The sequence below is a fragment of the Leptosomus discolor genome, chromosome Z (genome assembly GCF_034619465.1).
Source record: "Leptosomus discolor isolate bLepDis1 chromosome Z, bLepDis1.hap2, whole genome shotgun sequence".
NCBI lineage: Eukaryota > Metazoa > Chordata > Aves > Leptosomiformes > Leptosomidae > Leptosomus > Leptosomus discolor.
In genome coordinates this window covers 5,090,338-5,363,213 of record NC_141419.1, presented here as the reverse complement: position 1 = coordinate 5,363,213, position 272,876 = coordinate 5,090,338, and the positions used below count along the sequence as shown (strand labels likewise).

The following is a 272,876-nucleotide window of genomic DNA, read 5'->3' as shown; positions in this document are numbered from 1 at the left end:
CCCCAGTTTGCCAATTAAGTCACAGCTCTAATTACGCACTTAGGCTCGCCAGTCTCTTTCTCTTCCCTCTCGCATCACCAGACGGACACCTGGGAGGCCGTCAGCCATCCCCCTCCTCGCACCCACACCCTGTCCTGTCCCACCTCACCCTAAATATTCTGGGCCGGGCGCCGGCAGCAGCCGAGAACCAAGATCACGTCCCTGTGAAGTGGAAAACTGTCCCTAAATCAGCGCTGTGGGGTAGGGCCATTGCGAGGGGCCCATGCAGCCCACGAGGGAAGTGGATGTGATGTGTGGAGACGCTCTGGATGTCCCCCAAGAGGGACAGTCCCAGCCCCAGGGGATGACGGTGGGGCAGAGGGATGTTGGTAGAGCCGGGGGACCCTGTGCTCCTGCTCCTCAGGAGACCCCGGCCCCCAGCGCTGCAGTAGTGCCCCAGGAGCAGCTCGGTCACCCCCCAAGTGTCATCTGCACCTCCCTGTGGCACCCCAAGCCCTCAGGGTGCAGACACCCTGCACCCCACCGCTGCAGCACGTCACCTGCATGGCAGCCCACTGGGAACTGCTCAGGGGCCTCTGCCCCCCCCCGCCCCCCCTGGGTTCCTGCCCGGCTGTGGGTACCCGTGGGGACATGCTGTGTGTCGGGGGGGCCGCTGTGCTCTGGGGGGACCCTGTATGTTGGAGGGGACACTGGAGGGGTCACGCGTGAAGGGGAGCAGGGCTGGGGGGGGGGGGGTGGGGGAGAGCTGCACAGTGTGCTGCAGGGGGAGCTGGGCAGGGAGTGTGCGAGGGGCTGCATGTGGGGTGCCAGGGCACGGTGCTGGGCAGATGGAGCTGTGCAGGGTGCTGCGGGGTGCAGTGGGTGGTGCCTGGGTACAGGGGGTGCTGTGGGGGGCAGGGGGTACTGTGCAGGGTGTAGGGGGGTGACGGGGAGTGCAGGGTATTAGGCTGGCAGGGTGCTGTGGGGTGCAGAGGATGCTTTTTGGGTGCAGGGGGTGCTGCAGGGTGCACAGGGTGCTGGGTGCCGGGCTGGCAGGGTGCTGCAGGGTGCAGTGAATGCTGTGTGGGTGCTGAGGGGGTGCAGGGGGTGCTGGGTGGCAGGCTGGAAGGGTGCTGTGTGGGTGCAGTGGGTGCTGTCGGGGTGCTGGGTGCCAGGCTGGCAGGGCACAGGGGGTGCAGTGGGTGCTGTGTGGGTGCAGTGGGTGCTGTCGGGGTGCTGGGTGCCAGGCTGTCAGGGTGCAGGGGGTGCTGTGGAGGCTCTGTGTTGGTGCTGTGTGGATGCAGGGGGTGCAGGGGGTGGCGAGTGCCAGGCTGTCAGGGTGCAGGGTGTGCAGTGGGTGCTGAGGGGGTGCTGGGTGCCCGGCTGGGAGGGTGTAGGGGGTGCAGGGGGGGCCGGCAGGGTGCAGTGGGTGCTGTGGGGGTGCAGTGGGTGCTGAGGGGGTGCAGTGGGTGCTGTTGGGTTGCTGGGTGCCAGGCCCGCAGGGTGCAAGGGGTGCAGTGGGTGCCGGCAGGGTGCAGGGGGTGCTGGCAGGGTGCCGGGGGTGCGGGGGGTGCCGGTGGCTGCCGAAGGCCGCTGCTGCCACCTGCCGACACCCCGCGGCGGGCCCGGCCCCGCTGAGCGCCGGGGGGGGGGGGCCGCAGCAGGGACCCCCCTCAACCCTGCGGGCCCCCCCGGGAGGGGACCCCCACCCCGGCCTCAGACGCGTCCCGCGGGGTCCTGCCCGCAGGGGCTGGGGGCGCGGGGGGATGGGGGGGGGGGGGGGGAGCGTGGGGTGTCCCCCCCCCGGTTCGGAGCCCCCCCGGCTTGGTGTCCCCCGGTCGGTGCCCCCTCCTCCACCAGCCCCCCCCCCCGGGCCCGCTGCCCCCCCGGGTCCCCGCAGTTCCTCCGTCACCCCCTGAGATGGGCGAGATGCCGCGAGAGGGAGCCCGGTGCTCGCGGGTGGCGGTGGCACTGGTGGCACTGGTGGCACCCGCGGTGGCGTTTAAGCCGTCTGGCCCTTGGGAAGCGCGGGGGGACGACGACAAGGGTCAAGGCTGGGTCCAGACCCCTGTGGGCACCCTCCTCCTTGCCCCAGCGCCAGACCCCCCCAGTCTCACCTGTGTCCGCCTCAACGTGGCCGTGACTTCCCTGGGATGGCAGTGTCACCTCCACAGCCCTTGAGCCCCATGGTGGGACACAGCGGGGACACAAGCTGCAGGCCCCCGCCCCCAGCCAGCCCTGGGCACATCCAGCAGCCCCAAACCGCCGGGCAGGACGAGCTGGGGCAGACCCTGGCCATGGGCTATCCCCGCCATGGCTCGGGGAGCCCTGCGACCCTCTGGACGCAGTGACAAACTGCCCCCCACCCCCCCCACCCCATGGCGGGGAAACCCCTCGGGATTTTGCACTTCTGCAGACCCTGCCAGGGAAGGTGGCACAGAAAAATGGGCACCAAGATGCCCTGAGCCCACCTTCCTCCGCTCAACTCTGCTGCGGCCACCCCCCTGCTCACGGATGGGGACCCCGCTACGTGCCCAAACTGCCCCAAAACACATCCCAGCGCCGTGTCACAGCACTGCTGAACACACATGTCCAGGTGCCACCAGGCGTGTGCCCCTTGGGGACCAGGACACGCGTCCCCAGGAGCCCTGACCTTGGCTGCCTGGGCAAGGCGAGCTGTACGTGCTCCGCGGCGGCAGCGTGTGCACCACGGGGCCGCGGGGACGTGGGATGGAGCCGCTCGGTTATGAAACGTCGCTGCATCCCTGCGGTGCTAAGTCAAGATTTAGCGAGCGAGCATCCTGATCCAGATGAGATCGGGCATCACAAAGGGCTTTGTCTTCCAGGAAGCCTATTAGAGATTTAAATTATACAAATGGGCTTTTTACCAAAGATCCTCATTATCTGGGCATTTGCTTTTAATCCTCAGCTATTGCTACAGACCCTGCCCTGCGCCCCCGCTGCAGCTCCACTTACCTTCACCGTGTCCTCCGCGGGGCTGTGCAACAGCGTGGGGATGGGGACAAGCTCTGGGGGCGGTGTGGGCCCACGGGGAGGGGTCTGCAGGGTATCGGGGAGACCCTGATGGAGTTCGCTGGTACAGGCAGGGGCTGAGCCCCTCTTACTTTGCCCTCTCCCCTCCCAGTTTATCCCAGTACCTCAGCAGGCTGCAAGTATGGTGCCTGTTTGCCTGCTGGGCACTAACCCTCCTTAGGGCACAGCCCTGGGGCACCCACAGCCCCCCGGCCATGCCTGGGCTCCTCCTGTGCCAGCCTGGCTTCATGGATGCACATGAGGATGCTCCCACGGGCACTTGGGGCTGGCGAGGCTGGACCCCAAATCACCAAAGCCCCTGGTTGCCCTGCTGTGGTGTGCCGAGCCCTGGGCAACGTTGAGCCCCCCACCAGCGTGGGGATGGCAGCCAGGGCCACACCAACACACGCTGCCCGGCGTGCACACGTGTGTGTGCAGAGCCCTGCACCCCTGTGCCAGGGCACAAGGATGCAGTGGTGTCCCCCATCCCACCCTGCCCTGCTGCAGTGAAGCTTTGGGGGCTTCATGGCTGCTATGACAACGCAGGAATTTCCCGCAGAAATCCCTGCAAGGAGGAGAAGGAGGAGAAGAAGGAGGAGGAGGGGGGGGGGGGGAATCTCCCAGCCAGGGCGTCGCCAACACCCCACGTGTCTCCCCGCCGTGGTGGGGAAGGCGTCGCAGAGGCACCCGCAGCCATTTCAGCGTCCTCCTGGCAGCATCTCTGCCGTGGGCTTGGCTCGGCCGCAAGGCTGGGACCAGCAGTAGCCAGCCCCAAGCTAGCCCTGCTCCCTGCCCTTGCTGTTCTGGGGCCCTGGCACCCCCAGGGGATGGTCCTGCTCCCCATGACACAGCTGATCCCCCAAACTGGCAGGTGGGAGCATGAGATGTGGTGCCCAGCCCTGCTGCAAGGAGCACGGGGTGATGGAGGGGGCTGTGTGCCGAAAAAACCGTGAGGCTTTGGGGTGGAGGCTGTGGGAGCCAGAGGGGATGGGCTGCTGGTCATTTGCCCCCAATCCCAGGGACCCTGGTTGTCACTTAGTGTTCGATGGCAGAGTATGGCCCTGCCCGTGCCCCCCGTGCCCTGTATTATCCTCTCTCTCCCTTCTGCAATCCATTCCAGCGTGGGGGATTAGGGTTTAGGGCCGGGTTTGAGTCGAAAATGGGATGCTTTCAAATCAGCCTGCGTCAGTCGTGCCCTCTGCCACTCATGCAGAGGGGGATTAAAATAGATATGAAGATTAGCGGAGGGGAAATGGCACCCCCACCTTGGGGGCCCGACTCTCCCCTCCAGTCTCAGCACCGCTGCGTGTGGGGGCATCACCCAGTGCAGAGGCTGCCCGGCTCCAGCCCCCTGGGATGCCCTCAGACCCAAAGGCACAAATCTCTCCCTTTTCCTCCCCTTTCTGTGCACCCCAAGGCCCCAGTTCCAGTCCCCATCCCATACCCTTCTCCAAACATCTTCCCTGCATGGGATGGGAGGAGACACCACCACAGCAGCTCTCATCACCAGTTCCCTTGTTTCCAGCCCAATCCCATTCCCAAAACATCCCTCCAGCTCGATGCTAGTCCCACGTGAGACCCCTGCCTGGACCCTGGGACAGGTTCCCAGCCCTGTGGAGCTGCCGGCCCCTCAGTCGGGCTGGGGTGCAGATAGCGGCTTTTTGGGATTGATGCGGAGACGGCAGCGCTGAGGAGGAGGCTCGGCACCAAAAGGTGCAGGTGAAGGGCGGGAAGGAGCCTGTGTGGGTCTCTCATCCTCCAGAGTCCTCCAGCAACAGGCAGGGACACGATACCACCATGAGGCTGTTAAAAAAGGGGAGAAAACACCATGAGAGACCAATATTGCCTTTATTGTTAATAACTGCATGTCCCTGTGGGACAGCGAGGTCCCTGTGGTCCTCACAGGCCAGTGGGCTGGGTCCCCTCACTGGCCCAGTAGAGGTTTGGGTAAGCGCCACCCATTGGTGTTTCAAAATGTGCCCGTGGATTTTGGCCACTTTATCAGGGCCAGTCCCTGTCTCCTGTCCCATTTCAGGTTGGCATTTTAGGCCTGGAGATGCCAGGTCTCCCTCAGTGGGCACCTGCAGCTCCTTTGCCTCAGCGGCCAGCAGATTTTTGGGGTGAATTAGCCCCATCCTGGGTCTCACAAGTGATCTTTCCCCGCAGCTCCCTGGTCTGCAGCAGCCACCCCAGCCCCTTCCCTTTTCCCCCACCAGACCAGCGACGGGGCTGTGGGTTTAATCACTTTATGTGTGTTTATTTGTGCAATTTGGAGAAGAGTGCTTCTTCCACCCATCTGCCCCTGCCATCTGCTCCCCACGGTACTGCTGAATGATCCCGGGCTTTGGCTGGAGCTGGTGCAGGAATGCACGAAAACCTGTGGGGAAAGGCACCTCCTAATAGCGAGCATCTGTCTCCACGGGAGCCTTTTCCTGGTGCTTGGAGCAGCTACCCAAAGCTGCTTTGCTCCAGCTCCTGGAGCTACCAAGGATGCTGTAATGCTGCTCTGCATCAGCTCCCAGCTGCATGGTGGGGACACTCAACCCAAAATGTCCCCTTCTAGCCCCACAAGGCCTGGCTTGACACCTTCTTGGGCCAGCAGGAAGGTGATGGCTAAGCCCGTGCCCAGGAGCTGCCCAAGGCGTGTGTGGGGGGACCCCTGCGGCCCCTGGCTCTCTTTGTCCCTGGGGGGGACCACCCTGGCCTGTGTCCTGGGGCAGCGGCTCTTTCCAAGGGGATGGGATGGGGACAGGCAGGTGTGATGGCAGGGGCAGCACATGCGGTGGAGAGAGCGGTCCCCAAATAGGTGCATGCACAGAGAGGGGTGGTGGGGGGGGGTGGTGTTCGCACACCCTTGTGCTTCTCCATCCCACCCACCCTGCGGCAGCCCGGGGCAGGATGGCACCCCCCCAGAAGGGACAAGGGACATCTGTAAAGGAGCCCTTGAAGACCATCGCAGCGCGGGGTGGCTGCCGGGGTCTCCAGGCGGCTTGAGATCCCCGCTCCCGGTGTGCCAACGCAGCAGTGCCGGCGTGCCCCCAGTTGCCACCAGTGCCCCCAGTGCCCCCAGGGCCACCAGTGCTCCCAGTGCCCCAAGACCTCCCAGTGCTCCCAGAGCCACCCCAGCCCTTGCCACTGCAATAGGGATCTCCCCCCCTCACCCCTCACCCCGACTGCGGGGGGACACACGGGGCTGCACCCCGATCCCCACAGCAGGGCGCTGCCAGTGTCCCGGAGGGGGGGATGTGGGGTGGGGGGTTGTGTGGCCCCGGGGTGGGTGGGGAATCCCGGTGGGTGCTGCAGCCGGTGCCCTCCGGTGCCCCACCCGGTGCCCCCCGGTGCCGGTGCCCCCCCGCAGCCCGGCGCTGCGGCGGGCGCTCCCGGGCTGCGTTGGCGCACGGCGGCGGCGGCGGCAGCTCCGTCCCCGGGCAGGTAGGAGGTGGCGGGGACGGGAGAACCCCGGGAGGGGGGACACACACACACCGGGAGGCACTGGGGGACCGGGGAGACCAGGGCACCGGGAACGTCCGTCCCCGCCGGCGGCTGCAGAGCCCCCCCCCCGCCCCGCCGCACCTTGCCGGGGGGTGCCCGGTGCCCCCCTCCCGCCCCGTCGCATCTTGCCGGGGGTGCTGATAATCCACACACATACACACACCCCCCGGGGGGGGGGGGGAAACCTTTCCTTGGGTGTGTCCCCGGCACCCCCCGCTTCTCTCCGGGGATGCCCGGTTTTGGGGGGAATCCCCTGTAGCCCCGGGGAGCATCTTCCCTGGGGGTCCCCAACGGCCTTTCAGGTGGTGCTTGCTTTGAGGGGGGGTCCTTGCAAACCCCTCTCGGGGGGGGGGGCTGAGCACCGCGCGGTCTCCCCTCTCAGCAGCGGGATCTGCCCCGGGCAGTGGGGAGGGGGCACAGCCCTCTCTCGGGCAGCGGGGCTGGGGGTCGTGCCAGCCCCGGGGGTGCCCGGCTGGGGACCCCTGAGTGGGGTGGGGACACGCAGTTCCTCCCCCGGGGCTGCTGGAGTGGAGATGGAGCTGGAGTGGGGGGTGATGGAGAGACGCTCTGCGGTCCCAGTCCCACATAACTTGGGGGGGGGGGGGGGGGTGGGGGTGTCCAGCCCTATTGGGCTTCTCCTCTTGGGGAGTCCTGTTTGCCCTGTGATCCCAAAGGACTGGGGGGTACGGGGGTGCTGGGGCCCCTCCCTGCTTTGCGTAAGACAGTGGGTGCTCCAGGCACTGAACCCCCCCCATGCACCCATGAAGATCCCCGAGCCCATCCTCTCCCTACACGGGGTTCACAACACAGGCTGGGGTGGGGGCAGCGGGTCAAGATGCCCCCCGAACCCCCTGGGGTGTGTGACCAGATGCTGGGCACCCACCCTGATCTCTTCCCGGCCCCTCTGCGCTCCTTGGGGGTGACCCCAGTGGGATGGGGTGTGCTGGGACCCCCAGGGGTGTGGGCACCCTGAAGCGGGGAGGAGGGGCCCAAGGAGAGACCTGCAGCCCCCGGCCCTCCCCGGGGCTCCAGTGCCAGCTGGAGGCATCAAATATTAACGGAGGCAGCAGAGAAGCTGAAAATAACCCTCCTTCCAGGGGAGCTGACCCAGATCTGGCCAGCACCAAAGCTGGGCTGGACCCAGAGCCCCAGCCAGCACGCTGCCGGGGCCGAACCCAGCCCCTTCCCCTCCTCCAGGCTGCTCTGTCCTCCAGATGCCAGCTATATATCGCCTATATATTATGCAAATGAGCTATAAGGGCTTATTGCGCAAACACGAGGGGGCTGGCGCTGCCTAGCGCTGGGTGGTCCCTGGGGCTGGCCCCAACGGCTCAGAGAGGACAGTGGGGATGGAGGGGGCTACATCGGTGTCTGCCCGGGTGTCCGGGGGCTGCCGGGGAGCTCTACCCCATCCCTCTCCCCTCCTGTAGCACAGAGGGACCTCCCCGAACCAGGCCAGGCACCTGCCTTGCTGCAGCGCTCGTCCCCCGGGACGGCCGGTGCGTCCCAGCGGCATGGGGAAGCAGAACAGCAAACTGCGCCCTGAGATGCTCCAGGACCTGCGGGAAAACACCGAGTTCTCCGACCTGGAGCTGCAGGGCTGGTACAAGGGCTTCCTGAAGGACTGTCCCTCCGGCATCCTCAACGTGGAGGAGTTCAAGAAGATCTACGCCAACTTCTTCCCCTACGGCGATGCCTCCAAGTTTGCCGAGCACGTCTTCCGCACCTTCGACACCAACGGCGACGGCACCATCGACTTCCGAGAGTTCATCATCGCCCTGAGCGTCACCTCCCGCGGGAAGCTGGAGCAGAAGCTCATGTGGGCCTTCAGCATGTACGACTTGGATGGCAACGGCTACATCAGCCGGGAGGAGATGCTGGAGATCGTGCAGGTACCGGGCTCCCTCACCCCGTCGCGGTTCCTGGTGTGTGGTCCTGCGTGTCACCCTGGTGTGACAGTGGCCGTCCCCTCCCAGGGTGCAGGCAGGTTGGGGACAGGCACCCTGCCTTACCCCTGGCACAGGGCTTGACAGTGCCTGGGACGGAGCCTGTTGCTGTCTGCGGAGAGCCGCTCGCTGCGCTCTGCAGCCACAGGGATCAGTCTACCCCTGGGCATCCCCTGGACCTTCCCTGTCCTGGTGACACCCCTTTGTCACCCCATCCTGGGGCTCTTGCCACTGGCTCCACTCTCTGTGGAGGGCTGGGGGCACACGGATGTCCCCGAGCACCCCGGGGCAGAGGGAGGACGGGTGGTCGGCAGACTGACAGGAGACGCTCTCTTTGCCCAGCCCCAGCCCAGTGGCATCAGCATCGGAAGGTGACTCGTGAGGCCATTACGGTGGCATCTCGGTGGGCATCTCCTCCCGCCTGCCCCCCACAGCTGCGTTGTTTCCTTGGGGCTGCCGTTCGCATCCACCCCGGCTGTGCTGGGAGCTAAAGCTCCCCATAGCCTGACCGCAGCGGGAGGGTGTTAAACGCCAGCCCCGTTCCCAGGGCAGCGAAGCCCAAAGTTCTGTCCCCCATCACGGGTGGGCGATGGCAGGCACCCACCCTCATCCCCGTCTCCCTCTCCCAGGCCATCTACAAAATGGTCTCCTCTGTGATGAACATGCCTGAAGATGAATCGACTCCGGAGAAAAGAACGGAAAAAATCTTCCGACAGATGGATACTAATAATGATGGTAAATGAGAGGAGATGGAGGGGATTAAGGGAAAGGTCTCATGGCTAAATCCAGGGGTCTTAGAAGGAGCCGCACGCACGCTGATTAAATGGCTCACGTCTGCCAGCGTGGCTGGGGGGGAGCCCCGGCAGCCAGAGGGGCTCAGGGTGCTCCTGCAGCCCGGGGAACAGACCCCAGGGGTGCTCATCCCGGGAGGGTGGGTGTCCGGGGTGCATGCCAGGAGGTCTCCAGTCCCATGTGTGCACCCGGGACAGGGTGGTGGCTGCCGGGCTGAGCCGTGTCCCCCCCTCCGCAGGCAAGCTCTCGCTGGAGGAGTTCATCAAAGGTGCCAAGAGCGACCCGTCCATCGTGCGCCTGCTGCAGTGCGACCCCAGCGGCGCGGCGCAGCTCTGAGCCCCGCGGACCCCCACAGCCCCCCACAGCCCCCATGGACCCCCACGGCCCCATGCCACCCCCCGATCCTGCAGCTGGTCACTGCCCATGTCCCCTGCCTAGCCCCTGTGGTCCCCACCGCTGTGCCCCTCATGGGGAGAGAGCTGGAACCTGGCTGAGGCTGGAGCAAGGGGGAGCCCAGAGGGACAGTCCCCATCACCAGAGGGGCTCCCACACTGGCTAAACTGGGGGAAAGGTGGAGGCAGGGTCTTCCCTGAGCAAGAACGATCCCCCCAATACCAGGGTTTTGGAACAGGGGGACGACCCAGCCCGGTGGGAAAGGCTGGCGGTGAAGCCACAGCTGCATCTCCGGTGGGTGTGGGGACACAGCCCAGGGGACAAAGACACGGTGGCTCGGGGGCCCCCCAGTACCCCTCACGCATGCACACACTGCCACGGGGCTGGGCCAGCCCCTTCCCCACAGCCGGTGCATGGGCAGGGGCCGCGGGGTGGGGACACGCTTCTGGTCTTTTAATACCTGCAGAATAAAGTTTGTGTCAGTGCAGTCAGCGGCGGCAAAGGGGCCATCGACGCCGCCGAGGGGAAAGTTCCTCCTCGCAGGGTCCGGATCCAGCACAGTCACCTCCCTGCCTGCAGCCCCAGGTGACCTGAGGCCGTGGGGATGGGCTCGTGTGTCTTGGCTGGTGGTGACCAGAGGATGCGTCCACCTGATAGCCAGGGTGGGGGGCAGCCAGGTCCCATCATGGGGCTGTGTGGGTGCTGTCACAGGGCAGGGCTGGCCGGGGCACATCCATGGGGTCGCCCCCCAGACCCTGCTCAGAACCGGGCGGTTTCCACACTGTCCAGCCTCAGCAAGCCCAGGCACTGCCCAGGGTCAGGGCTCTCCACAGGGGCTGCCTGCAAGGAGACCTGCAAGCCAGAGAGGATGATGAGGATGAGCACGAGAGCTTCGGGTCAGCAAGTCTCACATCTATCCCAGAGCCCCTGAGCCCAGCCAGATCTGTCCCAGCCCTGCACCGATCCGGTGCTGAGCCCAGGGACCAGGAGTCACCTTCCTCCGGTGCACCCCACGGCAGCAGCGGCCAAGGCGGAGGAGGTCGATGGTGAGCAGGAGGCAGCGGATGCCGAAGACAATCTCCACCGAGTCGAGCAGGAGGGAGATGGCCCAGAGAGACAGCGTGGAGCTCTGCAGGGACATGGGGCATGAGGTCCCCACCCTTTGCCCGTCACCAGGACAGGCATCCCATGTGAGCCCACAGCCCACTGGGGACTCACATAGACACAGGTGGGATCGAAGGGGCACTCGCGGGAGACCGGGGCAAGGGCGATGTGGGTGACGGTGCACGGGGCCAGCAGCGCCCGGCCCTGGTTGCCCAGCGTCAGCCCGATGGAGACGGCCAGCCCCAGCAGGCAGGACAGGCAGCCCAGGGTGCTGCTGGCGCTCAGGGTGAAAACTGCCCATTTCTGCAGAAGGGGAGAGAAGAGGCAGCGCCGTGAGCCACGGTCCTGCACGACCGCCCAGCCGGGGTCCCTCCCCAGGGATGGTCCCTGAGCGAGGGGACGGGGATGGCTGCAGCCTGCCGGGTGCTGGGGAAGGGGCTGCGGGGCTGGGGGTGCTTACGAGGGTGGTGGGGGCGAGGTAGCGGGACAGCATGAGGGCAGCTATTCCACAGGAGATGGTCTGCAAGGAAGCGCGGGGAGGTCAGCGACACACGGCACCCGCCTGCCCCAGGGACATCGGTTCCCTTTCCCTGTTGACATTGTCCCTGAAAGCTCACCCGGGAATTCAGCATCATGGGGGGCAGTGCTTCATCTTCCCCAGCCTCCACCCAGTAACAAGTCTCTGTGCATTTAACCCCCCCCCGGTTTTGTGCTAGAAAGGCTTATTTAGAGCAGGGAAGGGGAAATGGAGCAGTACCCATCCCTCATCCTCCTGCATCCCACCCTGCGTCCACACCACACCCATCCCGCATCCTCCTGCATCCCGACCCCTGCCCACCCTGCACACATCTACGTCCACCCCAGATGCACCTCACGCCCCACCACATCCCCCAGTACCCCCCTACCCTGCACCCCGTGGTACCAGCAGCGCAGAGATAACGGAGGCAGTGTTGGCAATGGCATACTGCAGGGAGATGGCATCCTGGGGGTCAACCATGAAGCGGAGGACAGTGCTGTGGACGAGGGCGCCAGTGATAAGGTTGAGGTGCCCGATGATGAGGAGGATGAGGCCCGTTTTCATGAGGACTCTTTGGTGGCTGCTGGGATCGAGGTGGCCTGAGGCAGAGGGGAGAGGAGGGTTGGGGAAGGAGGCTGCACCATGTGGGGTGGCCAGCACCGAGCCATCCCTCCCACCATGCTCAGCATAGGCACGGGGCATTTGGGGACAGCCCCGGAGGACATGTCTCATGCTGGCAGGAGGCGACGTGGTGGCAGCTGCCGGCAGCTCAGGTATGCAAACCACCGCTCCAGCCGGCTCTCCTGGGACCAGTATGGCAGTGCAGGGCCAGCAGCCGCGGGGACAGGGGACCCTGATGGGGCTGGAAAGGGTCAGGGCTCCCCGGAGAGGTGAGGAAGCTCTGGGGAAAGCAGCTGCCCGTAAACGACAGCTCCGGCGCTGGCTCTCGTCACCCGATGCTTTGAGGAGTGACTGCAGCAGGAGCTGGGCTGTTCCCCCATTGGGACCCACCCTGGGGCCGCTCTCCTTGTGCCCCTGGGTGCTCAGCCCAGCTCCATCCCTGACTCCGTCTGAGCCCCCCAGCTCCCCTCCCTCCCTGCCTCAGTTTCCCTGCGGGAGGGCAGCGCAGGGGCACCCTCCCGTCGCGATCACCGCGCCAGACCTGGACTCACCCACTCGACACATCTTCACCAGGCTGGGATCAGGCCATCAGAGCCCCTCGGTGCCCCCCCAGGGTCTGCCCTGCCCTCAGCCCCCTGGTTGGCAGTCAGATCCATCGGGGTCCCCACGTGTCCGAGCAGTACTGGGACTGGGACCAGGCCACCGGAGCCTCTCGCCTGCTGCACCCCACTGCCAGTCCAGTTCCTGTCAGACCAGTTCCTTGAGATGAACAAAGGGATAACTCCACCTTTGCCTGCCTCCTCCGAGGGGAAGCACAGCCCTGTCCCCACCCCTGTGCTCCCCTTGCTGCCGAGCTGGTGGCCGTGCCGTGGCACGCTGTGCCATGCCGTGCCGATACGCCGCACCACGCTGCCTCATCCCCTTCCCCATCTATCCCTGCCACCTCCACCTCCCCAGCACGCTCAGGTCGGTCCACCCTAAAGCGCTGGCAGCAGGCTGGGATGTGGGCAGACAGGTCTGAAGCCATGGGCTGAGGGTCTGGGAAGGAGCAGCCCCTCAGGGTGGGATGTCGCTGGACCACAGGGCAGAGACAAGCACCATCGGGTACCTGCAGAGAGAGGGGAAAGCAGATGGGTCAGGGTTGGTGCCAACTTGCCAGAAGGCAACTCAGAGGAGCCACTTGGGTGGCAATCGCCCTAATGAAGCTTCCAGGGAAGTTACTGACAGCAAGAGACTGAGAGGGGCTGGGGACAAGGGCTTTGCCAAGGTGGCTGCAAGAGCAGCAGCCCAGCTCTGCTCACACCAGTTCGGGTTTGGGGAGCTCCCCCCCCTTGCTCATGGGAGATCCTGGCTAAGCGATGCTCGCTGCAAAGCTCATTGCAGACATGAGGCACCAACGATTTAATTCCAGGGCCAGCAATGTGGCCCTGGCTCCTAGGACTGGTCTGGGGAAAGGCTTGGTCCAGGGCCAGCTCCTGGCCTCTCACCAGAATAACAATAACATCCCGCCTAAGCCACCAGCCCAGCCCTCAGCCTCCTCAGACCCCTTACACCCAGCAGTGCTGGGAATTTGCCTCAGCACAGTGTTAATCCCCATCCTTCCCCTCCTTTAACCTGTACGCAGCCCTGTCGCACAGGGAGGGGGGGGAGATGAGAGAGCTCTCCCTGCTACAGCTCCAGGACAAAGCAGGTCCGGCCCCTCAAGACAGAACAAGGCTGTCACATCCCACTTTCTAAAGGCAGAAGAGGAAATGCTCCTGTTTTCCCCATGCCTTGGGCTAGGGCAGCGTTTACAAACGCTTGAGCAAAGGGCAAAGGCAGCCAGAGAATTTCACCGTACATCTTCAGAAAGGATGAGCTGGATGCGAGGCGAACGGACAACCAGAGTCTTTATTCAAATAGTCCCTTAAGATGTTTGCAGACATACAGACACACGTACATATTTACACTCTTACACACCTCACAGAGCTTGAACCAATAAATTAAAACAAAAAGAGGGCAGGGGATTTTTTTTTTTTTTCCTTTTTCTTTTTTGTCATGTAAGAAACAGCAACTCCCCGAGGCGAGGCTAGGGAGCCAGCTGGAGAATTGCACACAGAAGCCAACACGGACACAACCCTGCCCCAAAATATGCAATGACAGCAAGTGTGCTCTTCAGCAGGAGGCCACTTCATACTCTGGCTTCGATGCACTCCAGTTTAACCATTTCATCCAGCCTGCAGCCCTCGGCTTGGGCACAGTGGCTCAGGTGGGCACTTGGGCTCTCAGCACCTCTAGCTTTGGGGGTCTGGGGGCAGCCTGCTGCAGTCTGAGAGTGGGGGGAGTCGCATTCGTCCGAGGTAATGTCTGGCACGTCGTCCGACTGGCTGTCGGAGCTCTCCAGGTCACTCCGTATGCTCTCAGGCTGAGCCAGGGTGATGTCCCAGGTTTTGCTGGCAATGCAGTCTTTTTGCTCACAGCTTTGGTGTTCACACGTCTGCTCCTGCTCACCGTCCTCTTCCTCCTCCTCTTCCTCATTCTCTGCCATTTGGGTGTGGACGTGCAGAGAGTCCTCTGTACTGCTGCCGCTGGCCAGCTGGTAGTGACTTGGTTTGGCTTCAATGTCCACCTGGATCTCCATGTTATTGCACTCCCTGCAGAAATAAGCACCCTTGCGTTACTGGGTACGCTTACTGGGTTCAACTGGTTCACCACCAGACACTGCATCACTGTGCTGGGTGGATCACATTTCGCAAACATGAGCAAGACGCTGCTCATCACCCCACAGCATCTGGGAAACAGCAGCACTTGCTGCTCTCCTTGAGTCTTCCTAACAGCAGCCAAGATCCTCCCCAGGCTGAGCCAGAAACTGAACTGGGAAAGCACCAGAGTCCCCACAAGCAACCAGGAACAGACCTTGAGGGTCCTGGGCTGCAGATCCCCTCCTCAGCCTCTACATTACACACACAAGCTGCTCCCAAGTAAAAGGATCAATCTACTCGCCAGCTACAGAAGAGCAGGCTGGTGCAACCACAGCCATCTCACCACCCACAGCAGCACCTCGCAGAGCACAGATTTTTCCAGGACGCCCGCCATCAACACTCTTCTCACCATCACATGTTCTCCTACCTGTCCTGGGGGTTGTAGGAGCTGATGATGGAACCAGCCATGGCTCGAGTGCTGGCGTTGTCACTGATAGCCCCCAGGCTGACTGAATCTTTGGGGAAAATCTCCTTCTGGACATCTGCCTGAACTTCCAGCCTGCAGGAAAGAAGAGGATTCCTCAGAAATGCCTTAGATGGTCCCCGGGGGGCACCAGCCAGTCACTGTTTATCAAAGGAAAGCAAGAAGACCTCTGTGCTGGCACAGCTCGGCACCAGAGAGTTTAACCCCAATGGTGGTTCTCATTTAATCTCACTTTTGGCTCCATTTAGGTAAACCCATTCTGTTTTCTGTGACGAAGGTGAAGTTGTGTTTATATCTATGACTCACACAATTCCTGCGAAGAACCAATTTCCACAGATCTCGCACAGAGCCATGATTATATCCTGGCTGCCATATCAACACGCGTCTCTAATTACCCAGCAAACTGACTCACAGGCAAGTTCAGAGGGAAACTGTGGTGTAAACTCCTGACTTGGAAAGCAGTGACCTTGCTTGCTGTAGGCCACTGGAGAAGAGGAAGCATCAAAGCCTCTAGGCTGGGATAAGAGGACTGGAAGATCTTTAAGCAGGCCACGCAGGCATTTCTGCGCTGTTCCCAATTAACCTGAAGCATCAGCTCTGCAGTTTCAAGGAGCTCAGTAGGGACAGAAACTTATTTTTTTGTCCTTCTTGCAAGAACCAGCCTAGCCCTGACTCCAGCAGTAGCCTGATCTGCTGGGACTCGTTGTTTTACAACAGACCAAGACGTGAAAATACAAGGACGCAACTCAAAGAAGAAATCACTCGCAGTCCTGGAGAGCTCCCCCAGCTAAGCCTGCTCAACCAACCCAGGCCTTGGGAGCCCCTACCCTTTTCTTGCCCATCAGGTCGGTTACCTGCTGTACTTCCCCTTGCCTCCCGAGAGCACACCCCCGCTCAGGGTGCCACCCGAGAGGGCGGCGAAGCTGGCCGTCTCGCTGTAGTTGCCCTGCATCACGCTGAGCCCGTCGGTGGGGCTGCCGCTGGTGCTCAGCACGCTGGTCAGCCCCTCAATGCTGCTTTCGCCGATGCTGGGGTTCTTCAGGGCTCGCCAGGCATCGGCCACTGCGGGGGAAGAAGAGAACAGGAACGGGAATCAGCAAACCGTCCGGCTGCGATGGCGCTGGCAGAGCTGGCGGTGAGACAGCCGGCAGCACGTGGCTCGTCTCAGACCGCCTCCCTGCCTCGGCCAGGGCAAGGAAGAGCCGAGACTTTGCTTTGAGAGCCACACAGCTGATCGCCCGAAGACTGAAGCAAATAACTGCTTCTAGCCAAAGACAAACGTTCAGGTTTGGGAAATGTGAAGACCCCCTACCGTTTCATTAGGAAAGGCAGCGACAGGGTCTTGCTTCACCCTCTTCGCTCCAGCAGTGATCACGTTACCTGTGATCGGTCCGTCATCTTCATCAAACTCGATTTTCACGCCCTTCCCATTGGCGGTGCTAACGCCACAGCCACCGCCTCGGCACAGCGAGATCGGCACGACACCGTAGACGTAGGCCAGCATGATGGGGACGCCAATACCTGGAGAGCGGGGTGTGCTGAGTTAAGAGGAGCTTAAGGCTGAGCTGTGCTGGGCAGACAGAAAGGTCCAGAAAGGACTCCTGGGGTAGGGGCTCTTTCAGTTGTGTTTATGCTGCTGTCCCAGCTCACAACTTTGCAGACAGACAGTGGAGGAGCCCTTCATTTGCGCTGCTGCAGTGCAGAACGAGGGAACCCCAAGAGCGCAGACAGCCTCAGCTGAACCCCCAAGACACCAGCCACCAAACCAGTCCATGGGGAAGAGGCAGCTCTGTGTGTCAAGGGGCTCCGCTACGGGCTGTGGCACAGGCAACTGGTGATCCAGACAAGCCCTGTGCTGGTCCCAGGCCAACTCCAGCGCATGAGGACGTGCAGCCTGGGTGAGAAATGGAGGGATGTGCCCAGAGGGGCACAGAGCAGCAGTCTGCAAACTGCCCTTTGGCCACCCTTGTCTCACAGGGCTGGGCTACCCGCTTGTTTCCATGACTACTGGCCCACCAGAAGGGAAAGGGACTGTGCCCACTTACCAACACTGACAGCAGCGATGACTGGAGAGGCAATGACAGACAAGGTGACCCCACCAGTAATGGCCAAGTTCCTCTTGTGCTTAGAGGTTTTCTTTCCCTCATACCTGCTGTGGATCTGATGGAAGGAGAAGCACTAGGTGAAAACAGAGCTTGGCCATGGGCAAACACCAGCAGAAGACATTAATAAACCTGTGATTTTACAGCCTTGTCAGCTGCATTAGCCCTTAAAGAACCTCACCTCGACCACAGAACTCCTCACAGATCAGATCTAGCAAGTGGGACTGTGTTTAAGAAAAAGCAGCAGCTACAAACACAGTGCTGAGAAGCCATTTCTTCCCTCTCTGTGCCTCTTTATCAGCACAGACACACAACAGCACCACACAGTTTGGGACAGCAGGTCAGCATCGAAACACACAAGTGACTTATGCAAGCCAAAACGTGATGCTCAGGGTCCAGCCACTGTCCCATAGAGCCCATCAGCACAGGATGTGTTCAAAAGGGACCAGGTTTCTCCTTGGGTGCTCCTGGTTTCAGGCAGAGGGACAAGAGCAATGCAAAATGCATTTGAGAGGACTTCAGCCTGAAGGGCTATCAGCCACCACCTTCCCTCTCCTCACAAAAAGCCCAAAAGATAAGGTTTAGAAGAGACAACTGAATTCTGGCTCTATGAAAAGATCCACCCTTCATATCAGCTCCAAATTTCTGGTCAGATGCCTCGAGAACAGAGAACGCCCCAAAAGCCCCAGATGTCTCAGCTCCAACCTTGTCCTCTCCACACTTACCTTCCTCCCGACATACACAGGGATGCCAATGACCATAGCAGGAATGGCAATGCCAGCAATGAGGGAAATGCCTACAGGAGCGCCGATCAACGTGCCCAGCTGCCAGAGAATCTTCTTTTTACGACTCCATGGCTTTTTGCCCCAGAACGTACAGCCAGAGGGGCTTAATGGAAGGGAAAAAAAATAATTACATTAACACCACAGCCGTTCCTAAGTGTTCCTGAGAACCCCAAGTTCAACTTGTACATGAAGAAAACCCAAAGCTTCGGAAATGGATAGACAACACGCACAAAAAATCTCCCTCTTCCCCCATCAAGAATAATTTGCTCATCAAGGTGATTATCGCACTACTGGGACTACGTTTAACATCCAGTATGCTAAGAGCTCTCAAATGCAATTGTAGCAGGAGGAGCTTTTCTTGGTGTGGAAAAGCATCCTCCTAGTGTCCTGTGGGGAGAAAGTTCAGATCTTTGGGGCAGGGAAAAGATGATTTTACTGACTGATTGGAGAGGAAGGAGGGTGAAAGGCGAACGCACGAACTGAAGGTCTCCAGCCAGCCTCAGAGAGGCGTGTGCTACCCCCCTGGCAGGAACCCAGGGGTGCTGCTCCCGCCCTCACCTGAGGTAATGCAGATCCGAGATCTCCTTCATGCACAGCCAGCAGAACTCGCAGCCACACACCGCGCAGGTCATGTGGTTACAGCTCCCGTCGTTCATCTTGATGATGTAAGCGCTGCAACGCGGACACGGCTTGATGTCATCAGCTACGGGGAGGAAGCACAGGAGTGAGTTGGACTCTCTGCTGCGAGTATGAAGAATCACGCAGGGGGATCTCGTTACGGATTGAAACCCTTGTTTCCCGAGCGGGCAGAACACCTTTGCCAATCACAGACACAGCGGGGATGGTTCTGCCTTTAGTTTGTCTTCAGAGCAAGAAGAGAATATTGACGAGACAGATCCCACCGAAGCCATTTGCCTGGACAGCAGGGACTGAGAACAACAGTCACTTTAAAAGCTTATTCTAGCCTTGAACGGGATGTACTCCACAACATGCTTAAACGCTGGGAACAAGTCATACCTGCCCTGTGCTAGCCAAGGCAGCAGCCTAAGGACGAACCATTACTAAATTGCTCCACCGAGGTGATTCATGGGCCAAGAATGACACAACGCTCGGGAGAACAAGGCATCACACAAACGCCGAACCTGGCCTTCCAAAGCAGCCAAAAGGGGAACGGGGTCTGCAGCCACACACGGGAGCCCAGTGCAGAGGCTGCCCAGTCCCCAGTTTGCTGTTGGCAGAGCGGGACGAGGGTCCTTCATCTCTTCCTTAACCTCAAGCATCATCTGATCGCAGTTACGCAATGGCAGCGCAGCGGTTCAGGGCTTTGCTGGCAGCCTCTGCAACACTCGACAATATGAAATCCAGCTGCTGAGACCAGCTCACACCTTATTAATCACTATATTGAATCCAGCAAGAACAGGGTGGGGAAAAACCACTGTCTCAAGAACCTCCCTTTCAGTGGCTAAGTGCTAAGCCCTTTCTGGCAGGGATCTCCTTTAAAAGGATGAAAAAAACTCAGAAACTATTTTTTGCTTGCTGGTTTGTACCACAGGCTGTGGTAGTATCTATGCTGTCCATTATCAGGGCCCTCTAACTGGGGCATGTTGAACCTCCGCATACCACTAAGCCACCTCCGAGCCACCCACAACAGCTCCATTCTAAGCAGGGTATTAACGTTTAAACGCCTGACACAGAAGGAAAAGCAGAGTGTTTTGGTTTTTTGGGGTAGGGTGGGACTTTATGAAATGGCCTTACTGCCCACTTCCAGAGTCAATACAGTTATTTTTAACAAACACTAACCCCGTAGACACAGCAGCTCCTACCAGGCAGCGTAGGAGCCTGTGGGTTGGCATTTCTTCTGTACCTGGCATTTCTTCCGTACCTGGCACTACTAACACCTAACAGCGCACAGAGCGAGGCTCAGCTAGGCATGAATGCTACTTTCTACTACCGCAGATGGCAAATTTGAAGCTGCAAGGGTAAAAAGCGCCTGTTTGTTCAGGGTTTAGCTCAGCAAGAAGCGAGAACATCTGAGATCAAAAGAGCCACAAGCCTAGCTGGGGCGGCCGAGCTGCCGTGACGCAGAACGACCCAAAGCACGTCGTCACTTACTGATCTGTTCTGCCTTCTTGGAGAAGCCCAGCGGATTTGTTCTAACGCATGTACGAAGGGGAAATGACTGAGCTTCACGGCTGTTCTCACCTGTGGCTGCTGGAGACCCTCAGCTGTGCCACGCAGCAGCGTTCCCCGCAGGGCACCAACACTCCCCTGCTTTGACAGGAGGGGGGTTTGCCTGCAGGTGGCTCTTTCTCAGCTTCACAAGTATAACTGCAGCACTGAGTAACCAAAAAAAAACCCCAAAAAACCTGGGTGAACCCATACCCGGCCCGGATTCCTGTCCGTAACTGAGGCCTGACGTGTGCTTGGTCCGTACTCGGAGCGTCTGCGCCCTTTGCTGGCGGGCCATGTCGCAGGTTTGGTTGGGATGCCATATCTGTTTGCAGTGATAGCAGAATTCCGTCTGGCAGCCGTCCCTCTCGCAGGTCAGCTTGGGGCAGCTGGCACAGCCGTAGGCAATAACCGCGTAACTGGGGAAGGAAGACACCGGCTGAATTAGTAAAAGACAAAGTTATCAAGCCACAGTCCAGCGATCCTTTCAACTCAGCCTGCCTAGGGGCAGCAGGGGAGGCTGTCGCTGCCTGAGCTGCTCCGTTCGAAACAGCTGGCTGAGGAGCTGCTGCAGCGAGGTCCCCGGCTACGCCGAGCGACGCGCGCTTTCACCCCTGGAGCCTGCAGCGCCGCCGCCCTGCGGGGCAGTCAGCAGAGCAGGCCGTCAGCCCACCTCTCCCATCTCATTTCCTTCATCTGACTTCTGATCGCTGTCGGCACAGCAGCCTGCACGCTAGACAAATTCCTGCTCTTTCCAGTCCTGTGGCTTGCACCGCAGGGCCTGAAATTAAGTAGTGCTAATTGGGTTACTTGGGGCAGATACCTTTTATACAGACAGCTTACAATATTGAATTCTCTCCTCAATAACTGCTGGCAGTTCTCACTGTCAATTCACACAGACCAGATCTGTCTTGCCCGGTATGCCCAGCTAAAAGCTTGCTGTTTCTGCCCATTCGAGCTCCTAGGACAGGCTCACGCTGCTCTTTCCAGGCACCCTCAGCTAAACACACATACCGCAGTTCCTTAGGACAGGTATATGGGTGGCTGCTATGTGGCCTGGTGGAGTCTAGGAAAGCTGAGGTTGTCCTGGGCACTTCTATCAACTGAGTGATTCTAAAAAAGCAGAACAACGGGGGTTTTCCATGCGTAGTGATCTCAAGAAGCAAGCTCTTGTTGATCTCCACAGAATTTCCTTTCTTAAAGAGCCAAAACTTGAGTAAAACCAACTGAATGTGCAAGAGAAGGAGGGCAGGTTCAACCAGCTCACTTCTTCTGGCAGTAATGTGACACTTCCAGAAGGAAGCGGGCTGTGCACACAAAAGTCGAAGCAGCACCACCGAGCACCGCTCTAGGAAATCTGACTTACAGTCATCTCGGACGAGCTTGTTGCCACTGGCAGGGGCTGAATTGAGCAATTCCAGAAGTGCCTTCCAGTTCTGCCACACCAGTACGGCAAAGGGTATTTTTGTTGTTCATCCTCAGTATTTTTGTCAGCGGTCAGAGGAGAATAACTCCTATTTAAGGTTTTATATTTAGAGCTTGTGTAGCTCAAGTTGTATTGCCTCTTCTCAGAGGCAGCAGCGTGAGAACCGCTGAATGTGTCACACCACAATGATTCATATCCCGTGGGAGTTTGAGCAACTTCATCCTGCCAGGGTACGACATAATCGCCAAAGAAACAACGAGCGCAGGGCCGAGAGGCACGACTACAAGGTCTCCGCATGCATCAACGCTGCGCGGTCCTGCACGTGAAGCCAATTTTGGAGGAGAGGCGGGATACAGACGGCCTGGGGGTTTGGGAGGGACAAACTCGACCCACGTTGACTCCTACTCCTACATATCTTGTCTAGCGAAGATCCCACTAAGCATCCTCACCCTGCCGCTATCATACAGCCACAGACCTACCCCAGCAAAAAAAACCCAAAAAATAAAAAACAACCAAAACCAAAAAAAAAGCTTCATCTGACCAGCTGTGTTACGACACACGGCTGTTTCAAATCATAACAGCGGGCTAGGAAAGTTCAGTGTAACACATTAAGCAACCCCATGCTCCAAATTAACCCCTCACTCAAAACGTAGGGGTTTAAGACAATGGAGCAAATCCTATGAGGAATTAAAATCGTCACCGTTTATATTCTATTCTGAGAGCTGAAGTGACAAGTATCGTGAACAAGCCCACAGCTGTGGGGAAACAAACTGATGGCTGTCTTAGGGAAAGAAATAACACATCTCCGAATTCAAGGTCAACTAGAAGGAGGCTGTTGAGGCGATGTGCCTAGGATTAGCCACGGCAAGGAGCTGGACGGCCAACACACACCCCCTCTTCACCTGACCCCGGACACATCGCTGTGTCCAACAGTCACTTCCAGGCTCGAACCCAGCAGATGAAAAGGGAAACTCTGACTTTTCCCCACGCGGCAACAACAGCGAGTGTCTTTCCCAGACCCCAGGAATCACACAGCTCCACTTCCAACCCACTCCTTGGATGGCCACGAGTTGCCTCCGTCCCTCTTCTCGCTGCTCCGTGGGAGCCAGAGCTTCACCAGTTGCCTCCAGCCTCATTCACTGGGCTCAGCCTACACAGCTCCATTTCTCTAAAGGTTCTGTTATTCTCCCAAGCTTCTAGGAGAGGTGCAGCGTGACAAACACTAGACAGCGATGCCACCTGATTGTAGCAACGGGGGAAAAAAAAAATTAAAAAAAAGCAAAAGCTGCAAACACAGAAAATGATTTGTATTGCGATTGATGGCGCGTCAATTGACCAGCGTTTCCATGGCAACACGCACCCGTGTTGTGTTGGTCCTCCTCCTCCTCCTCCCCGGCAGCACAGCCAGGCTCTTTCATTTACGAAAGACTGCGGTACGGCACGCGTGGAAGGCAGAGGATGCCGCACGCCACACACCCAGCGTTTTGTCCGCCATCGCCCAGCAGCCCCTCGCCGCCATCGCCTCGGCGGTGGGTGACACCCAGTGCGGAGCATCGCCGGGCCCCCAGCCCCACGCTCCCGCTCTGGCTCGGTATCACTGGCACTACTACGGTGGGAAAGCCCGCTGTAAATAATTCATACCCTGACTTTACATCAGCACAGCGACACAGGCTTGCTGGGAAGAATGAATAGGGTGATTAATTCCTCTCCCTGCCGGAGGGCTGATTCCGACAGCCTTTGTTCGAGTGCTACAGACACACCAGCAGCACTGGTCCGAGAGCCGCCTCGTCTCCAACAGCCCCGGGGTCGCTTCTTGCTTCTGCTGGGCAGCTCAGAGGGGGATGCCCCTTCGCATCGCCTGGCTTTCCCTGCTAACCGGCTGATGAAGAGCCGTGCGCGACACCGGTCTGCCCAAACCCCCCAAAGCAACGGTCGGATCAGACTCGGGCTGTTGCTGTCAAAGAGGCAACGCCCTCTGGGCCAGCTCCTTCCAACCAGAGAGCCTGGGTGACGTACGTTGTATTTACACCTTCTCCTGAGCACAGATAAATATCACAGCAGCCAAAGAGCTGAGATTCGGTAAGCAGGAACTGGATTTTCTCTAGCTGGTTAACAGCGGGGACATTCCCTCTGGTATTGCTCTGTGGGCAGCAGAACCTGCTCTATCTCCCCAATCTCGTCCTCAGCGCTACTGAAATATCAAGATCCAGCACTCGCTTTTGCTTCAGAAAGGAGCAAAGCTGCTGTTCGCTGTTAATGTTGCCCTCTGAAGAAATAAGCCTTTATATAGCGATGCTTAGAGGCCGTGAAACGGGTAACCTGAGCCAGGTTAACCGATTTGCATAGGAAGGCTATTACAACGCTCTGATTAAATCTTCACAACCCTCCCATCACGCTTTCCATTCTGACTACTAGGTCAGACTTTCCTTTCATGTTCTTGCTACCCACAACTGCAATCCAAGCTGAGTTCTAGCTAAACTTCACAGCACTTCTCTAAGTTTCCCGAACAAAGCCCCTTTCCAGGCAGCTTCGGCTTACGCTCAAATAGAAACCTAACAGAGTTCAGTTAAAGGAAAAGAGAAGAGAAAATGAAAGCAACACACAGATAACTATAAAGTCATCAAGCTTGGCTGAGCTGACTTCTGGACAGACAGACGTTTCCTCACTTCAGCAACGGATAATGAGTCAACATCACTCTGTGCCATGCATTCGCATCCTCACCGGGAAAAAGTGACCATTTATGGTACCTCCTTCCCCACCGTGGAAGCTGCAGGGTGTCCCCATGCACTGACCCCCATGGCTTGCAGAGATACGTGCAGCAGGGAAACTCCACGCTTCCCATTTGTGCAGAAAAAAAAAAAGCTTTCTTTTAAATTAGGGAAACAATGGCTCAGCTAAAAGCCCCTTCAAGTCCCATCACTCACACCCAATTTGTCTGTATTTCCACAATCCCCAAGGTCAAATCTCGGTGCTCTAGCAAGGCAGTAGGGATAGACAGGGTGTCGTTTTTGTACTCAAGGCCCATCAACTGTTCTGAAGAGGTTGCTGACAAGCAAGCAAAGAACACCTGCAATGAGGGCTCTTTGTGTGACTCGGTATGAGCAGCAGAACCCCACCGGGGGTGAGCCACCCCTCCCTGCGCTGTCCTGGGACATGGGTGGGGATAGGCAGTACCGCAGCAGGACAGTGAGTAAGATACCATCCCCAGGACCTGGTGGGGATGAGCAGCATCCCACTAGGGCAGGGGTCTTCCTTCCCCAAGCTATCCCAGGATGGATGGACGGGGCAGGACCCAGTGGGGACAGCAGGGCCCCACGTTGCCCAGGCTCTCCCAGCACAGATGGATGGGACAGCACCCTACGGGGACAGCGAGTCCCCCCCATCTGCCCAGGCTGTCCCAGGGTGGATAGGACAGCATCCTACAGGGACAGCAGATCCCCCACCTCCCCAGGCTGTCCCAGCATGGATGGGGCAGCACCCTACAGGACGGTGGGTCCTTCCATCTCCAGGCTGTCCCAGCATGGATGGGGCAGCACCCTACAGGACGGTGGGTCCTTCCATCTCCAGGCTGTCCCAGCATGGGCGGGACACTACGGGGACAGCGGGTCCCCCACCTCCCCAGGCTGTCCCAGGGTAGATGGGACAGCACCCTACGGGGACAGCGGGTCCCCCACCTCCCCAGGCTGTCCCAGGACGGAGGGGGCAGCACCCCACCGGGACACCACGTCGTCCCCCCTCCGGCACTCACCCGCAGTCGGGGGCCGGGCACCAGCGGCAGTCGGGGTCGGCGGCGAGGCAGCGGCGCAGCATGAACTCCTCGTACTTGGCGACGAGGTGCGGGGAGTCGCGGAGGAGGCGGCGGATGTCGGCGGGGTTGAGGCGCTCGCTGCACTCGGGGCAGCAGATGTTGACGCGGGACTCGGTGATCTCGATGCGGAGGTACTGCCGCAGGCAGGCCCCGCACGACCGGTGCGGGCACGACAGCAACCGCGGGGCGTTCTCCGCCGGTTGCCGCACCAGGCACAGCGGGCACTCCAGCTCCTCTTCGCCGCCACCCTCCGGGACCACCGGCGCTTCCTCGGGAGGCGGCGGCGGAGGAGGAGGCGGCGGTGGGGCCGGCGGGGCCGGAGGGGCGGCGGGAGGCGGCGGCGGGGCGGCGGGAGGCGGCTCGGCTTTGGCGCGGCGGCGGCCGCCGGCGGCGGAGGCGGCGGCGGCGGAGAAGACGCTCTGGAAGGAGAGGCGGCGGCGGCGGCCGGGCTTCGGGCACTTGGCGGCGGCCGAGTGGATAGAGGAGGAGCGCGGCGACTCGGAGTCCCGCTCGGAGCCCATGGCTGCCGGGGCGGCGGTTGCCAGTCGACGGTGTCCGCCCGCGGCGGGGGGTCTGGGCGTCGCGGCGGTCGTTCCGGAGACGAGGAGGCTCCGGGAACCGCGTCCCACCGGGCGCTGCCTCCGCCGCGCTGCAACGACAGCGGCCCCGGAGCCGAGTGAGGGCAGTACCCCGCCCCGCCCACTGCGCAGGCGCCCCGCCCCGCCCGGCGCGGCCACCGGCGCCGCCATTTTGGTTGCGGGCAGCGCCCCCCCTAGGCAGGCCCGAAGCCCCCGGGCTCCGGTGTGGCGGTGGCCGTTCCTGTCCCCGTCCCCGTCCCGCCGCAGCGGTGTCCCAAGTGGCTCTGAAGCACAGCCCGGCTCCCCGCAGCACCCCCGGCCTGCTGCCCCTCAGCACCTTGGCTGCTCCCGGCATCCCACCCTCAGCGCTGACAGGGCCGCAGGGCTCCCCAGAGCATCGCTGCCCACCCTGGGCTGGGCCATCGTCGCCTGCCGGCCTCAGCCAGCCGGAGGCTTCCCCCAGGCCTGGAGCTAATGGTGGGTTGCAAAGAGGCTTGGCAGTCTCCTAGGGGTAAGTGGAGGGCTGTGCCCCCTGGGACAGTTTGGGTTTTTAACACATTTCTTGGAGAGGGTGGTCTATAATGGCAGAAGCCCCCTCTAAATTCATTCCTCTCGCTGCGTGGCCCTCCTTTGTAATAATTGTGGAGCGTCGTGTGGAGATTGCTCACCCAGGGACTCTCCCTGAGTGCAGGGTTTAGCCTCTTTCGTACAGAGGCACTGAAACTATCACCTACATTCTTACTGCAGTCATGCAGAAATTTAAAAGCCTCCATTTCCTTCCAGGGTTCCCCCATGCCCACAGGGGTCTGCCAACCTCGTCTCCCGTTCAAAGGCAGACAAGCTGACGGGAAGGACACTGCCTCTTATTATGCAGGGGAGGCGAAGCAGAAAGATCTGCTGTGTCTGTGAAGTGCACGTTAAATCGGCACAGAAGGGGCTGCTTTCCCTGTAGACTGTCAGCTTCTGACTGGACAGACTGTAGTTATTCATGTGACAAGTGTGGCTTCATCACTCTCTCCCAGCTATCGCCATTCCTGAAATCATTTCTCTCAGCAAAGCCTATTTGCATAGTTATTACCAGGCTCCTTCCTGGCTGCCGAGGGCCCCACTCGGTGCCTCTGGGATGGAGAACAAGGTTTAGCAAACCGAACCCACGCTGACAGCTGAAAGCACCTGGGTTTCGGTGCTCGCGCTGCCTGACTTGCTCTAGGCAAAGACCCCGTGCCTGTCTGTGCAGCAGAGATAATGATGATGCTTTCCCATTTGATGGGTGGGTGAGTGAAGGCACAGAGGGAGTAAATCACCTGCATAAGAGCGCACAAATGAAGCTTCCTTCTCTTCTAATACCCTTCAGCTCTCCTGTTACCTTCCCTGCGCTTTTCTTCATTAGTTCTGTGCCTGCCATACACCCTCACTTAGTGCTTATCCCAAGGTGCCTGCTGCACCCAAGCCCTTCCCTAGGCCTTATGTTCCCCAGACATTTGTCAGCTCTCCCTCACCTCTGCTGTGCTCCAGCATTCCTGCCACAATACACATGGCTTTGGCCCAGCTGGAAGTTTCGGACCACACTGAGGATTGGCCTCAGAGTGTTACATTCCCGCCTGGGATCAAGAACCCTGTTATTAGCAAGCTAATTTAGCAAGGGAGCCAAACAGTTCTGCTCCAAGGCAGGCAGGGATGCTACAAGGGTGTCTGCGGAGCGCATTGCCCCTGAGCGGTGTGAGTGGCTGAGCTGTGGTCCCTGGCAGGTCATGGGCAGGCGTGAAGATGCTTAGCATTTCTCTGACACTTGTGAGGTGGAGCTCCCAGAGTGAAAGGATCCTCTCCCCGTTTCACTGGTGGGAAAGGAAGGCCAGAGAAAGAAAGGAGAGGTGGTGTACTGGTGTAAAAGAAGATTATATTGAAATTGGCTGTACCTGACTGAGATGAGCCAGGTATGAGGCATCTTTAAATGGCTGTCACTACCCATCTGTAGCAAAGACTGTCTTGGTTTGATGATTTCACTAGAAAAACCACACTCCTGACTGAAATGGAGAAACCTGAACAGGACTCGTGTGTGGGATGGATCTCCCAGACAGCGCGCTGACAGCTCAGCCCTACGTCCTTTGCAGCGCAAGAGCACAGACTGTAACCAATTGTGGGCAGGTTTCATCTCAAAAGCTAATGTGAGACAGGCCTGAATTACCAGTAGTGCAGACACAAACAGAGAGACAGAGAGCAAAACCATCTGGAGTCCCTGGGAAAGGCATCAGCTCACAACGTGCTGATGGGGCAGAAATGACTCTTCGTTCCTTTATATGAGGAATCACGATACAAACAGGGCTGGGGGAGGCCAGGGTAAATCTGTGGGGCTCACGCTGACTTCAGAGCCAACTTCCCTGCTCCTGAGCTGCGCAGACTCCTTGCTAGTCTTCATATGTTTGAGGGAATTCAGTGCTTTTATGGAGCTCAGAGATACAGACTTCTAACTGTCCTTACCTCGCCGTGGTCCAGACATACCATCTACTTGAAAACAAGTTCTGCATGGCCGAGGTGTTTCTCCGTGGCAAGTTTCCGTAGCCCTTGCCAGGAGCAGAGGCTCCTGCTCAGCGTGTTCCTGACTGGGGAGCAGTTTGAACCCAGTAGTTTGTTTTGATTCAAACTGAAAAAAAACCAACCCAGCCAGGACCTGAGGCTGGGAAGGAGAGGGCACGGAAGCAGGGGGGGTGGAGGGAAGAAGCTGATTGGAAAGTCACCGGATTAGGAGCGAGATCAGCTCAGCCTCTCCCTAGGGCTGCAGGGAAACCTGTCACCAGTCTGACCGTTTAACTGAGGGCTATTTGAAAAGATAAACAGAACACACCAAAAAAAATAGAAAGGAGGGGGGGGATTCAAACGCTTCAGTGAACTGCTCCGCAAATCCCAGCTCCGATAGGCAAATTTGCTCTTGCTTACGCTGGCAGAAAGCTGGAAGACTGCTGACTTCCGACCCCGCTGCTTAAATCAGGGCAGTATTTGGCACAGGCGATTTTTAAAGCCGCCTGAAATTGCCGGATCTTCCAGGAAGGCTTCCAGCAGCAGTGCGGGGCGTGCTTTGTCCAGGCACCAGCTGGAGCCAACCTGCACTGCCTGGTGCTGTTCCCAGCCTGGATGGAGCAGCTGGGCAGGCTGGGCTGGGCTGGATCTGCCTTTGGGAGGCACGGGGCTACTTTTCAGAGAAATACCCCTGCCACCCACACCCCAAAAAGCCCCTGCAAAGCAGAGTAACAGCTTGGTCACTGGCTTCAAGGAGGAAGAGCCTCTGGTGATGTAATGAAAACTCCCCTTCGTAATTCAGAGAGTGAAAGCAGAGGCTGGCTGCCGGGAAGGGCTTGTGAAACTGGGCTGTCAGACTGGGAGTATTTGCATGGAGGGACTGGGGTGTGCCGTGGCTGGGAGTATTGCTGCGGTGGGGCGCTGGCAGGCAGGCGTGCCGGCTTTGGTTTGCAGCCGATAAAATAGAAACGCTGGCGACCTACCGTGTCCCCTCTGCCTGCCCCCCCTTTCCTGCTCACCCAGGGATCACAGGTATGGTAAATAACTGCCTGTTGCTCTCGTCCCTGGCCCGCAGGACGCAGGGGAACGTTGAAACAGCTATTTCAGGACACACGAAGATTTAGTCTGCCTGAAACCTTCAGGTCATTCTGGCACTGAGGTGTGAACCCCTCCCTGGAACAGACTGTTTTCTCTAGAAGTACGTGGGTCTCCTCAGGGTTTCTCCCTCTTTACCCAGGCAGGGATGGGTGCTTATTTGTGGGACACAGGCTATGTTTGAGGGCAGATGGAGTTTAGAGAAAATCCAGCTCATGGTGCTGCTTTCTGAAGTAGCCACAGACGTGATAAAATGGGGAAAGGAGAGGAACAGCTTTACACCAGGAATTCTTCCTTATTGCCAGGCAGGGACGCTCTGGAATGACTCAGCTCTGGTCTTGCTGGGCAGGTTGAGACCTTTGGCCCTGCTTGGGTGGGACAGCCAGGGCTGTTAAAGGGATCCAGATGCATCAGGAGTCACCAGCCAAAATGCAGGTGACAGTTTCAAGGGTCTGTTTCCTGAGGACCCACCACAGGGCACGGCCAGGCACATGCTGTGACACCTTGCAGACAAACCTGAGAGGTTGCTGTAGTCACAGCATCAAGATGAAGGTGAGAGGGACAGACAGACCTAAGTAGCACAAAGGTAGTTTTAAAGGTCTCTGAGGTGCAGTGGGGGGGTCTTATCCCAGCTCCATGCCCTGAAGAGTCATGGCAGGAGCACATGGGCCTCCCTTAATTCCTCCTCTCGTGCTCCCAGCTTCCCTGTGCACAGCGTGGGGATGGCAGCCTTGGTCTGTCAGAGGGGTTCAGCGAAGCTTAACCCTGAGAGCTTTGAGATCTGTGGTCAGGGATGCTTTGCATTGAGGAGGTAGCAGCTGTGTAGTCAAGAACTGAAGCTCGTTGGGGTCATTTTCTGCCAGGGCCCTGGGGAAGCACTGGTTTGTAATGACATGCACTCTGATCATTTCTCAGATGGAGATGTCATTAACAGCCATTGATGTCTCTCCAGGGAAGACACCAGTGGCTGGGGAGGGCTCTCCCCAGTGTGCAGATCTGGACACACTTTCTGGGTTGATCTAGTTAGTTCATGTTCTGTTTGCCTCTCACGGTCCCCTGAGATGTGTTCAGGGAAGGAAGAGATGATTCTGCTTGACTCCCTTTTCCTCTGCTGGACTTAACAAGGATTGACATTCTTTTAAATGAAGAGCAAAAGGCAGGAGATGGGAGCCCTGGGATCAGAAATTCAAGGCCCTTCCAAGAGGATTGTTCTGGTTTACTCTGCGGTTACGCCTCCTCTCCCCTCCATCTCCCCATCCCACTCTGCTCCCTCCTGACACCCACATACACAGCACAGCAATCTTCCACTCCCTGCTGTGACTTTCCAGGGAAGATGCTGTCATGTGAAATCCTGGGAGAGAGTTACCACACGGAGCTCTCTGAAAGCATGGCGCATCCCTTGCAGAGCAGGCCTGAGACGGAGGAACGCTGCGCTCCCCCACCCCTCAACAAAATCCTGAATGCGCTCACGGATGGAGGTGCGGGGAGCGGGGAATCATCTTGTAAGCTTGGGAGCTGCCTACACACATGGCAAGTCTTGTCAGCAGCTGATAAAAGAGGTGGGAGGTGAGGAGATTTTGAGGGGGAAGAACTTGGAGGCTCGCGTGCCCGTGTAGCTCACCATCCTGTCTCCTCCAGGGCTCAGCCAGCTGGGAGGGCCACGGGCTTGTCCCCGTCACTGACACACGTCCACTGAAAGGAGACCCCAAACAGGGATGCAGAGATAACGACCGTCTACTTCAGCAATGACGTAAAGGTAGGGAGCGTTGAGCAATTACTTATAATAGTAATCTGACGTGCTTTTCCCCTCTACAAAAGAAGCATTTCCTTTTGTAATAAAAGCACAAGCTGTTCTGATTGCTTTACACACCTGCTCTCCTGCACGCTCGCTATACAGCTTTGGGGATAGAAGTAACAATGATCCCCACTCTCGATTCACTCTTACTGGTGACCTGCTATCCTCAATGACAGGGGATTTATCACTGAGAAGGTTTAACACCGGAGGGTGCTGCCATCAGGAAAGTGCTGGTCTGATCCCTACAGCACGAGGAAGCAGCCAGACTCCCTCCTCACCCGCGTTGTTAAACAGACAATTATGTGTTTGGTGTTGGCATAAACACAGGCAAATTAGTCACTGGAGAAAACCCCAGTGCCTGTGACAGCTGGTTGTGGCTAGAAGAAGGTGGGGGTGGCAAACTCTTCTGACAGCAGCAGGCAGCTGCCTGTCTGGGGCACACTCGTGGCGGTGGCCGGGCCCTCGGTGGGGAAAGCCAGGTGCCACCAGCAAGAGCCACGGAAATGGCGTGACAGGGCAGGAACCTAGCGCTGGCTCTGGGGCTCTCCTCGCTCCCCGGCGGCGGCTGTTTTTCGAGGTGCTCAGCATCTTGCAGGATGTGAGCAAACCTGGCTGCAGCAGAGGCGGCAGCAAGGATGAAGGTGAAATCTTCAGGAGGACCGTTCACAGAGGGCAGAGGAAGAGTTTGTTCTGCCCTCCAAAGAGTAGATGCAGAGAAGCTAGAGCACTGGCACAGGGCTTGATTTCTGCAAGGAGAACAGGGTGAGGCACTGGCCTGGTTTCCAGGAAAGGAGAACAGTGTGTCACAGAGAAGGCATTGAAAAGACCCGAGGCTTCTGCCTCAGCTTTCTGTCTCACTCCTGCAGACACATGGATGCTTGGGAGTTCAAAAGGCTGAACTGGAGGCTGTCCTGCAGCTGGCGTAGGACAGGAAGCTGTGGGCTTCTCCTGCAGAGCCGTTGTTGGCGCACAGGCCACAAACAGTGTCTCTGCTGGAGATCCCTGCACGGCTCAGCATCTTTCTCCCTACAGCGCTGACCTTTGCAGGGGGAGTGTGGGAACCAGGGCTAGATGGGAAGGCTTGATACGAGGCACTAGCTCTAGTGCCCGGACCCCCAAAGAGACACTGGCAGCTTTTCAGCAGCGTCTCAAAACCTCACAGCATCTCTGACATCCTTTCCAGCTGGTGCATCCTACAAAGACAGGTAGGGCTGGGCACACCACACGTTTCCTCCATCCGACCCACCCATTTCCTATTTTCTGCAGACATGACAACTAGTGAGTTAATCCTGCAGGCCATAAACTAAGCTGTATTAGCAGACACCATCTGTCCTTTTTCATTTGCTGATGCACGACCTATTTTGCTGTGTAGTGGAGCAGGCGCTGAGGTTTCAGGGCTTGCATGTTGCACTGTCCCTGTTGCCAGGGTATAATCCACTGCTCGCAGTGACCTGCTAATGGGAGAAAGCTCCAGTGAACTGGGCACCAGGGGGACCTGCTGTCACGGGCAGGTGGTGGCTGAAGCCTGTCCCTATGGCTGCCTGGCCTCAAAGGAGGTTGGAGCCCCAGTGCCACAAAGCACCAGTTGATACCTGGGAAGAGAAAGGTCTCAGTAGAACTTCCAAGGACAAGAGCACGACTGCCCTCAGCAGAACCTCTCCTTACCTGGAGCCCCTTCAGCAATGGCCATGGGAAGGTCACTGTGAAATAACACCGTCTTAGAGCCGCCACCCAACCTTCACAGCCCTGCGCTGGGGCTCGGGACAGTAAAAGTGAAATAAGAAAAGTGAAAGGGACTGTTTTCCTCTTGGCAGGGGAAGAGACACAGCCACGCTCCCTCAGTTGCCAGGAGGTCACAGAGAGACCTGAACATCTCAGGTCTCTTCGGGACCATCTGGGAGAATGTTAGCACGGTGGCTCAAGCCCTGCCATCTGCTCCTGAGGACACAGATGTGGTACTTCTTCCCCCTGAGTAACAACCCTGCACTTCTTTGTCTCAGAGGCAAAGCTTCCAAAACATGTACCACCTCAGCACCTCCAGAATGCCGTAACACAGAGATCATCCTCATACCAAAGTGGGGTTCATGGGAACAGGCCGGCACTCCGGCCATGCTGCTCTGGCCTGGGGTAGTGCCTGTGCTTTACTGAAACTGAGCAATGGCAGTCACGACAGGACAAGGGAAGACAGGAAGAGAATTCTTTCCTAATCTCTCTAATGGAATCTGGTCATGTCTTGGAGCAGTCTGGTGACCCTTGTCTGGGTACAGAAGTACAGACATTATTAAAGGTCATAAAACCATCAGGATATTTCCAAGCCAGTTATCATATTCGACTTAACCAGCTCTCACAGCAGTTCCAAAGGTTAGTGCCTTGCCACGCGAAGCCGCATTTCCCCCTGAATTTACCAACTTTTTATTTAATTCAGTGCTGGTGGCAGAAATTTCCCCTGAAATAAAGAGCAAGGAAATTCTCTCATTGAGTGCTGTTAGGAGCCAGGGAGGGAACTGAGCACAGGGGCCTTGGTGCTGACACACTCATCCGTTCCTCAGAACCAGGGCGGCTGCTGACCCCTGCCTGGAGTCCCAAAATTAGCCGGGGAGTTTTCGGCCTCCTGCCTCACCTCACAACAAAAGTGGAAGAGAGAGTGGAAGGAGTTATTCAGACTGACCTTGGCATTACCCAGGCAATTTATTTCTGAATTAGCGCACTTGCACCATTTGGGCTTTCTGAGGAACTCTCAACCTGCTGGGTAGGATGTGGCCTGCATCCACCCACTTCTGTGCCGTCAGTGCCCTCTGAGTAGCCAATGCCGGCTGCTGTAAGGACAGTGCAAGTAAGCTGGCGCGGTTCCCTTTCCTGCTAGTTCTGTTCTTTTCTCTTAGAAACTGGTTTAAGCTCTGAACCCCAGGGTTTCCTACCCTGCTGCCACTATAATTGGTTATAACTTCTGCAACTCCCTGCCTACGGAGACACTTGACCCCTCCGCAAATCTTGCTAAGCTTTGGACACCCACAGCTTCCAGGAGCAATAAGCCCTGCTGTCTCCTTCCTGTCTTCGCTAAGCTTTGCCCAGTTTCCCTTGTCCATGCTGTGGACGCTCACTTGGCCTCTGCATCGGATGTGACAAGAAATAATGGCTTTCCTGCAAGATGCCATGATGTCCCTACTGTTCTCCTGCAAGGTGTGATCTCTATCCTGCACCGTGGGGAGAGGAGACGGTAGCTGGTGTCAGGATCTCTGTGCTAGGAGCAGGTTTACTTGCAGACTGACAGCTTGGGGAATAAATCCGCCAAGCAGGACTGGCTCCAGCATTTCTTATTTCTTTCTATGTGCTTTGGGAAGAGAATTGACTCAAGAATTGTACTGATCTGAGGCCAAGGAACAAACATCCCCCCTTCACAGGCCACAGCCATGGGCCTGTCCTGTGCACAGCATGAGGAAGAGAAGCAGGGAAGGTCAGTGCTTCGCCAAGACTAGAACGTACCCAAATCTGTGACTACTGTCGGGAGGTGGGAGGAGGAAGAAATAGCCCATGCGGTCGGCCCTGGAAAGGGCAGTTCCTGCCGAGAACTGGCTGGGGAAAATTCCCATTTTCATAACCAGTAACAGCTGTCAAAAGGGGAAAGAAGAGTGATTATGGACCCTGCCAGCAGCACCTCCCGTCTGCAGCCGGGACGGGAGAGCAGCAGAGTGCTCCCGGCACGGCCCTCTGGCCCTGCAGCAAGGAAAATGCGTGTCATTTTCCAGAGGGCTGAGCCAGCACAAACCAGGTGGGAAATGTATGAGTGTCTCACTTTGAAAATCAGCTCAATCAGGGCTCCCTTGTCTCAGATGAGATCTTTCCCCAGCCTGACCCTTGGTTGCCAAGCTCTTGCCCTTGGCCTGGTTCAGTCCAGGCCTGCTCCCCCACTGCTCTGTTCTCCTCTGCAGCAGAACAAGACGGGCAAGGGGAGAGGGGAGCTGTAGTTTGGTGCATCCTTCATTCCTGGGCCAGCATGGAAAGGTAAATGGGATTTGTTCTGCCGGAGCTTGCTGCTGACCCACGCCTTCCTTCCCTCAGCCTGATGTCATGACCACAAACCCATTCTCTCTAACTTCTCTTCCAGCAGAGCTCACCTTTACTGCAGCTAGGAAAATCCTCTTCTCCCTCCTTCCGCTGCCTCACCCCTTCACCACCATGAGAAACCCTCTTCCCTCTCTGGGGCCAATGTCATCTGTGAGTTGCCCTCGCCAGTGTTTAATCAAACTAGCCCCTGTGCTGTCTGAGGAGGCTGGACTGTGCACAGCAGAAAATGGAGTAGGGAGTTTCTGGGGCGATCAACGTGCACTGACACCTCAAATGCTTCTCTGAAATTAGGCCCTGCTGTTGCTCCAGCACATCCTTCTAACAGAGAGGCGGCAGCTATGACCATCTCCCATCTGCCCAGCCCTGCCCTCTCCGATCTGGGCTGCCATCCCAGTTCTCCTGAGCACCAGGAAAAGTCCAGCGCCTGCCACTGAAACAGCAGGAGCTGCCAAGTGCCTCCCAGCTATCTCTGAGTTACAGGATCCCTCCCCAGTGTCAGCCCTGCAGTCTCTCAGGGGGCAACTGTTGACAATAACAGCCCTATTTAAACAAAGCAGAGACAGCCTGACTTTACGTGGCCTCCCTCTGCTTTTCCCTGTCGCCCTGCCATCATGCATATTTGAGGAAAAGCCTCTCAAGGCAGCGCTGGCTCCTGCGCTTCCCACTGTACGTGCAGCTCAGCCACAGCAACATGCTGGGGTTCACGTAGCTCTGGGTCCTGCTCCAGCTATTCCCGCCCACTTCTCCTGCAGGATTCACAACCCAGCACCCAGGGGTGCTGCCCATCCCCAGACACGTAAGAACAGTGCTCTCAGCACGGGATGAGCACCAAAATTGCAGCTGGAGAACCTGGCAGTGGACATGGAGCAGAGCCCCGTCCCCGGGCTGAGGACCAAGAATGCCTCTTTCCCATCCGACGAGCCAAGGCTTTGAGCCCTGCCAAACCCCAGTGTTTGTTCCTGCATTTGGCAAGCGAGAGATGGCAACAAAAGCATGTGCAAGGCAGAAAGAGGAGTTCCAGTGAAGGAGGGAAGTGGGTTTCTCTTGGGTCTCTGTGACCTTTTCTGGTTTGGAAATAACAGAGATGTGCAGAGGTGCTAACAATGCACAGCAAAGGTGCTTCAACGGCCCCAGCAGCAGAACAAACCCTGTCGCCTCCATCAGTTGGAGGAAACTGGAACCCAGTGCCACAGCCCAGCCTTTGGCTGCTGGGATGGAACCAGCAGAAATCCAGCTCCAGGGAGTCAGTGCCTTTGCCTGCTTGCGGGGAAAATTCATTTGCAGCCATGGAGCCTTACTATGGGCACCTTGTCATCCAGCCCTGGTTCTCTGGGATACACGTCCTGCTGTGTGATGGGAACAGTTTTTTCTTCTGCTGGAAGCAGCTGAGCCAAGTTCTCCTGGAGCCTGTGGACTGAGAGTTATATCAGCAATGCCCTTGGCCATGAGGATCCCATTGACTCTGTCCTCACTGCCCTCCTTAGAGAAGCAAGCACAGAGAATGAGCCGTTGGGGCAGAGCCAAGAGAGGGGCTGAGACTGAAGAGAGTCAAACGGCTCCAGCAATCTCTCCATATGCTTCCAGCCCTTCTTGCTTAAGTCCAGAAAGAAAAAGCAATGCTGGCAGAAGGAAAGGAGCAGGGTTCTGCGCAGGTAGGTCGGGAATGCACCTAGATCCCCCCCAGAGCTGAGAGTTAACACCAGGTTTATAGCAAAGACGGAAATGCTGATTTGGCATTTGGGATGATATTTCCATTGGGAACCAAAGAACTATTGATTACTCGAGTAACCTCAGCTTTAAACAAATGGCTACCTCAGCAGAAGGAAATTTCTGCCTAGGTTTAGGGAGAGGATAGAGGGGACCCCAGGGTGGCCCAGGCAGTGGTGGGAATGCACCAACCTGCTCTCCTTGACTGGTCTGCTGCGCTCCCTGCCCTGCCTGCTCTCAGTGGTACCAGATAAGGAGTGAAAACAAACACAAGGTAGGCGCCTGTGAGTGCCTGTGTGCACCCCTGCCAAAGGAACAGGAAAACATTCGCTGCAGTGGAGTCATGGCCAAGATGATAGACTGTGGAACAGGAAGGATTAAAATGTCTCACAGGACCTGGCTCAGCTCCCAGGGCCCTCTCTGGACACTGGCACAAGGGCAGCTCCTCCTGGTGCTCCAGGGCTCTGCAGAGGCTCCCAGGTCCACAGCCCTCTTTTCCAGGAGGCCTTGTGTTGCAGGCTGGGTACCAACACCCAGCAAAGCACAAGTTCCCATTTATTGCATTTCTGTATTATTGTCTATCTAGCAGTGATCACCTGTGGTAGGGATCAAATGTACAGGTAATACAGCTCGGCTGTGGAACAGGATTTCATGAGGGCGGAGCATGTCATGGCTAGGAGCATGTCAGAGTCTCAGCTGCTTCAGCTGATGTGCAGATGCCAGCCTGTGTAATATTCACATGATCATCCCTTTTGCAGTGTAGGCAAGTATAGGGGGAACAGCAAGGAGAGCCAGCTGAGCAGTGGAGGAGGTCAAGGACTAGGAGGGTTGACTTGGCCCTTCTGCTTGTAGGAGGTCCTGGTGCCATTCCCCCCCTAAATTTTTTAATAACCTTGAAAAAATCGAGTTGCAACATGACTTAGAAGAAGTCCTAGCTGCATTAGCTGCTGGCCGTGCAGAACTGCAACCTCAGGGACTGAAACTGCGGAAAAGCAGCGTTAACTCCTCCCCACACCCTTCCCAAACTGCCCCTGGGAGCCTGGTTCAGGCTGTGCCCAGCAAGGTCTCATATGGGCCCATCCGGAGCTGGCTCCCTCCTGCCACAGCTGCCCTGTGCAGCACAGAGGGCTGGCACAGATCGCGGCTAGCAGGCCCTCTCCTCCCCTCCCACCTCAGAGGCGCACAACGCGGCTGGTCACACGGCCACCGGGGTGACACCGCCGCAGCCCGCTCCTAAAAGCCTCCGAAAGCGGGGCCTCCGACCCACTGCTCCCACAGAAGCGCCACACAGCAGCACAAGCTGTTGCTGTTTGCAGAGTTACCATAAAATAAGCAGCAGTATGGCCACCCTGGGCCACTCCCAAATGCTCCCTACAGACCCAGCATCTGTGCCTTTTGTCGGGGAGGATCGTGTGCCTCGCAGCATTAGCCTTCCCTAATTAAAGCACATTTATGCTCCTCATTGCAATTCTGCTCTCTCATGTACTCACAAGCATGCCTGGCCACATTTCTCCACGCCCCCACTGCTGTCCCCAGCCCTTTAAATGACACGTGAAACACGGGAAAGTTAATTTTGACAAAATGGTTGTGACAGGAGCATTGGCCTCTCCCTGTTCTCGGATTTCAAACAAGGTTTCTTCGGCCCTACTGAGCTTCTGCTTTGTGCCTCTTCCATCTCCACCCCAGTACTGGTTTCTGACACCCACAGGGGTTACCAGCAATGGGCTTCTGACCCCAGATGTACTTTCCTCAGTCAGACACACGTTGAGGATCCTGAGGGGCGAAAGTCAGGTTAGCACAGATTGAGTGGGTGCTAATGAACTCCCTTTCTCGTTTGCTAACCTGCTGCCCAGCCTGTGTGTAGGTGTAGAGTCCACACGCGCCCCTGCTGCGGAATTGGAGCTGAAAACCCACCAGCTTTTTCATTAAAGAATGAGCCCAGCTTTTGGATGAGGAAGAGAGATGAAATTCACCCCAGGGCCACAGGCCAGCACGGCGCATAGGTACTGCTGCAGGGCACAGAGGTGACCGTCACCCCTTGTTCTCTTCGCTAGCAGATCAGATCCCGTTATGCAACCGTTATGCTAAAAGGCAATATGACATCCAGAGCGGTTTCAAGGACTTTGTTATTTTGCCTTCCAGGTCTGCAGATCCCCAGGATCCACATCCAGAGAGCTCCCGGCCATAATTGTGCACCTGGCTGCCTTCCCCAGAACTACTGCTTCCCGCACGGGCAGGGTAAGCGCTGAGGCTGCTGGCGGTGTGCAGTTTAGGATTCCCACCCCAAACGTGGGCTGCTGGGCTCGGTCTCAGTGCACCAGCTCTGCTTATAGCTTCCTATTAGCTAGATGCAGCTCAGGGGACTGGGTCTCCACACTTACGATTCCTTTAATCAATGATTCATGCTCTAATCCCAAGAGGGAACTCTGGTTCCCTTCTCCAGAGAGGGTCCAGGGCTGCTTCCCAGTCCCTTTGGCCCATCCTGGAGGTGCAGGTACTCCTGGCTCTTCCCAGCATGGTGTCAGTGACACACACTGGTATCCCGCAGGGATGCATTTGCAGCTTCTGCACCAGCCAGGCAGGCTCTGACCTGGTCTCGCTGCCCGACAACCAAGCCCTGCTGTGCCAGGCTGTTAGGGCATTGTGTAACACTGCTGCTGCCCGAGAGCCATCCCGCATCAGCCAGAAAGATGCCGAGGCAGGTTCTGATCCCACAGCCGCTCGTGGAACCCACCCCGACTCGCTGCCCGCGGAGCATCTCTTACCTCACCCCGGAGCCCACTCCCGATGCAGCTCCCTTCTCTCCGCAGTCTCCCCGGCTCTCCCTTTCCCACTCCCCTTCCCTCTGCGCCGCCTCCCCGGCGTGATGTCAGCGCAGCCCTGCCTCCGCAGCCTCCCCATCACACCCCTCCACGGCCACGCAGCCTCCCCATCACACCCCACTGCCGCTCTCCTTCCCAACGGTTGCCACAGTGACAGGAAGGGGAATCCCATCCTCTGGTCCTCCACCTCCCAGGGCCTCGCTTGGTATCACCCACTGCAGCTCTTCCTAAAGAGCCTGGAGACCACGGGAAGGACAGGGTGACAACGGGGAACAGTGACAGGCAAAGACCAGCGATACCAGTACGGCCTTGGGGGGAAGCAGTGGCTCAACAGACCTGGAAGGGAAGGGAGAGCAGAGGCAATCGTGGGAAGCAGGCTCAGACAAAACAGGCACTCACCTTCTCCGCAGCAGTTACCACCCACGTCCCCAGCGCTGTGCCCGCACTCTTCCCACCTTTCCACCCCCTCCATTCATCGCTCTCAGCCAGTTCTTTGTTTCTCAGCCCCACGTGCTCTTTCTGTCTCAGAGCCCTGCACACGTGTACCGCGATTGTACAAACTCTCTGCAGACAAGGGATCCGTGCCCCTTGCCCGCAGCAGGCACTCCGGACTGACTTCTCCTCACTCCCAGGTCAAGGTCAGAAATCAGGTATCGATCAGAAACTTAAGACCAGCTCCAAACCAGATCATCAGGAGTCAGTGGACTCATCATTACTAACCACAAGTCCACAGTGAAAGGTTTTTCTGCAACCTCTCTTTTGCAGATGGTTTCATCAGGAAGGGAGGAGGGCAGATACTGTATTTTTAGGGCTGCAGCACATTTTAATGGAAAGAGATGGCCCAGGGCTTTTCATCCCTCCCCCCCATCCAAGATGCTGTTTCTTTTCAGCTGCATTAGAGAACAGGTCACTTCCTCTATCAGTGAGAATTCAGTGTCCTATTTGATGCTGGTCCTTGTGCTATATATAGGAATTTTCCCCTTTTATAGTTGCTGAATAATTGTGTGTATGAAATATGAACATGGTTTTCAAAAGAGTGCCTGATAAGCAGCTTGCTGGAGTGAAATCATTGAACAGAAGGAATTTACAGCACCTGCAGAGCATCGCCTGCTGTGGAAAACATTCAAGGTCAACGTGACAGAGACAGGTCACAGAACAGATCCAACTACAGACGATGCAGGCTTGAGCGAAACAGCCTCCCCACAGCAGCCTTTCCCACAGCACCCCAACAGTTCATTTCACGCTCCATGCTTAGGTAAGGATCAAACAGAAGCAGCCCAGCTCAGAGGAGCCAAGACTTCTCCATCCCACGTACTAGAAAGCCAGGAGGAGCAGGCAGAACAGGTTTCTAAAACAACAGCAGGCAAGTAGTAGAGGACACAATCCCAAACAAGGAGGAAGAGCATAGTTTAACATCCATCATCAAAAGAAACAAGGGAAGAACACCACCAACAACAGAGAGGCACAAGCTTGCCCTCAAAAGAGAGGGAACGCTAATCGGAGGTACAGAGAGGTAATGAAAACACCAGAGCACAGAGACTGAATGGCGGAGGAGCAAGAGCACCCAATTATGCTGAAGAAACGAATCATTTCTGGAGGAAATGGGCATATGCAGCCTAATCCTTTCTGGTGCCTCTCCCCAGTGCCTAAACCAAAGCCCCAAACACGAGAAGGGCTGCAAGGGTGGTACCTAGAAAAACGACCCTCCATCGATTCATCTAGAACAGCCTTCCTCCAAGAGGCCTCAGAGCGCCAGGGTCAGCGTCCCCGCGGAGGCAGGATAAAGGGAGGCCAGAAAACGCTCTCGTTCCCTGCGCTAGAAGCAGATGTTGTCCTGCGTATTTAGAGACACCGGTGGAGGGAGGGATGCAGCAAGGTATGAAAGGCAGAAAGCAAACGAGAAGAAACAGAAGACACATTACGCATCTTCCAGTTGCTGCAGGAGGAGAGAAGGAAACAAACAGCTCCTCCACACACTGGCAACACGAAGTGAGGAGGAAAAAGGCGAGGAATGACATCAGTTAAAAACACCAGAAGGGAGCTCTGGCCCGAAAGGGTCACGATACACAGGGGCTCAGCGATTTCAGCGTCATGCATGAAGGAACAGGAGAGAGAAAACCGGCAAAAGACACCATTGCCATGGTGATATAAAGCATCGCAACACACTCAGCAAGGGGAAAAGAAAAAAAAGAAAAGAGATAAAAGAAATTACAAGCCACATTTTCAACTGCACAGAACAACATCCTCGAGATAGGATCAGGCCCAAGATCCACCCAGCTGAGTTGTTAGTTGGCTATGCTGTCATCTGCCTCCTGTCATCTTCCACGCTGTCTGCAGGTCAAAGAGGACACAGCAACAGATACAAAATGTAAAGGGGTTATTTTATTATTATTCAGAGGTTAGACAAGGCACCATTTGATCTAAAAAGAAATGCAAAAAAACCCAATTAAGTGTTATTTTTGCAGTCGATTAAGAAAGTCTCTTTTGCATTTCTTCAGCATTGTATGAATTCCAGCTTGGTCAAGATCACAGAAAAGCCACCCTGTTGCCAAGTAAGGCAGGCTTGGACTAGAGCCGCAGCCCCTCTGTTCAGCAGCAGAGAAACCCTGAGAAGTCTCTACATGGGGTTTAGGAATGCAGCAGAACAAGAAAAACAAAACTTCCAGGAAAAGGCTATGGCATCTTTTTTTCCTTTCCATTTCAGAAATGATGAGTCATTTGTTCAGTTTGGTCCTCGCTGACAGGAAGCGACTTTAGAAAACTCACGGCAAACCTTGCAGTAGCCTCAGAGTACTAAGAGCCCATGAGACAAGCCCTGAAAGTCCTGGAGAAGCCTGGAACAGCATCTAGCCCTACCCTCCTAGCAGGTCAAGGACCTGCACCTGATCACTGGCAGCGATGTTTCACTCGGTACAATTGTTTTGCCTCCCCAAAGAGTGATTTCTAAGGAGAAGGCCATCTCCTCTTCACAATGATTCTGCTGAATAAGAAATCCAAACAAAACCCAACCAAATCAGCCCCCAAGCCCCTTGTCTACCACCTCCTTTTTCCCCCCTCCCATCAATCATAACCCCCTCCCAGCTCCCCTCCCTGCCTCCCCTGCACCCAGGGGAGGGCTGCAATGGGTGATGTAGCAGAGTGTGCAGCGTTTGGTGGTGTCTCATCTGGTTCACGGAGTCACTCAGCTGGAATAAATGGGAACAAAAGAAAAAAAATAGATTTAGGGAAAAAAAAATTAAAGTTAATCATGGGTTTACGGCAGAAAAAAGGCTGGTGAGCTGGATGCAAAGTGAGCACAAGGGGGAAAAGGAACGGAGAGTGGAAGAACACATTGTTCTTGCTGTGGAGTAAAACCATGACCAAATCCAGGAACACCAGCTGGCCAGGAACCCCTCCTGCCATTGTGGCGGTGTGTAGAGGGCTGCAGCTCTCCTCTTTGACTTCCTCAACACGCCAAGATAAAAGCGGCTTCCACTCCCAATATCTTTACAGTCATCAAGGTGCCAGGGCAGCTCTAACACACTTCCCACTACTCTGGAGCACGGCAGTCCTATGCTAAATGCTATCCCGACCTCCCAGCACGCTGACGCCACGTGCCGGGGCTGCCCTTTCACAGGAAAGCCAGAGACGATCGACAAGGCAACGGCCATCTGGGGGATCTCAAGGGACTGCAGGCTGCTGACGAAACCACCACCGTTTACTTTCAAACCCTCTCTCCCCGCAGTCACATGTTTTCAAGGGCAACAAGTCAACTGCTTTCAGTTCTTGATGTTATTTGCTGGAAAGGAAGAGATGGTGTCCCTGGAAAGGATGTATGAGAACAGAGCACGATTTTCAGACAAAGGAGAAATTAGCAAGAAAAAGAGCAAGGGATTCCTACGGATTAGGCATCTACTCCGGACACACAGCCCCCAGCAGCTCAGCGGCGCAGGAGGGAGACGGGCCACCTCCTCGAAAGAGGAGGGTACTCAATAACACTAAGTCAGTAAACATACATGGAAGGCCAAAGGACAAAGTTTCATCTGGGCCAATCTGCATTTACAGCGGGGTCCTCTAGGAAGGGCTGGAATCCCACATGGGCAAAGGTCCTCACCAGCCTTGCAGGGTCACCATATAGCAGCGTAATAGCCCGCAGAAGCCGGGGCACTAACCACACCACACATGGTGTCCTCAAATGGGCAGCCTGACAGAGCTGCTTGATTTGCTCAAGAAACTAGTACATTTCCATGATCTCCTAACGAAGGTCGTTGGCTGAAGGGCACATGAAGCCAGTGGTTAATAACGCTGTCTCTCTAGGCCTTGAAAAATCATTTGTTTTGCAGTAAGGCTTTATTTAGACTTTGGGATCAGGAGAAGCTCAACACATCTTCATCTCCTTGGCCAAAGCCAAGGCAAGAGGGAAGAGATAAAACCCAAGTCCTTCTCTTGTCCTCAGAAGATCCCAACTTGCCACACACAGTGACTGCCAGACTCTGTCCAGAGGCTTCATGTTGTTAAAATATAAAAAAAAAGGCAAAAAGCATCTCGCTTATTTGCTATACTGGGGCCCACGAACGAGGAGAGGCTGAACACCCCCAGCTCTCACCCACCCTCTTTCCTGCCCCACAAGCCCCACGGGAGGAAGACAGGCTGTGCTCTCAGCTCACCTGCCATCCCACAGAGAATAAAACACATACAATGAGAACAAGTTCTCACCCAGCCCCGAGCAGCAGCAGGCTGCACTCCCGCACACAGCCAAGCTGTCCCTCCCAGGGCTGCTCCCCCAGCCAACACACGCAGCCCTTCGCATGCTTCCCACAAACAACCCCGTGTTTCATTCCCTGCAGCCGACAGAGAGCATCACCTATTCGGCACCCTGTGAAGGTCCTTCCCCCCACTGCTGAGTCCTGATCTCCAACCTTCTCCTAGTCCTCTGTGGAGCAGCCAGGAGGAGCGGAAAGTACACCTCCTTCCAGGGAGCTACAGAATGAAACAAAAGCCTTTTGACCCAAAGGGGTGCACACCCCATTTCTGGCAGCAGGCGGCTGGTGCTCGGGCTCGCTGCGACCTCTAGGGGCCAAACCTCCGGCATCTGCAGACAGACTGACGTTCACATATACCGAGATAGAGACCGTTAACAGCTTGTTTAATAGAGAATTAGCACAGCCCTGCCTTGGGCTGCATCATCTTGTCCCCTCCTCTTCTACTCTGCTTAGCTCTTCACCCTCCCTGGCCCCAGAGAGACAGAGATGGAGAGACAGAGAGAGAAAGAGAGAGAAAAGGGAGAGCTCAGTCCTGGGACAGAGCCCTAAATGAACATAACCAGGTCTTTACATGTTGCTCTCGAGAAGGCTGCCAGGATGCTAGCAAACACCACGTCGGGAGACTGGGAGGCATCCACCGCCGTATGGATCCCTCGCTTGCTGTAGTAGGAGACCAGAGGAGAGGTCTGCGTGTGATAGGCCTTCAGGCGGGTTTTCAAGGCTGTTTCGTTATCATCTGAACGGCGGATCAGGGGCTCTCCAGTGACCTGGGAGAAGCAAGGGGACAGTCTCCAGCTAGCTGCAGCGTGGCATGCTCCCCCCTTCTCTCCGCAGCTATGACAACCCCTGCTCCCCTCCTCCAAGACCGGCTACAATGCAGAGCGGCAGAAGCAATCCCCAGGTCCGCAGGGGAGAGCGGGGCGAACCCAGGGCAGCCGGACCAGTCCCAGAGCAGTCACTGAAGAGAGAAGGATTCAGCACCGTGGCCTTTCCCGCACACACCACTCTGCTTGCTAAAAGGAGCCCAAGGAGCCTCCAGAGCAGACACCAGCTACAGTTGCTCCCCAGGAGGAAAACCAGTCGCAACCCACCGCAACTTCAGCTATGGACAGAGTCCAACAAGTTCCGAGGCTGGCAGAGCCCAGGCCAGCTCTGCAGAACGGCCATGCCCTTCACTCATCCCTCCAGGCCTCGCTCCCTGCGGTGCCGTTGGCTCAGGCTGCCCAGGCAGCTCCCCACGCTCCCCAGAAAGCCAGGACAGAAGGTACGAGAGAAGGAAAGAAGTTAAGTTTTTCCAGGGATCCTGCAAAGCATCAGCTAAACCCAAAGCAACGTAAGCTGCGGCCTTGGGAGCTCACATACATCGTCCTTCATGTGCTCTTTCGGGGGTCTGAACTCCTCGTGATAGGAGCGGCCGCTCGCTGGGTGAATCAGCCTAAGACAGAAAGCAAGTGTCAGCAAAGTAGCCTGGTGCCAGGACAAGGTCTCCTGAACCTGCCACTCATCAGCACAGAAACATCTGCAATAGCAACCCAATTAGCCTCTATTAAGAAAAATCTCTTCTAGCTATTTCTGTACCAAGGGCCTCTTCAGGCATCTGAAAAAAGCAGCTGCGCTAGGAGATGGAAATCAAAAAAAAAAAAAAATCCTTTTGATTTTTACTTTATGCTGTAGTGGGGAAGGGGACTAGCTCCTGGGGGTGTGAGGGTGACACAGGGCAACAGCAAGCAGTGGGACCTGTGTGTGCACCTGCAGGGCCACAGCTGACCCCAGCTGGGATGTTTGGCACTGCCCAAACGTGAATGCAGTGTCCTGCGTAAGGGGGCAGTCAGTCGCAGCTCCGGAGAGAGCACGAGACATCAGCTGTCGCACGCTGGGCGTAAAGGCTGGGCTGGGTCACCAAGGACGCCGATTCAGATCGGCAACCCCTATTGATAGGGCGATGAAGGGCCTCTGTTCAAGGCTGGCCCAGCTGCAGGATCAGGGCAGGAATGCTCAAACAGAGCAGAAACCGAACACAGACCAGCACCGCAGCTAGCCCAAAACACTGCGAGAATGACATGAGGATCCAAAATTAAGATACTCTCCTCTGAACTAGGAAACCCCACCCCGTGCACCGAGGGTTTGGCAGAGAAGGATTACCGTCCAGTGATTCTCCGGATCAGCAAGGAGTCGGGGATGCTGAACTCGATGACAGAGTCCAGCTTCTCTCTCCTCTTCTCCAGGAGCTCATCCAGCTGCAACAGAAAACACCCAGCTCAGAGGCGCCGAGGCACAGCCAAGGGACCCCCGTCTCCAGGGGAGGGGGAGACGCCAGAGCAGACCCCGAACAGGAGCTCACGTACCATTTCGGCCTGCTTCACCGTGCGTGGGAAGCCATCCAGGAGGAAGCCGTTCTTGCAGGGAGGGGAGTCGAGGTTGTTCTCAATCAGCTCCACCACCATCTCATCGCTCACCTGCGGAGAGGAGACGGGCACACACTCAGGAGGGCCACGCCGATCTTACACACAGCTGCCCCCAGAGCTGCTGCGCTCATGCCAGCGCCCAGGCTGCACCAGACCCCTTTTTACAGCCGTTCTCGGTCCCAGAGCCAGCAGCCACCGCGGTTAACAGGGCGAAAGCGGCGTGTTCAGACCTGCCCACGTCAGGGAAGCCATGGGTGTCAACACCGAGAGGTGGCTAAGGAGGCATTTCACACCAGGGACACTCCAGCCCGTGCAGCGCTGGACCAGCAGTGTAACCTCACTGTTACGCAGGTTGCTGTATTTCCCAGGACACTGTCAGCGTGAAGACAAACTCCTTAAATTATTATTTTTTTTTTTAAACCAATTCACAATACAAAATACCGACACAACCTTTATTTCCTGTTACTCTCTACCTTCACCCACACGTCCCCTCGGTAGGCGGGCCTGGACAGGAAGGGCAAAGCAGGCGAGTTGCTCATTGACTCTCATAAACGTTGCGTGGAGGTAAATGCTCAACAGCTGCTGACAAGCTCTGGCCTCGCAGGAGTTTTTCCCCGTATCACGATCTCAGCGTACCGCTGGGATTAGTGCCTGTCCTACACTGCAGCATTTGGAAAGTACTACCAGATGCTGCAGCCCCAACAATAGCTGTTTCTTCCAGAGCAGCTCTCCTCAGCAGCACCGTTCTCTCCAGCACACGCAGCTGGGACCCAGCAGGACTGGGGACCAGACTGTCACGTCACACGTAAACAAGAGCCCCGGAGCGGGAAGCGTACAGGCAGGGGGCAGTCTGGGTGGAAGCAACAAGTCCCTTCTGTGCTTTCCTGATTACCCCTTTCGGAGAACGGCGTCCTGCTTCGTAATCGAGCATAAAAACCCGTCCTGAAGGCTGCTGTGCTCCCAGCTGAGTTATCACAGCGCCAGAGGACGCGGCTAGGATATACCTGCGGAGCACCCGCGGTGCCGGCTGCCACACACACACACGTGGCAGATACCACCCGCCTTGCCAGATAACGTCCCTATCTTTCATAACCAGCCGGGCTATTGCAGGCTGGGTGTTGCAATGCAAGCTTTGAGCGAAAGCTGGAGATAAGCCACGTCGCTCTTCCCACCTGGGGCCTGCAGGTTTTCCATGGGGTGTCATGGGGAGAACGACAGCCAGCAGCGATGCCCAAGATCGGCCCCGTGCTGCTTCGCTTTAGGGCAAGTCGCTGCAATTTGCCGTCCTTCAAGTTTCCCCAAAATATTCTGGCAAGATAATTAGACCCTCAGAAAATAAGTGTGTCGGAGATCCTAACTCTGGTCTCTTGGGGATCCAAAGCATGTCTCTCACACAGCATTACGCAGCACCCACTGCAACTACCACGGCAACACCCCTAAGTGTATTTTCACCTTACAGTTACAGGCAAACGGCATTTATGCCACTGCTGGGAAGGCAGAGGAACCCTCTGAACAAAGTCTTCCACCTCGCAGGAGCCCAGGCATCACGTGAAGACAAACGGGAGCCGCAAAGCACGGCTGTAACACCCTGCAGCTCCATGGATAAACCTTCACCTCAAACTGTTGAGGAGCCACAAAATAGCCGGCCAGACTGTGTAACAGCACGATGGCAGAAAGAACCAACGCAGGGACGCAGGCTGCTGGTAAGCACAGAGCAATTTTGGAGAGCAAGGATGTTTTCATAGAATGTTTGTCCTGCAAGATAATGAGAAGGAAAACCCCCACCCCTGCCTTCACCCTGCAATCTGCCTTCCTCCACTAATTGGGTTTTGTCACTGAGGCTTCTAATTATGGCTGCTCTCATTCCAGGTGCTGCCTGGAATCTCCCCTCCCAGCCCATCTCCCCGCTACCCACCAGCTTCCCTGAATCCATCGTCTCTTTGAGCCGCTTGCCCAGTTCGGACCCCGAGGCCACCATGGCCCGCAGCATGTCCCCAGTTGCCAGGTGGCAGACGCAGTAGGTCTCGGCCAGCTTCGGCGCCTGTGGGAGAGGTCAGACACAAGGTGAGTTCGCCGTCAGGGTTTCGGAGGCAGCACCGCGGGGGCTGAGGCCCAGCTGGAGTTTGGGTCCCCGGCCCCGGTAGGGCCTTGTCCCCGCTCGCAGCAGCACGATCGTCTGCGACCGGCCAGCACGTGGCACGGCCCGGCACACAGTCCTGAGGGCCGGGTGCTCCGGCAGCGGGGTCACGGCACCGAAGCCCCGCGGCCGGCCCTAGGGAGGGGGTCCGGGACGAAGGGCCTCGGCGCCTGGGTCTCCGGGGGCGGCGAGTCCGTATGCCCGAGCCCCCAGGGGAGGGGAGACCCGGAGCCCTGCGGAGCGGGGACAGGCCGCACGCCCCAGTCCTTCGGCGGGGCACTGGAAACCGGTCGCCCGCGTCCCTCTAAGCGGGGGTTCAGTGGCTGGGCCCGGGGGTGGAGAGGCCCGGTCGGCCCGGTCCCGCCGGCCGCTGCCAGGAGGCGACCCAGGACGCCCGCAGCCCTACTGGGAAAGGCCCCGCGTGCCCCCTCACCCCGGTGCCCCCTCACCTGCGTGCCCTTGCCGGCACCGGGCGGCCCCAGCAGGACGGCGCGGATGCCCTGCCGCAGCCCCGGGCCCGGGGCCTGCCCGCCGCCGCTGCCCCCCGCCTGCGCGCTCGGAGCCATGGCCGCCGCCGACTGCGCGCCCGCCCCGCCCCGTGGCCAATGGGCGGTGATGCCGGGGCCGCGCGCCTCGTGGGCGGGGCTCCGCAGCCGGCGGGCGGGGGGGTTAGACGAGAAGTGGGCGGGGTTTCGTGGGGGAGAGGGCGGGGTTACTGAGGGAGCGGGCGGGGTTTCGCAGGGAGTGGGCGGGGTTATGCGGCACTGCGCGGGCTGAAGCGCGCCGTACTCGCCGCCGGCCGTGGTGGCCCGGGCGCTGCGTGGGCCACTGGCCTCTGCGTGGGCTGGGTTCACCAGGCTGCACGGCGTGGGCGGTGCGTCACGGCGCATCCAGAAGCGAGCGGGCACTGCGATGCTCTGTGCCACGCTGCCGAGACCTGGCGTCTCTCTGCCCTCCTGGCAGTGCGGTGCTTTCTGTACGGCTCCCCCCCCCCGAATCCTGCACGGCACTGTCCAGGGCTGAGCGCTGGGTCAGAGCACTGGGAAAACGGGCCAGGATCTCACAGGAGACAAGAACTTCCTTAGCCCTGGTTGCCAGGAGAGCCCACGGCAAAGCCAAGACCACAGTGTTGAATACAAGGAACCCTCTCACCTCCTCAGTGGGGGCAGGTAACCCTCCATACACAGAACATTGTCTCCTCAGTGACACCAGAGAGGGAATTGCAAGTTAACAAGAAGAATTAAAGAATCCCCTGCTCAGGCTGTGGTGTTCTTGGGATGGAACAGTGGAACTGTTTCCAAGCACACAAATGCAGGCAAAGACAGGAGTGATCGACCAGGCAGGACATCTGCATATATGGCAGAGCTGGATCTGCTGCCCGGAAACCCACCAAAACTGGCAGCAGCACGAGAAGGGCAGAACCAGTCCCCTGACGTCTTCCCGACTACCTCCCCCGGCCGGTGTGCCAGCCAAACAGGCGCTGCTCAGCCTTTAATCTGCAGGAAGCCTCGTTTCCCTGGCAGCAATATTTCAGAGGTATTTTGGGCTCTCTTTCTCCCGAGGGTCCCTGCGCATGCGATGCACACGCAGCCACGAGTGCCAGGCTGCAGGCAGGCTGGGGATGAGCTGCTGGCACGATGGAGACTTGGTGAGAACCTGGGGTGTCTGCTGTGGGCAGCCCCAGCCCTGGGAAGGGGGTGAGTAAGGAGGAGAGCAATCCCCAAAAAGGATGAAGGATGCTCGGAGGCAGTTCAGCCAATGGGGTGGCTGGGTTTGGTTGCCATGACCACAGTTGTGAGGCAGAGCAGGGAGGGGGGTGCTGGGATAGAAGGGCTGCAGAGTCGTGTCCCCCCCCTGCTTCTGCAGGGGTGGCTGGTCCAGGGGCTTGGGGCAGGCAGGGAAGAGAACAGGATAAACAGCCACCGCTGGGGCCGGTTCATTCTCTTGGGAGACCCATGGGCATAATCTCCTTAAATGCTTTCTAAGGTAACAGAGTGGGGGGCACTGCGTGGGGCTGCTGGGGAAGCTGGCACAGTGAGGAGGGGGCTGGCGAAGGCTGCCTGCGGATGCTGACTTTTGGGAATGGTGGGTGGAGGTATCTTGCTATCAGTGCCCCTCTCCCTCACTAACTCCTTGCACTGCTTCACCCCAGAGACCTCCGACCCCCAGCAACAGCTACACCTCGGGGTGCTGCGGGAGCTCGGCGTTCCTCGGGGGGCCCCCCTGGCAGCACAACTAGTCACCCAGGAGGGAGGCGTTGGACCTTGGTAAGGGAGGGGATGTCCGAGGCTGGGGTATGTTTGCCCGGGGCTGGCAGGAATGACCCACTTAATCGCTCATCATTTCTGTGCCTGACCAGGGCGGGCTGGGTGCTGGTTAGCAATGCGTTTTTTCTCCCTGTTTCCCATCTCTGGAGTTCACTGGTGGCGCTTGCTCAAGGCATTACAACACCCTGCTGCTCCGGGGTCAGCGTGGTCTTTCTCCTGGTTCCCATCCAAAATGTCCTAAGTAGGTCTCTGCAGAGGAGGAGGTGGTGCGCAGCTCCGAGAAATGAAACCTCTGCCTCCCGCTCGCTTCAGATCAGAGAGACCACGTTCCTGTAAGAGCCCTGGAGCTAGACCTGGATTATTAGAGTGGAAATGTTTCCTGCGAGCTTGCGAGCTTGCGCTAGGTCATCAGCTCCCTGGGTTACAGAACGGGCTGGATCCAGGGGAGGAGACTGTTAAAGCTAAGTGCGCAAGCTTAAAGCTAAAGCTCTGCTAAGTGTGCGAGCCAGGAAGCGCCGTGCGGCTTCACTTGTCTCCTTGTTCCGCACCCTGTGTTGTGGGAGAGACGTGGAACTGGAACCACAGCGCGGATCCAGACCATCCTTGGGTCAGCCAGTGGCAGCGAGTGGCCTGTGCTGTGCTCTTTAAAGTTGCCTCCCTTGTCCTGGGGCTTTTGTGCCTGGGAAGGTGGGTCCGTGAGACTTCAGCTACTTAGAAACCACAAGGGAGCTTCACCCCATGCAACGTACAGCAGAGCTAGCTGTATGCCAGAGTGTGAAGGGACACGTTCTGGTCTATGTAGGCCATCTGCTTTGCAGTGAAGTTGGCTTTTTTGGTAACCATGTTGGTGCCTGAACTGCTGCTGAAGAAGACAGGGCTGCTGTGTGCCAAAACAAAGGTCTGAGCTGCAGAGAAATATGTCTCCTCCCCCTGGGGAAGATGCTTTAACCCACAGTAGGGCTCTCAGCTGAGGTACTGGTTTGGAGGAGAGCAGCAGAGAGCTCTACCCAGGGCAGTGCTACCATGTACGGCCCACGGGAGGGATGGGGAGAACCTTGGAGTGCAGGCTGGGTGGTGTACGCTGGTGGAGCTTCTGAAGCCCTGCTTCTAATACTCCCTTTCTTTTTCCAGTATGTTGCATACTTAGAAGCTATACTCTACTTGAGGAAGCTTTAAACTGGCGTTATCACACCTTGACCATGAATGGGTACTTGAACGAATCCAACTTCATGATGGTGGAGGAGGGCTTCACCACCAGAGACCTCCTGGAGAACCTCCTCGTGGAGCTGTGCCAGGAGGTAAGGGCTGGTGGCTCTGCTGCTCCCTGGCAGCCAGCACCCCCTTGGCAGAGGCAGTCACGGGGAGGTGACTGCTGCTCGCTCTGGCTTTCTCCTAGGGTGACCAGCAAGCCTTCTTCGTGGCGGACCTTGGGGACATTGTGAAGAAACACCTGCGTTTCCTGAAGGCTTTGCCCCGTGTGAAACCCTACTTCCCGGTTAAGTGCAATGGCAGTGAAGGGGTGATTCGGCTGCTGGCTGAGCTGGGGGCAGGCTTTGCCTGTACCAACAAGGTAGGGTCGTGGGAGGACAGCTCGGGATGAGCATTTGTCGGAGAGTGGCAGAGCTCACTCTTCTTTCCTGAGTTTCCACTCATTAGATGACAGTTATAGAGGCAGGAGTCTCCCCCTGCTGTCAAAACCCTCCCGACACAGCCCAGAAATCACCGTCCTCTCTGTCTGGTGACTCAGGCTTGTTCCCTTTGACCAACATTCCTGTCTCTGGAACTGGTGTCCTGACGGGCAGGCTTGGCTGGTGGCAAGGCACATCCCTGGAGTGCCACTGCCACGGTCATCCAGCTCTTGGTGGCGTTAAGGGAGCCTCCCTGCTCCCTCCTGCTTGTCATTTGCAATAGCCAGACTTCCAGGGAGGAACCATTAAGCCACTTACTTGTACCTAATTAAATAGGACGTGTTACCAGGAGGAGAAAGTGCAGAGCCGTGACAGCTCAGACCAGCGCTGCAGCCAGCCCTCACCCTCCCTGCGGCTCTCAGGGGACACGTGTGCCAAACCCACGCCTGCTGAACCCACTTGTTTTTCTCTCCTCCTGGTCTCACGCCGCTTGTAAACGTCTTGCCGCAACCTGCCCCTGCCACGACAAAGTCCTCCGTGATCCCTTTGAGCTCTTGCGGATTTTCCTGGGAAAAGCCCAGGCCGCCGTGCTGGCGGTTGGCCCTCCGCAGTGCCGCAAGCTGGCCGAGGCCCAGGGCTGATGGTGGCCAGGCACGGGCAGCGCCGGTCCCGAGGACCTGCCCACACACACGTGCCGTTTCCCCGCAGGCAGAGATTGCCCAGGTTCGGAGCATCGGAGTCCCGGCTGACAAGATCTTCTACAGCAGCCCCTGCAAACAGGTCGCCCACATCAAATACGCAGCCAGCCACGGTGTGCGGCTGATGACCTTTGACAACGAGGTGGAGCTGAGCAAGGTGGCCAGGAGCCACCCTCATGCCAGGTAGGTGTCTGGCAGCGTCGTTGGGAGTGGGGAGGCTGGACTAGGTGCTGGGGAGGTGGCTGTGGGGTGAGAGAGGGCCTGAAAGACCCCCTCAACGTGGCGTGGCTTTGCTCTGCAGGATGTTGTTGGGTGTTGCTGCTGACTCCAGCCCCTCTGCCCATCCGAGCATGACGTTTGGGACCACGCTCAAGTCCTGCCGGCACCTGCTGGAGACAGCGAAGGAGCAGGCTGTGGAGGTTGTTGGCATCAGGTACAGCACATGGTTCTTTTTCCGTAGGAGAGCTCAGCCCCTGTTGGAGGGGACTGTGGGGAGCTCTGCAGGGGTCCACGGAGCCACCAGCAGGGACCTGGGGAGATTGACCCTTGTTGGGACCAATTTGGGGCAGGTTTGGCCCTCAGAGAAGGTCGGGGGAGCGCTGTGGGACCAGCCAGGCAGTCTGGCTTGGGATGGTGTGTGGGAAGCCCAGAGCTGCCCCCAGTGAGTGGTCATCCCAGTGCCATGTCCCCCCGCTGCTCTCTGGGGACGGGTGAGCCCTGCTGAAACAGGGACTGTGCCCTCAGCTTTCACCTCGGGAGCCGCAGTCTGGAGCCCCAGGCCTTCGCTCAGTCCGTGGCTGCGGCGCAGCTGGCCTTTGAGATGGGCACAGAGCTGGGCTACCAGATGCACCTCCTGGACATTGGAGGGGGATTCCCCGGCACCGAGGACACCAGAGCCCGGTTCGAAGAGGTACGCGGCTCCCAACACCTGCGCTCAGCAGGCAGAGAGCGAGGCTGGAGCGTCCCTCTGGGTCTGTATCCCTGCAGAAGGGGATGAGTTAACCAAGGGGGGGAACATCTTCTTCCCATCCAGATGGCTGCCGTGATAAACTCTGCCTTGGACTTGTATTTCCCAGACGGCTGCGAGGTGGAGATCGTTGCGACACCCGGGCGATACTACGTCACCTCCGCCTTCACCTTCGCTGCCAGCATCACTGCCAGGGAAGAGGTTCCCGCGGACCAGCCTGGCTCTGACGGTAGGTAGGAGGGTAGGATGGGCCCAACTGTGTTCCCGAGCCCCCCTGAGCCTTCTTCCTGCTCCCCTCCAGAGGAAGAGTCTGGCAGCAAGAAGAGCCTCGTGTATCACCTCAGCGATGGCATCTACGGCGCCTTCAGCTGCCTCCTGTTTGACAGCCCCTGCCCCAGACCTCAGCTGCACAAGGTGAGGGTCTGGTCTAGCTTGAGGAGAGCCCAGCGGGTCCTTCGCGTTGCGTTGCCTCGACCAACCCCTCTCTCCCCGGCGTCACAACTGGCCCTGGGCTCCGTGCCGGCGAGCAGAGGCCGTGGGGGAGAAGCCATGGTGATGTCCCAGGAGAGCTATAGCCAGAATCCATGAGCTCCCAGGGTTGGACCTTCAGGGAAGGTGGAAACAAGACAGGTCACTGTGGCAACTGGGGCATCTTCATCCCCCGCAGCTCCTCCATCTCTCCCCTGCAGAGGCCCTGCCCGGAGCCCCCCTCGCACGGCAGCAGCCTGCGCGGCCCCCCAGGCCACGCCGAGGACCGCATTGCCGACAGCCTGGAGCTGCCCGAGCTGCACGTCGGGGACTGGCTGATTTTTGAGGACATGGGTGCCTACACCATCACCACCCCGTCCCCTCTTGAGGGGTGTCCCCAGCCGCAGATCACCTACGCCATGTCCCGTGTGGCCTGGTAAGAGACGGAGCTGTGTGAGCAGGGCGAGGGGGCAGGGCTGAATCCCGTGGGAGACGCTGTCTTTCCCTCCACCTGGGCTCTTTGCCCAAGGGAAAGGATCAAATCTGAGTCCCAGAACCTGGAGATTCAGGGTAAAAAACTGGTGTCGGAGTCAAAACTCATGTTTTTTTAAGTATTGACAGACTTGAGCCAGTTTTTCACTGCAGAAGGCACAGGCAGGGCTGTTTCTCTGGGGGATGTGAGAGCCCCCGAGCTCCCCCTTCCCCAGGCCCATCCTGCAGCGCTTCACGAGGGGCCGCTCCCCCTTGCTCCCACGTGGTTGTCTCCCGCCTGCAGGAAAGCCATCCAGCTCTGCCAGGGAAAGCTGCCGCCAACCGAAGACGACCGTGAGAGCGTCTGCACCCCGCTGTCCTGCGGCTGGGAGATGGCGGAGACGCTCTGCGTCCCCCCGGTCTTCGCTCCGGCCAGCATCATCTGAGCAGCACCGGTACCGGGGGGGTGTGAAGGTCCTGGCGGTGGCCGGGCTGTGGCAGCCGGCATCGCCCAGCCTGCCGCCGGCATCGCCCCGCTCCGCTCTCACGGGGGGCCCGCGGCGAGGACTTTGAAGTACGCGCCGTGAATCCCGTTCCTCCTGCTCGAGCGGTGGCGTGTGCCGACCGAAGGGGTGGGTGGGTGGCGCCGAGCGGGTTTGGGTTCTTTTTTTTTTAGGAGTTATGGTAATAAACAGCTGTCCAGCATGGTTCAGGGTTGCGTGTGAGGAAACCCCCGGCTCTTCTTTCTCCCCCCGTGCCGGAGGCAGTGGATAATCAGTCTGCCGTACGCAGTTGGCTTTACTCGTTAGGGAAGGTGGGGCCATTCACCCAAATTTTGGACACTGTTCAGGCATCCGGAGGGACCTGCTGGGATTTCAGGGGGGTATGGAAATAGCAGGGTGGGTTCTGGGATGTGGGTATTGCTGGGGGGAGGACCGGGGTCTGGTGGCATCCCCTGCGGTCCCGGAGCTCTCGTCACCCCTAGCGAAGGGCCCTGCCCCTGGGATGTGTGTAGGGGTCCCGCACAGGCACAGCGCTGCGGCGGGGGAGAGGGTGTCCGGAAGGCCACAAATCCCAAGAATGGGGACACTTCAAGACCCTGAAAGCCAGGGACGGGGGGAACTGGAGGGCACTGGGAGCGCCCTGAAACATGGGAGTGGGGTGCACTGGGAGCAGTGGGACACTGGGGGGACACTGGGGCGCTGGGGTGGGGGTACTGGGAACACTGCGGGGTATCGCTCGGGGGAGCACTGGGAGGACGTCCTGGGAAGAGACTGGGAGTACTGGGCCGGCAGGGGGCGGTGGGGCGCGGCTGGGAACCTCCGCCCCGCCAGGGGGCGCTGCAGCGCGGGGAGGGCGCTCGCGCCGCTCGTCTCGCTGGCTCCGCCGAAGCCGCCCCGCCGCAAAGCGCGACGTTGGGTGTCGCGGCGGCGGTTGCGCTTGACGGCGGGCAGCGTCGTGAAAGGCCCGTGAAGGACGGCGGCGGTTGTGGCAGGCCCGGGAAGCGCGGCGGGGCCGGCTTTGGGGGTGGCGGTGGCGGTGTCGTGACAGCGTCCCGCGTCGCGACTTCAGCGCGGAGCCATGCCGTTCTGGGAGCTGCAGCGGCAGCTGGGCATCGATGTGGACCGGTGGCTGCTGCGGCAGAGCATGCCGCAGCCCTACGGCAAGGCCGGGACCTGTCACGCCTTCGAGCGGGAGTGGGTAGAGTGCGGGCACGGCCTGGGCCAGACCCGCGCCCGCCGGGAGTGCCAGCCCGAGTACGAGGACTTCATGGAGTGCATGCACCGCACCAAGCTGGTGAGCGCCGCCGGGAGCGCCGCGGGCACGGCGGGGGGGGGGGGCGGGCAGGGGGCTCTGGGGGGTCCAGGCCAAGCTAGGGGGGCGGGTAGGGGGCTCTGGGGGGTCCAGGCCAAGCTAGGGGGGCGGGCAGGGGGCTCGGGGGGGTCCAGGCCAAGCTAGAGGGGCGGGCAGGAAGCTCTGGGGGGTCCAGGCCAAACTAGGGGGGCGGGCAGGGGGCTCTGGGGGGTCCAGGCCAAACTAGGGGGGCGGGCAGGGGGCTCTGGGGGGTCCAGGCCAAGCTAGGGGGGCGGGCAGGGAGCTCTGGGGGGTCCAGGCCAAGCTAGGGGGGCGGGCAAGGGGCTCTGGGGGGTCCAGGCCAAGCTAGGGGGGCGGGCAGGGGGCTCTGGGGGGTCCAGGCCAAGCTAGGGGGGCGGGCAGGAAGCTCTGGGGGGTCCAGGCCAAGCTAGGGGGGCGGGCAGGGAGCTCTGGGGGGTCTAGGCCAAGCTAGGGGGGTGGGCAGGGGGCTCGGGGGGGTCCAGGCCAAGCGGGGGGGGGCAGGCAGGGGGCTCTGGGGCACCAGGGTTGGGCTGGAGCAGGGGCTGGGAAAAGCTGGAGGGCGGGCAGGGAGCTCTGGGGGGGTCCAGGCCAAGCTGGGGGGCGGGCAGGGGGCTCTGGGGCACCAGGGCCAGGCTGGAGCAGGGGCTGGGAAAAGCTGGGGGGCTCCAGGCCAGGTTGGGGGGAGGGTGCTGGGGGTCTAGGGCAAGCTCATGAGAAGGTCTGGGGGCTCCAGGCCAGGCTGGGGGGGAGGTCCTGGGGGTCTAGGGCAAGCTCATGAGAAGGTCTGGGGGCTCCAGGCCAGGCTGGGGGGAGGGTGCTGGGGGTCTAGGGCAGGCTCATGAGTAGCTCTGGGGGCTCTGGGAGGGGGATTGGGGTGGGGAGCACTGCCAGGGGTGTCCCTGGGCATTAGGTACCACCTCTCGTCTGGCAGCGGGCCTTACCCAGTATGGGTAGGGGGCCCTGGCCCTGCAGCAGCCCCTTCCCCAAAGGGCAATGTGGGCTCTGGTAGCAGCGGGTCAGACAGGCAGCACGGAGCAGCAGGGCCCTGTCCTCTGCAGACCCTTCCTCCCTGCCTGCGTGGCCCCCCCCGCTCTGCAGCAGCAGCCACGGGCCGTCCTCGGCTGCAGCAGCGATGGGAGAGAACGCTGCGGGGCCGGCTGCGGGCTGAAAACCCAGTTATCAAACCCAGTTATCACGAGCAGTCAGATGCGTTGCGACAGCCTGAAAGACCAAAAAGTCTTTGGCTGGAGGCTCAAAGCCTCGTGAGGAGCCCGAGGGCAGCGTTAGCGTGGGCTCCGCGCGCACACGGCTCCTGGGGGGCTGCCGGGAGCTGCTCTAGGGACCACCTCAACGCTTCCCTGACTGCTGCGCCCCCGCTGTGTGTCTGCCCCGACCCTCCCGTGTGCGCTTGGCCAGGCTGCGCGGCTGCGAACCATCCTCGAGCAGAGGGACAAGATGATCAAGGAGGGGAAGTACACGCCGCCCGACTGCCACAAGGGCAAAGAGGAGCCGCGGCCTTGATCCGCGGGGGACGTGGCCGTCGGTCACCTGTGGAGTCGCTGACGTGGAGCTCCTCTGGGAAGAAAACCCCCGGCACAAGCGGGTTACACTGTAGGGGTGGGGTGGGCTCTGCGTGGGGACCCTGCCCCTGCTGAAGGGGAATAGTTGCTTGGGCTAGTAAATGTCTCCTTCGGAACAGCGTTTGGCTCTGGCTTGTCTTTTTTTTTCCTGACTGAAGCCTGGCTTGAGGGTCTCTCTCTGTAGCAGTGCTGCCGGGGGAGGTTTTGAGACACCCTGAACCACCTCAGCGGTGCTGGGGATCCTCCCTTGAGGAGCTCAATGACCTGGAGGGAGCTGGTGCTCTGGGCTGTCACGAGTTCTTCCGTTGTGCTTGCGGCCTGTCCCTCCTGCTGAGCTGCGGGCAGGCCTCCCCGATGGCAACCGCTGCTGGAAACAAGAAGAATAACCTGAAAGAGTTAAAAAACCAAACCCAAACCAACATCCGAGCTTGTCCTGGAAAATCTCATCATAATTTACACACACAGGACTGGTGTGTGCTGGGCTGTTCCCAGTCGCTCTCCAGCTGGCGGTGGCGGGGTCTGAGGTGAAAACCTGGTTAAAACAACTCGTTTCCACCCGGATTCAGGGCGGTAGCGGATGGATTCCGTTTCTCTCCTGCTCTTTCAGTGTGTCGGAGTCTCCTCGCTGGGGGCTTTGCTTCGAAATCCCGGGTGTCAGCGGGATCCATTCAGCGCCGCGGCAGACGCTGGGCCCTGCTGACGGCGGCTGGCGGGCGGCCCTGGCACGGCCGGGGCGGTTTGTCCCTTGCACCGTGTTCCTCCCTTCCCAAGGCGGGGGTTTTCCTCCCAAATCCAGCAAGGTTTTGTAACCCAATTAAAGCAGGTGAGTCCCTGGAAGTAGAGAGGGGACAGAGCTGTGCTTTGATCTGTGTTTTTAATACCAGTGGTTGTGGTTTAATGCTTTATCTTCGACGCAGGTGGAGCCTATGAGGTTCCTGATCCTCGCAAATCCCCACGCTGGGGTGATAAACGCTGACCCGAGCGCGGTGTAACCCCCGGGGCAGGCAGAGACCGGCCGTGCCCCTCGCTGAGGGGCCACAGGGGGGGCTGTCGCTCCCGGTCGCAGCTGCGGGTCTCTTAACTCCTGCCCCGCCGATGCCCTTGTCCGTGGACCAGCAGTACTTGGGACGGGCAGCGCTGCACTTGTCTGCTGAGAAGAGCTTTCCTCGCTCGAGGGCCGAAGGCGGCCGCAGCCGATCTCTTTCTCCAAACACCTTGTGAATGATTAACCGGGTGGGGGAGAGCAGCTGGTTGGAGGAGCGGGCTGTGTGAGATCTTGCGAGCCTGAAATTTGAGGGTTTGGAATGAAAACATCGCCTTAAGGTGGACTGTGCCAGCGGCGAAAACCCAAACTCTCCCAGCTGGGACCCCTCCCCTGCCCGCAGAGAGGGAGCTGCTGCTGCTTTGGGCTCCCAGGGGCCTCGCTGGGCCCACGGATCCCTCCTGGGGCTGGGAAGAGGCTCACAGACCCTGGAAAAGCTGCACCCTCAGGTACCACAGCTGGGCGCTGGGTTTTCGGGGCTCTCTGCCACCCTGGGGTGCTGGGGGCACTGGAAGAAGCACTTCTGGAGGTTTCACCCTCTTCCCCGCAGGCTGCGGCAGCGATGGTCTCGCAGGTGCCGTCCCAGCGGGTTTTGGCCTTTTGGGGATTTCTACTGCTCCTCGTCAAGCTCCTCTCCCGCAGCTTCCTCCGAATCAGCTTTTCCGAGTGCTGCCGGGAGGTTTCTCCCTTCCCCCAGGCCCAGATGGATCGATTACTACGGCCCAGATGGGTTCCCTCCGCTCGGGCTGATTCACAGCCACGTGTGGGTTGGAGCCACGTTTCTCCCTGGCAGGGGCAGGCGTAGGGGGGGTGGCGGCATCGGAGAGCCCCGAAATCCAGGTCTGGATCTGATGAAGCCCCAGGGCTGCCAGAGATGGGGAGCTGCTCTCCCTGCATGTAACGGGCTGATAATCCTCAGGGATTTTGTTTGGAGCTTTCAAATATGAAAACTATTTCGTGACAATTAGTTTCAGCAGAGGAAAAACTGACGTCACGGTGCTGCCGCTCAGGTGGATTAACAGCGTTTTGGCTACAAAAGCCGGCGAGGGGGAGCTCCCCGGGCAGCAGCGGAGGGAAACACCGGAAAGGTGCGAGAGCAGCATGAAGAAACGGGCTGAAACGTGAATGGTTTGGGGTGGAAAAATGCCTTGGGAGGCTCCTGGCACGAGGGCAGGGGCAGAGCTAATAAACGGTGAACGGAGAGAGAAAACAGGCGGGGAATCGAGCGGTGCCGCGTGAGCCATCGACCGCGGAGCCATGGGTGGGGGCTGTGGGGAGCAGGAGAGGGCGGAGGGGCCCGGGGCTGCGCGGGTGGGGGACGCAGGGACCAGTATTGCCCTTCTGGAAAGCGCCGAGCAGGGCTGAGCTGTGGGAGCCGTTTTGCCACCGAGCCAGACCGCGATTCCCTGCTATCAGCCCCTGGGTTTCAACCGAGGATGGAAATTTGGGGAGCGGGGCCAGCTGGGAGGTCAAATCTGTGGAAGCCCCCGTGCCTGCACCCCCTCTGCTGCAATCACTCGTTACGGGTGACGATTAATGATCCTCCCCTTTCCCAGAGAGGCGTTATGTGCCACGGAGGGGCCGTGGCGGTGGCTTCGGGGAGGCAGCGGGTGCCCAGGGCGGGCAGTCGGCCCCACGAACGACGCTCCTGGTGGCAGCTTGGCTGCGGCAGTCGTCGGCGCGGCGGCGTTGCAAACCCGTCGCAAGGAGGCTGCGAAGGCTGGCGGCGCCCGGAGCTGCTGGGAAGTGCTGGTTTGCAAGAAATAAAAAAGCCTGTGGAAGGGAAGGGTAGCTTTTCCAGGGGGGAAAAAAAAGGGCTCAGCAAAAAACCCGGCACCCGGTGGTGGCGAGAGTGACTCATCTCCTCGAGCTGTCCAGGTGTCGGAGGAAATATTGAAAATTATCTAAATGCTCCTGCCTCCCGGGTGGCTCTTTAGATCCATCCAAAATCTAATTGTTCTGGTGAGAGATGTTAACACAGCCAAGGGCAAGTGGTGGATAGGAGGGACAGGGAAGAGTGGATCTATTGGCCGTAGTTAAAAGCTCTATTAGAAATTTCAGCCAATAAGGGAAATAACCCAAAGACCTGATGAAAATGATCAAATTCATGGAGAAAGTAAAAAAACCACCTCCCAGCTCTGGCAGGAGGAGACAGTGGCCGAGGCTCTGGGCGAGCAGCAGCAATCGAAAATGGGTCCGATCATCCCAGCCGAGTTCCCCGGGCAAACAGGATTTGAAGCATCCTCAGCTTCTGAATGTAGTTCACCACGGAGCCCCAAACAAGATTCATTTCCAGCGTGTAGTAGAGCCAAATTTTTATTTCACTCTTCGCTTTTTTTGTCATTTTTTTGGCACAGGGGGAAGCCACCTCCCAGCTGGGTGGGAGGCCCAGAGACTGGGATGGGGTGGGAGATCTCCACAGGGCAGGAGCTGGTGAGGGCAGCGCTCACGTCACCCCCCGGCTGCTTTCCCAAGGGCTTCCCTCCCCGCAGCTCCCTCGTTCCCATTTTCCTACAACCCTCAGCCGCCCGGGAGCTGGGGTCCGGGGAGTGGGTGAGCCCCCACCCCCTGCAGCTCCTGCAGCCCCGGATGTGCCGGGAGCCTCCAGCGGCGTCTGCAGCTCCTCTCTGCCTCAGAGAGGGGGAATAAACAACTCTGGGGAGATGAATAATTTATCAAAAGTCGAGGGAAAAGGCAGGTTTCATCTGCGGGCTTGGACGAAGGTTTTAATGAGGGAGAGAGGACAACTCCTGGGGCAGAGCCGTGGCCCAGGAGACATCTTGCTGCACCCCCACGGATGCCAAGCGGGACCCCAAAGTCTCAGCACCCTCGGGTGGGTGTTTGCAGGGCCCCAGCAGGGAGGGGGGGTCCCCATGGTCCTGCTGTACAGCGCAGAAATGGGGAGATGAAATGATTTAGGGAGATGAAATGATTTAGGGAGGAACACCCCCCCCCACCCGCCTCCCCCCTTCCTCCTGAAATAACGATTCCCCACGTAGGCAAAACAGCGCACGATCTTAACCCAGATTCGTAGCACAAATAATCCAGCGCTGCCAGGCGCTGCGAGGGGTTTTTGGAAAGGCGTTTTGGGTGTGAAATCCGCACAGGCTGGAACAGGCACCGTCTCCCGGCTGCCCTCGTTCCTCCGGGGTTCAACACGGCTCGAATCGGCCGGGTTTGCTCTGAGGGCACCGCGAGGGAGGAGGCCGGAGCCCAGCCGGTGCCACCGATCATGGGGTGACGAAGGGACACGTCACCTTGCAGCCAGCGCCGGGGCGCGCAGCTCCCCGCAGCCGTGCGGTGAACCCTGTGCTTCGTGCCGCGAGGGTGAGCGGTGCCCGGCTGCCATGGGTGGGAGCGGGGGGATGGCCGGGGGCATCGTGCCGATCGCCCCGGTGGGTGCCGGAGGCCAGAGGAGTCGCAGCCGGGGGCCTCTGCACATCGCAAACACGCGGCTGAGCCGCCCAACCCGTCCGGGAGCTTTGGGAACGGCACGAGCAGCGTCTGGCTCTTTGGGCGCTTTCCTCCTCCCAGTGTGCCTGAGGCCGCCGGCTCCCGTGGGACGAGCCCTCCGTGCTCCCCAGTTCTCAAGGATTTTGGGGTCCCTCATGGTGCGGGGCCCCACAGCCCTGCCTTGAGCGCAGTGGGTGCATTTATCCATCAGTGTCCGTCCAGTATGGACCTGAGCACCCGCTCAAGAGGTGTGAGACCCACACGGAGAGAGGGAAGAGAAAGCAGTGCCGGGGTGGCGGGGCTGGCACCGAGGCGGTGAGGCTGGCGCTGGCCCACCAGGACACCATTTTGCAGTACACCCTTTGCTCTGCTCACAGTGCCCCAGCACCAGGCTGTCCCAGTGTGATCGGGGCTCCCAGGGAGCTCGTGCCCTTGTCACCAGCCGGTGCTGCGACGCCTCGGCCGCTGCATCTATGGGCTCGATCCATCCCACCGGTGCATCTGCGCCCGGGCGGGTTTCAGCCGAGTGCTCCCTCCTGCGCTGCTCTCCTCGTCCCTGGATCCGACCAGGCAGGGCTGCAGGGCAACACGTGCTCTTGTACAGCCGTGTCCCAGTTGTCCAAGAGCAAAGTGTCACCACACCCCACGCCGTGTCCTTCCCTGCGTCCCACGCCCTCGCTGGACGTACTTGAGGAAAACAGTCACTGGGAAGCCGAGGGACATGTTGGGATGAGATCTGAAAGCTGGCAGCGGAGAGATGCCCGTGGGGCAACTGGCTGCGCCGAGACCCCGGGTGGACCGGGGCGACGGGCTTGGCCAGGCCGCGTGCGACGCCGTGGGAGCAGCCGCGCTGGCTCGGGGCCGTGGCACGGTGCTGCTGCTCGTTGGGTCGCGCCGTCGACGCGGGGCGGCTGGATCTGCCGTCAGCCGGAGCGGTTTATCCTGCTTCAGTCCTGCCAAGCGGACGGGGTTGTCCTGCAGCTCAGCCACCCCATCGGGCTGCTGCTGGTGTCCCTGCCCGCGCCACGGCTGCGGCTGGTACTGACTCGGCGGAGGCTGGGATGCCTCGCTGTCCCGCAGGTGAGGCCTTAGGCAGCATCCAGCTTTCCTAGCACAGCCCTCCGGCCCTTTCCAGGCCTTTCCTGGCCTTTCCCTGCTCATGTCCCTCTGTGCCCTGCTCGTGTGTCCCCCCCCTGCCTTGTGGTCCTGCCACAGCCGCTGGCCCCAATCGATGGGTGCTCTAATTCCCCTGGGCCTGGGGGAATCTAGAGGATGGGGTGGAGGGGAGGGGGGGGTTGTGCTATGGAGGGAAAAGGGGGTGCCCTGGGGGGGCTGTGTGGGGTGTGGGGAGCTGCTGGGTGGTTTAGGGGGACGCCCTGTGCAATGGGGGTGCAGGGTGGCTGTGCAGGCTGGGGGTGCAGGGTGGGGTAAGGGGGAGCCTGGGGAGGCGGTGGGCATCGTGTCACCCTGGGGAGCACGGACAGGTTGGGGGGACTCGGGGGGTGTCCGAGGCTGGGCCGGGGGTGCCCGGGGCGGAGGGTACCGGGTTGGGCTGGCGCAGGGGCGGGAGCCGGGGCCGGTTCCCGGAGCTGCGCTGGGTGGGAGGCGACCGGGACCCCCCCCCCCCCTCCCGCCACTCCGTGCCGCCCCGGTGGGCAGGGCCGGGCCGGGCCGGGGGGAGGCGCCGCGGCGGCGGGAGCGGCGGGAGCGGCGGGAGCGCACGGCGGGGCCGGGAGCGGCCGTACCGGGAGCGCACGGCGGGGCTGGCAGCGGCGGGGCCGGGAGCGCACGGCCGGGAGCGGGAGCGGCTGCGGGGACCGGGAGCGCCGCGTCCTGCCCGCTCCGAGCCGCCGGGACCGGGACCGGAGCGCCACCGCGGGGGGTGAGCGGGGGGGTGCGCACCGGGGAGGGAGCGGGGAAGGGCGGCGGATGGAACGGGGAAGGGCAGGAGGAGCGGGGGATGGAGCGGGAACGGCAGGAGATGGGGACGGAGCAGGGATGGAAAGGCGGCGGATGGGGATGGGGCTGGACCGGGAAAAGGGGAGCAGCAGCCGCCGGGGCTGGGCTGGGGCTGCGGGCACCGGAGGATGCCGGCCGGGGGAGGGCAAGACCCGGGGGGGCGGAACGGGACCAGGCCAGCCCCGTGTGCCCCCGCAGAGCCGTGCCCGCACCCCGCTGCCTCCCGCACCTGCTGCACCCCCTGCCCGCACCGCAAACCGGGGCTCCAGCCCCCGCAGCCCCTGCAGCCCCCGGCCCTGCCTCTCCCTGGGCACCGAGCCCCCCCTCCTGCTCCTCGCCCACCCGCGGGTCCCCCCAAAAAGCAGGGCGAGGGCTGAGCCCCTCGGTGCAGGCGTCGGGGCTGCCGGGGGAGACGCGGTTTTGGGCCGCGGTTCATTTTTTTGCAGCTTTTCAATGGGGGGTGAATGACTCATGGAATCCTTTCTCCCTTTCTTTCAATGTTTTTTTTTGGGTCTCTTTGTTCCTGTTTTGCTGATTAAATGATGATAATAAGGAAAGGCTCCGCGCGATGGAGGCGGCTCCTCTGCCGCGGCACATCGGTTGTAGGAGTCTCAGTCATTTCATGTGCATTTTCCTTGGTCGAGCTAGAGGACACAATGAGAATTATTTTAAATATGTCTCATGCAAGGTGCTTATTTGCCCAGCGTGTGTACGCGGCACAGCTCACTCCCTGTGTGCTACAGAAAGCCCAACCATTTTCCCCTACCACCATTAATAGGATTTTTAAAGCTCTTCCCACTCTGAGAGGGGAAAAACTGCGGGTACAAAGGGCAGTGCCGATGTGATGGCTTCTTCTTGTACCGAGCACAAAGAAATCGAACCCAAAAGGTTGGACTTTGCTTTATGGGAGTGAACCAGTGCCAGGGATGCCAGTGTGAGCATTGCTGGCAGAGGGGTGGCCGGGCCACCGTCCCCATCCCTGGGAGCCCCAGCTGTCAGACCAGCAAGGGGGAAACTGAGGCAGCATTTAGGAGCTCCATTCACCTGCCCAAGACGGTGCTTGGGCGCAGGTGTGAGGGCAGAGACGTCTGTGGTGGGACGGTCCCTTCTCCATCACCCGCAGCACCCGTGGCGGGGAGGGAGCCGCGGCCGGTGGCCTGGCGTCACGCGCTGTTTGCTCCTTCCGCAGGCTGCTGCCCGTGGGGACGTCCTGCCCGCCCTCCTGCCCGCGCCGTGGGCCATGTCGTCCTCCGACGAGGAGACCCTCAGCGAGCGGTCGTGCCGGAGCGAGCGGTCATGCCGGAGTGAGCGCTCCTACCGCAGCGAGCGTTCGGGCAGCCTCTCCCCGTGTCCCCCCGGGGACACCTTGCCCTGGAATTTACCCCTCCACGAACAGAGGAAGCGGAAGAGCCAGGACTCGGTGCTGGACCCGGCCGAGAGGGCTGTCGTCAGGGTCGCAGGTAAGGCAGCGTCCTGTTTTGTGGTGGGTCCCCCCAGGGACAGGCAGACGAGGCTCTCCGGTCTCCGCCTGTGGTGGCTGAGATGGTCTTGGGGTCACCCCTGTACCTGCTGCTCCCCAGGGAGCCTGGGGATGGATGGGATGTGGAGAGGAGGGGTGGATGTGGCCTTTGGGGACTGAGGGCCAGGGTGGTGGTGCGGCTCCGCGATGGCTTTGTCCTGTCCGGGTAGGGCTCACCCTGGGTTGTTCATGCTCTCAGCACACTGGGGTTAAGGGATGACTGGGCACCCTCAACGCTTGGGTTGGGTGACATTAAAATGCCTAATTAAGGTCTAAATGACTCCTTGGTGGAAGATTGCCCTTGGCCAGACTCCGGGGAGGAATTTGCCCTGGGAGGTTTGTGATTTCCGGCTGATGGAGCTTCCACCACCTTCGCAGTGGGCAGCCCTATCGCTGTGGTCGTTGGGATGCTCCGGGGTCACTGCACTGCTGCGTCGTGGAGGGGACACTGCCCCGTGCATCCCCTCGCCTGCAGCGCCGCTGTGGCACCCGACCGTCACACCCCGGGGAGAGGGACGGGGGTGGGAAGGAGAAACAAAGCCAGGGATGGACCCACCATGGCTGACAGCTCCTTCTCCGGTTGATGGAGCTGGAAGGGACCCCAGTGTGGGGGTGCCTAGGAGGGAGGATGGAGGAGCTTTGCTCAAGGAGGGGGCCCTGGTGCCAGAGTCAGGATTTGGTGCTTCCCTCGGGACAAACGGCCGTTGGGGGCTTTGATCTGCAGCTGCTGGGGTCTGGCCCCTTCTCCCCACGCCCCAGGCACCTTTGATCTGCTCCTGCAGCAGCAAATGGGGATTCGGGGCTGCGCTGAGGGGCCCCTGCTGAGCCCTGGCCGGGCTGTTCCCAGCTGCCGCCCCAAGGGAACCCCGGGGCCCGGCTTTCATCTTGCTGGCGGAGGCGTGCATGAGGGCGGCGAGCTCCCGAGGCGCCCGCTCTACCCTGCCAGCCCCTGCCTGCCCCTGCCAGCCCCCAGCCGATGGGCAGATCGGCCCCGGTGCTGGGCTCTGTACACTGTGGGGAATCACACTGGGAGTACTGGGAGCGGGGGGAACCCTGTCATATCCCACCCAGGCAGGAGCAGCAGCGGGACGCTGGCTGCCAGCCCTGCCTCCCTGCCTGCCCTCCCTGCCTGCCCTGCGCTGGCACGGTGGGGTGCGTGCGGCTCTGGCCGTGCCACGGTGCCGCTCGGGCGGGTTGTGCCGTCCCAGCTCACGGGTGTCTTGGGGCAGGAAGAACCAGTTGATTCAAATGATGGTTCTTGAAAATGCGCTGTCTGGGGCTGGGGGAAGCAAACCCACAAGGTGCAGCCGGCCCTGTCCCAAACACCAGCACCGCCGAGCCTGGGAGATGGCCGGGCTGCCGTGGCCCCACCATACCCACCACCGCTCCCTGGCCGGCTTTGCCCCGAAAGCCCCATCCTGCTGGGTGCTGAGCACCCTCCCGCACCCTGGGGCCAGACCCTGCTGAGGCACAGCCATTTCCCAAGCTGTGTTTCTCCCCGCCTGCCCGGGATGCCGAGCGCTTGTCGTCACGCTGGCTGCATCCAGCCTGTGATTAAAGGCAGGGGGATGTCACAAAATCTGGTCTCATGCAGATTCCCCATTAAAAATAACTCGCGAGGTGCAGCTAGACAGTGCTGAGCCGGGAAGAAAGAGTTTGGAGACAGTTTTGTGTCACCAGGTTTGAAAATAGGCTGAAATATTGATTCAGATCCTTGCATTATTCAGCGGGACTGTCTGGAGCGCGCCGGCCGCCCCGGTGCCTGTCCCCACCGTGGGGCTCGGGGACAAGCCTGGGCTGGGGACCAGGGGCTGTGGCTGGTGGAATGTGCCCGGGGGGAAGCTGGCTCCTCTCAGTGTGCCTGGGGAAGGGGGACAGGGCTGGGACCCCTGAGAAAGGGCACTGGGGACCCATCCCAGTGGCGAGGACAGAGCCTGGGCATTGTGCGGGGCTGGGGAGCCCTGTCCTGTGGAGCTGGCAGAGGCGGTGCAGGAGCGTTAGCACCTCGGTGCTTTTGGGGGGACATGGATCTGGGGTGATCTTCCTCGCTGTCTGTGGGGTCTGACGGTCTCTGCGTCCCTTCTGGCCATCAGAGCCAAGGAAAGGAGCACATGGCTGTGCCCAGGGAGGGGACGTGCCAGCGAGGACCTTGCGGGAGGTGCTGGTGCTGTAGCGTGGGGTGCTGGGACACGCCGCTCCCCCCGCCACGGGGCTGGCTGTGCCTTCAGCTTTGGTACCTCCAGTGCTGGGCCGGGTCCCCAGGCAGCCTCTGGAGCCGTTCCCTGCTTCGCTGGCGTCTCCCTGGAAGGAGGTGGCAGCGGAGGAGCGGGACGTGGGGGGTCAGAGACTGGCCCTTGGCCCCGCATCACTCTGTCTCGCTCCAGCAGCTTGGCAGAGGGTGAAGGTGGTGGCCAGAATGGGGTGGGGGGTGGGGGGGGCGCTGCTTTTGGAAAGAAAAGGCTCTTTCATCCTAAACCCGTTTGCACTTGGTCCTGCCAAGGGTCACAGGGTGCTCGGGTGCTGGGAGGGGCCGGGGGACACACAAGGGTGCCAGGGGTGAGCAGGCAACAGAGGCAGCGGGTAGGGGTGATGGGGGAGGCGTCGCGGGGGCTTTCCAAGGGCTGCGCTCCGTCTGTTTGAAAAGGCTCCTGGGAGTCCTTTGTCATTCGGGAGCGTCACCCGAAGCCACTGGCAGCGGCAGCCTTGGCTGAACAGAGGGAGATGTGCTTCATCCTCGGGGACGTGGGAACAAACCTCCTTGTTCTCCGCTGCCTCGGGAGCAGCAAACGCTCCCGCTCGTCGGGATGGGGCAGGATTCGAGCAGCTCTCCCGATGCCCAAGGAGGAATTCAGCCGTGCCAGCTGGCCGGCACAGATTTCCCCTTGCCCGGGGAACATGTTTTTGGGTCAGATGGGTGTTGCGAGCGCAGACACCTCTGCAGCGAGCCACGGCCCCGGCGGCCGGGCCCGGCGGGGTGCTCTGCCACCCAAGGACGCCTGCCCGGCCTCGGCACAAAGGCGGCTGAGCCACGAGGCCGCCGCGCCGGCGCGGTCACCCGGATTTAAACCCTCCTCCCCACCGAGGCACTGCTGGGGATGCAGCCGGGCACTATTAATTACTTTTCCTAATTAAGGCACCATGGCGAAGGGGAGATGCCTGCGAAGCCGGGGTGAAGGGGATGGTTTGTGTAATCCCCCCCTCCCACCTCAGGCTGCAGGAGGAGGATGATGGTAGCCGCCGGTGGTCCCTCGCCATCCTCTGGAGGGATGCGGGGTGCAGCCACCCCCCCCCCCCCGGGGTGCCGCCGGGAGGTTTGGGGGGGCCCCTGGGTGACGGTGGGGAGACACACGATGTCTGGGCTGAGCGGGAATGGGGCTTTTCTCGTTGCCATGGTTACCCAGCTGGCGGAGCCTGGCCCTCCGGTTGCCATGGAAACGGTGCAGCCAGGGTGAAAAAGCAATATCTTGTGGCCAAAAAAGGCCGGGATTTGCCCCAGTGGGTTGGGCGGGCAGGGCTGCCAGGGCGTGGGGGGGGAGGGGGGGGGGCTGGATCCGGCCTTGGGTCTTGGTGAGGGGGGGCCTTGTGGACTGAGCGGGGGGGTGCCGGGTGTTGGTGGGACTGGAGTGTCACCTGGCCTGGGGACAGCCACCCTTGTGCCCCCGTACTGGCTGTTGCTGTGGGAGGTGTCGCTCTGCCACATCCAGAATTGCCCGGAGGGCTGGGGTTTGGGGGGGCTGAGTGGAGGTGTGGGTGCCAGGCAGGTTTGGCTCTGCACCCCATCCCCATTTCCCCAAGGGCTTTGCCTTTGGGCCTGCTCTGCCCCTTGTCCCCCAAAGTCCCCCTTAGGTGATACCAAGGGGCTCCCCATTCCCCCATGTTCTCCAAAGTGATGCCGAGGGGTTCAGCTCTCTCCTGCCCCCCCTGTTCCCATCCCAGCTGGAGGCTGCAGGGATGGTAGCTGTGGCACCCGGTGGCAGCGGGGACAGATCCCGACCCGGGAGACACAGAGGTGGGATCCTGAGCAGCCCCCACACCTGCCCTGGGAACACACCCCTGGGGATAAATCCCTGCAAAATCCCACCTGAAATAAAAGGAGGTTTTGCAAGGCCGGCTCCGGGGTCCCACAGCCTCCGCCCGGCTCCAGCCAGGGTCACTGCCCAGGGGACCCCCGGGGCCGACAGCCCCCCCAGCTGCTCCCGTGCTGGCAGCAGGTGCGGGGTGCTGAGCCCCGGTATTTGGTGTCTGTGTCTGAAGTGGCCTCGGGGGAAGGGGAGCAGGAGCTGGGGGGTGAGATGCTCACCCGCTTGGGTGCACTGGGATGTGTCGGGATGCACCGGGATGCACTGGGATGCAGTGCTCTGGGCACAGTGGGAAGCGGCGCTTTGGTTGCACAGAGTGCACTGGGCACACCGGGAGGTAATGCCCTTGTTGCACTGGGAGGTGCTGGGCTGCAGTGCCCTGGGGCACACTGGGATGCACTGGGCTGCAATGCTCTGGGTGACCTGGGATGTACTGGGATTCCCTGGGCTGCATGTCATGGGTGCACTGGGATGCACTGGGCTGCATGTCACGGGTGCACTGCGATGCACTGGGATGCGCTTGGCTGCAGTGCTCTGGGCTCACTGGAGTGCCCTGGGATGCACTGGGCTGCAGCGGCCTGGGCGCACTGGGATGCACTGGGCTGGGCCCACTGGGATGCAGCAGCCTGGGCGCACTGGGATGCACCGGGCTGCGGCGGTCTGGGCTCATTGGGCTGCACTGGGCTGGGCTCACTGGGCTGCACTGGGCTGCAGCTCTCCGGACGCATCGGGAGTCGCTGGGGGGCACTGGTTGCCGCTGGGGAGCACTGGGAGGCTGCGCGGCGCCAGGCGCCGGTGACGGCGCTGGGAGGCCCCGGCGTCACAGGTGGCTCCGCCTGGGCGGTGTCACCCCCCCCGGTGTCACCCTCCGGGTGTCACCTCCCGGTACCGCCCCGCTGGGCCCCGCCCCTCCCGCCCCGGGGCTGCCCCGCATCGCCGCCAGGGGTCGCGGCGGGTGTCAGGGGGCGGAGCCGAAGTCGGGGGCGGGACCGCGGGCAGAGGGGGCGGAGCAGACGTTAAGAGGCGGGGCCTTGGGGGGGCGTGCCCTCCGGGCGTGGGCGGGGCCGCCGGGCGGGCGGCGGCGCGGGCGGAAGCGGCCTCAGCGCAGACCGGCCCTGGCCGCCGCGCCGGCAGCTGCACCGAGGCCGCCGGCACAAAGGCCGCCATGGCCGGGTACGTGCCGGGGCTGCTCCCGGCCAACCGCAGCCAGGAGAAGGAGTTCGTCCAGGCCTACGAGGACGTGCTGGAGCGCTACAAAGGTACCGCGGACGGCGGGGCCCGCCGGTGGGGCCTGGAGCGCAGCGGGGCCGCCCCCGCGGGGGATGAGCCGGCGCCGTCCCTGTGCCCGCGGCCCCGGGTACTGGGGGCTCCTCTGTCCCCCGTGCGCCCTGCTTGGGCGGGATGGCTGGGGTGACCGTCCCCGAGGGAGCTCAGCGTCCCCTGCGTGGGGTGCCCGGGGTCCGAGCGTCGCTGGTGTCCCCTGCGTGGGGTGCCCGGGGTCCGAGCGTCGCTGGTGTCCCCTGCGTGGGGTGCCCGAGGAGAGAGTGTCCCAGGTGTCGCCTGCGTGGGGTGCCCGAGGAGAGAGTGTCCCAGGTGTCCCCTGTGTGGCGTGCCTGGGCTCTGAGTGTCCCTGTATCTGAACTGCATGGGGTGCCCAAGGGATGAGTGGCCCTGGTGTCTCCTGTGGGGTGCCTGGCGTCCCTGTGTCCCCTGCGTGGGCTGCCTGGGGGCTCAGCGTCCCTGCGTGGGGTTTGCAGGGGTCCTTGCATCCCCTGCGTGGGGTGTCTGGGGCCCTGGTGGCCCTGCGTGGGTTGCCCAGCGTCACAGCACCCCACCTTGCCCCTCGAGCACCACAATATCCATCATCCCTGTGCCCTTACCCCAGGGTGGCAGAAGGTATGTCAGGGACCCACCATCCGCCATCCCTGCTGTGGCTCCCCCGCTGTCTCCGTGCCCCCCCACGGGGCCAGGCTCCCTCTCCCTGAGCTGTAGCTGGGCAGGAACGAAGAGCTGATGTGCTCCGCAGGCCACTGTCTCGGTGGCTGTGCCGGTGTCGGTACCGGCAGTGAGTGTGCAGTTTTGATGTCTGCTGCTCATATCTGGGAGTTGCGTGTGTTTCCATTCTTATTATTGTTATTATTATTTTTTTTTCCTCCTTGCTGCAGAGATAGACTTGTCTTGGAGCCCAGATTTCAGCCCCACAGGGCTCCTAGCGCTCTGTTTTGTAAGTTTAGCAGCCAAGTCTCTTTAAAATGCGGATGGCCGAGTCGAGAGGAGCCAGGCGCTCGCAGCGCCCGTTTCCTTTTCCTTTCTGCCTGCAGAGAAAGGGGAATAATGGATTCCCCGGCTCCCCGATTCAGGGGGTGCCACTCAAACCTCCCAGAGGTGGGAGAAACACGCAGCCTCACTCCGCTTTCACAGGGAGCGGGGAATAAAAGCCTCTTCGGGTGCCTTGGAAAGGCGCTGGGTAACGTGACTCGGGCTTGTCCAAGTACTTGACAAACTTTTATTAATAAAAAGCCCCTTTGATGTAGTTGGGTTTAGCGTGGAGACGCGGAGGAAACGGTGCAGCGGGTGCCAGCAGCTGGCATGGAAAGAGCCATCGTTTGCATCGGTTTTGCTTTGTTCCAAGTAAGAAATTGAAATTACAGTGCCTGTCCGTGCTGGTCCAGCTGGGGCATTACTGGCTGGTGGTGCCGGGCTGTTCTCCCCCTTGCCTGCCCCGTGCTCTGGGTGTCGGTGCCTTCATTGAGTGTCTGGGTTCCCCCCGGGAAGGAGGGCTTTTTAGGTAATACCTAATTTCTGCACCAGGTTATGTTATAAAGCTGGTAGTCGCTTGGAAGTACCCTGCTGTGTGGCGTTTGATGTTGTTTGTGGTGCCTGTGTGGTGGAAGGGAAATGAGTGTTTATACTGTATAAAAGCTTTCTTTTACCTTTGACCCCTTCCCAGCTCCCTGCCCCTCCTGGGACATCCCACCTGCGCTGCGAGGGCTGGGTGGGAGCCTCCAATTTGGGTCGTGAGTTTCTGAGCTGGTGGACGTGTTGTCTCTTCCCTGCTTTCCCCCATTGCAGCTCCTCTGAACGGGTTGGTTTTGCCTGTCCGGAACAAGTTTTCCACTGGCTCATCCCCTCCCCCTCTTAATCCTGCAAAAATGGAGAGTTTACACTGAAATGTGACTGCTGGGGACCGAGCTGCCTGGGGAGACCCGTAGGGTCAGCGTCTGGCTCGTGGTGGCCACCCCGTACCGGCCGCATGCGGGACTTGGCGCTGCTGGCACTGGCTCGTGCCGTCAGAGGGCAAGGAGGACGCTTGGTGCGGCTGAAGCCAGGATTGCAAATGCCTCCCTGCATTCTGTTAGCCAGTTCCACTCTATTTCTAATAGAAAATAACCTAAAAAAACCCCCCACAATCTGAGCAGCAGGGCCTCCGCCATCAAGCAAGCCGGGGCAGGCTTGGAGGCGAGGAGGTCGGCGGCACGGGAAGGGTCCCGGAGCCGGCGCAGTAAGCTGCGAATCCTGCCTTTCTCTGAAGAGCAGGGGTTAACCAGCTGGCAGATCCCCGTGATTTCTTTCTTTATCAGAACACCCACCTCAGGCAGAGGAGAGCTGCCTGCGTGGAGGGGCCGAGGTGCCGGGTAGGTGTGCCGCATCATTGCGGCGCCGGTGCTCACCGGGGTGCTCTCGCTCCCAGGCGTGCTGGGGGCGGAGGTTTGCATCAGCGCCGCGCGCTGGCGTGGGTGCTGCGGGGGCACCCGTCCCTGCTGCCGGTGGACCCGGTACTGGGTGCTACGTGATGCTGGGCCCCGGTCCCAAAGGGGTTGGTTGAGCAAGGGGATGGGGCTCAAGGGGGAGGTTTGGGGGGACGTAGGCTCCGGTCCCACCTCACGGTGCTTGGAGCGTGGCGGAGCCACCCTGGTTGTGGCTTCCTTCGGCTGCTGGCATCCTCGGGAGGCACAGCACCCTCCGGGCTGTGCCGTCCCAGACAGCACCCTACAGCTGGAAGTTCTCCAGTGCCAAGACCTTCACCAGTCTGGCCCAGTTGAAAGCCAGTGGGCCAGTTTCCCAGGGAGGCACGGGTGTGGGGCAGCTTCCAGCCCCGCTTGCCTCATCGCTGGATTGTGGTGCCGCGGCACATGCTGGGACGTGCAGCGCCGCTGCCGTGGGTGCCGGTGAGAACGACGGCAGCAGCGCAGGGGGTGATGGCGGGGGCTTTCGGGGACCCCTCTGGATGCTGCCACCGCGGCAGAGCTGCTGGTCAGAGGGGTCTGGGCAGGAAGGGAAGCCCTGCCCGGTCCTGCCGTGGGTGCTCGGCACGCTGAGTGGGGCTCAGCAGCTGAGGGCTGCTCGCCATTCCCACGGTGTGTACCTGCCGTCGTGTTCCGGGGGCGTGCTGACCCTCGCTGGCCCCTCGGGAAAACAGGAGCCGACACATGCCTCTGTGCTGCGGCAGCGCAAGGGTGCAGGCAGCGCTGCTGGGCTCCGCTCGGAGCACGGGTCATGCTTTCCCTGTTCAGAGTACTGTAAACATTAACTAATCAATCCTGGTGAAATCCTTTCTTTTTGATAATTAACTCTTTTTTGGGACTGGGAGTAGAAATCAGGAGCTGTAGTGTCTGAGTAGCTTTTTCCCCACCCCTGGTGCCGTCTGTTTGCTCCGTGGTGCCGGGCGCGTGGCTTGGCTTGTTTGAACTGGGACAGCATGGGATGGCTTGTCACCTTGTCCGCCTGACTCGAGTCAGTGTTAGGGAGGGGACAACCTTCCCAGGGGCTGGAGGAGACCCTGGGGTGGGCAGAAGAGGTGTGGGACCCTTGTATAAATGAACCGGAGCGTGTTGGACCCCTCCTTGTGGGACTGGAGCCTTCCTGGGGGTGGGAAGCAGTCCTGGCCGCTCCTGTCTGTGAAGAAACTTTTTTTTTTTTTCCCTTCACTTGTTGGGCTGCTGCTGCCAGGATGTCATCCTGCGAGGATAAAAATCGTTCCTGGGCGGCACCGAGTGGGCTGCACAAGGCCGCTGTGGTCTGCAAGAGTGCTGACGGGACCGGCGGCACGGTGGTGACTCCTCACCAGGAGAGGAAGCCCTTCTTCCTCTTCATTGCCTGGGAGGAGGGGTGGCTGAGCACTGCTGTTGGAGCGGAGAGTCCCTGGCTTGGGGAAGCTTGGCTGGAAGCCATCGGGCTTTTCATCATCAGGCTGATTAACTCTGATTTTTTTTTTTTTTTTTTTTTTTTTTTTTTTGGGATGCATGTGGGAGTCACTGGTTTCCCTGGTATGAGGGGGGGACCAGAGACCAAGGAGGTCTCAAGAAGGTGGCAGGAGCCTTGGGATACACTGGAGATGGCCTGGCCTCGGTGTCCGAGGTGGAGCCTGAGCACGTGGTGCAAGGTGCTGTTTTGCTTGTGTTTGTTTTGGCCAACAGGGAAATGAAATTGGTGGTTTTTCAGGTGAGAGGATCCACCTCACCTTGCCTGGCCGGCTTTTTGCTGCCTTTGTGGTGGAGTCATCACCATCCCAAGTGCCCGACGATGCCTCCTGGGCTGGGCTCACCTTGCTGAGAGGCACGTGCCTCCCCCTTCGTCCCGCCAGCATCCCCGGTCACAAAGCTGGTCGAAGCGATTGCAGTTGTCGTTGTTGTCCTGGTGCCCGGCTAATGAGCCAGGACTGTGGCTGAGCCCTGCTCGCAGGTCCTGGGGCTGTCGGCTGCTCCTCCTCATTTCCAGGTGCTTCTGGTCCAGAGAGAAAAGCCCCTGGGGAGGCTGCAGTGGTGGGTGCCCGTGCAAGGTAGCTGCATCCGCAGTACCTCCTGGCACGGGCACCAGGACGTGGTGTGACTCCTGCCGGTGTACGGTGCCGTGCCGGCGGTGAGTGCCGGAAAGCTTTGATGTCGTTTCAGCGGCCAGCTTGCCGCCGAGCGTTTGGAAAGGGCTCGTGGTGTTCTCTTGCTTCTCTTCTCAGCGCTGCCTGCACGCATTCCCGTCAGAGCCTTTTCCTTCCCGGCTCATGCTTCGGGGCGAGACCGGAGTCTTTGACCTCCGTCTGCTGGTTTCTGGCCAACCTCCTTTCCAGGCTCGTCTCGCCTGTGTCAGCTAAGTTTAGACTGCTCTGGACATACCATGGCTGATGCCAGTGGCAAGAAACCTCCCAGAGGGAAGTAGAAAAAGAGGTTTTATTTAAATTTAAAGTGTCTTAACACCATTGTTTGAATACCAGGGTGATAAGTCCTTTTATAAGCACCTAAACCAGACAAATACAGGCTGTGGAAGGAGCAGGGCACTTCAGTTTCCAGTTTTTCCTCTCTTGGTGCAGGGAGAAGCTGCACCGGAGCTTGGGGTGGGTGTGAAGAAGATGCTTCACGCTGGGGCTGCCTGGATAAAGCTCCATCTCCCTGCACGGCGGGGCTGTGAGCCCTTCCTGGGGCCATGGGCGCAGCCCGGCTGCTGCGGCCGAGCTGGCTCCTGCACGGGGCAGTGTTTCGCCGCCGGCCGGAGCACAAGGGCTGGGACAGGCGTGGGGTAGGGGGGAGGATGCACCGAGCGGCGCTGAGAAGCAGTGCGGCTCCTCCTGGGACTCTGCTTGGCCAGGAAGGCCCTGGCAGGAAGGTTTTGGGAGTCCTTCGATCCCACCCAAGGGTGAGCCACAGGCAGGCAAGTTTTTGGTGGGTTCTAGGGCGCAGAGCCGGTACCCAGGATGGGATTTGCGGCCGCTCAGCCTTCAGCATTGCGGTGGCTGCGGTTGAAGGGGGGTGACCGGAGCGGTGTTGGTTTGAATCCATCGCCTCTCTGGGAAGGAGCACAAATGCGTTCTCATTAATATTCCCGGGGGATGGTTTCCATGAGCAGCCTCTGATGTGTGCCCGTGATGGGGAGCGTAGGCTGATGCCTGGTGCAGGCTCTGCTCAACCCCGTGGGGCGCAGGGACTGCGGGGGACGGTGCTTCCTTGGGGTGGGACCACTCTCCCTGAGCACAAATCCAGCCCTTCCCTGCTCCTCTCTGTGGCTCGGCTGTACCCAGGGCGTCGCTGCTTCGGGAAGCTCTGTGCTCTGGATGGATGCTGGCAACGCCAGCTGAGTTTTCCAGGGCAGATGAGGCAATCGTGGCCTGTGGGGCAAGGCGGTGCAGCGGTGGGCGTGATGGCACACCTGGGATTGGGACGGCAGCCCGCCGTGAGCGGGGCTGTGGTGGGAGTCCTAATTTCTGGGACTGATTGTGGCTTTCACCCACGACGTGCCCCCCTGGCTGGCACGGTGGTGCGGAGCCAGCTTTTGTGGGTCCATGGGCAGGACCTAAAAACCAGCTCCTCTCCGCACCCTGACTGGTTGCTCATGCCTTTCCCATCCTGTCGGAGTCAGCGGGTGGGGTGGGAACCAGTAGAGCTGCTGCTGGGTGGTGGTGGGAGAAGAGGGGGTGGAGGCAGGGTGCCCGTCTCACAGGGAGGAGAGTGGCTTTCTGGCAGCTTTTGCCTGCTGCCTGCAGGTGCTGCTGGCCATGCTGGCAGCGTGGTCCCCTGCCTGGGTGGACCCCATCCTGCATCCTGAGCAGCCAGGCTTGCAGCGTCCCTGCTGGATGCTGACCTCGAAATCCCCCTTCTTCCAGACGTTCTTCCTTGAGGCTTGCTGGAAGCTCCAGATTTAACATCTCAGCGCTGCTCTTGTCTGGGGAGGCTGGGCCCACTGCTGGGGTTTGGGGGTGTTCAGTCTCCAGCTCGGAGAAGCCACCGAGGAGGTCTCCTGCACGGCAGTGTTTGCAAAGCACAGCGGATGCTTGTGTTAATAAGCTGGGAAGTTTCATTTCCAAGCTCATGTCGTGGGTTTTTGTGCATTTGGATGGATCCCACCCGTCTCGGGGGCCGGGGAGGGGGATCCTCCAGCGTCTGCTTTCTGAGGAGGAGATGTGTGGTGGGGCTGGGAGGCTGGGTGATCTGATTTGGTGTATGTCTGGCTGCAGACATGGTAAAACGAGTCCTTGGATGTGATCTGAGATGTGCGCCCTGCCTCTGGGTCAGATAAGCCCAGCGATTCCTGGAAGAGGGAAAGTGGGGAGGGCTGTTGGGCGAGATGGTTTGGGAGATTTTGGGTGAGAAGCAGGATGCTGATCCTGGCAGGATGGACTGGGGCTCCCTCTCGCCCTGTCGGAGGAGGCTCTGACGGTGCCGATGGGAGCCTGGACCCATCGGTACCAGCAGTGGTGAGACGAGTCGGTCCGCAGCGAGTGTCTTGTGTTCGTGCCTGGTCCCTGTAGCCATGGCCTTGCAGCGCTGGGAGTGCCCCATTGTCACCCCCCCCCGTCACCCCCCCCCCCCGGTTTATCAGCGATCTGGACCAGTGGGTTCAGGGTGGCGGGCTGGGCGCTGCAAGGCCACAATCAGGTTGTTTGTTATTTCCCTGCGCATGACATGCTGCATTTCCATTTTTCATTTCCTTTTGGACCCTGTTGCCCTCCAGTGAGTCCAAGCCGGCCGGCACGAACCGTGGGGCTGGCACTGTGCCCGTGCTGCTTGCAGCGGCCGCCGACCCTCCCTGCCTTCCTCTGTTCGGACCGAGCGTTTTTTACCGATGCTGAGGAAGCTTTGCCGGTCTCCCACACGTGATGGGTGCCGTGTTTTGCACCTCTGTAGCACCTGCGTGGGTCTTCTCCTCTCTCAGCCTCTGCTCTTGCTCACCTCAAGCTCTGCTAGGACCCCTGTCCCCTTCATCGAGCTCTGCCGGGACCCCTGCCTGGGTCAAGGGCAGAGTCTTGGTACAGTTGGAGCCAGAGCCAGCTCTGCCCTGTCCTGCTCCCAAGCCCTTGCTCTGCCCTTGCAGCCTCCCAGCTGGCTGCCCCGCTCCTGCGCAGCCATGGAGCTGTGCCTCGGTCCCACTGGGATGTTTGCACTGACTTCTGGTTGTGTCAAATAAGGGTGTAACCTCTGGTTTGGTTTTTATGAATCGCTATTCGGGTCCGTTGTGGCCTTTCAGAAGTGCTTTTGCCAGCAGCTTATTTTTCCCTCCAGGAAACTGTATACAAGGGCTCCCGTGGCAGCGAGATTCGCGTTGACCTTGGGCAGTTTTGCTACAAGAGCCGTCCTAGTAAAACTATCCAGTGGGAGCAACTCCTTTCCGTGCGGAGCGGGGCCAGGCCGTCTCCCCAGCCCGGCAGTCCCGCACTGCGCGTGCTGCCAGCAGCTGCCCCGCCAGCTAATCAGCATGAATTAGCAGCCCCTGCACCACCCCCCTGGTTCAAGCGCTGTTTGGTTGATATGAGGATTGCTAGGAGTGATGCTGGGGACAGCTGATGTGGCCACGGCCATCGCTGTGTCCCTGCTGGGGGCTTGGCAGGGTGGTGGTGGTGCGGCCGTGCTGGCGAGGATCTCCTAAAATAAATGCATCCCGCACTCCAGGCGTGCTCCCGCCGCTGCCGTGGGTCACACGTCTGTGCCCCAGCTCTGCCGACTTCCTCGGCACGGTGTGAACAGCCTCCTCTCTGGTGATGGTGGGGAAGGAGCCCCTCGGATACTCGTGTGCACGTCGGGGAGCAAACCCCCACCCCGTGGGCCACTGCCCCAGAGCGAGGGTGACGGGGACAACCATGGCGCAGGAGGTTTTATTGCTGGCGGCTCCAGACGCTGCACGTGGAGATATTTCATCCTTGCCGGCTGTTTGGGATGCTTCTCATTCTTGCTGTGGAGGGCAGTTGCCGGGCTGGGAGATGCTGGGATTCTTCGGCTAGCCGGGTGCATGGTGGCGGTCCCGGGAGCTGGGGGCTCTCCCCCTGGCCCCTCACGAGCCAGCTGGAGCGATCCTCCCTGCTCCAGGAATTCCTGGCGTTCCCGGCGGGGAGAGGGAGCCGGGATGCTTGTGGATGGGGTCTGGTGGCGTCAGACCCACTTCCCCTTAACTCCTTTGGGATGGGAGGATGGAAGCGCCCTTCTCCCCATCGCCGTGGGGTTTGGGGGGCCCGGCGGGTGTCGGGCTGCCTTCCCGCACTGCTGACCTGCTTTGGTGTTAGACAGGGTGTTAGAGAGCGGGGCAGGAGGGAGGCACTGAACTCCCTGCAAGTGTGGGGTTACCCTTATTGCCCTGGAGGTACAAAGCTGTGGTGGGTGCTGGGGGCAGAGCTGGGGTGCTGGGGGGGCCAGGGCTTCCCCAGTGCAGCCACGTCTCCTTCCTGCTATTGTCATTTTGGAGCAGCTGCCTGCTTGCCCTGGCTGCTGGCTGTCCCGGTGGTGCCTGGTCTTTCCCCTGGGCTGGGAAGGGGTGGATGGAGATAAAGAAGATGGGGATGTTGGTGGTGCTGCCCATGCTCCCATGCTGGGCTCTTGTTCTGCGTGCCCGCTCAATGCTGGCTCCTGGCACAGGGGTGATAGAGGGAAAGGACATGGCTTGTCCCTTGTGCCCCCTCCACAGGGCTATTCCTCGCTTCCTTCTCACAGCCCCTTTGTCAGCAAGAAGCCGGGTGGGTTTTTTTTTCCTTTTTTTTTTTTTTTTTTTTTCTTTAGAGGAAAATTCCATTGTGCTATTTTTAGTGGTGACAACTTGGCTTCTCGCAACAACTTTATTCTGCTCCTGGCTCTGCCGGCAGGCGCGGGGGGATGTCTGCAGGAGTGGCCCCGCGATGCCGGGGCTGCGGCCGGGCTGCGGTGTGTTGGCAGGCGAGGGCTGCCACCGCCTGCTGCCGACCAGGCACCTCCAGCTCCAGCCCAGGGTGTGAATCCTCGTCGGAGGCCGGCACAGTTGGGCTGTTCCATGTGGCTGCTCGCTGGCGATCGGATCGGCTCCCTCTTGCCGGGATGAACGGATGCCTGCTCTGGCTGCTGCGGACCCACACGTCCCCTGATGCTTCGGCAGCTCGCTTCGATGGCAGCAGGTCCTCTGGGTGTCACCTCCGTCCCACCCGAGCCTGGCAGCGGGTGCGGGTGGTGCAGAGGGCCCTGGTGTAATTAGAGTGTGTGTGGGGGCAGTTCACCACCTGCCCCCGTTTTCCCCCCCTCGGAGCTCCCGGAGCAATTTTGGCTCCCTGGTTCCCAAGCAGACAGCTGTCAAGGACACAAACGGCAACTGGCCGGTGGGGTTTGCTCTGCTCATGAAGGAAAGTGATACCCCCGGTGCACGTCTGTCCCCGGAGAGGTGTCCGTCTGTCTGCAGAGCTGTGAGGGAGCAGGGCTGTGTGCCCCCCTCCAGGGTCGCTTGGTTGTGCAAACTGGTTTTATGAACATTTTTTTGGATAATGTGGGGCATTGTCAAGGGATGCTGCTGGTTTGGGGGACAGCTGGGTCTGCTCCCCCAGCACGTGGTGAAGGAGCCGGGGATTCATGTGCCAGTACCCACAGGCAACGGGAATCTCCTCAACCCGCCGAGATGTGGGGCACTGCCACCCCTGGTTTCTGGGGGGCAATTTGGCTCCTGCAGCACATCCTTGCTCTGGTTTCTCTCCTTTCCCTCCGGCAAAGCTCAAATGCTGTGCGAGTGTGCCAGGACACCTCTGCCGGGAGGTGCCAGCCGTGCCGAAGCCCGGGCAGGCAGATCCTGCACCGTGCGGTGGGTCTTGCTCAATCTGCTGGGATCTTTGCAGAGAATAAGTGGGGTGATACACAGAGAGTGTGATCTGCCTCCATGTCATGTTTCAACACTGCTGCTGCTGCTATTATTATTTATTATTTGATTTGACAGAAGTCCTGGGACATGCCTGGTGGACACCAGTCCTGCTGAAGGGCAGCAATGAGTGGGGCAGGTGCTTGGATCTCCTCAGATCACGCTGGGCTGGTTCCTGCTGCCAAAAATTCCTTTAAAACCAGTAAATCTCCTTTTCAGCTTTGTAAGCGCCTTGCTGCCGGTACGGGGCGAGCATGTGGTGAGTGGGGTTGGGGGGCAAAGGCAGGAGGGATTCGGACCCCATCTGCTCCTGGGTCTCACCTGGCACTTTTTTCCCACATTTTATGGCACTTTTCTCGTGGCTTCTCCCAGGCTGGTGGCCTGGTGTCAGAGTCAATAGGGTGCCTTGTCCCTTGAGGACAGGGGGACCCTGTGTCCTACCCGCTGAATGTTTTGGGTTTGTTTTTTTTTTTTGCCAGTCTTCTGTCTGCCAGTCTTAAAGCCTATTGGGTTTTTTCCTTCCCCTCCCAATTCCCTCAAACGTGCTCCTTGCTGGAAATATCCCCAGGACATACAATCCCTGAGACCTCCGGCCTGGAGGGGGGGTAGGTAAGGGGTGTTGGGAGCCCTGATGGTGCGGGGCACTTGCTGTTAGCGCTGGGCTCATTTGCAAAAAGGGAGGTGGCTTCGGCCATGGGAGGTTTTAATGTGCTTCTTCAAATAAGGAAACGCGAGGGCCGTGCCACAGCCGGACTTGCGGGTGGTCAAAGGGCGACAGCGGTGAGGCCAGGGGGACTGCCGAGCTGGTGGCGGTGGCTGGGGCTTGTGAGTGCCCCAATGCTGCCCAGCTGAGGAGCCGGGTGGGCTCGACTGGAAGATGAACTTAGAGAAGTACAAGAAGTTCCTGGATGGACTCGGCACCCTGAAAGGTATTTCTCATCCTTTGCGGTGTGAATGTGCGATGTGGAGAGAGGCTGAGCCGCTCCGGCATCGCCTCCTCCGAGGGCTCCGGCAGAGTCCGACCATCTGCCGTCGATCGCCGATCGAGGCAAATCAAGTACCCCTGGGATGTCGAGGAGTCACAGGCTTCCCATGGAGGCGGCTGGGAGGGGAGGTGCTTTCCCTGGCTCCGCTTCACTTCCCTCTTTTGTCTTTTATTTGGATTTTGAGCGGTGTGTCTGGGCACAAAGCGAGTGCTGGGCTAGCGGCTAACCTAGCCCCGTAAGTAACGCAGGGAGGCAGGGGAAGCTGCTTTGCAAATAACAACTGGAAAAGAAATTGAGCTCAAAATCCTGCCAAAGGGAGAGGGGACAGCTGCTGTTTCCGTGGGTCGGGGCTGATCTGGCTCTGGTGAGGGTGTTTTTGCCTGCGTGTGTCCCACTGGCCATCCAGGTGTGGGTCCTGCCGGCTGTGGGTACCTGGTGGCATCCAGATGCAGATTGGTGCTTTTTTTTTTTCCCCCCACCAATTCTTTCCAATGCTCTTTCCCAATGCTCTGCCCTCTCCCACCTCGCAGGCTGTCCCCGGAGAGCCGGCTGCGACACCCGATCGTGCTGGGCTGGCCCCTGGCAGGTGGCTGGAGGCCGGCAGCCGTTGTCCCCGCTGCGGCAGGCAGCGAGCCCAGGCTGCGGGCGCAGGGGCAGCGGGAGAGCAGCTCAGTTTACCTGGTGCTCCGGCAACAGCAGGAGGGGATGCTTCCCTTGCTTTTCCCCCCCTTTCTTCCTTGATTTTTTTTCCCCCCCCCCTCCCTGCTGTCAGAGGAGCTTTTTGCTCTGGGACTCCCAGCCGGCCTCATCCTGCTGCAGACAGCTATTGGGGTTCGCCTGCTAGAAGGAAGGCGAGAGGGAAGCAGAAGGCACCCGGGATGCCATCGCCTGTCGTCTAATAACACTTATTGACTCGCCCCTTTTTCCAGCGCTGCCGCGGCGTGGCTGTGCTTCGCCAGCTGATCCCGCTGTATAACAAAGGTGAATCAATTCAATGTTTAATTTAGCAGGGAGCCAAGGGAGTTGTCACCCGGCAGGCTGGCAGCCTCCCCACCCTCCCGTGCCGGTGCTGGGGCTGACGCGAAGGGTTAATCCCACAGCTCTGTGGCTGACAGCTGCCCTGAGTTATCGCGTCTGGGAGTAATATAATTCACTTTCTTATGCTGGCGTGGTGTCCATCATAAATTTTTCCTGAGCCTTGCTGCAGCTGGCAGTGGGAATCAATGTAAAAAGAGCCCTGAGTCGCCAGGGGTGGTGGCCAGCTCCATCCTGCAGCCGTGCTCATCCCCCAGTCTACAGCCCCTCGGCAGCTGGAGCATGGATGGGCACTGGGCTTGGGTGCCAGTGACCCTCCTCTGTGTTTTGGGGCTTCTGCTAAAGCGCCCACGCCCATGCAGGAGGTTCTGGGCTCCATCTCCAGCTGCAGCTCAGCAAATTCCCGTCCTGCCTGCGAGAACGAGGTGTTGAGGAGCCGAGCTGACATTATTAATAGCGTTTACAAGGTGACTGGCTGCAGGAGCTGATCTGGCAGCCTTCCCCTCTCCAGGTGCTGCCCGGAGCCCTGCCGGGAGCACTGGCTGCCTGCGCTGGCTCCCACATCCTGGCACTCGTGGCACTTTGTCTCTTCGCTCTTGTGACCCCGTAACAGGAATGCAAAAACACAGGTGGCAAGTCCCCCAAGAAGCCAAACCGGCAGGTTTTGGTCTATTTTTCTACCTCTAGCCCGAGTGACGCCGACTTGCTGGCTGTCACCAGCCATGTTTACCACAGCCCTTTGCAGCTTTAATTCAGGCAGGGAGATGGAGGAAACCGCGTGGTGGGCAAGGAAGGGGCAGAGGATGCTCGGGGGGAGGCAAGATGGCTCATTTGGGTGGGCACAGCTGCCCCTTTTGCACTGCTGGGGTGCTTCCCCGTGGGTGCAGAAGGGGTGCCTGCCTTTGCGGGCAGTTATGGTTAGCTCTGCCGTGCCCGCTGGCATGGAGATGGCTGTGCCGTGCGCCTCGCCATCGCGGTTTGGCATTTGCTGTGTAGCTAAGTGTGCTCTTCAGCGCTGAAAGCAGCCCCAGCCAGCCTGCCCTTGAGCTGTGGGGCTGGACAGAGCTAGAGGAAAGGAAGGTTTTATTGCTGGAGAGGTTTCTTTTCCCCTCTTCCCCCCTCGTCTCTATTCATCTCCCCAGGGAGGTGGAGACAGCAGCGGATATTGGAGCTGGGAGCGTTTCATATGTAAATGCCCGTGTGTGTAAGTCCAGGCCCCTGACCCCCCCGGCGTGGTGCCAGCATCCATCGCTGTCAGCCCCGCTGGGTCCGGGCGAAGGGCTTGGAGAGCATCCTGGTGCCCCGTACCCACCCGGCTGTGATGGGGCTGGGAGGCCCTGCCAGATCCCTGCCTCCGTGCTGGGGACAAATGATGCTGCTCCAGGACAGACCCTGCCCCAGCAGCCGCTGCCGTGGTGGGTTTGGGGTCACCCAGCCTTTCCGCACTGTCTCCATCTTGGGTTTCCCAGGGCAGTGGCTGTCAACTGCCCCGAGGTGACGAGAGCCTTGGGCTAGGCTCAGGAAACCCATTTGATTACAAATTTATTGCCCGGCTAATTTTACTGGTGGCACGAGAACAACTGGTTTCACTTTCTGAGGAGTTTGTTGTTTACTTGGCAGCCAGATAAAATCCAGCATCTTCTCGGCCTTCTCCCGTGCACGCCGGCTAATCTCCTGGCTTCATCTGACCTTGTCGCTGCCGTGTGCTTTCCCCAGGGGAACTGGGCTCAGATTTTCCCCGTGGCCCAGCAGCCACAAGTGGGTCCGTGCTTTTTCCTACCGCCTCCGCCATCATGCATGTGCCCAGCTCGGCTGAGTTTCTGCTGTTAAAAGAGAGGGGTTTTAGCTGTAACGTGCTGGGCCCGGGTGCCGAAGGGGTGTGGAGATCGGAGCAGGAGGCAGGAGCAGCATCCTGCCCTGGGGCTGGTGCTGGAGCAGTGCCACAGCCCGCCACCATCGCCGTTTGCTTTCGTACCATCGTGTGATGGGTTCCCCGAGGAGCAGCCCAGGCCAGGGCCACCCAAGGTGGCCGGGTGCGATAAGAGATCCACGGCCGCCATCTGTCCCAGCCAGCACGGGTGGAGGCCCCGGTGGGTTTTGCTTCCTCTGGCATACAGCTCTCCTGGCTTTGTCTCCTCACGCGTGGGATGCAGCGGGTTGCTCCTGGGGAAGAGTGGGTGCCTCTTCTCCAGCACAGCCGACCTGCAAGGTGACCCCTGGGGAGCATGGCTGGCTGGGGTGACTCGTGGGCTGTGCCCTAACTGAGGATCCCTGGTGATTTGCAGCTCTCCCACCACAGCCTTGTGGTGCCAGAGATGGTTTTTGCCTCAGAAAGGTCCAGCTCAGCCCTCCTAAGAGCATCTGATGGGCTTGGGCCAGGCTGGTGGGATCCATAGCAATGTTAGCTACTGGATTATTTCATCTGGTTTTTAATGGGGATTAAGTTTCTCTGCGGGAGAGCGGGTCTCTAGGGAACAGAGGTTTCAGGCTCCTGCCTTCCCCTGTTTGTTTTGTTTGTTTTGGTTTTGGGGTTTTTTTTGATCCCAAATTCTCCTCAGCTGCTGCACACCAAGGCCAGCCCAGCCAGGAGTTGGTGGCAGCAGCTGGCGATGAGGCATCACTTCAGAGCACGGTGCAGCCACGAGTAAAGCCCTGTCTGAGCCCACGGGTGTGATCCCCGGGAGCATTCATGGTCCGGGCAAGTGAGCATGGAAGGACCAGGGCCACATCCAGATCCTGGACAGGCACAGGGTGCTGTGGAGAGGGAGCTCTGGCTTCCTCAGGGGGGCTGGGACCACCCCATCTTCGGTCAAAGGGTGCTGGGGCTGACTGGTGGAGCAGGTTGCCACCCCTTCGCCGCCTCCCGCACAGCGCTAATCAGGTTTCACACTGCTTAGTTTGGGACATCTAATGAGATCAGGGCTCAAGGTTGCCTGCCTGCCCTCCATTTGCAGGGGAAAATGAGAGAATCAGCTGCTTCCTTCTCTTTGACCTCCATTTCTGAGACGGGGCTTTGCACGTCTGCTGTCCTGAGCAGGCTGGGGGGTCGTGGTTTCCCCAGCTGTCCTCGTGTTTGTAGCATGTCGAACCCTCGGCTGCTTTGTGGGGGCACAGCAAAAGGGGGGGAACACTCCTACCAGCAGCTTGGGGCGCACACTTGGGCTGTGGGATGTGCTCTTGGGCTGTGAGCTCCCCTCGCCTTCTCTCTTGTTGCTTTGCATCGCTATTTGGAGGGAGCAGGATGAGGGGGTCGAGCTGGGGGCTGTTGGTGGGGCCATGCCTGGGCAGCCCAATTGCGGGGACCCCGGCCCTGACTTGCCCTGCACACATTGCGAGCTGCTGCGCGGAGCCTGTGCAAACACAGCGCCCAAGCTCGCCCCGAACAAAGCGCAGCCAGTTCCCACTAGCCTAACGTTTTCCTATTTCTCCCGCTGCCAAGCAGCCTTTGGTTGGCGTTGGAATAACAAGCCTCTTTGCGGAGACACCGGGCCTTTTGTTAGCTGGTAGAAAAGGAGTTTTGATGCCGGCGATCCCTCCGCCCCCCGGCTTTCCTGCTCCCTAAGCTGCTGCTGTGGGAAGTGCAAAGCTTGGCCTTGAGCGGCCCATGGGGATTCCACCGCTGTGGCTCTGACTCGGCTCCCCACAGTCCCTCCCCCGGGGCTTGGCTGTGCTGGGGTGCAGCTCTGCACCCCAGCCAGCTCTACTGCTGGAGGGTCTAGCTCCTCTGAGAGGGGCTGGGGCCTGGGACTCCATTTGGGGCGTTTTTCCAGCATTTGGGGCATTTACTGGTGCTCAGCCCTCGTGCAGGCGGTGGGAGTGGGTGCAGGATGCGTTCAGGGCTTGGGCTGCTCTCCAGCATGGGGCTCTGCCACTCGCCTCTGCTGGGGCTTCCATCAAATCTTGTGCTGTTTTTTTTTTCCTTTCGTTATTGTTTTTTGGTATGGTTTTGCATGGCTTTTTCTCCAGCGAGGTGCTGTTGGGGTGTGCTGGGAATTACGGAGCGGGTGTTTCCCCAGCCGTAGAGATGGCGGCTCTGTGGAGGTGTGCGGCGTTGTCCCTGTGGCCGGAGGGGCAGGGAGGGACCCGGAGATGGCATCGCCTTCTTCCTCCTCCCCCGGCCTGGGAAAGGTGCCACCTCGCCGTGTCAGCACAGGCCCCTGGGAAAGCGTGCAGACGTGTGTGTCCTCTTGCACGTGGACGTGCGAGTAAGCCTTCCTCTGTACCCTGAGCTGGGATGATGTTGCTCCCTCCCAAAAGGCGGGAGTGTTCTCTGCCAGGAGACCTTTGCTGTTCCTCCCCCTGTGCATCCCCATCCTCTTCGCCTCCGGCACCAGCTTTACCTCCTCCCTCTCCATGCATCGAGAGCTGCCCTCACCGTATGGCCGTCGACCTCCTGACGTGCAGCTTTTATCTGTGCCCCAGTACCCAGCTGCTGCTTGTCCCAGTCCCCTGCTCCCTCCTGCCCTCTCCTTGCAGGACGATGCCACCGAGTCGATGCCGATTCAATGGGGTTTAGTGCTTTCCCGGAGTCCGGGTTCCATGGCGACGAGTTTCATGGCATCATTTAATGAGCAAGCGTGGTACGGCTCCTTGCCAGCGTCCTCGGAGGGGTGACCAACCAGGGGAGGCTTCTGAGAAGTGTGAAGCGATGAAATAATGCCTGAACCGCTGCGTCAGCAAAACCCCAACGGCCTCGGCAGTCATCTGGGGAGGCTGCCGGGCAGGCGGGTGGATTGATGGAGGTTTTTAACACCAGGAAAGAAGCGGTGAGATCACCCTTGCCACCTCTGCGGTGTGATGCGCTTGTTTTCAGGCTGAGGGGGAGGGTTCAAAAGCCTGGGCAGTGTTGGTGAGGGTCTGAATGAGACGTGTCTGGGATGGCATTGCATGCACGTGGCTTGGCAAAGCTGCTGGCTGGGTGCGAGGATCTGCTGGGGTCCGTGTTGTGGGAGAAAGGGAGGGTCTTTGGTCACTTTGGGGGGATGTGTGGAGGGGTGGACACCCTGCCTGTGCTGGGGGCAGCAGGGCTGGCAGTGCTGACAGCTATGGATGCCCCTGGGAAAGGTGCTGAATCTGGGGCAGCAAAAGGCGAGTCCCACCAAGGAGAGGAGGCTGGAGCTCCGTGCCGGTGCCCTGGGGACACCGGCTGCTCTTCCTGCGGGAGCTGCTGGGGGCCAGGTGAGCCTCCCCACTGGTGCCACAAAGGGAAACGATCCCCTTTTGGGTTATTTTGGAGATTCTTGAGGCCCTGGGTCCTCTTGTCGGCTCTGTCCATCCCATCTGAGTCAGTCCCCGTGGATGGCTCCAGTTGGGATGTCACATTCCTGTAGACCCCGTAACTGCTCCTGTACTGGGGGATTTCCACTCCTGCCTGGGAGCAGGAGTTAATGCTGAGCCGTGCTGCTGGGGAATGATTAAGCCGTGAGCAGGTGGCAGTCCAGCTCAGCTGTTTGCTTTGCAGGATGAAAACCGACAGGAATGATGTTTGCTTCCAGCCTTACCTCCAACCATCTCCGCCCTCCGCCTCCATCTCCCAGCAGTGAGGTGATCCTTGGGGTCCAGCCCCACTGTCCCCCCCCACCGCCCCGAAGCAGCACTGGCTGCAGGGCGGTAGCTCTGCCATGGGAAGGGAAGTCTTTGGTTTGTTTGGTTTTTTTTTTTTTAAGATGTAATTCTTATTTTGGTGCCTAGACGTCTGCTGGAAAGGGGAACATCTCTACTCTTATCATCAGCGCTTCCTTCCCCGGTTCCTCGGAGTTCAGATTTTACCACTGACAGCATCAGGGGGTCTGAGGCTCCCCCGTGGAGCCCCCTTCCCTCTCCCCTTGCTTTGCTGCATCTAACCGACCTTTGGCAGTGTGGGCAGCTCTTCTGCTGAGAGATTTGCAGTTAAATATTCACTTGTGTTGCCCTCTCGGTGCAGATGCACCGTCTGGGGAGGGGATGGGTGCAGAACAGCCCCCAAACACTGGGCTGGACGGGGCGGCCCCAGTCGTTACGGGTAAGCCCAGCTTGAGTTCTCTGTGCAAACATGGATGGTGATGACTGTGCACTTGGAGCCTCAGCTCTCACACAGTCACTTCTCCTGGGCCAAAACCCCTATTTGCACAAAGAGCAGTGTTCAGGAGGTTGTTTTTTCCAGGACCACGAGGAGCGTTGCTGCCTGGGAGGTTTCATAGTCTCAATTTTTTCAGACCTTTTGCAGCCCTGGAGTTCGGTGGCCATACCAAGGGGCTGGCATGGGACCCTGCAGACTTGTCCCCATCCCTCCTGGCAGGGCCACAGCCGCTCTGGGATGATGAAAGCCAGAAGGAAAAGTTTCATGCAGGGAATGCGCCCGCTCTGCCAGGAGCCAGAGGCGTGCAGGCAGGGCCCGGTGTCGGGGCCCGCCGGATGGCGAGGGGGATCGGTGGCTCTGCCCGCACACGCACGGGCGGGTGATTCACCAGCAAGACGAAAGGTTTTTCAGTAGTCGAAGCGGAGGAGCTCGTCCTGTGGGGATGCGCTGGGCAGTGCCGGGAGCAGCAACCTGCCTCGTTCCACCTTGTTTTTAATAGCCCAGATCACAAGAAACGTCATCTTTGTTCTTGCTTTCCTTTCCCATGGCTCCTGGCGCCGCGGGCAGGGTGGAGCGAGCCCCCGCACCCCAGCAGGGCCCTGCCCGTGCTTGCCGGCAGAAGGGGGTGCGCCGGCACGTGCGGATGCACTCAGTAGCCGGGGATGTGTCTTGCTGAGCTGTCTGTCTGTCTGCAGCAGCGTCTGCTGCTGTTTGTAAGCAGGGTGCAATGCCATGGATTTAGCCGGGCTCTGGGAGAAGCCTTCCAAGGTTTTGTAGGGGGAAAAGCGGTGGTCCGGGGGGAAAACATCGACCCTGGCTGAGCGCCGGTGCGAGGTGTGTGCTCGGTTTCCCAGCTTGAGGTTAGGGGTGCAGTGGCTTTGCTGGAGCGCTGTGCCTCCCATCCAGCCCCTGGGGAGACCAGAGCCAAGCTGGGCTCCTTGGCCTGCTCCGGAGCAGGACCTGCCCCTGGGAATGAGTGGGTGATCCATATCTGAGATTTAACTGGGCATCCCTGATCCAAAACCCGGAGTCTCCTTCCTTTCCTCGGCAATTCTCAGTTGCTGCTATAAATGACTGAGATTCGCCCTCAAATCTCATAGAAAGGAGGAAAAAACAACAGTAAGGGGAAAGCATCGCAGAGGAAGCATGGCAGGAAACCTGGCTCCTGTACTGCAGTCACGAGTTTGTATATCCTCTGCACCACCCTTTACGCTGCTGTGGGGAGTGGGGTATCCCCTGCCCAGAACGGGGTGACCCTGCTCCCCATTTGGGGCAGAGAAGCCGCTCTGTAAAACCCTGCAGGGTCACCTGGTGCGGTCACAGCACTTCCACGTCCCCTGCTGCAGGCGATGGGGGGGGGACACACGACTTTGGTGGGCTTGGCTGGGGGGCACTGGCATGCACCCCCATCTACCCTGGGCACAGGCAGAGCCCTGGAGAGATGCATCACCCGGGTACGGTGCTCCTGGGTGCCAGCTCTTGGCCTTGGCCACCGTCCCCGGTGCCATCCGGTAACGCCCGCTCCGGCGTTTCCACAGTGCCACCTGGCTGCCACCTCCCCGGGCTGGGACACGTGTCCCTGGCAAGAGCCCATGGAGCCTCGACTGCTTCCTGGGAGGCCACAGCACCCAGGGGACAGAGGAGCAGCCCTGTGGCCTTGCCCACCCCAGTGTTGGGGTGCCTCTACCCCCCGAGTGGTGCCGGGGAAGCATGGGCTGTGCCCAGCTCCCGTGCGCCGCTGCCCGGCAGCTTCCCCAGTCATATAAGGAGATGCCGGAGCCGGCAGCCACGGCGGGGCCGTGTCGGCTGAGCATTACTCACCAGGGAGGCACATGGTGGCGGGGGGGTTGGATTGGCCCCGGACGCGAAATGCTTGGCCAGAGCCAGGGGTGACTCAGCTCTGGGCAAGAGGCATGGCTGGAGAGAAGCGAGGGGGCTGCCCGCATCCCCAGAGCCATCCCGTGGGGTACCCTAAAACCCAGGCAGGGCACTGAGGGGGAGCAGGGGCAGCGATGGGGGTAGCACCACTTTGGGTGATGCACAAGGCTGCAAAACGCTGCGCTGGGCACGCTGTGAAATGGGGGGGGATGCCTGCAAGGTGGGGACACCCTTGCAGGGGGGGAGCATGTCCTCTCTGCTCCCCAAATTCCTGCACAGGCAGATGCGCGTCCTCTCCCCACCCTTTTCCTTTCTGGGCCGAGGTGACAGTCAAAGCCGAAAAAGCCGCCTTGCAAGGAACTAAAATGAGCTGTTTGTGTTTCGGGTGCACGGGGCGGTTTCTGTGGTGGGGTGGGTGCAGCCTCATGCTGTGGGTGAGCGGGGGTGTGTGTGGGGGTGCTGGCAGTCGCATCCGGAGCTGGGCTGCCCCCAGAGCCCCAGTGGGTCACCCCAAAACCCACTGTTGGTTCTCTACACCCCTGGTCTGCCCCTGGCTGGGCTGCAGCCGTTATCGGCTTCCTGCAGTGGCGAGAGGCGGCCAGGCTGGCTTGTGCTGAGCAGCGAGGGGAGCGTGGAAAGAAAAGGGGGGAGAATGGTGTTAAACTGAGTGGGGTGAAGTGGGGGACCACTGGTGTCCCTGGGGTGTCCTGGTGCAGGGGAGGGATATCTTTAGATGTATATAAATATACTTTTTTATATATATAGATAAAAATATATATTTATGTATGATTATATATATTTAAAGAGTTTCTTTTGCCAAAAGACTTGTCTAGCTGGAGCAGCTGGCAGTGCTCAGTGCGTTTTCTCGACCCCTCTACACGTGCAGCACCCAGGAAGCACAGAAGCAGCTGAGCTCCCATGGGTGCAGCGAGGGCAAGGGGATGGGGAAAACCAGCTCCTGCTTTGTGGAGCCTTTGCTACCAGCGTGTCCCAGCCCCGTCACCAGCAGCCGCAGCCATCTGCCTTGCAGGGTGCTATTTGCCCCGCTCGGGGTGGACCACGGGCCCTTTTATGGTGGCCTCGTGCCTGCCGGCAGGTCATTACTCCTGCAGCACTTCCCCTGCCTTAACAGAAAGCAGATTGCTTCAGATGAAAACTATGCTGGGCTATTTTTCATCCAGGCAGGGCTGCAACTCTGGAAAATATATTGCAACAGCGCCGAGCCCTGGGGTAATTCTCTGTATGTTCTACCACCCGTCTCATTACCCCGGATGGCGTTAGGAGGTCCCGGGTGGTGCAGGTTCCCTGTGGAACGATACAATGTTTGGGTCTATCAAGTTTGGCTCAATATGGTTTTCTTGGTGGGCCTGACCAGCTTGTAGCTGTGGGGTTTCGGGAGCTGCGTGGGGTTGTAAATATAACCTAAATTTCTGCTTGCATCTGGGTGGCACCCTGGACCTTGTGTGGTTTCACCATTCCGTGCTGCGGAGCGGGTGCTGCCGGATGGTGCCTGCTCTGGTGCTGGCCACGCACGAGCCTGGGCTCCTGGCTCTCTCCATCGGCAAAGCCTGGGAGAGGTGGGCTGAGGTTTTGCAGGTCTGCAGCCCCCGGCTGTGGTGTGCTGTCCTCACCGTAATGGCTTTCCCCTTAGCTGCTGAGCGCCGGCAGCAGAACAACCCTCTCTTGTCTGAGCCCTTCGGGTAAAGGCAGAAAATGGGCATTTAATTCTGTACAACTTTCTAAGAGCAAGTTTCTTCCCCCAGGAGCTGGCAGGGGGACCTGGCACATCATGGACACTGAAAGCAAAACAGGCTTTGTAAGGAGCCTCTCCACCCAGTTTGCTTGTGGTTACCACAGCAAACGGGCCGGGGATGTAACGGCCGTGCTGTGGCAAGGCTTGCCGCTCTCGGTTTCCCTGTGCTCTTTCTGTACCTCTGCTGCCGGAAACGCTTCCGAAAAGAAGCGAAACTCCCAGAGTAACCCCTAGCACGGTGTTTACCATTCATAAATGGAGTCAGGCTGCAAGGTCTCACCGTGCATGATGTGATGCTGGTGGTGAGCAGGGCTCCTGGCTGCAGGAAGGGCCGGGAGGTGACTGAACCTTTGCCTTTTGTGTTAGAGCATCTTTTGTGGGTATTTCCCTATGGGCTCTGGGGATGTCCTGGCAATTAATACATTTATCTCTGGGCATCCAGGGAGCGCAAGGGAAATGTGCTTGGGGTACCCGACTCCCAAATTTGGTTACCTTTGCTTTTGTCCCTCTTGCTGGGCAGAGGGTATCCTGCGAGCAGACTGGTGCTGGGTCCAGCGTGGGGTACCGAGCCCCCAGCAGGCAGCTGCCTGCTGCCACTTGAATGCTACCGAAGCTCTGCCCGCATCTCCCAGCTGCTCCCCGCTCGATCCCGGCTGCCCTCGGTGTGTTGGCATCGCCGGGCAGTCTGCGGGCAGGGCACGCTGGGCTGCCAACTGTCACCCGCCGGGGGGACACCGAGGTTTCGTGCCACTCCCCAGCCCCCCGTGAGGAGCGGGGTGTTGCAGTGATGCCGGCGCAGCAGCTGCTTCCACCGATCCCCCCCTCGCCGCGGCCGCCACAGCCAGCCTTCCAGTGGGGCTGGGAATGGAAATTGAGGAGATGACGTCTCTCCCCCCTCGGAGCGGGGGGGGGGATGAAGTTTGGCCGCGTGAATGCCGAGGAAAGATGTTTGAGCCGGCCTGACGCTCTCTTTCTCCTCTACCCACCCCCTCCCCGAGCTCCCAAATCTCCCTGGCCCCATCCCGGCGACGCTGGCTGTCCCCGAGCCCTGCCAGCTCTGGGGGTGCAGCCAGCTGGAGGCAGAGGCGCGGGCAGGAAGTTTCAGAAGTTTCTGCAGGCGGCAGCTTGGCCTCCCCCCGTCCTCTCACCCTCTCGGCGATGCCGGGCTCCAGCAACGGCAGCTTCAGGAGAGAGAAATTTGGAGCCGAGCTTGGGATAGCGGGCTGGGAGTAGGGGACGATGCCTCTTTCGGAGAGCTCCTATCTGCCGCCCGCCGCCTTTGTCCTCAGCCACGTCCTGGGCATCGCCGGCGTCCTGTACTGGAGGAGCCGGAGCAGAGAAGGTAGGGGCAGCCCCCGCGGGGGGAGAGGCACTAAGATGGCCGGCGTGCCGCCAGCAAGGGTCACGGCTTGTTTTCTCTCCCCAAGAGCAGTGGCGGCGGCACAGGCAGGGACAGACGTGGCTGGTGGGGAGGAGGGAGGAGGACGCGGTGGTGGGGATCCTCCCGGTGGCCCTGGTCCCCATGCTGGGCGGGGGGGGGGGGAGGGCGGCGGGGAAGGCAGAGGTTACTTTCGGTGCCTAAATTTGGTCTCGCCACCCGTTCCCAGCCCACGTTGGGGTGGGAGCAGTTGGGATGGGGGCTGTCTCGCTGAGGACGAGGCTGCTTTTTGTCTCAGCGCAAACCCGTGACACGTGGCTGGTGTTCTGCCTCCCGGCTCCTGCCCCAGCACAGGCAAGTGTCCCTCCCACCCCTCGCAGTGACAGCAGTGTCTCAGTTAGCCACCAGCAGCGGCAAGACGTGGCCCTGGGAGCTCCTCCTGGGGCTGGCACGGGCGTGCTGAGCAGCTGGGGCTGACCCTGCCTCAGTTCCCCAAAATAGGGCTTGCACATGACCGCTGCCCGAGGAGGGTGAGGGTTCGTTACAGGGACGTGCAATAGCTCTGGGCCCTGGACGAGAACTCAGTAGCTCCTTCTCTATCCTGACCTCTTCCTCCTGGGATTTGTTTGTTTTGATTCCTCCCTGTTTTTTTCCAGCCGAGCTTGTTCTTGCCTGCGCCTCCGCATGGGGCCTTTACCCGGTGTCCGTGACCAATTCCCCCTTTTCTTTTGCTTTTTGCATGCAAAGGAGCGGGACCGCAGAGCCTGGGCAGTGTGCAGGGACATTTTCCCAAATATTGCTTTGAGATACACTTCTTTCTTTCTCCCTCAAAACTACCAGGAGAGAGATACTGAGACTGAGTTGCACAAACATGCCGCTGATGCAGAAATGCACCCTCTTACCCACTAAACCCAGCCTTGCTGCAATTCCTCCTGTTGACCCGCCGTCCCCCATCCACTTCATCTCGGTGTCCGAGCAGTGTTGTGCAGTGACATGCTCGGCTCCATCTAGGGACCTCCTGGCTGCTTTCCCAACGTGACTGTCTCCTCCCAGCTCCTCGCCCCTGTACCGCGCCGACCTGCTGCTTCGCCCTGCAGAAATCCGTCCCTTTTGGAAAAAAATCCTGGTGCAAGTGTTGCAAGCAGCACGTATATTCAATATTTGTGGTGGTCTTTCATCACTCCTTCCCAGTAAAGGTCAGGTAATACCCACCCCATGGGCACAGCATCTGGCAGACAAAGGTCATCTTGCAGCAGGTTTTGTTGCCCTGCGATGCTCGCCCAGCTCTGCTGAGCATCCCACCCGGGTCTCCTTTGCATCGCGGCTTCTCAGGTGTCTCCCTCGTTAAATATCTGGTGCTGGATAGTTTTCCACCGCAGGTATCTCTTGTGCATTCTTCCAGGCTGAATCAGGCACCGTTTCCTCTCCCTGTTTCGAAAGGCTCTGTAAATCCTGCCCGGTCGGCTCTGTTGTCATGATGGATTATGTCAGCCTGTGAGTTGGCAGCCAGCACATTTTAAATACCTCGTGCTCCTCAGCCAGCCAGGTTTTCTGCATATCCCCCATCTTAAAAGTACCACTTTAAAAAAAAAAAAAAAAAAAAAAAATTCTTCGCTTGCCTCGGAGTTCAAAGTGAAAGGGATGGGTTTCAACACTTTCAAAATTTGTTTCTAGATGTTTATACATAACAAACCCCTCCTTCACCCCAAAGCTGTCTCTTGTTGTTTAGTGCACAGAGCTGCTTTCACACTAGGCATAGGCTCAGAGGTGTCCTTAAGATCTCTGAGCTTGTCGAGCACCGTTCCCCATCTGATGTCTCATGTATTCCTTTGGCTTTAGCAGGAATTAGTGAGCAGGAGCAGAAAGCTTGGGAGCTGCTTCCAGGCTTCATTCCAGCAGGAGAAGCTGAAGGAGCTGGTCAGGGACACTGAAACCCTGGACTTCCTCCCAAGGATGGCAAAGAGCTGTGCCAGAGCACTGGAGAGCCCAGTCCCAGCCACTCCGTCCTGGCCAAGGCACCCTCTGTCCCGCCGGCGCCTGGGGCTGGGACTGGGCTCTCGCAGCAGCAGCAGCCCGAGACAGGAGGAGGTGAATGGTGATGGAGTCTGACAGCGAGTGAGGTCAGCGATGATGGGGGAGAGATCCTGGGGGGAGCAGCAGCTCCCAGCTGGGCTTGTTGGGAGCTGCTGGGGACAGGCAGGCTGCCAGGAGAGAGGCTGCCGCGGGCAAACGGAGGGGGGAAATGTCTGTGCAGGGTGTTATGGTGATGGTGGGAGGGTCTCTGGCACCCAGCGCCTGTGGGAGCCCTCCCTGTGATGATGGCAAGTGCCTGGGGCCCCTGGGGTCCGGCAGGATGGTGAGTGGGAGGGTTTTTTTCCCCCCCGTGTTCAGCTGGTGCCCCCGTTTTGGGGCACTGAAAACCAGCTGTGGGGCAGGGTAGTTTTCCCCGTTCCCCCTCACTAGTTGGGTTCGTTTAGAGGACCGACAGCAGTGGGAAAACTTCAAAACCCGCCTTCCCCTTGTGCAGCCACCTCTGCTCCGTGCCGCTTCTGGCCTCTTTGCAGGGGATTCGTGCTGCTGTGGGAGAGAGCAGATGCTGCCCCAGTGCCTTTGGGATCCCTGTTTCTGGGGATGCAGTAGACTGTGCTCTGGTGTGCAGTGCGGGGAGAGAAGGCGGAAAGGGAATTAAACAGCATGCGTGGTCCTGCAGAGGTGTGGGTAGCTGAGATGGTGCAGGCAGCTGAACCCTGCATCTCACTTGCGCTGGGAAGCAGCCGGGGCAGGTCTCGGAGCGCTCCTGGGCTGTCCCATAGTGGTTCCTGTGCCCCGGGGCTGGGCTCTGCCAGGGCAGGGTTGGAGACAGGGCTGGCATGGCTGTGGCTCAGCTGGGCTCAGGCTGGGTTGGTTGCATGGCTTGTCCAGGTCTCTGCGAGTCTGACCCGTCCTGGGAAAGCAGCGACACGAAAGCGCTTCCCAGCTGGAAGCATCGATGCAGCTCTAATAGCATCAGCGGTGTTGGAACCCATCGAATGGTTGTGTGCTATGTGGGCATCTTCAGTTAAGGAGTGTGGTCTTCACTGGTGCTGCTGGCAGCTGGGTCTCTGCTTGCCACTGATGTTCCCTGCGTCCCTGTCACCAGCCCTTGCTCCATGCCCTGTGTGCGAGGGGACCCAAGGCTCCACAGTCGGCTTCTCCTGCCCTTGCCCAATGCTGGCTTGTCTTCGGAGTGGTGCAGGGTTTCCTCTAGTCACTGTCACCTTCCCTCTAGCCATACCCTGCCTGCCTGCTTCCCCGGGCCATTGCCACCGCTTGCTCTCCCTGGCTGGCGACGGTGGTTCTCGGTGGCTGGGGCCGGCAAACCCCTGCTAGACAGGGGAGAGGACAAGCATGGGAGTGGTGGTGTTTGCAACAAGTTGCTTATCAGGGTGACTCTAGAAAAGATTAGCCAGGGAGAGATAAGCTTGCAATGCCTTAATATCACTAGTAAGCAGTAACTGGGCATTATTATTAGCTCAGACAATAGCGCGGGTGCAGGGTCGGGAGATGTAATCTGGTTAGAGCCCAGGAACCACCCAAAGGTGGTGAGAAAGGGCGAAAAAGGAGGAAAAAACCCTATTTCTGCAGGAGAAGAGGGAGTGCATGGAGGAGCCGCTGGCCTGCGGACACCCCCCAGATCTGGCGCTGGAGGTGCCTTGCTGCAGACTTTCCGTGTGGGACTCGGTGATGTGCCTCCGTCCCCGCGTGCTCCCTGCGATGCTCGGGGACATGCTCCCGCCTTCTCCCGGCAGCAGCCGGGCTTCTCTCGCCCTCCTGGCTGGGGCAGCGGGGCTCCTGGCAGCAGAAGGTCTGGAGGGGGATTATATTTAGAAGAAAAGGAAGAGAGATGGTGATAAGGAGGCCCCTGTTATCTCCCTGCGTGCCAAGCGGGGCTGAGGCGGGGTCCTGGCTCTGGCGCTTTGGACCCAGGAAATAATTTGGGAAGAAGCTGCGGGCAGGCAGGCAGGAGCGGGGAGAACAGCCCGGCATTGTCCCTCCCGTCCCTGGTGCAATTAACTGGAAAACAAGACGAGGAAAAACAAGCCAAGAGCCTGCCCGGCGGGGCAGTGCCCGGCTCTGCGGGGCGAGCGTGTGCCTGCACCCCCAGCCCACCGACTTGCTGCTGCCGGGAGCTGCGCCGCGCTCTGCACCGCTTCTTGCTCCCTTGCCGGAGGGAGCAGCTCTGCCCTTCCTTGCTGGGAGCTTTCCGAGCAGCTTTGCCGGCCATTGGGACCGCGGGCCAGTGAGGATTTTGCTGGCACGGATCTGCCGCGCCAGCGGTACCCTCGACTGGGAGCACCCGGAGAAACGCGAGGAGCAAGGGAAACGCGGGCGAAGCAGCCGTTGACTTCGTGGTGGAGTTTGCGGCGATGGCCCGGAGGAGGAACAGCTGGTGCCCGTGCCGGGGGCAGCGGGTGTAGGAAGTGGTGTGGTGGGAGGAGCCGCGGCCGAGAAGTCACCCACCCGCACCCGCTGGGGCCAAGGTCGGTGAGCTGGCGGTGCCACCAGAAGACCCTTCCCCGGGAGCCAGGAGGTAGTTGCCGCTTTGTCGGGACGCAGCGTTCCCCGTCCTGGGCTCGGGCGATGGAGAAGCGGTATCTTTCCGGGGAGAAGAGGCGGCTGAGCGCCTGCCTGGTGTGCCGGATGTGCTGCATCGGTTAGTACCCACCGCCCTCTCCTTCCCAGCCTGCAGGCAGCCCCCACCGTGCTGCCGGCACTGCGCCGTGCCTGGGGTACGGCTCAAGCTTTATCCACCCTGAATTAACACCAGGGTTGGGAAGGGACCCAGCACCGTGACTCTAGGGGGGGGGGTCGGGTGAAGGAAAGGTCCCTAAAAACACGTGGGGGTGACGCGGCTTCCTATTGCAGGCGGCAGCCGGTGGTGCCAGGCGGCAGCTCCGTGACTTGGCCGCGTCGCCCCGGGAAGCTGTGCCGAGGCCAGAGCCTGGTGGGGTGGGGAGCGAGGGCGGCCGCAGTTCAACCGGCGGATAGTTCTCGGCACCTGGTTACGTGCCTTGGCCGGGGAATGGAGCGGGACGCAGGGGAGGTGACGTGCCGGTGGCGTGCCGCGTGTTTTACTGTGGTGCTTTCGGATGGGGGAAGCCATGGGGTAGGTGAGGAGGAGGAGAGATGACGGGTGGTGCTTTCAAATCTGCATGGATTGAAAGACGTGCGGAGGCTTTGCTGAGGGTCCTCCGGCCAGTGCAGGGACCCCCCACCCCAGGAAGAGGGACGTGGGACCATCCGGGCAGGACATGCAGTGTGGCTGGGGAGCCTGGGCTGAGAGATCTTGTTTTTTTTCCTTTTCTTAATTTTTTGGCTTAAAACCAAAGCAAGGAGTGCTTCTACCTGGTGGAGTGTGATGTCAAAGGGATGTCTTTGGGTAGCGGGGCTCGTCCTTTCCCGCTGTATCCCAGGGGTCCCCTGGGCTGGATGAGGCAGCACTCGGGAGCTTGGGGTCACGTACCATGGGTCAGTACTGAGATGCTTTCTTTCCTCTGAGATAATGATGTTAAAACCTGGCGATCCCATTTGGCACTGGGCTGACTGCCGGGATTCCCCTGAGCCCTCCTCGCTGCCTGGGCGTGGGGAGGTGGGGGCTGAGCGGGACCCCCCTGTGCCCTGTGGGACCCTCCAGCAGTGTGGCCCCATCTCATCCCCTCTCCTTTCACTTTGTTTACCTTTGTTTTTCACGTGGTGTTATTTTTTGCACCGAGAACAGGCAGGGCAAAGCCAGCCAACAGCTCCTCCATCCCAACATTGCTGCTTGGCATCGCCACAAATCTCCCATCCCGTCGCTCCATGGGGCTGGCAGCCGCCCTTGCGGCTACTGGGGGACTGGGACCCCCTGGGGACGGCACCCACGTTGTCATCCTGTCCTGCTCGCGTTCAGAGCTCCCAGTGTCCAGCCAGGGTGCCCTCAACTGAGCTGCGGGACAGAAATAAACATTAAATCCTGACAATCCAATGAACCAAAAATACAGCGACAGAATAAGCTGCTAATTGCACACGCTGCCAGTGCCCGGCAAGGGCCTGTTACGGGACATCTGTGGGGTTTATATAATGCGTTAAAGCCTTCCGGGAGCGGGCAGGGGAGGGGGATGCCCTCCTAAAGCGGGGGGGCTCAGGCAAACCCAACCTCCCTCCCTTCACTGCCTCCGGGGGGAGGGGTGGGAAGGAGCGGGTCCCCCAGCTAGGGGGACACATTTTGGGAGTTCACTTGCTGCTGCCGGCTGCAGCTATACCCATCCCAATCATCCACCCTGCTTTTATTCTAATAACACTATTTTCCCAAGAAAAACCAATGTAATTTGTTCGAGCTGTGCGATGCTCCTACCTCCCTGCCTGGGCGAGATGTCGGAGCCGCGTGAACAGCCCCAACCCGCACCAACCCGTGAATAAGCAGCCTCTGTTCCCCTGCGCGGGTGCAGGATCCGTCCGGCAGTCCTGGCACCGGCGGCGATTCCTCTGTCTCTTCCCTTCATTTCAAAGTCATTTGAGTTTCTGCATGAGAAACACTGACCGAGAGCTGCTTTTGTCTTCTTTTGACAGATGAACGGGACAGAGTCCAAAAGAAAACCTTCACTAAATGGGTCAATAAACACTTGATGAAGGTAAGAGTCACGTATTTTATTATAAAGGCAGTTGAATGACCCGTCTGTCTGTCAGTTCTGGCTCAGGACTGGCAGATAGATGCCTTTTAAATTTTTTTTTTTAAGGTTTGTTTGTTTTTTTTTGTCTGGGAATTTTTGCATTGGGTTTGAGTGTTCATATGCATCTGTACTCAGAGCAGAGACGGTTGTGGTGGAAATGTGCTGGTGCCTTTGGAGGGCACTGTAACATCACCACGCAGCACTTTTTGTTACGTTTGCCTCCTCAGCACCCGCTCCTTGCTTGAACTGGAGGCTTGTGCATCCTCCTGCTTGGGGCTGGGGGTGGCTGGGGGTGAAGGAGGGGATCCCAGCATGGGGCTGTTCCCCCTGCGTACCCACTTGTCAGGGCTTTTTTGTCTTTTGAGGGATGCTCCTGTGTGGAGGGGAGCCCCAAAGTATGTGAAGGGAGATGCTTGCAGCCGTGGGTAGCTAAGCAGGATTAACATCGCGCCGCAAGGTGCCTCCTGCTTTTCTTGGTTAATGCCAAGTGTTTTTTAATTAATTCTCCGTTTACCAAAAAAAAACGAAGGAGGAAAAAATGGTCATTTGGGCATTAGGTATCACACTATTTTCCTGCCAGCTTTGCAAACTTCTGCGTCAAGCTTTTGGCTACTTTCTGAATTCTGGGTGTCTGAGGGAAGAGCAGGTACGGAGGCTGCCTGTGATCAGCCTGCTCTCGCAGCCGTGCTGCCCCGTAGGAACCTCCTCTGCTGGCAGACAGAAGCTAGGAGCCGTGTTTTGGGAGATGCTGTAAGGTGGTGTAAGCAGTTAAACCACCGCTTCAGGATTGAGTTACCCTTTCTGCAGAGGTCTGTGTGCAATATTACAGGATTGCCTGGAGTACTGACGATTTAACAGTTTGATTTCGTGCATTAAATTGGCAGGAGCTTCTGTCAGGCCATTTGGGAAATGGGAGGCTGCTTTCCTTAGCGGTAATTCCCGAATAACCATTTTAAATGGACGTGGCTTGAAGGGAGAAGTCTGCTTGCAGACGCTCCTGCCTTCCTCCCACACTCTTGCAAACAGCGGGAGAGCGCAGGAGGGTGAGTGAATCCGATGGCTTTTCCTCCTCAGGTGCGCAAGCACATCAATGACCTCTACGAAGACTTGCGAGATGGCCACAACCTCATCTCCCTCCTGGAGGTGCTGTCGGGAGTGAAGCTGGTAAGTCCCCAGGGCTGGGCACTGATGCTGCTGCCCCCGTCCTCCCCGAGCCCCCCCCTCTGTCCTCCTCCCTGCTCTGCTCCCAGCCATCAGCTGTCATTTCTTATGCCATAGTTTTGTTTTCAAATGTCTGTCATTGTTTTATTATTATTACTACTATTATTTATTATTAGTTTACTTATTTTCACTCAAACCCTTGTCCCCCAGGCTGGTTTCCTGGATACCACCAAAGCATGTGATTAAAGCCGCTGGCTTGTGGTGCCCTTTTTTTGTGAAGGCTTACAAAAACGAAAAACCAACCACCCCCAACCCCTTGGTTTCCCCCCCCAATATTTAAAATAACAGATAATAGTGGCTTTGACTAAAACTGTTTCTGTGACAGTGTGCTCAGCAGTTTAACTCAGATTTGACACTCCTGACCCGTGCTCAACTCCTGCACAGGCTGGATGTGTAGCAGTTGGTGGCGTGCAAACCTCTTCCTGTCTTAAGCATCAAGAGTCCCCCTCCTTCCTCCTCCTCCTCCTTCTCAGACTGACACATTCACTCAGCGCTGGGAAGATCCCGATTGCTGCAACAGGGTAGCACAGCAGGAATTATTTTAGTTTTTCCCTAAAATAGGATCTGGGCAAAGATCTCCCAACTCCCTCTGTTACCCTCCAGAGATGCCAAATCAGTTTTTGTGGGGGTTGAAAAATTGGATTGAGCTACTTGTAATCCAGACAGCTTCCTTCTCTTCCCTTCGGCTTTCAAAGCCGGGGGGGAAAATTCTGTGCTCGAGCCCAGGGTGTGCCGGAGATCCAGCCGCCTTCGTCCCAGCTCTTTTGTTTTTCCTTTTACCTGGGTGTTGCATTTTGGTTTCCATTCTGTCTCCCTGTTGTGTCACCCTCCTGTCGCCGCTGTCCCTCCCGTCCTCGTTAGCAAATAGAGCCGCCAGCTCAGAGGAGCCTTCGCCTGGTGAGAGCGCCGGCCTGGTGCCGTGCAAGCAGCGAAGAGCGTGAGGAGGAAGATGATGATGATGAAGAAGTAGGTTGAGTCTGCCCCAGCCGCAGCGCATCCCTGGCAGACACTGGAGTGCCGTCGGATAGTCCAGTGCAGCCCAGCATCACTGGGGGCTCCGATCTTCCCCTCTCTTTGGTTTTCGCTGGGGTTTTTGATAAAACCCACCCAGCTTGCCTGGGGTGGTCACCCCGAGCGAGGGTCTGCGGAGGGGAAGCTGTAAGAGCGGAGAAGCACCCGATGCCGTGGTCCTCGTTACCGGGCTGTGTTCACGTTAACTGGATTATCTGCGCGTGCATTGCAGTGTCGGCCTGCAGTCAGGGCACGCCACCCACCTGGTGTGACAGCATGTGTCCCCCCCACGGGGCGGGAGGGGACAGGAACGGGTCCTGCACGCTGCTCTCGGCTGGGCCCCCTCCTGCTCGGCCCTCAGGGGGCCGCTGCGATGGCTGCTCACCTCGCACTGCATGGACAGACTCTGGGCACAAGCACCGTCTCGGGGGGCTGGTGCCACCATGGGGTCCGGGGTACGACCAGCAACCCCGTGCATGCGAGTGGAGGTGGGAGTGAGCACAGCCTGGCCCCAGCTGAGGGTTGCCCCCAAGGAGCCGGACCTCAAAACCTTGCTCAGGTGTAAGAGAAGGTGTGTTTTCCACCCTCCTTGCTCTGCGTGGTGATTCTCTTGTGCACGGTGTCACCTCCCACCTGGAGCAGAGCAGGAGGAGCTGGGGCTGTAGCACCTTCCTGACAGGCTTTGGTCCCCTGCAGCCCTGGAGATGTTCCCCTTGCAGGGACAGCTCTTCCCCTTCAGGCGGGGGAAGGAAGATGACTTGGAGGACTTGGGGTGTCCTAGCAGTTCAGAGCGTCCTGGTGACACTTTATATTGAGACTAGGATCAGGATTTGGGCATCAGTCCTCCCCCTCCTACTGATTCAAGGCACCAGCATCCCATACCCTTCCCCTGACCACGGCTCAGCTGCCGGGTACCTCAGAAAATCCCCCGCCAGCAGCAGCGGCGATGAGCACAGCCCAGAGCATCTCATTTCTCCCCTCCCCAAGGGTTCAGAGGTGGTACCTGGAGCAGCAGCCCCTGCCCGCATGCGGGAGGAGCCGGCTCTGCCGGGGCTGATGCTGAGGTCAGGGCTTTTCTGCCATCAGTGGGGACCTGCAGCCGGTCCCTGCCTGGGTCCTCATGTCCTGCTGCGGAACAGACCTGCCTCTGCTTCCACCTGGATGGGTCAGACTCTGTACCCGCTCGAGTAAACCTGTCTTTGCCGAGCCCTCTTCCCAGCTTATCTGACTGACCGTGGGGTGGGTGAGATCCTGCCCTGGCATCTCAGAGGCTGAGCTGATCCTGCCTGCTGCGGGCAGCCATGCAGGGCGCAGCTGGGAGCCTGGGCACAGACCCTCGGGGGAGGTTGAGATCTCAGGGTCTTCCCGCCTCCGTCCCCCACCGTGGCCTTTTTGCCCTCTTCCAGCAGGATCGTGCTTGGCAATGACTTTATTTGCCTCCAGAGCAAGAAGATAGAGCAGGGTGTGTGGAGTGCACGGGTGGGGGGGGTCGCACCAGCACACTGAGCGTGGGGGGCTGCCGCAAGTGGCTCCTGGGGGCATGCAGGGGGTGGCTGTGCATGTGGGGTGCTGCCGGCCCGGCCTCGTGAGCTTGCCCTGAAGCTGCCGCCTCTCTCTTGTAGCCGCGTGAGAAGGGGCGGATGCGTTTCCACCGGCTGCAGAACGTGCAGATCGCCCTGGATTTCCTGAAGCAGCGACAGGTAAGGGCTGATTTAGACTCATCCAGAAGCAGGGCTGGGTGATTTGTGGTTCTTTCTCCTGGCTGGGGCTCGGGAAGGGTGTCAAGAAGCAGCGTCAGCCTGTGTTTGGGCGTGCCCATCCCCATGCTGCCAGTGCTGGGTGAGGATGGCTGTCAGGGGACTTTTCCCCGTAGATTTTGTGCACTCTCAGAACCACCCGTGCGGTGCAAAAACTAGTATCAAAATGAGGGACCAGACTCCAGTTCTGGGAAGGGGTTTGCAAATGTTCCGGACAGTCACTTCTGTGCCCCAAAAGCCTCACCTGGGGCTCCCCGGCAGATCCTAGTGGTGGGGAATGGGTGGCTGGGGCATATCCGTACCTTCCTACCAGCTGTGGGGGAGATGTGGCAGCTGCCCAGCCCCACGCAGCCACAGCCTTGGTGCTGGCACAGCCAGGTGTGGCATCACCCCTCGGGATGGCAGCACGGACATACCGTCTTCCCGTGCTGGGTCTGGGCAGCGTCGCCCTTTGGCTTTCGGAGGGCAAGCTCCCTCCGCTGGGCTTTTGGGAAGTGCTGACCCTGCAGTGCCTGTGTATCTGGGCAGATCCCTCCCAGAGCGGTGGGATGCATCCTGAGACTTGTTGGCTCTGCAGGTGAAACGAAACCCCCGCAGCCCCGGGGCTGGGTGTCCTGTTCCGCCTGTTGGGTCAGGTCTCCCCACTGTGATGCTCCCCATACGCCAAGACGATGATAAATTGCACCAGTTCATGCTGAAGCAGAGACTTCTCTCTCTGCTGGCCTGAGGGCACTGAATAAATTTGAGCACGCACCCCACTCCAGGGAGGGTGAGCCACTTCCAGCTCCTCCCCAGCCCCTTGATAGAGACATTTTGCCAGGGGCTCTTGGGAGCTTGTTTCTCTACTTGGATGAAACAGCTTTTTCCTTTGAAGCATGATGGCTTGGTGGCAGTGGCTTTGCTGGGATGTCTTACCCCAGATGCTCCTACTAGAGACTGATCACGGGATCCTGTTGTGTGCTGGGGAGCGGGGACTCCCCCATGGGGAGCCTGCCGGGGGAGAAGAGCCCAAAACATGTGGCATCTCCCGGGAAGATGGCTACAAGGAGAGCAGGAGCAGCAGTCGGGCAGCACCGCTCCAGTTTGCATCTGCTGGAAGTGCCGAGGCTGCTGCTCCCGGTGCTGCAGACATCTCCGCATGGTTTGGGGACTGCACATGCGTTTAAACCACCCCCAGAGCAACGCAGCCCAGAGGGAGCAGCTCTGGGACTGCGTGGGGCCGGAGTTTGCCAGGACAGGGACTTTTGGTGGGTGCTGGGAAAGGACCCTCAGTGAGGGCAACACTGGCATTTCTGCCTTTGTTAGGATTGATTGATTAGCAGCTTGGTTGTGAACCCAGGAGGAGTTAATAAAGCTCGGATGTCCTCTTTTAACCATGCTCTGTGGTCTGTAGCTATTAAATTATGCACTAGTGCTCAGGGTTTCGGGGACGAGGCACTTCTCCATGTGAGCTGAAATAAAGCCATTAAGTGCTGGGAAAGCACTTCTAGATGGAGAGTGCTAGAGACGTGAAAAATCCTTCCTTCCTTGCCCTCCCGAGCCAGGGCATGGGGTGGCCTTGCTGCCTCTTTGGAAAGCACAGAGGTCCGCTCCCCGCTGGAGTGCTTGAGGTGGCCCTGGGGGACAGTGTGGTGGGGGACACATCCCCCTGCTCTCTGTGGGTGAGGCTGATGGGGAGCTTTGACCCTGTTGCTTCTCCTTCAGGTGAAACTGGTGAACATTCGCAACGATGACATTACGGACGGCAACCCCAAGCTCACCCTGGGACTCATATGGACGATCATCCTCCACTTCCAGGTAGGCCATGAGAGTTTCTTGTTGAAGGGCGCGGGGTGGATGGTGGGAGCGCGTTGTCTCCCCGGGGCGCTGGCGTCCGTCCCTCTGCATATTTTGTGGCGACGCTGGCACGCCGATCGGTCCGGGGGATCAACACACATTGCAGTGTCATGGAGACTTAGTGTTGGAGAATAGCAACACCCTTTTCTCATCATTTGCATAATGAAGTCATTAATGATGGGTTGTGTGCGGTGGCCTCCCGGTTGGCACCAGGGTTGTTGGCGGTAGCTGTTTGCTCAGCTGAAGTCTCTGGAGGAGAAGAGCAAACTTGGAAGGGGCCAGGCTGAGCTCCCTCCCACACGGGGCTGTTATCCTGAGGCGCTCCCGGCCCTTTGGGTGGTCGGTGCAGCCACGAGATCTTCTGTTGGGATGGAAAATGTCAGCTGCATGACAGCGGTTCAGGGACAGGGATGGAAGAAGCTCTCTGACCCAGCTGGGGTGCTGGGGAATGTACTTAGGACTGTCTCCAGCAATTGTGCGCTGTAGATGCTCTTGCAAAAATTATCCAGTTGTAGCTTTGATGCCCTCAGGGGGGTGACGCGTGGCCCCTAATGCCACCAGTGCGTGTGGGACTTGCTGAGCGGTGCTGCTGTCAGCAGCTCGTTAGCGACGTGGCATTAGCTTTGGGGCCATCTCCACCGCGGCACCGAGCCTGCGGGAGCTGCTGTGTCCCGGCTCCCTGCTGTATCCCCACTGGCATCTTCCAGATGAGACTAGCGCTGGCTTTGAGACCTCGTAAGGAAGATTTTAGGTTTTGGAGGTGGAATGGGCAACGCCTTGGGGAGATGCTTTTGGGGGGAGCACGGGGATAAATGGGGTGTAAGGCGGCTGACGAGGCGCTTTGCCAGTGTTTTGGCCTTGGGAAGCAGCCGGGGTCGAGCAGGGTCTGGATGCTGATGAGTCACCGTCATCTCTGGTGGGGCCCTGGCTGGTGGCATCCTGTCCCCGCTGTCCTCGAGGTGGCCCTGCCCTGGTGCATCCTCTGCTGCAGGAGACCAAGGAGGGGAGATCAGGAGGTCTTGGGTCCCCTCCATGCCGTGGGGGACAGGGTGGGTGATGAGGGGCCCCCAGGGGAGCTGCGCTGGTGCTGGCGAGCCTGCGCATCCTCTCCCTGCCTGCGCTAACGGGATTTTTTCTGGGGTTGTAGCTCCATTGTGAACCTCTTAATCTCCCGTGTCCCAGTGCTGCTGCCTGGGGGCAGGCGGCTCAGAGAGACCCGGGGAGAGGTTTAGGGTGGGCTGGTGCTGGTGTGCAGCCTGGGCACTGCCAGCTCTGCGGGGAGCTGGAGCGGTGAAGGTGTGGGGGCTGTCCCCTTTGCCCTGGGGGCTGCCTCATGCCCTGGGAGCTCTTGGGGTCACTGGATCCCTTTGTCATCTCCTGGGTTGTTCCTCGTTGAGTGTTTCTCCCCTCCCAGCCCCGATTGCTGGGGCTGAGTTCAGTCTCCCCATCTTTATGCCCCCTGCTCCCCATTTTCTGTTTCATCCCTGCTTTTGGTGCATGTTATCCTGCTGTGGTCCCTCTGAGCTGGCGAGTGAGTTGGGATGCTGCAAGCTCCTGGAACCCCTGCCCTCGGTGGTGTTTGAGGCAGGAGCTGTGGGATAGAGCCAAGACATGGGGCCAGACTGGGATGGGGAGCATCGCTGCTACCATAACGTGTCGGGACCCCGCAACTGCGGCTCCCTGAAGCGATGCCCAGACCCCAGGGCACCCTGGGCTGCCCCCCCATGCCCCGAGCTGGGTGAGCCTGGCAGGAGGGGTGGGCACGTGAGCTGGTCTGTTGGGGCTCTTGGCATTAAAAATTAAGGAGCAAACCTCCCGAATTGAAGAGAAACACCCCTGCGGGAGCCGGCACAGCAGCTCCGCGTCCCCGTTGGTGTGCACGCAGAGCTGCTCTGACTCCTCCCTGCTTTTTTTTTTTTTCCCCCATTTCTTTCCCACCCCTTCCTTTATGCTACCTTTGCCAACCTTCCCGGGGTTTTGTTATGTTTTATCCCCCACTTCCCCACCCTCTCCCACCCCCCTCCCCGCTCCGCTGCCTGATTCCTGCTCCCTGTTTGTGTTGGCGAGGGCCGTGCTCCAATTACCTCATATTTGGAGAGAAGGACGCCGCAGCCAATCCCCGCTCCCTCTGCTTTTAGGTCAAGTGATTTCTGAACTGCAGTGAGATGCTTTGAATTTGTCTTCTCGCAGCGCCCAGGCTGTAAGATGGCTGTCTGGAGCGGCGGCGGCAGCGGCAGGGCTGGCGGGAGGGAGCGGTGGCGAGGCGCAGTCCACGGCACAGTGTATGGCGTGTGTTTGATCCAATGAAGCCCGGCTTGGGATTTATTCGGGAGCCGGCGACTCGCTTAGCTGCGTTACTGCCGGCACCGAGGAGGAGATGGGGAATTCTCTGGGCTGCGTTAAAGAGCCGAAGGAAAAAGCTGTGGGAAAGGCACCCCTGTCTCCCAAAAAAAGGGTCCGCTTTAAACGGAGGCGGAGGGGGAAGAGGAGAGCGATGCCGGAGGCAGCTCCGCAGGAGGAGCCCCCGGCCCTGGAGGTGGCTGAGGATGAAGAGGCGCCGAAGTCAAAAGCAGCCGCCCGGCAGGATGGAGGAGAGGAGCCCACCAGGAGCTGGGACCACGGGGGGGACCCCAGCCCGGCGGCCCTGCAGCCCGGGCTCATCGTGCAGGTGAAGGAGCGGTTTCAGGGGGAGGTGCAGAAAGCTCGCCTGGTGCTGGAGCCGCAGTGGCCGGGTGCGGCAGGGGCTTCCCCGGAGGAAGGCACCACTGTCATCGCCCGCTTGCTGGAGAACCCAGCTGAGAAGGGCTGTGAGAAGGCAGTGAGTCGGCTGGTCGAGCTGCAGAGGAGCGGTGCGGGCAGCCGCCGGGCCGTGCTGCTGCCCCTGCGCGGGGGAACCGATGGCCGTGCGGAGAAGCTCCTGTCCCCAGGGAGTGCCGTGTCCAGTGAGGAGCCAGCGAAGAGCCGGGAGCGGGGGGCCGGCAGCGCCCTGGATGCTTGGGGGAAAGGAGGCAGCAACGATCCCAGCTCCAGCGCCGCGTGGACTTGCTCCTCTACAGCAGAGCCGGGCACTGTTTCGGAGCTGTCTACACCGTCCCCTATGGTGGATCAGCTAGAAAACCCCAGTGGGGGGAGAACCTCAGGGTTGCCGTCATTTCGGGCTGGGGAGGGAGATGGGCATGGACCGCCGACCTCCCGCAGCCCGTCCTCCTTCAGCGGGCGCAGTGGTGGCGTGGCCCGGAGCTCCTCGGGGTACGGCAGTGACCCGGCACGCTGGCCGGCGAAGGGCACTGGAGCTGGTGGGACTGCGGCATCTCCCTCTGAAGGTGGCCACAGGCTCACTGCGGAGGGTCTGGCTTGGAGGGGGAGCTCGGGGACAGCCGGAGGAATGGTCAGTGTCTGCGTGTACCCTCGCCCCCTTTTTGGAGCGGGGTGGGGGGACCTGGTTCAGTGGACCCCAGATCCTGGTGGCCCCTGGGGATGGTCATCTTGGTGAGGTGCAACTTCGTGCTGAGCGTGGGTGGGAGGACTCTGGTGTAGAAAGCTCCTGAAGCCTTTTCCCCTCTGAGCATCTCCACCAGGAAGAGCATCCCCCGGGGACTGACCCGTCCTGTCCTCTGCTCCTGGCACGGGCAGCCAGAGAGCGGCTCTCGCCGGAGCCGGTGGGTGCGGCCGGTGGTCACACGGGCTCTCTGCGCCGTTGCATTTGCTGTCAGCAGCGTGCTTGCTGTCGCTGGTGGCACACGTGCCTTCGGGGCTGCTGGGTCTGGGGTGAGTTTGGGGTGTCCCCTTCCTGCTGCCAGTGCTCAGCTCCCAGGCGGGCAGCAGTGAGTGAATGTGGAGGCGTGGGGGCTCTGCCTGCTCCGAGGGGACTCTGAGAGGAAGAGGAGGGGACGGTGCTGTGTTTTGGAGCCTCTTGTTGCTGTTTGGAGGTTGCTCTTTGAGGGTGACAGGACGGGCTGAAGGCACCCTTGCGTTTGGCCAAGCTCTGCGCACCTCAGGACGAGCACGTGGTTGGAGTGGCAGGAAAGGGGCTGTGGCCCCCGCTACCTTTGCAGGGTTGGGACCAGTGTCACAGCCACCATCTGGCCTTCAGCGTCCTACCACCGGTTGCTTGATGTGCGAGGCTGGTGTTGGAAGGGTTTGAAAGGGGCTGGCCCTGGGTCCCGCGAGTTTCCGCTCTCTCTTCTTGCTGGTGCCTCCCTAAATCTTTGTCCTGACACAGACATGTGAAGAAAGGAGGGTGGAGCTGGTGCCGCATCCTGCACCTCTGTAAGCGCATCTCTAGGGGGGTCTCCTGCAAGGATGCCCTCGGGGAAAGGCCCAGCGGTTGGAGAACCCCAGTGCTGTGTGAATGATTAAAAATAAAGGATTTATTTAAGCTGGGTGCTGTGAGGAGCTTTCCCGATGGGCGGTGGCACTGGAGAGCCCAGGTGGGGCACAGCTGATGGGTGGGTTCATGGAAGGCTTCATTCTGCTCTTAAATTAAGTGCTGCCAGTTAATAAGGGGGTGTCGGGCAGGTGGAGGTTTGTGGGTCTTTCCCTGCTCCCTGCAGGCATCGAGGGTCTCATCCTGCTGCTCGCCCAGCGCATCACCCTATCCATCCCGGCTGGGTGCCGGGTCCTGACATCCCTAAGGAAACCCAGCCCCGGGGCTGGAGGAGTTAAAGGCAGTGCCGCCGGCGGTGTGGCGGTGGCTGACAAAGAGCAGTTTTGTGTGTGATGAGCGTATCAGGCTCCGGAGCGGGAGGTGAGCTGCAGCATACCAATTACACCGTCGCTCGCTGTGCCTCGGCAGCATCCTCCCCGCCGGTGGGAGAGGTGGCTAATCCTGCAGGTCCCTGCCTCCTGCCTGCAAAGGGGTCTCTGGCAGCTGGGACCTGTGCAATGCCAGCACCCAACTGGGCGTCTTTTTGGGGGGGAAATAAAGCAACTGGGCGTTTTCAGGATGGAGGGGCAGTGTGTAGGGCTGGGTCCTGGCACACCTTCTCCTTGCAGTGCCGGGAGGAGGAATCCAGCAAGCGAACGGCCCGCCGTTGCCTTTCCACAGGCGCCCTGGAAAATACGAGCAGCTCGCATTCTCCCCTTTGTCTGCCCCTTAATTAAGGGGAGGTAATTGTACTAATTGGGGAGCTGGGGGTGGGGATGGGCGAGGAAGAAGCCGTGCCAATCAGCAATATGCTGGCATGCGGAGACACGTGCGTTTTGTCACGTGCAAGTCTGGGATTCGCAGCCAGTCCTGTGCGTCTGTCTAAGAGGAGTCTGTGACTGTCGGCCTCTTTTGTTGGGGAAGTGGGTCACGGCACCCCTGCCACCAGCACCCCCTGGCACCTGCCTCTCCAGGCACAGCAAGGCAGAGGGGGGATGCGACAGCCTTCTCCCCATCCTTCCTTTCCCCCCCAGGATGGAGCAGGTGGCCCTGCTCCAAGCAGCTCTGCTGGCTGGAGGTCGGGGAGAGACCTCTGCCCCACACGTCCTTTCAAACAGCACCTCCGAGCGCTGTTTCTCACTTCTTAAGTTGGTATTTTTCTTACAACATGATGCTCTAGGTGGAGCATCCACCACCATGCTGGCAGCCCGAGCAAGGGATGGCATCAGTGGTCCCCTTTTGGGTGTTCCCTCACCACCCAGCCATGGGTGCTGCTGGATGGGACTGACTGTTCCTGCATGATCCCTGGGTGTCCGAGGGTGCTGGGGCTCCTCGCGGTGGGTGCTGGGCAGGAGCAGGTTTGAGCAGGAGGGCGCACAAGCATTGCTGTTGGCACAGTGTGTTTGGGTTTGGAAGGGACCCGCCTGGGCCCCCGTCTTGCCCAGGCGTTGTGCTCCCAGTGAGGTGTCCCCTGAGCTCTGGCTGGGGGGGACGGTGCCGGTGTAATGCACCGGGCCTTGTCACCGGCAGCGCGGCGCTGCTCTCCGGTGTGCGCAGGGCACGTGTGGCAGGAGCTGCTCCCGAGAGTGGAGCTTGGGCGGAGGAGCAGCTCCGGTGAGCTCGGTGGGAAGCTGGGGTCTGGCGGTGGCGGCTCGTGTGCCAGCCGGGCTCGGTTGGGCTGCACGTGTGGCCAGGCAACATCTTGGGCCGCTGTGAAATGGGGTTGGCAAAGGGCTGTGCCTCCCTCACCTGCCTGCCTCCGTCTCCAGTCTGCCCAAACCATGCCACACCTCACACCCCAGTGCTCTCCTGCAGGTCCAGTGGTCTGTTCCCACCTCTGCCAGCTGTGGGGTCACCTCTCCCCCATGATGACCAGGAGTTTCCCCCTGTCCTTCCTGGCAGCTGCCAGGTCTCGGGCAAGTTCACAGAGGCTGGACATGCCTGGTGGTCGTTCCTCCTCCCGCATCACCCCGTGGCTGTGCCGCTTCCTTGCAGATCTCCGACATCTACATCAGTGGGGAGTCAGGGGATATGTCGGCCAAGGAGAAGCTGCTTCTGTGGACACAGAAGGTGACGGCGGGCTACATCGGGGTGAAGTGCACCAACTTCTCATCATGCTGGAGCGATGGGAAGATGTTCAACGCGCTCATCCACAGATACAGGTAGGCAGGAAGAAGCAGTGAAGTACATTGTCTGGGTGGGAGGAAGGGCTGGGGATCTCCTGGGGGTCCCCACCCACCACTGCAGTTGATGAATGCTTGGAGATGTAGGTGAGGCTTGCAGGGAGCAAGTGTCTTTTACCTGGAAATCATCTCTTCTACCAGGTAGCTGGGGGGGGCGATGCTTAGAAAGAGCAACAAATACATCAAGTTGCAAGAAAAAACATCTTGAATGAGACTGGGGAGGCAAAAAAGAAAAGCTTTTAAACTGGGAGTGCTGCAGGTTTTGTGTGTTAGTGCTGCCCTTTCTGCTCCCCATGAATAGCAGCACTTCCATCTGCACTTTCATCCAAGGATCTTGGAGCTCTCAAGCGGCAATTAAACCTCTCTCAGTTCCTTGAGAGACAACATAGCCCTACACACCTTCTGCCTGCTCAGCATAGGCAGCAGGTCAGAGCTGGGGCCAGCAGGGCCGGCCTCTACCCTGGCTGCTTGGTCAAGGGGACTTGGCACGGCCTTGAGAGCCTGCAGGAGAATCTCAAAGGCATCATGAGAAAGCATCTCCTGGTAGCTCGAAATAGCACTGCCCGCCTGCACTGCTCTGAGCTCGCTTGTGGCTGGGAGGAGCAGGCAGGGTTTAGCAGGGAAGGGCAGGCAAGGCTCCTGCAGACAGGAGATGGCGTACGTGGTGGGCAGCAGGCTCCTGGTGCACAGAGACTGGGATTTTCTCAGCTCCCCTGAGCTCGTTTGCGGTTCGTTGTGCGCTGCAGTTTGCTGGTGGTGTTCTGTTCCCAGCACAGGACTGGCACCCCTGCCTGCCCCCTCCCTGCCACTCTGCTGCAGAAAAAGGTCTCTGCCTGCCTCCTCCTGAGAGGTGTGACCACCCCGCTTTGGGGCTGTTTTGTGCACCTCCTTCCAGGGAGGGCTTGCAGTCCCGGGCTGGGATGCTGGATACAGAGCGGGTGCTGGAAAGGGCAGGTCCCAGAGGAGCACAGGAGGTTTTCCTTCACAGCCTGAACATCCCCTTCCCAAAGTGGATGAATTGGGGAGGTGCTGCAGCCCAGGTCCCCTTGGAGAGCCGCCAGCCTGGGATGGGGGTTCAGATGAGCCCTCGGGAGCCGCCTGAGGCAGCAGCGCCCGTCTGGGATGCTCTGCCCTGGGCACTTTGCGCTGTTGGCCAGCGTCATGACTCTGGTGCGTGTCTCGCAGGCCAGATCTGGTGGACATGGAGAGGGTGCAGATCCAGAGTAACCGGGAGAACCTGGAGCAGGCCTTCGAGATCGCTGAGCGGCTGGGGGTCACGCGGCTGCTGGATGCTGAAGGTGGGCAGCCGGGACAGGCAGCTGGCTCGGGGAGATGCCAACCTCTCTGCTTGCTCCCATCCCTCACCGTGTTTCTGCTTCTGCCTTGTCAGACGTGGATGTCCCCTCTCCGGATGAGAAATCTGTGATAACTTATGTGTCTTCAATCTACGATGCCTTTCCCAAAGTCCCCGAGGGAGGAGAAGGGATCAGCGCTATCGTAAGCATCGCTGCGGGTTGGGAGGCTGGGACAGTGATTTGGGAGGCAGCTGGTGGTTGTGGGAAGGATTTGGAGGTTCCTGGTCTCCCGAAGCAGATGGCCGATGGGTGGAAGAGGCTTGGGAGGAGGAAGGAGCTTCCCCATTAGAGTGTCTGCCCTGTGAACTGCCAGCGTGCCTGTAGTGCCGTGGCGTTCTGCAGGTTCTGCCATGGGTTTTGAGCTCACAGGAAAGCTGAGCTGGCTCCCAGGGAGCAGCTTGCAAGGAGGATCCTCCTCCTTCTCCTTCCTCTATCTGGGATGGTATCACAGCAGGGAGGCACAGGCAGATGATCTGCCTCATAGCAGTGACCGCGGTACCTCGGTTCCCTCCGTGCTCTGCTCAGCAGGGCCAGGCTCTGCCTCTCCCCCATGGAGACCTACCCGCTGGCAGTGCTCTGCAACGGCACTCTCGTCCTTGCAGGAGGTGGATTCAAGGTGGCTGGAGTACCAGAGCCGTGTGGAGTCCCTCATCTCGTGGATCAAGCAGCACACGATACTCATGTCAGATAAATCCTTCCCCCAGAACCCTGTAGAGCTAAAGGTAGGTCCTGGACAATGTCCATCCACCATGTCCCATGTGCTCAGCACTGAGAGCTGGGTGGTGGCATTCCTCGGGGTGGTTTCTGATGAGCCTTTCTCATCCCAGGCACTTTATAACCAGTACATACACTTCAAAGAAACTGAAATCCCAGCAAAAGAGCAGGAAAAAGGAAGGATAGAGGAGCTCTACAAACTGTTAGAGGTAAATACCATCGTGGCTACCCGGAGGCTTGTAGGTGGGAGTGTTGTGCTTTTAGCAAGACTAAAGTGTGCTCAGTTCGGGTTTATTTTGGAATGGAAAAGTGGAAATAACCCTCAGGGTAAATGGTGTGCAGGAGCGGAGGCAGAGCTGTTGCCTCGTAGCCCCACTTTCCTTGCTGTAATTTCTCTCTAGCCAGCTCGAGGAGGAGGTAGGAAATGCCATTCTGTGGATGTTTTTCCCAGGTATGGATTGAATTTGGACGCATCAAGTTGCCCCAGGGGTACCACCCCAACGACGTGGAGGAGGAGTGGGGCAAGCTCATCATAGAGATGCTGGAGCGCGAGAAGCTCCTGCGGCCGGCGGTGGAGAGGTCGGTGCTCTGCCCAAGGCAGGCGGAGTCCCCTGGGGGGGGGGACGTCCCCTGCTCCCCTGGCTGGAGGGACATCCCAAAACCTCGCTCTCATTCTCTTTCCCTCTGTCATCGCAGACTGGAATTGCTGCTACAAATTGCTAACAAAATCCAGAATGGTGCTCTGAGCTGTGAAGAAAAACTCACTCTCGCGAAGAACACGCTGCAAGCTGTGAGTGGGGGGTGTTGTTTTCCCCCTCCTAATTTAGTTAGTTAGTTAGTTAGTTAGTTTTCCTGCCTCTTCTTTTATGCCCATCTATTCTGCAGGGTGTGGTGGGTTCCCCGAACAGCTTTCCTTCCTCTTCTGACGTTGAGCCTTCCCCAGACGGGCTATGGGGGCGGTGGTGGATACCTGTTGATCTATGGCATGAGGACCTTGGGGACAGGGGGGCAGGGGAACAGCCTTGTTGTGCAGCAGGCTGCCTCTGGGGATGCAGTTAGTGAGGTTGGACGTCTGCAGAGGTGCTGGCTTGGAGAACAACTGCAGTTCTGGGAAAGCTTGTTGTATAAATGAGGCTTAAAACCCCCAAAATCTGTTTTATTTGTCTAAAAGACTGGCAAAAAGGACTCAGTTGCAGACTGTAGCTACCTGGGTAGGGAACAGATTTTGAGACGGGGAGTTTTGTTCCGGGAAAAAGAGATGTAAGGGTTGGGAGCTAAAAATGGTTAAACCCAAGCAAGAAATGAGATGCACATTCAAGTGATTATCCTTGGGACTAACTGCAGGAGCCCGTCTGTCACTGGAAGCTTTCAGTTCGTCTGCAGGAGCATTCCTAAAGGGGATGTCCTGGGTGTGGTGTGAGGGGTGAATTCATGGTCTTCTGCTCAAGTCAAACTTGTGGATCAAAAGATCTTTTCCATCTTAAAGTTGACGCTGGGCTGCTATCGTGTTCTCTCTGCCCACGTGCCTGGGCTGAGGGGACCCAGCCCTCAGTCTCCCCTCTCTCGGTGCAGGATGCTGCTCACCTGGAGTCGGGCCAGCCGGTGCAGTACGAATCCGACGTGGTCGTGTATCTGCAGGAGTGTGAGGGGCTCATCCGCCAGCTACAGGTGGATGTACAGATCCTTCGGGATGAGAATTACTACCAGCTGGAGGAGCTGGTGTTCAGGTGAGAGGGGCCATGCCTGACATGACCTGTGGATGGAGAAATGCGGTCAGAGGGCGATGCACGGGGCTCCTCTGCTCTGTTGTGGGGAAGAAGGGAGTGTGCGTGCATCTTCTCACCCGTGCCTGGCTTGCTCCTCCAGGATCATGCGGCTGCAAGATGAGCTGGTGACGCTGAGGCTGGAATGCACTAACCTGTACAGGAAAGGCCACTTCTCCACCCTGGAGCTGGTGCCCCCTTCCACGCTGAGCACAACGCACTTGAAGGGCGAGTCCCTGACCAAAGGGCTGCACACCTCCTCTGCCTCCTGGTTCCGCAAGCCCATGACCAGGACAGAGCTGGTGGCCATCTCCTCTTCTGAAGATGAAGGCAGTCTCCGGTTTGTGTATGAGCTGCTGGCCTGGGTGGAGGAAATGCAGGTGAGTGCTGGCTCTCTGGGCCAAATTCTGTGGCCTGCCTCTGCTCACACTGGTGTGGGAAGGTAGGAAGCTGGTCTGGGCTTTTTCCTGCCTTTACCTGTGAATAATTGCTTTGATGATTCAAAGTTTCTGGAGAACACCACACTTTTGTCTTGAGTTGGGTTTTCTCTCTTGTGATCCTGCTGGTGAGTGGTCATCAGAAGATCCTTTCAAAGCTGGAAGCAAATCCGTGATGATGCAGTCGGTCCTTTGGTCTTATGTGGGTGTGAAGGTTGTGTAGGCTGTCCCAGATATCATTCAGTGCTGGAGCACTGGCTTAGGACCTTCTACCAGGACTGGTGTGGTGTTTGTTTCCTCTTGAGTGACCCAGGAGGTTTCCTTGCCCTCGTGTCCTTTTGAGATAAGCTCCTGCAGATGAGGTTTGTTGAGTTGGACCCCTTGGCCTGTTTCAGATGAGACTGGAGCGGGCAGAGTGGGGGACCGACTTGCCGAGTGTGGAAACCCAGCTGGAGACTCAGCGGCACGTCCACACCAGCGTGGAGGACCTGGGCTCCAGCGTAAAGGAGGCCAGGATGTACGAGGTATGGTGGCACGGGCTGGGTGACACAGTGCCGTGGCACGATGTGTGTGAGAAGGTGAGGGCGTTGGGATTGGCTTTTGTGGGTAAAGGTGTCTGGGGCAGAGGTGTTTTTTAAGGACAGAGCTTCTGAATTGATGCTGGGCTGGTGCAAGAGGCTGCTGCCCTGAGCTGTCCTCTGTGCCTCCTCTTGCTCCCACAAAGCTGGGGAGAAAGGTTCGGCGATGTGCTTTCGAGTGATGCTGTTCTGTGTGGGGTAACTGGAGCATTTTTCATCCTTCAGGGTAAAATGTCTCAGAATTTCCGCGCTAGCTACACGGAGACGCTCGGCAAGCTGGAGACGCAGTACTGCAAGCTGATGGTGAGTGGGCTTTGAGTGGGCTTCTAGCACTGCCCAGGGGGTGTAGGGTCCATCTCTGCTTTGCTACTGGGGAAGGGGGGAAAAAACCACTTGCCTTCAGAGCAGGGAAGAGGAATCACACTTCGCTCTGTTCAGGAAACCTCGAGCTTCCGGCTGAGACACCTCCAGAGCTTGCATGGATTTGTGTCTCGGGCCACTGCTGAGCTGATTTGGCTGAATGAGAAGGAGGAGGAGGAACTGGCCTACGACTGGAGCGACAGCAACCCTAACATTGCAGCCAAGAAAAACTACTTCTCGGTGAGTGACCCCAGGGCAGGGCTGGTGGGATGGGTGCTCTCTTGGTGGTGCTGCTGCTGCTTTTGATCTGCTGTGGGACCTTCAGACTTGAAGTCCCCAGAGGTTGGATGCTCCCTTCCAAGTCACTGAGCTCTGAGCTTGTAGCTTGTGATTGCAGCTGATGAAAGAGCTCTCCCTAGACAAGAAAGTGCAAAAAAAAGTGTGTTCAATTGAGTTTCAATTGAAAAGGCGTCTTTTTAGCACTATTTGGAACTAAAGGCATCTTTAACTAGTGGGGGGGCGGGCGGGAAGTCTGAGCGAAAGAGGAAAATTGGTTCCTCTTTAAAGCAGTATAATAAATTGCTGTCTTTCCACAATTGCACTGTCTGGAACTGAAGAGGTCCCCAGGCAGATTTCCAGTATCTGTGTTACATCTGCTCTGAGTGTTTGGTGCACAGGAGGCATCCTGATGGGAACTGGCTGTGGTGCTCCCGTAAGCCGTGCTGGTTTCCCTGAGATCCACTGGTATTTACTGCAGCGCTCCTGCGCTCCGTGTTGTGTTAGTTGTGCACGTGGTCTGCATGAGGCTGCTCCCCGTAGCCGGGATTTGGACTTTGCTTGTGTCCTTCGTTCAGGAGCTGACGACGGAACTGGAAGAGAAGCAGGACATCTTCCGCTCCCTCCAAGACACGGCCGAGCTCCTGTCCCTGGAGAACCACCCGGCCAAGCAAACTGTAGAGGTGAGCAGGCACATGGGGGAGCCGGGAGGAGCCCTGAGAAAGAGCTGGCAGCAAATCTTCTCGCCCGGGATTGGGAAACTTGCTCTCCCACCCCACAGTACCCTTATGGGCAGCCAGGGCTGTGATAATGTTTTGTGGTGGCAGAAAAACTTCAGTGCAGCGATAGAGCTGTTTTATTTTGGGGAGTGCGATGGGAAGTTTGAGGCTGTTCCCAAATAATGCCCACCTCAAAAGTAAGGGACGGATATGCTTGCACAGAGCATGAGCCTTTCCTGCAGTGCAGTGGTGCAGGGAATGGCCTTAGCTCCCTTGGAGTTATCCAGGCTTGCAGGAAAACTGGGGTGGTAAAGCAAAGGGCTGCAGGGACATGTTTCTCCTTGGTGTTTCTGAGGTGGGAGAAAGCAAACCTGTGCCTGCTGCAGCCCCCGGCATCGCTGGTCCAGGGTCTGCTGTCTCCTGCTCTTTGTGCCCGTGTCCAAACCCTTCTGGTTGCAGCCAGATCTTGCCTTTTTATGTACATCCCGCTGGCTGTAGCTGTGCCCTTCCTGTGACCCTCCTGGCTGGTAAATGCTCATTATTCATCGCAGTTTGGGGTGTGTGTGTGTTTCTCAGGCCTACAGTGCTGCTGTACAGACTCAGTGGCAGTGGATTAAGCAGCTCTGCCTGTGCGTGGAACAGCACGTGAAGGAGAACGCTGCCTATTTCCAGGTACTTGGGAGGGGCAGTCAAAATTTCCCTGGTCATCCCGCTGCTTGAGCTTCGTAAGCTGCTGCTTCCTTCAGGGGAAGAGGGAAGGGAGGGATTTGTGGTGCTCATGGGGGCTGCTTTCTCCTGAATCATCTCTTTCTCCTTAGCTATTCTCTGGGGATGACTCACTAGGGCAAAAGGGATCGACTTCCACGTAGTTCTAGCCATCCACGTGGGATGCTCGCTGCTACTTGAGATGTTGGGGTGGTCCCTTGCCTGCAGCGTGCTGCTGACTGCTCGGTGAACTTGGGCAGGTTTCTGTGACCCTCTTTGCCTTTGCAGTTCTTCAGTGACGCCCGGGAGTCAGAGACCTACCTGCGCAACCTGCAGGACTCCATCAAAAGGAAGTATTCTTGTGACCATAACACGAGCCTGACGCGGCTGGAGGACCTGCTGCAGGACTCCATGGTGGGTTCTCCGACACCCCCGCCACCCTGGGCGGGCGATGGGTGGCCTTCTTGCTCTGGTCCAGCAGCATTTCTTGGGGCACCTCTTGCTTCCCAGGGAAAACTGGGCTTATTTTATTCCTGCAATGACGCAGTTTCATGTAGTGTGGTTTGCTCCCCCATCTCTGCCAATGTTCTGCTTTTCGTTGGAGCTGCTGCATGTGTTTGTGCGTGGTGGCCGTGGGGTGCAGGCTGTGTGTGACCCCAGCTGTCACACTCTGATGGCAGCCAGATCTCGGTCGTTAGAGCAGCCGATGGGTCACTTTTGGTTAAAGGCACCATCCAGCATTTTTCTGTATCCTCGGGGTGAAGAGCAGGTGGTGTGTGCTGTCTGTGCAAACCCACAGCTTGATGTGTGAGCTGGTCCTTCCCCATCGGTGCCCGTCCTGCCATCCTGGTCTGCCTGGAGCTGGTCGTGTTCTGCTGACAGGGGTGTCGCGCAGAGCCCGCAGGATGCTCCTGTTTTCTGCTTTTGAGCTGGAGCTCGCTAGGAGCGCGGTGGGATGCGGAGAAACGCCTGCTCTTTATCCAGACCAAATCCCGTGTTAATCCATTGCACTGTGGTGGTGGGGGGAGAGCCAGGGCAGCCTGGCCGTGTGTGGGGAGGGGGGCTCGGCAGCACTGATCTCCAAACACATGGCCTGGCTTAGCTGTGGCGTGGCAGAGAGCAGATGACGGGCAATTCTGTGATCTTCTTGTCTGAATTGGCCTGAAAAAAAAACAATCTAAAAACAAAACACAAGGAGCAAAGCATCAGACAGTGTTTGAAACCAGGGACGGGGGAGGATTTGGGCTGTGGGTTAACCGAAGTGCCAGGAGGTGACGTTTGTGAGAGTGTGGAGGCAGGTGGCTGCTTTGGCTTTGCTCTTAGTGCACACCATTGATCTCCAGCGTGTCCCCAGTGAAGCCGAGATGCCGTTACTGGGTGTTCATGATGGGTGCATCAGCTGGGCTAGGGCTCACGGTCTTCTCTCCTGGAGGCCTGGGGGCTCTCATCCTATCTCTGTCATGGTCTCGGGGTTGTCCTGGTCTCTCCTCCAGCACTACCAGGACACAGAGCAGCCAGCCTGGCTCCTGGGGTCCCTATTGGTGAGCCCTGCAACACCAGGAGTGTGGCAGGCACCATCTGGGGTGGGAGAGGCTTGTCTGGGCAGATGGAGAGTGGCCATGATCTCAGGACTGGGGCAGCTGCCCTGAGCTCAGCTATATTACTCTTTCTTACCTAATAAGTTAAAGTTGTATTTCTTCCAATCATGCTCCCTGGGACAGGCACAGGTAGTTTATTTAATCATTTATTCTTTTCTTTTTTTTTTTTTTTCTTTTTTTTTTTGTTTTGTTTTTTACCATTAAATTATCCTCCACTGTTGTTAGCACACTAACCAACCCCGAGAGTACCAAGCATGAGGGAGAACATTTTTCTGGGATCCTTTTTAAACTTTTCCAGCCAGAATGGGCTGAGCTGCCACTAATCAACGAGCTGCTGGTGTCGTGATCCGCCCACGTCTCCATCGGTGCCAGAGGCTGTTCCAGCTTTGCCACCAGTCCCCCGGGTTGTCCCATCATCAAACCCAGCAGGGACTTGTGGGAATCAATTACGTAGCACCTTCCTCCAACTGGCACATTTCTAACCAGAAAGACCTGTGTGATCACTCCACCACTAGCCCCTTCTCCTGAGATGTTTTATCCGCATAATTCATCGTATCCCCATTCCAGCCATTGGTTTAAACATGCCTTCATCCTTTGCTTTAGAAAAGGGAGCATGCTTCTGTGGTCTCTCCTCCAGACAACAAAACATCCCCAGCTTTGGGCTGGAGCTTGTTCTGCTCTTGGCCCATTACACCTCGTGGGACTTTAATTGTGGTGTATGCTGTGTTCTCTTTTTTTTTTTTTTCCCCTTTTGAAAGAAAATATTTTCTTGTCCTAGCAGCAGAAGAGCCAGAGGCATGCATGCAGCTTTGCAGGGTAGTGGGAGTAGTAGTAGAGAGGTCCCACCCTGACTTGAAGTCTGTTCTCCCTTCCATCCCATCTCCTGACCCTTCTTCCCATCCCGTTAGGGCAACAGGATCCTCCTGATGTGTTTGTTCAGCCCTTGAGATCCCAGCGCAGGTCTTGCAGGCCAGTGTTGGGGTGGGGGGTGCCGAGATGCCTGGGAGAGACCTCCTTTCCCCTGCCTTGAGCAACCTGTCCTTCATCCTTTTTCTGCCAGGATGAGAAGGAGCAGCTCATTCAGTCAAAGAGCTCCGTCGCCAGCCTGGTGGGACGGTCCAAAACCATCGTTCAGCTCCGGCCCAGGAACCCGGAGCACCTTGTGAAGGGCACGATCCCCATCAAGGCTGTTTGTGACTATCGGCAGATCGAGGTGAGGGCTGGAAGGGTGTCGGCATACCTGGGTAAGAGGAGGCAGGGATGAGGCAGGGGAGCAACACCCATGATGGTTTAGGATGAGCTCCATGGTGTCTGTCAATGGAAAGCAAGAACGGAGTGGGAAGACAGAAGGAGGGAAATAGCACGGCTGTTTTTCCTAGAGCAGATTTCCATGTCTCACATTTATTCTGGGCAGGAGCTAAACTCCTTTTCCCCAAAGAGGATGGGCTTCATCAGCCTCAGCCAAATAAGCATGTGGGTGGTAGCCAACTCTGTTGAACTTCCGTGTCCCTTCCTCTCCAGACATGAGCATGTTGCATTGCTTGGCACTGTACCAGGCTTCTGCTTGATTAAAATATATATATTTATGGAAGCTGGCTTGCCCTCAGGAGGGAAGCTGGCAGCAAGGGCAGGCGTGCACAGCGCCACTGCTGGTGTCTGATGGGCTGGGTGGTGTTGGTGCCGCCGCAGATCACCATCTGCAGGAACGACGAGTGTGTGCTGGAGGACAATTCCCAGAGGACCAAGTGGAAGGTGATCAGCCCCACGGGGAACGAGGCCATGGTGCCCTCTGTCTGCTTCCTGATCCCCCCACCCAACAAAGAGGCCATCGAGATGGCCAACAGGTAACTTGGTGGGCTCTGCTGCAGGGGAGTCCCAGAGGTGCAATGGCAAGGAGATGGGGAGGGTGTTGGTGGCATGGGAGGGGACAGATCTGGAGTGGGAATGGGAGAGGAGCAGGAGTGGGTGGCACAGCTGATTTGGGGTGAGGGAAGGAATGCCTCACAGTTATACAGCTGCACACACCATCGCAGCAACTGCTCTAGTAGCTTGCAAAAGAGAAAACGATGATTTGGGAGGAGGGATCCCTCCAGGGATCTCTGGCACTGAACAGCAGGAGCATCACCTGCTGCAGGCTGCGAGGCTGGGAGCGCTGGCTTGGTGGGCTGCTGGCTGGCAGCGATGGCTGGTGGTTTAACAGGGTCAGGGCTGAGCGTGCTGGGGAGATCCGGGGCTGATGGACCTGCTCCTTCCCCTTGCAGGGTAGAACAGTTGTACCAGAAAGTGATGGCTCTCTGGCACCAGCTCCACATGAACACAAAGAGCCTCATCTCCTGGAACTACCTGCGGAAGGACATAGCCCTGGTGCAAAGCTTCAGCATGGAAAAGGTACGGTAGGAACTTTTTTGCCCAGTTCTGGGGCTGTGTTGCTCACTGTCCTGGCTTCTTCAAGTGGCTGAGGAGGAAGGGAAGACCAGAGACTGCAGGGTTGAGGAAGTCAAGGTTATTTGCACCTTGAACAGTGGGAAAACCTGAGCTTGGGGCTTCTGTGCAAAATGATTGCAGTTTTTCCCAAGAAAAAGAGCATCAGCAGTTTGCTGCTGAACTGTAATAAGCACAAGAGATTGTGGACTTAACGTTTCGTTAGGGAGCGAGCAAGGCTAGGGGGAGGCATGAGGCTGATGTGAAGGAGTTTGCGTTTTCTCCTCTAAAGAGAAAATACTCACTTGGCAAGCAAAGGTGATTAAGCTGGGGCAGGGTGGCTTCAGGTGATGTGTAGGAAGTTGTTCCCGGTGGTTAGATGTGCGGCTTTTCCACTCGCAGCTCAGATCCTTAGCGCAAGGGGAGTGCCAGCAAGCCATGAAGAGCCTCCAGGCGCACTATGAGGACTTCCTGCAGGACAGCCGGGACTCGGAGCTCTTCTCGGTGTCGGACCGGCTGCGCCTGGAGGAGGAAGTGGAGTCTTCCAAGGAACACATCCGGCAGCTGCTGGAGTCCATGGAGAACGGTGAGCTTCAAAGGGCTAATGGATTAACCAGGAGCTGTAGGGACTCATAAACAAAGGATTTATGGGATGGCTTCATTTTCTTTTTTTTCTGAGCTAGCTAGTTGATGGTGTGAGCAGCTGCTCTCCTTATTTCTCCATCCATTCAAGTGTTCGGCCTTTCTCCAGCGATGTTCCTGCAGAGAGGGCTTGGCTTTGCAGCTTCAGCTGAACTGCTGGAGTCCTCTTACACTAATACTGTTGGAGATGGGTTTAGTCATTAGGATGCATTCTGAGCAAGGAGTTCTTCCCACATTTGGCCTTTAAGAAAATACAGGTGGCAGTGACACATGTGACACAGCAGCACTGTGAGTCCCACTAAGACTGAGGACGCCGGTGCCCTGTGTCTGGACTCATTCTCAGCTGCGTTTGAATGAGATGATTTGATTAACTTGTTTTGCGTCTGAGCAGAGACCCCAGTGTCAGCACGATGCCACACTCAGCTCTGGGGCTCCCAGCAGGTCCCATTCGAGGCAGATACTGGCCAGGGTTGTTTGAGCTGCTGTTTTGGTTTGTCTGTGACTTGCAGAAGACAAGGATGAGACCGTTGCCAGGACGTATCTCTCCGAGCTCAAGAATATCCGTCTGCGCCTGGAGGAGTGTGAGCAGAGGCTAGTGAGCCGAATCCAGTCCCCGAGCAGCGCCCGAGCAGATGGTGACACTATCCAGGAAAACACCATCCGTGTTGCGGAGCAGGAGGTCAGTCCTGCTGCTGTGAGATGTGGAGGGGAGGGAGGTGCTGGCTGCTGGTCTTTAGCATGTGCCAAAAATAGCTTTAGCTTCTCTGGGGTGAACATGTGGGTGGCGAGTGCTTGACTGCGTGGGGTTCAAGGGGATCTTGCTACACAGAAGATATCAGGAAACCTCACCAGGTGGGCTCCCTGCTTCATTTCATACTATCTCCTTTGCCAGGGGCAATCTTGCTTTTTCCTTGCCTGCTTGGGCTCTCCTTTCACCTTCTTTCCTCTCCTCCCATAGCGCATGCAGGAGGAGCTGCAGCGGCTGCAATCAGACCTGCGGTTTGTTTCTGAGAGATGCTACAGCTTCCTCAACAAGGCCCCCGCGGGGTCCAGCACACCCCAGTTGCGTTCTGAACTTGACTTGGTGGTGAACAAGATGGACCAGATGTGTGGGCTGTCTTCCATCTACCTGGACAAGTGAGTCAGGATGTGCCTCTGTTCCCAAATACCTTTTTGAATCTGCCCAATTCTGCTCAAGACCTTTCTTCTGCCTCTCTGACACACCTCGCACTGGGCTGTAACTGAGCTCCATCCCTCCGTGGCATATGGTGCAAACAGCCTTGTGATCAAGAGGATCTCTGCCAAATTTTGGATGTCATTGTGCTGCCTCTCTTTAATTTTCCAGGTTGAAGACGGTTGATGTTATTATTCGTAACACCCAAGGAGCAGAATCTCTGGTCAAAGGGTATGAGGTTAAGCTGAGCCAAGAGGAGGCAGTCCCCGCTGACCTGGCAGCTATTCAGTCTCACAGAACTGCGTTACAGGTGGGTGCTGTTCGCTTCCCAGGGTGGGCAGGCAGAAACCGGCCAATGCTTTGGTGTTTCTCAAGCAGGGTCTTTCCCTTTCTCTGCTGGATTTGTGCTGTATACCGTTTTTCTTGCCTCAATATAACAGTTAGGGAGGATTTTGTGCTGCTTAGGTGATCCCTTATTGCTTTGTAAAGGTAAAGGAGCTGCTGTGGCTTGTGCTCTCTCTCTTGTAGGGCACATGCTGGCACTTGTGAGCAGCTTCACAGCTACATGTCCTGTTGCTGCAGGACAGGGGCTGAACTGCTCTCACTTGCTCCAAGCTGGGAGCATGGTCCCCTCCATTTTCCACCTCCTATAATCAGCCAGTTCTTCACAGGTTAAGGAGAGTGGGAAGATAAACCCCTTCTGAGGCTTGTCAGCTCCGGGCGGGAGGACATCTCTGACTTAATGTGCCTTTTGCTTTCCATGCCGTTGAACCGGTGCTGTCTCTTGCTGGTTTTGCAGCAATGGCTCGGGGAGGTGAAGGACAAGAGCTCCGTCTTCTCCACGTTGGAGGAGGAGATGGCAAAGGCGAAGGCGGTGGGAGAGCAGCTGTACCGGCTGAGACAAGAGCGCAGCATCGACCTCGAGCGCTATCAGGAGAAGGGAGGCCAGCTGTGGGATCGCTGGCAGCGCGTCTGCTCCCAGATTGAGACCCGGTGAGAAACCTCCGGCCTCCTTCCACAGATTTACTTTCATGTTTCAGCTCAGAGCTTGGGTCAGGCTTTTTAGCAGGGATATTTTTCCAGATGGGATTCCCGCTGGTGGCTGGGATATCCCTATCGCCTACGGTGGCATTTCACCACCCTCTTATTTGTCTTGGTTCTTCTCTCAGCCATGCAGAGCTGGAGAGCATCCAGGAGGTGCTGAGTGACTACCGGCAGTGCCACAGTGCCCTAATCCAGTGGATCGAGGAGATCACGGTCCAGCAAGAGCTGATGAAACCTGGGCAGGCAGAAGACAGCCGGGTGCTGTCAGAGCAGCTGAGCCAGCAAACGGTAAGACAGGACCTTGTGATGTCTTGATAGCGCGGTTGCTGCAGTGATCGTGTCACATCTTTTCTTTTACTAAAATCTTTTCATGTGTGAGCTTGAAAATATGAAACGCAGTGGGGAAGAGGCTGCAGGCCTGAGCTGAGTGTCTGGGAAATGGAGAAACTCTGCCTATCTTGTGGTGGAGATGAGGCCTTGCATAACAAATGGAAGAGGATGAAGACTTTACCCAAAATGGAAGAGATGGGGACTGAAATTCAGCTCACCACCCACAGCAGCTGTCCTGACAACCCTTTTTTTTGCTTTGAATTTTAATGAAGGCTTTGGCTGCAGAAATTGAGAAAAATCAAGCCAAACTGGACCAGTGTCAGAAATTCTCCCAGCAATACTCTGCTGCTGTCAAGGTACGGGTCCCCTCCTGCCCCTAGAGGAGGCCGACTGGGCAGAAACGGCCTCAGCACGGTTTTGCATCTCCCGTGCTCCATGTCTCTCCACCCTGGCTGCGTTTGCAGGACTACGAGTTGCAGCTCATGACGTACAGGGCGTTTGTCGAGTCGCAGCAGAAGTCTCCCATGAAGCGCCGGCGCATGCTCTCGTCCTCGGACGCCATCACGCAGGAGGTAGGAGCACGGCCGCCCGGCCGATCTCGTGAGGGAGAAATTGTGCAGGGGGTTCTTCGACGCCGAGCAGCCTCTGTGAAATGAGCTCCTTTCTGCTGAACTCTCTTGTATAAATAAAGTTTCCACCCTCGCTGTTTTTTCCAATAGCCAGAGAGGATGGCTTAGTGCTCTAAGCACCAGGTATGAAATACCTAGACTCCTGGGAACCCCTGGGTCAAATCCAGCAGGGTCGTCTCAGCCCTTCAGCCTTGCGAGGTAAATAACCAGAGCACCATGCAGCATTACTGTGTGTGGATCTTTGGGATGAGACCTTTAGGGACCCAAGGTCCTGTCTGCTCTGTGTGGATATTAAAGATCCCGGTAGCCCTCTTGTAAGAGTTGAGCATCCGCCCCAATGTCCGTGACCGGAGTCTCCCCTTCGCTCCAGTGTTGTGCAGCATGCCGTGTGTGGCCACAACCCTCCCCATCAGACTTGCTGCATTTCATTGATGCTGTACTGGGTCTGCGAGGTGCCTGGGGGGCTCCCCAAATGAGAGGTGGTGCATCCGTGTCATGTACTGTAAAGTACGTTGCTCTGGATCCGCTGGTTGTGACCGATGCGCCCCATTTCCCCCTCTCTCCCTTTGCAGTTCATGGATTTGCGGACTCGCTATACAGCTCTGGTGACATTAACCACGCAGCACGTCAAGTACATCAGCGATGCTCTCCGGCGGCTGGAGGAGGAGGAGGTAAGGGTGTGCGGAACTGAACTCTACTCGCAATGCGGAGGCTCATTTCCCAGCACCCCCAAGGATGCTGCTCTGTGGTGAGGTTACATCTCGGGCGCTGCTCCTGAGAGCCTCTCCGCCTGCGGAAATCTGGGACCCCTTTGACGTGATTATCTTCCTCCCTCCTCTGTTCACAGAAAGTAGTGGAGGAGGAGAAGCAGGAGCATGTGGACAAGGTGAAGGAACTCCTGGGCTGGGCCCTGGGCTTGAAGGAGAGCGTGCAAGGCAGGACGACAGCTGCTGGGAGCAGAGAGCTGGGCGACATTGAGAAATCCATCTCGGAGCAGCAGGTAAAGCAGGGGCAACTGTCAGACGGTTTGTTTAACTTCTGCTCTTTTTCCACATCGGAATTAAGCTTCTTTCTTTTTTCTTTTTCTTTTCCCCCCTCGACAGGCCCTGAACGAAGAGCTGGCTGCGAAGAAGGAGCAGGTCTCTGAGGCCATCAAAACTTCACAAATCTTCCTGGCAAAACACAGCCACAAGTGAGTGTGACCCAAGGAGGGGACAGGCAGGGAGAGCAGTGGGGGGAGATGAGAGATACCTTAGAGCTGGTGCTGGTGGGCTGGGGTCCCTGGGGTCCAGTGCCCGAATATCGTTAAAAGCAGTGATGAGCTGGACATGACAGTTGTCGTCTTTCTCATCTGCAACAAAAGCTATGAAATATGAACCCATTTCTGCTGTTGGGATGATATTGATCCCCTTTAGTAGTGATCCAGCCCTGTGTATTTGGGGATCTGATCGTTGCAATGCAGGTCAGCCTTTGCTGAGCACAGTTACCCTTGCTGGTTTTAGCTGAGCCAGGCAAAGAGTAGGGCGGTAGGAAGAGGGGGCTCGTGGTGGGTTTAGCCTTTTCCTTCACCAGAGGAACATGTTAATTCTGCAGAGCTGGGAGTTGGTTTGTGCAGTTTCCATAAGACATTTCCCCTTCCCCTTTGCAGGCTTTCCCATCCAGAGAAGGAACAGATTTCTGCTCAGATCGGTGCTCTCAAGCAGACCTACCAGGTGCTCTGCAATGACTCCACAGAGCAGCTCCAGCAGCTCCAGAGCCAGCTGGCTCAGGAGACAGAGCACAAGGTACTGGTTCCCAGCTCAGGCTTTGCAGCCAGAGGACACTCCTCAGGCTGCAAAAAAGGTTTTGCTTGGTTGCGTGTCTCATGGCCACCAGCCACTCGCAGCCCGTTGTCTTTCTTCCTTGCACATGGTTGCCCTCCCTTCTCTTCTGTCCATGTGTCACCCAAAGCATCCAGGCTGGGGTGGTCCATGGAGGCCAAGCAGGAGCCTTCCAGGTCAATGGCAGAGTTGTCTTTTGCAATGGTTTTCAACAGAGCTCTGCCCTGTGCACAAGGGTTGGCTTGTTCACGCTTGGTGGGCAAGGATGTAGATGGACCTCTGGCCTGGAAACGGTCCCCTTAGCAAATCTGTGTCCTCTGAGGAATGCCCTCTCAGTGCTTTAACTGCAGAGGGCTCCGTTTCACAGGCTGCCTGCATGCAGGAGACTCAAGAAGGTGGGTTCAGAAGGGCGTTCGCCTGTGCGGTCTTGTATATCTCGGGGTCTGGCCAGAGGTTTGTCTCAGCTGTGGCTGAATGAAGTTGCTCTCCCCACTGGAAGGCAGCTGCATCGTCCAGGCCTTCAGCTGACCTGGGAGACCTTCACGACCTGTAGCTGGACCCATTCCCTGTTCACCTCCACCAGCGCTCCCGTCAGTCCCCATCCTTGTTTTGCGGGGTAGGGAGGGCTGAAAGCGCATCCTTATTGCCTCTGTTATGCGCTGTCTTCGGTCACTCACAGATATACGTGTACGTGTTCTATAAGTGTATATACATGTGTCGATGGATATATTTGTGTGTTTGCTTGCTGGCTCCCTGTACTCTGAAGCAACGGCCTGCTCCGATCTGGATGCATGACGCAGGTTTTGGCTGTTGAGTCCGTGAGTGAAGCCCTGTTCGAGCCCCTCATGGGAAGAGGGTGACGGGGCTGCTTGTTTCAAATCTGCCTGTCCAGCTTTCACCTAAACACATAGTGTTTCTCCCTAAATTGGACTTTATAGCACACTTCAGGTGTCTCAATGCAGTAAACGCTTTCTATTGCGAGCCCTTTAGCCCTCGTACTGGCAGCAGAAAGCTTACAGTGGGCAAACTGACTCGTTAGTCGCTGCTAAGCCATCACGGCTTTGATGCGTCTGCTGCTGCTGCCAGGGGAGCAGCTGAGAGCAGCCTGGCTGTGGAAAGGTTGCTTTTTCCTTTCCTTTTTCCTCCCTCCTGGGCAGGAAAATTACTTCTGAGCAAAAGCCTTCTTCAGGGCTTGCTGGGCTGTTTCTGTGCAGCATGAACGTGCTTTGGGGCTCAGGCTAGAACAGTTTTCACTCACGCTCTCGATGAAGCCCAGGAAACAAAACGAGAGGTGGCAGTGGGACTTCACCGCCAGTCCCCGTCTGCGAGACAATCCCTGCGGCTCTTGTGTGGTGCAGTTGCTTCACTGTAGAGGGAGCATGAGGAACTCTTAACATTTGCTTGCTGGAAACATCCAACTGTCAGAGAGAAGTTATAAAAGACAAAAATGCAAAGCAGAACGCGCTAAATTGAGCATGATGTGTCCCTGTACAGTTTGTGTTTCATGTCAACTGTTTTTAAGATTAACTGACATCCTTGCTTACAAGTTTAACTAACCCTCCGGGATTTAAACAAACAAAACACACAAAGTGAAAGAGGACGACCTGTGTGTGGGGTTCTTTTTGCAAACAAAACAGTCGCATGCTGGACGCTAACACCAAGCTTTACACTGTGTGTGATACGGCTGAACTGCTCCATAAGGCTCTGTCTTTAACTGCTCAAGGCACACCCTGCAACCTGGGTAAGTAAAAGCCTTTTACCCCCCCCTCCCTCCCTCCCATCTCCTTTTTTTATCTTTCTCTTTTCCCCCCCCTCTCCTCTTCTCTGTCTTTCCACGGCTTGTTTATCTCCGAACGTGCATGCCAGAGTCTGGCGATGATCGTGGAGAGCTTAGGTTTTTCCGGCAGGTTCACCCTGTCTCCACAGCAGAAGGCAGTGGGGGGAGCTGCAGCCCAGCATGGTGGAGGCTGCACCCTCTGCTGTGCCGTAACCCAGCTGTGCTGCAGCTACAAACACCCCCAGCCACTTGTGCTGACAGACTCACTGATTAAAAAAAATAAATAATCAGAGGGTGATGGGGATGCAAAAGGAATTAATTCCATGATCCGATTCCCTCCTCCCATCCCCATAAAAATCTTTTGGTGCTTGCACCCATCTTATACCCAAGCAGCAGGACCGGGAGAAACCCAAACGTCCAAAGAGCTGTTGCTCTTTATCATCTTAATTATTGCCTTCCCTGCGGGGATACCAGCAAGAAGAGAAAAACCCCTCCAGAAACACCAGAGTAGATGGTCTGTTCCCAGTCTGTCACTGTTTCCACGCTGGGACCTCCAGCTTCTTACACTTCTCCCCTTGCCCCGTCTGAAGAGCATGGCTACTTTGAGGTGCTGGAGCCGGGCAGAGCGGGTGCCGGTGTCGTGCTCAGGGAGCTGCCCTGCATGCCATGCTCCTGCACTAATGCATGGCCAGTCTGTGTGGCTGGGGATCTGCTCCGTGGCATGGGGGTCTGTGGTGTTCCCCGGCCGTCCTGGCACTTGAGATCTGCTTGGGGAATTGCAGGATTTAAAGCATGGCAGGAATCAGCGTGGAAGCTGCACTGGGAGAGGTTCCTAGATACCCTGAAGTGGACATTTTTGGGTTTTTTCCTCCTCTATGAGTGCGCAGGGGGATTTGTGTTGTCTTTACTTTTTAAAACTGGAGTTGTTGAGCGGCTTTGGTGTGCTTGTTGGTCTCCTTCCCTCTGTTTCTCCGTGGAGCATTAGGAGCACTTCTGGGTTTTGCTGCTTGCCGCTTTGCTGCGTTACTGTTGGTGGATGTTGGAAGCATCTCAGTGCTGCCCTGGGTGATGGACTAGATGAGCATTAAAACTTGCTGGCAGTGTGCAAGCTAGCAAATGCACCAATTTGCGTGCTGTGGTGCCTTTGGAGTTGCATTTCAAACACTTTGGGACTCCTTTCTAGCCTGTTTAGGGGTTTTAAACTTTTTTTTGGAAACCTGAGACCTCCCTGGAATTCACGCAATCTGAGTGCTGGAAATGCTTGATTTTGATTTAATTCTTTTCTTTCTCTTTCTGTTCTAGGGCAGCGAAGCAGTGGCAGGAGTGATCGATCTTGGCACGGTAGAAATATTCCCTGTCTTTGGTGCCATGCAGAGAGGTCTTATAGATCAGGACACTGGCCTTGTCCTCTTGGAGGCCCAGGTTATCACATCTGACTTAGTTGTTCCAGAAACCAATGAGAAGCTCTCCTTGGAGAAAGGTCTGGCAAGAAACATCATTGATCTCAGGACGTTCCAGGTGCTGCGGGAACTGAAGGATGCTCTCCACCAGGTGGAAGAAGTCGGATGTGAAGGGAGGCAGCTCCTACCTGTCGTTGCTGCGATAGAAGAGGGGAGGATCAGTGAGAGCATTGGGCTAAAGATTCTTGAAGCTGAGCTCGTCACTGGGGGCTTTAAAGTCCATCAGGGCAGAATCAGCATGGAGGCAGCAGTGCAAGAAAGGCTCCTTACCCCTCAGCTTTATTCCAGACTTCTGTCTCACCTGGAGGGTAGAAAGGATTTGATTGACCCCAACACCGCTGAGAAAATCAGTCTGCCCGAGCTCATGCACCGATGCATCATCCACCAAGAGACCGGGCTGAGGCTGCTCCCAGTCAAGCAGCTGGCAGGTGGGATGGTGAGCTTGAAATCGGGCAGAAAAGTCAGCATCTTCCGTGCAGTCCAGGAAGGGCTGATAGACAGGCAGGTAACGGTCAGGTTGCTGGAAGCCCACCTCTTCGCTGGTGGCATTGTTGACCCCAGGACAGGGCACAGGCTGACTGTGGACGAGGCCGTGAGACATAATCTAATTGACCAGGATTTGGCATGCACACTTCTTATCCGGCAACTTCAGACAGGTGGCATCATCGATACTATCACGGGAGAGAGACTGACAATTGATGAAGCTGTGAGGAAAGAGCTGGTAGCACCAAGAATTGCATTGGTGGTCCTGGAGTCCCTGTGGTCCTTCATGGGGCTCCTGTGGCCAGAGACAGGGGAGATTGTCCCAGTTGCAGATGCTTTAGAGCAAGGAATCCTGTCTACCGAGCTGGTTTACAAGATTCTCAGCAAGAGGCAGCTCATTAAGGCTGTCTTTATACCAGAAACCACTGAGGTGTTGTCCTGGAAGAAAGCAGTTGAACATGGCATCTTGGAGAGAGATGTGGCGAAGAAGCTGAAATCAACAGTCATACCTGATGTCATGGCCAGCGTGCAGCTCGCTGGCTCTCCAAGCAGAAGCAGGCATGGCCAGAGCTCTTCTGGAAGGAGTCCCACAGGTCACAAAGAGCAAAGTGACCCTTTGCTAAGGAGTGACGATGAAAGGCTGATGTTCCACTTGATGACCCACAGCTACATCAACATCCATGATGGCCAGAAGCTGCTCTTAGTGGATGGAGAATTGAACAATCTCACTAAAGCCCTCATCCAAACCCAAGAAAATGGATCCTGCGCGCACATGTTGGAAAGCAGTGAAGGCTTTGAGGAGACAAGGGCAAATGCCGCTCTTGGAAGCGAGCCTTGCAATGGTTTGGCTTTGCAGCAGCTTGAGTTTCAATTTGCTCCCTCAAAAGAACAAAGCCAGAAGGTCCTACCACCCAGAACTGCTTTGGAGAATGGGGAGGTGGTGATGGGACCTGAAGGCATCCTGTTAGATGATGCAGAAGATATGCTGCTTGTGGAAGAGCAAAAGCAGTTTTATACCAAACAGGCTACCATCAAGAAAGAAACTGATGCTGAATTTGGAAGAGAGCAAGTAACTTCTACAGAAAAGAACAAACATCAGGTAAAATTACCGATAACAGGGCATCCTGGTGACCTTGGTGGTGGATTCAGAGAAACAGAGGAAATGATGACTGAGGCAGAAGAAGAGTCCAAGCCTACTGCAGCAGATGAAGTGGAAAGTGTCGAAGATCAGAAGAGAGCATCGGAAAGTGGAACGGTTGTTGTGAAAAGTGAAATCTGCATATCGATGGATGTTTCGGAAAGTAGAGAGACACTGGAAACCATGGCAGAGAGGTCTCAGGGTGTAGAGGAACCTGAGCTAAAGGGACAAGATGTTAGAGAGATTGATTTGCTAAATGAGGAAACAATTGAGAATGGTGTGCTGGGAGGAGAGGAGATTGTGCTCCCTAAAACTGGAGAGGCAGAGCAAATGGAGAGGCAAAGTGAAAACATTGAGAGTGTATTGGAAGTGCAAGAAGAAGAAGGGGAAGAAGTATTAGATGATGAGAGTGTTGATGAAACATCCCTGCCAGCCCCTGCGGAGCAGGAAGCAGAGGACACTTTGGAAATGCTGTTGACGCAGCTCCAAAGTGGTGGCATAATCCATGAGCAGACAGGGAAGACTCTTCTTCTAAATGAAGCGGTAGCCCATGGAGTGGTACCCAGCCACACAGCTGTGAAACTAATGGAGAAAATGAAGATGTTCAGTGGCTTCTTTGACTCTCATACACGTGAATCATTAACCACTGAGGATGTCATTGAAGAAGGTCTGATGGATGAGAACCTTCTCCAGAAGGTACTTGCATCTGACAAAGCGATAAGTGGCGTTCTTGACCCAGGCAATAACTTTGTCTACTCCATCAAGGATGCTGCTGCGGTTGGTCTTCTGGACAAGGAAACGGCAATGAGGATCTTGGAAGGGCAAGTGGTTACTGGAGGGATTGTTGACTTGAAACGTGGCAAAAAAATATCGGTCACTTTGGCTTCAAATCTGGGCCTCATAGAGCCAACAAGTCAGAAAGACCTGGTCAAGCTGGAGAAGGCTTCCAAAGGGAAAGGCACTGATGAGGTGACCAGACAGAAACTCATTAGCTTGCAGGCTGAGACCAGTGGAATTATGGATCCTAAAACCAGGCAGCCTTTGACTGTTGCACAGTCTGTTGAAAAAGGGCTCCTGAAAAAGGAAAAAGCTTTTCGGCTCTTGACCAAGCAGATTGCTGATGGAGGAATCATTCATCACGTGTCTGGAATGAGGCTTTCAGTAAACGACGCGATGAAACATGGTTTGGTCGATCAAGATTTATGTAACGAACTCACGAAAGCTGAAAGCATCTGCCTGCAGGACTATGTTCATCCGGTTACAAAGGAGAAACTGCCCTTGCCCCAGGCGGTATCGTTAGGGCTCATTAGTCTGGACTTCCAGAGGGAAGTGCAAGAAATCCAGGCTGGAAGTGGAAGCATTTTTGATCCTGCCTCTGGCCGGAGACTGGCACTCTGTCAAGCAGTAAAGGAGGGCTTGCTGCCTGAGCAGGTTATGGAGAATGTCCTGTCATCTTCAGAAATGAAAGAGGGAATCGTAGATCCTGAGTCCTGCATGATCGTTCCCTACTCGGAGTTCATAAAGAAGTGTAAAATTGACATTGAATCTGGCCAGAGGTATCTGGAGGTCCATCCCTTCAGAGACGTCAAGGATGAGGTGACGGGCAACAAGCTCACGTGTGCCGAGGCGGTGAGGCTGGGGAAGGTGGACCCTCTGCCCACTCTGCGGTTGCTGCAGGCTCAGGCAGACAGTGGTGGGGTCGTGGAGGGTACTGTCAGCAAGAGGCTCTCCCTGAGGGCTGCTGTGGAGCAAGGGCTGCTGGATGAGGAGATGGCCAAACTCATCGCCACCAACCAGATGAGGACTGGGGGAATTGTTGATGCTAGCAGTGGGAAAAGATTGACTTTAAAGGAAGCCGTTGAAAAAGAACTGATCAGCCAAAAATTAGCTGCCAGTCTTCAGGATGCACAAATACCCAAAGACGGTTCTGAGGTCTGCAAAGCAGATAAATCCCACCTTTTCCAGGAGAAAATATCTCCAAAAGAGGAAGGTGTCCTCCTCTCTCCTGGTGCTGCCCAGAAGTCTGATGGTGCTGAGCAGAAAGCTGAATCTGAAGCCATGAGCTATGATGCAGCTGGAGGTGCAGCCGCTACCACCAAGAGATCCCCAGTGACACTGACAGAAGGGAAATCAAAACCTCAAGCAACCTCAGAGGCTGGTGTAACTCATCATCCCCAACAAAAGGTTGAACTGACTCCAGAAGACCCCTCAGCATTAGGTACAGCACCTCTCCCTGAAGAGATGGTGATGGTAAGGGCTATGGAAAAAGGAATTGCAAAAAGCAGCTCCCAGGTGAGAGTAGCTTGGGGGAAGGAATCGAGGAGCGAAGTAGTAGATCAAGGGACAGAGAAAGCAGAGGGACTGGGATTGGAGAAAGAGCAGTCTTTCTTGGACATGGAGGTTGATGAGGAGAGGAGGAGAGGGTTTGTAAGTGCAGAGGGAGTTGTGGCAGGTGAAGAAGGTGCAGCGGTGGCTTCTGAGCAAGGAGAGCGACCAGACAGCCTGGATGGGGTAACACCAGCAGCCCCAAGGGAATCTGTTACTGGGAGTCGAGGGAAGGGAGAGGTGGGTCCTACAGAGTCTGGAGAACCCCCTGAGATTGGCGTCCCTATGAAGCCTGGAGGAGATGAGCTTGCAGGTGAAAGAACTGTCGAACAGACTGAAGGAGAAACCCTGAGACTGGGTGCAGAAGGTGCAGCTGATCAGGAAAAAACAAGTGAAACTGAGCTAAAACCTACCCGAAAACAGAAAAGCAAGAAAAAGAAAGCAAAGCAGACCAGTATCCCACGAGTCAGCGCTCAGGGGGAGAAATCTGCAGAAAAGCAGTCCCTTCCTTTTCCAATTTCCAAAAAAATTCCAGGGAAGGAGGAGGAGGAGGACTTTGTCTCAAGCACACCAGAACCAAAACATGAAACTGCCACCAAGATTACTGCTGGGTTGGCAAGAGATGCAGCCAAGCACAGGGGGAGCAGCAGGGATGAAAAAGAAAAGAAAACAACTTCTGAGAAAGATAAAGAAAACCTCAGAGAGGGTCAGGTGATCCCTGTTCCCCCAGGACAAGGGGAAGCTCGAGAGGTGGTGAAAGGTGGGATCAGAAATGGTCACGATTCCTCGGTGGCATTTAGCCTGGAGGAGAGGATGACCCAGGAGGACACCAAGGTCGAAACCACCAGTGATGTGTCCATCGCAGCCCCTGCAGCAGACAAACTGCCCAATGAATTAATTATCACAGAGGAACCCAGAGAAGTTCAGGAAACCTCTGCAATCCTTGGGCTTGGAGAAGAGACTCAGCAAGAGCAAACAGCAGCGATCAGCACAGGCCAAGGAGGTGGCCCTGCTCCCCCAAAATCCCAAGGAGAAGCACCCCAGGAGAGGACCAGGCAGCCGGGTCCTGGTGATCGCGGCTTGCTCTTACCTGTGATAGTGGAGGGGGAGCTGCTGGAAACCTCGAGGGAATCCACAAGACCAGCCCAGGTAAATTGATGCTTTTTGCTATTTCAACATTTTTTTTTAATGAGCTATTTGTGTAGGTTTGATGTTAAATCTGTCTGAGGTCCTCAGCACAGAGGACAGCCAGAACAAGAGGAGTGGATGTTTGAGCTTGATGTTGCAGCATCAGCTGCAATGGATTTGGCAAAGGACCCGGTGATGTATGACTGAAAACACTCAAGGCTTAGTTGTGGCTTTTTTTTTTTGCTAGAGCATTACTTATAAATGACTAATAAGTAGGACTCTTTTTTGGCACTTTTACTGCAACACCAGAGATCTCTTGCCATTTATAAGCTTATGTTGGAAAAAGAGCCGTGTTTTATTTTTCCTGTAGTAAATCTTGTAGATAAGGCTAGCGAGTGGAAAGTCCCTGAAATGGAATGTTATTAACAGATTTTTTTTATTTGAAAAAAGAATAATATATAATCCTTTGCTTTCTTTTCTGTCTAAATCTGAGGGTTTGTTTTACTGTTTGACTCTGTAGATCATGTTCAGCAAGAAGATGTGTCTGGAGCACGATGAGAAGCTGATATCATATCTCTCCATGCTCCGAGATATCGAGATGAGAATCAAACGGGTGCAGCCGGTGGAGCAGAATTTGGCGGCCCTGCACAACCTGCTGCAGCAGGCGGAGGTGAGCGAGGCTGGGCCAGGCTTGGCTGGCATCAGGCAGGACAGAACTCATTCCCTCCTCTCCCCAGCCCCATGCACAGCCCTTGTACCTCCTCCCTGCTTCTAGGAGCCAACCTGGGAGGTTAGTCTCAGGTTTAACAGGCATTTATATGCAAACCTGATCCCTCCTTGCTCTGGTGCTGCCTCTGGCTCGCCGCCTTCTCCCTGCTTAGACAATAAGCTAACCTTGGCTGAAATGAATTTTACAGCCTGGAGACAGACAGGCGAGTGCTGGCAGCTGAGCGGGGCTGGAGGATGATGATGAATCTTTCTAGCAGATAGACACAGTGTTTGGCGCTGCATCGCCAAAACCTTGCCTCAGTGTAGGCAGTGGGAAGATGAAGTCACCATATCTTAGACATAACGATGCTGTCTTGCCTCAGGCCCTGGGCGCTGAGCTGCAGGAGCTGAGCTTCCCAGTGAATCAGGAGTTGGATGCTGTGAAGTGGATTGTGGCCAACCCCCCTGAAGAAGTCCCTGAGCAATTACTGAAGGCTTTGGAGAAGGATGCCAAGAACCTCCAGAAGTCTCTGAGCTCTGCAAGTGATGTCCTGGAGTCCCGGCTGCAAAACCTTCGCGGGGCGGCAGAAACTGAAAAGGTAGAGCTGACAACTGTCCCCGCTGCCTGCTGCCCCTGAGCTTCCCAACGCTCCTTCCCCGGAGCACTTTGCTCCTTCTTTAAATGATGCATTTCTGGTTTTTAAGGCTAAAATCCTGACACATCACGAGACTCTCCAGGGCAAACTCCAGGAGCTGCTGAGCTGGGTCTCTGGCACCGCAGAGTCGCTGGACAGCAGTGATTACCACCACGCGACTGATGCGAACAGCTTGAGTCTCTGCCTGCAACACTACAAGGTAACCATGGAAATGCCCCTAATCCTTCTGGCTGATGAAGTTGCTGTCCTCTGTGCGGAGGAGAAGCTTTTAATCCCGCTTCCCTCACGGAGCCTTGGTGGGTTTGCCTTTATCCTTTGTTGCAGGGGGAGCAACGATACTGTATTTGCTCCGAAGTTATTTGTTTCCACCATACACGAACCATCTGCTTTGGCCATTTGGGGAATATGCTCAAATGTAGGTGTGTGGTGGGGGCTGAGCGACCGGGAGGGATTCCCAGCAGGCTCTGCGATGTTGAGGAGAGAGCTGCTTCCTCCGTGGAGGCGCTGACAGCCCCCTCCATCACACCTGCCCTGGTCTCCATTAATTCCCCCTTCACATTTACTCATCTTCTGGTGATAGCTTTCAAGATTTGGTCAGTTCAGCATCTCCTGTTTGCTGGTAGCACCTTGGCATTGAAGTCAGGGAATCAAAGGCTTTGAGAGCCGCTGGTGGCACATGGAGTCACCATGAACTGGACTGAGCTGCTGGCAGCTCTGGGTCTGGGTCACTTTCAGACCCAAGGGCAGCCCTACACGCACGGTCCAAGCAACCTCTTGGCAAGGTGCTGGAGGCCTGGTGCAGAGGAGCATTGGAAAATTGCTGTGGTGAGATGCTGTCACCTTGATGCTGAGTGTGCTTTGGGGAGCATTTGGGATTTCTGGAATATTACTGTTCTGGTGACAAAGCACTTTTTTTTGGGTGCACACTGCTGCTTGTCCGTCTGAAGCTGGCAGTGCAGGGAAACACTGGCTGCAGAGTCATTTTGCTTGACAGGTCTTTTTTTCTCTCATTCAGGAGCTGAAAGAGCCCCTCGCTGACACTAAGTCTCAGCTTGATGCCACTGCCTTCGACATCCAGTTCCTTATCTCAGAGCATGCCCAGGACTTAACCCCTCAGCAGAGTAGGCAGCTGCTGAGGCTGCTCAATGAGCTACAGAAGGCTTTCTGGGACCTGTCGGAGCGTGTGACAGCTCGGGTGGAGGTCCTGCAGGTCTGTCTCCAGCAAGCGGAGCAGACAGATCAGGTGAAGGTTGTGAGACATCTGCTTCCTGGCTGCAGTTTGCTCGCTGAAGCGCTTTCCGGCCACAAGAACGTGCGCTGAGACACCTCATATTTGGGATTTCATGTGCATGCCACTCACAGTTTATGACTTCTCATTGCACATCATGAGCTTCCTCTAAAGTCTTTCTTCTTCCTACCACGTAACTCCCAGGTGGAAAGTCACTTTCCTCCCAAAAGATGGAGCCCTGCCGAGGCCTGGCTAGCACAGCCAGGCAGTCCTCTGCTAGACATCGAGTTGCTTTGTGTTGGGTGGAGTGAACCCTGGTCTCTGTAACCCCACCAGAAAATCCCTGTGCAAAGGGGCCACCACAGGCACCTGGCGGTTTTAATGTCTTGTTTCACTGCACAAGTCAGTTATCCCTGTCCCAGAGAAACAGCTGATGATGTATCAAGGCAGCAGCCAGCTGCAAAAGCAAGTCCTCAGGTCTCTGCTGCATTGCTGCAGCACCCATCGCTGCATGGATCCTCTTATTCAAGACAGGATTAATGTGGTTTTTATTAACAATTGCTCTCTGTAACTCTCGCCTGTCCTCTCTGGAGTGTGTGTGTATATTAACCAGTTTGCTTTGCTTTTTCAGATTGAGTGTGCGCCCATCCTAACCCAGGAAGAACTCGCTTTGCAGCTGAAGAGCTCTTAGGAAGGCTCTTTCAATTTGCTTCTGTTGTTTATCTTATGATTGGGAGAAACAAGCACAGTGTTTTGCACAAGTTTGTTCATCACCTTGCTGAAATGCCCAGTGAAACTCAAAAACCTTTTGTCTCCCCTGGGAAAGGGGAACAGAAATGTTGCAGGGAATCTCAGGTCACATCATGCTCAATTACTCAAACAGGCGCTTCTGTATTGTGCTCTCGCAGCAAAACAGAGGAGCTGGATCAGCTACAGAAACGCTTTCTCTCTCCTGGGCTCCCTCTCCAACCCCAGGATCAAAAAAACAGCCTACTTAGGTTGTTTGGTGCTCCACAGTGGTGCTGCCTGACCTCACGTGGTTGTTACCTCTCGTTAGATGAGTTTCTGCTGCAGTTTTAATGTTTGTAAGGCTGAACGGCAAAGGTGCAGAAACTTCTAGTTGAGCTCTCCTGAGAGAGGAGTGCGTGACCTGGAGTGTAGCTCCACGTGGAGCTGAACAGGCTTCTCAAAAAGCAGATTGAGAGAAACCTGCTTGAATGGTAGCAAACGTGCAGTGAGCAGCTCCTGCTTGGCAGGGCCTCGGCACCTCAGCCCCATTCCCGCAGCGTGTGAGCCTGAGAGGGAGAGGGAGCACGTGGAGAGCTGCAAAAGCCATTTTCTGGGCTGCATCCTCACCTTCAGGAGGTGCTCCAGCCGTAACCTCTCGCCTTGCTTTTCAGTGACGTGCGTGACCGGAGCTGCAGCGCCAATACTAACTGTCCCCTCTCCCCTTCCCTCTGCCCGCAGACGCTGCAGGAGCAGCAGGCAGCCCGGGCGCAGAGCCTGGCCGAGCTGAGCCGCTGGCTGTGCCAGGCAGAGGACACGCTGGCAGAGCAGCAGAGAGCCACCAGCGAAGGGGACCTGTCTGCCTTGCAGCAGAGGCAAAGCGATGTTAAGGTCAGTGCTTTAAAAAGCCGGGGTTGGAAGGCGGAGAGGCTCGGCGCTGCCCCGGGAGCGCACGGAGCCTTACGGCATCATCTGCTTAGGAGCTGCAGAGGAACATGCACACCCGAGCCGCCTCCTTTGCCAGCGTCCTGAAAAGCACAGAGGAGTTTTTGGAGGAGAACAAGGCCAAGATGGACCCTGGGGAGCTGGCAGCACTGCAAGAGAAGCTTCAACTTGCCAAGGAGCAGTACCGGTCCCTGCAGGAGAGGACAGAGATGGCCCAGAAGGAGCTGGAGAGCGCTGTGACTGCTGCAGTGCAGCAGGAGACTGAAAAGGTAACATGCAAAGAGCTGTAGCCTCCAGGCTCTGCTTGAGGTGGACAGTGAGGTCCAGTCGGCACAGATTTGTTTGGGGTCCTGGTATTCGTCTGAGTGATGGGATGTAAAGAAATTTGCTGTTCCACTCTGTCCCCTGGGCGAGGTGGGGCACTGATGCTGTGCCACCCTGTGAAATGCCTCAAGAGTTGCAGCAACAGATGAGCTGGTTGTGGAGAAAACTGGGGAGTAAAAGACACCTTGCTCTGCCTTGGGCTGACCGTTAATGGGAGCTTGAGTGCCGGGCAGCTCCATGTGCTGGGGATGAAAGCGATGCTCACACGTGCGTGCGTGGAGTCGCAGACCTGCAGGGTGTGCACCCTGGCTTCTGTCAGGGCGAGCAATGCAACGTAGCAGAGAGGCTGAGTTTATTCACAGCTTCTTTGCACCTTCCCCCCCTTCCGGAGAGCCACGAAGTGTTTTGGAGGTCTGTGAGTGTCTCAGGCATTTGCTGTGGCTGGAAAACTGTTTGGGGTTTTTTCCTTCTGTTGATTTTTGTCCCCCTCCCCCATGCAGCAGTTTGCTGAACATGCATAAAACGTGTCATTTAATCTGGAGCCTTTGTGCTTTCAGGTGAAAGCTGCCAAAGAGCTGGAGGAGAACAGCAATAAGATCGATTCCCTTTTGAACTGGGTGGCATCGCTGGAGCAGAAGGGAGGGCTCCTGGAGTACAGACCGCACCCCGTTGAGCAAGCACCAGGGGCACGAGTTGGGCCAGGCACTCAGGATGTCCCCGATGGCCACATCGTGGGAGCAGACAGCGCTGCTGAGAGCCTGGATGAGCAGTACGAGAGGCTGAAGGTCAGAACTGACACCTTGTCCCTCTCAAAGCTTTCGGCCCGACACATTGACCCTGCCTCTGGCTGCTGATGTGGCTGGGAGGAGGATGGGGCATTGGATGGGGCATTAGGTGGGTCTGGCCTCCAAAACACATCTTCAAGGTGACTTTTCCATATGGGAGACTTGGGAAGACCATGCCTGGAGGACATGCTGTCTGGGTTGGTGGGTGGATGCTGCAGCACAGTCCAGTCAGGGTAACGAGAGAAGGTGCCCATCGTGGTCAGAGAGGGGGTTACTCCCCTGTGGGCAGAGTGCCTGCCTGTGTGCCAGCCTTGGGGTGTTCCCCCACCTTGCTGGTGCTGTAGGAGGGTGTGGAGGCTCAGTCACACACATGGCCTTGCTGCACCCGCCGGGTACTGGTGCGTAGAGACCCTCGGTCACAAGCATCACCTTTGCTCGCTGACATCTTTCAGGCCCAGCACCAGGAGCTGCTGTCCCAGCAGCAGGACGTTATCCTGGCCACACAGTCGGCGCAGGCTTTCCTGGACAAGCATGGCCACAGCCTGGCTGGAGAGGAGCGGGAGCGGCTCCAGGGCCGGCTGGCAGAGCTGAAGGACCAGTACGCAGCTTCCCTCTCGCAGTCAGAAACGCGGCTGAAGCAAGTGCAAGTCCTGCGGGATGAGCTGCAGAAGTTCTTGCGGGATCACGGGGAGTTCGAGGCTTGGCTGAAGCAAGCGGAGCAGGATCTGGAGGGGATGTACAAGGGGGGAAGTGACCCCACGGCCCTCCGGCAGCTGCTCCTGCGGCAGGGCAGCTTCTCGGAAGACGTGATCTCCCACAAAGGCGACCTGCGGTTTGTTACCATGTCGGGGCAGAAGGTGCTGGATGTGGAGGGAGCTGCTGGGGACACAGGGTCCCAGATGCTGATGTCCAGGAGCGTGGTCAAGAGCAAGCTGGAGGATGCGACACAGCGATACACCACGCTACACTCCAAGGTACGGGAAGGGCTTTGCAAGGCTGGGAGTTGAACGCTGGGTGCTGTTTTCCTCCTGTGCCTGTAGAACGAGCAGGGATGACAGAGGGACGTTTCTCTTGAGTGTCTGGCTAGAATTCTAGCACATATGTGGATTGTAGGAGAAGGACTGTCTTCTTCAGGGCTTGGGCAGGAGTAACACCCACTGTCTTAGTGCTGATCCGCACGTTGCCTCCTGTAATTCCTTTAACACGTATGGCAAGATGGGTTTTTTAAATTTATTTTTCTCTCTTGATGATTTCTATGCGTTTTCCAACAGTGCTCAGGTTGCTCTATGCTTGTGTGCATCCTCCCGTTATGTCTTGTTGCTCCTTTGCAGTGCACCAAGCTTGGCTCCCACCTGAACACCTTGCTGGATCACTACCAGCAGTTCCAGGAGGTGGCAGAGTCTCTCAGGATGTGGCTGCAGGAGAGCGAAGCTGCCGTTGGGAAACTGCTCTCGGAGACGGTTCCTTCAGATCCTGCTGTTCTGCAAAAGCAACTTGCCAGTGCTAAGGTACGGGGTCCTTGGGTGACCTCCTGGGGGAGCGTTGGAGCCTGTACGGGAATTTGGCTGCTGCTCTGAGCAGCCAGCAGCAGGAAGGAGACTCGACCTGTTCGCTGGTTTTTGTTGGTTGAGTGCAAAGATGCACCTGCAGGCTCAGCAGGTCCCGGCGCTGCAGATCAGGTGGAACCAGACTCTTCTGAGAGGTGCTCAGAGTAAGGGTCGGGAGCTGCAATCATGGACTGCCACAGGGAACATCCCAGTGGGACATGGCGGGTGACATTCCTCACCCATGAGGGTGGCTGAGCGCTGGGGCAGCCCAGACCCTCTGATCCAGTTCTGCCTGCAGCGTGGGGTTGGACCTTCTGACCTAGTTTATTATTATTATTAACAATTTTGTGATTAAGTGAACAGGATCCTTCAGGTTTACATGGAGCCCTGAGCTCCCCGCAGGTCTCTTGTGTGTGACCCACCACTGATTTTGCCTTGTCTCGTGTCAAAGCAGCAGCTGCAGGGAGACCTCGCTGAGCACCAGGTGCCGGTGGAGAAGCTCCAGAAAGCAGCTCGGTCCCTGCTGGAGGTACAAGGGGAGCCAGCCCCAGACCACAGGCACATTCAGGAAACAACAGGTATGGAGCAAAGCAGCCGCCTGCAGTAGCAGGGGTGGTTGGGGAGAGTGTGAAAACGAACCAGAGAGGGAGGAAAGGTGAAGTCACCCGCTTTGGGGGAAGGTGGGGCAAAGGTGCACAGCAAGGCGTCTTCAGGGCTTGTGTTTGCACATGGAGAGCGCTGTCGTCCAGGTTGGCCGTTTGTGTTGAGTCCCCTGTCCCGCTGTTGAGTTTGGGGATGGAGATTCATTGTCAGTGAGAGTTTGACAGGAGCCAAAGATGATCCTTGCTGCTCTCTGAGCACCAGGCAAGAATCTCTTTGCCCCTGATTCTCCTTTTGCGCTGATCTCTGCAGATGCCATCGTGAGCCGCTTCCAGAGCCTCTCCCAGCAGATGAGCGAGCGCTCGGACCTGCTGCAGAAATCCATCGCTCAGTCCCAGAGCGTCCAGGAGAGCCTGGAGAGCCTCCTCCAGTCGGTGGCCGAGATCGAGAAGAACCTGGAGAGAGAGCAGCCGGCCACGCTCTCCTCCGCCTCCATCCAGGACTCCCTTGCCACGAGTGCGGTAAGGCTGGTCCCTGAGCTCCCTCACCTCAAACACGGCTGTCTGCAGGACCTGAGCTGTGCAGGCAGTTGCTGGGGGTTAGCTACAGTATTCCGAAAGCACACAAAAAAACCCTAAAAAGGGGTATGAGCAGAACCTTTACTTAATTTCTTTAAGCCACAACACAGACCTGTTGAAAGTCTCCTTTCTTTGCTAACAAGACTGGGATATCACTGGGGAAAGGCAGAGCAGGTTGGGGAGATCAGAAAGGAAAGGAAAACTGTGATAGAAAACTATTCTTGCCCAACCCTGGTTGTCTCGAAGCGAGTGCTGCTATCCCCAAGGACGGCCCAGCCTGTTCATGCCAATTCAGTTTTGCTCAAGAGCCTTCCTAAAATGGCATCTCTTTCTGTGTTTGCTTGCTACAGAAGCTGAAGCAGGACATTGCCAGGCAGAAGAGCTGCCTGGAAGCCACCCGTGAGATGGTGACACGGTTCATGGAGGCGGCAGACAGCCCCACGGCCTCTGCCCTGCAGGGCAAGCTGGCAGAGGTGACGGAGCATTTCGGCAGGCTGTGCCAGCAGCAGCGGGAGAGGGAGGACGCGCTGAAGGGCCTCCTGCCAAAGGTCGAGCAGTACGAGCAGCTCTCGGAGAAGTTGCAGCAGTTCACGGAGAGCAGAGCACGGATGTTGGCATCCGGGAACCAGCCGGATCGGGACATCGCTCGCTTCTCTCAGCACATCCAGGTGAGATGCAGGGGGAGAAGACTCCATCTGCGTCGGGTTTCTGGGGCAGGGCTGTTTTGCAGTGATTTCTTCCCAGGCAAACAGCCCCCAGTTTGCTCCCAGGCTGGCAGGATCCACAGGACCTGTGCTGGCTCTTTGCCTGGGGAAGGGAGCATGGCTGGAGCGGCTGAGGCTGTTTCCGGCAGTGAGAGAAGAATGGCATTTCCCTGGAGCCAGGCTGGTTTTCGGAAGGGATCTCTAGCCAGGCTCTTAGGGGCCAGTCCAAATATAGCAAGGTTTTACCAATTAAAGACTCCATGGGGTCAATACAGCAGAACACCCGAGTGCTGGCAGTAAGCGCAGTGCAGGATGTGACAAAGCCCTCTGAGATGCCGTGGGTTGTGGTGGCCAGTCACGGCTGCACGGGATTCCTCCTGGCTTCCTACGAGTGCTCTGCTGCGGGGGGTGGTTTGGCCACTGCCTCAGAAATGCTCTAAGCTGGCGTAAAACCAGACACTTGTGCTGTGGGGGGATTGATTTGGCTTGGTCTAGGGTTCTCCATCCCATTCACTGCGTGGCCTTAGACCAGCACTGGGGAAGGTGGGACTTGCTCCTGCAGCTGCTTAAAGTATTTGCTGAGCCAGAGCTGGAGGAGCAGGTGGGACTGAGCCATGCCTGCCCATTCAGTGCTGGTGCAATTGATGGTGTTGCCCACGGAGGGTCTCTTCACCTTGCCAGGACACGGGGCTGTCTGGTTCATCCCCTCTGCCCGAGTCTGCTGGCAGGGACACGGTTGGCATCACCCTTTGCTCTTGGCAGGAACTGAATTCAGAGATGAGGCAGCACCAGGAGGACCTGGCCACCCTGGAGCACCTGGCTGCGGAGCTGGGCTCTTGTGGCTTCGCCCCTGGTGCCTCCCAGCAGCAGGAGAAGCTGCAGAGCCTGAAGAAAGACTTCCTGCAGCTACAGAAGGTGGCAAAAGAGAGGTGAGTCCCAGGGACCTGGTCACTCCCTTGAGAGGTGAGGGGCTGGCTTCGTGGTCAGAGCAAGACCCCGTGGAGATCTCTTTTCCACGGGGGGGGGGGGGGGGGGGGCGGTGCATGAGCAAACTCTTCCTGCCTCCCTCTTCCCACACCAGGAGACGTAAGGCAGCTCGCTCCAGCTGACGCTTTAAAAAAAGCCTTGGCTGGGGGCGTTGTGAAAAATTCCTGGTGCTGCAGGAGCCAGCGTTCGTGCGTTTCCCGGCGTGTGGGCTGCCACAGCTCCATCCCAGAGCATCTTGCCGGAGGGGAGCGGGGTGCTGGTGGAAGACGAGGAGCCTGCCCCAGGCGTGCTCTCCGGGAGGTGACAGAGCAGAGCAGCCTGTCCCCAGAGTGCCCCTGACGTGGGGATAAAGGGGAGCTTTAGCAGCACTTTGAGCTCGAGTCGGCCATGGCAGCTCGAGCAGGGTCAGAGCGACAGCTTGCCTGTGTCCCTGGAGGGGGGGTCACACCTCCCAGGCTGTATCTCCAAACTCCCCGGGGAATACAGGGAAGGTGATGAGGAAAAGCAGATGAATCTCATAATAATCCCCAGTAGTTCAGCACCGCGCAGAGACCTGCCTCCAGCCGGCCCTGTGCAGGCTGCTTGCAGCTGCGGTGGGCGAGGGCGAGCTGGAGGGGCCCGTGGCTCCCGTCCGACTGCCTTGTTCCTCTGGGACGGGCTGAATAGATGAGAGCTGTGGCCAGGGAGGAGGGGCAGCACAGCCTGGCCTCCCCCGGGCTGCAGCTGGCTGCAGTGAGATGGCATGAATGAGCCCTGTCTTCCCAAAAGCTTCACTTCCCCCAGGACAAAGAGCCCGGTGCAGAGCCAGCGCAGGTTGGCAGTGGTGGTCGTGCGGCTGTCGGCTACCGCGGTGGTGCTGGAGCAGCCCCGAAAGTGCCACCGGCCACGACTTTGGGGGGGCAGCAGCAGTGAGGGGCAGGCTGTGGTGTGCACCCCACGTTGGCTGGCACTTTGTGCGCTGTTCCTAAGCAACATCTAATAATAATAATAATAAAAAGAAGGGCTCCTAGAGACACAACTGTGCTACATTGAAGCTGGGGTAATTGCAAGGCAAAGCACGAGCTCTGACTCTCCGAAACCTTTTCACTCTCAGAGAAAAGGATGCGTCGTCCTGCCAGGAGCAACTGGATGAATTTCGGAAGCTGGTCGGGGCCATGAGGAAGTGGCTGAGGGAGAGCGAAGGCAAAATACCGCCTGCTGAGACCTCCCTGGGCACCCAGGAGCTGCAGCAGCGCAGGCAGCAGATCCAGGTGTGCAGAGAGAGCCTGAACCAGACTGGGAAAGTTGGCAGCTGGTGTGGAAATTCTGGAATGTGAAATAAATCCCAGGAAGCAGAGTCCTGGGAGGTGTCTTATGGTCTTAGGATTCCTGGGCTCACCGGTTCTTGCTGCTGGGCTGCAGCCCCTCGTGTGTGTGCATCCAGTGGTCCCTGGCCTGTGGAGAAGGGAGCAGTGTGAAGATCCTATTGGGCACTGCCTGGTTTCCCTTCCCTACCCCTGCCTGCTTTGGGCAGGATTTGGGAGTGGGAGACCCCAGCACACTCATTTTCACTGAGTGTTTCCCCTTGCTAGACACGGAAGGTGGCCTCCTGTCGTCTGAGCCCCCACTCCTCTCCAACACTCTGATTCTTTAAATCTGGGTATCCCAAGGGTTTGGCTCAGAGGCTGAGCAGTGTCTGCTGAGTCACCTGCAGCCCTCGCACCCCATGGCACACCACTGGGCTCTGCCAAAAGCAGCGGGGACTGAACTCAGGCGAGGCTGAGTTGTGTGGAGAGGAGGAGGGAGGTCCCCGAAACAGGAGGAGGGAAAAGAAGGTTTCCTATGACAGACCTGCTCATTAGAGAAGAGCTTTTCACTCTTTGATTCCCTCCAATAAAAATAAATGTAAAGACACTCACATTCCCGGTGCAGTCCGCTTGCCATGCGCCAGGGCGCCCTTGGCCAGTTCCCTGGGCACTGTGTCCCAGTGCCACTGAGCCACCACAGAGGTAACAGGCGAGGAAGGGAGGGCTGCAGCCAGGCAAGCACGGCCTCCAATCCTGACTTTTGCTTTTGACCAGGATCTCCTAGAGGACTGGAAGGGGAAGGGGGCCCAGGTGGAGGAGATCGGCCACAGAGGGACCCTCCTGGAGAACCTGATAGTGGAGATTACGGCCCCCGACACCCCGTCCAAGACAGGTGAGTTGCACCCCGCTCCCCTGAAGATGCCTTGTTCCTTGGCACTCTGCTTTCACCACTGCATCTTCTCTGAGCCTGCCTCAAGCAAAAAATGAGGGAGTTTGCCCCTTTTAACAAACTTCAGGGGGCCCGGGGGGGGTCTGAGTATCATGGGGCTCAGCCCCGTGGTCGAGTTGCTGGTGCTCGTTGTGTTAATGCATCACCTGAGCACTCAGAGCCCACCAATTTGGCTTAATTTGCTGTAGCAAAATGAGCACTGAATTACCCTGCATTTGCCGTGAGCCCAGCATGGGGACACGTACCACTGCTCGGATGGAGCATAGGAGCTTCAGGTTGCTGCAGCGTGGGGGTCTGGAGCTTGTGGGGGTGGATCCTGCTTTCTCTTGGTGATGTACTTCAGCCTCCTGAGGGCTGGAGTGTTCTAATCAAACTCCAGTATTTGGGTTTCATATCTGGATGAAATTTAAGACTGTGATATTCAGACGTGATTTACTATTCTCCTTTTTGGCTTCAAGTCTGTGAAGTAATGAGATTATGTCTGGTTCATTTGGAAACCAACAAAAAGATGTCTTCCAGCTTGTGAGAACAAGTCCCTGGACTCTTATCATTGATGGGCATTTATGGGAATTCACAGTTGAGATCTGTTTGTTAGGATTAACTTGATGAACAGTTCAGTGGGAAACCTCCAAGAGAAGTGGGGAGAGGCTTCTTGTGGGTGACCCACATGGGGTGACCAAAGCTGCAGCCCCTTACATCCATGCTTTAAAATGTGTAGTTAGACTTACCTGATAATGTTCCTGATTAATCCCCTTTTGTTGTGAACGTAGCTGTGATATCTGATGTCCAAGGAGGGCACACTGGCTCATCCTGCGTGGAGCCTCTTGGCAAAGACAGCATGTCTGTGCACCAAGGCGGGTTTAGAGAGGTTCATCCCATAAAAAAAGGAGAATATGGGGGAGTTAATCTCTTCAGGGAAGTTAATCCCTTCAGGGAAGGCATTCCGCAGCCTTGCTTGATGTTATAAACTGACACAGTCATGCTCAGGGTAGCAGCTCTCCAGGCCTGGAGAGATGGCCAGTGGTCCCCCATATTATGGTCCACGTGGAAGCCACGTCCACCCTGGTCTCTGGGCAATGTTGGTGCCCGGCTCCAGGCAGCTTCAGCTCTTCTGCTTCTGGTCCAGCGAGGCAGGAGCAGCTCCAGGAAAGGGAGTAGGGCGGGTGTGTCAGGAGGAGGAGAAATAAACGGACTCCAAATTGAACTGAGACCGATCGCTCGGTGCCGAGCCGGTGGGTTCATCAGTGCCAGGCGGGTGGGCCTGCGGAGACGCCGCGTCTGTGCTTGGTGGCCCCTGTGGTCCGTTCATCGCTTGCTGTCTGCATTCCTAACGCGTCTGTCTTGTCCCTCTGTCTGTCTCCGTCCCCTCTGCTCAGGTGCTGCGCTGCCCGCTCCGGGAGGGTCAGTAGGCAGCGTGAACGGATACCACACGTGCAAAGGTGAGCTCGCTGTGCCGGCACGCGCGTGCCGAGGCCGCTTCGCCGTCTCCCTGTCCGTTTTTGTCTGTGCGTTTCCATCCATGAGAATATAAACCACGATGTGACACCGTCAGCATCCCGTCGCCAGCCAGCTGAGCCTGCCAACAGGCTTGTGAATTCTCAGCCATGCTGTGCGGTAGCCGGAGCCACGGGACAGGCAGGCAGTGATGGAGGATGTAGGTCAGGCTGAAGGACGGAGAGGGGCAGCTCTGGGGAGTGACAGCACCCTCACACCCCATCAGGTGGTGTTAAGAGCTGATAAATGGGAGATCATTTTAAGGCCTGCAATTAAGTTTATTGGTTCTAAGGGATTATAACAGCATCCAACCCTTCAGTTTGAAGAGCAATTTTAATTATTGCCTGTTATCTGCTGTTAGTTCACTGGTTCAGCGAAGTAATAGGTGCATAAAAATGGCTGTGTATTTTGGTGTCAAATTATTTAACACTGTGTTAGCAGTGACATTGTGAAAGGGGGGCTCAGCTTGCATCAGTCTCACGAACACGAAGGCATTTGCTTTGTTTGCAAACTGTCAACATGCATACGCAGTGCAACTGGAAGGGCCCCTCTGGCATGAGAGGTGAGGGTAATCTGACATTGCTCTGCAGACAGACGGACGGCAGCGTGGCCTCTCGCTCCTCATGCTTGGCCGGCTGTGGCTGCCCAGGGCTAGATTAGTACCTGATAGTCCAGGTTAAGACGGGCAACGCGGGCAGCGGTCCTCATCTCAGGCTGCTTTTTGGTAACAGATCTGACCGAGATCCAGTGCGATGTGTCGGACGTGACCCAGCAGTACCAGGGCCTCGGTGCAGCGCTGCGGGAACGCCAGCAGCAGGTCTCGGCTATGCTGGAGAAGATGCAAGAAGTGCAGGAGGAGGCCAGCTCCATGCTGAAATGGCTGGAGTCGAAGGAACGAACGCTGTCAGAGCTGGATGCCTCCTCCTCGCCCACCAAGACGGAGACGATGAGAGCCCAGGCGGAGCACAACAAGGTAACTTCTCTTGCAGAGCAAAAAATGGGGATCAGAGCGTCTCCTCCCAAAGGTCCTCAGAGATGTGCTTTATTGCAGCAGGACTAGAAGGATTAGCCATGAGGATCTGCCCTGGGTTAAAGAAGGGCTTTCCCCAGAAGGGATTACAGGCAGGTCTGTGGAGCAGGAGCCCAGACGTGGTGCTCCACCTCTTTGCTTTTAGACCTGTTGCTTTCAGGCATTTGGCTCAGGGGAAAGGAGCTTATCTATAGTCCTTGTTGCTGGGTCACTCCAGCTTCTCCTGGAAAGCAATTCCCAGCCGTTCCCTGCTCTTGGAGCCAAGTTAGCTCATAATACTGCTAGTAAAATGGTGTCATTAAAGAGCAAAGAACAGAATTTGTCCAACTCCAGCTTGTAGTTGCTGCTTCATTCCTACTCAGTGATGTCATTCTTCTACCCTGTATCTGAAGAAGTTCGAATGATTATTTTTCAGGCTTTTCTGGCTGAATTGGAACAGAATTCAGGGAAGATCCAGAAGGTGAAGGAAGCACTTTCTGGCTTGCTGGAGAAATATCCAGATTCTCCAGAAGCAGCGAACTGGAAGAAGATGCAGGAAGACCTGAGTAAGTGCCTGAAGCACTTAGTAAGGCTTCTGTCTTGAAATATCACATTAGAAGCAGTCTGGGATTGCAGGGCGATTCCAAAGTCACAGCAGAGCAGAGTCACTTCTGATTAAAATTCAGTAAATAATGAACTTATCTCCAAGCTGTCTGGTGTACAAGGTGTTCTGAGATGAGCACTGTCGTGATTAATGAAATCTGTGATGGATGTCTATTTTAAAGACTTGCCTCCTTGAATTACTCTTTAGGGAAAAAAAAGGGGAAAAAAAAAAAGCATTAGTGACATGGTTTGATTATTTTGATTAAAGGCTTCACTGATTGATATAAAATTCTAGTCATTAGTAAGGCTGACCTAGGTAATGAAATGTTGACTAAACAAGACTGTGTATTTAAGAAGAAGCCCAGAGATTCTCTTCTTTGAAATAGCAGGAACGTGTTTACGGAGTTCTCCGTCCAGGAGATCTGAATGTGCTGTGTGAGGACTGATACACATGAGAGTATCCTCATTTATCGAGCCAGGGATGTGAGATGGCTCACCCAAGGTCAGACCAGCTCGTGGCAGTAGTGACTAGAGTGCAGAAATCCTGCTTGCAAGGTTTTTTTTCTATCAGCTTCAAGACCACGTAGCCATTAGAAATGGGTAACGGCTTATTAGAGGGAGAGTGAATAGAGCCACACTAGTTCTGTTGAAAAGCCAAGGAAGTTTCCCATCGGGGAAACCACGGGGAGGGTAAAAAAACCTTCTCGATGGAGGGGTGGGCTGGCCGGGAGCGCGACCACCGCCAATGCAGCCGGTGCTTCAGATTGCAGGTGGGAGAGAGCCAGCCAGGCGACGGCCGAGCGGCAGCAGAAGCTGGAGGAGTCGGCAAACCAGCTGGCCAGCTTCCAGGCTGCCGAAGCCCAGCTGCGCCCTTGGCTCATGGAGAAGGAGCTGATGATGAGCGTGCTGGGACCCCTCTCCATCGACCCGAACATGCTGAATGCACAGAAGCAGCAGGTCCAGGTGAGCTGGGGGCTGGGTATGCATCTCCCTGTGGTGGGTTCAGGATGAGGAAGGGAGGGTGTCTCATCCAGGACGCGAGATGGAAGGTTGCGCTTGGAGTTATTTGTCTTGTAAGCACTCTGCCGTGCAGCGAGTGTTGGGAGACCTCATGGTTCCTCTCCCAAGTCCTCCAAACCCTGCTGAGCACAAACTACTGTGACTAACTTGAAATGGGTGCAGTGCTCAAACTCCCTTCCCCGCACTGGATTGACTCATCAATGAATCACTTGGCCCCTCTTGGAGAGTGAAATTGCTTTAAACAAGACTTGTGCTGATGCTCTGCAGGACTTGCTAATGCTGCCCCTCCACCTGGCAGCCTGCCCTTTCTGTACCCCCTGCTTCCAAATCCTAACATGTCCACAACTGGCCGCATCATAAAATAAAATGCCCCGGTTAACATAATTAGATTTCCTTCTCATCTAACTGGTTTATGTTACGTTACACAGCAGTAGGACAAATAAGAGAGAGAGCAAAGTCCTGGAGTCGCAGACCCCTCCCAGCTTTTTAAGTAGCAAGGTCGCAGTAAATCCTGGTCTACCCAGCTCAATTGCCGTCCCACCCCAGGGCTCGTTCCTACTGATTCCGTGGGCTGGATAAAGCCCCTGGAGGTCTGGTTTGTTTTGACTGTGTGTACTCGGAGCTGTCAGTTTTATGCAAACATTTTTGTGTTATTTCTGTTCCAGTTTATGCTGAAGGAATTTGAAGCTCGCAGACAACAGCATGAGCAGCTCAACCAGGCAGCTCAGAGCATCTTGACTGGCCCTGGAGATGTTTCTCCATCCACTAACCAGGTGCGGGAAGAACTCCAAGGGGTTAATCAGAAATGGTCCGAGTTAACGGAACGCCTCAACTCCCGCTCCAGCCAAATTGACCAAGCCATAGTAAAGAGCACCCAGTACCAGGAACTCCTCCAGGGCCTTTCCGAGAAGGTGAAGGCGGTTGGGCAGCGCCTGAGCAGCCAGTCTGCCATCAGCACGCAGCCCGATGCCGTGAAACAGCAGCTGGAGGAAACCAGTGAGATCCGCTCGGACCTGGACCAGCTGGAAGAGGAGATCGCAGAGGCTCAGACCCTCTGTGATGACCTCTCTGTCCTGATTGGGGAGCAGTATCTCAAAGATGAGTTAAAGAAACGTCTGGAGACGGTGGCCCTCCCTCTCAAAGGGCTGGAAGACCTGGCAGGTGAGACAGAGCAGAGAAGTCGTTTTAAGAGACGTTGGGATGTCAAACTCCACCCTTGCTTTTTGCCAAAGGGCTCTCCCATCACTGGGTTTCTAAGAATAATAGGGGAAGAACCATTTATTGGTTTTTAGGGTGCTTCATGGGTGTTTTATGTGAGACTAAGCGCAGGAGGGTTCACACTCCAGACCTACCTGGAAAGTGAGCAGATATGTTTAGTCCCGCTGATGTGGCTCTTCAACAAGCCTGCCTGGCTTGCAGCAGCATGACATGTGCTGTTCTTGGGGAAAAAAAACCCAAACTGTTTCCTAAATTCAGAATGGGGCATGGAGAAGACCCAATGGCCCCCCTCTAATCTTGGGATGCCTCTTCTGGTTCCGTATACAAGAGGTTGTATTTAGAGACCGATCAGGAGAACTGAGGCTACTGCGTTATCATTGCCTGTTACTACTTAAGAAATTTATGAATCAATGAGCAAAAAGGCTAGTGATGCAATGGAAAACTCCTTCCTGTTAATCAAAACACAGTTGGTGCATCTGAGATGATTTTAAATAATTGCACTTTGCTTATTTGATTTCAGCTTAATTGTCGCGTTCTAATCTTATTTCCGTTTCAGCCGACCGGATGAACCGACTCCAGACTGCGCTCGCAAGTTCCCAGCAGTTCCAGCATATGTTTGATGAACTCAGGACCTGGCTAGATGACAAACTGTGCCAGCAAGCTCAGAGCCAACCTATTTCTGCTAAACTGGAGAGGCTACAGAGCCAAATTCAGGAACAAGAAGAGTTCCAGAAGAGCCTCAACCAACACAGTGGCTCCTACGAGATGATTGTAGCCGAGGGAGAATCTTTGCTGCTTTCTGTCCAGCCTGGGGAGGAGAAGACCACTCTGCAAAACCAGCTGGTCACCCTCAAAACACACTGGGAAGAGCTCAGCAAGCAGGCTGCCAATAGACACTCTAAGCTCAAGGACTGTTTGCAGAAGGCTCAGAAGTACCAACGGCACACGGAGGACCTCCTGCCTTGGGTGGAGGACTGCAAGGCAAAGATGTCGGAACTGGAGGTAACTCTGGATCCAGTGCAGCTGGAGGCGACTCTTCTGAGATCAAAGGCTATGCTGAGTGACGTGGAGAAGCGCCGTTCCTTGCTGGAGATGCTGAACAGCGCTGCTGACATCCTGATTGATGCTTCCCAAACCGATGAGGATGACATTAGGGATGAGAAGGCTGGCATCAATCAGAAGATGGACGCCATCACGGAAGAGCTGCAAGCCAAGACCGGCTCCATTGAAGAAATGTCACAAAGGCTCAAGGAGTTTCAAGAGAGCTTCAAGAACATTGAAAAGAAGCTGGAAGGGGCGAAGCACCAGCTGGAGATCTACGATGCACTAGGGCCACAAGCCTGCAGCAACAAGAATTTGGAGAAGCTCAGGGCACAGCAGGAGGTGCTGCAGGCCCTGGAGCCACAAGTGGATTATCTGAAAAACTTCACTCAAGGTCTAGTAGAAGATGCCCCAGATGGCTCTGACTGTTCCCAGCTCTTAAGCCAAGCCGAGCTGGCTCAGCAGGACTTCAAAGCTGTGAAGCAGAAAGTAAATGACTGCTGTATACTCATGGAAAACAAGCTTGAAGGCATTGGCCAATTCAATAATCGGGTCAGGGAGATGTTCTCTCAGCTGGCGGATCTTGATGATGAGCTAGACAGCATGGGCCCCATCGGGAGAGACTCTGACAGCCTTCAGTCCCAGGCAGAGGACGTTCGCACATTCCTGGGCAAACTCCATAGGCTGAAGTCTGACATTGAAGCTTCTGAAAGTGAATGTAAGAAGATGCTGGAGGACGAAGGGAGCCCTGATTTATTAGGACTGAAACGTGAGTTGGAGACACTGAATAAACAGTGCAGCAAACTGACGGAGAGAGGCAAGAACCGTCAGGAGCAGGTAGAAACGACACTGTCTCGTGTCGAGGACTTTTACAGCAGGCTGAAGGAGCTGACCCACATGACAACAGCAGCGGAAGAGAACGAGGCATTGCAGTGGGTGGTGGGAACAGAGGTGGAAACCATCAACCAGCAGTTGGCAGACTTCAAGGTGAGTCTTTATGCTATAACGTTTCTGAAGTGGTATTTTGTGTTTGAAGGTCCGTCTTAGTGTTGTGGTCTTTTGCGTAGGACCTCTGGTCTTCAAGCTGTCGCGGCTTAGTTGTTTGTTGCTGTAATGTCAGCATTTTTGGTGTAGTAAAGTAGCCTTCCTCTGGAGAATATGAGATCAACTGCTGGACTTGATAGTCTGTGGTGAAAAGGTGCAGAAAGATTTTGTGATTAGGAGGAAAAACTCTTTTCCCTGTTCTCCTTTTGATGCGTAATGTTGGCGTGCCAGTACCTCGTGGGCTTGTAGAGGTGGTTGGCGTTTAGGTTTTAGGGGAGGAAGGGATGGGTTTTGAGTCCATCTGAACTGTCAGTTGGCATCATCTGAGAATCTAGTCCAGATCAGATCATTCTGCAGGTCTTTCTACCTGGCCCACCATTCCTGCTTGTTGTTCACTTCGTCTGGGCCACGTGTTACGTCCATTTTGGGGTCCTTGGGTACAAATAAAGTCACAGCTAAACTATGGGACAAGGGATACACACAGGGATTAAAACCAAGGCACAGTTTTGGTGTGGCCTGTTCATGTTTCCAGCAAAGAGCTGATGAAGACCATCAAGGCTTGTATGAAATGCTGAGAAGAAGGAAGAGTTGGAGTGTGTTAGATTTTTTTTTTTTTTTTAATACTGTATTATGGTGTTGGGTCATGCTGTTACACTGCATTAATTATATTAATACTGCTTAGAAATTCTCTTGCTGTGAAACTTCTATTACTGATGTGCTCAGTAGCTGATGATTGGGCTGATTTACATCTGGCTGCTCGTTTCCTGGTGTTAATGGGGGGTAGGAGGGGGAGGCATTTTTACAGCCATTTACTTTTCATCTCATGGCTAATTGATCCCGTTCCGCCGCTTAATAGCTCTGTGAAACCTTCACCAGGACAAGGTATTTCTGTTTTGGGGGTTGCCTATCCAAAAAAAAAGAGCTTGGAAGTGTTACTTACAGGGCAAACTCAAACTTACCTGATTTTGTTGCTGTTAACTCCTGTGTCGGGCAGTGTTTTGCATTGAGCTTGTGTTGATGGGGAGGATTTAATATCGTCATTAAACACCACACAGTGACTTGGAATGAATATATCCGAAAAGGGGGTTCTAGTCCTTAAAACCAGTGAAACTTTCCTGCAGAGCAAGGGATTATTCCCAGTTGGTGAGTGGGGCTGGCAGGCACAGCTTAACCCATCGTAGTGCTTGCAAACGGCCTATATCTCAGTGACCTTGAGGATGACCCTTTAAGACAACGGTGACCTGGGCTGTATGAGCCAAGGGCGCTTTGGGGGGGGTGACGTGTCCTTACAAGGAGTCATTCGTGGGCCATTGAGGCCACGTGGTGCAGTTGGGGTCTTGGTTTGTGGAAAAACGAAAGTAGGGTTTTGCTGCGTGGTGGCCGAGAATAAAATGGGGGAGAAGCAAGAAGGGTGGATGGAGCAATCGTGGTTACGCAGCAGCATTCCTCCCGTGCACGGTTCATCCAGAGAGCAAGCATTTTTGCACAAATTGTAAATGTTGCAGAGCAGATCTTTGCAAAGCCTCACCTTACGGTTGTCTCTAAGGGGAAATGCAATCCCAGATATCGATCTGCGCGTGGAAGGGCATCGCAGCGTACGGACAGGGACTGTCTGTACTCCGTCCGTGCAGGAGGGAGAGCGGTGGAGGAGTCTGGCTTGGGCTCTGGGGGAAGCGGGGAGCATGGGGGGGGGGGGGGGGGGGGGGCTTTTCTTGGTTTCACCAGGCTTTTATTTCTCAGCGCCTAAGACAATAGCACAACTTACTGGGATTGCAAACAAGATGCACGCACAGTGTGTCCAGGGGGGACCAGGAGCAGCTCCCCAGCTGGGCAGCGCCCCCCGGGGCGGTGTGGGGACGATGCGGCTGAGTGTGGGGTGGCTGGGGCTCTCCAGAAGCGGTCATGGTCTGTCTGTCCAGAAGGCTCAAATGCAGGCAGATATTATGTCTTAAGGCATTAATTTTAATGAACATCTGTGTAAATGAGATGCAAATTAGGCATGGCCCCAGGGCTCCAGGCAAGTTGCCAATGCAGCCCTGACAAAGGTGGGCACTTCTGGACTCATTGTGTTCAGATTTTAATGAAGAAGATATATTGAAAGCTCTGATGGAGGCCAAGAACAGATGACTTTTGAAGCAGCTTATACTTGAAGCTTCCCATATATTTTTCTTTTCCCGCCTGCAAACACCCCTCAAACTTGCCCCAAAAGGCCAGAACCTACAACAAACCCTTAACTTTTGGAGAACTGCCACCCATGCATTTCCTCTCTCCCCCTCAGCCTCTTTCCCAGGTCACAGAGGGACTAATCCTGGCTACGGGGAGGGATGAGCCCTCTCCCGCTGTAAGTGCTCCTCCTGGCCAGGTTTCTCAGAGGCAGGAGGCTGGGAAGCAGCTGTCGGATCTTGCTGGGGGGGGGGGGGGAAGCTTTGTTTGCAGGAGGTGTTTCGGTTCAGCGAGCGGGTGCGACAGTGGGGATGGCTACACCGAGGGGCTGAGCCTACGCTGGCTCCCACTGCCACCAGAAGCCAGGACGGCGATGCAGGGTGGACCTGGCCTTCAGGGAGTGGGGGAAAACTAGATATGGACTGGTTTGGAGCACGGTGTTGTTAGAGGATTACAAGAAACCCATCTGAAAGAGATTTTTTAAGGGGTTACCTAGTTTAGCCCCTGGTTTTATGGTGAGATCAAGTGCAGCTGAAAGGCATTTCTGTGGTTTGGAGTCTGTGCTTATATGGACATCCTGATGGATCGCTCCAGATACAGCTATGCTACAGAAAAAATAGCGTAGGTTTAGCTTATGTTAAGCTGTCAGAGCAAAGGAACCTCGTCTTTAACTCCTGATCTTCAGCATGAGTTTAACCCAAGTAACTCTTTCCATTGCTGCCTCTCTGAGGAGCCCCTTTTTTGTGTAAAAGGATACTAAAAGTTGGAAGAATCTTTCTGGGCCGAGTCTCCACAAGCATCAGATGGCTAAGTCAGGCTTTTCGGCATGAGGGACAAGCAACAGCTACCAGCAAGAGTTCCTTGTAGGAGCTTTCAGGCTGGAGCATTTCTTCACCCTCTGATCTCTCTGCTGTCAGCTCAGGTTTCTCCAAGCTTACACTAATATTAAATTTTAATGACTGGAATCAAATGAGCTACAGCTGAAATGTTACTAAACATAACGGCTATGTTGATTCAGTTTAGCAAACAGCAGAATTCCCCAGGTACGGACAACAGACGGAGGGTCATGCAGAGATGTAGAGATTTTCTCCGTCTCGTGCTCTCCAGCGTCAGCAACCCCTGACCTAGAAGACCCCGAGTTACAACCGTTCCTCCCAAAGATTGGGAAACTAATGCTGTAATTCAGTAAGGCTTGTGCTGTTCAGTGCAAGTGGCTCAAGAAGCAGAGGTGAGATTTGCTGGTTTGGGAGCGGTGGTGCCAGAAAGCCCCAGGCATGGGCTCGTCTTGTCTGCTCAAAGAGCATCCATCAGCCTGGGCCACGCAGAGCTGATGGCGTCAAATTCTTTGGTGTTTATTGGGGAAACTGTGCTGGGGTAGCTTGGCCTGCTGGATTTTGTTTATTTTATCTTTTATACAGTGGATTTTGAACTTGGGTTTCAAAGCCTGGCTGGTACTTAGCGTGGGCAATTCTGAGCTGGGACCGTCTCTGATTCACCACGTTGTTTTTGGACAAACTCTAACGTTGCCATATTTCCCCTACAAAGCAGAGTGTAATGCTCAGCCCTGGGTCAAAGGCACTAGCAGAGATTTTTAGGCTTGCTGCAGTACAGAGCAATGCTTGGGAGTGGAAGGACGCTGTTGCCTCCCCAGTTGTATCACGCCAGAGTGGTTTTGCTTTGCTGGGGACACTTCCCTCCCCGTGATGAAGATGAGAGCAGACACGGGGTGTCCTGCCTTACTTCCAAGTTGTGCTCGACAGCCAGAAGGGATTTCTGCAAGAGGCTGGAGAACTTGACCCAAAATAAAACCCAAGGAAAAGCATCAAACGTGATGTAACCGAGCGGTCGCCATCGTGTTCAAATTGGTGCAGATGCAGTTGGCTGAAGAGGAAGACGCGTGATGACACCTCCGCGCGCGGCTGCACCTCCGAGTCGACTTGCCGGCCCCCTCCCATGCCGGTGGCCCCCGCTGTCACCGCAGCTGCGCTTCACCCCACGTCTGCTGGCGGCGTTGGGGCACGGCAGAGGAATGCCGGCGAGCCAGGACCTGCCGCAGCTGGCACACGCCGCGCCGCTTATCCAGGATCTCGCCTCCGAGTATTAATTAAACCCCACCCTTGCGCCAGCCGAAGAGGAGGGGGGAGCAGGAGGGGGTCTGCTGTGGGGAGCAAGGAACCGACGCATCTGACCCTTGTGGGCGATAGCTTTGCCAGGGCAGGTCGTGGGGAAGGGAGGGAAGAGATGAGATTTTGGGCTTCTGCCTCTCCTCCTGCTGTGGATTTTTGGGGAGGCTATTTGAAACCGGAGTTGCTCAATGCGGTGAACTCGGGCACCGCTCCTTCACACCAATAAAGGTTTTATGCTGGACGATGGAGAGGGGGAGGGAGGGAGAATCCCTAGACAGCAATAACTGAAGCCGCACTCCCATTTTATTTTAGAGCAGGTCAGGTCGTCTGGGGCCTGCGGAGCCCTCGTGCCTCCAGCACCCTCTTTGTCTGCTTAAATAAAAAAAATAGGAAAGAAATCCCAGGAGGGGTGATGCAGTGAGTGAGTAAAGCCCTAAACAGCATTAGTCATCTTGCCATTCAGATGCCGCTCTGTCTAATCCTGCTCCGGGTCCTCCCCGCTTCACCCGAAGTAAAAGGAGCAATTAGCTGGCGCTCGTTGCGAGCCCGCGCGCGCACCCCCGCGCCCTCCCCACCGCTGCCCCCCTTCGCGGCAGGACGTCGGCTCTCTTCGGCGCTCTATTTATGACTCTCTTAATTCCCCCAGCCTTTCAGACGGGGAGGTGACTCAACGGCGCTATCAGAAATGCCACCGTTGACAATAACTGTTTGCCTCGTGCCCGGTGTCCCTGGGTTTAGCCCAGGTGCTGCTGCCCGAGGCTGCTGCTTTTCAGGAGAGAGGGCCCCGGTGACACGTGGCCTTGGGGGTACAGGGGGGCTCACAGGCATCGCATCCCCCCCGTGAGCTGTTGTCGTTGGCATGGGGCATTGGTGGCAGGGAGAGCCAAGGGCCGGGGACTTGGCTGCCCAGCGCCGTGCGGTGTTTCACAGTGGTTATTTTGGAAGAGGACTGAAATGGGTGGTTTCTTCCCGAAAGTTTATCCCGTTTACATTTGCAGAGTGTGCTCCTCAGCGGGCTGGGGATGAGCGCGGTCCCTGATGGCACAAGTGGCGTTTTGTGATCATCACTTGTAAGACAGACGTATGATGAGTGTAGGGGTCTTTTACAACGTAGATGCCTTCTGTGATTCTATAATTCTATCTCTGTGACCGGCGGCTTTACTCCCACCACTGCAGAGCTGCTCTTGAGGATGGGCAGAGGAAAACCAGCATCCCATCTTGGGATCGCAGGGCTGAACTGGAGAGCAGGAACAAATCCGTGTGCTGATGAGGCAAGGTATTTACACCAAAGTATTTCCACTCAAAGCCTTAATTTCTCAAGACAGCACATTAGCTGCCGCTAGCAGGCACGTGTGCTTGCAGGCGATGCCTGAGCACCCAGCCTGGGCCTCCAGGGAGGCTTTTTTGGTGACTCTGCACCCAACCATGTGGCCAAAGACCCCGTCCGTAGCTGGGAGTGCATCACCGGTGGGGGCTTCAGAGGTGGGTGGGAGAGGGGATGTGGGTTTCTGGGATGGGACAGGGAAGGGACACTCTGCCACTTGCTGTGCCCTAGCCTGGCCAAGGGTATTTTTAACCCTTCTGTGCCCCCGGAGGAATGTGCGCGGCTCCCGACAGTCGTCCAGTTGGGAGCAGCTGGGTGGGACTGGGCTGGGAGCAGGGACAGGCTGCACGACGGTGTCTTCTCATTGAACGCTTTCCAGACCTACTTAAAGTATCTCTGGCTAGTATTTTCAGCATCAGCAACACACGCAAAAATGCCTCCTCTCTGACAGCTGTTAAGCTGCCTTAAAGGCACCATCTCCCCTTGTTGGGCAAGAGGATGATAAATGGGGGGTGATAAGCGTGGGCTGTGCCAGGTGACGGGGCTGTCACCAAACCCAGCTGGGGCGAGTGGCCCAAGCGGAGCTGCAAAGCCACGGTGACGTTCGGTGCACTTCTAACCTGGTAATCTGGGGGTGTTGTAAATAAACAGGTTTGCACAAGAGGCACTTGAGCGCGAGTGGCCCCTGCAGCCTCCTCGTTCCTTGGAAATAAATTTTATCGCAAAGGGAAGAGCAAACATGCCCCTGGAGCTCGTCCGCCCCGAAGGGAGTGTGGCTGGTGCACTTGTTCATCAGCGAGCCGCAGATGGGTTTTGACCTTGACTTGTCAGCGGGCAGGCACGGAGGCACAGGCACTTCCCTGATCCCGAGCAAGCAGAGAACAAGAGCAAATTAAGCCAAGAGCTGCTGAGTCCGACCAAATCATAGTGAGGCTTTTATTTTATTTTATTTTATTTTATTTTGTCTTGACCGTAAAACAATTAGGCTGTGATCAAATGGCCACTTTCAGGAGCCGGTTTGGGTCACTGCTCCAAAGCCACCCACTTGCAGATGCTTTGGTGACCCTGCCAGCTCTCAGCTAAGGGAAATGGCCGTAGGAATGTCCTCTCACAGGAGCTCTCGTTAGCTCGTGGTGGTGACACTTCACAGTGTTTCCAGGAGATACTAAAAATACCAGCTTTGCATAAGACCGGGAGAGCTGAGGATCCAAGGGAGGAGGAGATGGGAAGCTTTTTGTCTCTTGAGCAGAGGAGAGAGAGGAGCTTAGTCCCAGCGGGATGCAGCTATGGAGGGTGGATCCGTGGGGAAGAGGGTGGTGGAGTGAACACAGGACTTTCCCATCACACACAGCATCCGAGCAAGTCACCGTTCTCCGCTGGGGAAGGGAGTGACTGTGGCCGCTGGGTCTGGAGCAGACGGGGGCTTCTCTGGGGAAGGGTTTGGGCTTGGATTAGTCACCGCAGTGTTTCAAGAACAATTGCCAATTCTTCTGCCGATGGAGTGGTTTAAAATGTCTCCCATCCAGAGGATTCTCTGGATGATAACTCACTTACCTCACTTCCTAAAGAGCCTCCAGAGCAGTTTATTAATCACTCCATCCCTCAGCTCTCCCTACTGTCCCTGATTACTCTGACACTGGGTGAGGAACCGCTTCTGCAATTTTCCTTTTCCCTGGGGTGGGCAGTAGGGTGACAGCACCCTGCCCGTGGGTGCTGGGTCACTGGCAGCATGGAGCGGGATGGCCAGAGAGCCCAGGGCGCTTCATCCACCCTCGTGCAGCACCAGAGCAAAGCCTGGCAAAGCCACGGAGGGGAATTTACAGGAAAACCGGGCAGCTGAGGACAAAAATGGGCATTTCAGCAGTTTGCACCTCCTGTGCCCAGTCGAGCTCTCGGCCACGAGAACCCTGGTATGTGGCTCTACACTTCACTTGTAGTCCTGACTCAGGTTGTGCTGGGGTGTTTCGGGGTGCTCTGTGCACACAGACAGAGTGCCGGGGGAGCCCCGGGTTCCGCAGCAATCAAGCGCTGAATGCCACAATGCGGGGCTGTGCCTGAGCGCTGCTGTAACACGTGGGCTCTGCGCTTCATTCAGGAGAATTATTTATACCAACATCTACATTAGCTGCCTTGGGTCCTCGCAAAAATAAAGTAAATTTAACAACGCAGTGCTCGCTGCATCCGTACATCCAAACTGCAGAATATTTTTCAAGGAGTTTGGTTTTTAACTTCATTCTAAAACTTTTCCAGTGGAGGTGCAGACCCCCATGGAGCCACCCAAGGTTTCCACCCGCAGCCCTGCGGAGGAGTGTCCCGAATTAACAGGCTACAGGTTGCACATCGCTGCTTGAAGGGTGTGCTGGCTCCCTGCATCACGAACAGCCGTACCCTTTGAAGAGGGGGAGTGTGTGGTGGCAGAGGCCTGATATGAAATCAGTCTGAAGTCAGCTATAAGCCGAGGGGATAAGGGAGCAACCAGCCGGGCACGGTGGGAAGGGATTAGCCAGGGTGCTTTTGCCTGGAACAAGCTGGGGGCTTGGGGCTTGCCCACGCGGCACCGAAATGACAATCACAAAGATTTGGCAAAAGGAGCCAGTTTAGCAGAGCAACAGCACTGAAAGGGAGATAAAGAAATCCCTCTGACCTTCTGCCAAACACAGCAAAGTTTTTAAAAGCCATGAATCTTCTGATAAAGATCCCAGTGAAACCTAAAAGAAAACAGTTTGCTCGAGTGTGTCCAGAAGAGGCCATGAAGATGCTCAGGGGGCTGGAGCACCTCCCCTGTGAGGACAGGCTGAGAGAGTTGGGGCTGTTCAGCCTGGAGGAGGCTCTGGGGAGACCTTAAGAGTGGCCTTTCAGTACTTAAAGGGGGCTACAGGGAAGGTGGGGAGGGACTCTTCATCGGGGAGCCCAGTGATGGGACGAGGGTCACCGTTTCAAACTGAAAGAGGGCAGGTTTAGGTTAGATATTAGGAAGAAATCCTTCACCATGAAGGTGATGAGACACTGGCACAGGTTGCCCAGAGAAGCTGTGGCTGCCCCCTCCCTGGCAGCGTTCAAGGCCAGGCTGGATGGGGCTTGGAGTAACCTGCTCTAGTGGAAGGTGTCCCTGCCCATGGCAGCAGGGTTGGAACTCGATGATCTTTAAGGCCCCTTCCAACACAAACCATTCCATGATTCTCTGATTTTGGTGTGCGAGATTTGGCTTTGTGCTTTTATCTCAGTATCTGAGGGAGGCTGAAACCCACCCCAAGCCCCTCCATCAGGCTGGAGGCACTTGGGGTTTATCCACTCTGCCTTGCTGGGATATGGCACCGTGTCCCAACCCAACAGTCCTTCCTGCTACCACAGGCTTGGTGACCCTCAGAGTCAGATATGGGGGACACAGTGACCCACGTGGAGTTGGACATGGGGGACAGAGTCAGTGAGACCTGTAGGGACAAAGCTCATGGTGCAAAGGCAGGAACTCTCCTGCATCTACCCTCGGCCAGGCTGGGCAAGTGGATGCTGCACTTCCCAGGGCAGGAAGGCACCAAGGTGAAGCTTAAAGAAGCTTTGAGGACGAAGGCGGCCCTTGGTTGTACCCTGGGCTCATTAGCAACGTGTCCATCAGAGATCTTGAGCTGTCTCTGAGCTCTCTTGCTCGTCCCATAACACAGGTCCCTCATTTCCAGCTGCTGAGATGCATTAAAAGAAAGCTAAAAATATATTGGTTTCCAAATACTGCTTTCCCATGTAAACAGTGGCAGCAGCGGCGGGCAGGATGTAATGCAGTCGTAAACAGGGTGACATCACCCTGTGACGGGGAAGGCACGCGTCCCCGCGCTTCAGGGCCGGTAGCCATATGAGGAAAGCTTGAAACCTACAGGTCGGGGAGACAAATGGGGATGCTTCTGCTTGGAGCAAGGCTGGGAAAACCTCCGGGTGGGTTTTAGCTGAAGGTCCTTATCTGCAGGCTGTGGCCATCAGATGGCCTGGGGTGGCTCCAGGGCACGAGTGGGTCTGGGCTGGGGGACAGCCATCGGTAGAGCTGTTTGGTCCTCCCCACGGCAGGCTGGCTGCCAGAGCACGGGCATTCCAGCGCCCGAGCGCATCGTCTGCAGCTATGAACCCCAACTTGGGTTTGGCCAAAACGTGCTGGTAATGGGGTAAGCGAGAGGAGGTTTGGTGACTGAACAAAAGCCAGAGGAGAGGTCCTGGTGGTCCATTCTGCCCACCGCCGCCGTGCCGCAGGTCCAGCAAGCTGCGAAGTGAGCAGATGTGCTCTCATGAGCTCGAGGCTGTGGCTCTGAAGCTCTATCAGCCGTTTATTTCAGTCCCAGCGCTTGCTGTTGGCAGGGCTCCGCGTGCCAGAGCTGCTCAGAGACACCCGAAAGGACAAAAACTCAGCCAGGACCTTCGCATCCTACCCCGTCCTTCCCTCGCACCAACACAAAGCTCGAGCAAAGCCCTGTGGTTGCAATTCCCGGCACCCTCCAGCTTCTGTCCCCATCACTGGGGTGGCACTTGGTGACTTTAAATCCATGACTTGGGGGACCTGCAAGAACACCGGCTGGGATCTTCAAGCCAGGCACAGCAGGTTTTTAATTGGCTTTAGTACTTGCCGAATATTTCCCTAATGGTTTTAGAGATGGGGGGATATGTTGGAGGAAGACTTGACTTGCTTCTGGCACGTGACTCGGTGAGGAAATGGGAAAAGAATTTCTGGCTGTGAAACGGCAGCTCCACGTCGAGATCGTTCCTTCTTCGCAGTGGAACAAAAAGCCTCCGCGCCCCAGCCCGGATGCCTGGGATTCCTTGCGGAGGGGCCCCGGAGCGGTAACGGTCCTGCTCCTGCTCCACCAGCTCCCAGCCAAGGTGGTAGCGGGGAGCCGGGGGCGGCTTTGCCGAAGCGCTGGCACGGCACAGCCGGCCTCCTCTTGTTGTTTCAGCTGCACTGGATTAATAACAACGGACCGAGAGCTGGTGTCTCCTCCGCCAAGTATAAAAATCTGAGCTTTGGGACGCTTTTGCAGTGTTGGCAGCCAGGGCTGGCCCTGACCCGTCCGTCTGTCCGGGAGGGCCCAGGGGCACATGTAGGGGACAGCCATGGATGGGCAAAGGGGCTCCAAGGGGCTCCTTGGTCTCCCCCTCATGCAGTGCGGTGGGGCTGCTAGTACACCCCTCCCAGGTCCCCGCTCCTTCCCCACCTCCTGCTCTTTTCCTTGGTCATATTTAATCATGGAAATAAGGAGTTTCCAAAGATTTCCCGGTGTGCAACCAGTCCTGCTGAGTGCTTCGGGCCATCTAACAGGCATTTTTCCTCCATAGCCCTGAACCCTCCCCTTCCACAAAATGTCCATTCCCATCTCTCGGAAAGGAAAAGCTCCCTTGGGGAACGCGATGTTGGAGCTGCTGCGTGTGCGGTTGGTGCTAGGACATGCGGGGATGAAGGGTCCAAGGGCTTGGGGACAGGGGGAAGCCGGGCTCCCACCACAGCCGTGCCACAACCTTGGCCAAGCCCCAGTGTTTTCAGAGACAGCAGGCACCTGCAGCGCATCCAAAAAAATCAGGCTTTTCACCTCTCCCTTGGCTTCAACCTCTCGCCATAACACGGCCAAGCTCACCACGGCTGGGTGTGAAGGCTTTTGGTGAATCTGTGGCACGGCAAAGCGCAGACCAAGGTCGCCGTCCCCCGGCGCTGGCACTGTTGGGGTGCATGGTGCTCACTTTGATGTACTGAGCACCTGCTCGGCTTCTCGTATTTTTATCCCGACGCTATAATTCATCCCCGAAGTAGCAAGCTGGGTGGCTGGTGGGGCGGGTTGTTGCCTGGAGATGCGTGGAGGCTGTTTCAAGCCCTCCTGTTTTCTCTTCCCAAGTCTGTGACTTCCCTCAGCATCACTTTGCAACAGTGATTCACGCACCGGGGCTGCCTCCTTCTCCCAGCCCCACAGCAGCCGCTTTAGATGTTCCCCCACCTCTTTCACCCAAGGGCTCAGGGCGGGGGGGGGGGGAGAAGAGGGTGACGGGGCTCAGAATGGGGGAACGTGATGCTGCCCCAGAGCTGGGGCTGTAAAAACCGGTTTTTAGGAACAGGAGCCCGCAGCTGGCGAGCCCTGCGGTGGCAAGTCGCGGGTGGGTTTTTGGTAGAGCGGTTGGTCGCGCCGGCAGAGCGATGCGGCTTCGGGGAAGGCAAATATGGTCCGGGCGGGCGTTTTGCTGATTTAATAACTCGGTTCTTTGTGCAGGGGTGGGTGTGAGGGGAAGGGGGACCCGGGGAAGGTGGGGGCAGGCCCCCTCCCAGCGCTGGGCTCGACTGGGAAGCGCCTTAAAACGCTGTATCGGGGCTAAACCCGGGGCCGGGCGCGGACAAAGGGCCGAGGGAGCGCGGCTCGGCGGGGCCGGTGCGCGGGGGGAGCCGGAGCCGCCGCCGAGCCAGGGCGTTGCTGCTCTTTGTCGGGGGCTGCCGCCTCCCCCCTCCCCCCCCCCCCACCCCGGAGGAGGGGCTAGCCCCGGTGGGGCGGGGAAGGGGCCAGCCCCGGCCTGCCGCCGGCCGCGGAGACCCCCCCAACACACACACCCCCCGGTGTCGGGCTCCGGTACCCCCCTTCTCGGGACCGGTGGAGGTGGGGGGAGGGTGTCGTGGGGGGGAGGGGGGAGCCGCGGCGGCCGGCGAGGGGGCGGCCCCGCTGCTCCCGCCCCGCTCCGCCCCGCGGCGCCGCCCCCCGCCCGCCCCCGCCTCCCCCCGCCCTCCGCCGGGGCTGGCAGCTCCGCGGGAGCCCGGTGCTGGCGGCGAGCGGCGGCGGCGGCGGCGGGGCCGGGGCGTGCGGCGGCCTGCGCGGCTCGGCCTTTTGTTCCGCCGGCGGGAAGGAGAGAGAGCGGGCGGCGGCGGAAGAGGAGGAGGAGGAGGAGGAAGAGGAGGAAGGCAGCGGTCCGGGCGCGCCATGCATCCCGCCGCGCCGGCCGGGGGCTGCCCGCGGGGGCGACGCGGACCCCCCCGCCCCCGGCCCGGCCGCTGAGCCGCGCACAAAAGGGGCGAAAGCGGCGGGGAACGGGAAGGGGAGGGCGGCCCCGGGGTGTGTGTCGTCCCCCGCCACCTCGTCCCCCTCTACCTCGCCGCGGGGACCGGCCCCCGCCGCCGCCCCCCCCCCCCCCCCCCCCCACCTCCCGCCATGGCCGGGCCGCCCGGCGGTGTGGAGCCGCCGCAGCCCGCCACCGGCCGCCGGGAAAGTTAGTGCGAGAGGGGCCGGGAGGAGGAGGAGGAGGAAGAAGAAGAAGAAGCAGCAGCAGCCGCCGCCGCCGCCTCCGTCCGCGGTTGCTCCCCGTCCCCCCCGCCGGCTCCCGGCAACTTGGGGGATTTTGTGCCGCTCCGTCCCCTTTGCCATTTTTGGATGCGTTTTATAGCCAATTTTTTTTTTTTCCTGGGGAGAAAGAGAAAAAAAAAAAGCCAAGACCCAGCAGCCTTCCTCCACTGCCGCAGGACTCCGCGGCGCACCCCGTCCGCCGCACGGCAACCGGCTGGATTTTGGGGGTACGGTGGCTCTCGGTGGCCCCGGGTGTCGCGGCGGGGTGACGGGAACAACAATGCCATCATGTTTTTGAGACAGGAAACCTCCGAGTTTGCCCTGAATGAAGAACTTCCTGTGTTTAAACTTGTACGAATATCCGCTGACAAGCTCAGTTCAAATGAAAACACGAGAGTCGGGGGGAGAGGCTAATTCAGACCAGCTGGACTTCCACGGGACTTAGAGCTGGGCAGAAAATGCGAGGAGCCACTCGCCGCTCGGGCTGCGATACGTGAGCGGCCGGGACAAGCAGTGCCTTTGTTATTAAAGAAGAACAGACGGGATAATTTAAGAGCTTCAAACTCTTCCGAGGTTTCTGTCGCAACCGGTGACTGGGAATATTTTGTCGAAGCTGGATGGTTTTTGCTGATGGATGGGGTTTTTTTAGGGGGGCCGGGGGGGATGAGATGGGTTGTTTCGCTGCTCGGGACCGCCGGTCGTGCTGCTGAGCCAGCGCGGTGCTGCCGGCGCACCCTCCCGTGCCCGTAGCGTCGTTGCTGCTGTGGGATTAGAGTCTTGCCACGGCGGGTTTGGGACCTGCTGGCCATGTGATGCTTCCTGCGGTGGCAGGCGAAAGGTTGCCGGGGCGGTTTCGTCACCCCTAAGGACGAGAGCATGGGCAAACCACTGAGCCGGCCAGACTGTTTACGGCAGAACCGCACTTGCCTGGGGAAGGGCGAGGATGAGGATGGCTATATAGAGGATTGCTACGTGCCCCAGAGGTCAATATATGACACGATGAGAATTAACGAGCAAATCGATCAGGGATCGAAGCTCAACCAGCTTTCCAAGAGCACCCTTGGCAAGGGGGATGGCAGCACCATATCCAGCAACGGGACTCTGGGAGCTGCCAATGTCTTTGAGTCCAGGCCACCAGAAACGAAGAAGTTGGACGAGCGAGTCATCTTTGATGCGCTGAAGCTCAGCAGCGACGTCTCCAAGCCAGCACCAGCTCCACCGAGGAGACGACCAAACCCCGAGAGGAAGGAGAACGTCAACCGGCGGTCATGGAAGTCCTTCATGCCGCCAAACTTCACCGAATTCGCAGAACGGATGGGGGCTTCGCTGAGCGAGGTGTCGGAAGCGGGCGCCTCCAACCCTTCCCTGCGGGATAAGCGGGAGTCGAGTGCCATGCTGACCGAGTGCGCGGGCCAGCCCGACCACGGTGAGCCCATGTCCGAGTCTCTCACCTTGGAACATGTCTCCAAGTCATCCGGTGCGGCGGAGGCTCTGACGGCCAAGCAGTTTGGCACAGATGGCTACAGCGGTCCCCGGGATGAGTGCCAGAACCTGCTGAATGCCGGTGATGGCCGCGGTCACACTGGGGACCTGGCCAGGGCTCGCCGGCTCCCCAGTGCCACCTGGCCACGAGCCAGGAAGAATTTCATCAAGGGAAGCCTCAGCGATGGGCACCAGGAGACCCTGGAGGCCTCTGAGTCGGACTGTACAGTGGAGAACGTCAACCTCTCTCCGTGCCTTAGTGAAGAGCTGCTGGATGCGGGACTGGATATTCTCATCACCTCCAATCTCAGGGAGAAAACGGAGTCTGAGCTGAGATTTGAGGAGGACGAGCGCTGGGTGATGATGGAGGAGTGGGAGGAGGCGACGCTGTCAGAGAGAGGAAAGGCTGTTCTGGTGGCAGAGGAGAAGAAGAGCTGTTGCTTGGCAGATATTTCTGAAGAAAGGGAACAACTTGCTGCTCCGGCAGACAGCTCTGCCCCCAGCCCAGGGACCTCTCGGTCCTGTGCATCCCCAGGGGGTGCCGGCAGCCCCCTCACCGGCAGCGCGTGCTGTACCGAGGACGCAGCGGTGCAGTGCGAGGCCGAGGACTTTGCTCCGTGTTCTGAGCTCTCAGCCAGCCCTGTGGTCCCCGAGTTGTCCGACACGGACTCGGTGCAGATGTTCCTGGAGCTGGAAGAGCAGTGCCAGAACGAGGCCGAGGGCGATGGGGCTGTCCCTGGCCACGTGGACGTTCAAGTCTCTCCAGTGGACTCGGAGGGGCTAGACCCAGATTCGGCCAAACTGGCCGGGGCAGTGGTCGAAGCACGTCAGCGTACAGCCCCTTTGGACATCAGTGCTTCGGACTCTGCCGTCGTGTCGGATTTGGAGGACTTTGATGTCACTTGCAGCTCGCAGGTGCTGAGCACGCTGGAGCCAGCGACAGAGCCCTTCTCGGAAAGGGACACCTCAGCCATCACCCCGACGGACTCGGATGGAGGGGCCTCACCCAGTCCTGTGGCCACGGTGGGGCTGGGCTCTCTCCAGCAGTGCTCTCCGGTACCGGCGGGGGAGGATGAACCTGACCCGCTGGTGGACCCGGAGCTCGTGGACAGTTGTGTGGTGGCGATGCTGGTGGCTGGTGACATGCCATCTCCTGAGACAGGCGCATGTCCGGCTTCTGGCTTGGAGGGAGCTGGTTACCTCAGCGCTCCAGTGGGCTGGGGTGAAGATGACCAAGACTTGCTGGTCCCTGAGGGGGAAGTATCACAGCTCTCTGAGGAGACCTGTCCTGGCCGAGTGTCTCTGACTGGGCTGTCCCCCTGCCAGACCCCAGCTCCTGGCACAGTGGCAGAGGAGCTGGGGTCTCCCCCGCAGCACAACGAGGCCGATGTTGAGGGGATGGATCCATTTGGGACCCATCACCTTCTGCCTGGAAGGACTGAGCTCACCAACTGGGATATCCCAGAGCTGGTTTCTGAGGATGAAGCCACAGATTTGGGATCAGAGAGTGATGGAGCTGAGGGCCAGACTCATCTGGCAGAAAGTAGGAATGCTTGCCCTGATTCTCTGCTGCCTTTCCCTGCTGGCTCTGCATCAGAGCCGGGCTCCGAGGCTCCAGTGACATCCCCAGTGCCTGTTGAGGACCTCCTGCAGGAAACTTTTCCCCTGGGCCAGGGTCTGGCTCTAGAAGGGTCTGCCTATGCCCAGGTGCCCCCTGTGGAGGTGGCTATCATGCATGGGGAGGCACCGGCAGCCATCCTGCAGCCAGGAGACCTGGACTTGCTGTTTGCCTGCGACTGGGAGGACCAGCTGGCAGCGCAGTGCTGTACTGTGGTGCTGGGTGAGGGGGTCCCACCTGCTGCCAGCCTGGCCGCCCCAGAAGAACTTCCTGGCATGTCGCCTTTTGTGGGACAGCCTTCTCCTGATGCCATCCCATGGGATGTTGGGGGGCTTTCTGCTCCAACTGAACCACCAGCACCCGGGGATGTGGCTGTCCCAGAGTCCCAGGCTCAGGAGATGCCACCGACCACTGGGGATCCTACCACAGATGCTGAGGAACCGTATATTGAGCACCTACCTCCAGATGCCACCTCTACTGCCGTGCCCTTGGCGGTGGAAGAGCTTCTGGATGCCCCACCACCATTTGCTGATGTGCCTGTTACCAGTGTGCCACCACAAGCGGCCGACCCAGTTGTCTGTGGTGTTGGGGATCTCGGGGGTGGCCCCGCACTGCTGGCAGTTGGGGGGCCAGTAGTGGTCTTGGGGGATACAGATGACTTTGCCGACATGGTTGTGCTGCCCATACTGGAGCACCTATCCACCAAAGCGCCGGCTTTGGAGGACGACCTCATGGCAAGAGCACCTGCAGCTGAGGTGGCAGCTTGGGACAGTGCCTCCATGCTGCCGGGCATGGAGGGTCCCCTCTCCACCTTCCCACCCCTCCCAGAGGGACCCACCACCCCAGAGCTGCATGAGCTGCTGGGCGCACCCTCCACCACGGCACCCGCTGCACAAACCCTCCCCGAGGCCGAGCTGGGGGACACCCTCCGTCCCCCCAGCCGTGGGGGTACCCCTGCCCCAGCACCCGGCGAGGGAGAGGTGCCCGTGGGCACAGAGGGACTCCTTGCCACTGCTCTCGTCGCAGAAGGGCCTCCTGCTCTACCAGATGGATTTGTTCCAGATAACGAGGTATTTGTTGCTCAGGCGCTCGCAGATGGGGTTTCGGGCACAGAAATTGCTTTATTTTACACTTGAGGGGTGGGTGGGAGATGGGAGCCCACTCGGTAATGCGTGGCCACGATCTGCGGGGTTCAGGCTTCAAAACAGCCTTCTACCTCCTGATTTCGGCTTGAATCTGGCAGGCAAAAAGTTTCAGGGCGGGGGGGAATTGTGTGTTTTTGTAAGTAGGGGAGGCAAAAGGCTATCGCTGCTTGATGACCTAAACTATTGTCTAAAACTTTTTTGGCTTATTGGTCACTCAGACATAAATCACAGACTTCAGAAAACCCTTCTTGCCAGATCCTGGCAGAGTGGTTCCCATCTTCGAAGCAGAAAATATATTGGAAGAGATACTCCTGTAAAACAAGTTGTTTTAAGTGCAAATAATTCCTGTCGTGCGCAGTCACTGCTTTCTGTAGCTTTTTAAGTGAGCAATAAGGTGCTGGGGCTCTGAACGTGCGCGGGAAGGGGCTCAGATTCTCTCTGCCATTTGGGGATTTGCTTTGCCGTGTGGCTTTCGCCTGGAGAGACCTCGGTGGTGGAGTTCCCACAGCCGAGCGCTGATTTACTGCCATCTGGATTAGGAGAAATATCACTAAGGAGACCTCAGAAGTTAGTCAGCGCTGAAAATCCCGATTCGGTAGCAATTACTCATCTTTTAGGCTGTGACACCCATTTAAGAAATGCACATGGGCTTGGAGAGATGCCTTCACATGGAGGGGGTCCATGTGAGCATGGGCTGGGGCACTGACCGTGCACCTTAGGGAGGAAAAGCCATCGGGTTCTTGCCGTTGTACATCTGTTGTCTGAAATTCCCTGCTTTGGCGTGAGCATTGCTTTGCTGGTGGGACCCTTATTTTATGCGCAACATCTCCGATTGTTAGCCCTGTAAATTTTCCCCTTGCTCAAACGTTGTTGAAGCTGCTGGCAGCTCTGGGTCTGCAGCAGGGCAATGCCCAGGCGCTGCCAGTTCTTCCCACCACGGGGACAGGCTCTGCGTTCGGCAGTGGTGGGGTTAAGGAGCGCGGCCGCCCGGGAGATGAGGGAAGCAGAAAGTGAGGGGGTGCTTTGGGAAGCATTTCTGGGAGCGAGGAGGAGGTGTGGCGGAGCAGACGTCCTTCTGCTCACCAAGATGTCTGTCCAGCCGCTTCACCCGGGCAGGACACCTCGCTCTGCGCCTTTCCCTGCCCAGCAAAGGGTGTACGTTAAATATTTGTTTCAAAGCTGACTCACAGGGAGGTTAATGAACTAAATCGCTGGAATCTTTTATGAGCAAAGAAAAACAAGTGTGTTGGACGTGCTCGCCCCTCAGGCCATTAGTGTGATTATCCTTGTGCAGCGTCGCGCTCCGGGCTGTACCCATTCACATGTTGCAGGTACCCGTGGGTCGGATGGCCGGGCTTTCTGCGGGGCTCCCTCCCTGCCTGGCTGCTTCGAAGCCCTAGAGTTTGTTTTTGCAGCGTGTGGAGGGCTCAGACCCAGCCCGGCATGCCAGACTTATCAGCCTGATTCTTTTGTGGGTTTGGCTGCTCTAACAGCCACCTCCATATATAAACAGTAACAGGAGAAGCGGCCGGGGAATCGGTGATTTCGTGTCACCTTTTATTTCTTGTAACCGTGGCATAATTCTCCCTGAGCAAACATCTCTGGACAATGTCTGCCAGCACACCCTTCGGTTCGTGTCCGGGAGCGATACCTCCCTGCCCTTGAGTTGCTGAGCTTTGATGGGAAGAAATAGCTTTTTCTTTGAAAATGGGGCAAAAAAAGTCAAGGAGGCCCCTCTTGCTCAGGCAGAGAACTTTTTGTGTGTGTGTGTTTGGGGTTTTTTTTTCTGCATTTGGGTTTTTTTGCTTGCCTTGTGTTCCGAAGGGAGGCAAGTGATTGCCGGGTCCGGAGAGCTGTGCCATCCACAAGCCGCTGCTCTGCTAGGAGAGAGCTTGCATCCAAGTGGGAATTTTTCGATGCCATCAATGTCTGTGTGTTCTCGGGCACGTGAGGAGGAGGCACGCTTGAGAAAGCAGGCGGCTGGCTGCGATCCCCTCCGCTTTCCAAAGAGAAAACGTTGCGACAGGGCCAAGAGCTGTGATCCTGTCCAGCGCTGGGTGCGGGGTGACCTGTGCTCTGGATGGGCTGTGCTCCAAGGGACCAGAGTAAGCGATGAAGGACCCCGCTCCTTTTTTTTTGGGAGGGAAGCAGCAGGCTTGTCCCTTGGGACGAGGCTGTGCGGCCGCCCCAGCAGTGCCAGAGAGGAGAGGGACCGTGCACGGGCGGCCGTGTCAGTGTCAGCGGGTGGTTACAGCAGATCCACGGCTCTGATAAAGAGCGCTTATCTCCTTGGCGGAAACAGGATTTTCCCTGCTGCCTCTCTTTACAATGGGGAGCTTCATTCCCTCTCCTCCCCCTTCCCTATCAAATCTTTTTTGGTTTAAAAAGCCTTTTCCCCACAGGATTCCCAGGCAGGACCATGCCAAATATGCGGTGCAGTAAATGACTAGCACATTAATTGTCCATTGCCTTTGTCTTTCGAAATACAGCCAGCTTCTCGGTGTCTGTAATTTCGTGGTTAACAAAACTCGTGTGATGTCAGGTCTCTGTTCTCAATAGCATCACTGTGAGAATTGCTTTGGGTTTTTCCTCAGGAGCATTATTTCCCAATCTGATGGCTGACCAGAGCCGATGCTCTCATTTCTTCCCCAGTTTACTCTCTCCACCTCACTCCAGTGCTCGGAAAAAGGGGATTTACCCATTTAAAAGCAGAGGTGGATGCGTATAGGTCCCAAGCTGTGCTCCACATCAGCGAGTGCCTGCGAGATCTGTGTTACTGGGTCAAGGCTAGGGAGGAGTTTAGAAAAACTTGCTCAACTCTATTAAAATGAGTGCAAATAGCTACTTCATCTTCTGTAGAAAAGAAAGCCTGTTCTATCTCTTGAATGCTGGAGGGGCTGTAAGAGCAGGTTATAGGTTATAAATACCTTTTTTCTCCTACCTTTCTCATCCCCAGCTGTTCCAGAAGGAGCAAGTGGATCCTCTCCAGCTAAAACTACAGCAAGTCAATGGGGTTGGTCAAGGACTCATCCAAAGCGCTGGGAAAAACTGTGACGTCCAAGGCCTGGAGCATGACATGGAAGAAATCAACACGCGCTGGAACACCCTCAACAAGAAGGTGAGAGCATGGGGAGGGGCTGTAACTGGTTTCTCTCAGCTCCGTTGGGGTCTGGTAGAAGAAAGGCATCATCAACAGGGAGCTGAGGCTCCAGTCTCAAGGCATCACCAGGCTGACCATACAATGGGGTTGTGTTTGGGTGCAGGTGGCCCAAAGAGTTGCTCAGCTGCAAGAGGCCTTGTTGCACTGCGGGAAGTTTCAGGACGCCCTGGAGCCGTTGCTGAGCTGGCTGGCGGACACTGAGGAGCTCATCTCCAACCAGAAACCTCCCTCTGCGGAGTACAAGGTGGTGAAAGCTCAGATCCAGGAGCAGAAGGTGAGCAAGCACAGGGCTACGGTGGGCTCAATGGGAGGGGGAGCTTTGACAGCCAGACAGTATTTCACGGGTCCGTTTGTAACAGAGAAGGCGTAGGTGGGATGTCCACAAGCCTGCTTCTTTCACGGTGGATCTTCTGATTCCCCACATCCTAATGTAATAAGCAGGCAGCTCGTTTGCCCACACTCGCTATCTCCATCGTCTAAATCACCAGCCTTACTTTATTGTCCCACTGCCTCTTGAAGTTTGCTGCTGGTTTTGCTAGTCAGCCGTGTTTTTCCAGCCTTAAGTTTTGTTTGTGCTGGTAATTCTGCTGCGTCAGGAGCAAGCTGGCGTTGTGGGTACCGCTTTGGGTATTTGGACAAAACGAATGTACAAACTGTAAGAACCGGCCGGAGGCGTGCCGGTGTTTGCAGAGATAACAGCCTGGGTCGGCGCCTGCCCTTGTGAGCAGGCGGTTGAAAGTTCAAGTATGCTCGTGGTAAAGCATTTTAAAAATGAATTCTTACTGAAGCGTGGTGCGACATATTGAGGCTTTGAAGAGGAAATTTATTTAAAGTGAAAGTTAAATTAAAACTTGGTAAGTTTGGGGGGATGATGGGGAGGCCTCTGAAAACTTCTTTGGCACAGAAGTGCTTTGAATCTCTTTTAGAACAGAATATTTCAGTTGGAAGGGACCTAGAATGATCATCTAGTCCAACTGCCTGACCACTTCAGGGCTGACCAAAAGTTAAAGCATATTATTACATTATTTTATTTTTTTTAACTGGTTTTGGTGGCAGAGGCTGTCCCACTGGGCTGGCTTTGGTCTCAGCTCTGTGCTTATAGTGGTTTTCAGCCACAGTTAGAGATTTGCTATCTCTGAGGGCTAGAAGAGGTTCTGCTGATCCAGTCTGGTAACTCTTATCCTCCTTTGTTTCACTACCGATGCTAAAGCTGCTCCAGCGACTCCTGGATGATCGCAAAGCCACCGTTGAGATGATCCAAGCGGAGGGCGGCAGGATCGCGCAGTCGGCAGAGCCCGCGGACCGGGAGAAGATCGTTGGCCAGCTGGAGAGCCTAGAGCGCCGCTGGGCAGGGCTGCTGGGCAGGGCGGCCGGCAGGTGAGCGGGTCTGTGCCGCTGGCCAGAAACACGGGGCCAGCTCGCCCTGCGATTCACAGTGCCCCGGAGCTTGGGGTTACAACACGTGGGGAGCTGGCAGAGACTTCTGTGCAGATACATCCTGGAAACATGGAAACAGCTGGAAAACATGAGAAATCAAAGCCTATTTGGGAGCTGAAGTTGATAGCAGTGGTTTACAATGGCAGGGAAGAGCTGAGATTAAATAAATTCCCTGCAGGGGATGGATGTTATTTTTATTCCTTTAAGCGTTAACATTTAGCTTTAGTGGCAACATCCTGTTGACACCTTTCTGCTGCCTGAATCTCGTTTATGAGTCGCTTGTTGCTACATGAGCTAATATCTGAGGTTATGAAGTCACTTCTGAGGGCCAGATTTGACCTCCCAGTGTTTTAAATCGCTGCCAACTAGATGAACTGTCCATCTAGGACTTGTACCGGTGCCAGGCTGTCTTTGAACAGAAGCTCAGCAGCTCTGAAACACCGAGAGCCCGGCCACAAGCTGAGCACGTCGGAGGATCTCTGAGATAGTGATAGGAATGGAAGAAAAGCAGCACAACAGGAGAGCCTTTCTGCCACCTTCCTGGGGGGATGAACTGGACCCTAAAGCCACAGCTGCAGGAAAAAACTTATTTGGCAGTTTCTCCACGTTGATTTTTGTGTTTGCCTTTGCCGCTTGCCAGACACAGTGTCTCACCTTGCTCTGAATGGGGCTGCTTTGGTTCCCTCTCCCTAATACTTGAAGCTGCTTCCCATGCCTGGCTCCAACGAGGAGCTGCTCCTTAGTGTTTTATTCCTTACTCTAGGCAGAAGCAGCTGGAGGACATCTTGGTCCTGGCAAAGCAGTTTCATGAAACCACGGAGCCTGTGTCTGACTGGCTGTCGGTGACGGAGAAGAAACTGGCCAACTCTGAGCCCATCGGTACCCAGACTGCCAAAATCCAGCAGCAGATCAGTCGGCACAAGGTAGGACCCGTGCGTGATGGAGGTGGTTGGTCCCACTCAGGTGGTGGTTTCTGCCATGGCGAAGGAGTGTTTGGCACGAACCAGTATTGGAGGAGTTATCCAGGCTGCTTTGTGTGTAGAGAAGGCTCCAAACCCCAACCCACCAGTGTGGGTAAATACTAAACTGATGTCTTTGCACCTCGCAGCGAATGTGTCTGGCTCTGGATAGAAAAACCATTCCTGTTCTTGTGTTTCTTTTAAACCTGGTTTATTTTCGTGCAGTTTGCCCATTCATGGGTGGGTTTTGTGTCTCCTTCATTCCTTCAGTTGCATTCATTGTTTGTTTCCTCTTTTATGTTTAGTTTGTTTTTTTTTTTTTAATCCATTTTTTCACTCATTTTCCTTTCTGTTGTCCATTTTATCCTCCCGGCATTCAGGCTCTAGAGGAAGAGATAGAGAGCCACGCGGCCGACGTGTCTCGGGCGGTCGGTGTCGGGCAGTCCCTCTCCTCCCTGAGCTGTGCCGCTGAGCGGAGGCTGCTGGCAGAGAAGCTAGACTCTCTGCAGACCCGCTACGGCGAGGTCCACGACCGGTGCTGCCGGAAGGCAGCGCTGCTGGATCAGGCGCTGTCTAACGCCAGGCTCTTTGGGGAGGAGGAGGTGGAAGTGCTCAACTGGCTGGCTGAGGTCGAGGACAAGCTCGGCTCGGTATCCGTAAAGGATTACAAACGGGACGTCCTGCAGAAGCAGCACGCCGACCAGCTGGTATTTTCCATTTTCTTCCATGTTTATGTTGTTTATTTTGTTGCATTTATCTGGTTTTATTTTTGATTCTGGTCTGACTTTAATTTTGCAGAGTTTGTTCCATTGCTGGTTCTCTTCTAGGCTTGGAGAAATGTAAAGAGATTTCATCTGTTAAAAACAATAATTGTAGCCCCAAAAATGGGGTTCCCCAGGCGGGGGGGCGGGTGGAACTTCAAATGATTCATTTGTTTTGTGAACAATGCCTGAGCAAACTTGGCCACCCTGTGCCTTTAGAAAGCTGGATGCTGTTTCCAAGAATGAAAGCTTGAAAAGCCTGGTGGGTTTTCTGAGCCAGGCTGGCCACCGAGGAAGCTGTCTGCTTCCGCTCCGCAGGGGCCATGCAAGCTCTTTTCAAGAGTGAGGTTATGTCTAATACAAGGGCAAGTTCTTTTGTAACACATATCCAATGGGTTGGGATGGCTTTGCTCTAAGGTTTGAGCCTTGGGTCCCAAAAGTCCCAGTAATTCCCGTAGCAGAAGGATGACTGGACAAGTATCAGAACTGTGGTCCACCCTTCCTGTGCTCAGTAGCAGTTCATGCTCTCCTTAGCAGGACCTGCCTGCAAAAGGATAACCCCAATTTGCCTTTTCTCCAGGCTTTGAATGAGGAAATTGTGAACAGGAAGAAGAACGTGGACCAAGCCATTAGAAACGGACAAGCTCTTCTGAAGCAAACCACAGGTAACGCGAAGATCTGGGCACGCTCTGACCGACGTGGAGGGTCTGGGAAGCCCCCGCCCTCCACGTGGTCTTCCTGGGAAGTCCTTGCTCTGCAGTGATACATCGTTCGGAGGAGGCTGTTCTCCCTCGGGTCTGATTTCCTTTTGGCTACTTCCAAAGTAGCCACTTTGCATCCAGACCTGGATGCCGAGCCACAAGCAAGTCTAGCTTAGTGCTTGGTTGGGCTTGGTTGGTCCCAAGTACCAACCTCACAGCGTCATGAGCGGGTGATTCCCACCACTGGCGTGGTGATGCTCAGCGCTGAGCAGCCCTGCAACGCGAGGGAGGGTTTTCTCATTGCATCCAGCTGCTAAATCACATGGAAAGAGGTTAAAAATACACCCAGCCCTTTCCTAATATTACTTTCCCATACTGAGCAGTTGTTGCTGTTGCCACGTGGGTGTGAGTTTATGTTTATGAGTGGGAAGAAAGGTCGGGGCGATGCATTTCCTTCAGATGTGGCCTGCTTGGAGCAGATGTACAGACCTCTGTCCTTGTGGGAGCCGTGTAGCAGGAAGAGTGATTACAAAGAATTTGGCTTGCAGTTTCTCGTCCTCTCGGAAATAGCAGTGAAGAGTGAACTGGACGTTTTTTCGTGGAGCTGTGACATGTTAGTTGAGAATTGAGTTGTGGTGGCTTTCGGGCTTGTGGCAAGGCCAGGCTTCGCAGCACACTTCCTTCCTATTCCAGGGAGGAGGTGGACATTACGCTGGCTGGTAGAAAATGTCAGCTCTGAGAGTAGAGTAAAAATAGGCTGAGAAGTTGCGCTGATATAAAGAAAAGTGAGACTGAAATTAGCTATTTAAAATAGGGGGGAACGGGGCAGGTGGCTGCTTAAATCTTCCTGCGCCCCCCACCCCAGCCCAGCATCATTTGCCCTTTGTTCCTGTCTCACAGGGGAGGAGGTATTGCTGATCCAGGAGAAGCTGGATGGAATTAAGACCCGCTATTCAGACATCACCGCCGCCAGCTCCAAAGCGCTGCGCACACTGGAGCAGGCTCGGCAGCTGGCCACCAAGTTCCAGTCCACGCACGAGGAGCTCACTGGCTGGATGAGCAAAGTGGAGGATGAGCTGGCTTCCAGTGGGGGCCAGTCCCCTGCCGGCGAGCAGATACCCCAGTTCCAGCAGAGGCAAAAGGTGGGGGCTGGCAGAGCAGCACCCGGGGGATGAGGATGTGGGGGTGGGAGCTGGCGGGCATTTGCTCGCTGTTTTGAGAGGCCGGGGAGGAGCTAGAGGGGGATGTCACCTGCGGAGTGCTGAAAAGGACACGTGTCCATGGGTGCCTTCCACAGGAGCTGAAGAAGGAGGTGATGGAGCACAGGCTTGTCCTGGACACGGTGAATGAGGTGAGCCGAGCTCTCTTGGAGCTGGTTCCCTGGCGAGCCCGCGAAGGGCTGGATAAACTTGTGTCGGACACCAACGAGCGCTACAAGCTCGTCAGTGACACCATCAAGCAGAGGGTGGAAGAAATCGATGCTGCTATTCAGAGGTCTCAACAGGTAATTTAATAACCCCGCCAGGGGCTGATGGGTTTTCTTGGGAGGATGGGAGCGAGCGGCTCGGCATCGCTCCAGCCTGCGCAGCATGATGGAGGCGGGAGGGATAGCAAGCACAGCCCAACAGGAGGGCCAAATCCCATCGGGAATGCCAAGAAATGAACGGGCCCCAGCAGTGGCATGTGGCAGAGGGGCTGGTTTCTGACCCATCCTGTTTGTGTGTGGTTTGGAAAAGAAACACCGAGGCTCCCAGGGCAGTGCTGCCTTATCGTGCTTGCGGGCTTTTGCTTGCATGCGTGATGTAGATGGTGTGAAACCGGTGACAGGTGACTTTCAGGCCTGGAAAAACGTCATCCCCTGTTGTGATGATAGCACGGGGATTTGTTCCAGACGAACAGTCCTCTCAAAAAAAGCTTATTCCGCACGGACTGGAGGCTGTGGAGCGCTGTGATTAACTGCCCTCGCTGGCTTTGAGCGCTGACTTCACAAAGCTGAACGTGCGAGCAAAGTGCTCGTGTGAAAGAGAGGTGTCCCTTTGCCCGTGAGCAGGGAGGGTGTAGAGAAAGGCGTCTGCTCTGGCATGCTCTGCTGCGCTGAGTGCCTGTGGTGCAGCGATGCTCCTTCCCCCGACACCGGCCGTAGGACAGCGGCTGCCGCTCCTTTCAGAGGAGAATGAAGTCCGAAACCTGTGTCCGCCCCAATGTCCCCTTCTCCTCCCCGCCTCTGCACACCCGGGCGAGGCATTCATCCCCCGTGTCCCGCTGGGTCCCCCCATGTCTCCCACCGTCCCCAATTTGCCGCATGCTCGGTCCCTGCTGCCCGTCACCCTGCTGCCCGTCACTAACCTGCGCTGCCTGTCCTCTCCCCTGTGCCAGTACGAGCAGGCGGCCGACGCCGAGCTGGCCTGGGTGGCTGAGACCAAGCGGAAGCTGATGGCTCTCGGTCCCATCCGCCTGGAGCAAGACCAGACGACGGCTCAGCTGCAAGTGCAGAAGGTCCGTGCGCCCTCGCTGCCGGAGGGGGACGGGGTGGGCAGCGAGGGGGATGCGGTTTGGGTGATGGGCTGGGGTTTGCAGGGGGGGCAGCTTTACCCTGGAAAGGCTTCTGGGGTTTGTAGCGCCGAGCAGAGGGTACCAGGAGAGATGCAACACTTGTCCTTGGTAACTAAAAGGAAAAAATGAGGGAGAAAGAGAGGATTTGGAGAAATAAGCATTTGGCTTCTAAAGGAAAAAGCCTTCTGTCTGTTTGCAGGAGCCAAAACCTTTGCACGGCCCTTTAGGGCTGGATGGGTGCTCTTGCTTGGACTCCCCTCGAGAGAGCCGCTCCTTCCAAAGGCTTTCCCTGTGGCTGCCGGAGCAAGCTCTGCCTGGGTCTTGCAGGCGCTGGCAGTGGGAAGGGTTTAGAGAAATGTATATATTGATTAATGAGGGTGCTTTTACATTTGCTTTTCACATTGTTCCTTGCAGTGGGGGACTCCTCGTTTCCCTCCTGGCAGCCAGACGTGAAACAAAGAGACGCTGGGGGGTTTTTTTATATCTTTGAGATGAGCTCATGCCTGAAAGAACGTGCACTTTAAATAAACGGCCCTTTTCTTCCTTTACCAGCCTCGGCAATCAGAGCAGCATACAGGCTTATTGGATTTAAAAAAAAAAAATTTAAAAAAAAAAATAAGACATTGTTATAAGGGAGAGGGACTGAACGGTCGAGCATTAAGTTAAATTGAGCTCAACTTGGCTTCCCGCTGTTAATCACGTGGACCTTGGGAATGGCAAAGTTATTGGTAGATGCAGTTCTTGGAGAGCATCATTTCGGGGGGTTAACGTGTTCACTAACGAATGGATCCTCTGGTGAGGAGCCTGGGTGTGGAAGGGGACTAATACCTCATTTTAAAAAGCTATTTTCAGGCCTTTGAAAGAGAGAGGTTGATGTAGATGAGTCATGAGAAAAACATTCAGTAATCTGCATTTTCAGCCAGATTTTCAGTGTGCTGCAGGACACTTGTGCTGAGTTTTGCGTGGTCTCTGCGGTGCTGAGCTCTGCTGCAGCTGCTGCAGGCAGGAGGGTCCTGTGGATGGGCTGGGGGGAGAGCTTGGGCTCAGCTCTGATTTCTTTCCTTTCTTTGGGCATTTCCTTTCTGCAGGCTTTTTCCATCGACATTATTCGGCACAAAGACTCTATGGATGAACTGTTCAGCCAGCGCAATGAGATCTTTGGGACGTGCGGGGAGGAACAAAAAGCTGTTCTCCAGGTGAACCTCCCTCTGCTATTTACTGCGACGGGGGAGACAGAGAGGGGAGAGAGGCGAATGCTCAGCTCTTGCACAGGCTGAAGTAGTTTAAAATTACTCCATCTTTAGTAATTCCCACCAGTGTTAGCAGAAATCTCTTTGCATTTATTACTCTCCTTTATTGCATCTTTTTAGCGTAGTGTTTGGGGATGGGGGGGGGGGGGGGGCAACAGAGATTTCTGAAGCTGCTTTAATTGGAATTACAGCTTGCGCGCCTGGCCACCAAAGGCACCTCCTGCTCTTCCAGCTCGCAGCGTGCAGCTGGCGCTTTTCCTGGGCCCTTTTGCATCCCTCGCTATAACTCTCCTCCCTCTCTTTTTTTTTTTTTTTTTTTTTTTTTAGGAGAAAACTGAGTCCCTGGTGCAACAGTACGAAGCCGTGAGCCAGCTCAACTCGGAGCGCTACGCTCGCTTGGAGCGTGCCCAGGTCCTGGTCAACCAGTTCTGGGAGACCTACGAGGAGCTGAACCCGTGGATCGAGGAAACTCAAGCCCTCATCTCCCAGCTGCCCCCTCCGGCCATCGATCACGAGCAGCTCAAGCAGCAGCAGGAGGACATGAGGGTACGAGGACGTGGCATTCGCATCTCCTGCGCCATCGGTTCTTCTGCCTTAAACAGGGACACAGCGCTCACAGGGGCAAGAGTGCCTTTTTTCTGGATTTTTCTGATTTTTTTTTTTTTTTTTTCCCATTCTCTTCTTTTTTGGGGATCCTGCCTATGTAATACAAGTGTGCCGTGAGCGTGCCATGTAGAAATCAGTAGTTACGTTGGAGCACTTCTTATTAAAATACAGATTGCACCCAAGGGAGCCTGGCTGCCTTTGGATCTCCTGCCTGATTGTGGCAGGGAAAACCACTTTGTGCTTTTAGGGTAGAGAGCTGCAAAGCGCGTTTTCTCAGTGGTGTCCCCCGTGGGGCTGTGGGGAGGGTCAGGAGCAGCCGTGCCGGGGAAGGACCCGTGCTGGGTGAAGTGCCGGTGCGTGCAGAGCCATAGCCATGTTAGGAAGAGCCAAGTGCCATGTGCTTGGCAGATGCTGGGTCAAGAAATCCACGGTGTGAGCTCCCTACCAGATATGATCGCTGCTCTTGGAGTGCTGTGTGAAATAAATAGGCAGCGGCTTTCAACAGATTTCTAAACAAATGTATTTTTTTCCTTCTATTCCCTAGCAACTGAGAGAGTCCATTGCTGAACATAAGCCTCATATTGACAAGCTGCTGAAAATCGGACCACAGCTCAAGGACCTCAACCCCGAGGAAGGGGAGATGGTGCAGAAAAAATACTCGACAGCTGAGGCCATGTATGCCAAAATCAAGGAGGAGGTGTGCCAGCGGGCTCTCGCACTTGACGAAGCCGTCTCGCAGTCCACCCAGGTACGCTGGGGCGCAAAAGAGCCGAGTCTTCTTATCGCAGTCCCCTGGGGAAGCCACGTGCTTTGAAATGCGGTTTTATTCTGAGTGTTATGATTGTAAAACACTTTATAAGGCACAACGTGGTCAGACACCTCCAGGGTAGTTTCCTGCTGCTCAGTGCTGGCTGTGAAAGCAGAGGAGAAGGCGTTTGAATCTTGACATAGTAAATAGGGTAATAAATTTTTACAACCTCAGTAATGATGCTTGTTCAAAGGGGCTGCTTTGGCGTCCGCCCAAGGTGGGAAGGGCCCAGAGAGCCTCTCTAAAGAGAGATAAGTTTCATTTCTGATAAGCTGTGTGTGCAGTGAACGACCGTGGGATCCTTTGAATGGGAGAGTTAACGGTCATCTCCAGGGTCTGGGCATTTCCAGAGAAGGTCAATGACTGCAGAAGCAGAGATATGAAAGGAAGGGCAGAGACTGTAGGTGCTAAAGTCCAGAAAGGGGGTGAAGAGTTTCTGCTACTGAGGGTTTATGACCCCTAGTTATGTTTCATTTCACTCCGTGTTATCGTAGCACAGTTGGTTTTTGTCATGTCTGGGTGTTTATTTTTTTTTATTCCTGTATTGTGTAGTCACTTCTCTTGGTTTGCACTTGTATTAACTCCGAGTTTTTCCCCCCACACCCCCCTTCCGTCTCATCTCTCACTCCCATTGTGGAATGTGTTATCTGTGTGTGTTGCTGCCTGTGCCCGTCCTCCCCACATGGTCCCATTTCATTCTTGTGTTGACTGCGCCCCACCATTGCAGATTACGGAGGTAAGCCCCACCACCACAGATGGTCATTTACACTCTTTCTTTGGGCTGATAATATTTTACACCCAGACTTTTATTTCTGGTCCGCACATAGCTCAGCAGAACATGCTTAAAAATTAACTCCGGGGGCCTGAAATCACGTTTCTGAGATGGCTTTCGTTGCGTGGCTGCCTGGTCTCAGCCGTGGCCAGCTTCTGCTGGGAATGCTTCCTGCAAAGCAGAGGTTTTGCTTTCAGAGCAGTTTACACCGATGCACAGAGCTTTCTGCTCTAGCTGGACTTGCCGGTTTGCTCCCGCTTGTTGGCTGAGCCAGCGTGCCCCGATCAACTTTGCACCGAGAGCCCGTCTCCTCTTCGCTGTTGGAGCCTGGGACTTGGCGAACGCCAACGCTGGTGTCCTGCAGAGAGGGACCAGAGCTGGCAGCCAGACTGCAGAGCTGTCCTTCTCTCCGGCAGAGATGGGCCGGGCTCTTTAAGGCCAAAGTTGACTTTTCTTTCAAAAAAAAAAAAAAATTCTAGTAATAATAAACCCTGCTAGACCCGCCTCCTCTCTCACTTTTGGCTTTCTGGTTCTGCTTTTGTGGAAGCCCCAGCTCCATGGCAGCTCGCTCCTCCCCGTGCGCATGCAGCCTTCCACCATCTCCCGCTGACCCTGCCGGGGTGGTTTTCTTGCTGGCGTGGCACCTGAGATTTCTGTCGGCACCAAACACGGGCGCTTTTCCAGCAGCATCTTTGCACAGATGCTCGAACCACCGGGATTGGGTTTTCTTGCCGCGCTGTCCATCCACAAGAGACGGGACAGCGGTCAAAAATGTGAATTCTGTGGGGTTGAATCGGGTGACAAATCGCTGCCGTGTTTGGTTCACAGTTGCCTGTGCCGGCTCTGTGAGTCTGTATGGCTGACGTATGGTTTGAGCTGGTGCAGCCTGGGGCTGTTGGCAGCAGAGGAAAGCAGAGGCAGGCGTGAACAGGAGGCTGCAGGTTTAATTGCTGTTGCAGGCAATGTTTGTCCTCTCCGAGAGGCCGCTGGGTGCAGCGCTAAGGGCTGTTGCACACGCAGGGAGCGATGCAGCGTTGCTTAATCTCCTCTCGCCTACTCTAATGGACTTGCTCTTCTCCAGTTTCACGATAAAATCGAGCCCATGCTGGAGACGCTGGAGACCCTCTCCACCCGCCTGCGCATGCCGCCCCTCATCCCCGCCGAGGTCGATAAGATCCGGGAGTGCATCAGCGAGAATAAAAACGCCACCGTGGAGCTGGAGAAGCTGCAGCCCTCCTTCGAGGCTCTGAAACGCCGCGGGGAAGAGCTGATCGGCCGGTCGCAGGGAACAGACAAGGACCTGGCAGCAAAAGGTATCCCCAGGTGGATTTAACAGGAGCTACTGGCTGGGCTGGTGGCAGCGCTCAGCTTCTCCTCCCCAAAGCACCGCTGTTGGGGAGGCTTTGATGTCCCAGGCGTGGATGTCAGAGGGTCACCTGACCTTAGGAGGAAGGATGGAGATGTCTGGTGCCTGCTTCCATCTGGAGCAGACAGGGTAGTATCAGCCAGAGGAGAAAGAAGTATTTGTGGCTTCTCAGGCAGAGGGTTCAGCTCAGCCAAGCTAAGCCTTCACCCTGAGCTGGTCTCTTGTGGCAACCGTTGGTGGCCCCTGTGAAACGATTTGTTGGTGTCGATTCAGCATCTAATGGAGGGAAGGAACATCCCCAGCACAAAAAGACCTGTCAACACGATTGGCACTAATTGGCACCTTTCTTGGCAGCTCAACAGCCAGCTCATGGACTGAGTGAGCATAGGCTTCACGCTAGAGGTGGCCAGAACAGAGGTTTGTTGGAGGAGAGTATGTAGGCAAATTTGCCCTGAGCTTGCCTGCACATAAATAAAGGCTTTATTTCTGCAAGCTGGAGTTTCTCATGTCCCTCAGTATCTCTCAGAGTTAATGCTCTGATAGTCCTGGCCATCTTTAATGCCCATTTGAATATTCTCTTGGCTGTTTCTAAGTAGAAAGTGTTTGCAAAATGCCTTTGAGTTGTAAAAACGTTTTCTTCTTCAGTAAGTGTTTTCATTCCCTTCCTCAGTAATCCAGGATAAGTTGGATCAGATGGTCTTCTTCTGGGAAGACATCAAAGCTCGGGCAGAGGAACGTGAGATGAAGTTCCTTGATGTCCTGGAGCTTGCAGAGAAGTTCTGGTACGACATGGCAGCCCTCCTGACTACCATCAAAGACACACAGGACATCGTTCACGACCTGGAGAGCCCAGGCATTGACCCCTCCATCATCAAGCAGCAAGTGGAGGCGGCAGAGGTGAGGACCGTGGGACTGTACCTCTGTCTGGAACTTGTCCACACCCAGCTTGTAAGCTAAATTGGGGCAGATCTTAGATATGAGCATGGCCAGAAGTGGCTGTAAAATGGTTTTGTAGGCAGTCGGGGGGATTATGAAATATTATTTCTATTGCAATTTGGAACTGCAAGGAAAAAAAACAGAAGTGTATTTCACATATCCCTCCCCACCACCACCACCCCCTGTTCCAGACAAGGAAATTATGCTTAAATCACTTTATCTGCTGCTGTTTTGGGAACCTTATCAAGCGTGTGGTCAGAGTAGTGCGCCTACTTGTTCTGAGTGATGTGGAAGTTTGCACGGTTCTGCTCCCAGCCTGAGTTGAAGGCATCTGGGTGCTGTCTAGCGTGGGAAGTGTATGTTTAGGTTTTGGTTAGACCGGAGATAAGTGTAAAGCTGGATGGGCTTGGATTTGTATGTTGTTGGTTGTTTCAAATAAGTGGTGAAATCCACTTCAGGTGCATTCAGCTTGACTTGGACCTTGGGGAGCAGGGATGTTTCTTTATGCTCTGCTAAGTTTGTCCTTGCTATTTCCCTTTTATAACCATTCTGACTTTGGTTTGCAACTTTTGAGTCTCAAAACCTAATTCCTATATTGACAAAATACTCCTGTAAACAGTACATCTCTTATAAACAACATCTTCAGCCAGGCAGGTCAGGCGTACGTCAGGCTAACTACAGATGTTCTTATTTTGGTTCCCCCAACCCCTGCCCGCAGGGGCCACTGTGGCCAGAGGTGGGAGCAGACCAGGGTGGTGGTGGCAATGCTGGTGAGCAGGACGGCCGTCTGCTCACCGCGTAACCTAGTCCTGGGCTCTGGCGTCGGGCTGTCGGCCGGGGTGCAGGACACCAGAGCAGGACAGGCTCTCCGTGCTTTAGCCCTCCTGTTCATGGGGCAATTTTGGAAGAGCATTTAAAAAATAAACATTTTTGTCCCTGTGTTATATGTAGACTATTAAAGAGGAGACGGACAGCTTGCATGAAGAGCTGGAATTCATCCGACTGCTTGGAACTGATTTAATTTTTGCCTGTGGCGAAACTGAGAAACCAGAAGTGAAAAAGAGCATTGATGAGGTAGGAAAGCCAGCGGCCTCTCCTTCAGATAAAATCGGGTAGGAGCAAGTGGGAGCTCCAGTAGAGGAGCCTAACGAATTTTGTGGGCAATCTTGTGTTCCGCAGATGAACAACGCGTGGGAAAATCTAAACAAAACATGGAAGGAGAGGCTTGAAAAGCTTGAAGAAGCCATGCAGTCGGCTGTGCAATACCAAGATACGCTTCAAGTAAGAGGCAGGGCTGTTTGTGTGGAGTGGGTAGACCTTGGGAACACCACTGCAAATCCTCTCCCTGGGATTGTACTGGGATTTGCACTAATGCAAAGCAGAAAACATCTCCTGGGCGAGTGTTTGCAGCCTCTGGTAGAGCACGAGCTCAATAACCAGCTCCAAGGAAGAGCAGATATTTGATTCCACTTGTCTTCCCAAATCTGCCTTCATTTCTACACAAAGCAGCAGGATGAGCCTGGCTGCCGTCAGGTCCTTATGCTGGAAGCAGGAGAGGGAAGGAAAGAGCTTGCAAAAGCGAGTGCTGGCCGAGCAGGCCTCTCTGCCCTGAAAGACAAGTTCTGTGGTTGCAGGGTGATGGAGGCACCAGCCCCGTTTCCCCAACCAGCTGCAGGGGGGAGCAGGCCTTGCCATTCCCTTTGCTAACGATGGCTGCGCTCCTTTCAGGCCATGTTTGACTGGTTGGATAACGCCGTGATCAAACTCTGCAACCTGTCTCCTGTCGGCACTGACCTCAACACGGTTAAGGAGCAGATGAACGAGATGAAGGTACGCGGGCGGAGTGGGACCAGTTCTCCCAGGCTTGCTTTGCATCGCAGAGCTCACGTTCCAGTGATTCATTTTGTTCTGGTTTTTGTCCTGTTTGTTTTGGCAGGAGTTTAAAATGGAGGTTTACCAGCAGCAGATTGAGATGGAAAAGCTTAATCACCAAGGTGAACTGATGCTAAAAAAAGCTACAGATGAGACAGACAGAGACATCATCAAGGAACCACTGACAGAGCTGAAACATCTCTGGGAGAATTTGGGCGAGAAAATTGCTCACAGACAGGTAGAGAGAAGATCTGGGCTCTCGCAAATGCCATGATGAAACTCGCTGGGATGATCCCCCTCCTTCCTGATGTAAACTTCCCTTTTCCTTCCCTGTCCTTGCCCAGCATAAGTTAGAAGCTGCTCTCCTGGCACTCGGCCAGTTCCAGCACGCGTTGGCAGAGCTGATGGCCTGGCTGACCCACACCGAGGAGCTGCTCGACGCGCAAAAACCCATCAATGGAGACCCAAAAGTCATCGAGGTTGAACTCGCAAAGCACCATGTGAGTACTCCCGCTCCATTTTTCAGTCTATTCCTGTTGCAGGATTTTATTTCTCATGAGGGCTTTGAGTTGGTTCGAGGCCATGAGAGCACGCAGGAATTCACAGGGTGGGGTTTAGAGACGTGTCCAACGTTTACCCACCCCATCTCGTGTAGGTGCTGAAGAACGACGTCCTGGCCCACCAAGCGACCGTGGAGACGGTGAACAAAGCGGGCAATGAGCTGCTGGAGTCGAGCGCAGGGGACGATGCGAGCAGCCTGCGAAACCGCCTGGAGAAGCTGAACTCGTGCTGGGAATCGGTGCTGCAGAAGACAGAGGAGAGGGAGCAGCAGCTGCAGTCCACGCTCCAGCAGGTCAGGGAGACACGTCAGGGGTACCACCCCCATGCAGTGGGTTGCTGCTGAGGGTCCGCTTCCCCCTTCGCTTTGTGGGGGAATGAAGGGGGAAAGAGTTTGAGAGAGACGGGGATTTTTTTTATGCAAGTTTTTCATGTAACTCTTGGTTCTGGAGTGTTCAGTGCCTGCCCAGAAGCACGGCAGGGACCAGACACACCCATGTGGTTAAGGATGTACCATGTATAACTCCTTAACGCCCTGGTGCATCCAGCTCTGCCTCTTTTATCTGGTTTCGAGGCAAACACAGCGTTAACCCTGGCGCATGATCAATGGTGGCTGATGTCATCTGATCCGTGGCCGATAATATGTTCCCAAACAGGCCCAGGGTTTCCATGGTGAGATTGAAGACTTCCTCCTGTGGCTAACGAGGATGGAGAGCCAATTGTCGGCATCGAAACCCACAGGAGGTCTGCCAGAAACTGCCCGGGAACAACTCAATGCCCACATGGTAATTTCTTGGGAGAGATTTTTAATGCTTATAATTCAGCAAGCTCCTGCCTGTCAAAGATCAGCATCAAAACTTCTCCCTTCTGTATCTGATGGGAGGAAGAGTGCTTCTCTGGTCTCTTCTTACCGATAATTTTGCACTTGATGCCTGGAATAAGTGTCACGATGCTTTAACCACCTTTATCTGCTCGAAGTGACACGCTGCTCTCACTTTGCTGCCTGCCCCAAACCTAATTTTCTCGTCACCCTGAGTCACAGGAAGGCATGGCCCCTCGCCGAGCTCTTCCTTTGTCTAACGCTTCGGTGACACCTCCCTTGCAGGAGCTGTACAGCCAGTTCAAAGCCAAGGAGGACGTCTACAGTCAGCTGCTGGCCAAGGGGCGACTGATGCTGCTGAACCGCGATGACTCTGGCTCTGGCTCAAAGACGGAGCAGAGCGTAGCGCTGCTGGAGCAGAAATGGTGCCTGGTCAGCACCAAGATGGAGGAGAGAAAGGTAGCGTTGGCAGAGAGACGCCGTCCGCCCTTGCCCCGTGAGCTGATCTGACAGCAGTTGCTCTCTGCTTTGCTGCTCTGCTTTCCTGGGAGGGATGAAGCTGGTCAGGGCTGGAGAGGAGGGCTGGGGTTGGGTTTTTTTCAGACAACCTCTCTCTTGGTTGCTCAGGTTGGGTTTGTCTTTCAGGTGGTGCTGTCCGAGCATCAAGCTGTTACTGTTTTTTTTCTAGATAGTTGTCAGAGTTGGTTAAATCACACAGAAAATGAGAGTAAAATTGCGTTTTGGGTTAATTTAGAGGAGAGGTGGGAAGAAACCTCCCGCAGCTCTGAAAGGCAGGCTTTGTTGGTCCTCTGCGAGACAGCAGGCCAAATCCTCCTCCGAGCTGACTCCATCCGAAGCTTTTGGCTGGTGATGAGATAAAACAAGGGACGCAGTGGCCTCAGCCCAGAATAAATTTGTGGTGCTGCAGCTGTTGCCATCGAAATATCATCCACCTCATTTACTGAGCCGCTCTCCCCACGGTGAGCCCTTTCTCAGGAAGCTGAGGGTGACGCAGCTGCTCCTGTGCCGATGAAGGTCTCCCCTTTCAGGAGCGATTCTTGTTTTGAAAGAAAGCGGTGGCTTTCATCGAAACCCCCTCCCCTTGGTAAACAGGTCGCGTTCCCGGGCCGAGGCGATGAGGTTCCTGTTAGAGGGACGTTTCGGCAGGGACACAAAGGCTGCCTCTGTCTGCGAAACCGCAGATCGTGAGCTCTCACCCTCCATGTTGTGTTTTTCCCCCACTCCCTTTCTTCCTCCTTGCTGCGGCAGGCGAAGCTGGAGGAGGCGCTGGCCCTGGCCACGGACTTCCAGAACTCTCTCCAGGACTTCATCAACTGGCTCACGCTGGCCGAGCAGAGCCTGAACATCGCGCCCCCGGCCAGCCTCATCCTTACCGCCGTGCTGGCCCAGATCGACGAGCACAAGGTACTGGTACCATGAGCACCCAAAGGCTTCCTAGGATGGAGAGAGTAAGGGTGGCACCTCATCTCCTCTGCGCCCACGGGCTGCTCGCAGGCCCATCCAGCTCCCCTTACAGATAGGAGGATGTCTTTGCTGTTTGCAGGTGTTCGCCAACGAGGTGAACGCTCATCGGGATCGGATCATCGAGCTGGATCAAACTGGGAACCAGCTGAAGTTTCTCAGTCAAAAGCAGGATGTGGTGTTGATCAAGAACCTGCTGGTGAGCGTCCAGTCCCGCTGGGAGAAGGTTGTCCAGCGCTCGGTGGAGCGGGGGCGGGCTCTTGATGATGCCAGGAAGCGAGCCAAGCAGGTGAGAAACGTGGGAAGGGTGCAACAGACCCCAAGGTATGGCCGGCCTTGGAGGGCAGGAGGTCTTGAGACCAGAAGGGGCCTGGGGACGCCACCAGGGTTAAGTTCCAGACTTGTGCCTGTTCCTTTGCAGTTCCATGAAGCTTGGAAGAAACTGATTGATTGGCTGGAGGATGCAGAGAATCACCTGGACTCGGAGCTGGAGATTTCCAATGATCCTGACAAAATCAAGCTCCAGCTCTCCAAACACAAGGTAGAGCTTTGCCAAAGCAAGACTGGTGTTGGACGTTGGGTGGAAGTGCTCCACCAGGTGGGGGGGAGCAGGGCAACATCTCCTCTGCTGGCAGGACAGGGAAAAGGCGTGTCCACACCTACCGCTGCCATGGAAAACGTTCAGCTGGGGATCTTCACGAGCACCATGCATCTTCAGAGAGCCAAGGCCAGGCTTTCTGAAGCAGTTTTGTTTTCTCTTGGGTTCCCAGGAGTTCCAGAAGACGCTGGGGGGGAAGCAGCCTGTCTACGACACCACCATCAGGACGGGCAGAGCCCTCAAAGAAAAAGCCTTGCTTCCAGATGACACTCAAAAGCTGGACAATTTACTGGGAGAAGTCCGGGATAAGTGGGACACAGTGTGCGGCAAATCTGTGGAAAGGTAAGTCCAGCCCCAGAGTTGTACCAACAGCGCTCATTTGCCAAGGCTTCTTATCAAAGGGGAGCAGAGGAGGGGAGGTGGTTTCACGGGGTGGTTGGAGGAGATTGCTGGGACATAATAAAAGGAGGTGAGTTTGTTCATGGAAGTTCACAGGGATGTTTGTTTCTCAGGCAGCACAAGCTGGAAGAAGCCCTCTTGTTCTCTGGCCAGTTCATGGATGCGCTGCAGGCCTTGGTGGACTGGCTCTACAAGGTGGAACCCCAGTTAGCTGAAGATCAGCCTGTCCATGGTGACCTGGATCTGGTCATGAACCTGATGGATGCTCACAAGGTGAGAGAGCCTTTTCCAGCTCTTCTCCAAGACAAGACTGGGGCTTGTCTTCGCCAAGAGCCAAAGAACAGAGGAGCCGGAGTTGGTGCTTGGCTGCAGAGCTGTGCGTCTTGCTGCTTTGCTTTCCTGCCGTGGACAAGGGGGCAAAAAAAGGGTGAATAAGTGGGAAGAAACTTTTATGTTGCTGGGAAGATTACAGGAGCTGGAGCTCTGTTCTTCCAAGGTGCTGTCAGTCAGATCTGTTGAGGTTTTAGTTTTGAAAATGTGGCTGAATTTATAGTCCTCTATAAACTCTGGTCTTGGCAGTTCTCTCCAGTGTGTCTTGGAGACTGGTGCTCCTGCGTTTGGATTAGGTCATACATTGAGATCCCTGGACAGGGCTTGGGCATCCGTTCAAGGCAGCTGCTGTGTTGCAGCCTGAGCAGGGGCTAGAGCTTGCCTGCTCCAGATCACGACCACTTCTGCCAGGGTGGGAAGTTGAGGCTCCTGCCCGTGTGCACCAACACCAAAACGTGCTCAGGAGCTGCCTGTGCTGTCCAGCTCCCTGCCTGCCTGCCCTCCCATCACACCGGGCTGTGGTGGATTCCTGGTATGGGTGCAAAACCCATGTTCCAGACTATTTCAGATGTGCCCCCCTGTTTGGTTTTTTCCCCCGTGTGAAACAAGCCCCTGGGACTGACTAGCCCTGCTCAGCTCCTGCCTTCTCTCCCTCCAGGTCTTCCAGAAGGAGCTGGGGAAGCGCACAGGGACAGTCCAGGTGCTCAAGCGCTCTGGCCGGGAGCTCATCGAGAACAGCCGAGATGACACGACCTGGGTGAAGGTGCAGCTGCAGGAGCTGAGCAACCGGTGGGACACGGTGTGCAAGCTGTCCGTGTCCAAACAAACCCGCCTCGAACAGGCCTTGAAGCAGGTGAGCAGAAGGCTATGGGTGGAAACGGTCTCAGAGAGTTTTCCTGGGCTCCAGGTTTGTGCCGGGAGGTCAACACAAACCTCGGAGAAGAGCATTTGCCCAGTGACTGATCTCCCAGCTGAGCAGGCCTGTGGCAGCTACCAGTGAGAACTGCACAGCAGTGGGTTGGTGTCAGTTATTTACTTATTCTTTCCCGTAAAGAAGAGCCCATAAAGGCTGATTTGAAAAGGGAGGATGAAAAGATCTCACTGATATATACAGCAGGAATAGAGAGCTGGTCAGAGACTGTCCAGGCTGGTGTTTGCTAATGTCCACTGCAAGAGAGAGAACCAGATTGAAGCTAAAAAAAAAAAAGAAAAAGGTCAAAGGCTCTTCAGTAGTTTTTATGTCAAGTAGGCAGTTTACAGAATAAACTACCCAAGTCCCAAATAGGTCAGAATACAGGTAGTTGTGCTGTTTTTAAAAACACTTAGTTCTTCAGTGCAGCTGATGCCTAGGGGAGGGAGGTGCTCGGCTGCTGCAGGACCCGTCTGCTGATGCTGCCCAAACCCAGGCCAACAGACAGGGCAATTTTCCCTTTTTTAATTTGTTTTTAAAGTCCCTTTGAGCCTTTTGTGTCTCCAGCTCTCAGCAGTGAATGGAGTGGCCCGTTTTGGGAGAAGGAGGAGGGCTAACACCTATGCTTCTGTCGCCGCAGGCAGAGGAGTTCAGGACGGCCGTGCACATGCTGCTGGAGTGGCTCTCGGAGGCAGAGCAGTCCCTGCGCTTTCGGGGAGCGCTTCCCGACGACGCCGAGGCGTTGCAGTCCCTCATTGACACGCACAAGGTAGCGGAGAGCTCTGAAACGCAACCCCAGCAAAATTTCTGGGGGAGAATATTGCGAAATAATTCCTTTGGGCCTTTCAGGAGTTCATGAAGAAAGTGGAAGAGAAAAGAGTGGACGTGAATGCGGCGGTGGGCATGGGGGAGGTCATCCTGGCCGCCTGCCATCCCGACTGCATCACCACGATCAAACACTGGATCACCATCATCCGAGCCAGGTTCGAGGAGGTGAGTCCACCAGGCTTTGTTCCAGGCTGACGGTGAGGGGTGGTGGTGAACACCACCACCAGGGATGGCCACATGGTGTTGGTTCCTGCCCCGGGTTTCCCACACTGGGCCGATGGCCGTCTCTGCGTTTCCGACAGGTTCTCACGTGGGCGAAGCAGCACCAGCAGAGGCTGGAGTCTGCGCTCTCCGAGCTGGTGGCGAATGCAGAGCTTCTGGAAGAGCTCCTGGCTTGGATCCAGTGGGCTGAGACAACCCTGATCCAGCGGGACCAGGAGGCCATGCCACAAAATATCGATCAGGTCAAAGCCCTCATCTCCGAACACCAGGTGAGCCCAGTGCCGAACACGGCAGACACTCAGCAGAGAGGCAGCGGGGGCATTTTTTCCTGCCCCTCCATGGAGGAGGCATTGACTTCTCTTGGAAGTCCCTATTGAAACAGCGTGTGACCCAACCAGAGCTGTCACCTGGGAGCAAAGCCAGCCCAGGGGATGAACTCCAGCGTTTGCAGATCCAAGCCAGCGCTGTGCAATAGCTTGACCACAAGCCCCCATTGCTGGTGCTTAGTGCTCACATCTTTGTGGGCTTGGTGTGTCCCAGTGAGGGTCTGGAGCAAGAGGAGAGCGAAAACATCTCAAAACTCCAAAGGTTTTTCTTGTCCCTTCTGTATTTTGACAGTCCTTTATGGAGGAGATGACACGGAAACAGCCAGACGTGGACCGGGTCACGAAGACGTACAAGAGGAAAGCGACTGAGCCTCCCCACGGGCCTTTCATCGAGAAGTCCCGCAGCAACAGTATGTCTCTGCTTGAGACGCAGCTTTCGGTGAAACGTGCTATGATGGGAGGAAATGAAACGCAGAGGAAACTAATTAACTTTGATTATCAGTTAACGAGGCATCCTGCATTGACAGCCACCAGGAAGGCAGTTGAAACTTGTCAGGAGGGGAAAATCCAGGTGGCATTTGCCAAAATACCGGTGCCGGGATGTGCTGCGCCTGGGGAAGCTTGTGCTGTCGCTGCTCTTCTCTTTCTCTCTGCAGTTGCTTTGTGATGAGGTTTTGGGGTCTGGTTTTATGTTGTTTCTTGAAGCCGGAGTCCAGTGCGAATTCTCAAGTGCAGAGGGAGTGCTGGGGGTGGGGGGTTGGGTGTAGAGCTGTCTGTCACCCTGTCCTCCTACCTGGGGACACCGCACCCCTCCGGAGAGCAGCCAGCGAGGCCGTGGGAGGTTTTCTATTTGAAAAACAAAACGTATTTCATTGCCGCTCTTCCCTGGACTGCCCAGACTTGCTGAACCCAGCAACACCACCTCAAACAATTAATTCCTTTTCTCCCTTTTTCCAGGAAAATCCTTGAGTCAGGCCACCCCCCCCAGCATGCCCATTATTTCCCAGTCGGAAACAAAGAACCCCCGGATCAACCAGCTCTCGGCCCGCTGGCAGCAGGTCTGGCTGCTGGCGCTGGAGCGGCAGCGGAAGCTCAACGATGCCCTGGACAGACTGGAGGAGGTAACGGCCGCCGGCTGCTCTGGGCAGGGTGGGGGGAGCAGTGCTGGGGGTTGCTTGCCAGAGAGGTGCAAGAAGCATTTTAAATTAGTGTCATCTCTTGAATTGCCTGGCTCTTGCAGGCGGTTACTGCTGCCTTTCTGAAAATGCCAAAAGAAAAAGAATAAATAAAAAAAGAAACTCCTAAAATATTAAGGCTGTAAACTACCTTCTGTAATTAACTGCACATTAATGAACTGCTTTGTGTCCCTGCAGTGGGTATCTGTTAGAGGTAATGACAGCCAGGCCTGCTTTGCTCCTAGTAATTAGTTTAACAATTACTGTCTATATCTTTTCCAAACATCTAATGTAACTTTTGTTTTTGTTTATGCTTAACAAAGCAGCTATGCCCAGAAGTGAGTGTTTTTGTTTTTTGTTGCTTTTGCTGTAGGTCAGTTCAGTTTATACGTATTAATGTTCTTTCTTTGTTGCTTTTAACTCCAACAATGTTTAGAGGAAAAAGAAAAAAAAATCACTAAAAATTGTTGCGTTACCTTGCTGTGAGCTGCTTGAGCTGGTGGGGTCATGGGAGTCCTTTTTTGGGGGGATAAAAAGGATGTTAGTTTAAATTGGAGTGTGAGGGGCTCGTCTGAGGCTGGTGGCAGAGCTGCAGGGCCACGGTTTGCAGAGCTGAGATGTGCCCCAGCCGCTGTCTTACCTGGAAGATGAGCAAGAAATCCCTTCTCAGCTGCTTAGAGGGAAAGGGAGAGGGGAAACACGTGCCCAAAATGATGCCAGCAGTGGGTATTCCTCCCAGGCAGAGCCTGGCGAGTCGTTAGGTGAAATCTGGGTGAGGAAGCATCCCCAAATGCCCGAGCAGAGACGGGGGCTGTGTGTGTCTGTGTGCAAGTAGCTGATATCTCTGCGTATGTGTACGTATAGCAGCGTGGGGGACGCTGCATCCCGTGTCGATGGTTCCGTGATGCGCGGTCCACGTGGTGGCTGTCAGCTACGCTGTGTGTCCTTCTGTTCCTGAAAGTCAATCAGAGCGGCCCCCTTGTTAACGGGGCTCACCTGGATAAACCCAGATTAACCTTCCCGGGAGGGCGGGTGGTGAGCGTCAGCATCGGGAGCCCGGGCACGGGCTTTGCCCGAAGGCTGGTGTTTTAGGGTGCTGTAGAGCTGGGGGTGCTTCCCCTGTGGGGATTTCCCCCGCTGACTCTCACGGGTTTCCTTCCAGTTGAAGGAATTTGCCAACTTTGACTTCGATGTCTGGCGGAAGAAGTATATGCGCTGGATGAACCACAAGAAATCCCGCGTCATGGACTTCTTCCGGCGCATCGACAAAGACCAAGATGGGAAGATCACCCGGCAGGAGTTTATCGATGGCATCCTGGCCTCTAGTAAGTCCCTGCCTGCCTGACGTGAGCTTGGAAAATGGCCGCCCCGCTGTGACAAGGTTGTCCCTGCTCAAGGCCTGAGATGCAGACCATGCTCCACCATCCCCAGCTCTGGTGAGTGAGGTCCCTGCACCGGTTGCTCATTTCTCTCTTCTTCCAGAATTCCCCACCACGAAACTGGAGATGACGGCGGTGGCCGACATCTTTGACCGTGACGGCGACGGCTACATCGATTACTATGAGTTTGTGGCTGCTCTCCATCCCAACAAGGATGCCTACCGCCCCACCACTGATGCCGACAAGATCGAAGACGAGGTAAAGCACCAAAGGAGATGGGTGCTTGGCGGTGTTGGAGTGGTTCAGGCTGCAGGTTGGCAGTGAGGAAGACAAAACCCACCCTGCACCAGGCTAGGCGTTAGGAACAGTTTTTTCACTGAAAGGATTATCAGACGTTGGAATAGGCTGCCCAGGGAGGTGGTTGAGTCACCATCCCTTAATGTGTTTAAAGGTCGTTTAAATGTGGTGCTTGGCGATGTGGTTTCGGGTTGTACTTGGTAGAGCAGGGTTGATGGTTGGACTCGATGATCTCAAAGGTCTTTTCCAACCAGAATGATTCTATGATTCTGTTCTAAAAAGGAGAGGGAAAAAAAGGATTGTGGTGGTGCTGAGCCAAAATAATTGTCCAGTACTGACAGTATCTGCCAAGTTTTTGAAGGAAAGGCTGCTTAGGTCTGTGTTTTATCCCTTGTATTGGGGGAGACTCCCAAAATCCTGGTCCCTTACCTCTCTTGTTGGTGATGGCAGGTCACCAGGCAAGTGGCCCAGTGCAAGTGTGCCAAGAGATTTCAAGTGGAGCAGATCGGCGAGAACAAATACCGGGTAAGGCAGAGGGGGCGAAACGCTTCCCCGGCAGCACAAATCCCGCTCCCCCTTCCCACCCGGGGTGGTGGGGGGGATCACTGACGGCGTGCCCAGCCTGGCACAGGGGAACCCCCCTGGTCTTGGCGGGGCGAGATGGAGACCTCGTGCTCCAGCACGCCGGCTCCCGGCGGAGGTGGCTGGGCCGTGTTTGCCCAGCGCTGTCCTCGGCCCCAGGGCGTTCCCCAAATCGGGAGAGCATAAAAGTGGCCCTGTTCTGGGGCAGCCGGCCCGCCGGCCCCGTGAAACGCTGCATTCACTCCGCCGGCAGCCGCCCTTGAAGTTTTCCTCGCGGATGAGTGTACCTTATGCCTGTGTTTTTCTTAGCTCGCTCCCGAAGAAGGGAGAATAATTTCCTTAAAGAATCTCTTTGTAACGAGCTCGCTGTTTACGTTTCAAATCGTTCACCGAGGTGAACTGGTGAAACGAGCTGGCAGCAGAGCTGCCCGCTTTCCTGCCCCGCTGTTTTCGGGGCTGGTGCTCCGGCCGGGAGGAAGCTGAGCCGCAGCGCTCGCCCCTCCTGCCCCCGGCTGCACCAGCCCCGAGCTTCTACCTCACACCCAAACGGCAGAAACCCCACAGATTTCTAACGACCTGCAGTTAACAGTTTTCATGATTATTGCACTGTTAATCCCATAAATGTTTTTCTTGTTTTTCTTTCCCCTCCTCTTCCTCTCGACTTTCCTTCCACCCACCCCCATCCCCTCTCCCTCCACAACTCCTCTCCCTCCGTAGTTCTTCCTCGGCAATCAGGTACAGTTTGCCTTGCGATGCTGTCTCTCACCTCTTCTTTTTTTTTTTTTTTTTTAATTTATTTTTTTTTTAACAAACGTAGCTTTGTGTGTCCGTGGTGCTGCTCTGTCCTTTGTTGCTGTGGGAGGATGTGATCTGTGAGCGCTGTTCAGCAGAGCCTGGTACAGAGCAGTGCCTGAGCTGGGAGGGCCACCCAAAAAAAAAAAAAACCCACAAACCTGCATTGGGCAGGAAAAAGGGAAAAATTCAATGGAAAAAGCAGGATTTGACAAAAATGGAGAGATTTTTCTCTCTGTGGCTCCTTTCTTGGATATGTTGGGGATGGTGGTGGTAACCAGTGGCAAATCACGGCACCCTGCGGCGGGGAGTGCTGAGGTACTGATGGGCTCGTGCCCAGGGCTGTCCTTCGGGGAACAGCCAGCCCGGATGAAACCGCAGGGATACAGCTGCCCGCACGGGAGCTGTACCAGGCTCTGGGTGGGTTTGGCTCGCAATCACCACGGAATGAGAATGCCGAGTCCACCCCTTTAATCCCATAGGTAATGATAACTAAACCCTCATCCCCGCTGCACCCACTGAGTAACTCCTAACTGGAGCAAGGCTCCCAAAACCTGCATGTATCCCCGTTACTGTCGCGACCCGAGAGGAGCGGTGCGGCGTGCGTGAGTGCCGGCTGGTTTGGGGGACAGAGCTCTTTTTTTAACGAGACCGGAGCATCACGTGCCGTTATGACGTGCCCGCTGCCCCCGCTCAAATAGAAAAGCCTATTTTTCAGGTGGAATGGTGGTGCCCTACAAAAAAACATGCCTGAAAAGAAACAAACGGGGGTCTCGGAAGTGGACGGTTCCATGAGAGCCCTGGCTTTAATTTAGGCAGCGATTACAGAAACATTTTCAACAGCAAATGATAAGTCATGTAAATGTGGCAATGGAAATGAGAATTGACTCGTCCCTGGTTTTCCCTGGTGCAGAACGAGCTCTCGAAGGACACCTTACGCAGAGCCCGGAGAGAGGGAAGGCAGCTCCCACTGCCCTCCTCCCTGCCCGCCAGCACCATGGTCGTGCCGAGCGCGGCTGCAGCAGCTCTGCCACCGCCGCGCTGGGGCGAGCAGGTTTTGGTAGGATCCCTGAGCAGAGAGACCCACCAGTGCCCAGTCCAGAGTCCCATGACCCTGTGGGAAGGAGGGTCGGAGATGCTGTTACCTCCTCCCTCTCTGCCTGCCGTGATCCGTCTCAGTGTGGCTTTGCACTCTCTGTTTTCGTTTAATCTCTTGGGTTTTTGCGTTCTTATCCACCCAGGGAAAATGTTGCTGCTTTTTTTTTTTTTTTTTTTCCTATTTTTAATCATTCTGAAGATGATTTTGCTTTCAAAGGCTGGTTCCCCTGTCTTCTCACCACAGCAGGTGCTCTGTAGACCTCGATGCAGAGCTGCTGCATCCAACCCAGGCTCCCGGTGTCCCACACCGGCTCTGCCGCCTGCCCGATGCAGAGGGCAACCAGGAGCCTGGGCTTGGCTATTTAGGGAGCTTTGAAAAACGGACACATGGTTCTGATTCAGGGTGCACTTGTTTGATATTGCAGGTGTTTAAAATCACTAATGAACATTGCAATCACTAATCAACATTGCTGCGGGATTCCTGCCTGGATTCCCATCACTCTGCACTCACCCAAACATCCTCACTGGGCGATCGCTGCGGCGGGGGCTTTCTGGCTGGTGGGGTCAAGTCTGAGGCTCGGTGAAATCCCTGGACTTCAGACTTGATGAGAAGAGGTTTCTCGCTCAGCGGTGACACAGCATTGCTTGCCTTGCTGATTCACCGGCACTCAGTGATCTGAATCGGCTGGCTCCTGTCCACGTGGGCTGCACCAGGAGGGTCATTGCATTGCCAGCCTCTATTTCCTTCACTGTAGAAGGAAAAACTGTAATTCTGGCTGAGAAAACCCATCCAAAGACCAAATTCTAAAATCTGATTTGCTGCTCTAGAAAATTCTCTCTTTGCAGCTTTAAAATGAAACGGTTTGGGTAGTTGCATCATCTTAAAACCAGTAAATTGGAACTAGCCTGCACTTATCCAGAAGAACTTACCTGGAGAAACCTTAAAAGTGTTCGATAGATCACTAAAAGCATTTGGTGCAGCCTGCTGTGGGAAGGAGCCGAGTGTCCCTTGTTGTGTCCCACTTGCCTGAACCATTTCTTGGCTCCGCAGTTCGGCGATTCCCAGCAGCTGCGGCTGGTCCGTATCCTGCGGAGCACGGTCATGGTGCGCGTCGGTGGAGGATGGATGGCCCTGGATGAATTTTTAGTGAAGAATGATCCTTGCAGAGGTAAGGCAGTTCCCGGGTTTTATACAACCGGTGTCTTCTCGCCCAGTAAGGGGAGTTTGAGAACTTGTCTGCTGTGACTGTGAATGACCAGAGTGGGTCTGGGTTACCCAGAAAACTGGCCAGAGCTGGAGAAAACGCATCCAAAGCAAAGCACAGAATTTAAAATCACAAGATCGGGCGATACTGCAGCAAATCTCGCAGCGTTTAGCCAGGTGTCTTGGGAGGAGAAGAAGGAAAGGTGGTGTTTCTCGGTTTTTAAGACCTCAGTGAGTGGAGCTGTGTTGCCATGCTGGGGGTCTCAGCTTCCCTTTGAAGCAGTCAGTGCATATGCGTGACTCTGGGTGATGGACTAAGCTTTGTAAAGGTCACCCAAAAGGCTTCAAAAGGTTCCAAGCCAGAAGATGGTAAAATTTAGGCATTGCTGTCCATGGAGTTGTTCAGGCCTGACTTGGATTTCTTCAGGGGATTTTGAGCACCACATCCTGCTGTAAGCGCATCAATAAGCATCACCTTCCACAAGTATGTCCCAGGGATTGACCAGCCCGGCAGCAAAAGAAAAAAGATGTTTCAGTTCAGCATTAATGCAGGAAAATTCAAGTGTAAGAAGCTGCTGGACCAACATAAGCTTAAGGAAGACACAGCAGCACATCAGAAGGGAAGAACCACCGAGATCTTGGGTTTTTAGGGCTGAGCAGTGTTTGGTGGTGGGACACATTTAGAAGGGGTGGTTGGGATAATGCAGACCACGGTCACATACTGTGGGCACAGAGAACCAGGGTCGCCTCCTTTCCAAAACCTTCAGTCTTGAGGTTTTGTCATGGTCAGAGCTGTTGCTGTGCTGTGACCAGGGGACAGAGGAGGATTAGCAAGGGGGCTGGCTAGGAATGAAGTGTATCAAAGCTGCGTATTTTGGAGAGCTTAGCTCTGTGTTCTGTATGTCCCTGTCTCACTGGGGTCTCTGAGATGATAATTGCTTTGGATAGGTCTTCTTCAAGCTGCTGCCTAGCCTTTCCTTGCTCCTCCTGTCCGAGAGCTGCTGCTGAAAGCAGCATGATTTACAGCACGCGCCGCTTGCTGCGGGGAACCTGCAGGGTTTTCCTGCTCCTCCGGCCTCCCCCGTTCGTGCTTTGCAGCAGATGTTTTACAGCGCTGACATCAAAGTTATTTCCATCCCTTGGTTATCTCAGCGTGGTGCTTCCCTTCTGCAATTGCTTTCTGGGCTTTCTGGTCCATCATGCATCGACTCTAAAATCGCTCCCGTGTCCCGTAAGGCTCGGTGCGTGCCCTCACTCTCTGTTCGAACACTGTGAGCATGAATCACGTTGGCACATGCCAGCTGGCCCAGGAGCTGAAGTCTGCAGATTTTCTTCCTGCTTGGTTGCCCCTTGCTTGTCAAAGGGAGACTCTTCAGCTCTTTGGGGCGTTTGGGTGAAAATTTTAAAGTTGGCTTTTAATGGGTGGTGGTCGCTTCTCTCTCACCTCTCCCCAAAAGTTGGTGAAGAGCTGCCCAGAGCTGTGAGAGAGCAGAATCTCAACTCTTCAAAGCTGCTCTTGCTATTTTGAAGCCATGTTAAAGATGACATTGGCCACTGTTGTAACATGGATGTGTTTAAGCCATCAGGGTGCTTTCCCCGAGACACGAGAGAATAACAGAGCATCCAGTATGAATCCCTGGGCCTCGGGCAGCTTTTAATGGGCCAGTTTCTCAAAGAGCTCAAAGATCCGTGGTGGGAGGTGGTTCGGGCAGAGCAAGAGAGCCAGGATGGTCTCACTGCCCTTGGAGATGGGCTTGGGGAGACATTGCAAGGATGTGCGCTCCAACCCACGGAGCCTCCTGAGCCCCAGTAACAATGTCGGGTTCACGCCAACCTCAGGTCTCCTCTCCTTTGTCCCCTTCCAGCCCGAGGACGGACCAACCTGGAACTCCGAGAGAAATTCATCTTGCCAGAGGGGGCCTCCCAGGGAATGACACCCTTCCGATCGCGAGGCCGAAGATCAAAACCGTCCTCCCGAGCAGCCTCCCCGACGCGATCCAGTTCCAGCGCCAGCCAGAGCAACCACAGCTGCGCCTCCATGCCATCCTCTCCCGCCACTCCGGCCAGCGGAGCCAAGGTGGGGTTTGCACATGAAGCCTTCCTCTTTCCTCTCCTTTAGGAACCGGTGGCCTCCAAACCCGTCCTGGCGAGATGAGATGCTGCAGGAGGTGTTTGGAGGAGGAAGAGGAGGAAGGTTGGGGATCAGGGGATTGATGGTTACTGCAGTCTCTAGGTGTTCATGGTGTCTGTAGGAAGAACCCCGCTGTCCCCGTGGGATGGGTGGGACAGGACGGTGCAGGACAGGTTTTTAGCCCAAGCTGGGCGCTCGTGGCTCCGCAGGAGGGTCCCCGGCGCTCGCAGTGTAGCTGAAGGTTCCTGGTCCCCGAGGCAGAGCTGTGCCGCAGCCATGGTGTCCGGCCGGCACACAGGAAGAAGATCGCCCAGCATCTCTCCTTTCCCACCACATCGTTCGCCCATGCATGTTTTACTTCATCATCTGTTTGGGTTTTTCCCCTTTATTTTAATTTATATATTTCCTGTTTGGTTCTCGTTTCATTTGAGTGCCGTTTTCCCTCATTCCAGATACTTTTCCTGTTTCTTTCTTTTCTTTTTTTTTTTTTACCACTCACTTCCACCTCTCCCCCCCCCCCCTCCTTGGATTTTCCATTTCACAGACTCCACATCACTTCTCTCGATGTTATGACAAACCCTGGTTGATAAACAGTAAAGCGGGCACCCCCCTGAGGGGATTCGATTATTCCGACTTCCAGCTCTCGAGCGCCGAGGTAGAGTATGGTCTCGCCGCCCCGAGGACCCGCTGACAGGCCCGAGTGCCGCTGGCACAGAGAATCCTGCCCCCCTGCCTGTTTTAACGCTTTCCTTGTGGTAGAGCAGCGCTTGTTAGCACCGCTAACGCTCGGACTGTTAGCGTTTTTCATGAGTTTCTAACTCGGATTAGATAAAACATCGACCTTAGAGTAAAGCCCAACGGCCTGGCAATCCACATTTACCATTAACCAAGAGAGCGACGTTGATCCTCTTGTGCTCAAAAAAAAAATAAAAGGCATTTTCCAAGCTTGAATAGCTTTTAAGCATTTAAAAGTGGCCGTGTTTGGCTTTCAAAAATTGTAATCCAGCAGCCGAGTTGAGACTTGAAAATCAGCTACAGCGCATGCACGGTAACCACGTCGCCTTCATTTTTATGAAGCGCTTGTATTTCTCACCGTGTTGAAGCACGTATGGTGTGTCCGGCGCTGTCACCGGCTTGACACTCCCAGGAGGATGAATTCGGGCTGAGGCCTTTGCTCTCCCTAAAGTTTCAGCCTCCTCGTGGACATTCCTGACCTTGTGATTCGGTGATGAGAAATACCGGGTAGATCTCGGCGGTTCGCTGAGCGGTGGTGAGCGCCGGCAAGACAACTGCGTCTTGCTCAGCGGTGCTTTCACGCAGAAAAGGAATTATTTTTAAATCATCAGAAGGTCAGGAGCACTTCCCCAATTGCCCTAAATTGCCTGCTTGCTGCTGTTAACATGTTTATAAAATAGGATCGAGGATGAGAATTGAAATCTCTGATGATGAAAACCTTCACAATCACACGTTAATGGATTTTAATTCCCGCGGCGCCCCAAGGGGAGCCCGCTGCTCAGCTGCCCCTCTCCCCCGCTGCAGCTCCAGTTTCATGACATTTCAAGATTCCTCAGTTTCCCCAAAATCACAGGGGATGGAGGGAAACCTCTCCAGCTCTTGCTTTAAAGCTCGTTGGGAAATGCCCTCTGCCACGAATGCCCATCCAGCTGGGCTGGAGCCGTCCCTGCAGCGATGCCCTCCGCCAAGCCCCGGGGGACTGGGGGCGCCACAAGCGCTCGCTTTCCTGCAGCGCTGCCCCAAAACCCAGAGCTTTGGTTGGTGTGTGGAAACTGGAGCTGCCCTTTCCAGCCGGAGCCGGGTGCCCTCGCCCTGCCGGCACCCTGCCCTCCCAGCACCTTCCCCTTCGCTTTCGTCCGCAGCGGCGGGAGCAGAGCTGCCTGTTGTGCTGCTTTTCCCCTCCCCGCCACCCACCTTTGCAACATCTTAAAGGTCAGGAAAAGCACGTTTCAGGATGCGACCGAAGCTGTTTCGCTGTGGTTTGTGTCCCTGGTCGTCGCTGGTGCCTTGATTTTCAAATTTGCCTGCCCAGGGGGGGTGGGTGCGTGGACCTGCCTGGGGCACCGGCACCGGGGCGACGTCCCTCCACCTCCCAGAGTCACGCTGCGCTGATGCCTCCCTACAACGGGGACGCATTTCTCCAGACGCTGCGTTGTATTTGACCTTCCAAAATGGTCCTGAGCTGCTGAGATGCTAAAATAACCTGGTTTTGCAAGATTTCACGTTCTCTTTGTGGAGCTTTTGGAGCCCAGCTGATGCTGTCCTCCTCCGGATGGGTAACAGCTTTGCTTTTGGTTTTTTGTCCCCACAAATAGCTGTGCATCAGCCTGCAGCGCACAAACTGCCGTTGCCCTCCAAATTTTCCGAATCCAGGCTTTTATCTTTTTTTATTAACCGCTGCTGAAACGACAGCTTGTGTTCTCCTTGACCGTTAAGATGGGTGTTCCTTCAATGTCAAAATCTTTTTGCCGAGGGACTGATCTCGGATGTGATCTTGGCCCGTTACAGCCCAGGTGCCACCTAAAAGATGCTCTGTGTGTGCTTCCTCCCAAGGTGACCCCCTCCGCGGGCAGCAAGCTGAAACGACCCACCTTCCACTCCAGCCGAACCTCCCTGGCTGGGGACACCAGTAACAGCTCCTCGCCAGTCTCTACAGGTGCCAAAACCAGTCGGGCAGGTAAGTTGGGTGCAAAGAAAAATTCCTGCTGCCGCTGTTCCTACTCGGTTGCTTAAACTGGTGGAGAAAATATTAAATATTTCGGAGCCCGTGGCGAGCTGGGGAGGCTGATGCCTACGGCCTGGCCGAGGGGGAGGCTGCAGTGGTTTTGGAGGGCGAGGGAAGGAATCAGTCCTGACACTGAACCCCCCATTTAAGGGGTGCGGGGTGGGTGGTTGAAAGCGCAGCCGCAGAGGTGCTGGGGATTTGGGGGCCGGTCGGTCTGGGGATGGGGAGGAATCCTCCTCCTCTTCCTCCTCCTCCTGCTGCTCACGGCGCTCTCTGCTCCCCTTGCAGATCCTAAAAAAACAGCCAGTCGTCCCACCAGCCGCGCCGGGAGCCGCACGGGGAGCCGGGCCAGCAGCCGCCGGGGAAGCGACGCCTCCGATTTTGACCTGCTGGAGACGCAGTCGGCGTGCTCGGACACTTCGGAGAGCAGCGTGGCCGGCGGGCAGGGCGGCTCGCGCCGGGGGATGGCCAAACCCTCCAAAATCCCGACCATGTCCAAGAAAACCACCACTGCCACCCCAAAAACTCCAGGCCCTAAAAGATAATACTGTACCCACGCCCTCCTGAAAGAAAGAAAACCCAACCTGTGTCCAGTTTTTAACCCTGCTACGTACATTGGATGTATATTTATTCTAAATGGGAGAAACTATATTGTTAAAAGTGTAAAAGAAAGTTGTGTTATGAAGCTGCCTTATTTGGGGTTGGTTTTTTTTTTTTTTCCTTTTTTGTAAGTTACTATTTTCATGTGAATATTTATGTAGATAAAAAATTGCCTCTTGGTGACCCCTGTTCAGAGAGGGGCCTGGAAAAGTGAAATGTGGGAGAGAAAGAAAAAAAAAAAAAAAAAAAAAAAAGAAAAGAAAAAGAAAAAAGAAAAAAAAAAGGAAGCAAAAAAAGGTCAAGATGTGAAAGTGTAAAGAAAAACTAAAATATAAATAGGATTTCTGCGCGGTGCAGGGTACGAACCTGCTTTATCTTTTAGGATTGTTTCCTAAATGCATCTTTATAAACTTAACTTGCTGTCTCAGCAAGGTAAATTATATTTAAAAGCAAAGACCTGAATCCTACAGTGTTCAAGGAACTCTCTTTTTGTAAATCACAGATACCTCAACCAGAGAAACATGAGGTGAGGGGACTTGGGGCTTATGTTTCCATTTTTTTAAAGCTATGTGGTTTTACCTGAAGAAAAGCGGAGTTTGACTTAATAAAATTTGCACACACTACAGCAAAGGTCATGACATTTTGCTGTCTTGAAAATACTGTCCCGACAACTTCGTTTTTAAAGAACAAAACAAATGGGGAGGGGTTTGGGGAGGGGGTTCACGCTGAAGCTGGCCAGAGGAGAGCACGCTGGTAAGATTGCAGGTCTGGATCACTCAGATACATCCCTTAGCGGTGGCGGGTCCTACAAATTAGAGGATTCTTCCGGATTGATGGGCTAAGAGACCGACCCAAGGTGTTCCTTACAGAATCGCTATTTATCTGCATCTCTTTTTTCCTATTTATTATTTAACTGGTCATTCCACTTCCAACCAGGCTGAGATTGATGTGACCTCTGCTCCTAGAAGAAATCTGGACTTACACGCACAGTTGCTTGTCCTTGAAATGAGTCTCACCAGCACACTTGCTACAAGTCCTGTCTCGCTTTTGTACGCTACTTTTTCTTTGTAATAAAATCAAACTGACCAAGTGACCAGGAGACGGGCCGGGGGAGAGGGCTCTCCAGAGCTCCTGTATTTATTAAATATTGTTCCTCTCCGGCTCTGACCGTGTTGCTGTGTGATTCTCTCAATTGGTTTAAATTGAGGCAAAACTGAAGCTCTACCAATGAATTGTTTAAAAACCAGACACATTTTTGTATTAAAATTGCTTGCGGTAATAAACAATCTTGCCTCCTACTTTATTCCGCAGTGTTAGCTTTTTAAGTATGAGAGCCAAGAGCCGTTCATCCCGTCGGGGGAGGCGACGGCTGTGCCAGCCACGGGGTGCCTGCACCCAGGTTTCCTCGTAGAACGGAGCAGGGAATCACCAGCCCCCAAATTAAAAGGCCCAGGTGGGCGAGTGGGTGCTGGCAAGTGTGCTCGGTGGTGCCGGTACCCACTGGCGAAGTGGGTGCCCACCGGTGAGGATGCCGACCGATGAGGGTACCTGTTGGAGTGGGTGTTTGCCGGCGAGAGCGCCCGGTGAGGTGCATGCGTGGTGGGGTGGGGTGTTGGTGAGGTGGGTGCTCAGTGAGGATGGTGTCCATGGGGGGGCGGGTGCAGAGGGCGAGTACCCATTGTCAGGGGGTGCCCATGGGGGGGCGGGTGCAGAGGGCGAGTACCCATTGTCAGGGGGTGCCCATGGGGGGGCGGGTGCAGAGGGCGAGTACCCATTGTCAGGGGGTGCCCATGGGGACGGGTGCTGCTGAAGCGAGTGCCAGTGAGGGTGGATGCACAGGTTGGGTGGCCACGGGTTTGGGTGCCCATGGGATTGGGTGCCCACAGAGGTGAGTGGGTGGGTGTTCATGGATTTGGGTGCCCATGGGGGTTTGCATCCATCAGGGTGGGTGCCCATGGGTTTGGTTGCCCACAAGGGTGAGTGTCTGTAGGGGTGGGTGCCCATGAGTGTGAGAATCCATAAGGATGGGTGCCCGTGGGTCTGGGTTGGGTGCCCATGAGGGTGAGTGTCCCTCGGGATGGGTGGCCATGGATTTGGTTGCCCGCAAGGGTGAGTATCCGTAGGGGTGGGTGCCCGTGGGTGTTCATGTGTTCGGGTGCCCACGAGGGTCAGCATCCCTAGGGATGGGTGCCTGCGGGTCTGGGTGCCCACGAGGGTCAGCATCCCTAGGGATGGGTGCCCATGGATCTGGGTGTCCGTGGGGGCGTCTATCCACGGCTTCACGTGCCCAGCGATGCCCCCCGTTCCCCGGGGGCCGCCGGGCGGGGCGGGCCGGGAAATCCCGGAGCCGTGACCGTGGCTGGGGCGGCGCCGCCGACGGGACCATCCCTTTTCCCTCGCCCCGCCGGGGCGGGCCGGCACCGGGACCGTACCGCGGTGGGGAAAAGGGGGGGGGCGGGGGGGGGGGGGGTAAAGGGGAGGAGGGGGCGGGGGGGGGGGTGGCCGGGGGCGCGGCGGCGGTGCCATGGGGCCGGGGCGCGGGGCGGCGGCGGGCCGGGGTCCGCTGGGGGCCCTGGCGCTGCTCTGGGCGGCGGCGGTGCTGTGCCAGCTGGGCAGCGGCAGCGTCCTCCGCCGCCGCCTCCACGCCGCCGGTTTCCTCCAGCGGCGCTTGAGCGGCGGCGAGCGGCGGGAGGTGCAGCGGGAGATCCTGGCCGTGCTGGGGCTGCCCGGCCGGCCGCGGCCCCGCACCCCCGCCGCCGCCCGCACCCCCGCCGCCGCCGCGCCGCTCTTCATGCTCGACCTCTACCACGCCGTGGCCGGCGAGGAGGAAGCGGAGGAGGAGGAGGCGGCGGTATCGCGGCCGGTGCTCACCGGTCTCAGCACCCAAAGCCCCCCGCCCGGTAGCGTCGTCAGCCGCGCCGACACCGTCGTCAGCCTCGTCAATATGGGTGAGAGCGGCGTGCGGGGCCACCGGGGCGTGCGGGGACATCGGGAGGACCGGGGCGCCCCGATGGGCACCGGGATGTGCGGGGATACCGGGCAGGATCCAGGCGGCATTAGCAGGACGGGAGGGATCGGAGTAGACCGGGGCGCACCGAAGGAACCGGAGCCTGCGGGGAGACGGGGCTGCACGGGCAGGATGCAGACGGCTTGGTCAGGACCGGTGGGACCAGAGCGCACGGGAGGACCGGGGAGACCGGAGCAGACCGGGACTCACGGGCAGGACCGGAGCCTGCGGAGGCACCGGCGGGACCGGAGCGCACGGGCAGGACCGGGGGAGCCGAGCCCCGCACAGCGCAGCGCAGCGTCGGGGGCGCTCGGGGAGGCACCGGGGAGCAGCGCCCGGTGGGACGGGGCGCACGGGGCTGCGGCGGCCGCTCTGCCGGGGCCAGGCACGGCACGGAGCCCCGCTGCCCGCCCAGCCCGGGCTGCTTGAAGCGACCCAAACCCCGAGGTGCAAACCTCGTCCCTGGCCCAGGCAGGGGACGGTAGCTTTGTACCGACGGCTCCGAGCATCCCTCGGTCCCGGGGCACTTTCTCGGTGCGTCCCTGTTCAGGAAAACCTCTTGTGCCCAGAGCTGAGCTTAATAACTGCAGGAGAGTGTCCGTGAGGGACAGGGTGGCCATGGAGCTGCATCCTGGATGCTGGGAGAGAGCCGCTGCGGTCCATGGCAGGCTGTGCACAGCCTCAGCACGAAACCCAGCTCCGCTTAGAAAAGTGGAGGTGGAGAAGGGGAAAGTCATGCAGCGAGGCTGGGCTGGGGGCTGGCAGGCTGGGACCAAGCTGCGGCAACTTGGTGAGCTTGTCCCCAGCTTGTGATGAACTTGGGCTGCTTCCCCCAAATGCTGTGTCCATCGTAACGCAGCGTTGGGAGGTTGGGAACCACCGTGGGGTGAGGCAGGCTCGTCCTGCTCCGGGGAGCTGCGTTGCCCACCCTGCACTCCCCATTTTGGTGGGCACCCATGAACCGGTTGCGGAGCGAGCGGGGCACAGAGGCAGGACAGCAACTCTCGTGCCAGCGGCAGGGTGGACCGAATTACCCTTGGTGGGCCACTGAATCACAGTTCAAAATCTCAAGGTTGCTAATTATTGCTGGAATCCCGTCCAGCTGGTTACTGAGCAATGCTGGGCTCCAGCCACCGTCCTATTTCCAGGCAGTTGCGTGAGCGGCAGCGAAAGCAGAGCTATTTCCAGCCAGCATCAGTGGGGCCACAAGCACTCGGGGTGCGAGGGGTTCCCCTACGAGGGCAGGCACTGGAGTGGCCTGAAACCAGGGGGATGCACAGACCAGGCATTTTTATACACAGCTTTTCCTGCCTCTGCTCATTGCTTTAAGGGGTGTCCGGGTGTCCCTGTCCAGACCAAGCACAAGGCTTTTGGGAAGCATCTGTGCAAAGACCGGGGGATGAGGTGTGGGGCAGGGACAGTGTTAGCAGGCACAGAGCAGCGTCCTGGCCCATGAGCCGCAGATGTGGCTGGTGTGCTGGGCTCGGGGATGCCTCCTCAGAGCAAGGCTGGCTTTGGCTGCTGCACCGTGGTGTGCCAAAGGGCATGCAACGGGAAGGTGCCTCACCGTGGCACCACCGAGGACCAGACAGAGCCCTTTTCCTCCCCGACACCCCTCCAGACCTCACACGGCTTCCCCCCCCACAGCCAGTGCTCTGAGCATGGGAGAAACCCTGGAGAGCCTGGGCAAGGAGGGGACCTGCACGCTCTGGAGGAGGTATGGGTGAGCGAGAGCCGTGGAGGCATCTCCCAAGACCTCTCTGTCCATTCTTACATCTCCTGTACCATGTGTGGATGTAAAGAGGCCAGGGAGCTCCCTGGGACAGACCCTGCTGCTCTGGGCAGTGGTTAGGGGTGCCCATGGGTGCAGGCACCCAGCACCCACCTTCCATGTAGAGCCCTTGGAGCTGTGGGCACTCAGCGTCCTGGGAAAGCTGAGGCAGATACTGGGGCACCAAGTCCTAGCTCTGCTCAGTACCCATGACAAGACACAAGCACCAAAAAAAAATGCTTTAAAATGGCCAGGTTTGGTGACAACCAGGGTGGGAGGTTTGGGGAGGCTGTGAAGCCATCCGGGAGGCATCCGTGCTGGCACAGGGGTGCTGCTGCAGGGGTGCTGGCATAGGGGTACTGGAACAGGGGTGCTGGCACTGCTCCCCTTCCTGGTGCTCCTGGAGCAGCCGGGAGAATTGGGGAACAGAGTTCCAGCCTTCAATTTGAATGGCTTTGATTTCTGAGGCTTCGTCAGCCCCTTCACGTTAATTAAATAAAGTTTTGTGGGAGAAGGCTAGCTTTCATTTGCATGCATAATTTGCTGCACAATTACCCTGATGGAGCATGCAAATGGGGTAAGTCGGTGCTCCATTGGGCACTTGGACCGCTTTGCTCCCAGCCACCCGGCGTAGCCCTGTGTGAGCCGGGCCGGAGCGCGGCTCCCAGCGGCACACCTTTTTCCTGGGAAGGGGAAATGACAAACCTCCCCGGCGCACAAACACGTCCTGGTTTGGGCAGCGAGGGCCTTCAGGCGATGGGCGGCCACCGGGCACCTTCGGTTGGGTTTGGTGATGATGGATCCACCCGTCCCATCCTGCTCGCTGCCTCTTGGCATGAAGATAAAACACTTCACGTAAGCCTGACCGGTGCTATTTCTGTGCGCTAACTGAAGGAGTCAGGTGGGATGTATTTTTAAGCCTGGGGTAAGGATGGGCTTTGAGATTTCTTCTTGGCCAGGGCTGAGCCACCAGCCGTGAGTCACGGTTACGCGCAGGGTATAATCACGGAGCACAGAGGTTTGTAACGGGAAGGCGAGGAGGAGGCTCGCAGTGCTGCAGCATCTCCGAGCCCTCCGCAATCCCCCGCCAGCACCACCACACATACATCCTCCCTTTCCCTCCCTGGCACCCGCCGCTGCCCAGGGATGTGGCAGCACTCCCCCCGCAGCCCCTCGGGATGGAGCAGTGGGGCAGCGCTGCCCGCAGCCGGACACCTTTCCCGGGGAGCGCTGGGAGGAGGAAGGCAGGACACCTTCGCAAAAATACCTGCAGCGCTCCCGGGTGCTGCAAGGAGCCGTTAGCGCAAGGGTGGGAGCTCACGGCAACCTCTAATTTTGCCAAGGAGTCGGGGTGTGCTGCTCCGCTCCCCGCGCTGGCAGAGCATCGCCCGCTGCCGGCCTCGGCGCCTGTGCGGGCACTTGCCTTCGCCCCCGCACAATTACCGCCGAAATCCAACTGCTGTCAGCAGCGGGGTCAGGATTTTCCCACTCCTGACTTCATTTTGCGGTGGTTTGTGCCTCCTCCTCCTCCTCTGGGCATCCGTGGAGGCTCAGCCAGAAAACCCGCTGCAGCCGAGGGACACGCGGCAGCGAGGTGTGGGTGCTCTGTACCTCCCCCGCCGTGCGTGTTTTAAACAGGAAAAACTTTGCAAATAAAAAAATCCCCTCGGGTCCACCATGCTCTTGGCTGGGGGAGCCAGGGAGGGGGATGCAAGCAGGGGCCGAGGCTGCCTCACAGCCGGGCTGGGGGTGCTCAGTGCTGAGCCCCGTGTCCTGCGACTCCCAACCTTCATCTTGGAAGGATGGAAGAAGGAGCCTGGCAGAGGCTCGGCTGCATTTCACAGCACTTGGGATAACTCCTAAATCTCTCCCCGCTTCGGAAGGCCTCTGGAGCTTATATTTTCCTGCTTGCGAGCATCTTCCTTGCACCTCCTTTAAACCTATTTTAGGATTCAGAGCACTTGATGTGGTTGAATATCCTGGCATTTCCTTTTAATTTAGTGTCTGAAATGATCATGGGGAGCATCGGTAGCAGGCAGGACCAGTAATTACGACTGATGCGCAGTTTATAGAAACAGAGAAAGTTTACAATGAAAAAGTGCAGCTAAGAATAACTTGGGGAGCAGGACGAAGGGCAGGCGGCCCCGTCGCCCCTTCTCTGGGAAGGCATCAGGAACGCACAGGGGCTGGGACACACCGGGAGGCTCAGCCCAGCCGGTGCTGGGCATCCCCTGCCAGGGGTTGCGTGGCCTCATGGCCATTTATGTATATACATATATAAAAAATTAATTATTTTTTGGGTAGGGGAGCACACAGCATAGTTGTGGCATTCAGCTTTGGGGAAAGGCACAGCAGCTCTTAGGGGGCGAGACAGTAAACACCAAAGGAGGGGGCAAAGAGAGCAAAGAGCTTGGGTTGGGTTTTTTTAGCGTGTCTCATCCGCAATCCGGATAATCCGCCCACAGATAATTGAAGGTTGGTGGTGCGGCTGAGTCAACCCGCCTCGAATCAATAGCAGGTTCCCAGGCATGACGGGCTCCCGGCCGGCCGGGGAGGGCCCATCATCCACGCACACACCCCCCCCAGCACCAGCAGTATTTTAGCACCCACTTTTCTGCCTGGGCGAAGGGTGCCGGGTGCTTTCGGGATGCGATGTGCACCCCCTCCCCCACTACAGGGTCGTAAGTTTGCAGCCATTTATAATTTTGCCGGAAAACACGGCATATTAAACCTCCTCCAAGCTGCTGATCGCCAGGCTGGGTTGGTGTTTGCTACACGCCGTGCAGCCGGTCCCATACCCATCACCCTCCTCGGCCTCGCTAACCCCGTCTTGGCAGAGGGGAAGTTGCTTCGCCTTCGGCCCTGCCCTTCCAAGGGGGTTTCCTCTTCTGCTCCACAAATGGGGGAGAAAGCAGGGTTTCCTCCTAGTTGCTCATCCCAAACACACAGCAGCTTGCTGTTAAGTCCAGTTCGTTTGGTTCATCAAGGTGCACAGCTAATTGAGGTCTCCTTTAGCGTTTCTCATCCCTGGACTTCCCTCCCCGCCAGCTCATCCCCCTCTGCCCTCGGTCCTGGACTCCTCCAGCACCTCCACAGCACGTAGATGGGAAGATTTCATAACAAACTGCTTCTTTAGCAAAGGTTTTTACCCTTCTCCGGGGCCAAAAATCGCCCTGGGGGCTTCTTGCTGGGTGCCGGTGACCTTGGTTCTTCCACAAAACTCCCCCTGCCCTTCCCTGGGTGAAGGTCCGCCCGCAGCATCCCTTTGCCGAAGGCTCACGGCCCGTGAAGATCTTGGTGATTCCTGAGCTGGTGTTTGGGCTGGTTGGGTCTCACTTGATGCCAGGGAGCAAAGGGGTGACCCGTGAAATACCCAGGTGAACAAAAATACCCGAGAGCACACTGCTCTGCACCTGAGTGGCCCCTGGACTGACCGTGGGACCTCCCGCTGGGGGGTTATCAGTGAAAAAAAAGAAAAAAGAAAAGAGGTGATTCGTCTGGTTGTGTTTTGGGGGGATTTAAGGACTTTCCAAGAGCCGTGAGGCATCAGTGGCTTCAGCAACATCTTGAACGGCCCAGGAGTGTCAAACCATCAGCGATGGGTTGACGGAAGAAATAGAAAAGCAGAAAAGAGCCCGAGGGGCTGCAGCAGGGTCAGGGGGCTGGTGTCCCCCCCCTCCGAGGGGTGCGAGGGCCGGATCCGCTCCCCGCAGCACCCTCCCGCTGCAGCTGGCCCCGGCCGGGAGGAGGAAGCTCTCTCCTCCGCATCCGCCCCTGCCCGCCTGGCCCTGGGCTTTTTTTATAACATAACTTGTGGTGAGCCCAGTAGCTGGAGGGAATGTGGGGTTTTAAAAAAAAAAAAAAAAAAAGGGGAAAAAAAAAAAAAAAGAAGGGAAAAAAAAAGCCCCAGTGGATGCATGATGAAAATCTCAGCGTTCAGTTTGGAGAGGTGCACTGCGCTGCTCCCCCTTGCATAAATGGGGACGGCAACTTGATGGTGTATTAGATTTGGAACGCTTTTTCCCCCTGGAATCGGTTAAAATTTGCATTTAAAACACACATTTTTATTTATTTAATTATTTGTTTGCTTTATTTTTAAAAGTAAGCGCCACGTCAGATTCGTTACGTTGCTTTTGTGCCTGAAGCAGGAGGAGCTTTAATCACTTTAATTATGTTCAGTCATGGCAGCCTGGAATATTTTTAAAGAACAATTTGAAGAAAATAATTACATATTAGAGAAGCTGTGTGAGGCTGCATTACCATAAAGGAAGACAGTGTGTTTTTCTTTATGGACTTAAAAAAAAGAGAAATTGCCAGATTTTTTTTTCCTTTCCCAACGTGCACTAGATTTCTGAAGAAAAGAGGTATTTTCAGTAAAAAGTGAGGTTTTATTTTTACAGATCAGTGACCTGACAATCCCCCAACCTCAGTTTCGCACAGGCTGCAAAGCCTCGCACTTCATCAGCCCGAAGCCCACAGGTGAGAGGGGACCTGTGAAGCCCAGCGATGGCCCCAGCGAGCCCTGGGCTGTCCAGATTTTGTCCCCCAAGCACCTGCTGCTAGAAAACCTTGCAAACACCCCAATTCCTGCTCCAGAAAGTCCCCCCAACCCCCAAAGCTTTGAGTTTTGGGTGGGTTTTTCACCTTTTGGAGAAGTGCGAAGAGCTGCAGCCCCTAAACCATGGCATGAGGGGCTGTGCTCCTGCTGTAGGCCAGCCTTTGTGCTTATAATTTTAATTAATAATGAAGAAACAGGACTGGGGAGCTGGGGGGTTTACAGCAAAATAAAGTCAGGAGGGTGCAAAAATGGGGGGGGGGGGGTTGGGGGGTGTGCATCAGGGTTAAAACTTGAGGAGAGCTGGGAACGTGCAGCAGCCAAGAGCCCAGTAGGATGAGGGGCCTGGAGCCAGCGGCGTTTGTCCCCAAACTGGAGGCAAATTGGGTTGACAGGACTCAGCGGGGGCTGCAGGCTCTCATCAGCCCATCGGGGTGGCTGGCAGCACAGTGAGGGCCCAGCGCAGCCCTCCCTGAGCCCCCCACCATTGCTCCACAGTCGAGCAGGACCGGGACATCTTCTCTCCAAAGCCGTACTGGAAGGAGTTCAGGTTCGACCTGACCCAGGTGCCCACGGGCGAGTCGGTGACGGCCGCCGAGTTTCGCATCTACAAGGCGCGAGGTGTCATCCGCCACGCCAACAACACCCTCCACATCAGCATCTACGAGATCGCCGCCGAGCACTCCAACAGGTGACAGGGACAGGGATGGGGATAGAGACAGGGGTGGGGATGGGAATGAAAATGGTGGGGATGGGGATGAGGATCAGGATGGAGATGGGGATGGGGATGAGGTTGGACATGTGGATGGGGATGAGGTTGGACATGTGAATGGGGATGAGGCTGGAGACAGGGATGGGGGTGGGGATGAAGATGGTGGTGATGGGGATTGGGATGGGCACCCCCAGAAGCACCAGCCCCAGCACTTTCCCTTCCCACCACCGCGCAAATGCCGAGGGAAGCAGCACCGCTGCAGCCAGCTGTTCCCACGCTTTCCCACTTGGGCAATGCCACACCTCAGCTTTTCAGCCGGGGCTGGGAGGATGCTTTTCCCAGGGCAGCTGCCAGGGTGCCACCATCATGTCCAGCACAGCCGGAGGCACTGGGAGCCACCATCCTGACCCTGCTGTGCCGGGACCTGTACAGACACAGGCACCGAGTCGTCATTTCCGTGAATTATCGCTGGTGCTGGTGCCCTCTGGGTACTGTTACTCACCTGCTCGGGGTTTTTTCCCCCATTTGCACAGGGAGTCTGACCTGTTCCTGCTGGATGTCCAGGACCTGCGTGCTGGGACCGAGGGCTGGCTGGTGTTTGACGTCACGGCCGCCAGTAACCACTGGTTAGTGGATCGGAAATACAACCTGGGGCTGCGACTCTACGTAGAGACGGATGATGGTAAGAGACGGATGATGGTAAGCCTGCCTAACCTACCTGCAGCATTTGGGAACAAATCCCCAAGAACTGGAGTCCTTTTATCCCCTCTTCATGACATGGCAGGTGGAGGGGGGTGTGGTTCATCTCACAATTTTAAATTTCCAGCTGTGATGGAGAATTGCAGGCGCCAGAAGTCGGCTGGATTTGCAGGCAAGGAGCCTCCCAAAGGCATTCATGCTAATGGGGTTCCTGATGTGGGCTGTAATAACCCCATTAGCACTTAATGAACTCTTTACCTGAAGGGATCCTTGGTCTGCGCGCTGGAGGATTAACTCTCTTCTCACCAAGGGGGCAAATCTGCTCCCAAGGTGCCTCTTGCAGGTGCACAGACACAATGCTGAGGGGCACAAAGAGCATCTCCACTCCCACAGAGGGAGAAAGTGCAGCCATGAATGCCCCGTCCATCCCTTTCCCTCCCAGCGCACTGAGCTTTCATCCCCAAGGGCAAAGAGGAAAATCAGTTGCTTGGGTCTCACTGGGGTTTTCTCCATAAATCGCTGTAGGTGACCATCAGCATCATGGTGGCCAGGCAGGGTGAGGCCACACCACCTCTGTGAGCTGCCCATCATGCACCCGCCTGGGGGGCAAGAGCAGAGGGGCAGGTCAAGCTGCTCTGGATGCTGAAACCACAGCTCTCCACTGCAAATTTCCTGTATATCTTTTTTTCTCTCTGTGCTTTAACCGAATGAGTTCATTCTGAGCACGAACCGGCACGTGGTCCTGTCCCCGCAGGGCACAGCGTGGACCCCAGCTCGGCGGGACTGCTGGGGCGCCGGGGGCCCCGCTCCAAGCAGCCCTTCATGGTGACGTTTTTCCGGGCGAGCCCCAGCCCCGCGCGTGTTCCAAGGGCGGCCAAGCCCCCGAGGAGGCGGCAGCCCAAGAAGACGAACGACCTCCCGCATCCAAACAAGCTGCCGGGAATTTTTGGTAAGAGCTTTGTGGGGTGAGAAGTGGTCCCTATGGAAAACACCGCGCTCTGCTGCTGCCGTGATCGAGGGACCGTCTGTTAGTACATTGCCCTGTCAGAAATCCCAGGTTTTGGCCCCAAGGGAAGCAGAGCAAAGAGCTCTGGGATTTTTAGGATTGGGGTTGTTTGCAGTTCGGGAGGTGCAGGGGGCCTGAGGCAGATGCCCTCAAGGCAATGGTGTTTTGTGGGGTTTTTGGGATACCTGAATATTGGACTTTTTGCATCATTGCCCTTGGCTTTGAAGCCACCCTAGGAGGACATCACCCCAGGAGGTTGTCACGGGCCCAGGAAGCCGCTCAGGCAAGAGGGGAGCGGGAAGCCCCAGCAATCCTGAACCCATTTACCTTGGCAAACCCTCAAAGCCAAGTCCTCTGTGGGCAGAGCCGGGATTTAGCCCTTCCCAGGCTGAATCCCCTCGTCCCGACATTGAGCACCACATTTCAGGCTGGTCTGAAACTTCTTTTCCCTTTGTGCAACAGTGGAGGCTCCTCTTTTGTTCTTCTGGACTAGCCCTGACCGTACGGGCTGTTCAATCCCAGCCTTGAGCGGTGATGGCTGCAGCTGGGGGGTGGGATGTGGGACGCCAACACCGCGGGGCTGATGCTGTCTGTCCCCTTCTCCTGCAGATGACGTCCACGCCACGGACGGACGGCAGGTCTGCCGGCGCCACGAGCTCTACGTCAGCTTTCAGGACCTCGGTTGGCTGGTACTTACCTACTGGGAGAAATGAATGCAAAAAAAACCCCAAAACCCCATCATTGTCCCCGCCTGGGCTCCCTCCCAGCCCAGCTTCTCCTGCCCATGAAGCGATCTGCAGCCCTGTGAGCAGAGTGGGGCAGCCGGGAGCTGCTGCGGCCTCATCCCAGGAGCTGGGAAGGCAAACATGAACTGCCACAACCCCAAACCCCATCGGTGACCCTGAACAACACATGGTTCAGGCTGAAAAAAATCAAAATAAACCCTTGCTGCTGGCACGACCACCCGGGGAAGAGCCAGCTGGGTTGTTTTCTCAGACAGGGAATGGATGAAGGGTTGCAGAAAGGGTGAAGCCATGGTGTAACCCCTTTTTTTTTTGGCAGGACTGGGTGATTGCCCCGCAAGGGTACTCAGCCTACTACTGCGAGGGGGAGTGTGCCTTCCCGCTGGACTCCTGCATGAACGCCACCAACCATGCCATCCTGCAGTCCCTGGTCAGTACAACCCGTGATGGCAGCCCCTGGGGGGGACCCTGGGGGAGCAGTTGGCTCCCGATGGAGGGCTGGATTTGGGGCTGGGCATGCCCGGCTTTGAGAGCATTTGGGTGGGAGGGGGTAGTTGAGCTCCAGCTCCCAATAAAGCACCAGTGGGTGCAGGCACATCTGGATGGGTGCTCCCCTGTCAGCTGGTGGGGAAGGGCATCGTGTCACCCGTGCGTCCTCCTCGCCAGCCGTGCACAAGGGTTTGGTCCAAGGTCCCGTGAAGCGCTGCTGCGGCTCAGCGCCCAAACGTTGGGCTCAGCATATTCCAAGCAGGAAGGCTTTAATGCCCCGTTTCTTTTCCCAAACCCACCCTGCATCCCAGCCAGCGCTTTAATTTCTGGAATTTCCTGCCCTGTGAGTGTTTGATTTCCCAATGGCAGAGTCACACCGGCTCCGGTGTTCGCGGTTAATTACAGGGAGCGCCGAGTCCTCAGCCGAGCCTTTGAAGGTGTCGCCTGGCGGGGTTTAATTTTTGCATTATTGAAGCTGCCAGAGGCCCCGTCCAGGGCTGGGCATGATCCTGGCAGCGGTGGGGAGGGGTCCCCTTCCCCTTTACACCCACCCATCACCCCTAAACCCAACACTCTTCCCAAAACGGAGCTGTTCGGGCAGGATGTGAATCACCTGGCGCCCGGATCCGACCCTTCTGGGAAGCGCCGGGGCAAACGTGGCCGGGGAGCTGTGCCAGCCCCGGGCTGTGCTGCAAATAGCAGGGTTTGACAGCAAAAACACCGGACTTCCGAACTGGGAGAGCTCAGCTGCCCCTGCAAGAAATTAATCGCACATGTCGGGTAAAGCCAGCAAGGGCTGCGTGCGTCCAGCAGCCCGCGAGCCTCCCAGCTCGTGCTGTACAGCGAGTTACTGGGATAACGCATGTCCTGAGGAGGGGACGAGCGAGCTGAAGGAGAGTGGTGTTCAGAAAGGTGTTGGGTGCTTAAGATTTTAATGCAATGTGTTAATTTGGGGTGGCGCTGAGCCCTGAAGGAGAATCTCCATTGCAACAGCATCCAGCACCCCCCCACACCCACACTGGAGTGTGCTGCCCTGATTTTTTTTTTTTCAGCCATTTGCCTATTTACAGGGGGAAAAGGGCCCAGAAATCCCAAATTAATGAAGGGGCTGCCTGGCCCACGCAGTGCCACAAGCCCAGATCCAATATAAACTGCAGCAAGGACTGCCCGAAGTTTAGAATAAATATTTTTGCAAAAAGCTGGAAATAGTCTCCCCATTCAGCCAGGCTTTTTTGCAGTTAGGAGCTGGTTTGATGCTTTTTCTTCTGCCCGGAGCCGCGTTCGCCGGCACTCACAGGCTCCATCCATCCATCCATCCATCCCCCAGGTCCACCTGATGAAGCCCGAGGCCGTGCCCAAGGCGTGCTGTGCCCCCACGAAGCTCAGTGCCACCTCCGTCCTCTACTACGACAGCAACAACAACGTCATCCTCAAGAAGCACCGCAACATGGTGGTGAAATCATGCGGCTGCCACTGACGGCCGGGCCCCATCCCTGTCCCCGAACGTCCCATCCCATCCCCACCAGAGCAATGTGACACTGGGTTTCTGCTGCGCGTGTGGAAGAGGAGTTTTATGGGCTGCATCATAGCAAAGTCCATTAATAATAAAAAATAATAAAAATAAATCCCTCCCACCCCTCCCTAGAAGTGGATGTAAATAATATAAAACTTTTATTCTCTTACCACACTTAATGAGACACATACATATATACATACATACACATATATATATATATATGGGAAAGAGGATGTGTGGCTGGTTACGCGTCTGTTTTGTTCATGGCTGATGTGTTTTCCCCTCGTGCTGCTGGCTCACAGGCTGCTGCAGTCTCTGGTGGAGGTAGTTTGGGCTGAAGGGTAGTTAGGATAAGGGAGAGGGCATCTGAGTTGCTCTGGGATCGAGCTGTTTCTAGCCATGTATGTCTAACTAACCCACCTTTACCCCGTGCTTTTAATTCCCCTAATGAAAACACTGTCAGCCAATTAAGTAGCTGGCTGACTAACCCGCTCCTATTTACTTAAAGTTCACAAAACTCAGCCAGCTGGAAAAAAAAAAATAAAATATATCCATATTGAGCTACGACCCTGTTATAAAATAAACGCCTAGTTTGGAAAGTAAACACGTAGTTTCTCTTGCTCTTTGTTTTTTAATAAATGTCACAGCACAGCAGCGCTCTGTTCAGCGGATGGGATTTCGCAACGAAAAAAATACTCAGGATTGGCTAAAATTGTACCTATTTACTTGAAAAAGAGCCATGCCAGATGGTTGTGAGGTTTAGGTCAGGCTGTGTCTCCCCAGCTGGGAGAGCGGCTGTGCTCACTGGTGGCTGCTTCCCGTGGGCTCACAACCCACCGCACCAGCCCCAGGCGCCTTCCCTGTGCTGTTTGCACAATTAAATTACTTATTTGCTGTGATTTTAAAAGGAAAGGGCCTGGCAAATTTCTCAGCTCGGGTACCCGGGGAACCCTGCGTCACTAAACAAATAATGAACCTGGCTTAGCCAAATGCAAAGGGAAAAAATCCCAATAAATCCACCAAAATAAGAAAGATCTGCTCCTCTGCTGGCTTCCCGAGAAAAGGTCTCACCTCTTTGGAAAGATTTTATCTGCTGACTAATGCCACATGAAATCCAGCTCAGGATGTGACCGTGGCTCCGTGTGACGTGGTGCCTTCTGCAGAAAGCAAGCCCAGGGCTGCCATCGACTCCCTTTGATTCAGGTCTGCAAGGCCAGTCTTCAAAAATTTGGGATTTAAACAACAAGGCAGCAAGGAAGGGAAATGCCAGGTTGGTTTGTCTGTGTGTGAGGTGTCACATTTGAGCGCCTGTATCTCACCTTGTCCCAGTTGTAGGGCGAGGCACAACCCCTAATCAGGGTGGAAAACCAGCAAGTGAATAAAAGCAACCCAGGGTTTATTATGGACAAGAAACACCCCTGATCTGTGAGCGGCTGGGCTGGCAAAACCAAAAATAAAAAAAAACAATTGCACAAGCTCTTAAAAACATTCCCTACACCCCAACCCCCCACACCCGACCCTCCTCTGCCCAGGCAGCCCCATCCCTCCTGCCAACGCCTGTGCAAGCTCCAAACCACGCACACAAATACACATTTCCAGAATGACCCAGTGCCATCGTTTCACCAGAAACTCCAAATCAATCACTTTCCAACGACGTGGTTACCTTCATGGTGCACGACCAGAGCTACCCACCGCTGGGAACTGTAAAGGCACGTGACTGCTGCTCTGCAAACCGACTTTGGAAATTAACCCCCTTCCTACAACCTCACAAGGTTTTCTTCTTCTGTCACCCAAAGGGTTTCTTTATTTCCTGGCGTTTCTTGTCTTGAACTTGTTCTCCCACTTACACATCCCAGCAAACGCGCCCTCCCTCTCGGATGGAGATGGAGTTGGACCAGGCTGGCTTCCCAGCAGGACGGCCGCCAGCCAGGGACCTGCCTCCCTCTGCTGATGGGAAAGGACACTACAGAGCCAGGGACACGCCAAAACCGCCTCCATGAGATCCTGCAGCTGGAAAAGCACAAGAGATTCAGCTCCGCTCTTCTTGCCCCAGCACGGGCAGCTTCCCCCAGAGCCAGAATTTAGACATCAGATTTGAGAAGATGAGGGCAAACGCAAAAAAAAAAAAAAAAATAAAGCATCTTTGCTCAAAAGCAAAGACCATCCTCACACGGTGAGACTTCAACAGCCAGGGGTAGGCCCTCAGTATTTTTAAAACTAGGTTTTATTTTTATTAAACATAAAGTCTTTCTGGAACACAGCAGTAGAATCGACCCTGCCCCGCTCGGGGCAGCACAGGCTGAGAAGCGATTTATCCTCGGGGGGCGGCTGGACCCCCGCAGCGCTGTCCACAGGCACCTTCACACCAAGCTTTGCAGGGGAATTTTGACAGAAGCCACGGGAGCTGGGCGCTGTGGGGGGCGTCGCGGGGCTGTCCCACCCCAGCCAGCTCCCTGACCCCTCCCGGCCAGGCTCACCCCAGCCGGCCCCCTCCAAGAGCCGAGCTCACGGGCACTCCCCGCAGTCCGAGATAATCACCTTCTGCTTCGGTTTCCCGTCTTTGGTGCCTTGAGCCTTTGAGAAAAGAGCAGCAGGAATGAAAGGCCCAGAGTCCAAGGGCAGGAAGGTCAGCTCTGCCCTGAGCACCCTGCTGCCAGCACCTACCTCGATCTGCCGCACCACGTCCATGCCCTCCGTCACCTCCCCGAACACCACGTGCTTCCCATCCAGCCAGTCAGTTTTATCACAGGTGATGAAGAACTGGGAGCCGTTGGTGTTTGGGCCAGAGTTTGCCATGGATAACAGCCCTGTGATCAAGAAGTGTTGTGTTACGGCTGGGGAGGCAGCGATGAGCTCCAGCACGTGAGCTGCTACTTCTGCCCAAACCCATTCCCATGCCCCGCAAAACACTGCTGGTTTTAGGAGAGCCTCCAAATACTCAACTCCACAGAAACTACTGGAAACCAATTATGTTGAGGGAGAAACACTTAGGAGTATGAAAGATGGAACAGGGTAGAGATTGCTCATCTATTTTTAGTTGCGGTAATAGAAAAGCTGTTTGTACGGAGATAAACCTGCTTGCTTTTTGCTGCTTTTTATAGGCATACTGCCACCCTCCTTTAAAATCAAACAGGAAAGGAGCTTTGCAACTCTTTCTCCATTATGCAATACTGGAAATTAACAGTGCATGGATGGAAAGCAAATGATGCATTTCTGCTTGCTGCATGCTGGTGGCACACAATGGTCTGACGACGGCAGATTACACCGTGGCAGGAGCATTTCGCCAACGCAGACTATATCTCAGGACTGCTGCTATCAACATGGTCTAGGTCAAAACAGCCCAAGTGTAGCCCCTAGATGATGTCGAGCCACTTTGCTCTCCAGCCCCTGCCTGGCGAGACGGCTCTACCTGGCCCCGTGTGTTTGAGAATGAAGTTTTCATCATCAAATTTCTTCCCGTAGATGGATTTGCCTCCGGTGCCGTTGTGGTTGGTGAAGTCGCCGGCCTGACACATGAACTGGGGGATGATGCGGTGGAAGCTGCTGCCTTTGAAGCCGAAGCCCTTCTCGTGGGTGCAGAGGCAGCGGAAATTCTCTGTTGAGGGGCAAGGGGGAGAGAAGTGAGAGCTGCGTCGCAGCTGGAAGCCACCACGCTGGGGAGGGCCGACCCTCTCCTCACCTACGGTCATGGGCACCACATCAGAGCGCAGGAGGATCTGCAGCCGCCCCGCAGGTTTGTTTCCAATCTTGATGTCCATGTAAACCTGAGGGTTGACCCGGGATTTCTTGGCAGGAGGCTCGCCCTGGGCAGGAAAAGAAAAAAGCAAGTCGGGATGACATTCCTCTGCTCTACCTCCAGAGATGGCTGGCCCCACGCTCTCAGCCTTTGGGACAGCAGGATACAGGTGGCTCCGGCTGTTCTTCCTACCTCCTGCACCTCTGGTTTGGCGGCCTCTGCTCCTCCTTCCTCTGTGTTCTCCTCCAGAGTCTTCCCCGAAAATTTCTTCAGCCAGTCATCATCCGACCAGACTGCGATGGGAAAAGGAAGGGTCAGAGCACAGGAACCGAAGGGCCACACGTGAGCACGGACACAGCTGCACGGGTCAGGGTGCAGCACGGTGCTGGCAGCAGGATCGCACCCGAGACGTGGGAGCGCTCGGCTGGCAGCAGCCTACCCCAAAAGACACAGCATGCAGGGAAATAAGGGACAAAGTCATCTCTTCCTCCTCCCTGAGGTGCCATGCATCACTGGGCAGGGCAAGCTCGTGGCCAGTTCCCTGCGAGTACCCCCACGCAGGGCAACGGCTCGGCACAGCCTTGGCCCCATCTGCTTTTGCAGATGTGTGGGTCACTTTGCCTGGCACGTGGCATGTCAGAAGGCATGAAGGCAAACAGAAGTGCAGCCAAGAGTGTTTCCACCCAAAGAACTGGGAAATAATTTTTGGTTATCTGCTTATTAGGATGCTGCTCAGATCCTCGAGATCGCCAGAAAGCACAAAGGCTGATGAACGAAGCTCTGAACATCCATGGGGATGCTCTCCCCTCCCAGACATCAACTCACCAGGCCTGGACGATCCTTCTTTAATCCGCATTGGTTTGGCCAAGTTCACACGTATTGTCCTGCCGAAGAGCTCAGACTCGTTCTGCAGAGGAAAAAAAAGGCAGAACAAAGCCCACCAAAAGGTCAAAAATCACTGCGCCCCCCAAATCCCTGCAGAGGTCAGAGGAAAACAGAGCTTGCTTTCTCTACATGGCGCACGCCACGTAGGGTCTTGCTCTGTACTACCGGGAAGACAGCAAAGCCACACGTCTCCACCAGCGAGTGGGAACAGGGTCCGTACCATGTTGTCAATAGCTGCTGCTGCATCCTGCCAAAAAAGCGCAAGGAAACCATTATTGTCATTTCTTCTCTACCTTTAAAAGCAAGGCTCAGCACATACGCGCCCCAGAATTTCGTTGCAAGAAAGACTGCCAAAGGACCGTTTTCCTAATCCTCATCTACCCCAGGGCGGTAAGAGCTGATGGATCTTGCAAGAGTTGTATCCAAACCAGCACCTGGGGTTCGTCTTCCCACAACCAACGCAGTAACCTCACTTTCTGTACGATGCTTTGTCGCTTACATGAAATATTTGGGAGAAGAGATCTTGCATACGAAGCCCAGGACAGATTATAAGATGGCAAATATATGATACCCGTGCTGCCCAAGAAACTGTGGGGCTCCAGGGTCAGCAGGGGAGCAGCATGGGCTGGCAGCAGCCGTGCTTCAGCCCAAAAGAAAAGGGGAAAAGTGGGAAATTGGAAAGGCAGAAGCTTCAGCCCAAACCGAAATTGGAAAAGCAGATCCAGCCGCTGGAGGCTAATTTGAGGCTGTAGCAGGGAACCCCTGCCTGCTCCCATCAACTGCAGCACTGCCCTCTCCGAGCCCAAAAACGCCAGGGGAGGAAGAGGAAGGCCCAAGGGGCTCAAGGAGTTGCCCCTTTCTCACCTCTGCCAGCTCGAATTCAACGAAGGCGAATCCCCGGTGCTTTTCTGGAGAGAGAGAAGCGAGCGGTCACGGGCGGCAAAGACACACCGGTCCCTCGGTGGCCCAGCAGCGGCTGGGTCCCGCGTGTGTGTGTCCCGGGAGAGCTCGCTGCCCCCTTAACCCGCGGGGACACCCCGACGGGGGGGGCAGCGTCCCCCCGTCCCCAGCCCCAGCCCCGTCCCACGCACCGGTCTCGTAGTCGAGCGGGATCTGGATGTCGGTGATGTCCCCGAAGGGGATGAAGGCGGCGTGCAGCACCTTCTCGTCCACCTCCTCCGCCAGCCCGCCTGCGGGGCGGACAGCGGTCAGGGCCTGGCCGAGCCCGGCCCCGCTCGGGGGGAAGCCTCCCCTCACCCCCCCCCGGCACTCACCCACGTACAGCACCCGCTTGGTGGCCGCCATCTTCCCTCCCTCCGGCCCGCCCCGGAACCGCCCGCCCGCCCTTCCGCGGGAAGCGGCGCCCGGTGCTGCGGGCGGGGAGCGGGGGCGCAGCGGGGAGCGGGGGCGCAGCGGGGAGCGGGGGCGCAGCGCCGCCCCTTCGTGGGGATTCTTGCTTTTACAGCCAAAAACCGCCGGGAGCCCTTTGTTTCCCGGCACCCGCCCTCCGCCGGCTTCCCGTCCCCTCCAAGCACACGGGAAGCCTCAGGTCCCGCGGCGGCCCCCGGGGCAAGCGAGGCACCGCGTCCCTTCAGCGGGGGCACCGGCGGCGTCGGCTCTTTCTCTCAGAAGCTCTGCGTGCGCTGTACTTCTTGAATAACGCTTTCCGCCCCCAAGGATCACCCAAATCGGTTTACAAAGCATTTATCAAAGGCATAGTATACAACAGCAACGGAGCCGTTAAAGAAGAGATCCCTCCGAACACGTAGAAATACACACAAAGAGCAGCAAAGCTTCTCCTCCCCTGCAGAGGGTGAAAAAGGAGCCAAAGCTTTTCCCCACTTCACTTGGAAAAAACACCCCCCCCAAACCCTTCTATGGGGTCACTGCTTATAGTCCTCTCCCACTCAGGCACTAACCCAACCCAGCATTATGCCCCAGGCCCATTATGTTAACAGAGCTGCTTCAAACAGCATTCATCCAAAATGCAGAATAACTCCATTAAGTCACAATTTTAATATATCAATCCTATGAGAACTCCCTGTCAGCTTGATTTTACTAAGCCGTATCACATTTACTTATCAAATGGAGAGAAAAAGATGACAAACATAGTGAAAGTTTATTCCTTTATTGATAAATGCTTTCCAGACTTTCCAAACAGGATTGTTCATCAGTTAAATGAACCATAAAATACTTTCAACCTAAAATCCTCAAATGTCCTCCTTAGAAGACACAAAGAGTGGCTCTGCTCTGACCACAAAGGAAAAGCTCGCAAGCCCAATTCTGGTTTTGGAAATCTAGAGCTTCAGAGTTGGCTTTTTAAATAAGATCTTAAAGATTAATTTACAAAATGCAATATAACTATGTGATATGATGCATGGCATTGAAATCTGCAGGACAGTGAAGAATCTTCAAACATCTTGAGCTGATGTCTATGAATGGGCTATTTGGCTTCTTTGCATCCTAGAGGAAGAGAGGAAGACAAGTTACCCACACACAGCACACCTCACTCCAGGCTAGTGAACTTCCCAGCAGTACAAGTCATAATTTGCAATATAATTTGCAAGGTACAGAGAAGCTCTTAACAGTTGTGGACAATATCCACTTCTGATCCTCTGATGAGAGACTCCAATTCTTTAGCAGAGAAGCCAGTGACTGGAGAAATATGGATGAAAATATAAGAACCCTCATCATTCTTCACCATTTGAGTTGTGACATCTGACCACAACAGCTTCACCAGAAGTACTGAAGGCATCAATTCCAGATGATCCACAGAAAAAATGGATCATCCAAAGCAAGAAGAGGCATTCAAAGAATCAGGAATCTTATTCAGAAGTTAAACAAGAGCCAGCTCCAAACACAGGAGACAGCACTTGCTTGGACATACCTATGCAGTGAACTGACATTCCTGACACCAGCGCTTTAATATGGACTGTAGGCAGATGATTGTCAGGATAACAACTGGGCATTAACCGCCTATTTAGCCTCAAAGTCACCAGAACACCTTGTCTGTCTCATTTTATTTCCCACATTAGCAGTTTCACAAGACTCCTCTCAATATGTTATTCTTTCCTTGACATGCCAACTGCCAGGAACACTTCAGGGACCTACACAGCATCCTTCTGATGCTTAAAGAAGATTTCTGAAGAATATTTCTAAAGCTTCTACAATAAGGGTTCTGTTGGAAAAAACTACATTACAGTTTGTTTTGTTTTGTTTTTTTAAAGAGGGAACTCGAATCAGACAAGTGCTGCAGGTGGACCTACACAGGCCTCCAGACTGGCTGCACTCACTAGCAATCCCACTTTAGTTACTCTGATTCAGGAAGCTTTCAGCTGAAGCCAAGGACCAAGACACTCACCAGTCTTCCTGGGTTTAAGAGGTAGCAGCAACCACACCCACCTTCTGGGCAGCTTCTTTCTTGGCTTGGTGAGCCTGCAACACTGCAACGGCCTCCTCCACCTCGGGGAGACACGTTACCTAGTTGAGACCTGCTCTCCTGAGCCAAGCCTCCCACAACCCACCCCATCTAAAGCAACAGGCCAGTCTACCTTTGACCGGAGGGACTCTGGAGACTCGAGCATGTGCAGCAGCTCGGAGTTGTCAATCTCTAGCAGCATTCCTGTGATCTTCCCGGCAAGGCTGGGGTGCATAGCTTGAATCAGAGGGAACAAACGTTCTCCTGGGAAAAAAACAAAGAGTTCCGACAACAGAGTTTCAATTAAAAAGTCATCTTTGAAACCCGAGCAAGTAAAACATCAACTCTAAGAACTGGAGTTTCACTTACCCAGCATCTGTTTCTGCTCCTGGGGAGGGGCAGCAGCCAGCATGGAGGCCGTTAGCGGTTCCTGTCCCTGCACATGTACTGCAGGCTGAGGTGCCTACAGAAGGGCAGATATGAGGGTTCTGAAACAGGTACTAGGCTGATTGCTTCATATTTAAAGGCAATAATAATAATAATTAAAAAAAAGATATTCCCTCCTCCTAACACACAACCTTTGTCAAGCCTACAGCAGACTTAAGTTTCAGAACAGGACAGGTAAGGTGCCCTTCGTTCACAAACATGTTCCTTTCCAAGTCCTGAATTCAAAATCCCATAATGTCACACATGGGCACTGTAAATACCTTACAAAAACTAGATCAAACATCATCAGACATAGCACAATGGAGGAAGAGCAACACCCACACCTGGGTTTTTTACAATGTAGAGGTTTGTGGAAAAAGCAAACTGTGTTTTCAATGATACCCTAGTGAGGATTTGGCAAAGATGTGAGAAAACTGAATGGGAAAGCAGAGAACCAAGAAAAACATCCTTACAGCAAATTTGGATAAAAAAGGGCTTGCAAGTACAAGACAAATAAACCAACTAGGTTGCCCCTGGCAAAGCTACAACTGCCAGGTTTTTAAGTTCCAAATTATGATGCCTGTCTGGGTCACAGAAGTAGCCTGAGATTTCTGTAAAGACACCTGAGTCACATGTAAAACCTGTTGGGCTGCAGCAAGCGCAGGGACCTCACAGCCCAGACCCCCGCGTTACCTGCAAGGGCTGGACCGCTGGGTGTGGGCTGCGGACACTTGAGGCGTATTTATAGGGAGGAACCGCTCTGGGAGCAGGGGCAGCTACTGGTGGGCGAGGAGCTAAATTCTGCGCTGCGGTGCCGACGCCTGCAAAAGAAGAGGAGAACAGAATTACAGACACCTGTAGCAACACACCCATCAGTTGGGATGTCTGGTATCAACTGCTGAATTCAGGCTATGCCCTGCACAGACTAATGCTTCTTTAGGAACTGGTCTCCAAAATGCAACTGGCTACTTCAGGAAAATGCCGTTCTCCCTAAAACTAAACCATGGATTCCACATCCTGCATTCAAGCTATTTTCTAGCTATTCACTGGAATAAAGTGAATTTGTATGGATGCTCTACTCTGAAGACAATATCCACACCCTACAGAGGCTTTTTTTCCAGTGGTAAATGTTGCAGAGGTGTAGAGATGGAGTTCCAAGCCAGTGGAAAACAACCCATCTGGATTTCCACTGCTGTGCTGTAGCACCAACTGTCCCCAGACCTGCACTGCACAGCAAGGAAGAGGAAAGATTCAGGTGCTGTCTCTGCCCCTTGCTCCAGGTGGCCTTTGGTCATCCATATCTGACAACCATCTTTGGAAATAGAAGTCAGGTCTCAACAGCATCCTCCTCCCTCACAGCCAAGGGGAAGAGCCTGGGAGGCAGACACCTTACCAACTCGCTGGGCAGCGGCAGGGAGGCCACGAGAGGCCGGAGCATTGCCGGCAGGGGCCAGATGGCGCAGTGCTGGCCGTGGTCCAGACTGGCGCATGGCATTTGGCATTCCCTGGAAGCCTAATGGAAGAAATGAGGGGAAATCCTCAAAACAAACGACTGGCAAGTCAGGACAGTCAGCTACAGGAAGCAGGTTGGGGTTGTGCACGGAAAGGAAAGCATGCGTTGCTCTTTGTTGGAAGATACAGCCAAAAGGGTCATACAACCAAAATATTGTCACTAGCAGGCTCACCTTGAGGCCTTCCTCCTTGCTGCCAGCGTGGGTTGGGTCTCATCTGCGTCATTTGACTGGGTGCATAGTAAGTGGGTCTGCTCTGAGCCTGAAGAAAGATCAGACAAGCTCAGAGGCAACACCCAAGAGATTCACCAACATTGTTTACAACAGGTTTTGGCAGTTGTTGCCAGCACGAAACATCCAATTCACATTAAGCAAACAGGCAGCTGGGAAGTCACAGAATTAACTCCACGGACTGCACCCCTCATTAGGGGTTATTTGCTTACAGGCATAAGAAAGGCTCAATGAGATTATTACAGCTGAACCACCGAAGCTCCAAGACAGGTTAAAAACACCCACACTAGTTCATCTCACCTGGGGCACAGCAGGCATGAAATATCCCCCAGCAGCAGGCTGGAATTGATTAATGATTGTGTTGGCAGGCAAGGCTCTCATCCCAGCGATGCGCTGCATGTACTGATTAGTGAGATGGGCCTTTCGCTCTTCTTTCCTTTGGGCAAGTGCAACATACAACGGCTTTGAGCCCACAATTCGCCCGTTCATCTCTGTCACAGCTTTCGTAGCTTCCTCTGGAGAGGAAAAGCAGACAAAGCCAAACCCTTTGCTCCGTCCATCTTCCAGCATCACCTGCAGCAAAGATCAATTGCTAGTGGAGCACCATTACAAGAACTTCGCCTAAGCAGCCGTATTTTTTTCTCACGTCAGATTTCAGGCAGGTAGGACATAACTGTTGCAGAGGTGTAGAGACAGGTACTCAATGAAAAAGTCACCTGTCTGGATTTACTCTGCTTTTCTGTAAGCACCATGTGTCCCCAGGCCCACACTGCACAGTAAGGAATGGGAAAGATTTGGTGCGGCCTCTAAACGCATATAGGAGAAAGCCATTTCATGCTTATTGGGAGTCACCTCAGATAAGCATATTTGCCACTTCCTGCCTCCTCTTTTGATGAGGGAATGAAGGAAGTTTCCAGCAAAATCTCATCAAGACCCAAAGAAACCTGTGTGTTTACTAGTCCAGCTGTTCTCAGGACCACAGTTAACAGTTCCTTCTTTGGGGTTTAAAATCCAAACACCCCCAACCTCCACAATACCTTGGCACTTGTTATTGACCCAAAAGGTGAGAATTCCTTCCTCAGTTTTTCATCATCTATAGTGTCATCTAGGTTTTTAATGTACAGGTTAACACCCTAGAAGGGAGAGAACAATAACACATTCATAACATTAAAGAAAAATCTCGAGCACATCAACTGTTAGCATCCATCTGCCACAACTGTCATTTATCTGAGAACTCTTAATTTAGCTTAACCTTCCTTTCATATCACCCAAAGCTGAAGGTGATAAATGTTGCAAAGGCGTAGAGACAAGTCCCACTGTGGTGAAAGGGAGCTTGTCTGGATTTCCTCTGCTTTCCTGTTGCATCGTGTGTCCCCAGTCCAGCACTGTACTACAAGGAGTGGGAAAGATCCAGATGCTATCTCTGACATGACCCAGTTTTGCCATAAATGAAAAAGACATAGGATTACGCTGCCTCTCTCCATCCTTACAGGTAACCCCCATGTGAAAGCAGAAAGGACTGCACGACTTGTCTCACATCCTAACACTTTAATTGCCAAGACTATGCCCCGGCGCCCACTTCTCCCCCAAATACCACAGTGTCACCTTTAAGTTTTAACTCCCAGGATCTCTCCTTTGTCAATTCCTTTCAAGTCTGCCAAGAGACTGAAAATGATGCTTAAATTCAGAAAAGGAGCAGACTATTCACCTGGTATCGGCTGAGTCTCTCTTGTTTTAGCTGTTCAAACTTCCGTTTCAGCTCTGCCTGGCGCTCAACCTTCTTCTGTGCTCGGCCTACAAATACCATTTTCCCATTGATATCCTTTCCGTTCATGTCTTCTACTGCCTGGACAGAGGGTTCAAGAGGAAACTGTCAACTGCTGAAGCAAGACAGCACCTGATCCTGTTAAGAACAGGACTGTCCAAAGCTCACATTGTATCCCTGCCTGTTAGCAAATAAACCAAGGTTGCCACATCACCTTTGCACTGCTTCCGTGTAACAACGGCTAATTAAAGACAAAACTGAAGTTATCAGGAGAGATCATGCCGACACCACCACTGTAAGCGCTGGATTAACAGCAACTTGTGACTTTATACCCACCCCTTCTTGCAATTAAGCCCAAATTTTAACAAGTACATGGCTTAGAGAAGACCATTTCTACGCAATGTTCTCACTCTAGACACCTTCCTTCTCCTTAAGCCCTGCACTGTAGCATTTCTTCAGCAATTAACATTCTTGATTATACATACCACTGCATTCTGTGTGGATTTAGTCATCTGGAGAAATGCCAAGTTACTCTCAAATGTCAAGCTAGTAAGGTGCAAAAGGTTTCTAAGTTCCCACATCTAGAAGAGGTTATGCCCGAGGCAGAATTTTCTCTCATTTCAGTAACAGGCTCCTATGATAAGCCAAGGATGTTTTTCTTCTCTGAAGATAGCCAAGCAGCATAAAAATAGGTCATACCTTGTTAGCATCTTCATGCTTTTCAAAGCTTACAAAGCCAAAGCCTTTGGATTTCCCAGTGGGGTCTGTCATGACTTTAACACTCAGAGTTTTACCTGTTACCAAGGGACAAGGTTAGTAAAGCGTCACAGAACTATTTCAAGACTATCAAACTCCATCTAATAGCCCCAGCCCCCTCTCCTCCCTCATCTGCGGGTCAGCCTCTGCCTCCTGTCCAACATTTGGCACAACTACTACCCACACCTCAACTCTTTGTATTCCTCAGCCTCAGAGAGACCCAGGTAGAGCGATACTGTTAAACGACCATGGGTCACGAAATCCACAGCCTCATTAACAGTGTTTCTGTATTTACCATATTTGCTGAAGAGCTCCTTTAGTCTTTCATCATCCATGTCATCCCCAAAGTTTTTAATATAAACATTGGTGAATTCCTTCGCCTTGGCTCCTAACTCAGCCTCCCGCTCTTTACGAGACTTGAATCTCCCAACGAATCTGTAAGAACGAACAAAAATCCCAGTCAGCAGCTTGTTTTCAAGAATAGAAAAAAACAACGCGTGACTTGCAGCGAGGCAAAAAAAAATGAGTGTGTAGTAGGAGCTGGGAATGGGAACAAGAAAGGGTGACAGCAGAAGAGAAGGACAAACAGGCCACAGACCAACCAGAAAAAAAAAATCACCTGTCCTATGGTCGGCCAAGGACACCCACCCAGCTCTGCAGTGGAGAGAGTGTTGGCCACAGAAACCCACCCCAGCCCACTAGCGGAGAGGCAGCAAATCAAGGCTTGGTTAGGGAAAGCCACCAGCCCTGTAATGGAGGGGTAGCAGGCCATGGCTTGGGCAGGGTCACTCACCAGCCCTGTAGTGGAGAGGTAGCAGGCCAAGGCTTGGGCCAGGAGAACCAGTGCCTTGTGTGTCCCTGTTAATACCGAGATGCATCACGGTTCATGCGATCGTTGCTGCTTCTGGCTGTGACACTCACACTTTGCGGTCGTTTAGCAGCATGCCGTTCATCTTCTCGATGGCTCTATCTGCGGCATCCTGGGTCTCAAAGTGCACAAAGGCGTAGCCCTTAGAGCCATTCTCATCACACACCACCTAGACAGGCGGAAGGACAACAAAACATTAGCGCTCTGAGCAGGTTCTCTCCTCTGTCACGCTCCGACGCGAGGCCAGCACGCAAAAATAGGTCACTGCCAAGGCTCAACACTAGCTGTGTTTCAGACCTGCGCGCTTCGTGACCAAATCTGACATAACTTCAGCAATCCCTGACCTTTGGTCAACTCTGCCTTTTAGAGACTCCACTCTCCACCTGGTGAAAGGTGTCCCTCTCGCTTCCTACGTGGGACGTGTCTGATCACGTCACCGCTATAACAGAATTGGACAAAGTAACCACATCTCACCTTGCAGGACAAAATATTCCCAAACGCTGAGAATGTGTCATAAAGTGCCTTGTTATCAATGGATTTGTCCAGGTTCTTAATGAAGACATTCCCAACCCCTGACTTCCTCAAGGAGGGGTCCCTCTGAGACCACATGATGCGAATGGGTTTTCCTTTGATCACATCAAAATTCATGGTATCTAGAGCACGCTCAGCTGCAAGAGAAGTCAAGAACAGATTTCTGTGGTTTGTTAAAGAATAAAGGTTTCCATCACGTGGGTGATCGTTTTCTCTGAACTGTACTCGGCTCACGGAGGCATCTGGGGTAATATCACAGGCAACCACTTCTGATGACTTTCTAACTTAATGTTTCAAGGGAGGTCTTCGCAACACAGTACTAGACATGTTTATGTCACAAGGTTTGTCACAAGTATGTCATAAGGTTTAATAGACTATTTTAAATTCACATTATAGTAATGTTTTAACCACCACAGCAAAATGAATGTCAAAATGCCTGGGGTTTATTAGTTATATTATTAATTATTATAAAGGTAAATTGCTTCACCCAGGGAAGGAAAGAAAATAACAGGAAACCTGGGGGAAAAAAAAGAAGTAACAAAAGTGACTGTCTGGCTTGTTTTCTTTCCATGAAGCTCACATCTACCCTCATTTCTATTAAGAGAAAAGGATCATCCCCCTATCAGGTCAGGGAAAGTGTGCACAAACACGTGGCTGGCTGGAAAGAAGACATGAGTCAGCTTCTGTAACTCATGTGGCCAAAAAATGATTCCCAAGTTGCTCAATCTAAAGATGACAGCAAGAGTGGACAAAACTCTGGAAAAACATCAGTATGCCTGATCTCATTAACAGGGAAATGTTTATCTAAACTCTAAAACCCCAGCACTGTCATTCTGACATACACTGAAACCCCCCTCCACGATTCTATTTCTGCTACCTACTGATATATTAAAAGGATCATTACGTACACACATTAGGATCTTGTTCATAAAATTGAGATGCTCGGGACTCTTCTGTGCCAGAAAACACTCCCAGCATGGAGTGAGCAGAGAAAAAGACAGACTGTTAATTCCCAGCATGAAGCAGGGAAAGAGAGGGATAGACATGCATTAAAATCAAGGAATATTAACGGGGCAGAACCCAAGTTTTCCAAATTTGTTTGGCTCAGTTCTTCCAGGCCACCTTCACCCAGTGATAACTGCTGATTAGATTTCAGGAGCAGCAAATTCAAGGAAAATGCCCATTCAAACACCTTCTTTGATGTGACTTCGCTAGTGCAGCCACAGTAACTACTCAGCATTTCAAAGCCGTCTCTAGGAGCTCCTGTGGGACATTGCCTATAAAAGTCTCCCACACTCCCTACCCCCAAGTCAGTTGCAGCTGCTGCATGGAAGTTTCTCAGAATTTTTCAGGTGCTTTGCAATGTTTTTTGTTCTTGTTGCTTTTTAAATTGGTGTCATCACTATTTTCCCCAGTCTTTCAGACATACACTCAGCTGGAAAACAAGCTCTGCTGGATGTCATTCCTCAAGCAGTCAGGCTTGCAGAAAAAAAAAAATTAAGGAGGGAAGTTATACTCACTAGGACTCTACTGGCTCTGTTTAATCAAAGGTGTTAAATGCAATTAACTGCCATGCTAAAATGATTCCTCAGCTGCTACTCTGAATCAATGCAACTGCAGTTCTTCCTGCAGTCCATTCCTAGTAGGCACTTCAGCAGGCAACTTGGTCCAGCTTGTCAAATTTGGCAGCGTTTATTTATAGCAGGGAGAGGTCCTCCAGAAGTATGTGTTGGCAAGGACACAAACTAGTTGTATATACCATTTGCAGCAGAAACAGGGCTCCTGCTGAAAGGTGACAAGCAGATGAAGCAGCAGCAGGCAACCAGAGGGAACTGTAAAACACTGTAGTAGCTACCAAGATATAGACTGGTCATGAACTTACTCCCAGTTCTTTCAAGCTTCCTAAGCACATACTTAAGCAGATGCTGTTGCACTGCTCTTTCAATAACTTGCTAGTGTCCTACTCTATTATTATACTCTGCTTGAAAGTCACTCAGACATTTCTTGTGAGCAGTGGTCTAAGAAAGCCCTAGATGGATTCCCTGATTTGAGGAAGGCCTGCCATACCCACAGGTGGAAATGCAATCACATTACACCAGGACCTGAGAAAACCTGTAAAGGATCAGCACGAGTTACGTGAATGACTCAGACTAAGCACATCTGATTGATTTCCTTAACCTGAGCAAACACCTTCTCATTTTCTTCTATTTAAGCCGCAAAGCCATTTCAGTTCCTGTATCTGTTTCTCTCCCACTGGTTCCTGTCATCCTTCCAGCAGACTCAACTGCAACTCATATATAACATTATACACACTCTTAACCCCTCTCAGGCTTCCTATTCATTCTTCTTCCATAGCATTCTAGACAGGGAAAGCATATGAACACTCCTTGCAGCTTGCCTCAGGCCTCAAAGTAATTAATCTCCCTTACAGGCTCCCTGATGCAGAGGTAACACAATGCTGGAATTAGCGACTGTGGTCGAGCAGCATGAAGACAGATAACCACACGCACACACACCCATTCACCCACGAGAAACTCTGCCCAAGGAGTTTTATTCTGCAAAGATGGCTGCTCTGCAAACCTGCAGGCTCTCACTTATGTCACTGAGCAAAAAAAGACCAGAGAACAAAAACATATAGCACAAATTTCATCGCTTATTTTTCAAAAAAAGAGAGGTTGCACACAGAACAAATCCCTCGATTGCTGAAGTTAGGACAAAGTGCTGTGGGCAGTGAAGCATATATAAGTAACCACTCTTCCCTTTTAACTTCACAACTGCATTTACCTTTCACAGGTATTCCCTTACATTGCCTTCTCCTCTTCAAAGGAGAGTGTAAACAAGAAGTTTATCTATACTCTTCCACACCTTGCTTCTGCAGAGACACTTATCTAATCCCAGCTCTGGGTTCCTTCTTGGCTTGGGGAATGTTCTGTTTTCCCTGTACTTTCAGAACAGCTTATCTCTAGAGCCATATTAAAGTTTCTCTGCTTCATTATCTAAGTTGTCATGTCATAACTGTCAATGTTATGAAACCCTGGAATGCAATTAAATTGCATGAGGAACACAAGAAAAAGGAAATTCAGCTTTTCTTTCAAATGGAATTAGTTTGTTTTCTTTCCCTTCTCCACAGTCAAAAAGAATACATATTAACGACCACAGCTGAGCCTGAACTAGCCAGAACCTTGAAGCATTTCTTTAATCTGCCTATCACAGTATGACAGATTCAGTATTGAGCATTCACTGGTTACTACGCCAAAGAACTGCAACTGAAAACAGCAGAGCCTGTTTTCACTAAAAATAACCTCTCTGCAGCAGACTACCAGTTAGACAATGCATGTCCAGAACGTAACCCCTTCCAGGGTCAAGCATCACTCCATTAGCCAACAAAATGTAAAGAAAAACACAAGCTTTCAATCAATTTGGACACAGGAACTCTGGAAGTACAGAGCACATTCAAGATGCAACAGTGAAGAGCTCCTGGTGGCCCCACGTAACGGGGAAGAGTTCTGGCTACTTGACTTGCACTACAGCCTATCTCTAGCCATAAGGACAGAGTTCTACTGACCACACAAAGGAGCCAAACCATTGTCGTCTTCAGATTTACAAAGCACTCACACTTCCACAAAAGGTGCCTGAGGAAAAAAAAAAGACTATCACATATCAGCTTATTTAATACCTACAACCACCTCAAGCATTCTAACAACGTGTCCACAGTAACTTCCCTGAAAGTTTTCAGAGCACAAAGCTTCCTGGTGACTTTAAGTGGTATTTTGTAGCACCTAGTATCACCCATAAACCAAAACGGATCCCTGCAGTGCTACAGAACACCCTCCATCTTTTCACAGATTTAGTAAAATCAAGTCCAAATGCATTCCTGATTATGCATTCCTGGAAGAAAATACAGATCTCCCCTTCTTTCAGAAAGCCCTCATGCAGGCAGTACTGTCACCTTGAAAACAAAAGCCAAATTTCTGCATTTGACAATAAGAACGATATTCTTCATATTCAGGCCTTTGTTTCGGAGAGCCCGCAGCACACCAAAGGGCTCACCTTTCCAAATCACCTGGTTATGTCCTGCTGCATTACATTTAGTACAGCAGTTGTTTTTAACATATGCAAAGTAACACACGCTGCAGTTCGCCAGCCAGAAGAAATCAGGAGCTTTTCAGAGGAAATCTCTTCACAAGGGCAGGAGGAGTTTGAGTACTTTTCCTTCCCAACATTAACTCAATGATTAGGTTTAAATCACTTGACCTTCTAAGACCTACCAGTAACGAGACACCACTTACTTAAAGTATCACTTGAAGTACGGGGACTTCCTAAAATGTCTGCTGCCTCACCGGGAGCCCAGAATGATGCAACCTCCCTCTAAATTCCTGCCTATTTATCACCATAAAAGATTACCTTGAAATGTACTGGAAGGCCACTTGTCTTCATGTTTGTATCAGGGGCAGAACTTCTCTCTGCTGAAGCAAGGACATGTGACGAGCCACTCTTCCCTTTTAACATCATAACTACACATATTATACAGGTCTTCTCTACTTTAAGAGAACTTTACCTACAGTCTTTTGCTCCCCACCTATAGTCTATAGGCCTATATAGTCTCAGCTGAGCTCTGGGTTCCTTCTTGGCTTTATTTCTGCTGCTTGCTTTTATTTTTCTTATCCTGCTAAGTGAGATTATACCTGAGGCAAAGGCAGGTAAGCCTGGCTCACTGTACCTTTCCTTGGACAGCACCTGAACTTACCAAGGTGGTTTTATAAGAGGGAGTCAGAGCAGACAGGATCATCAAAGCAGGAGAGGACCACATACACAGGCTCTCAGGCTCTTTCCATCTCATTGAGAAGTTTTAAAACACACAAATACAGTGCTTAGCCTGCATCAAAACCATTTCTGAGAGTTCCATGAACGAGAAATGATGCACTGCAGTGCAAGCCAGCTTTTTATCAGCCTGGCAAGAGGAAGGAGCAGAAGTGCTCAAGCGGATCAGTCAGCATCCCAGGGAAAGGGCATGCAGAAGGTACTCTGACCTGGGAAAGGATGGAAGCTAGGATGGCACACAGTCACAACAGACTACATAAAATCCAAACTTCCAGACAAGGGCTCAATCCCAGAAGCTCTGCTGGCTTGCAGGAACGCAGCTTTGTAATAATAATCTCTGTTTTCACACAATCAATACTTTGATCCAAAGTCAATGTATTACCTTGTGCAACAAACAGATCATTCTCTGCTGTCAGCAAAAACGTAAGGCAGGATAAGCTGCTACAGGCTAAAGGAAAGTTTCCTTGCCACTGAAGTCTGTGCTATTGTGAATGGATTCTGAATTCGAGGGAAAAGTTTGCTTTCATCTTATCCTTCAGATGTCTTCATTGTACATAGATACCGCTAAATCACAGCACAGAGCAATAAACTTGCACCAGTCAACAAGAAAAGGCTCTGGAAACTAGGGCAGAAAATGCTGACCCATTTTTCTTCCAGAAAAGGCATGTTCCAAAATGACCTCTTCTGTCCCATCTTTCACATGCTACTGCTGCTTCAACTCTGGAATACCTACTTGAGCAGGAATCAAATTAAAGTATGACCAAAAAAAGTCTGGCAAGAGCAAACCAATATGGCTTCTGCATGTGAGACAACCTGGTTTCCCATGCATTGAACAATGCACCTTCCTTCCCATGAACGCAATACCACTTCCCGGGCTCAGAGACCCATCCGACTGCTTGCACAAACACAGCAACGTTCAGTCCACCAGATCTCCCAAATATCAAACTGGAGTGAGCGGGCAGCCAGAGGCTCAGCCAGTCAAACTGAACATTCAACCTGGGCTGACTACTCTGAACTTTCTCTGCCAGGAGTGACTGACTGCACAAAGACCCACACAAATAGCCCAAACCTACAAAAGAATGAGGGGAGACACAGTGGAGATTATTCTCTTGCATAAGGAATAAACCTAAGTCTCCAAAGTTTAAGATCAGTAAGAGAAAAATAGGTCTGTCTCTCAGAGACGTTACCAAGATGTGCATTTGCAGAGTATTTTAGAGACACTGAGTTGTAAGGAATATTCCAGCTTCACAATCACTAGCAAGTGATTGCCTACCCTGTAACTAACACTTTGTAGGCAGCTACATGGCAGTATACACCACCACCAGTGTGGATTAGGGGGGGAAAAAAAAAAAAAAAAGAATAAAAGTGAAGAAAAAAGCCGTAGATGTGATTGCATATGTCACTTACCATCTGCTGGCTGCTGGAAGTTGACGTAGGCATACCCAAGGGACCGGCGGGTGATCATATCCCTGCAGACACGAATGGAGAGAACGGGCCCAGCGGGGCTGAACTTCTCGTAGAGCATGGCCTCGGTGACATCGGGGTGCAGGTCACCCACGTACAGCGATGCCATCGGGTAACTGCTGGCAGCCGCGTTCATCTTCCACCCAGCACGTGCTCCCACTGGGAACTAAGAGGGTTTTATTCTTGGGGTTTATTTAAGTCAAGCTTTTCGTAAATACTTAAACTGAGGGAAAACACAAAATCTTATTTAAAACCCTCACTAAGCAGGGACCTGCAGGAACAGCTTGGGAGAGGAGGGGACTGGTGACCAGAGGGAGGGTGCAGTGAGGGGACTGGCTGCTCCGCCAGGCCCCGGGACAGGGAGCAGCTGAGAGGGGAGGAGAGGCCTGGGAATTAGGAAAAAAAAAAAAAAAAAAAAAAAAAAAAAACACAACAACCCCAAGTTAAGCCTCCAGGAGAGCGGGGCTCGGATACGAAGCCAAAATTCATACGCCAGCTCCCAAACGTTCCTCCCGTCCGCTCTAAGGCCAAACGCACCTCAATCTCCCTAAAACCACATCCCTTATTTGGCTTTAAGAGTTTAATTTCGCCCCAATTCTCCAGAGCGAAGGCCGTTTGACTTTCTCAGGTTAAAAAAGGGGGGAGAAAAAAAAAAAAAAAGGAGAAAAATAATCCTCTCTGTAATATATATTTATACAGACCTTTCTTTTAAAATTAAATCTTCTCTGCTAGGCTTATCTTTCATATAGATATAAACCAGACCGGCTCTAACGGGGCAACAAACACGCGGCGGCGGCTGAGCGCCGAGAGGGGCGGCCGGGCTGCCGGCAGGGAACGGGCCGCAGCCGCGCTCGCCCGGCGCCCCCCGCGCTTCCCCCGCGCCCCCCCTGCCCCGCGGTCCCGGCCCGGGGCGGCGCTGGGCCCGACACCGACTCACGCGCTGCGGCCCGGCGAGCGGAGAGGCGGCGGCGGGCGGCGGGCGCCCCTTTATAGCCGCCGCGGCGGCGCGAGCGGGCCGCCGTGCCGCGGAGAGGAGGCGGCGAGGCCCGGCGGGGGGCGAGGCCCGGTGGGGAGCGACCCCCACCGCTCGACGCAGCCGCTGCCGCCGGCTGCAGCGACCCCAGCGGGGGGGAGGACCGCCGCCCGCCCGGCCTGAGGCGAGGCGGGACGAGGTGGGGCGGGGCGGGGCGGGGCCAGGCCGCGCTGCGCTGAGGGGGTTCGCGGCGCCCCCGCCCGCCATTTTGGGGTCGCCCGACCCTCGTCGCCGGACATGGCGGCCCCTCGGGGTTGTCCTGCGGTCGCGCTGGCTCCGGCGTCCTCAAGGACAAGCTGGGCCTCCGTTTCTTTCCAAACCGCTCCCAGCGCCAGGAATCGCAAATCCTCTGGGTGGTTGTGGCCCCTCACGATGAACGAGCGCCAGGAGGGACTAGTAGCACGCTGCCAGGCGCTGCCCTTCTCGCCGCTCCTCAGCGAGAACTCGTTTTCCTCAGGCTGCCCAGCAATATCCACCCCTCACCTCTCAGGGGCATCCACCTCCCCCAAGCCAGCAATCAACCCGATAAACAAGCACAACAGCTTCCTAATCCTTCAAATCTATGTAGTTGCCATGAAAAATGGTGCCGGGGCAGTGTGTGTGGAGGACAGCTGTGAAATCTCGCAGCCCAGTCCATGTACTGATCCCATGGCGGCCCAAGCCAAACCAAAGTCTTGTCCCTGCACAGCAAGGCAGATTTAGGGCAAACTGGTCCTCTGCAGGCAGCTGGCAGGGACATGCACCTGCAGCAACACCCCCCAGAAGGGTGTTTTGGGGGTTGTTTTCCAACTCGTCCCCATCCTTTGCATGTAGATGTCTCACAGGGCAGCTCAAACCTGCCATGAAAAACAGGGTAGCCTCCTGGAGAGAGTAGGGCCATGGGGCTGGGACCAGGGCAAGGAGCGGGACAAGGAGAGGAATGCACCAGGAGAGTGAATAATTCCTCTGGGATAATTTTTCTCGCTGGTCCAAGCTATGGTTTTGGAGGTGGTGCTGGCAGTGAGCTGAGGAACGGCCGTAGCTGGAGCCATCACCACAGCCTCCTTGTCTTTGGAGCCTAATTTTTCCTCGAATAAGTGCGAGTTCCTGCGGCAGCCCCGGCACTGCGCCAGCTCACATCATGGGCTGTCTTGGAGTGGGACCAAGGGTCCTCAACATCTCCCTGGGGAAGCGAGCTGTCAGTCCCTCTTCCCAGGGTGAGGGTTGAACAACTCCAAATACAGAAGAAAGCCACTGGAACTAAGAGAGGGATTCACCCCCCACCGCTGTCCCATAGCTTCACGCTCACGAGATTCAGCTCCAGGGAGACCCGTAATTATCTATTTCCAGCATCTTCAGCAGAGCGTGAGGACACAGCAGCGCGGGATTCGGTGATTCATCGGTGACCTTCAGGCACCATGGATGTCCTGTTAAGGGGGACCAAGTCTACAGAGGCTGGTAGCTGGTCTGCTGGGGCTTTTCAATTCTACATGACATTGCCTTTAATTTGCTTTAGAAGTGGGTTACGATGGTGTCATAAAAATGGGATATGATGCCTATCCCTTCATTACAGTGGAATAATCGAGGGTAGCAGAACAAAAGGTAACAATAGCAAAGTAAATTGTAGTATTTTGCAATATTTTCAGTCCAAATTATTTTCTAAAGACAAGACACAAATCATCCTCCTCCTGAGCTCATCATCTTCCTCCCAACGCCCATAGCACTGGTACGCACTGGTGGGATTGCGCCCAGTGCCTGGCACTGTTTTGTGCCTCGGACCTCTGCAGCCCGGCGTCTCCTCAGCTGGGAAACAACTGGCTGAGGCAAGCGTCTTGCTGTGGAAGGAATTCAGAGTGGCTCCCGCTCTGACAGCTAAGGTCAAAACACAGCAGAGCTCGAAGAACATGTTTCCACATAAAACGCCCTTCGGCTGCAAGCATCTGCTGTGGCTGCACTGAGAATGGCCTTTATTTGAAACATGTTTATTGACATTTGTGGCCCCTGCCGGGGGACACCATGCACACCACTACAGCCCTGCCTCATTCTTGGTCCTCTTCACTCCCGACACGAACTGGTGGGCTCCGGGTACCCTCTGCCCACAAGGGCCCACAACTGCCCCGGGGACCCCACTGCTCTTGGCACCCTCGACACACGAGTGCAGCTGCCCCCGGTGACCAGCAATGCCCGAGATCCTCCCAGTTCACCCTCTCAAGACCTTCATCAGTGCCTGGAGCAAAGGTTACATCCTTTACTGTCTTCATCCCCCAGTCTGTCCCCATCAATGATGCCGGTGTGAGACCCATCACCCAGACGCCTCCCGAGCCACTCCGCTTCCCTGTGTCTGAGTGGTATCTCAGTCGCTGAGGGTCATCGTAAAAGATCATCCATTTTTCAACACGGACGGCAAGTTTTCAACCAAATGCTGACCCTGGTTTAGGATTTCTCCTCCTTAGCTGTGGGATTTTACCAGCAGAGGGCAGGCCGGGATTGCACCACAGGCAGAAAAACCCAGACGTGTAGGAGGGAGAGAGAGCATTTCGCCCAGAACTGAAGTAAGCAACATTTTCCACGCAGGGGAATTTGGGAGAGCGGGACTCGCTCGCTGCTAGAGCACCTGCTGTATAACAAATCTCCCACAGCCTGCAAGTGGCCTTGTCCCCTCCAAGGAGCAGGCGAAGGGTCGTTCATCAGGACCCTGTTCTGTCCCAGCTTTGCCGCTGTTGGAGCTGGAGAGGTGTTCAACGCTGCTGCATGCCACCGAGCAACCCCGGCCGGACTGCGCCGAACGCAGCCCACGCGTTCCCATAGGCCCCTTCATTATGGTTTTTTGCCTGAAGAACAAGGATGAAGAGAGTGCGCGGAGAGTTCGGGGATTTCCCCTACAGGGTAGATCAAAAGTTGCCAGGATATGTTAGAGGAGACGTTTAGGCTAACGAAAACCCTGGGAAAAAAAAATGAAGCTCAGTCCCGGGCTACTGCTCTAATCACCATGTTGCTGTGGGGAGAAAACCCCACGGGCCTGAACCGATGCCCTGCCACCCGCCCCGGCTCCCGTTTGATCAGTAGAGATCAGGAAGTGGGTTTTTTTCACTGTCTCTGTTTTGTTTTACCACTGTAGCCTGCGGGGCTGGTTTGTAAGCCTGCCTCCCACGGAGGGTAATTTGGTTCCTCGCTCTGGCCGAGGCCACACCAGAGCACTGAGCTCCCACCGCCGCCTCCAGCCGGGTCGGGGCAGCCCAGGCACCAGCGGGACAACCCATCATCAATAGCCCTATTATTGCTCTTGAAGTTTCTCTCGGCTTCCAGACGGATGCTGCGTTACCCCATCACAGCTGCAGTTGCTCCCTTCCAGCAATTCCCAACACAGCACTTAAGGCAGGGATTTATGGGCGGTTTTGAAAGGCATTTTGCAGCAAGGAGGAGTTATGGGAAAGGAAGTCGAATTCCCACCATTCCCCAGAAAATTCTCCCAGCATCTTTCACGAGAAAGATCATTTACTGGTCCTTTCCACAAAATAGAGACAAGCTCTCAGCTGTGGCTCATTGTTCAGTCCAAAGCATTTCCCGACAGCAAGATGCAGCAGGGATTATTCTGGTCCTGCCTGCAAAGGGTCAGGAGACCGAGGCGAGACTTTGGTGTCTGGCTGCAAGGCTCTGCTGGACCCGATTTGTTCCCTGACATTTTTGTGGACGCTGGTAGCTAAATGAAATGATTTGTTCTCAAGCCACGGATTACTGCCAATCTCAGGGCAAGCGTTGCGACTCACCGGCTGATTTTGACTCACGTAGTGGTTTGCAAAGCAAAAAGTCATGGGACCAGAGTCACCAAGAGCAGCAGCTATAAAACAACCAGCAGGGATGTTACCTCACAAGCTACATCTTACCTTTTTTGAAGCTTTTCAAGCTCACCTGCCACAAAGCGAGCAGTCATCCAAGCAGGCTGGATTAGCAGAATAGATTCACATCAACACTACATTCCACAACCAGGGCAGGGGTTTGAAAGACTTTATTTGACACCTTTGCTGGATGTCACAGCTCATGAATCTAACAGCTCTGCACAGTGTAAAGTGAGGCCGGGCTACTTGCTGTGAGCTCTAGCGTGCTGGCCAGGAACACCTGGGGTCTGCAAGGACCTCCTCTGACTGTATTAAAAGGGAATATGTTGTTCCTGGCTGATTCTGGCACTTCAGGACAAGGGTGAGGAGAAGTAGCGGAGGCATTTCTGTGTGTTAAGTGCGATTACTTTCGTCAAAACAACTGGGAGGGACTCACTTTCAAAACAATAGCAGATACATAGACATGCACATGGCAGATACAATCTGTAGGAACGCAAAAACACACCAGCCCATCCACACAGTCTAACCGGCTGTGCGTTTGACCTGAGGCGTGGGGAGAGCCTCTCCCATTCAAGAGGGATCTTCTCCCTCTTTTTTACCTTTTTTCTTTGCACTGACCTTTCCACACTTTTCTCTTCTCGTGTCACAGTGCTGTAGAGGTGGGCATGCAACTGGGTGGGCTATTCTGCACGTGTATCCCAGCAAGTCAAGGCACAGATGCAGGGAGTAGGGGCTGTTCAGACGATGGGGAGCACTGGGAGACCCTGCCCTGTCCACCATGGGAGTTAGGGATGTGGCACAGGAGCAGGGTGGCTCAAGAGCTTCAAGTTTCTGTTCCTTTCTGCCCAAAAAAAAGAGAGGAGGGGAGGACAGCTGGAGGAGCAGAGGCATATCTGCTGCATCAGTTATCTAGGGGCGCACGGGCCAAGGTAGAAAAAGCTCTCAGGAATCAGGACAAGTGCAGACCCAGAGCTTGCCAAGGTCTGCAGTGAAACCTCAGTGGATTTTGATCCTGGCCGAAGGAGAGGGATGAGCAACATGAGACCAAAACATGGTGCTGAAGAAAGAAAACAGAGACATTGTGGGAGGAGAGGGTGAGGGGTGCAGGGCTAAGAGAACGAGGGAGGCACTTCAAATGCACGCTGGTCTGACCCATTCCCCCCCTTTGCAGTCACAGCTGTTCAGCAGGGGATGGCGGAGAGACGGCTCCAGCGGGGAGACTGGCAGAGGGAAAGGCCTTTTCTTCTCACTTTGGCCGTCAGAGCCTTCCCCTCCATGACAGACGTCCCTTTGAAATCCTCTGTCTCGCCTCTTCACACCTCGGTGCGGAGCAAGGGCTGTAGAAGCCTCCCTCTGCGCAGGCTCCTGCACGGTTTGTGCAGGGACCCAGCACAGGCCCTGCAGACGCGGCGGTATTTCGGCTCGGCTGTGGGAACGAGCTCTGTTAAGCTGTTGCCTCACTCCACCTTAAGGGCACATAAGTGGGAAAAGCTGGTAATGCGGCGAGGAAAGCATGGGGATTAGCAGGCAGCCAGTTCGCTAAGGGAGCTGGGGGGGCTCTAGCCTGCCTTGCTGGGTGCCAGCAGTGCTGAGGAGGGGGGTGAGCTGCATCCGTCCCACCACACCAAAATTAGGTGCCGCAGCTGGGGGGACACATCGCAGGGAATCAGCATGAGCAAGTCTCTGGCAGCTCTGAGTCCCCAAGGAAATATGACAGTATTTCAAGGCTGGCTGTTTTCCAAAGGAGAGCAACGCTGGGCTCTGCAGAGAGCTTTGCTGGGGGAGGAACAGGGTTGGGATCTACATATGCCCCCTCCCTCGTAGCCAGAAGGATCTGGAGTACAGCCGCGTGCAGACAAGTGCATCAAATCGGATGTGATTTACGTTTGCAGGCATCACGAGGGAGAGGACGTGTGATGGTGAGGCAAGGAAGGCGGTGCGAGGAGGGAGGGAAGAGTAAAGAGCATTTTCTTTATGGATCCTTGGCTTCTGCAAAGCAGGAAAGACGCCTTTTCGGCTAAGTTTGTTCTTAGGCCTGTGGGCAATGAGTGCTGAAGAATTCCTGTCTCCGAAGGGGAGGGGAGGGTCAGAAAGCCCCGATTTCAGTTGCCCAGGAACGGCAGATCCTGGATGTCCCAACCCTGATCCCGGGTCCCTGCGCAGCAGCGCCCAAGGCGGGAGGCGCCGTGTAAGCCGGTGGAACGGGGATGCCGGCAGAGGCTGGTGAGAAGAGGAACGTCGCAATCTGGCTGCTCTTGGACGAGCCCTCTCTCAATACGCCCGCTGGCGACGGCATCCTGGGCACGGCTGCTACGGCTGTGGATGAGCCCGCGCCTCGGGCCCTCCGGCTGGAAGAGGCCATCCTGCTGGCCAGGAAGCTTCGGCGGGATGGCAGCATGTCGCTGGGGACACGGCGAAGCGGGGCTGGCCTCACAGCAGGGCTTGGGTAAGCCAGGGAAGATGCAGTCAAAACAACCGGAGCGGGAGCAGCCTCCCTCCTGGGGATTTGCACGGGGCCAGCAGCGCTGTGGAGGAAGGACCATGGCCACGTCTGGATGGGCAGGAGGGAAGTGGCCACTGGCGAAGGCTCCATTTCTGCCACATAATTATTCAGGTGGGAGAGGAGTCGCAGCCGGATGGGGTCGGCAGCGTTTTGACCCTCGAGGATGCCCAGGTACCTGACAACTTCAGTGAGACATTCGCGGAAGCCGATACTCCTGTAATCCACGGCCAGAGCTCGAGCATCTAAGAAGCCTGTAGGGAGAGGACACGGGTGACAGTAAGTCCATGCAGGGCTCAGGAATGTGCTTCGGTTTCAGTACCCTCTCTGGTGCACTGTGTATTTCACTTGAGGCACTTTGCTGCCGTCTGATATTACTGAAGCAGATAGCCAAGTGGGTGTCCGAAAGGACTGGACGTTTGCGTGCATGAGAATAGCATCTGTGGTTATCTCATCGGGATAAAACTGCCAGGGTCATGAAGCCTCTTACTCGAGCATGTGAGACAAGTAAGAGGTTTCATTAACTGTGCTCAAGAAGGAAGAAATTTCTCTTATTGGACTCTATCAGTTATCGCTGCTGGAGACGTGACTGTGGGCTAGATGGGCACTGGGTCTCTCTTTGCAAACGGACCATCCCCAGTCCTGCAGAACAGCGGGACACTGGGTCTCCTCAATTCACCATTTTCCTCTGCCTAGGTACCATTCCTTATACTCCATTTAAACAGATGTCTGGGTGAAGGACACAGGACAGTGGCAGAACCAAAACCGCTGGGCTGAGAAAGCTCAAAGCCACAGAAATCAACAAGGTAAAACGCAACCGACGGCTGATTTTTAGGCTTCTGCTCCCTACTTACAGCTTCATGAGACGATAAGCAATAAAGCAGAGAATGTCACAGCACAGTGAAGCGCTGGACCACTTTGCTTGACGGGGTCTCCCGTGACAATACAGCCCTTTGTTGCAGTGCAGTCAAACTGAATATCTAAACAAATGTTCCAGACCAAGTTACAGCGCTGAACCAAAGCCTGGATGCCAGCAATGTCCCCAGCAAGCCAAAAATGGGTGGTAAGCAAGCCAGAGGCTTCTTTAGTGGAGCTGTGATCTCCATCCTGTTAACTGGAACAGGACAGAGGGTCTGTACTGAGGTCTTAGAACAAATAAGACCTTTGTTGAATTTTGCACAGGGCTCCCTCTCTCTTCTTATAACAACCGAGAGACACAAAAAAAAAAGGACAGAAAGGGAAAAAAGCCTTGTTTATTTGCAGAGTCCCCATGCAGAATTCAGCCTCTGCAGGAAATGTATCCCAGGGTGGAGGTAAAGAGTTTAGTATCGGTTTTCTGGAAGCAGGCTCCATTTCTGAGCAGGACTGAGCACGTCTCTGGCTGGACAGCTTTTAGTGGGGTGTGTGACAGCGGCAACGGTGCCGTCCCTGAGGGTCTGTGGGACTTGCTGTCCCACGTAGCCCAGTCTGCCAAATGGACGCATGGGATGCTGACCCATATGTTAGACATAAGAAAAACAACAAGGCAGGAAACGTCCATCTGCCCTCCCTCAAAAAATACTTCCCTTGGGAAGCAGGCAGGGCAGCATTCGCTCTGGTGCTGGCTGGTGTCAGCAAGGCACACCAGCATCAAGATATTGCTTGCTGCTGAGGCTGATGGGGAATTTCCCTTCCCAGTTTTCACCTCACCCGTATGCTTATAAGAGCCGTTCTTACCTGTTCCTCCAGTGGCATGAAGCATTTTTAAGTGATCTACTGTCATTTGTAGAATTTCTGCCTTCTCCAGCTTGGAAGACCCCTGTGTGTGGGGAGCAGGAAAAAAAAAAGAGCAATTCATCATTTTATGGTCTAGGGTTTTGTGCCTCTTAGGAGCTGCGTTTTGCCCAATGACCTCCCCCCCCCGGAAACCTTCCTGAAGCCCAGGAGCACTCAAATTGGAGCAGGGCATCCATCCAGGGCATTGGCTCTGTTTTTTACATCAAGTGAGTAGAAAAAGGAGCTCCTTCCCAAGATGCCCCAATGCAAATGGAAAATCCCCATTTCTGTGTGTCTTCATATCTGCAAAACACTTTCTGGATTGAATTTATCCTCCCCAGGGCTCCTGAATATTTGTTAATATTGTTTTACCACCCAGCTTCACCACCTACTTACTCCCTGAAGTGATGATGATAAGAAAGACATAGCATTGCTCCAGACTTTCTCATTCTGAGCGCTCTACCCTTAACGCTGCTGAAGCGCAGCCCGCACGGGAGGATGGGTGGAAATCACGGGCACACACACCTGCTTCTCGAAGGCAGTGGGCACCAGGCGCCGCAGCTCGGAGAGGCTGCTGTTGATACGGTCGCGGCGCCGCTTCTCAATGATCTGCGGGAGATTTCCAAGTGGAGAGAAGAAACCACGGTCATTTATGGCCACAGGTCACGGGTCTAAAGCCCTCATTAGCAGCTATGGCAGGTCGAGAGAGGTGCTTTGAACAGGGCGCTATAAGTAAATGCTTTGGGTGCAAAAGCTGAGCAAAGAAACATCATCTGACTGGTGTGATGACCCCAGGTGAAGTCGTTCTCCTCCACCCCTACCCCTTTCTGCCAGATTGGAGACCAAACCTCTGTAAAAAAAAAAAAATCTCCAGTTGGCTGTGGGGAGAGTTGTGCAGGAGATGGAGCAGGGAACAGTGGGAAGTCGATTTTGCACTGTGTGTCCACAATAAGGATGTTCCCAACAGCACCCCACTACACACAGAGGGTGTCACGGGAAGCCCGGGCACACAGTCGGGACCAGCCTGACCCCCCAGAGAGACACAGCACAGCCACCCTGGTCAATGTAAAAGAGGCTCACCCCTCTCCTCTTCTTCCTGGCTTGTATCTGAGATGTCGTAGTGGGAGACACAGACCTGGAAACATGGCTGGAAAGGAAGAAGCGGGAATCATTTCATGCGCTAGCTGGAGAGAAACCTCCGTTACACATATGCTTTACACACGTTTGCCATCTGCAGTTTCCCCTCCATGAATAATGTCTTCTGTGGTTCCCAACTCATTTTTACCCACAACACAGAGCTCAGGAATTGGGGACAGGGAGCCAAGCAGAGACTCAAATCCCACTCTCTCCCCTCTGAGGGTCTCCCACCAGCTTGGGAGAGATTTCTGCATCAACTGTCCATCTGCTACCAGGCACATATCTCCTTCTGTCTCAGCCCGTGCTGGCATCTCCACAGGGCTGGAAAAGCAGCCATCTGAGCTCTGGAGTCGTGGCCTTTTTTTTCCTCCGTGTGTAAACCTCCCGGCTCTCGTGTCTGAGCCTGCCCTGTCTGCAGGGCTTTGCATCTCAGAGCTGCGATAGCACAAGCGTGTATCTGAGCTCCCACCCAGGGCGGCAGCAAAGGGCTGGTCGCTCCTCAGGGTGAGGCCAACGGCAGCGTTGATGTGGTTTCTGAGGGCTTCCTGCAGAGTCGCTTCACAAACCACAATTTTTGGGGTGGGCCGTGGTATTCTAAACGCATGGAGAGCCCTAAACCAGACAGAGAGGGGCCAGGACCTGGGCAGGGGGAACACCCGGCAGGAGATGACGGAGCAGGGACACTGCCTGCTGGGTGACAGCCCCGGGGCCCAGCTGTGCTCGAGGGACACGGGGAGACAGGCTAAGGAGAAGGTCCCCATAAACCATCCTGTGCCTGGTGGGCACGGCTGAGGCTAAAGACACCAAAGATCAGCGCTAGACATGCACAGGGAAGGCAAAGTTCAATCCCAAGGTCCCCACGGAGATGAAGTCTCCATAACGATGGAAAACCGGGCTTGGGAAACTCCTTGGAGCAAAACCCCTCTGCTGAGGGAGAGGTGGCTGGGCCACCTTTCACCTCCCCCAAGCAGGGCTCTCCCTCTGGAAAGCTCACGGCTGTTTCTGCACCTTACGAAACTCGGTGCAGGGTTGTTAACACGCAGGCGAGACGACAGGCTGCAACCCTGGCCAGCGCAGCGCTCCGGGGGGACTCGGAGGCTGCGTAAGATGTACAAATCTGGAAAGCGGCATTTGGGTTCACCCCACCAAATCAAAATATTTTTCAGTTTGACGAAGCATTTTAATAGCAGTCTATTAAAGATGTTTCTGCAGAGACAGCGCTGTCTGCACAGCAAGCCAAAAACTAGACCAAACTCAGCCCATTAAAAATACATTTTGCTAGGCCCAAGTGAGGTGCTTTCAGAAGTGGTTTTACACAATCGGACGAAATAACACGTTCTTCTGCTGACAGCTCCACTCATCTCCACACAGGTACCCTATCTGAATGTCTGCTGGGTGGGCTCTCTCTGGGCATAGGTGCTGCTGGCTTCGCAAGTACGAACACGCGTTGCCAGTATGCATAAACGCACGTACGGTGAGCACGTACGATGTGAAAACGGGCTCTGCGCGGACACCAGGGCACTATACGCGCAGGGGGTAGGTACTGAGTTCGCCTGGCAGCACAGGAACGCGGAGTACGCGCTCAAGGAGCCTGTAACAGGGAATTTTGAAACTTTTTTCACAGAGCTGTCTGAATGCGTTGCTTTTTGTGAGCTACAGTTCCAGATGTGGATATAAAGACCTAGCTTACTGCAAAATATATTTTTTAAATGTGTTTGACAGATTTGAACCACATAAAAGAGACCGTAACTGTATTCTCCGATGATTAAAACTTTTGCATTTTATAATTTACAGCGTAACTTTTGCTGTTCATTCAAAACAAAAAGCAAAAAACCCCCAAACCTCCCCAAAACCAAGCAGCATCTTGCACTTCGGCAGTGACCCCGAAGTCTAAACTTGCTACGCGCACTGAACCAAGCCTCACACCCGGCGTGACTCATCCCCGCTCTACAGGGGAACTGGTTTGCCCTACCCACTCGACCGATGGGTAATGGGCTGTGAACCCCAGCCAGACAGCCTGACTGCCTCCCTCTGCCCTAATCGCTCCACCTCGCTCCCCACCTGGAAGTGTCTCATTTTGCCCGATCCGCCAGTGTCCCCTGCAGAACCGCATTACTTGGGGTGTAAACTCGACAGGGCAGGAACAGCTCTTGTGGCCATGTGTTTGCGTGACGCGAGCAACAATATACACGTATACAAATACCACCAGATCACAGCACTGCCTGGTTCTACGACTGGCTTGAGAAGACAAACGTGTCAGCAGCACCAGAGAGGGATCAAAAATTCATTGTTACTGTTCACTGAAATAAAAACATTATGACAATTCCTCTATTTCATCCATCGGGGTACTATAGACTCAGCGTGCTGCGCTGATGTAAAGAGGTGGGATATAGTTCACATGCAGTAGGTTAAATATTGATGCACTTGGAAACTGCGTAAGGGGTCAGTGAATTTGTGCACGACATCACACATCGGACACGCCTGACTCTGCTGTGGCCGTATCGGTGAGAAGCAGACTCATGAATTCAGCCCCATCAGAACCTTGGCTTGGCACCAGGCAGGGCGACTTCTCCGCTCAGGATCCCAAGCGGCAAAAAGGGAATGAATTCATCTGGGGCCTCGCTGGACACGGAGGGAGGGAGACACTTGGCTACTGAAACACGAGTTCAAAAGCAGCTGATTTTTGGACGAGAACAAATAACAGAGCCCTTCCTTCATCCCCAGCGCCGTCTGCACGCTCAGAGCCCGGGCATGCCCGCGAACGGCTGACACAGCATGGGAACCCGGCCTGGGGATGCCCTTTGCCAGCAGAGCCGCAGCCCAGGGGAGCGCGGTGAAGCCCGAGGACATCGCCTGGGGAACCGTGCAGAGGTCCTGTCCTCACTATTTCACCAAGTAGCAAAGCCCCAGAGCCGAAACTGCAGCTCAGCACGGGTGGGATGGAGCCTGCGAACTGCGGTGCTGAAAGTGCAGGATTAAAGAAAGGTGCGCTTAAAGCGGGGTACCCTTCGCTGGCCAGGCACCACGGGCTCCCTCTTTATTGAAGATCAAAGCCCCAGCTGGTGCATTACAAACGCATCAGCAGAGCAGAAGCGTTTCTCATGCAAAACCTCCTCGTTCCTTCCACATTCCCCGGGGAGCCCTTGGATAGCTGGGACTGCAGCTCTAGGGGGGGGGGGGGGGTTGTCTTTGCTCTCGGGGTAGGGGGGACACGACACGACTACCCCATCTCGGGGTGCAGAGACCTGCGAGCAACCGGGCTGCCGCTCAGGAAGATCAGCGCTGCCCTTCTCCCCACCTGGCAGGAGAAGGCAATCCCGCTGGCTTTAACGAGACATTTTCTTGAACGCGATCGGCTCGTAACGCAGCTTTAATACTTGTGTTACGACCTGGATTTCCTCGCTGGCTCGGTCCTACGGCCGGCATCAGCCCACACTTGCACGCCGGAGCGATCCAGCCTGCCCCCGGCCCGTCCTTGCCCAAGGCAGGACCAGCCCAGCCCGAAGGGGTTAAGCGAGGTGCCAGGCGACTCCCGGTGAGTCCGCGGCGGAGCCCGGTGCTCTCCCGTGCCATGCCCCGGCCAGCGCCGAACTCCGCCGCCCCGAGAAGCTCGCAGGGAGCTGCCGCCACCGCCGTGCCCGGCGCCGGGGACCCCGCTCCGCAGCCTGCGCTCCCCGCAGGACCCCCAACTGCCCCGCCGCGGGGACCCCCAAAACCCGACTTCGCCCCAGTGCCCAGTCCCCGGGGCGGCAGCTCCGCCGGCGCCGCGTCCTCCTCACCTGTACTCCTCCTCCCGGCCCACGTCGATGGTGCCGTCCGACTCCGTGTCGGACGAGCTCTCCTCGCACAGCCGCTTCATCCTCGCAGGCGGCAACCGGGTGGCCTCGTCCCCGCGGGGGGGGGGGGAGGCTGGGGGAGAAGCCGGTGGGTTCGGCGAAGCTGCCCCGGAGGCCACCGCCGTCCTTCCCCGCCGTCCTCGGGGGGGGAAGTGCTGCTGTCCCTCCCCGGGCTGCGCTGGAGGAGCTGGCCCCAGTGCGTGGCTGCCTCGCACGGCTCCTCCCCTGCCCGCACTCTGCCTTTCACACCCCCGGCTTCTCCCTCGCTCTCCTCCCAGCACGTCCCCAACCTCCCTGGTTAATGGGTTAATGAGACATCTCCCGGGAGTGACGGATTACGCGGCCGCGCCGGCGCTCCCAGGTTCCCAGGGCCCCCCCTCCGCCTCCTCCCGCTCGCTGGTCGAAATCCCAAGTCTTCCTGTAAAAGGAACAGTCTGTGTGAACCGTCTCATGTCCCCCCCTTCTGCCCACGGCCCCCCTTCCACCCGCTGCACATTGGCCTCAGCCCCAGTTTAAAGGGACCAGTGACCTCACTGGCAACAGAAAACCGTGGGAAAGAGATGGGACTGATAAAGCCTTGAGTTGTTTCAGGGAAAAATCAACATCCAGCCCCACACGCACACACATGTCTGCCCAGCTCTGCGCGGCGCAGGCACTTTTGGAGACTTATGATTCAGATGGAAACCAGCTTATTCGAAGCGCGGTGCTGTTTGAGGACGCCGCTCAAAGGGCCCTCGCCTGGGATTAATCAGTGGCCACAGCCGAGGGCCGGGACGGCAGCGGTGGCACCACACTCCGAGGTGTCGGTGTGGGTTCGGCACCCTGGCACTGTGCCGCGGTGGTCCCGCCGGGAGCTCGGCCCCCTGCCACGCTCCCACAGCCTTGGAGCATCTTCAAGTGCCAGCTCATGGCACTGCCAGGGCATTTGAGACCTACCCTGTAAAACAAACCGGCCACAGCCCAACTTTAGGTTTTATGACACTAGAATGAATTGCTCTTTTCTTGTCTCATTCCATAATGCTGGAAACTTTGACCCGCAGCCCGGCATCTAGAGAGCATCTCGCTTTCCCTGAGCTTGTGGGAAGGAGGTAGGAGTCTGTTTTTCAGAGCCCTGAGCTGCTAAAATCCCCCAAGGCAGCAAAAACGTGTGCGTGTGGGAGAGAGAGAGAGAGAGAGGGGAGGAGGGAGAGAGCTGAAGTGGAGGTTCGCAGTACAAAAATAATGCCTTTTATTTTGAAAAAAATAATCAGCGCTGAGATCTGGCAACACGTGGGTTTCCCAAAGCCTTTTTGCAAAGACCGTGGCAGCGATAACAGCCCGTCGCCGCTCGGGCCAGCCAAACCAACCCGCCACCCGTCTCCCGTGCACAGAGGCGCCCAGCCGCGTGGTTGGGTGCTCCCTATCTGCCTCAGCCATCTCTGCCAGCTCCCCCGCACTGCACCCGCCAACCCCGAGACGCCTGCAATCCCCCAGCACCTCGTAAGCAGCTCCTGTAAAAGCCAAATGCCAGCTACCGCCTGCCCTTCACCCATGTCTGTCCTGTCCCGGCCTGGCACACAGGGGCTGAGGAAGGCACAGCCTCCTGTGACCATTTTTTGAGACTGAACCACTCAGTCCTCCCTCCCAAAGTAAAACAACAGAGACCTGAACCAGCCATCCTGCGCTGGCATGGAAAACTGACATGTCAGAAGTGTTTGTAAACAAACAAACAAAAAAAACAAAAAAAAAGAGAATAAAACATTTGCTTTAGGTTATAGCACTTTGTTTCTATAATTTTGATGTTTTGTTTTCCCTATAAAAAGTGGTCAAGAAACCAAGCTGTTGCTAGCTTACATTTCAAAATGAAAAGTTACTTTGAACGAGAAGAATTAGAAATGTGTTATTTTAGCAATTTTGAGACCCACTGCTCCTCCCTTTCCAAAGTGATTTCAGTTAAAAACACATACATCTCCAAACTAAACTTCCCATAAACATGTGTTTTTGGGAGATTAATACTCTTTGCACTGATAAAACCATTTAAATGGGATCCAGAGATTGGTTATTTCAGGCTCTTGCCTGAACCAAGTGGAGCCCAGACCTGCCACGGAGGAACACTTTTCTTCTCTATTAGAAAGGAATTCACTGTCCAGACTCCATCTTTTCTGGGCCTTGTCTAAGCATCATTATCTGGGTTCAATTGAAGTGTAATTGGCAACATGTTTTTCTAGGATTACACTTCATTATGAACAGAGCGGGGGCCCCAAAACTCACTTCTCCTGTAATCGGATCCGTTTTCCAGCCTGTGCTCCTGGAGAGTCGTTTATAATCGCCCCCAGCGAGCCCCGGGGATTGTGAGGGCCATCTGAACCACCCCAGGATTAGCTGCGTGCGAAGCAGCCGAAGCGGAGACGGTGCTGAGACCCCTCGCAGGTCGGTTCAATGGGGACGACAGGGAAGGATTAAACGGGCTTAGCTGTGTGTGAGGGAAGCCAGGTTTCACTAAGCATCGCCCGTGTCTCGCGGGAGAGAGCGGGCAGACCTACCCCGCTGCGGACAAGGGGTGATGCCAGGGAAGGGGAGGTGGGGGTCTAAGGGCAGCAATGGGGTTTCTGCCGCCTGCTTGCCTCTCACCGAGCGTCCGTGCAAGCCATTCCCACGGCACACTTTCTTGCGGTGGCAAAGCCTGGCTCCAAGTGCAGAGCCACAGACAGTGGGTGACCAACCTCTGCCCAGAGCCGATCTGCTCCTCCCCAGAGAGCTACAGGCTTTGCCACAGCCAAGCCAGTGAATTATTAGAGGAAATCTCTCCCCAAGCCCAAAATTATCAACCCTGGCCCAGCGTTCAGGGCTGTTTCCCCTCCTACATTGTCTCTGGGAGCTCAGCAGGCACGGCTGCGGTGCCTGTCCCCATCGCTGGGACTCCTGTGAGACCCTCTGGGGCTCTGGAGGCTGGCGAGAGCCACCCCCAGCTAGACTGGCTGTGCCTCTACGTGGTGGGAGCTGTTTCCAGAGGATGGGTGTCACGAGGACGGGGCTAAGCCATCCATCACACCCAGCACTAATTGGCTACCCTGCTTCAGAGGCCAAGGAATAAGTGAGCTGCAAAGATTGATGTCCCTTTTCTGCAGCAGGAAAAACTCTCCGGGCCAGGGCTGAGGGTGGAGCCCTGCCAGGGACCTGGGATTGCCCAGGTTTGCCTGTGCCAGCCCGCTCCTGGGGATGAAGGGCTCCAGACCAAGGTTCCCTGGCTGGGGGGTGACGGTCAGCCCAGCCACCCACCCCCCTCCCGTGCTGGGACCACAGTCGGTCCCTCCCCTCCCTCCTGCTCAGCTCTGGGAAATGTCCCCGGAGAGCGGCCAGCTGTGAAAAGCTGCAGCAGCTGGAATGTGGGAGGGAGGGCAAGGCTTCTGGAAAGCCAGAGGCATCGAGGAGCAGGACATATCTGTTACCTCGCCCTCGCCGTGAACTGACACCTCTGATTTAACCCCGTGCATGCCTGGAATGCCCTGTCCACACGTCTTCAGTCAACATCACCTCCTAACCTCAGGTCCCACCACTGGCTGCCAGATCCACAGCTGTAATTTCAAAAGCAGAGGCCTCCCAGGGATGCTGGATGGGGTTCCTGGCTGCAGCGCTGTGGACAGGCTGTCTTGTTCTGTGGCTAAGCGGAGGGATTCATCACAGACGGGAGAATCAGGAGGTGATTTGGGATGAAAGCATGCAGGTATGAATATGATAGCACCTCCGTGTTTTGTCAGATCTGGAGCGTGGCCAGGAGAGGATTGTTTGCCGTGGCGCCGCTCCAAGCCAAAGGCACTACAATTGTTAACTCCCCCCAACTTCCCTGGCCCACGCAATTCAGAGCCGGCCCAGCCGACTGCTAGGAGCAGTCCAGGGGAGGGAAAAACAACATTTTCCCACAAACCCGTGGCCTCACCCTTCCCCATGCAGGGACAGGGCAGATCCTGTATCTGCTCGGGGCCCGACTGAAACTCGGCGCTACCCTCGCCGCCCTAGCACGGCTGTCTGTGCCCTCACGCCTATCGCCCCGCGGCAGGTCTGTGCCTGGCCCTGCCGCCGTGGCCAGGAATGTGGCTCGGCTTGGGCAGCCGTGCAAGCGCCGTGGGATGGGACACCATGAGGCTGCACCTGCTGGGCCCGTGGTCAGGAAACCTCAGAGGTGCTACTGTCTCTGAAAGAGCTTCTGCCCTGTAAGATGGTGCTTGTCCCCCTGAGCCTGTGCCCAGGGCAAAGCTGAGACCCGCAGCCGTGAAAGCCAGGCGTAAGACGGCTCCGTCACTGCGTCCCCAGGTCAGCGGGGCTGGAGGACAGCCAGGGACAGGATCGCCTTCCTGCTCCAGAATCGGCAGTGCATCCCGACGGCTAGCGTCAGGTGACGCCAGCGTTTTAGTCCTGACTGGCCTTGATATGCCTCAGTTTCCCCACCCATAATGACACTAATGCACTGGGGACTGGCTTTTCAGAGAAGCAGCAATGAGCGATAATTAATATTGCACCAGCCCTGCTGACATACGGGGTTACTGGCCCATCCAGGAGCCTGCACTGAGGTCAGGGCTCCTCTGTGGCTACACAGAGAGAGAGCCCAGAAATTTCTTGGTGGTGGATACAGGTTTGCTGCTCTCATGTTTTGGACCCGGAGAAGATGATGCGGCCAAGGCGAGTTGCTGCGGGACAGGATGGTCTGCATGAACACTGCAGCAGCTGTCCATGCTGTGGTGGGCTCCTCGGCTCTCAGCTGAGCCGACCCCAGAGGTGCCAGCCCCGCTCCTATCTCTGGGCGCTGGAAGGACACGGATGGCCTTAAGGCTGCACCCGTGCTAAAGCAACTCAAGCAGCTGGGATGGAAAAACCACCAATGGCTGGTGAAGCGAGGCCCTGGCCTTCCCCCCGGGCCAGTCCCCAGGGCTCTGGGGAACACAATGCTTTTGTTTGCGACTTGGCCTGCACAAGGAGCCCTTCCCTCCCTCAGCCCCGAAACACCAACCCTTCAAAAGGCCTGTTTCCCCCCTCCCCTTCCCCCAGCAATGCTAATGTGCCAGGCCTCTTCTCATGAACCCTGGGAGAGATCAGGCTGGTAGACAGTTTCACCACTTGTTAAATATGTGTTTAGCGATCTTGTGAGTAGACAAGAACAAATACAAACAAGCCGGGCTGGAGAGCCCCTGCCCCTCCGCCCTGCCTGGAACGCACCAGCCCCAAAGCCTTTCTTCTCTAACCACTTCAAACTTTCATTTCTTCTGAAGCCACAACAAGGCACACTTTGTAAAGCAAATGAGTAAACAGCAACTTTCAGCTTAAAAGGAAAACAAGGGGGAGGGACTGTTTTTAATTACTGGATTTAAAAAAGGGCTTTATTCGGTTAATTGCTTTCTGTTGTAAAATGTTCTTCTGCGCGCAGCCCTGGTTCTAGCTGCATTGCTGCTGGCCAGATGGCATTGCAGAGGTAATGACAGCATGTGCGTTCACTGCTTGGGTACACAAGTGCCTTTAAGATTCACAGACATCCCCCCAAGCCCTCCCGGCCTCATGGAAATGACACAAGGCACCAAGTTTTGCTCAGACATGACCAGTGGTTTGGCATGTCCAACTCACATCACTTCCAAAGGACTGGAGGAAGAGCAATCGGCACGCACAGAAAAGCCTCTGCATCATTTCAAGTTGAGTTCCCAAAAGAGCTAATTGCTGTTGATTGTCTTGGCTGCAGTGTGTTACCTTCCTAGTCTAGGGTAGCAACCGATGTTCGTGCGAGGTGCTGTGCTCAGCTCGGTCCTACTCGACGGGGCGCCTGTCTTCTCGAACAGGGGAGAGTGACAGTGCTGCGAATTCTGGCACGGCAGCCGGCGTGCGTGTAGGCATGTGAACATATACGTGTGCATGTGGCTTGGTGCAGCAGGGCAAAACGGATTCCAACTGTATCCCTGATGATCACAACCAGCTTGGAAGACACCCCGAGTCCCTGTGGAGACAGAAGGATTAAAAATAGAGAGCCAGCTAAGAGGTGCACAAAAGGACCTTTAGCAGAAACGCCAGCAGCACAGAGCTGTGAAGTTGTCACTGTGCTGGGGACAGATGGCACGGGGAAGGGACAGGGAGATGAGGCAGCAGGAGACTCTTCGCCAATTGGATCAGCCTCAGGAGGGAAAGAGTGAGGAAAGGAAATGGAGCAGGAATGCCCTTGGGCTTACGGCACACGGAGCTGCCAGGGAGCCCCTGAAAGCCCCGTGGCTCCTCTCTGTAGCCCAGGCGCTGCAGGGGTTTCCATGAGGCCTCAGTGAGCGGGTGCCTCGCGGGTGGCTCAGGGTCGGTGCAGGAGAAGATGAAGGCAGGCTTGTTACCAGACATGGACCCTGCAGGAGTGCGCGCTCTCATTTCTTCCCAGCCTAGAAAATACCATGAGGGAGTGCGCACGTGTGTGGGGAAAGAGGGACGAGGAAGCTCCCAGCTCCCAGTCCTCATTCAGTAGGGACAGGGATCACCCCCTGCCCCTCCACTCACCAACAAGCTTCAAGCACTGAGGAGGGGAAGTGCATGTCCGAAGGGCTTCCAAAGCCTCCAGCCCTCAGCCACAGAGGCCCCAGGGTCAGGGATCACTCTGAGTTCAGGGCAGAAGCTGAACCTGCAGCGATCGGGCTGGCCCTGGGGGGAAGCCACTGCGCTGCCGTTCCCTCCAGCGCTGCAAACTCGTGGCTTTCCCTCCTTGCGTGGCTGCTCCCCGCTTCGCGTTCCCCCCAAACCACGCCGATGCTTTCCATGTGGCTGCTTTGAACAGGCAATCTCCTTTCCAAAAACAAACACAGGAAAGAACATCGACTGCAGCGCAGGACAGGAGGGGAAGCATCCAGCCTTGTCTAGGGGCTCTTCGGAGCGGCGCTGGCAGCCGGGCCCACGGGGATCCCGCCGTGCCCACGGCAGCAGGCAGCTTTCCTGCCGAGGAGAGCTTTTCCTGCGCCCGCTGCGGCGGGTGGGTCCATTCCTGCCAGCAGCCAGCAGCTGGTGATGAATGCACACTTTCTCTAATTGAATAGCAGGAAGTTAAATCTTGTTTCTTTGCCTTTCAGGCTGTCAGCTGGAACAATTGCCCACCTGTGGCACCACCCCGGGGATATAAATAAGGAACAAAGCACAATGCTGCTAGAGAAATGGACTGTGTTCCCAGAAGATCTCCTGATACTGTGTGCCATATTGTGTGCCACCCAAGAGAGAGGTAACCGCTGCGGTGGGCAGGCAGGCAGGCAGGCAGGCAGGCAGCCCCGCGTGTTTCCAGGCAGGGTGGTGTGGGAACGGGTTGCAGGGCGGTGGGAGCGAGCACGCAGCAGGGCACGCAGAAAGCGCAGCCGTGGGGCGCGGGGCGGTGGGAGCGAGCACGCGGTGGGAGCGAGCACGCAGCGGGGCACGCACAAAGCGCAGCCGTGGGGCGCGGGGCGGTGGGTGTGCGAGCAGGCTGCCGCTGCGAGGAGCAGCAAGTGTGCGCGCGCGGGCGGTGCGTACAGCTATGCGAGTGCTCTTGGGTGACACATACCACCGCGAGATTAAGTGCCAGGCGCTTTGCAGCAGCTGGGGTGGCCGGTGCTCCCGTCCGGCTGGGTTTGTCCTACGGCTGCCTTGCACCTCCAGCAGCCTGCGCAGGCAGGCGGGGAGGCAAGCGTGGGCTGGTGGCTGCCCCGCGCGCTCGCTCGCCGGTTCGCTTTCCCGTTTCGCCAAGCGCTCGGCCAGACAGGCTGCAAAGCCCAGAGCTCCTTCCTGGAGCTGCGCCTTCCCTCTCCGCCACCCAACGTGCTTCCACGCCACCTCCGGCACTCGCATCATCCGTTCGCAGCCGAGCCCGGCGCTCCCGCTGGGATGCTCCCAAGGCAGCGGCCGTCACAGCTGGGCCGAATCTGATGGTTACGCACAGCTGGAAGAAGCCCAGCTGAGGACAAGGACGGAGGAAATCCGCTGCGAGCGGCGCGGACCCTCCGAGAGCAACGGGGAAGGGAGGGGAAACGCGGTTGAGAGGGCAGTGGGAGACACCAACACACATGCACACGCACACACGCAGGCCAACGTTGTTGCGGCGAGAGGAAATTATTAATTTGCTGGGAATAAAGTCGGCAGCGAGTCAAAAACCCATCCTCCCAAAGCGCCGGAGAAAAGCCTCCCACCCTCCCCCTCGCGCCCTCCCTGCGAGCAGCCCTGTCGCCTTTGTACTGAGAGACAGGCCCGACACAAGGGCGTCTGTCTGGGCACCATGTCCCCACGCCGGGATGAAACGCGGTCCCGGCTTCGCCCAGACGCCGAGAGCCCTCGCTCCCCCCCGCGGGACTCGGGGCGCCCTGACCCGGCGCTCCCACCTTCCCAGCCCCGTGGCGGGGGACACACACACACACAGAGCCATGGCCCCCTCCCAGACAGCCCTTTGTCAGTCACTGTGGTAACAGCCGCAGCCCAAAAGCCGCTTCCCTGTTTGTTTTCCCCCTGCCTCCATGGCGGGGGTGGCTGCAGCCTCCCTCCCTCCAGCTCCCCGAGCGGGAGCTGGGGTATTCAGGGCTCGGCAGCCTGAATGAAGCCAGATCCCTGGACACATTCCTGTGGTTGTTTCTTTTTTTTTTTTTTCCTTCTCTTTTTCTCTTTATCCCCCCCCTCCCTTCTCCCTCGCTTGGCACAAGCTAAAGGATTCAAAAGGAAGCCAGGCTTGGCAGACACAGGGGGAGGAGGGAGTGGGGAGATGAAAGAAGGCCTCTCTCCAGCTTTCTCTTCCAGTTCCCACACTCAGCCCGGCGCGGAGAGCTCCTAATGATTCCCAGCCGCACCTGGAGGAGGCCGCCTGGCCGCCGAGGAAGCCGGGGGCCTGTTTATACAGCCAGCACGAAAGGCACCCATCGCCCCAGCCATGCCATGCCATCACTTGCCTGGGTGACAAGGTGCCTGGGATGGCAGCCTTGCCGTGGTGCCCGAGATCGGCCACCCTGCTGTGGCACATGAGGTGGTGGCCCTGCCTCAGCATCACAGTGCCCAAGACGGCGGCTCTACCTCAATGCCACGCTGGCACTTACGGACGTGGTGCCCCATGCTGGAGCTGGCGCTGAGGAAAACCCCTCCATTCCCAGCTTGGTGGGCCTCAGGCAGCTGCCCTCCCCCATGGAGGACATACTCCATGAGGTGGTGGGTTGGTGACAACCTGCGGGGGAAGATGGCCACCAGGGCTGCACTGAGGCAGGGATGCCTGCTCACACACTCCCCAAACACACGCCTGAGGGCGAAGGAGCAACAGGCGTCACCGCGGAAGGCGGCAATGCCACTTGGAGCACGTTGGCCCACCAAGGACGCCTGCGAGGGGGACGCCTGCCACCACCGCACCCTCGCGCCGCGCCACACAGCCCTTCACGCCCTCTCGTGGCACCCACTCAGCACCACAACCGTCCCTGTCCCCACAGCTGTGGTGGCAGAAACGGGCCCGCCATTCCCCGGGGTGAACGCATCCCTGTCAGGATGGGGGTGAATTTCCAGCACATGGGACCCCTTCCACCCATGCACGAATTCCTGACGAATGCAGCCCAAAAGCAAGTGCCGGCGCCAGGTTTTCCTCACTGGGCAATCAGAGCACGTTTTCCCCTCATTTATCCTCCCTCTCACAGGATTCCCCAGATAAGGATTCTGCAGGTCCTTGCTCAGGGCTTTGCTGCCTCTGGGCAGCATTTTGTAAGGCGGCGGTCTGGCTGGTGTGACTGGAAGCGGTCCCTGTTTGGGGACACACACACACACAGTGTCAACTCTGCTGGCTGCAGATGCTAACTTGCACAGCCCTCAATGGGTTTGCTGTATCTCGAGGGGGAAGCCGCTGCTCCCAGCTCGCTGCTGATGGCCATGGTGACAAGGACACAGCCGCCGCACAAACACAGGCCAGTTGCAGGCACAGGGATGCTTGTGGGTGCCACTGGCCAGCAGGACGTGAGTTCCCACCAAGTAAAGCGTAAAAATTCAGAGCGGTCTTGGGCTCTGCATCCCCTTTTTGGCACAGGGGGGAGGGATAACCATGCCATTTGCCTTAAGAGAAAACAAGCAAAAGTCCTGCGCTCAGGACTGCTGGATGCTATCCCTGAGGATTTTATTTGATTTTTTTTTTTAAACACTGGTGCCCATCTCTTCTCAAGTCATTCGATCAGAAAATTTGGCACTGGTTGTGCCAAGTTCACAGCAGCGTGGGGCTGGCCATCGCTCCCTGGTGAGTGCAGCCACACTCGCCTGGCATCTGCAGGGCTGCAAAGACCCCCTCCTCTCCTCCTCAGTGGGATTATGTGCGCAGCCCTATCCGGCACAGCGCTGCCAGCAAAGCTTTGAAGTGCAGCCCTGGTAACGAAGCTTTCACTGAAGGAATGGGAAAACACCAGGACAGAGAGATCTCCGCCTCCATCGCTCACTGGCCTGGGCAGAACTGGGAAAATGAAGCAGCTTTTTAAAAGGAGGTGAATTTCCAGGCAGCGAATGGGGCACAATTGCTCTGCAATTACAAGATTTTTGCCCTCTTGCATTTTGCTTCGTCCCAGTAAAAAAAAAGGGTTTGTCCACCAGCGTGGGCAACATGCAGAGCTATCCTTGCAGCTACCTTAAGGACCAACACCAAGCTGCGGAAACTGCTGCCTCCCAGACAGAGCCGGACAAGCCCCAGTTCTGGGTGGGAAGGAAGAAGCGGGGTGGAAGGTGGATCTATTTACCCCACTGACTCTTTCTGGCGAGGGACCAGGCCTTAAACAGAAACAGTCTGGTGCATCTTCCAAGGAGCTGGCCCAGCGTGGAGCTGCCTCTTGGCAGAGGGAGACGTCAGCTTCCTCCATCGGCGGGGCGACGAGCAGCTTCACACACGGCTCCGTTGAGTCACTGCTTCGTTGGTGGCCTCCCCAGCGCGGGATGGCTGAGCCCAGCTGCCCCGGGTGCACACGGGGGAACCATTTTAGGCTCCGGTGACAGAGGCATCAGCGAACACTGCTATAAATAGCGGTGTCGAAGGAACGAGATGGTCAGGCTGTTCAAATCCTGGCACGGCCCTGCTAGCGCTGATAGCAAGTGCCCTTTGCTTGTTCTCTTGCCGCCAGGTCCTCTTATCTATTCTTTCAACCCTGGGTGTTTCTGTCACCCTGTCACCAGGTCCCCTGCCCTGACATTTTAGCCTCCTGGGATGGTTGCAGGTCCCTGCTCGCATTTGTTGGCCCCTATTCTGCACTCCAGAAAGGATGTAAAACTAAATGCGCTGCAGGGACGAGGTGGAGTCCTCGCCAGTGCAGCCTGGGACCCCTCATGGCCAACACCATGGGGCTGTCAGGACAGCCCTGTATTTGCATGGCCCCTGCACACTGGGACCTGCTGGTGGGCCTGCAGGCATCGCCACAGAGATACAGGGTTTCACTGCACTTATGAGCACCCCTGGATTTCTGCTTTTCTTCTGCAAGGAGCTGGAGTCATTCTCCAGACCTCTGGATCATTCTGATCTCTGTTACAGTGATGGGGAAACCGAGGCAAGGCGCTATCATGACTTACTCTATGTATATGAGGAGCACAAGAGCAGAGTCCACTTCTGCCCGACCTCCCTGCCATGCAGCTGGTGATCAGGGCTGTCACACTCTCACCAAGAAGCCCCACAAGTTCTTGGGGTTAAATCTTGGATTCGTCATGAAAAGCGGTTCTTGCTACTCAAAGGCCATGATTACCTTGTGAACATCTGCGCTGACAATAGCTGAGTGGCAGCATAATTCTCCATCAGCTCTGCCTCCGCTCTCTCCTCCTCCATGTTCTTTATTTTAAAGCACACTCATTGCAAAGCCCTTCGATGCCTGATTAAGGAAAAAAGCTCAGGAAACAGGCAACAGAAACAAAAATGCAGGCTTGCAGCAAACCGACGGCAAGACACCACAAACCCA

General features: G+C 56.2%; 11 protein-coding genes and 3 non-coding genes across 21 annotated transcripts; 5 read left to right on the top strand and 9 right to left on the bottom strand.

The window, feature by feature from the left end:
- Positions 1-8,018: 8,018 nt before the first annotated feature.
- On the top strand, positions 8,019-9,578 carry HPCA (hippocalcin). The gene is made up of 3 exons (XM_086480497.1): positions 8,019-8,396; positions 9,080-9,185; positions 9,481-9,578. Exons 1-3 carry the CDS (start codon positions 8,019-8,021, stop codon positions 9,576-9,578), a joined length of 582 nt encoding a protein of 193 aa, XP_086336623.1.
- Positions 9,579-10,394: 816 nt separating this feature from the next.
- Positions 10,395-12,441, bottom strand: TMEM54 (transmembrane protein 54). The gene is made up of 6 exons (XM_086480007.1): positions 12,429-12,441; positions 11,662-11,855; positions 11,200-11,259; positions 10,854-11,042; positions 10,630-10,764; positions 10,395-10,487 (listed from the first exon to the last, which is right to left on the bottom strand). Exons 1-6 carry the CDS (start codon positions 12,439-12,441, stop codon positions 10,395-10,397), a joined length of 684 nt encoding a protein of 227 aa, XP_086336133.1.
- A 1,308-nt stretch (positions 12,442-13,749) lies between these two features.
- RNF19B (ring finger protein 19B) lies at positions 13,750-25,853 on the bottom strand. Its single transcript, XM_086479428.1, has 9 exons — positions 25,273-25,853; positions 20,312-20,517; positions 18,488-18,632; positions 17,870-18,032; positions 17,088-17,202; positions 16,423-16,563; positions 15,897-16,104; positions 14,986-15,117; positions 13,750-14,510 (listed from the first exon to the last, which is right to left on the bottom strand). Exons 1-9 carry the CDS (start codon positions 25,851-25,853, stop codon positions 14,048-14,050), a joined length of 2,154 nt encoding a protein of 717 aa, XP_086335554.1. The 3' UTR covers positions 13,750-14,047.
- A 19,163-nt stretch (positions 25,854-45,016) lies between these two features.
- Positions 45,017-55,303, bottom strand: AK2 (adenylate kinase 2). 2 transcript variants are annotated; one of them, XM_086479682.1, is made up of 7 exons: positions 55,282-55,303; positions 49,642-49,778; positions 48,971-49,096; positions 46,996-47,106; positions 46,793-46,887; positions 46,013-46,085; positions 45,017-45,417 (listed from the first exon to the last, which is right to left on the bottom strand). In XM_086479682.1, exons 1-7 carry the CDS (start codon positions 55,301-55,303, stop codon positions 45,196-45,198), a joined length of 786 nt encoding a protein of 261 aa, XP_086335808.1. In that variant the 3' UTR covers positions 45,017-45,195. The 2 variants fall into 2 exon arrangements, with proteins under 2 accessions (XP_086335808.1, XP_086335809.1); XM_086479683.1 differs by lacking the exon at positions 55,282-55,303 and having other exon boundaries at positions 49,642-49,779.
- AZIN2 (antizyme inhibitor 2) lies at positions 51,511-56,255 on the top strand. Its single transcript, XM_009948374.2, has 10 exons — positions 51,511-51,791; positions 52,591-52,757; positions 52,856-53,029; positions 53,796-53,968; positions 54,087-54,218; positions 54,530-54,695; positions 54,819-54,981; positions 55,054-55,166; positions 55,442-55,656; positions 55,996-56,255. Exons 1-10 carry the CDS (start codon positions 51,743-51,745, stop codon positions 56,135-56,137), a joined length of 1,494 nt encoding a protein of 497 aa, XP_009946676.2. The 5' UTR covers positions 51,511-51,742; the 3' UTR covers positions 56,138-56,255.
- Positions 56,256-57,225: 970 nt separating this feature from the next.
- NDUFS5 (NADH:ubiquinone oxidoreductase subunit S5) lies at positions 57,226-59,225 on the top strand. The gene is made up of 2 exons (XM_086479564.1): positions 57,226-57,488; positions 58,944-59,225. The coding sequence occupies exons 1-2, from the start codon at positions 57,273-57,275 to the stop codon at positions 59,046-59,048; spliced, it is 321 nt and encodes a 106-aa protein (XP_086335690.1). The 5' UTR covers positions 57,226-57,272; the 3' UTR covers positions 59,049-59,225.
- A 7,576-nt stretch (positions 59,226-66,801) lies between these two features.
- On the top strand, positions 66,802-212,093 carry MACF1 (microtubule actin crosslinking factor 1). 5 transcript variants are annotated; one of them, XM_086479560.1, is made up of 100 exons: positions 95,674-95,776; positions 102,401-102,462; positions 103,576-103,665; positions 106,356-106,433; positions 108,195-108,287; positions 114,688-114,854; positions 116,061-116,173; positions 116,266-116,372; positions 116,833-116,952; positions 117,058-117,153; positions 117,396-117,523; positions 117,641-117,734; positions 118,517-118,671; positions 118,811-119,087; positions 119,540-119,668; positions 119,948-120,025; positions 120,161-120,322; positions 120,937-121,041; positions 121,654-121,749; positions 122,071-122,196; positions 124,441-124,593; positions 125,070-125,224; positions 125,642-125,768; positions 126,204-126,387; positions 126,953-127,122; positions 127,402-127,580; positions 127,789-127,927; positions 128,417-128,610; positions 128,787-128,949; positions 129,264-129,347; positions 129,456-129,563; positions 130,193-130,291; positions 130,468-130,620; positions 130,724-130,812; positions 131,269-131,404; positions 134,520-139,772; positions 140,272-140,421; positions 140,843-141,058; positions 141,165-141,314; positions 142,131-142,364; positions 143,811-143,960; positions 144,050-144,283; positions 144,896-145,123; positions 145,576-146,097; positions 146,455-146,631; positions 147,125-147,248; positions 147,583-147,791; positions 148,199-148,516; positions 149,315-149,481; positions 150,633-150,789; positions 151,600-151,717; positions 153,151-153,213; positions 154,000-154,241; positions 154,714-154,843; positions 155,644-155,843; positions 156,566-157,061; positions 157,675-159,146; positions 179,304-179,465; positions 179,611-179,781; positions 180,718-180,884; positions 181,708-181,867; positions 182,284-182,610; positions 183,245-183,329; positions 184,266-184,507; positions 184,663-184,869; positions 185,742-185,861; positions 187,007-187,114; positions 187,496-187,714; positions 188,319-188,522; positions 189,310-189,318; positions 190,436-190,667; positions 191,391-191,617; positions 192,608-192,730; positions 192,836-192,937; positions 193,385-193,486; positions 193,593-193,766; positions 193,873-194,028; positions 194,184-194,381; positions 194,743-194,871; positions 195,192-195,365; positions 196,176-196,331; positions 196,471-196,677; positions 196,810-196,929; positions 197,159-197,328; positions 197,499-197,658; positions 198,374-198,568; positions 199,266-199,394; positions 199,475-199,618; positions 199,756-199,944; positions 200,294-200,411; positions 200,959-201,122; positions 202,339-202,501; positions 202,659-202,813; positions 203,303-203,377; positions 204,152-204,169; positions 206,376-206,493; positions 208,394-208,605; positions 209,204-209,314; positions 211,228-211,351; positions 211,688-212,093. In XM_086479560.1, the coding sequence occupies exons 1-100, from the start codon at positions 95,674-95,676 to the stop codon at positions 211,942-211,944; spliced, it is 22,305 nt and encodes a 7,434-aa protein (XP_086335686.1). In that variant the 3' UTR covers positions 211,945-212,093. The 5 variants fall into 5 exon arrangements, with proteins under 5 accessions (XP_086335685.1, XP_086335687.1, XP_086335686.1 ...); XM_086479559.1 differs by lacking the exons at positions 95,674-95,776; positions 189,310-189,318 and adding an exon at positions 66,802-67,021; XM_086479558.1 differs by lacking the exons at positions 95,674-95,776; positions 102,401-102,462; positions 103,576-103,665; positions 106,356-106,433; positions 108,195-108,287 and adding exons at positions 110,704-111,714; positions 201,500-201,514.
- A 2,430-nt stretch (positions 212,094-214,523) lies between these two features.
- On the top strand, positions 214,524-226,458 carry BMP8A (bone morphogenetic protein 8a). Its single transcript, XM_086479562.1, has 7 exons — positions 214,524-214,947; positions 221,831-222,023; positions 222,578-222,726; positions 223,498-223,692; positions 224,359-224,438; positions 224,812-224,922; positions 226,309-226,458. Exons 1-7 carry the CDS (start codon positions 214,524-214,526, stop codon positions 226,456-226,458), a joined length of 1,302 nt encoding a protein of 433 aa, XP_086335688.1.
- Positions 226,459-228,703: 2,245 nt separating this feature from the next.
- PPIE (peptidylprolyl isomerase E) lies at positions 228,704-232,423 on the bottom strand. The gene is made up of 10 exons (XM_086479310.1): positions 232,393-232,423; positions 232,210-232,308; positions 231,983-232,026; positions 231,339-231,365; positions 231,059-231,140; positions 230,426-230,526; positions 230,177-230,300; positions 229,907-230,092; positions 229,162-229,304; positions 228,704-229,071 (listed from the first exon to the last, which is right to left on the bottom strand). Exons 1-10 carry the CDS (start codon positions 232,421-232,423, stop codon positions 229,003-229,005), a joined length of 906 nt encoding a protein of 301 aa, XP_086335436.1. The 3' UTR covers positions 228,704-229,002.
- Positions 232,424-233,230: 807 nt separating this feature from the next.
- PABPC4 (poly(A) binding protein cytoplasmic 4) lies at positions 233,231-247,311 on the bottom strand. 3 transcript variants are annotated; one of them, XM_009957733.2, is made up of 15 exons: positions 246,853-247,311; positions 240,568-240,761; positions 240,147-240,262; positions 239,521-239,660; positions 239,169-239,263; positions 238,413-238,550; positions 237,742-237,837; positions 237,005-237,277; positions 236,648-236,735; positions 236,356-236,475; positions 235,656-235,783; positions 234,906-234,999; positions 234,670-234,800; positions 234,480-234,580; positions 233,231-233,581 (listed from the first exon to the last, which is right to left on the bottom strand). In XM_009957733.2, exons 1-14 carry the CDS (start codon positions 247,043-247,045, stop codon positions 234,494-234,496), a joined length of 1,893 nt encoding a protein of 630 aa, XP_009956035.1. In that variant the 5' UTR covers positions 247,046-247,311; the 3' UTR covers positions 233,231-233,581; positions 234,480-234,493. The 3 variants fall into 3 exon arrangements, with proteins under 3 accessions (XP_009956035.1, XP_086335433.1, XP_086335434.1); XM_086479307.1 differs by lacking the exon at positions 236,356-236,475; XM_086479308.1 differs by lacking the exon at positions 238,413-238,550.
- On the bottom strand, positions 236,088-236,221 carry LOC147413199 (small nucleolar RNA SNORA55). The gene has a single exon (XR_015184094.1). It is a non-coding gene; the product is annotated as a small nucleolar RNA SNORA55 (small nucleolar RNA).
- On the bottom strand, positions 237,376-237,505 carry LOC147413198 (small nucleolar RNA SNORA55). Its single transcript, XR_015184095.1, has one exon. It is a non-coding gene; the product is annotated as a small nucleolar RNA SNORA55 (small nucleolar RNA).
- LOC147413197 (small nucleolar RNA SNORA55) lies at positions 237,990-238,122 on the bottom strand. Its single transcript, XR_015184096.1, has one exon. It is a non-coding gene; the product is annotated as a small nucleolar RNA SNORA55 (small nucleolar RNA).
- A 6,532-nt stretch (positions 247,312-253,843) lies between the features above and the next one.
- Positions 253,844-261,008, bottom strand: HEYL (hes related family bHLH transcription factor with YRPW motif like). The gene is made up of 5 exons (XM_086480245.1): positions 260,929-261,008; positions 257,093-257,159; positions 256,538-256,621; positions 255,974-256,055; positions 253,844-254,511 (listed from the first exon to the last, which is right to left on the bottom strand). Exons 1-5 carry the CDS (start codon positions 261,006-261,008, stop codon positions 253,844-253,846), a joined length of 981 nt encoding a protein of 326 aa, XP_086336371.1.
- Between the last annotated feature and the right edge of the window lie 11,868 nt (positions 261,009-272,876).

Excerpts from the sequence above, each read along its gene's own strand:
- HPCA (XM_086480497.1), top strand. The coding sequence starts at position 8,019 with ATGGGGAAGCAGAACAGCAAACTGCGCCCTGAGATGCTCCAGGACCTG. Across the intron at positions 8,397-9,079 it reads AGATGCTGGAGATCGTGCAG|GCCATCTACAAAATGGTCTC; the intron begins GTACCGGGCTCC and ends TCCCTCTCCCAG. Across the intron at positions 9,186-9,480 it reads GATGGATACTAATAATGATG|GCAAGCTCTCGCTGGAGGAG; the intron begins GTAAATGAGAGG and ends CCCCCTCCGCAG.
- TMEM54 (XM_086480007.1), bottom strand. Across the intron at positions 11,260-11,661 it reads CCGTTATCTCTGCGCTGCTG|ACCATCTCCTGTGGAATAGC; the intron begins GTACCACGGGGT and ends GCTTCCTTGCAG. Across the intron at positions 10,765-10,853 it reads TCGATCCCACCTGTGTCTAT|AGCTCCACGCTGTCTCTCTG; the intron begins GTGAGTCCCCAG and ends ATGTCCCTGCAG.
- RNF19B (XM_086479428.1), bottom strand. The coding sequence starts at position 25,853 with ATGGGCTCCGAGCGGGACTCCGAGTCGCCGCGCTCCTCCTCTATCCAC. Across the intron at positions 16,564-17,087 it reads CATCGCTGCTGTCAGTGTTG|GTATTGGCGTCCCCATCATG; the intron begins GTAAGTGGGCAC and ends CCCGCTCTCCAG. Across the intron at positions 14,511-14,985 it reads TCCTACAACCCCCAGGACAG|GGAGTGCAATAACATGGAGA; the intron begins GTAGGAGAACAT and ends TTATTTCTGCAG.
- AZIN2 (XM_009948374.2), top strand. The coding sequence starts at position 51,743 with ATGAAACCTCTGCCTCCCGCTCGCTTCAGATCAGAGAGACCACGTTCC. Across the intron at positions 54,219-54,529 it reads GTGGAGGTTGTTGGCATCAG|CTTTCACCTCGGGAGCCGCA; the intron begins GTACAGCACATG and ends CTGTGCCCTCAG. Across the intron at positions 54,982-55,053 it reads GGACCAGCCTGGCTCTGACG|AGGAAGAGTCTGGCAGCAAG; the intron begins GTAGGTAGGAGG and ends GCTCCCCTCCAG.
- AK2 (XM_086479682.1), bottom strand. The coding sequence starts at position 55,303 with ATGGCTTCTCCCCCACGGCCTC. Across the intron at positions 49,097-49,641 it reads GTGCCGGCAAGGGCACGCAG|GCGCCGAAGCTGGCCGAGAC; the intron begins GTGAGGGGGCAC and ends CCTCTCCCACAG. Across the intron at positions 46,086-46,792 it reads ATCCGGAGAATCACTGGACG|GCTGATTCACCCAGCGAGCG; the intron begins GTAATCCTTCTC and ends TTTCTGTCTTAG.
- NDUFS5 (XM_086479564.1), top strand. The coding sequence starts at position 57,273 with ATGCCGTTCTGGGAGCTGCAGCGGCAGCTGGGCATCGATGTGGACCGG. Across the intron at positions 57,489-58,943 it reads GCATGCACCGCACCAAGCTG|GCTGCGCGGCTGCGAACCAT; the intron begins GTGAGCGCCGCC and ends GCGCTTGGCCAG.
- MACF1 (XM_086479558.1), top strand. The coding sequence starts at position 110,704 with ATGGGGAATTCTCTGGGCTGCGTTAAAGAGCCGAAGGAAAAAGCTGTG. Across the intron at positions 125,225-125,641 it reads GCCATCGAGATGGCCAACAG|GGTAGAACAGTTGTACCAGA; the intron begins GTAACTTGGTGG and ends TTCCCCTTGCAG. Across the intron at positions 126,388-126,952 it reads GCTGGAGTCCATGGAGAACG|AAGACAAGGATGAGACCGTT; the intron begins GTGAGCTTCAAA and ends TGTGACTTGCAG.
- BMP8A (XM_086479562.1), top strand. The coding sequence starts at position 214,524 with ATGGGGCCGGGGCGCGGGGCGGCGGCGGGCCGGGGTCCGCTGGGGGCC. Across the intron at positions 222,024-222,577 it reads GCCGCCGAGCACTCCAACAG|GGAGTCTGACCTGTTCCTGC; the intron begins GTGACAGGGACA and ends CCATTTGCACAG. Across the intron at positions 224,923-226,308 it reads ATGCCATCCTGCAGTCCCTG|GTCCACCTGATGAAGCCCGA; the intron begins GTCAGTACAACC and ends TCCATCCCCCAG.
- PPIE (XM_086479310.1), bottom strand. The coding sequence starts at position 232,423 with ATGGCGGCCACCAAGCGGGTGCTGTACGTGG. Across the intron at positions 230,527-231,058 it reads AGAAGGATCGTCCAGGCCTG|TCTGGTCGGATGATGACTGG; the intron begins GTGAGTTGATGT and ends TTCCCATCGCAG. Across the intron at positions 230,301-230,425 it reads CCAAACCAGAGGTGCAGGAG|GGCGAGCCTCCTGCCAAGAA; the intron begins GTAGGAAGAACA and ends TTTCCTGCCCAG.
- PABPC4 (XM_009957733.2), bottom strand. The coding sequence starts at position 247,045 with ATGAACGCGGCTGCCAGCAGTTACCCGATGGCATCGCTGTACGTGGGT. Across the intron at positions 234,801-234,905 it reads GGAGCAGAAACAGATGCTGG|GAGAACGTTTGTTCCCTCTG; the intron begins GTAAGTGAAACT and ends TTTTTTTCCCAG. Across the intron at positions 234,581-234,669 it reads CAGAGTCCCTCCGGTCAAAG|GTGGAGGAGGCCGTTGCAGT; the intron begins GTAGACTGGCCT and ends TGTCTCCCCGAG.
- HEYL (XM_086480245.1), bottom strand. The coding sequence starts at position 261,008 with ATGAAGCGGCTGTGCGAGGAGAGCTCGTCCGACACGGAGTCGGACGGC. Across the intron at positions 257,160-260,928 it reads GGCCGGGAGGAGGAGTACAG|CCATGTTTCCAGGTCTGTGT; the intron begins GTGAGGAGGACG and ends CTTCCTTTCCAG. Across the intron at positions 254,512-255,973 it reads TCATGCCACTGGAGGAACAG|GCTTCTTAGATGCTCGAGCT; the intron begins GTAAGAACGGCT and ends CTCTCCCTACAG.